Source organism: Canis lupus, chromosome 1, assembly GCF_003254725.2.
Source record: "Canis lupus dingo isolate Sandy chromosome 1, ASM325472v2, whole genome shotgun sequence".
Taxonomy (NCBI): domain Eukaryota; kingdom Metazoa; phylum Chordata; class Mammalia; order Carnivora; family Canidae; genus Canis; species Canis lupus.
Window position 1 is genome coordinate 85,129,136 of NC_064243.1, and position 288,358 is coordinate 85,417,493.

General features: G+C 39.2%; 1 protein-coding gene and 2 long non-coding RNA genes across 3 annotated transcripts in view; 2 read left to right on the forward strand and 1 right to left on the reverse strand.

The window, feature by feature from the left end:
- Window positions 1-7,885: 7,885 nt before the first annotated feature.
- LOC112643850 (uncharacterized) lies at window positions 7,886-15,748 on the forward strand. The gene is made up of 4 exons (XR_004811414.2): window positions 7,886-8,199; window positions 8,721-8,945; window positions 15,059-15,168; window positions 15,276-15,748. It is a non-coding gene; the product is annotated as an uncharacterized LOC112643850 (long non-coding RNA).
- A 29,199-nt stretch (window positions 15,749-44,947) lies between these two features.
- Window positions 44,948-163,440, reverse strand: TMC1 (transmembrane channel like 1). The gene is made up of 20 exons (XM_049106013.1): window positions 163,419-163,440; window positions 156,774-156,821; window positions 146,714-146,885; window positions 138,932-139,060; window positions 118,733-118,823; window positions 116,992-117,073; window positions 107,650-107,756; window positions 104,848-104,946; window positions 89,156-89,298; window positions 85,728-85,872; window positions 84,905-85,099; window positions 82,203-82,382; window positions 81,919-82,080; window positions 74,785-74,913; window positions 64,635-64,702; window positions 59,101-59,340; window positions 53,898-54,023; window positions 50,418-50,496; window positions 50,264-50,315; window positions 44,948-46,525 (listed from the first exon to the last, which is right to left on the reverse strand). The coding sequence occupies exons 1-20, from the start codon at window positions 163,438-163,440 to the stop codon at window positions 46,503-46,505; spliced, it is 2,292 nt and encodes a 763-aa protein (XP_048961970.1). The 3' UTR covers window positions 44,948-46,502.
- A 103,189-nt stretch (window positions 163,441-266,629) lies between these two features.
- Window positions 266,630-288,358, forward strand: part of LOC118352393 (uncharacterized) — a 21,924-nt gene continuing 195 nt past the window's right edge. Inside the window, exons 1-3 of the long non-coding RNA XR_004809436.2 lie at window positions 266,630-267,013; window positions 281,965-282,005; window positions 286,283-288,358. The exon at window positions 286,283-288,358 is cut by the window's right edge and continues 195 nt beyond it. This is a non-coding gene — a long non-coding RNA (uncharacterized LOC118352393). The remainder of the gene's footprint in view (window positions 267,014-281,964; window positions 282,006-286,282) is intronic.

A 288,358-nucleotide genomic window follows, 5' to 3' on the forward strand; every position in this document is an offset into this window, starting at 1 on the left:
GCCACAGTTAGTGCCACAACATGCAAACAAATGGAATTCTTTCAAAATAATTCAACCCCAATTGCAAAAGTTTCTCAGAATTGTGTGGGCCTAAAAGATTGGCAATCTGGATGATTTTTTAAGATTTGGGATGTAATTATCACTTTGAAAACTGGAGGATTTGAAGACGTGGGAAGAACTGAAAAATGTTTGGACATTGAGAAGAAAAAAATAGCCAAATGCAGAGAAGGGTTGTGTTTTCCAAAAACCAGACAGTGTCTACATTTTTCAAAGATGTGTTTAAAACCATGCATAAATAAATTAATAGGTAGACAAGTTAATATTGTAATAGCAATCCACCAGAACATTTTAAAATGTAAAACAAAGAGGGCTGAACCCAGAACAAGACAAAAGCCAGAAGCAAGTTTAAATATTTGAAAATTAAGTCTTAGTTATATAAATAAGACATTACAGGATTAAACAGAAAATATCTGTTTCATATTGGCTCATCCTGAGTCTCTAGACATTATTTGTCTTTCTTTTCCTCCGATTTATAAAGCCATGCTGGCCGTAATTCCTTTTTTAAAAGATTTTATTTATTCATGAGAGACCCAGAGAGAGGCAGAGACATAGGCAGAGGGAGAAGCAGGCTCCCCATGCGGAGCCTGATACGGAACTTGATCCCAGGACCCCCAGATCAAAACCTGAGCCAAAGGTGAATGCTCAACCACTGAGCCACCCAGGTGCCCCTAATAATTCTTAAAACCTTGAAAAGCTAAAGGGTATTTTATTAGCCAATGTGCTATAGAAAATATAATAAGGAATTTTATCATGAAGAATTCAGTTCTGAAATCATCAATGGAATATCATAGTCCTTAATATCCACGTGGTAAAGTTATTTTGTGCTCCAGGAATACCAGAAGTCACAGAAGTTGGAACTAACTGTTCAGGCAGAGGCAATGTCAGGGATCACATGTAGATTCTCCAGTGTCCTAGTATCTTCCCACCTCCTTTCTCCCTCATTTTCAGAATACCTGCTTCTGCATTATATTATAGTAGCCTAGGAGAAACAGGGGTGGGGGGAGATATTTTTCTTAAAATTTTTTGTGGCCAATTGAAAACAGAGTTAACTCAAAGTATGGGATTTTAGCCATTTCTTTAGATACTTGGAAGGAATGATGAACCAACCTAGAAGAACCCTTTGCCTGGGTCATGCATGATTTTTTTGAGTCTCATTTCTCTTGAACCTTTCAAAGTGCACATATACAATCTATAGAAAGTTTTTATCTTTGGGGTTTTTCGAGTATATCAAATAACCAGGTTATGTTTTCACGCGAGGCACAAGTTTCCACTTAGAATTTTACTTGCTAATTTATCTTGGGATTTTTTTTTCTTTTATATTCTCTGGAGATGCATCTGAGCCTTCCCATTTTTGATGGTAAAAAAAATACACTGGAAAGAGAATTGGAGATGATGGCTAGACTCCCTGAATACCAAAATTCAGTGACTATGAGGAGGGCACGAAAACTTATAGCATGCTGGGACTGTGGTATTCTGGAAGATACCATCCTGAGTCAGGACACAAAGGAGAGAGAAAGAGCTCAATTATCACCCTGATGTTCTGTGGAAGAGTAGGGATGCCACAAACTTTTTGGTGGAAGCTTAAAAATGCCCTACATCATGTCTCTAAATCGTGTCTCTCTAGCACATGGCCCTTGGATTCTGAATGGTGGGATTATCCTAGGGAAAAATAGTAATATTCATAAACACAGGATAATTCCAAAATCCCTAGAAAGTCAAATTTCCTGCCAAATGAAATATCTACGGGAAAGATATAGCAATGCTTCTTACATGTTTGATTTGGTGCCATGTGCTCACTAGTTTCACAAGTGTTTCGTTTTATTTAAAAAATGGACATCTCTGAGTTTTATAAAAATGTTTCTAGGTGGTTGACATGGTGCTATCCTGCAGTGGATTTAACCAGATTTTAAGATTTTATTTTGTTTACTTTTTGTCAAGTAACCTATTTAAAGATCCATCAAGCCTGGAAAAAGGTATCAAATATGAAAGCACAAAACTGCTTTTTTCTTTACTTTTTATCTTAAAATAATGCCAAGCTTTTGGAGGAGTTGCTATAGCAGTGCAAAGAACTCCCATATATCTTTTATTCACTAATTTCTAACCTTTTCTGTCATTCATTTACCATCCTATTCTCTGTATAGATTCACTTTTTTTTCTTGAGACAAACTTTTGAGAATAACTCTTGGACATCATGTCCCTCTGCCCCCAAATTCAATGTAATTCACAAAAAACACAAAGCAGCTATCTAATTCAGGAAATTTAACATTGACAAATTCTAGTATCCAATGTACAACCCACATACTATTTTTTCAAACTGTCCCAGTACTGTCCTTGATGGCATTTTCCCCCTGTGATCCGAAACTTAATCCAAGATCATGAATTACATTCGGTTTTTATGATTTTCTTTTATCATTCCTTAATAAATAGCTTGTAAGCATAGCTAATTTTCGGCCAGGTTGTTTAATAATGTTTTGATCTGGAGAGAAACCTAAAGAACACACAAAACTCACAGAGTAACTAAATTAACAAGATTCGGAAAATGGGATTCAATAGCTTTAAAGAATAAATACTTCATTTCAAGATTGATTACGAATTACCATCCTTCATCAGAAACTGACAAGGATTTTATATACATAGGCTGAAAAATATATCTTTTCCCTTGGACAATTTTGAAGAAAAGCTATGTGTTACCTTGAGGACATTAGCACCTATTTTTTGTGTGCATTGTTGCAATATTGCCCTTTTACATTTCACTCCCTAGCCTATTTATTTGAATATTTTCCCAGAATAGCAGGTTGCCTACATTTTGACGATATCTAGGGAGGCACCTTAATGGTAACTGGTTATAAATCCCTTAGTCACTTAGAAACATTTTAAATGACTTTACTTTCAAAGTATAATTATGGTAGGGAAGATCTTGACCTTTGGAGTCAAAGAGATGCTAAATTCTGATTCTACCACTCACTAGTGGTATTTTCTTAGGTCAAATACTAGACCTTTCTCATTTTACAATCATTCCACGGGTCATGGTAGCCTAGATATTTGGGAAGCAACATGTTCTACATAATCACATGGGCCCTGGGAGCCCAGCAGTCTGGTGGCAAATCCCTGGTCAGCACTCGCTGGATTTGGGATTTAGGACAAAATAACCCACCTTTCTAAATTCCAGTTTGTTTTTATCTATACGCAGGAATTAATACTGGTACTTATATACCAGGGTATTAACCACTATTCTAGTAAGTGAAATAATGTTTATAAAATGCAAAGATTTCTAGTATATAACAAGTACTCAATATATGTCACTGATCTATTGATGAAGGTTCTGGAATGATTTATAACAATATCGACAAAGATAATAATGTTTCTTTAAACACTAGAGAAAATATCTTTCTCTTGACTTTGACCTTGTATCTTCTACATATTCTTTCTCTGTCTTCCAGTGTCCCAACTACCTGAGTTAGGGCCCTGTAATTATGATATGCCCATCCCTCCTATCCATTTTTAAAAAATCATTCCTTCAAACACAGGTGAAAATCCTTTTTCAAAGTAAGAGGAGGGTGGAGAACAATGTGAGCAAAAAACTTGGCTGAGAATTGAAGCTAGAAGTTTAAATACATCTAATGCCAAAGTGGGGTTAGTTCTAATTAAATGAACTCCACTGCCTTTCACCCCTGAGTTGCCAGTCATCATGATTAATCCCTAAACTAATAGGCAGAGACAGCAGGACTAAGACAACAGCAAAGTGAAGAGGCTGGTTTCAAATGCAGCGCGGGAACCCACAATGACATTGGCCACCAAGTGATTGATTCAGAGGTTCAGCCCACATGAATTCAGTGGGGATTAGTGGATTTAAAAGCACATGGCTTAGCATTTGTATTCAGTGCTCAGTCATCTCGCATTCATGCAACCACAAAATGTCAGAGCTAATGTCTTTTCTAGAAAAGAACGTAGTGTTCTTCTAGCCCAATAACTTCATTTCACAGACGCATGGAGAAATTGAGTGACGCTTGAAATATCACTAAATTGTCAGTGGCAGGGTTTGGCTAAGACCCTCTGTATTTTAACTCCTCGTTCTGTGCTACTGCTGGGGCCCCATGCGGCATTGCAGATGTTTAAATCGATACTTGGTTAAAGATGTTAACGCCCGGTGTTGTATTTTATTTATTATAGTTTATTCCTTTTATCTAAAAGAAGTTATGTAACAGCCACTGCGATATATTGTTTGCATGTATTTTGTCTATTAGAACTTACTCCTTTTGTCTAAAAAAAGAAAAAACTCCAGTGGTAGTATTTTTTTTTTAAAGCCTTCAGGTAATGCAAATCAGCTTCAATCACATATAAAGCAGAGTGTCTTGATACAGTTACAAAAATAAAAATTAAAATCTATTATCTGTCTTTACTTGACAGGTATCAGAAATCTATTGTGTACAAAGTACTGTGCATTGCAAAATGATGAGCATTTTGTTTTTTGCTTTGTTTTGTTTTGTTTTATGATGAGCATTTTGATGATAAGCATTAACCCCCTGTCCTCTGCAAACACAATTCTAGCTGCTTTAGAGAGGCTATTTACCTCACATAAAAATGAAAGGTACTGCTCTTACAATGCTTAAGCTTAGTAGAGGAGACAAGAAATATACACAAAATTATGGAAATGAAAGATCAAATGTACAAAGTATGGTAAGATGGATGGAATTCCAAGTTAAGCCATAAATATTTAACAAAGATGAATCTTAAAGTGAACAGTGAATTCATTGAGGTTGGATTTAAACACAATTAAACTCTTAATTATTTAATAACTGTAGATTAAATTAAACTTTTAATTAATAATTATAGATTCATGTATCATTGTAAGAAATAAGAAGAGATGTGCCCTTTATCCAGTTTCCTCCCAGGGGTAACATCTTGCAAAACTGTAGTACAGTGTCAGAACCAGAACACTGATGTCATTGCAGACAAGATAGAGAACCTTTCCACCTTCACATGGATCCCTCATGTTGCTTTTATTTCCATACCTGTGTCTCTGCCACCTTCACTCCTGCCCTAATCACTGACAATCTGTCCTCCATTTCTTTAATTTTGTCATTTCATGAACCATACAGTATGTGACCTTTGGGGATTTTTTTTTCCTCAGCATAATTCCATGGAGATCCATCTAATTTATTGTGCATAGTAAATTATAATACATGTAATATATATAGCTTCATTTTACCACTAGTAATGGAGTTGTCTTGACAGGTCCTCATAGATATTTTTAGAGAAAAGTTCACTATTTTTTCTTTAATAACTTCAGAATAGGATTGAAATGTCTTATCATGCTCCAGCAAAGTATGGGTTTCAGATAGCAATGAAAGGATGCGTAAGTAGGAGAGGATCTGTTGGTAGAAACCAGGAATGCTCAATTTCCTTACTTCTGGAAGTGTAACTGAATCTCCTCTGAAGTTCTGAGTTAAATTTAAGAAAACAGAAGAAACAATTTTTTCAGCATCCATGGTAGACAGTCAACAAAGCCTTGAAGGGTATAGTGCAGGGCACCATGGGAGAAAGGGTGTCTCATATTCTTAGACAAATACAAATAGGGTGGCAGATTTCCAACACCATGTGTCTTTTTCATCCACTGCCTTTCATGAGTACTTTCTAGAAAACCCAAGATAGAAAGCATGTAGCTTCTCCATCAGGACCTTTGACATACTGGTCCTCACCCTGCCACACAGATTGGTTTCCTCCAGTTTCTCCCTCATCCAGAACTTAGGCTGTCCTCACATGAACTTGGCTTTTTCTCCACTCCTCCAGCTGCTGAATCAGACTAAGACCCATGTGGCATAATCAGTACTGCTGACCCACCCTGCAGAGTGGAAGGTGCAGCCACCACAGAATACCACGAAATATACCCACCCCCTGGTCTATGCCCTACACAGAACACCAGCAACAGAGAACATTACACGGACGGGCAGCAGTCCTCGCCCACCACTCAATCGACTCTAGGCCCTAATGTAGGCACACTCAATGAACTACCTCATTGCCTCTTCTCAACAACTACAGTAGATGGGAACTACTTTCCTCAACTTGTAGGTGAAGAAACTGAGGCTCATGAAATTTAATTTACATGGCCAGTAAGTAGCAACATCAAAATATGAAGCCAGGCAGTCTCTCCACTCTCATTATTAACTAACAAACTATAACTGGGCATCAAACTCAGTCAAGCAATCACAAACTAGGCAATATTAGTAGCAAAATTTAATCTTTTCTTGTGTGTTAATGTTACATGCAAAGTCATTGAGATGTTTCAGATTTCAAACATATTTTATTTTTCTTCCCCTTTCTAATGTTGAAATCCAGACCTGTCAGACCTCTCTGTTATATTCTTACTGACCTCTACTGGCAAAGAGATCCAGAACTGGGGGATCCTGGCAGATAGAGCTGCTAGAGAAGACCTCTCATGTCTCTTTTATGCTCATCTTTACAAAGGAGCACACAAGGAGGCTGTCATCTCTGTCATTCGTTGAAATATTATCCTGTTCAGTGTTGTTCAAAACAAGGGTGTCCCTAACTCTGGTGTCCAAGGTCTTCTCCAGCCAAGGGAATTGATAATAATACTTCCAAAATGTTTCAAAACTTTTAAGCTACTCTCAGCTGATTTTCAAAGATATAAGAATTTTTTATTAGGGCTTATTCCCTCCAAAAACAAAGAAGTACCAGTTTTTAGTCAAATCAAGTCTTAAGGAAAAAGGTGGAAGAGAATATATTTAGATTTACGAATCTTTTTTAGAGTTAAATGATGGCTAAGGGAAAAATCAGGGTAAGATTTGCAGAAATAAGGAAAGAAAGCACAAGGGAATTGTAGGCACAGATGCTGAGGCAAGAGGAAGAATTATATTTTTTCATAATGTTGACCTTGGTGATGCTTCTTCATGACTTAAGTCAATGATCGCCTTAACCCAGAACCTCCCTACCGCCCACTTGTCTACCACTCTTCTGGTTAGCTAGCTTCACTGTGTAACCCCTAGTATGCTCAGCTGACCTCTCACCTAGAAGTTATTGCTCCCAACTGTTGCCCTCTGTTTACTTGCTTGCTTCACACACCAGATGGGGAAGTCACAACCTGAGATTGGATGCTTAATTTTATTTTATTTTACATTTCTATTTCCAGTACAGTACTTAACACTTATTAGAAGTTCAAACTTCTGGGCAGCCCTGGTGGCACAGCGGTTTAGCGCCGCCTGCAGCCTGGGGTGTGATCCTGGAGACCCGGGATCAAGTCCAACATCGGGCTCCCTGCATGGAGCCTGCTTCTCCCTCTGCCTGTGTCTCTGCCTCTCTCTTCGCTCTCTCTGAATGAATAAATAAATAAATCTTAAAAAAAAAAAGAAGTTCAAACTTCTAATAGAACTTTCAGAATCTGAATTTGTACTCTGACACTCTGGTCTTTTGCAAGCTCTACTTACATTTCTAGAAAAATGTCTGCTGTGTAAATCGTATATGTTGCATTTGCCACAACTCTGGTTTTGGCCATCTGCCCTTTCCTGTCCCCTATGCCGGGGTGCCCACTGTATGGATACCAGTGATGAGGGAATAGAGCCTATGAGAGAAACAGAGCTGCTCAGCACTGCAGGGCTGCAGGTGGAGAAGAATAATCTAAGCAGATCAGAAACATGCCCTTTTTAACCCAAGCAGGCACACTGATCCTTACAAGAAATCCTACAGAGATTTTGCCCAAGAGAGGTATATTTAGCTTCCCACAGACTCGCTTCAAAGAGCCAGCTTCTGCCTCTGATGTGAATAATTAAGCTACTTTGGGTTAGAATAACCATTTTCGGTTTCACTTTCTTCATCTCCTTGGTGTAATGGGAATAAAACAGGAAAACTTTGGAGGGTTGTGAGAATCCATGTAAGCAACTCAGTCTGATTTTTGGCTCACAGTCTCTGAGTCCTAAAAGTTGGCTGGGAAAACACTAACTATGAAATTATTCATGACAGCTAACATTTCTGCTGCATTTTGTATGGCATTTTCACCACACTGTATTGTATTTGATTCTTGTAACATCTCGTGAAGTGAGCTGGGAAGGTACTGATACCCCACTGGATAGATCCGAAATCCTAACTTCTAAGAGATTTACTGACTTGTTGTTCAAGTTCACACAGGTAAGATGTAATGGCACAAAGATTATGCTGAAATCTGATTTTATTACTCCAGGCTTCTAGACAGCACCCTTAAAGCAGTAGTTGTTCTTTCTCTGCATACTTTGAAAGTCAGAGCCTGCTGGAGAAGCAACCATGCACGGGGCATGAGCTCAGTACTGCGGAAAGAGTAGAAAGGAGGAAGGAAGGTGGTACTCATGCACAGAGGCAGTGTGACATCTCTCCTTCGCATTGCCCATAAATGTCAAAGGAGAGCTGCATGGGGTTAGCTCTGCATGGGGAAGAGATGCACATAAGGGATGCCCAGCGCTCAATGTTACTGGAATGATGACCCTATAACATCACTCCCTCAGGGATGCTCTGTTGCCCTTCAAAACTCTGACCTCCTAACTCTTTATTATTATTATTATTATTATTTTTTAACCATTTCTTAATAGTAAGTAGATCCTGGAGCAGGAAGGGTGGGGACAGTGTGAGAATAAAAGGAGCAGATTGAAGAAGCTGTCTGTGCATTTATCCCACAGAGATCCCTCTCCATTTGGGGCTTGAGAAGCCTGATCTACAAATCCCTTCATATGCAAAAGATGGACAAACGCTCCAAAAGAAGGTCTGAATGGTAATGGAGGTAGAACAACTATGGAAATTTCTGGATCTGTCATCCAAATAAATATTAGAAGCAAAATGGCCATTATTAATGAGCCGAAAAAACTTCCCCCAAACAGGATTGACAACAGCAAGCATTCTGAAAGGTAAAAGCCCTGAACCCTGCCACTCCAGGACTTTTGCATAAGTGAAACTAAGAAGTCTGTCACAGACTCCCCTCCAACGGAAAGGGCTGAGGGTAGATGAAAATGTTTAGCTCCAACCTGCCCTTGGGATAATTGCATGTTCTGAACGACATCAAACAAAAAGGCAGTCTCGACTTTATTGGCATGAAGTGCTATTAGGTTGTCAAGAATCCTGTGATCTCAAACTGCAAGAATAGGCAGAAAATGACTCTGCAGAGGATATTAAGGGATTGCAGGATATTCTCTCCATTGTTGCATTAACGTGTTTTTTTTCTCCAATCATTCTGAGTCACATTCTGGAGGGGAAAAGCCAGGTAGGATTTTCCCATAAGGCAGATGGTGCAAATGAAAGAAAAAGAGTGGTTTTGCTGGGCTTATAAATGTCCCATCTGATCTTTTCCTGGTCTATAAGCTTTTTTAGAGTCAAACAAATGTAGGCAGCTATGACATGATTATACCCAGCAGGTAAAAGAGAAGCACCGAAATTACGTTTCTGTAAGTCATCCACATTGCAATTAACTTTGCAGGGCTTTTTTGGTTGTGACAGATTGTTTGCTGCAGATTTGAGGAGGTAGTCAGCATAAAATGACTGTGAAGTCAAAATCCTCCCTCTAGAAACAGACAAAATCGTTCTATACCTGCCATAGTGCTGTAAGTGGGAAGGAATCAAGTATAACTTTAGGCCAGATCTATGATTCCCTAGATGAAGATACTGAAGGTCCCAGAGGTAAAGTGAAACTATCACACAGCTAGTTAGTGGCAGCATCACAACTAGAATTGGGGTTTGCTGATTTGTACGCTGGGATTTTTCCTAGTATCATACAACCTACACCTTTTCTAAACATAAAATATTTGCACCTTGAGTGTGGAAGTGACTTGAGATTTTCTACTATAAACTTTGTTGGTGGTTGTTTGGTTGTGCCAACTTAGTATGGGTTTGGGAAACAAGCTCACTCCATTCTCATTTCATAGGGTTTGGCAAAGTTGGAATCCATGCATTTCTCTAATTTGTGGGGTGGGCATTAATCACAATCTGGCCAACTCTGATTGAATTCCTATCTTCCTGGGCTTGTGGATTGGTGTAGAGTTAGGCACCTGGTCCCTGCTAAGCCAATCAGACCACTACTGGGAGTATTGCTAGAACTGTGAAGAATGATTAGCATACAGAATAAATGAGATCTATGGCATATAATGCATATACAATTTTATTTTGATCTCCCTCTGTCCCCTGAAAATGTATTTTATGGGAGAAGTTCTGATCCTGCATGAAACGCTAATAGATATGCAACTTTTTTCACCCTTAAGGAATAAGAAGTTCTTTACATTTTTAAGATGTAATTCAACACGTAGAATGTCAAATCCTCTTCGTTAGTTAAAGGTAAGGCTACTCATCCACCCCTAACTAGAGCTTGTGACAGGCAAAAGTATATGGACTGAAAAAAGGGAAGAAAATGATCTTTTATTTATCTCTTGTCCCCAATTACACATTTATTTCCTCCTTCCCCAACTAGCTAAGCAGATTTCTTACCCTGTAGGATCCAATCTGAGTTGGAATCCAGTGAAATGAAAGGGAAGGTGGGAAGTCTGGTGGATGGAAAGTCCTCACTTGACTGGTACTGTTGAGTTCAGGCTTTGTCTTCTCTGCTTCTGACTTTCTCTCATAGGTGTTTTCATGTGTTGTTTGGAACCCTCATGCTGGGGTTCTCGTGTCATCTGTGCCCTCAACCAGATGAATACTTCATCATACCTGCAACCTTATTCTTACCACAGCCATAAAATGTCTACGATTCACTTTTTCTTTTTTGATCAGATCTAAGACCGCTCCCCTGACAGCTCTCTCATATGTATTGGCCACACATGCTCTATTAGGAGCTGATTTGTACCTCCCCAGCTCCATTTATATGTTGAGGACCTAACTCCATGTACCTCAGAATATGACTGTATTTGGAGAAACAAACACCTCTAAGAGGTGACTAAGTTAAAATGAGGTGAGTAGAGTGGGCCAATATGACCAATGTCCCTATAATAAGGTATTAGGATGTAGACACACACATAAGAAAGACCATGCAAAGACACATCACGAAGGTCTGCAAGCCAAGAAAAGAGGCCTCAGGAGAAACCAAACCATTTGTCATCTTGATCATGGATTTCGGCCTCCAGATATGTGAAAAAACGAATTTTTGTTGCTGAAGCCACCCACTGTATGGTATTTTGTTATGGCAGCCCTAGCAAAGCAATACATGGTCCAGGGGAAACACTCATGCATCATTCTTGCTGTCAGGCTTTAGAAGTACAAACCTGACATAGCAATTCTCCTTTATTGTGCTTCTAGAGAAGCAAGGCAACTTTTCTCTCACCCTCCATATTTCTTGGGAGAGGGTCAGAGAGTAATCAGTTGCAGGGAAAGCTGTATTATATATGTAATGTCAAGCTCTCTTAGTGATTTCCCCACTCACACCTTCTCAGAGTTTTCTCCAAACAATTCTTTCCCCTAACTCCTTTATATCACCCAAGCCAACCTTTTTGATAACAGTGAGAGATTTCCATCACCATATCATTTATTTTTGACGAGCTCTGCACCATCTCCCCCTATGACTTAGTACCTCCTTTGTAGTGCAATAGGTACTGAACCTCGGTGATTCAGATGAAACTTTTGTTTAACAAGATATAAAATTATATCTTCCGTGACAAAAGCCTAGGTAGAAATGAAATTGACTAATAAAGAAAAGTAAAACTGGTAGATGGAAAAAAACTAGAGTCTTGATAATGTCATTTGCAGTCTTGAATTTGGCTCTACCTGAGTAGGTTCCAGTGTTTGGAACCTCACTTAACATTTTGGTTAAGTGAGTTGGCCCTTAGAGCCCACATTCTTATTGTTTGCTTCCTCATTTTCAAAGTGTCAGTTGAAATAAAACAAATCTCACAAGGTGATTATTTTCAAGTGTTCTGTTATTGGTTGGTTCAGGTCTCTCATCCAGTTATAAAACTGGCAGTTGTGGTCACAGCAGCTGGGAGCTTGGGTGCTCTTGGGTGAGCCCAGAGTCTGCCTCTCTCAGAGGGATGAGTAGAAATACTCTTTGGAGTGCAGGAGCCTCTCTGGGTATGGAGGTTTGACTAAGGAGGGATAGAGACACAAGTAGTGTCTGAAGTGAGGCAAATGACCAGAGTCAAAAGTCTGTGAGCTTTGACTGTTGTAGATCCTCAGATTAATTTTTTTTCTGAATCCTTGAACTTCCCAATATTCTAATAACTCTTCATATCTTGCCAATACTTTCACTGCAATATCTTTCATATCCAAACTTGATTTTCCATTCTATGATCTGTTATGCCAATGGATACTCTCACTAAAACTCTCACTTGGAATTCACTATATTTAGACAAATGCATGTTTATTTATGCAGTTTTTCATATAATTTTATAGGGTTACCTACTCTCTGAAATCCATTTGAGGCCTTATAACTTAAGAACTTCTCTTTTATAGTTGGGCCGAGACTGGCTTTTACAATATTGACATCCTGAAGAAAGCAAGATAAGTTCTTGTATTCTTTTATTTTTAAAAGATCTATATTATGAGGCATTTTACTAAGTACTTATTATGTGCCAGGCAGGAACTATGCAACACACTAGGATTTTGCATGAATTGCCTCATTTATTCTTACCGCAACCTTCTTATTTTTAAGATTGTATTTATTTGTTAGAGAGAGAGACAAAAGGAAGAGGGGCAGAGGGAGAAGGAGAGAATCTTGAGCAGACTTTGTGCTGAGCATGGAGCCCAGTGTGGGGATCCACATTGGCTGAGATCATGATCTGAACTGAAGTCAAGAAACAGACAACTAAACAACTGAGCCACCCAGGCGCTCCTTACCACAACCTTCTGAAGTACATATTATTTTTATTCCCACTTTACAGAAAACATATTTAGTGGTGTTATGTAAAGTCATAGACTGTGGCTGACCCTGAACTCAAACTCAATTCAGTTTCTGAAGGATAGCTGTATACTGCCTTTCTTTTTGTACCCAGTTTTCTTCTCCTGTGGCTTTGTCCCATAGGTATTTCCTGAATCCCCCAAATTAATGAGGTGGGCCATATAATGCTTCAATAACAGAAAAACCTCCAGATCTCAGTGTCTTTGCACAGCAAGGGCTGATTACCCTTAAACAATCTTGGGTGAGTACCGCAGTCTCCAGGCCTCTTGTGCTCAGAACATGCAACCATCAAGGTCACCATTTTATGAGAGGAGGTAGATGGAAAAGGCGCACTAGCTTAACGGCCTCAGCCCAGAAGTGATATATAGCATATAAAATCTGGTTTGCAGGACCTAACGAAATTTTATTAGCTTTGTAACCCTTGCTACCATCACAGGGAAATGCACTGTATTTCAAAGCCAGCTCAAAGAAGTACATTTTCCTAAATATTAAATAAGCTCAGCCATTTTTTTCCATGAATATTTCCCTATTCTTCCATCACTGTAATGCACACACACAGCATTCAGGTATAATTATTATAAAGTATTATAAATTTATTTATAAAAATTTATTATACATTATTTAATTTATTATAAATTATTATAAAAAGGGCTAGTAGAGAAAAGGCATTTGGTGATTCTAATTTGAAATTTATCAGTGTCCATTTCTTCTTCTTGTGGGTACCTGGTTTCTTGTTATGTATGGCACCTGCGATCAACCCCAGAGACATCTGTGTGCTTTTACCACTTTGCTGCAAAATATAACACCTAATTCTGTGAAAACCACTCCCACGTCCAGCATCTACACATTAAAATAACAAGATTCTATAAATCCTCCAATGCAATTTAGGAAAAAGTGAAGTGTCCAACTGGACACTAATCAAAACAAGATACTGTACAAAGGCCAAGAGTAGAATAAATATAGAAGCTATCAAATGGCCTTACTCTTCAGTAGAAAACACAGAATGTTAGCAAACTGCTTTCCTAGAATATAAGTGGAAGAGAAAAGCAAGCTCTGAACGTCATCTGCCCGTATTAACCCTATTAATCAGGGGCCCCTAGGTGGCACAGACAGGTAAGCATCTGACTCTTGGTTTCAGCTCAGATCATGATCTCAGGGTGGTGAGATGGAGCTCCACATCAGGCTCTGTGCTCAGCGGGAGTCTACTTGAAATTCTTTCTCTTCCACTGCCCCTCCCTTGCTTTAATAAATGAATAAATAAATGAATAAATCTCTAATAAACATCCTGCTAATCACAATTCCGTTGGGACATATATCCCCTCCACCAACCATATTTTGTTTCAGCTCTATCTTTGCCTTCTCGAACACAGTGATTGACAGGTATGCTTATTGAGCTATGTGGTATGTGTTGAGCACTAGGTGGTATGTGTGTGTATGTGTGTGTATCCTATACAATTTTTCATCATCCTGGTAATGTCACGTGGAAATGGCGAATATTATATAGTGAAAGAAATGGAAGTCCAAAGAGGCTGTTATTTCTTCAAGGTCACAAGCCTAGTGAGTTGTGAAGCTGGCATTCAAACTCTGAATTGGAATCACTTCAGAGTCCCCCTCAGCAGGTTGCAAAAGGGCTCCCAGAGCTCTTGGAGTATTCCACATAGACATGCCTGACTCTGTTCCATCTACCTCAGTCAAAATGTGGTAGGAATGAGCAAAAAGAGTGGAGGAACTCACAGAACCTGATGTAGAATGGTCTGGACCTGGAGGGTGGGAGAGATGAGGAGATATTATTGGTCAAAGGGTACAATCTTCCAGTTATAAGATGTTGAGCATGGTGGAGATCTAGTGTTGAGCATGGTGACTATTGCTAATATAGCATTGTGTACCTGAAATGTGCTGAGAGAGCAGATCTTTGCTTTTCTCACTACACCAAAAAGAGGAGAGGGGAAAAGAACTATGTGAGGTGTTGGATATCTTAACTAACTTGTGGCATCACTTAAAAAAAAAAAAAATATATATATATATATCAAATCATCACATTATGCATCTTAAATATATACAATTTTTATTTTTCAATGATATCTTAATGAAGCTGAATAAAAAATAATGAGGGCACAAAAGCCTTGAGGCTTTCTCTTCTCTCATCAGGGTCCTGAATAAGAACGTGGCCGGCTTACTAAGGATGAAGCAGTGTGCTCCCTCTGCCCTTACCTGATTTCACACCACCAATGAATGAATATTCATTTCTTCATTTGTAGGTTTGTTTGTTCATTAGTTGACTCAACTTTTTTTTCCCTCTTATTGTTTGCCCTCTTTCTGAATGCTCTTCTGTTAACCTCCTTTTTTGTCATAACTCCTCACCCAGACAGACTCAAGCTCTGAAGAACCTCCCTGCCCAGCCCCCTGGACAATAAGGACTCCAGACTCACAGCACTGTACCTGGCTCCCCAGCCACTGTGACCACTGCTAGTTTTATGCAAAGACAGAGGCGCAAAGCCAACTGACAATAAAATGCTTGCTGTGAAAGAATTCTGTGTAAAGAATTTCTTCATCAAGAGAGTGATTTTAATTTGACCAAAACTTTGCAGATGACAAAATGGGACTGAAAATCTGTAGGCTTTGAAGCAGGAAGCCCAGAGTTCGAATCCTGATTTCATAACTCCCAAAATTGTGAAATCTTGACCAAGTTTAGAGTTGTTTCCTGCAACATAGGGATAAGGATAGAGCCCAACCCATTGGCTGAGAAGTCAAATTAAGAAGTAAAACACTTAGAGCACATGGCAGGACACATGCCAGTCACTGTTCTGAGTGGTGAGGACACAACAAAGAATTCGGAGGAAGTCTGTGCTCTCACTCGGCACATTCTCTAAGGAGGGAGGCAGAGATAATACAGAAGCAGACAGACAAAGATAGTATTTTACCTGGTTATAAGCATTCAGAAGACACATAAAGCCAGAGAAAGATCTCGCAGTGGCGTGGGCAATAGGGTCACTCTTGATGAGACATGGCATGAGGAACATGAGGTGATTGCTGACACACCTGCTCCCAGTGAGAGCCTCTCCAGACAGGTCTCACCAGCTGGCCCCCAAAACTGATGGTCCTATTGGGGAGGAGAGGAAAGAAATGTATAATCTCACAAAATAAAGTCAAAGTTTATATCAATTCTTCTTTGCTTTCTTTCTTCCTATAAGAAGAAGATTCACCAAAATCCCTGAATATGTCTGACGGGCAACCTCATTTAATTGATGGCTTATCAAACTCACTCCTCTAAATTTGTGAGCTTGCCAAACCAGAACATTTCCAGGAGGGAAGGGGCTGGAGGCCCGGCAAGCTTCATAGCCTCACACTTTATTTCCATTCAAGAAGTCAAGAGACTCCGTGTGGAAACAAATCTGAGTGAGCTACCACATTTGTGGGCTCATCTTTTTGGGTCAACAGAGAAGACAGTAGCTTCTAATATTCCTAAATCTGCCATCTGGGGTCAAGAAAGCCAACTTGGGCTGCTGTCCTTAAGTGACCTGCTCTCGGTGGTGAGGTAAGAAGCCCTCAAAACATGTGTCGAGGGTAGAAGGGTATCTGGCAGCAGTTCCTGTGGCTTTCTCATTCCTCACCCACCCTGACTGAGGCGTCCTCACACAGAGACAAAGCCTCTTAATCTTTTCCCTCACTTCCTTCTTCTGTCTGGGGCATCCTGTCAGGTGTGTTTAGGCTTCAAGGTCCCTTTAGCAAGTCCTGAGTCTCCAGGAACCACCAACACTTCCCCACATTGCCTGGGGTTCTTACGGGGCCACTGCCATTATGAGCCAGCCTGGACCTATACCATTACTTACTGTCTGTGCCAGCCCTCCCCCTCTTTGGCTGTGGTCCCACACCAATAACCTGTTTAATTCAATTCACATCCCATTGAAAGTGACAGCTCACCCCAGGCAGAGTTAGCATTGCCCTCTTAGTATATTTGCTCTTGCCATTCAATTATGATGTGTGGGCTCCTATGAAATTATCATTCTGAGGCTCAACAGGACAGAGGCTTGCTTTAAAGTGACAGCCCTGGGACACCTGGGTGGTTCAGTGGCTGAGCATCTGCCTTCAGCCCAGGGTGTGATCCCAGGTCCTGGGATCAAGTCCCACATCTGGCTCCCTGCATAGAGCCTGCTTCTTCCTCTGTTTCTCTGCCTCTCTCTCTCTGTGTCTCTCATGAATAAATAAATAAAATCTTAAAAAAAAAATAAAGTAACAGCCCTGTTCCTAGTGCATTGATTGGTTCTGTTTTTTGTAAACTGTCTTGTGCAGCCCTCCTGAAATGGAGCAGGGCAGGGGTGTTCGTGTGGCAAGGCAGGGGGTGAGTGGCCCACTTTGGGAAGTCCTGCCTCCTCCCTACCTCCAGCTCCAACCACAACATCTCCTGTATTATTCACATACTGTTGCTTCAATGGCAGGTTCTTAATTGACAATGGGTTACATACAGGAAAGGTTGAACACTTCTGGCCTGTACTGACTCCCCTCTCCTCCATGAAACAGGCCTGAAAGTTTCAGGTAGTGTGATTCGGAGCCCTACAGGATCCTGTGCGAAACAACCCTGTATCTCTAGATGGAGCCTGACTTTGGCTTTCCCGCATTTTCCTTCATTCAACAGATACTTAGAACATATTCTGCACAGGTGGAAGGTGAGCTGGACAAGACACTGTCTCCCAATGAGACAGACTCATAGATCTGCTCCCTTTTTTCTGTGAACATCTTAATGCTAATTTTCCAAGTACCAGATTCTAGGCATCCCCCCACCCCCCACCACCTCCCATCCGCCGGCCAAGAGCCCTTGCTAGGTATGTTCCAGGGGACTTTATGGCTGTCATGCCTGCCACGGGGATCTCTGAGGCATACTCCACACGCTGGACTCTCAAAGACTCTCAAAATCACCAAAAGCAACTTGTGGCATCATTTAGTAAGCGTAACACCAAGCGAATGTTTCTCACATCCGCCAGGGGATTATGATGTTTTAGAATTTCCCATTTCTTGCACAGAAGGATAGATCCCACAGGAGAGGCAACAAACAGTCTCAGACCACACCAAAATTAGAAGAAAGAAAAAAAGAAAGGGGAAGATTAGGAAATAAATGCTTCGGGGGAGCTCTTCCAGGGGAACCAGTAAACTCCATTCTCCTGCTGGCAGGAAAACAATATCCCATCCCTCTGCCTCAAGGTGTCCCCAGGTTAGAACTTAAAACCCAATCCAGCCCAAATGGAGTCCATCCTAAGGCCAAGAAAATTTCCTTTTACTGTAGAGTTGTAGCTCTGCCCTTGAGAACAAAGTCAAGCCTAACTAATTCTCATACTGTCTCTTATTCTCTCTGGGTCGCTTCTCCTTCCCCACCCCCCCATATTCATAATCCAATAAGAGATATTTCTATGTTACATACATACTATTTCCTCTCTCCTGCACTGCCACCATACATGTGCTAAAAACCACTTTTCAATGTCTGGGCAGCTTCGTTCCTGCCTAAACCAAGAGCCGGAGCAGAAGATGACAGCAATCATCACAATTTTCTTTTTATTGTCACATGTCCTGGAAAAGAAACGCATCCTCCTGGGATAATTCAGTACTTTGAAGAATGGCCCAGAAACACAAGTAAAAGGCCTCAGTGCCTCTCCAGTCCATGTGGCTACAAGAACTGGGGTGTCCAACTCTTCTTTGGAAGCGAGCCCTACGTGCATCTCACTATTTTGGAATACGTGCAAAATAACCTTAAAATGTGTCTCTCCGGAGTCCTTGTTCTGTTTTGTTTCCTTCCTGTTGCTCTCAGGGAGCAGAAATAAAGGAAACGGCGTAAGGGGAAAGGACAAGACAAAACTATTTCTTTTCTTGAAGAGTTTTTTTTTTTTTTTTTTTTTTTTTTGCCGCTGAAATGAAAATACAACAGTCATAATAGTTATTGTCATTAAATTCTGCTAAGCACATCCTGTTTCCATTTAAGCCTTGAGGTTCCTGCACAGAGGTTATTGGCTCTACTTTACTGACAAAGGCTGTGGCTGGGGAGGTGGGGGTGGGAATTGGCCCGAAGTCATAGGCTGTCCTAGCACTAGGAAACAAGTGTCCTGACCCCGGCGCTTCACACTATCTTGTGAGGTCTTCACAGCACCCTGAGAATACGTGCATGATTATCACCAGTCTTGTAACTTGTCAAAGTGACAGGTGAAGTGGTGAATTCAGAGCAGAATTAAAACCTCGGTCTTTAACTCCAAAGCAATTTTGCTCTGACTGCACCACGAGCATTCTCAGACTTTGTACAAACAAATGTCCTGAGTTTTAGTTCAGAGTACACAATTGCCATGCATAACCCAGAGTAACAGATTTACTTTTTCTTAATATTTTATTTATTTATTTATGAGAGACACAGAGAGAGATAGAGGCAGAGACAAGGCAAAGGGAGAAGCAGGCTCCCTGCAGGGAGCGGGATGTGGGACTCGATACCAGGACCCCAGGACCCCGGGATCACGATCCAACCCAAGGGCAGATGCTCAACCACTGAGCCACCCAGGTGCCCAACAGATTTACTTTTTATGGGCTTTTTGAAAAGTGCTTTTTGGAAATATCCTTCAATGTTTGCTGAGGTGTCTGGGGCAGGCTTTGGGCTGGAAATGCAAGCATGGCCATGATAGAGGTGCTCCAACTTGCCCCCAAGGAGTTCACAATCTACCAGGGTGGGGAGTGGGAGGAGCGGCAAGGCAGGGAGAAGAGGAAGCAGAGAGTAAATTAGAGAACAAAACACAAAGACACACCCTTATACAACACACACTCAGTAGAACAGAGGCGCACTAAACCCCAAAGCAGAGTTCCCATTCATGGCACTATTGACATTTGGGGATGGATAAGTCTTTGTGGTTGGGATTGTCCTGTGACTTGTGGAATGTTTAACAGTATTTCTGAATTCTCCCCACTAAATACCAGTATAATGCACTCCTTCCCCAGATGGGATAGTCAAAAATGTCTCCAGATATTGCTAAATGCCCCCTGGTGATAGGAGATGGGTAACACCTAGTTCAGAATCCTGGCCCTAGAGGTACACTGTGGCCAAGATAAGCCATGAGGCAAAATTAGAGGTCGTTAATAATGCTGTCTGGTTTTTAAATGAGGGCTTATTCCATGCCAAGTACTTTAGAAACCTGATATCTTTCGGTCCTCATGACATAACAATTTTCCGATGTGTACACATTGTACTGATGACCATTTTATAGGCTAGGACCAAGGCACAGTAAAATTGACCCTACCAGCTGTGCAGTAGTGGCTGGTAGACCTAGGATTCGAATCCTGGCCTGTCATCTTAATCCATGCACTGAGATATGAACGACATTTTTTAAGTCTTCTTGGCTCACTCATTTTCTTTACGCATCCATAGACTAAATATATAACTACCAACATAAGAGCATGAATATTTCTAAGTTTACATGGCAGTGTAATCCTTTTGTGGGTATTCTCTTTTATCCATCCCAGGCCTAATTAATCTAGTTTATTTTGGGTGACTCAGTTACAAGAGTCATGCCCATCTATCTAGGAAAAACACTTTTTTTAATTATGAAGAATAGAATGTTTCATATCTTGGTTTATCTTTTAGCCATCCAACCACTAACTGTGTGGAGGCCAAAAAAATCCCTAAAGATTATAAAATACTATTAGCTGACACTACATGCTTTCAGTTACTTTGATTGAAATGAGTTAACAACAGGCAAACAAACAAACAAACAAACAAACAAACAAACCCGGACATCTCTTCCTTAAATATATACCTACAAAGGATCTCCAGAATCCCTAGATAGTTTTCACTTAAATTGCCAACTTTCCCAACAATACAAATAAATTTACATTAGTTATATTTCCTCAGTATTTCTCGGAAAATCCTAAGTGAAATATATCCTTTATGGGCAGGGTGTTTAAATCGTCCGTTGGCTAGGCTTGGATACCTAGGAGAGAATAGTGATCATTTTATATTCATCCATTTACTCCAGTAGACTGCTAGGATCCGCTTCTTGTTTTTCAGTTTTTTGTGTAGGTATCTCTGGTCTATTAATACGTTATCCCGAATCCGGTAAGTCAAAGAACATTGACATAGAAATCAGAATGGTCAATGGAGCTTTATTAAATCAATGCATTTAATTGTGGATTGTTGTCTGTGAAAACAGGACCTGAGAGGAATAAAGCCACCAGGAGTCATATTCTGACGCAAGGTGGCTAACTCACTAATTCACAATTAGCCTGCTGCAGACTAGAGGCCAGGGAGAATGAGGACTGTATGTCAGACCTCTGACAGCCAAGTCTACACCCTGGACATGGTGAGACCAGATGCATGTCAGGTGGTACTTGGGAATTTTGCTTCGACATGGATGGAACTGGAGGGTATTATGCTGAGTGAAATAAGCCAATCGGAGAAGGACAAACATACGGTCTCACTCATTTGAGGAATATAAAAAATAGTGAAAGGGAATAAAGGGGGAAAGGAGATAAAATGAGTGGGAAATATCAGTGAGGGAAACAGACCATGAGAGACTCTTAACTCTGGGAAACAAACAGGGGTGGTGGAAAGGGAGGTGGACGGGGGTTGGGGTGACTGGGTGACGGGCACTGAGGGGGGCACTTGATGGGATGAGCACTGGGTGATATACTTATGTTGGCAAATTGAACTCCAATAAAAAATAAAAAATAAAACAAAAATAATAAATAAATTTTTTTAAATGACCTGATTTAAAAGACAAATCATCTGTAGGTGGGACACCGTTTCTATGTCTGGCTTAAATTTGTCTTTGTGCCATTTTGGTGGAGAGAAAGAGAACCAGATCTGCTAGTCCATGTAATAAATCTCCCCCAAGAGACAGGGAGTTTGGCCAACTTAAAATGCAAGGAAAGTTATTTTCATGCCCTTTAAAATTACATTAGGAACAAGTGTTGGAAAACACTGTGCTGATCATAAATTGATGATTTCCATCTTCACTGACTACATAAAGCAAATGTAAAATAAAGAATCAATCCGAATGAAAGAGCCTATGTGTATTTCATGGGTTTTCACTAAGGTTTTTCACTAATTCTGATAGGATTTCCTCCACACCATAAATATGTATACTCCATATTAAAATAATAAGCTATTTAATAATAAGCCTGGTGCTTATGTATATACATAGCAAATAATTAGATTCTTTCTCGTTCAAGCACTTTGTAACTGAGCAAACTTGCTTCTTCACTCTAATTGGGCTGATTTGTAGTCGTCTTTTTAGGTCTATACTTAAATGCGACTTAAAAATTAACCTCCTAACTGCAATTACGTCCCCATGTGACACTCTCTTCAAAGCTGCACATTTTATGCAGAGCATTTATAGTGATGCATAATTTTATATGTGTGTTTATTTGTCCCTTCCCTATAAATGCCTTATCTACCCCTGTATCTCAAGTCCCCAGCACCACGGCAGAGACTTGGTTCATATTCATGAATGAATAATGAATAAATGAGAAAAAGACATGAGAGTGACTACGTGTTCCCTACAAGAAGCAGAAAGCAGCCCCTGGTAAGCCTTTGCTGTATTTTTTTTTCTCTTCCAAAAATGTCTGTGATATTTCTTCTTGTATATTTATAATAAGATTCTCTTTTCTTGAGCCAGCTGGAATGAATCTCTGTTCCTCCCAGCAGAAATGTCCTAAGTTACAGCCAGAGAGTGGGGCACATTGACACAACAGTCAAAGCCAATATAATAATAATAAGGTAACATTCTAGCAGGAAACATCAGTGGAAAGAAGTAGTACCCCTGGTACTGTTTATCTTTGCTTCCTCCAGCCTGAAACTGAAACTCAACCACATGTACTTTCTAAATTTAACCCTTTAAAACTGGCCTCTGACTCCACCTGGTGGAGATACAGAAACCTGGGGAAATAAACCTATCCGATGAGGATCAATGACAAAAGAGATAGAAAAGATACATCCTCAAAAAGTCAACTAGGTGACCTTCTGGAATGTGTTGACTCACTCAGAGTCCCCGACAGCAAATAGACTTGAACAATCATTTGCCTGTTGTTCTGGGCTCAGTTCTGAGAGCCCAGAGACATGCATATTCCACTTTCCCAGTCACTTGCCCAGGCTTCTGGTTAGTTTGTGCCACTGGGAAGTACAGGCAGGAGTGGGGAGAAAGGGTTGGCACCCCGGTCCGGATTCTGTTGGCACTTCCCAGCAGCAGGAGACAGCCAGCACTCCAGCATCATCTGAGAGCCCTTCTGGCGTTGGCAACGGTGAGCGTGATCAGATGCCGACTAGCAGCCCCTTGGCAGCCGCAGCACCTGCTCAGGTTCAGCAGCGGCCCCGGCAGACCGGTTCTCCAGGATCCTGGGCTCTGGTGGCCCGTGGCCTCCGCGTATTCCTGCGGTCAGACGGATTGTTGCAGGTCCCAGCAGCTACTTAACACTGTTACCTGAGTTTAACCAGTTTCCTGTATTTGATTCTTCTGTTTGACAACCTAATGTGACTTTTGACTCACTTCTGTCTTAAGGCCTGAATGTCCTGATTCAGAGAAGTTTCAGAAAATGAATGAAAATGACCTGATATATTAAAAGTTAGTCTCTTTTAAACCACAGAAGGAGGGCACCTGGGTGGCTCAGAGGTTGAGCATCTGCCTTTGGCTCAAGTCGTGATCCCAGGGTCCTGGGATGGAGTCCTACATCGGGCTGCCCCCCACAGGGAGCCTGCTTCTCCCTCTGCCTATGTCTCTTCCTCTCTCTCTCTCTCTCTCTTTCTCTCTCTGTCTCTCATGAATAAATAAATAAAATCTTTAAAAACAAAAAACAAACGACAGAAGGAAACAGAAGAAACTCAGAGTGATATTTTTTCTAACTTCAGATGTTACAAATCAAATTACAGTAAAAGACCGGCATGTTTGAGCACATAGACATTTAACTCTTTTAAAATGTTCGATTCAGAGAAAAAAAATACATAAATGAAAAAGAAAATCTCAGATTGAAAAGATGCTTGCAGTCACTACCTTAGTTCAAGTTTTTATCAATTGCATTATGGCAGGATCCTCTAAAGTATTCTCTTTGCTTTGAGTCTCTCCTCTGTCCAAACCATTCAGCACATTATTATCAAGATCATATTTCTAAAGAACAAATTAAATGCTATCACTGCATTTAATTTGTTCTTTAGAAATATTATCACTCTTTCTTTACATACTAGTCAACAAAGCTTTAAAAAAAAAAACCAGGGATCCCTGGGTGGCGCAGCGGTTTGGCGCCTGCCTTTGGCCCAGGGCGCGATCCTGGAGACCCAGGATCGAATCCCACGTCAGGCTCCCGGTGCATGGAGCCTGCTTCTCCCTCCTCCTGTGTCTCTGCCTCTTTCTCTCTCTCTATGTCTATCATGAATAAATAAAAAAAAAAACCAGTTACTTCTGGGGTGCCTGGGTGGCTCAGTCTGTTAAGCATCTGACTCGATTTTTGGCTCAGGTCAAAATCTCAGAGAGAGTGCATGGGGGTAGGGGAAGGGGCCGAGAGAGAGAGAGAGAGAGAGAGAGAGAGAAAGATAGAGAGAGAGAGAATCCCAAACAAACTCTACACAGGCTACATGCTGGGTGCAGAGTCTGCTTGAGATTCTCTCTCTCTCTCTCTCTTGGCCCCTTCCCCTGCCCCCTCCCCCCAAGCACTCTCAAAAAAAATTTTAAAAAGTGGGTGTACACCTGAGTGGCTCAGTGGTTGAGCATCTGCCTTTGGCTCAGGTCGATATCCTGGGGTCCTGGGATGGAGTCCCGCATTGGGCTCCTTGTGGGGAGCCTGCTTCTCTCTCTGCCTGTGTTTCTGCCTCTCTCTGTGTGTGTCTCATGAATAAATAAATACAATCTTTAAAAAAAGTAGTTACTTCAGGATTAATTAAACAACTTAATATCAAAACAGTAGTAGATATCTGCTAACCTTTCCCAACAATCCCGATTATTCAATTGTAGCAATTTTTAAAACAATAGGCTAGATAAACAAAATAGAGAATAGAAAAGCAACAGAGAAAATCAACGAAACCAAGAGTCTGGTCTTTGAAATAAAAAAAAGAAGTATTGACAAACCTTTGGCTAGATTGGTAAAGAAAAAAAGAGACTCAAACAACCAAAGTCAGAAAAGAAAAAGGGGACATTACCACAAGTTTATAGAAATAAAAAGGATTATTAAGCATACTATGAACAACTGTATACAAATTGGATAACCTAAATGGAACTGGTAAATTCTGGAAACAACTATCTACTAACACTATTTCATGAAGAAATAAAAAAATATATAAATAGACCGTAACAAATAAGAACATTGGATCAGTAATCATAAACCTCCCAACAAATAAAAACCCAGAACCAGACAGTTTCACAGGTGAGTTCTACCAACATTAAAAAAAGAATTAACATTAATCTTGCTATACCACACTAACAGAATAAGGACAAAAGCCACAGATCATCTCAATTCAGAAAAAGCATTTAACAAAATTCAACACCTTTCATGATAAAAACTGCTTAAATTAGGCTTAGAAAAAAAAACCACTTTGGCATCAAGCCCATAGATGAAAAACTCGCAGCCAACATCCTATTCACTGATTGGTGGAGCTGGAAAACTTTCCTCTAGGATCAGGAAAAAGACAAAGATGCCCACTGTCACCATTTCTATTCAACACTGTGCTAGAAGACCTAGTCAGAATAATTAAGCAAGAAAAAGAAATAAAAGACCTTGGAAAGGAAGAAGTGAAATTATCTCTGTTCATAGGCAACTCGACTTCTAAAACTCATATAACTTTATATAACTTTAGTTAGCAGTAAAAAACTAATGACTCCAGAGACACACACACATCCACACAACTGTTAAAAGTAATAAATGAATTTAGTAAAAGTAGCAAGATACAAAATCAACACACAAAAATGAGTTAAATTTCTCTGCATTAACAATGAACAATCCACACAGAAAATTGAGAAAGCAATTCCATTTACATGGTAGCATCAAAAGTGAAAAATAGTTAAGGAGGTTAAGTTAACGTGCTTCTCTACCCCCATCACTGAGCTGTAAACCAGCATCTGATTTTTGATCTTTAATACCATTGCAGACTCAACGGGCACAGTGTCCCTTGGAGGAAAGCTCTTTCCCAGCCATAGAAAAAGAAGTCAAAAGTCTATGTGAATCTGGATTATACTGTTTTTGCCAAAAATCTACTCCTTACAATGAATTTGGAGTTTTAAAAAAAGTGTTTCTCACCATTTGTAAACTTAAAGTTTTGTTCCCTCCATACCGTTTCATTTGTTTCTTTCTAGAAGTTGATGATCTACCAATAATCACAAAACACTTATAAACATATATGTAAATTTCCAGTGATGCCCCCCAAAAAGTAAAAACAAAACAGAACAAAACTCACAATGAGAGGACTTTCAATTAGTATTGTTGGCCATCTTAAAGTATACATTAGGGATGCCTGGGTGGCTCAGGTGGTTGAGCATCTATCTGCCTTCGGCTCAGGTCATGATCCCAGAGTCCTGGGATTGAGCCCCATGTCTGGCTGTCTGCTCAGTGGGAAGCCTGCTTCTCCTTCTCTATCTGTTTCTCTCCCGGATTGTGCTTTCTTGCTGTAGCTCTCTCTCTCTCTCTCTCTCTCTCTCTCTCTCTCTCCCTCTCTCAAATAAATAAAATCTTTAGATAAATAAATTTACATTATTCCTGGAAAAGCATCAAGTTTCAAAAACATAAAATTTCATAAAAAATATATGCTCTTAAGGTCTCATGACCTAACAAGGGAGATTCATCAGTGGAAAGGACTCTTCCTAGAGGGTGGCTCAGTTTTGCATTACTTTGAATGACTTGAGTCCTACAACTCAATTGAGAATCAACTGCTCATGAGCAAAGTCAGAGTATTCTTTTGCTTTAGGACTTGAAAATATTATTTCCACCTTCTGGTAAAACTACTATAGCCTTAGAAGGGTAAAAACATAAGAGCAAAAATAAGAATATAAGTATGAAATGAAATCACTAATTAATTCAGGTAAATGTTCTCATCATTGCCTTTACAGCTATAGTTGATCCTTGTGCCAAGGCAAAGTTTAGGGGCTTCTTATCCTCCCCTCCACCCTTACAGCATAGTCAAAAATTCTTCTACAACATTGACTCTCCAAAAGCTTAACTGCTAATAGTCTAGCTGTTGACCAGAAGCCTTACTGTTACACACACAGCTGATTAACATATTTTGCATGTTATATGTATTATTTGCTGTATTCTTACAATTAAGTAAGCTAGAGGGGGAAAATGTTACTAAGAAAATCATAAGGAAGAGAAAATGCACTTTCACTGTGTTGTATTCTTACAGTGTATTGTAAGAAATCCACATATAAGTTTAAACCCATGTTGTTCAAGGGTCAACTGTATTTTAATTGCAGCATAATATATGTAATTGGTGTGATATTGTGCATGTGTTTTATCTGCTCCTTAAGGGCTAAAAGCATTGAAGAGAATTGTGTATCTTATGTTTTACTTTGAATTAAATATTTAGAAGAATAAAATTAAATAAGCTCATAATTGTTTAAATATTTGAGATATTCTCACTTTAATTTTATAAGTTTTGATGGATTCACTTTACAAGTAGTATAGAAATATTTAGAAAGACTGTGGTCGCTCAATGTTTGAGTGTTAATAACTGGAAGGTTTGAAGTTTTGTGAATTAAGTGTTAAACAAAGTAAGAAAGCATGCATTTTCCATTGTGGAGTTAAAGAATCCATCAACGCAGTTGACTCTGTAAATTGCCACACACTGATGGAAGCTATGCATTATTCATTGGGGTTAAGGGAGGGATCTATCAACATGTTAGTCTTTCCCTGCTCCACGCCATAGATACCAGAAACCAGGAGCCCAGTAGGCTTGTAACTTCAGCTTTATTTGGTTTTTAACATAGACATGCCATTTAAACTTAATTTCTGTCCTTTACCCATGGTTGTTGTATAACTGAAGCAGATTGCAGTCATGATGATCTAAGGCTATCTCAACCGGGAATATCCCTTAATGGACTTTTAAAATTGAACTAAAAATATGTTTCTAAGATATCTATATTTCCTACTTAGCCACAAGACTTCTTTAGGCTTTAACGTCTTTGTATCTGTAGGCTCTGACACATAGTAAAATGTTCAATAAACACATTTGAAGAAATTTCGAAGACGGTCAGATTTTGTGAATACTAGAAACGCTGGAGAGGACAAATAATATTGCTCATATATTATTGATGAGCCGGTAAATTGGCCCAGCTCCTTGGAACTGATGTCAGCCATATCTTACAAACATGTTCATAAGCTTTGACCACACTTAAAGGAATCTGGCCTTAGGTAATGATACTAATAATAAAAGGCAAAACAAAACTAAACAAAAAATAACTGGAAACCAACTGCATGTCTGCCCATGGGGAATTGGTTAAATGAATTACAGTGAACCACTGGTGGAAAATTAACTCTCCATTAAAAATATGTCTTGAGTATCATATAGAAAGATGAGAGATTATTTGTGGCATAAGCTTATTTTAAAGGCAGCATTTAAAACAATTATGACATTATGAAACGCATGGATTAAAAACTGGCAGAAAATAACATCAAAATTGTAACAGTGTTAATTCCAGCCCTCTTCCATTTCTCAAATTATATAAAACATGGTTTTGCAAATTGCCTTGCCTTCTGTCCTTAAATTTGCATCAGAATTAGATGCAGTTTTAAAATTGCGACTTCCTGCAACTACATATTTAGTTGGAGGAATCCAACAGAACACACATTTTGGAAAATGTGATGTTTAATCTAGGAACAAATTCCACTTTCGACTTTTAGCTCAAGAGTTAGCATGAATCTCAGGGACCCTATTGCTTTTGGTATATCATATTTCTCTAAGTTTTGTATACACGGTTAACATAAGTAAATACTCCAACAGCTTTTTGGAAAATGAGGAGGAAGGGAAAAGAAACATGGAGTTGGAATTGAAATGAAATGAAATAAGGCTCAGCCTGACTTAAAAATGTTAGTAAGCCTCCCAGCCCACGACCACCACCCACAGGAGGGTGAGGCTGCTTGGCTTTTCCAGCCCAGCCTAGCCTCCAATCTTTCAAACCATCACTACCTTTGAAATCATTCATGCATTGGTTTTCTGCCTGGAGGAGAGTACTTGTAGTATACCAGAGGGTTAAATGTTCTTTTTATGAACTTGATGGAGATTATTTGGTGTAGCCTCAACAGTACTGGCAACTCTTAGCACAAACTTTGCAATCCAGAAAATTTCACACCTGCTCTAACTCCATCTCTCCTTGCGTTGGGGGCAGTGGAGAACACATTTTTTCCAGAGACCTAATTTCACCCAGGATCCCTGTTAGTCTAAATAGGCAGAGGTAATTGAATGTTTCTGCACATAAATACATCTAGGGAGTTTGTTAAAAAATATGAATTTTAGGGCCTGCTCAGCAGAGATTAAGATTGAAAAGATTAAAAACATGGAGATTAGAAATTTGTATATTTAACAAGTATTTTTTAAGATTATTTATTTATTTATTTATTTGTTTATTTATTTGAGAGAGAGAGAGAGACTGCATGCGCATGGTGGGAGGGCCAGAGGGAGAGAATCTTTAAGCAGACTCCTTGCTGAATGCAGAGCTTGCACCAGGCTTGATCTCACTACCCTGAGACCGTGACCTGAGATGAAATAAAGAATTAGTTGCTCAACCGACTAATTCGGTAGCCCTAAACAGTATTTTTAAACATTTTTTTTATTTTTTTTCTTTATTCATGAGAGGCATGGAGAGAGAGGCAGAGACATAGGCAGAGGGAGAAGCAGGCTCCCTGTGGGGAACCCAATGTGGGACTTGATTTCAGGACCCCAGAGTCATGACTTGAGCCAAAGATAGATGCTCAACCAATGAGCCACCCAAGTGTTCCCTAAGAAGCATTTTTAATAACCATTCCCATCCTTGCTAGTGAATCTGTTGAAAGTGATATGTACATCCTATTTTTTGATAAATTGTGCCTTCAACATTTCTCAGAATAGTCTCATGCTATACATTGGTCATAAAAATGTTTTCAATTCAGAGGCCTTCCCTGAACTCATTCAGAAATGGTCAGACTGGATTGGATTTCCTCAGACTTCTCTGACTTTCAGTGGCATCTTATTGACTCCTTCATTAAAGCTTTGGGAATTTGTACTGGCTCTGTCATTGTCTTTGTGAAAAACTTTAGTTCCTCATTTTAAGAAGTTTGTGATAATCTATTTGCTTGCCAATACACCAGACATAGCTCCAAATCCACACTATTGTAGTGATGAGTCATGGCTCAGGATAAACTTGACCTCTCAGCTTAAGAGTGGATTCATCTTAATCTCAGGCTTCATTTCTGAGCTGATGCCTTGTTGGCTTAAAAGTAGAAAAGATGGCAGTCTAGATATGTCATCATTGTTTTTGCTTCTTTTTCTTTTTTTAAACCATGTAACCACTGAGTGCTAAATCAATGCTCATCCACCTCAAATAAATCTGACCACCTGTAATGAGGGTGGGTATCCTGTACTATTGTTTCAGACTCTCAAAAGTTCTTTTTCCTCACCACCTACTTTTCTGGCTCTTATTCACCTATGTCATTGGAGGATTCCTGAAAAAAAGCCTCACCAAATATCATCGTTGTCGTCTTCGTCATCATCATCATCAATATTAAATATTTATTTTTTTAAGATTTTATTTATTTATTCATGAAAGACAGAGATAGAGAGAGGCAGAGACACAGGCAGAGGGAGAAGCAGGCTCCACGCAGGGAGCCCGATGTGGGACTGGATCCCTGAAGGGAAAGCAGTGGCTCAACTGCTGAGCCACCCAGGCATCCCAATATTAAATATTTATTGAACACATACTAAATGACAGATATTTTTCTTAGGACTACAGATTTCACTTTATTGCACTTCATCTTCACAATCTTATGATTGTGTATATTACCCCTAATTTATAAGTAAGCAAATTCCATAGCGCCCTTTTTCCTTTTATTCCTTCCCCTTCAATCTACATTGAAAATCCCCTCATAGGAAATTCCGTGTAGGTGCAGCCTGAGGCCTTGTGGTTAATTTTTTTTTTTCTTGAAATAGAGACAATCTTCTGTCTGTGCATGTAACACATACTTGAGAAATGTGTAATACTGCTGAGTGCATATGGTGTAAGGAAAATTCTACTCTCCGAAAGACATTCTAAAACTATTCAGTCAAATTATATATATCCAGTATACTTCTCCCATGGTGGCTCTCCAATGGGTAGCTTCTATTGGTTTGTCACCCATGTGAGAGTCAAAGAAAGTTTCTGAATGACTGACCCTAAGTCAGATGCCAACCCTGTGGACCCTTTGGCTTCCACAGAGAAGAAACTACTTCCAAGCAAGAGTTAACCTCCCCTATGGCACTGTGATGATTTATTTTATGTCAGTTTGACTGGATATTCTGGCTGTACCTATGAGGATGTTTCTGGGTGAGATTATGCTTAAATTGTAGACTGGGGAAAGATTCCCCTCCTTGATGTGAGTGAGACTCATCCAATCAATTGAAGGCTTGAATAGAACAAAAGCCTGGCCCTCCTGCAAGTAATGGGATCTAATGACTGCCTGGAGCCAGAACATTGGTTGTTTTTCTGTTTTGTTTTGTTTTGTTTTGTTTTTAACTCCTTTCAGACTAGAAGTGAAATATTAGCTCTTCCTGGATCCTGAGCCTGCCAGCTTCTGGACAGGATCTATACCAACAGATCTTCTGGTTTTCATGCCTGACTCACACTGTAAATGCATCATTGGGTCTCATAGGTCCCCAGCTTGCCCACTGCAGATCTTGGGACTTATCAGCCTCCATAATCATGTGAGCCAATTCTCTCTCTCTTTCTCTCTCTCTCTTTCTCTCTCTCTCTCTCTCACACACACACACACACACACACACACACACACACACACACACAGGGTAATGGTCCTGTTCTGTTTCTCTGGAGAACCTTGATTAATACAGGCAGGGAACTTAACAGCAGTCAGCCAAAAAGTTTCAAATCTCCACTACAATAGAATTTTCCATCATTTTGAACATGTTCTTAAATCTGTTCATTTCCCTCTCAACTATACATCTCATTGAAGTGCTATAAATAGATCAGGGCCTGCCATTTAAGTCCATTTTTATTTCAATTGTATTGTTACTTGCCCCTCTTTGATTTTCCACCTTGCAACTTTTTAATAAAATAAGATTTTAAAAATCTCATAGTTTTTATCTAATTATTTGATCCTGATTGTACCAGCATGGCATGGTCTGGGTCAAATTAAAATGCTGGGTTGCAGGCAGCACTACAAATTGATGTCTTGCAGTGCTCATTTTTCAATCATATGAAATTTCACTGCAAACATGCTCAAGTCAAAGACTTTTGGTGCCCCATGTCCTATCCCATGAGGATTTAATTCATTCTTCCTTCCCTTGCTATAAACCAAGGCTGACAGAAACTGCTATGAGAAGGGGTGGGGCATGGAGGGAGACTTTTCTCTCCCTCCCTAATTCTGCGTCTTTACTGTGAAGCCTTCATTATACAAATGAAAGTGGAGTGACAAGAAATGGGCATCCTAAAAAGCATCAGGATTGAAGCCAAGTTGAATATTCTAACAATCACTTGGTCAGGAGGAAGGCAGGTATGAGCAGTTAACAAATTTGAAGCCAGATTTGCTCACTACATGAAAGTTGTCTCTGATCGTATGGCTTGTCATTTCAACAGCACAGTATAATAGAATATAGCATTTAATCAGAAAGTACTGATTAACATAGTAAAGCAATTATTGCAGTGAGAACGATTCGATTTAATAAAAATTTTAAAAAAGAGAATCAAACCATGCCAGCCAAATTACTTACCTCCCAGGTGTAGGCTAAGGGAGAGCATACAGCACCATTTGCTGCTCAAGCAGGTGGGAATCTTGCCTCGCCTTCATTTCCAACCCTATATTTATAATGAGGATCTACTTATCTCTTCACTGCAGCAGTGAAGTCTAGAAATGGAAATACTAAACTTTCACGTCAAGACATTATACTGGTTGCAGTCTGTCTCACATCAAACCCATAGAAATGACAGAAAACACATTTTAAAGGATATTCAGCCATGCTGAAAATAAAAAGAAGACATCTCCTATAATAGATAAGAAACTCTGAGAAATCCTGGAAACACAAAAGTCCAATAGGTTGAGATTATAAGAAAACTCCTAGCACAAGAAAAGTGTAAGAAAGTTCTAGCAGCAAAGGTGAATCCTACGATGCAATTTCAACGTGAACATTCTCGTCCAGGATGTCATGGGAAGTTTATTTTTTTCAGAATCTCAAGAAAAATCAGTTGAAGAATTAAGGGGAAAAAACTTTACTTCCTCTCTAAGCTAACAATCAACATGGAGGTATTACCGGGAATTTGGACAGAAACATGGAGGACAGAAGAAAGAATGATTTAAATCCAGTTTCACTATGGTACAAATGAGTGTTCATGGCCGGGTCTGCTAATAGTTATCTGTGTAAATAAAATAATCAATAGGTTTACCTCATAGCACATTTTAAACAAGTTCAATGAATGGTGTACCCAAAAAATAACAAGTTTGGAAAGCAAAACAAGTCCTTAAATTAGCAACTTCAACTAGTGATTCTGGGCAGGCCAGTGAACTTCCTAGCAGATTTTATTGTTATGTCATTCATATACAGCTCAACGATATTTTCTGGCACTTTGAGCATCTGAATATTTGCTCTAGGCGATAGTTCTTTGTAAATACCTTAAGAGAGGAAATGCAAGGAGAAGATGTAAATATTATTGAAGGATGTTCCCTTGGGAAATCAGAAAGTGATCTGAATGAGCAAAAGCAATATAGATTTTGACAAAAACCTCAAATTGCTAAAAAAAAAAATAATAAGCTTATATGAAGCCATGTGTATCCTAAGATCCAATGTAAAGATGGTTTTGGATGAGTGAACAAACATCAATGCAGAATAAAAGCAATCTTTGTCATGAAACATAGATCGAGGCTACAGAATAGGGCAACTAATGCTTTGTGTGTTTTAAAATTCAAGGATGTTAACTTTTAAACATTAAATATATGTGGTATGGAGTAATCTTTACATTTTCAAATGATTTTTATTTGACATTTGTTTTGTTTTGATGTCGTGGTCTTTCAAGGAGAGTCACCAACTTTATTCTAAAGATCATTGAGAGTAAAATATTAATAATCTATCAAGAACTATTTTTTAAGAAGCTTAACAAAATTACCTGGAAAACTGCGAGCTATGTCACAGTTTGAATTCCAAGAATGTTAATGCAACAAGACTTCTCCATATCAAATGTCTGCTGTGATTCCCAGCCCATATGGAGTTTTGTGTGCCAGACCCTGCATGGAGAGCTTCATGGACTTTTTTTCAACCACTTCTCACAAAACCTCCTGGGGGACATGCTATTATCCTCCAAGCTTTACTGGGGAGGACAATGAGGCTACAAGATAGTGTGTCTTTCCCCTTGGTCACCTGGTTAACAAGCAGCAGATGCCACCCAAATCTTGGACTCTGGAGCCCATTCTCTTCACCAAGCCTCCATCACCTCTCCCTGGAGGCATGGATGCAGACAGCCTAGAACTGGCACAGTGACAAGACTTGGCCTCTAGCCTTCAAGAGTCAAACACTAATGGGGTGAATGGATGCAGAAATGAGCAACTGTATGTTGGTGAGAAAGAAGAGGAGAAAAAGTAGACAAGGGAATAAGGAGTGAGGAGGAGGAGAAAGAAAATGGAAGAAGGCAAGGGGAAGCTAACGAGAAGTTATAAATGCTAAGATAAGGCCATGAAGCCGATACTATGCCAACCCCATCTAACCTAGTGGATGAGACCTGTCCAGTTTCACTGCCTTATCTGCATAAGACAAGGAGACCTTTGACACAACCTCCAAGTCTAGCATGAGGACCACATGAGTGAACCCCTGTGTGGTGCTCAGAGTTCGTATTAGGACCACAACCACCAGGGAAGAGTAGGCTAGTGAAGGTGGATGGAGCCTTGAAACAATAGTTATTTGAAAAACAAAAACAAAAAAACAAAAAACAACCCAACTGGCAGCCAACAAAGCACCATCCAGATGGCAGAAGCACCCAGGAAACAAGACACCAAGCAAACCACATCTCAGCTCAGGGGGTGCAGATGGATGTGTTAGAAGAGTGAGGTTCACAGAGATTCCAAGAGACACAAAGGCACTGAAGCTAGAAACCTAAGAAACATCTAGGTTCTAAGGGGACAGATGTCTTCAAGTACCTAAAGCCATGGGGACTAACTAGGGGTTTTCCTTTCCTTTCTTAAGTGAAAACTTCTTTCTTATCACAGAGAATCCTGGGTTGTTTTTGTTTTTAATTTCAAATTGGAATTACAAGCCTATAAGACCCCATAACTCTATATGTTTCTTGCTCCTTTACCTCTGTCTGGAATACATAGTGTGGTTTAACGAAAAACTCATAATGTATTAAAAACAAAATATAAAATAAAATAAAAATAGAAAGTAGGTTGATATGCTGTGATGCTGGGTGTGGGAGGAATTTGTTTGGTGTCTGTTTTTATGGTTAATTAGCAATTCTTCACTAAATTAAGCCACACAGGAGGAAGAGGTAACCTAAAATGTCATGAGGTTATAGTTGCTGTTACTGCATTAATTAGCGTTAACTTCACATAAAACTTAAAAAAAAAAAAAAGTTTGAGCTCCCTCTTGTGGTAGTACATTTTGAGAGCTGAACTCAAATATCAGATTTTTTTTTGTGAGGGAAAAGTATGGCCATGTCTTAGTGAAGCAAAAGAAAAATTGCATTTTAAAAAAAAAGAAGAAAAAGAGACAGAAGACACTGGTTTCAGAGTGCGGAAAAGATCTGTTCATGCGAAGAACTTATAACATCAGAAATAAAGTGTATGCTGGGCAGCCCGGGTGGCTCAGCGGTTTAGCTCCGCCTTCAGCCCAGGGCCTGATCCTGGAGAGCCGGGATCCAGTCCCACGTCAGGCTCCCTTCATGGAGCCTGCTTCTCCCTCTGCCTGTGTCTCTGCCTCTCTCTCTCTCTATCTCTGTGTCTCTCATGAATAAATAAATTAAAAAAAAAAAAAAAAGAAAGAGAGTGTATGCTGATGGCCCTTGGATAGCATCCTGCTGACAAATGAAGTATGCATGTATGTGTGCACACAGGTGTGTGTATGTGTGTGTATGAATTTGTGCTAATTATTAACATTTAAAATATTTTGATATGTGACATAAAAATTCATGTCTCCGGGTTCAATTTAAAAATCAGAGGGTCGGGACATCTGGGTGGCTCAATGGTTGAATGTCTGCCTTTGGTTCAAGGTATGATCCGGGGGTCCTGGGATTGAGTCTCACATTGGACTCCCCACAGGAAGCCTGCTTCTCCCTCTACTTATGTCTCTGCCTCTCTTTGTGTGTTTCTCATGAATAAATAAATAAAATCTTTTTTAAAAATTAAAAATAATCAGAGGGTCTGGAGCCCTAGTTCTGCAATAATTGCCTAGAACTGAATAGTCAAGGCTCCCTAAAGATAAGACAGTTCTTGTTCATTTTATCATATCCCATTAGACAGCTTTATTGTGTTATTTTCTTGGCCTCATTTGGAGGCTGGGTTTGTGATCCCTGTTAAAAGAAGAAGTGTGTAGCAAAAAGGCACCTATGTCCTTGGAAGAGCGGAAAACATGGAATTAAAGGCTATTCTAGTTCTCAGCTTTGTCACTTCCGGGCCAGGTCACTTTGGGGAAAACCAGTCCCTATCTTGAGGCCTTGGCATTCTTATTATTTCTTTTTCTCATCCAATCCAATTCTGGCCTTTTTTTACTAAAAAGAGTATGTATATAGAGGAGATGTGGATTATAATCTACACCACTGTTTTAAGGAATGTTCATTTCTCAAGAACAAGCAAATGATGGTCAAGCTTCCAAGTATCTAGTTCGCTGTAATTTAGACACATTTTGTGAGATCCCTCTTACTCCCCAAGAGAGAGTAAGTAATCAAAACATTCTAAGAAGTGCCCTCTGTGTGTCCCTTTCTTATTAGCTTTGTCCCCACCCTAGTATCACCCTCCCTGACAAACTTCCCCAGTCACCTTGCTAAAGCAGCCCTCCTAGCCACCCTGTCACATTTCCCTTATTTTACATTTCTCTTGGCCATTATCAGTGGTAGAAGTAGCTTTATTTTTTTCAATTTACTCATGTGTTCATTCAGCATATTTATTTGTTTTTGTAAAGGTTTATTGTCTGTATCCTCCTTATGGGAAGGAAGGATTGTGTTCAATTCTGGATTGTGGAGCCTACTACAGTGCCTGATGCTAACTGTCCCAAAGATATTTATGCACCTTATAGGGGAATTTCCCAACCTATGCTGAAGATTGGTTCATTCTGTATATTCTCAGAAGTTATCCCCAGGGAGAATAGAAAAAGGAGAAGTAATGAGAGTCATGGAAGTCCAGCTGATGTTATTAAGGAAGACCAAGAGTGACTATTCACAATCAAGGAGGTAACAATTCACTTTGCTGAGTTGTGAACTAGCAGAGGAAACACTTCTCAGCAGCCAGTCTGACCCTGAACATGAACCCAATGAACCCAACAGGCAAAAAGGATTCATTGGATTCATCTAGGAAAAGTTGGTAATACTTGTGAGTTACAGATTTGTCATTCATTTTTCATAATTTCTAACTCGAAAGGGGGTTTAAGAATTAAATAATTTGGAAAAAATAAAGAATTTGGAAAATTGGGAAGAAAATGTCTTCATTCCTAGGGCCAGTTCTCCTTTATTAATTTTTCATAGTTTATCACAGATCATATTAACAGCAAGAAGGCAATCAATAGCCCTGTGACAAACATAGTTAAGAAAAATGAACTACAAATGCTATTACAAAGTAATAATTTGATTTTTTTAAATTCATAGACTTAGGAAATAGTATGAGTTAGTATTCAATCCATCATTCCCTCAAGAATCATATCCCCATGTCCCAGAAAAGGAAACTCTGTAACCCCCATTTATATTCTACTAGTTATAAATCAACAGAAAAGGCAATACAAAAAGTGTCAAAGTATACGTCTGTCAACAATTTCTTCTTCCCTCTTCACTGGCTCCCCTACACCCTCCAGACAACCTGGGCAAGATACCACTCTGACCTGGCATGTCGTTGCTTTCAAAAAACTGATATTTTATTTTACTTTATTTTATTTTATTTTATTTTATTTATTTTATTTTATTTTATTATTTCACTTCATTTTAATAATCTCTACACCCAACATGGGATTCAAACCCACAACTCCAAGATCAAGAGTCACATGCTTCTCTGGCTGAGCCACCCAGGTGCCCCAAGAAACTTTGATTTTTAAATGGCTATTATTGTTTCTTAGCCAGAAAACTTCCCTGTATCTCACCAGTCTTAGGTCCAAAGGAGGTATTTATTAATTAAGATCCCAAATGAAGGGACACCTGGGTGGTTCAATAGTTGAGCATCTGCCTTCAGCTCAGGGCATCGGGCTCCCTGTGGAGAGCCTGCTTCTCCTTCTGCCTATGTCTCTGCCTCTCTCTCTGTGTCTCTCATGAATAAATAAATAAAATCTTTTTTAAAAAATCTCAAATGAATTGCATCCATATCTTTGTACATAAACATTAGTACTCTGTAAAGTGCCACTTGCTTCTTTGTTGATCCGTAGTTTATTAATTGATCTATCAGGCTCATTCACCATGAAGCTTGCTCTGTAGTCTTACATTGTTCCTCCAGTCCCTCAAACCAACATCTGAGAAGTGTCTGTCATAGGGACACCAGATCCCTCTCAGGTGGGTCATCTCCCATGGTCCCCATGCTGCCAACTGATGGCAGTGCCACAGCAAAGTCATCCTCAGATGAGCAGAATGTCTCTCTCCCATACGAGTCAGGCTTTATCCCCTGGCCGCCAGTAGAGCAGCGCATCACACGTACCCCACTGTCCTGGAGTTCTCCCTTCTTCGATCAGACTCTATCTGCAGTTTCTGTCTGTCTCCACTGGGCTCTAATCTAATCCATTCATATTTCATTTCCCCACCATTCCTCAAAGGCAGCATCCCCTACTCCCAATGCAAATCAACTGCTGAAATCAGTTGGGTGGGAGCCACCAGCTCTAGCAGTTTATCATAGATTTCCCAGCATATCTGAAACCCAGCTCTGTGTACAATTTAATTAAACCTTTACGGAGACTTATTTCATAAACAGTTTTTAGAGCAGCACTCACTGTCAAATAGAAAGGGAATGCAGCCACATATGTAAGCCACATGTCGTTTAAAATTTCTTAGTAGCCACATAAAGAAGGAAAAAGAAATAAGTGAAAGTAATTTTAGTAATTTAGTCCATTTGGCCAAAAGTATGCAAAATAATATCTTTCCCACACTCAATCAAAATGAAAAAGATATTAATGAGATATTTATGGTGGCTTTTTCACAGTCTTCCAATTCAGGGTGAAGTTTATGTTTATAGCACATCGCAATTTCCAGCCCTGTTGCAAGTGCTCAGTAGTCCCATATGGCTGGTGTCTGCCTGATTGGGCAGCTCTGGTTTGGAGCACAGAAAAGAATCGGAGGCATCATGCTGTGCAACCCCCTTATCTTGCCAACCAGACCAAGAGAGGCTACATCATTCCTAATAAGTCAAACAGCTAATCGGTAGCAGAGAAAAGACTAGAACCCTGGGGCCCTGATGCTCAATCACACACATTTTTATTCATTTAATGCTGCTTGTGTTATATTTGCTAAGCCACTCTGTTCCTAAAACACTCCTTTCTAAAAAAATATTAAATATGTGCCAAGATAATCTGAGCAGATTTGTTTTCATTTTTGTGGGGGTTTTTGTTTGTTTGTGTGTTACTTTTTAAGTAACACAATGTAGAGCTTGACCTAATGACACTGAGATTAAGTTGCATGTCCTTAAAGACGAGATAGATGAAACCTAGTTGAGGGTGAGTAGTTAGCCTGGGTCACAAAGCTCTTAATGATGACCAGAAAATCACACAGCCAATGAATTACGCTTTTAGTCAGGAACAGAACTTGAACTCAAACCTTAGATTCTCTGGTCAGTGCTCTTTACCCCTCCACCTCCCACCACACCCCACTCAACCCCCACAGTTAACCTAATAGTCTATTGACTTGACATATATGGAGACTTTTCTGTGATACAAAGGCTGACTATGTCCACTGGGTCTTATCTATTACTTCACGAAGGACAAACGTATCCTGTGGAACCAACTCATTCCAGGTCCTGTTGAGATCAGTTGTACCTCCAGCCAATGGCTTCTTCCTCAGTAGGCTAATTTTCTTCTGTTGATGGGCCATGCCATAGTCACTTGTGCAGCTCTGAATTCCACTACGATGTATTTGTCAATTCCAAGGTCCCTGTCCTAAGCATCATGCCCTTCAGACCTGTTTGTCTGCCTATTGTCTTGGTCAGAGGTATCTTCACATCATGTGTAACAATACCACATTCACAAAACAAGTTCCCTTAATTAATATCATCCAGTTTGACCTGCCTTAACATATAGACTCATTTATCAAAATGTGGACTCAAGCCATTTCTTTCATTTACTTCTATTATCAAATCAGTGCTATTCTCCTGCAGGAAAAAACTTTGATCTAAAAGAAAAAGAAAATCATTTTAGGATCTTAGCCTTCAAATCAGTCACAATCTCTGTTCCTGTGGACTCATGGTCCTTATTTGGCCCATTTATATAATCCTTGCAAAATGCTAACCGTACCTGTAGGGCGTTATGCTCTAATTTATAAGAACATCATATTACTAATTCCATGGCTGAATTATATGATAGAGCAAGTAAGCAAGTGTTTAGAGAAACAACAGAGCAGGATTTTTTGGGGGGTTGGGGGTGGGGAAGAAGCATCTGACCTTAATATGCATGTAAGTTTAATATTTTAAGATTAATCTTACTTTAATTTAAAATTAGATAATGAAAAAATAAATAAATAAAATAAAATTAGATATTGAGGATCACCATGATATTTTTAGTGTTCCGTTCCTATAAAAATTATGATCAAGCTTTGGAAAATTCTCATTTTAATAGTCTTCTCAATGACTTCACATAGCTTATATGTATGGTCAAGTAGAAAAATTAATTATATCATAATTACAAATATTTAGAACTCCCTAAGGATGATAACCATGGCTATTACTTAGCACTAACTGCATGTCAGACACAGAGCTATGTTTTATGTAGTTTTATCTTTTAATCCCAAATAGAAACTTTATGTAGGACTCATGTTATCCCCATTTTTAAAGATTTTTATTTTTATTTTTTTAAGATTTATTTATTTATTATTTATGATAGACAGAGAGAGAGAGAGAGAGAAGCAGAGACACAGGAGGAGGGAGAAGCAGGCTCCATGCTGGGAGCCTGTCGCGGGACTCCATCTCGGGACTCCAGGATCACGCCCTGAGCTGAAGGCAGATGCCAAACTCCTGAGCCACCCAGGGATCCCCCTGCCCATTTTTAAAGATAAGAAACATGAGGTTTTGAACAAGTTCCTTAAAGCCACATGATGTATTTTATAGCCTTAAAACATATCTTGAAGTAATTTTATGACACGGGAAAATGTTAAATAAAGAAGTAAGATAAAACTAAATGTATCTCAGGATCCAAAGTATTTTATTAAGTCTGTATGTATATGTGTGTGAATCTGAAGGGAAAAAATGTGCCAAAACACCAACAGCAGTTTTTCTGGGTAGTAGAATTATGGGTTTTTTGTTTTTTGTTTTTTTTTTACTTTTAATTTTATTCAAAAATTTTTAAATGCTGTAACAAACAAGTACCTCTTTTTTTTTTTTTTTTTTTAAGATTTTATTCATTTATTCATGAGAAACACAGAAAGAGAGAGGCAGAGACACAGGCAGAGGGAGAAGCAGGCTCCATGCAGGGAGCTCGATGTGGGACTCGATCCCGGGCCTCCAGGACCACGCCCTGGGCTGAAGGCAGACGCCAAACCTCTGAGCCACCCAGAGATCCCTACAAGTACCTCTATACCTCTATTATAAGTTCTTATTTTTATGTTTTTTAAGATTTTATTTATTTATTCATGAGAGAAAGAGAGAGAGAAAGAGAGAGGCAGAGGGAGAATCAGGTTCCATGCAGGGAGCCGAATGTGGGACTCTATTCCAGGTCTCCAGGATCATGCCCTCGGCCAAAGGCAGGTGCTAAACCGCTGCGCCACCCAGGGATCCCTATAAGTTTTTATTTTTAAAAAAATTTATTGGGATCCCTGGGTGGCGCAGCGGTTTGACACCTGCCTTTGGCCCAGGGCGCGATCCTGGAGACCCAGGATCGAATCCCACATCGGGCTCCCAGTGCATGGAGCCTGCTTCTCCCTCTGCCTGTGTCTCTGCCTCTCTCTCTCTCTTTCTGTGACTATCATAAATAAATAAAAAAATTTAAAAAATTAAAAAATTTATTTATTTGAGAGTGTTCTTATGCAAGTGGGGGGGGGGGGGGCGGAGGGACCCTGAGATCATGACCCGAGAGCCGAAATCAAGAGTCAGACACTTAACTGACTGAGCTACCTAGGTACCCTTATTATAAGGTTTTAAATAACCACAAGGATTTGTGCGAAAACTTCTTTTTCACACAAATTTATGAAAAAGTTGTATATTATATAATATCTAGGTTCTCAGAAGAGGTCAAGTATTTCTTATGTATATTTTTCTGTTATTCATAGTTACTAAGTCACCAAGACCCATTCTTGAAAAGGCAGCTGGACCATCCAAGGCCTAATATCAAGGCGATCAGTTACCAGAGAACTCTGAGAAAAATAAATCTCATAAAGGAACTTGAGAACTCCTGTCACCATCACATTATGGTATTTCCTTCTCTCAGGAAGTAAAGACAAAAAGAACCCATTACTATAGTCCATTAAAAACAAAACAAAACAAAACAAAACAAAAAAAAACCAACACATGCTTAAGTCTTGATGTCTTTCTTCCAAAAAATCAAGTGCATATCTGCATTGAGAGCTGAAAACGCTTACCAATCCCATTCTTAAGTCTTGAAGCCTGCTTACTCATTCTTTTGGGATATATTTCTTGACAAATAAATTATGGAGATGTTTTTACACTTATACACCAAACAAGGCAAAAGAAAGTTATAATTGGGCATTATATTTTTGATTCAAAGGAAGGTCATCAGATTCCCATCTCATTGGTTTCCTTCTGCTGAAACACAACCTTGGTTTTCCCCCAAAGAACTTGGTTTTCCTTGAAGGCTAAACTTCTTTGTTTGCATTCTATTCATTAAGCATGTGATGCCAGTGCTGAGGTCCATTCACTAAGCTTGTGAGGCCCATTAAAAAAAAATCCTAGCCTTGGAAGAAAGCTGGGAAAGGTGAGGGTACATCTGGATTTTGCTTGGCATTGCACTTGATGAGAATAAGAGGGAGTAAAATTCTTTTCTAATTTCTAACAATGTACTGTAATATCTATGTCATCATGAAGAAAGTCACAGTCTTGCCTTAAATGGAAAAGTATCATTGACTTTCCTCAATCTTAAAATGGCTTTGTAAATTGTAATATCATTCTAGAAGATTCTGAAAAACAAGATCAATATGTCAGGTGGTGCAAAACAATGGGAGAAAATAGAGAGAAAAGGTGATACTTGGGCTACATTTCCTTTGATAAATATGTGACATAGTGTTTGATAAATGTTTATCAAGTGGATGAAGATATACTAGCCTCATAGTGGTTCCTGGGGATCATGCACCCAGTGTTGTCCCAGCATGTATTCCAAGCCCACTTCCTCACAATCTACCCATATTCTTTGTGGAAACGGCTGGTAAAACAAAGTGAAATATTGCACGTTCCAGTAGAATCAAGTAGGTTTAAGGCAGGGCTCCAGCACTAAAGTCTAAGTCAGGGAAATTGACCCAAAACCTCTTCTTATTAACACTTCTACTGAGGAGTGAAGATAGCAAAGACTGACCCCGTGTGGCAACTAGGGGAATTATACCTCACTATATTATAATATTTGGGCCACCAAATATATTTCCAAACCTGGCCAGCATGGGCTCTGGCTCTGGTAATTTAGGGATCCATCAGGATATGAAAATATAGTTCAGGTCAAATTGTTGCTAATACTAACCCCTTGATGTAGTTTAAACCATGTGCTCCTCTCAGAAGCCAAAGGAGATAATTCAAACTAAGTGTCAAAATGCAGTTTTTCAGTTTTTAAATCAATGGTGAGCTCTTCAGAGGAGTAAATTTAGTTTTCATATATATTTGCCAGAATTTATTTTTTATTCCCCTCAGAAAAAACTTAAAAGTGCAGTCTGGCTGGTTGGTTTGTTCATTTACCTTCTAAAATTTTTCCTATGGCTCTGATCGTTATATATATACAGAAATAATGATATAGAACTATCATCGTGATCAGAACCTTCCTATTACAAGGCTATTCCTCAGACAGTCTTTCAGTTCATGTAGTCCTGTGGAAATATTATGGGCAGCTCTCTGGAGACTAAAAGGATTAAATTTTCTAAAAATGCTCAACTTAAATCAGGTGGGTGTTTAGGTGCCATAAAAATCCAACTTATTTTTCAATTTTTAGAAAGACTGAAACTTAGAATTATTATATCTGAATTCTTATACCATGAGCATTTGTTCCAAACGTACATTGATCTAAGAGGTACAAACTCAATCATAAAATACGTAAGTCATGGAGATGCAATGCACAGCAGAGGGAACATAGTCAATAATATCGTTAATGACTGTGTATGGTAACATAGGTAACTAGACTGAAAAAAAAAAATACACTGTCTTTCCCTAAATGAAGTCCTTGGGGGACGGTTTGTCATCTCTCATCATCTTTGTTATGAAGCAGATCAAGAACAAGGGGGTGTCATCCACACTGTAAATTTGGCAAAGCATATAAACCAATTCTCTAATTTTATTACTACACAGTACAAAACTGATCCACGTAGAAATAAGCAATCACTTTATTTACTCATCTGCATTATAACCAATGAGATGATAAACCCTGCACAGCAATACATAATTCGTTTCTGATATCCTAGTAACATTTCTCATGCAGATAACAGAAATTTTTGTTTCACAGTGCAACTGCTTTAAGTTAAATTGATTCAATTTAATTAACAAGCATTTACTTGGTGCCTACCTGTGCACAGCACTATACTAGGCATATAAAAGAGCTAAAAGACATGATCCCTGCTGTTAGGGAGCTTACAGTCTGGATAGGATAGATGATCCATGTGTACAGGAAACAATAAAGAACTGTTAAAAATCACGGGAAAATCTATTTAAATAATAGACTCTGAATTAAAGACATTAGGGTCCAAGGAAACCTATGGAGGAGTGATACAATTCGGAATGGAAGCCAATCTGAAAGTGAAACTAAAGAGTACATCTTGAATTTGTATCATGGCAGTGATGAGTGAATAAAATTGGCAGAGGAACAGGGAGATGGTTTTATGGCCAGATGAAGAGTAAAGAAGGAAAAACTCAAAAACATGGTAATAAAAACCAGCAAGTCAATTGCAGGGAATAGCAGGCAAATTGGCTTAGCCCTGGAAAAGGACACTGGGTTAGCAGATGTAATGGAAGTCACACAACAATTCTTACCGAGGGCATTGGTTGCTGCTATTCAAAGTCAATTCAAACTTTAAATAAAGAATAATGCTTAAATACATCTATAAACTAAATCTCCTCCATTAAAGTGTATTTTCCCAACCTTAACAAAAAGCAAAGACAAATTATGGAATATTAGAATCTATACTCAGGAGATGTGATCACTGGAGGTCATGATCAGGCTGGGATGGAACTGTAACCATGTACAATGTCTTTTTTTTTTTTTTAACTCACAAAGAGGTGGGTTGTCTAAGACCTATGTACCTCAAGACGAGAGACCTTCAACCCAGTGCTAATTAGACCCCTATTTCCCTTAGGATTTTTCATTTAAAAATGCCATTCCTTTTCATACTGAATCCAGCAGCAAATAAAAAGTCTTGAGTGTATAGTTGTGGGGGCCCAGGATGGGGAGATAGATAAAAAAGAAGGAAAACAGGATGTCACTTTCAAACTGTGAGTTAATGAATAATTACAATTAATACTTTATAAAGATATTTCCGAACTCTGCAGGAAAAAAAAGGGGGTGAAATATTTGTTTCCAGGCAAAGAAAACTAAGGCAGAAGGAACATATAAAACCAAAGTCCACATGAGCAAACTACTTTTAATTAACCCAAAAGGTAAACCAGTAACCTGTATTAATGAATCACATCCACCCTTAAACTCTATTGTTAGAAGAAATGCCAGGGAAATGAGTCAGGCAAGAAAGTGGCAGTGGGGACAAATCTCTTAATTTGGAACAAGGTGGAGATCTTCCTTGCTGGACTAGGACTGATGATGCTTTGATTGACCAGCATGCCCTTGACCATCTATGAGGGTTAGAGCAGGGGAACAGCAACTTCACAATGCTTGTGTTCTTGCCTTTTACATGAATCAGTGCTTTTAAGCAGCAAGGTGAGGAGTACTTCTGAGTCCCAGCATTGTCTGTAGTTACTGGCCACCAGCAGCTGCAGCTGTGTGAGAGAGAGAAACAGAAACAGAGAGAGAGAGAAATGAGGAAGCAAAGTGACAATTTGGTTTTCATTATGCTTAACATTCTGAAAGAGGTGAAAATCTGTATCCTCCAAATGTGCCCCATGTTGCCATATACTTAGCATTTTTATAGTCAAAATATTTCTATATTTCTTTTTTTCCAGGAGAGTGAAAGTGAAAGTTCTGATCTTTTTATAATGTTTATTCAATACTGTTAACATAATTAATATAAAAATTTATCCTTTTAAAAATTTTCCAATGAAAGAACTCCTTATTGACCAGTGGAAATTCAGGAGGTATTCCTGAATGACTGTTATATATAAAGTTCTGTAGTAACTTCTGTGGAAGCAACTATGAATAAGATAGTTTCTGCCTTCACAAAACTTGTATATGTTTTTAAGTACAAATTACAGGAAAACATCAAATAAATAGCATGCTGTAAGATTATATCATCATTTAAAACAATAAAGGTAATAATGAGCTTTAACTAGAATTCAGATCATCTTAAAAGTCAAAACTTTTTGCTCGCCATTCTAAACACTAACTTGATAATGTTAAGTTATAGTCACAATCTAGAGCAAATTTAAGAGCAGTGCAGATATCTGTGACATACATGCTTCCAACTATAAGATGCCCACAAGGGCTCATGTCAGCTTTAAGGACACACACAAACGAGAGTGAAGAGATGGAAAGAGATATTCCATGCAAATGGAAGCCAGAATCAGGTGGAGCTCTACTAATTTCAGATAAAGTTCATTTTAAGACAAAAACAGTAACAAGAGACAAAGAAGGTCATTATGTAATGATTAAAGAAGACACAAACAAATTCAAGAGATAGTTCACATTAATAGATTAGAAGAATTAATATTGTGAAAATGTCCATACCACCCAAAGCAATCTACAGATACAATGTAATCCTTATCAAAATTCCAATGGCATTTTCAAAAAAATAGAGAAAACAATACTTATATTCGATGGAACCACAAAAAGTTCCCAAATAGCCAAAGCAATCTTGAAAAAGAACAAAGCTGGAGACACCACACTTCCTGATTTCTAACTATACTACAAAGCTATAGTAATTAAACAGTATGGTGCTGGGATCAAAAACAGAGAGTAAGATCAATGGAACAGAATAGAGAAACAAGAAATAAACACAAACATGTATGGCCCATTAGATTTGACAAGGTATTGAGGATATACAATGAAAAACAGATATTCTCTTCAATAAATAGTGGTAGAAAAGCTGGATATCCACACGCAAAAGAATGAAACTTAACCTTCATCTTGCAACATACACAAAAGTCAACACAAAATGATTAAAGACTTGAATGTAAGACCTTACATCATAAAACTCCTAGAAGAAAACCTAGGGAAAAATCTTCTTGCCCTTGTTCTTGACAACAATTTTTGTTGTCAAAGGCAGCAAAAGCAAAAATAAACATTAAACAAAAAGCTTATGCACAGCAAAGGAAATCATCAATAAAACAAACAGACAACCTGTGGAATGGGAGACAATATCTGCAAACCACATGTTTGATAAGGGGTTAATATCCAAAATAGACAAGAAAATCGTACAACTCAACAACATAACAACAAAATAACCTGATTTAAAATGGGCAAAGTTCCTGAACAGACATTTATTCAAGGACATACATATGGCCAATATTTGTACATGAAAAAGTGCTCGACATCACTATCTAGAAAATGTAAATCAAATCACAATGAGATAACACCTCACACTGTTAGGATGTCTATTATCAAAAAGCAAGAGACAACCTATGCTGGCAAGAATGTGGAGAAAAGGGAACCACTGGTGGGAATGTAAACTGATATAGCCAGTATGGAAAGCAGTATGAAAGTTCCTCAAGAAATTAAAAATAGAACTATCATATGATCCAGCAATCCCACTTCTGGGTATATGTCCAAAGGAAATGAAATCATTAATTTGTATTCCCATATTCATTGTAGCATGAGAGGATGAAAACAACTTAAGAGTCCATCTATAGAGAAATGGATAAATAAAATGTGATATATAATATAATATACTAGTATTCATAATATAAAGATATTATTCGGTCTTTATAAAAGAAAGAAATCCTGCCATTACAACAATGTGGATAAACCTGGAAGGCATTAGACTAAGTGCAATAAGCTAGACAGAGGAAAATAAACATTGCATGGTATCGCTTATATGTGGTAACTGATGAAAAAGAAAAAAAAAGTCAAACTCATGAAAATAAAGAGTAGAAAGTTGGTTACCAGGAGTTTGAGGTTGGGGGAAATAAGTAGAGTTTGATGAAAAGGTACCAATTTTCAGTCATAAGATGAATAAGATCTGAGGCTGTGATGTATAACACCGTGAACTATGGTTGATATATTATGGAATTGAAATTTGCTAAGAGAGTAGAACTTGAGTATTTTCACCAAAAAGAAAAAGGTAAATATGTGAGGTGATGGATGTGTTAATGAACACAGTGGTGGGAGTTCTTTTACAATGTATAGGCAGATCAAAATGTACATCGTATACTTAAAATGTATCACAATTTTATTTGCCAAAGCTGAAAAATTTAAATGCAATTAAAGAAACAACTAGTTTAGTGATGGAAAAAAGATCTAAGACAAATGTAATACGAAGACATAGCACTGGAAATTGCTGCATCCATTCCTATTGCCATAAAGGTCAGCCAACATGGAAGAAGTAGCATTGAAAGAACCACAGAGAAATGGGGCTCAGCCCTGCTACTTCTAAACTTAAGATAAAATGTGGCCTTTAGCCATACATACAACTAACCTATTCATCTGTGTAGGTTAATGAATTTATTTATTTTTTTCTATTTAAACCAATTTGGGTTGAGTTTTATTACTTATACATGGGGAAAGCCCTAGTTATATTAAGAGTTTTAAAGTTAAGAATGAGGGAAAAGTTTAAAAAATTTTTTCCCTAAACTTCTTAGACATCATTTTTCCATGTGGAACGCAGAGAATATCAGGGATTTGGGCAAATAGGGGTGTGCCTTATTGTAATATTTTTTAAATTAAGGAGGTTACAAAAAAGAGAGTTTAATGAATTAGAAAAGACTCCAGGAAATCAACAGTGGTGAGTGCAGAAGAGCCTAATGATATCTTCCCAATGTGTCTGTTTATGTATAAAAATGATCCCATTGAGCAGGAGAGATTATACATTTGTGTCTGTTATTTAATTTTTTAGAAAAAACTTTATTTATTTATTTGAGAGAGAGAAAGAGAGTACTTGAGGAGGTATGAGTTGGGGGGCAGAGAAACAGGGAGTCTGATGTGGGCTTGATCCCAGGACCTGAGATTATGACCTGAGCCAAAGACAGATGCCTAACTGACTGAGCCACCAAGGTGCCCCTTGTGTCTGTTATTTGTATGTGATTATTTGGATGTCATCTTCATCTACTGTCAATTTGCAAAGATACCTTTCCTCTACTACTGCTGAGTTTACATTTCTAAATTTTTCTTTCTTGTACCTTTCCCCCACTGGGAAAAAAAAAAAAAAAAAAAAAAACAAGCCCCAGGATTTGATGCCTGAGAGGGTCTCAAAAGTGAACAGTAAAATTGTGGAATGACTCACTCAGGGCAATAATGCCACCCTGCATCAAATCAAATGCCCCATTTGGAGAGAAAAAAAGAGGAAAAAAGGAAGAGCATTTTATTTGTAGGGGAAAAAAAACTGCAATAGTAAACATTTCTCCAACCTGCTCGGGCAGCTGCCATTTTCTTGTTGCGCATCTTGTTCTCCAAAGCTTGCTACACAATACAAAAAGAAGAGAAGAACATGATATTTCTTGGTATTTCCTACTACTTGACATTAATAAAGATAACATATTAATGAAATAAATTATATCCTACCTGTTTCATCTTCTTTTTTAGATCCAAATTTGCTGCCTTCTGGCCCTTTGCAGTAGCATTGAGATAATAGATGGTCAAGCTACATTTTAAAAAACAATAAGATTTATGATACTTTTCAGTTCAAGATTCTTCTTAAATTTACATTTACTAAATCACAGAATGTTGGCACTGCAGTGGACTTCAAGATATTTTCTACTCTAAGTCTTTTATTGTATAGATAAAAGATAGAAGTACACAGAGGTAAAGAAGTATATTTGGGACATGGGTGGACCTGGGAAGATGGGACCGAAAGGTCCTCTTCCACTGCCCAGCATTCTGTCTACCATACCTCACTGCCTTACTGTAGCTTCTTCTTGGAAATGTATGAACATCAGTTTAAGTTATAATTAGAAGTAACATTTCAAGTTGACATGAATAGCATCCAAGAGACTGGAAAGGCTACTGAAGCTTAGGGAATGTATAGAATAAGAAATTGACCTTCTGCTTTAAATTCCCTCCTTTGGCTTTTACAACAAAGACTCTAATCCCCATAGTCATAGTTCATTAACATGGATTTTTTTCCCATAGAATGTATTGTTTGCATTTTTCCCCTTCTTCAAAAAAAATGTTTTATAAAGGAATATTCTTGGCTTTTAGTTGACATTTACATTTCTAGAAAGAGCAAATTCCAGCCAAACGTTTGTGTAAAAATAAATATGTTCATCTTCACTTAAAGCAAAACAAACAAACAAAATGCAGTAAAAAAAAAAAAGGTAACTGGCATTGCTCTTTGTTGCAAATAACTGGATACTAAACACATTTCCTCTACTCCCCAACTATGCCAGATTATATCCTTTATGAGCCATCTGGTGCTAGCAACACAATTATTGATATGGTTTAGCCGGATTTGTTTATCTCTTAACCGAGTGATGGGAGTTTGAATGAAATTACATACATGAAAGCATTTGGAATACTATTTGGCATGAAGTAAGTGCTCAATAAATGTGTGTGTGTGTGTGTGTGTGTGTGTGTGTGTGTGTGTGTATTATAAGGGTGTTCTTAGAAATGTGCCTGAATTTGGAGGATGAACTCAAAGACCTCACAAGTCACTTGCATTTCTGGAATTCTCAGGTCTCCAAAGGAATGAACCTGGCTAGAGATAACTAACCTGAATTCTACTCAGTTACCCAAAAACCATCCAAGCTGATTTAGTATTATCCATTGGGGAAATTCAAAATGCTTATAGCATGTAACAGTCTCTAATTAAAGGTAATAAAGAGCCAAGCCAACTGCATGAGCCTCATAAACTAGAAGATGAGATCTCAGGATTTGAAAAATCAAATCAGCAATAAACTGAAATAGGGTTTTAAATCAGAACCTCAGAACTATACTCAGTCTTGCAGGACATCTATTTGACCTCATATCCTGCCAGTTTTTCTCTACACAGTCTGTACCAAGGGTTGGCAAACCGTAGTTTCCAGGGTAGAACTGACTCCCAGCCTGTTTTGCATGGCCCATGAACTAAGAATGGTTTTAACATTTTTAAATGGTTATGTAAGTACTTACATAATGTCCTCAGTTTTGCCTTTGACTCATACAACCTAATATGTCTATGATTTGGCCCTTTAAGAAAAAAAAAATGTGCCGAAGCTGGGTGTAAACCATTCCTGACAAGTGGCTTCTAGTCTTTCTGTATATTCCCACTCACCGCAAACTCAGTGTTTCGTGCTTCAAATGATTAGAAGGAATAAGAGATGGGGAAAAAGACATGGGTTTGAATTAACTTATGAACCACTTGATTTGGGGCAGATCTTCCCTGCAATATCAATAATGTGATTAATGAAGCCAACCTTTTGTGGAAATTAAGTGATTAATATATGGGTAGTGCCTGGAACACAGGCAATGTTAGTTCTTCTTCCATACTCTCAAGGCAGCTTATTAAATCTTTAATTGGTGGCATTAGAACAATGTTGCTCCTTTGCTTAAAAATAAAACTGTCTTTCGGTAAGTTAAGACCATAGTCATATAATTTGACATTAAGCTTTGTTGGTTTTTATATTTTTAATATAAGATCTCATTTATATCAGTAAATGGCCTTGACTTTTAAAAACCATATAATAACTAACATGGTCCCAAGAAGCCAGTGTATCATGAAAACTTGGAAAAGAAAAATCACTTCAAGGGCCATCTGGTGAAACAGGCTGCATCCAGCAGGTCATTTTCTCACATATGTGAGCCAGAGATCCACTATCAGATTCTGAATGCCACCCCAGGATCAAGGTTCTCTAATATTTAATATAATCTGCTTTACTGTTTAATTATCCCTGTAGGCTATTAGCTCGCCCTCAAAGAAGGTGTCACATGTAAAGAGGCTGGATTTATTGTCAAAGTCCTACTACTACTCTTTTGCTATGCTATACTCTTTCTTATCTAGGGAAAATCACTTTGTCCCTCTAAGCCAGTATCTTAAGAAAACGGAACATGATACCGTCCTCTCTGATGTGGCACATGACCATGATCATCACAAAGATGATGGAAACACCCTGGCCCAGATGCCAGTTCAGTTACTTCACATCACTGGGATTTCTTTCCAGGATATTTCTTAGTTTTACCTTTTTAAAAACAAATCTAACCCTTTATATAAGCTTTGTTTCTAATGCATTTGTGAGGGTAGTTTTATATTTGCCCTCTTTGACTGAGAGAGAACAGTGGCCGTTCCGACTTTATATTTAGGAGGGCCTCAGGGGTTGAAAGGGCAGGCTAGCCACCCCCCCCCCCCAACTTTTTTCTGGCTCTTCCATAGCACACATATATTTTTTCTCAGAATGTAATTTTATCTCTGTGGTGGTCAAGAGTCAGAAGCCAATGAAAATTTCATAGGAACAAAAGCCCCTTCCCAAGTTCCCCTTTGTATATCACCTCTGACTTTTGAAGGGATAGACAAAGTGACCTTTCCAAGATCCTTCTGGTCCTCTGATGCTATTATCATGAACACACGCTTATTGATGGCCTTTCGGAACAGGGACATGGTAATTTTTAAGACCCCCTTAAACCCTTAGGCCTAAAATATAGCCGATAAGGCCCCCAGAGAGAATATTAACTTAGAGGCTCATCATTTCTATGTGTTCACAGCCATCTGCTTTATGGAACAAGGTGGGGGCCAAGAGATGGGGGGAAGCTCAATGCGCTAATTAGATTTAGCATTTAGCATTTATGTTTCCCTTGCTTGAGCTGTTTACTGATAATTATTTTGGTTACTTGGGAACAAATCTTATAATCCTAGGCAGGCAAAGACAGATGCAGATGGCTATGAATTACATCCAATAGGATCAGAGTATGGCTCATGAATTTCAGCCTCTCACCACCATGTAATCAGCCCTGAATTTGGTGAGGTTACAGCACAACCCTTAGAGAGTGTGAGAAAGCCAAAAAAGCTAAACTTAAAAGGAGCCAGGCTTTCCTTATTACAAAAGCCCTTTCTATGAGGCTGGAAGCACATACGCCATAACCAAAACAACAGCGATGACCAGTCCAGGATTAGAAAGCTGTCTCAAGATCTTGGCCATCCAGCTTGGGAAATCATGTTCCAGTGTTTCTCCAATGACTTCGAACATCCTATTTTTGCCACTGGAAAAAAAGGGGGGGGGGCAGCAGGGAAGAGAAGTTTATTTACAACATCTGTAAAAACCATGGTTACAGCAAGAAAACTAGAAATCTTTCTCTAACACCACCTAAGTACTTTTTCAGGTTGGGCACTGAATGTTTAAGCTATAACTTCTGGCACTTTGACCTCTTACTGTCAACATGTTAAAATATGAGAAATGATATCTGAACATAAACACACAGTTGAGCAGTTAGGAAATTAACCACAGCATTAGGAGAAGATTTTTTTAAAGCTGTATTTCTAAGATTTTGATTGAAATATATTTTATGAAAAGTCTATAAATCTGCCCTCGGCCAGCTGTCCATGTTGGAGAATACTCCCTTGGGGCTGAATAAATAGTGTACTCAATCGTTTAATTAGCCTTGGAAATGAGCATAAGGAATAGCTTAACGGAATAAAGTCCACACATAATCCAATATCTCCCCCCTATGCAATAGCTGCTATCTCATTTTCCACAGACTTCTTTCATCGGAGTTATTAATAGGTAACCACACTAAATGATAAGTCCTTTCTCCCTCTGCATTTCTTTCTTGTGGACAGGCTCTAATGACTGCCAGCTCAGTCCTGCTGCTAAGAACAGAAAATGCAAAAAGAAGGAAAATAAGCCTAAAAAGCAAAAATCCTTAATAGGTTAGTGCTCAACCCATTAAGGTAAGAATCAGCCTTTATAAACCAGAAAAAAAGAGAGCAGGAAGTATGTCTTATCTTAGTACCTAATAGTCAGAATTATAAAGTCATGCCCATCATGTCAAGCCATTTTTTTCACTATATGCATATTGATTCTACTGTGAAAAGCTGTAATTCTCAGAAAAGAGATCAGGTTATTTATCACCAAGTTGTATGTATTATCAGAATAAAGGGTGTTATAACACTTAACATAATATTCTGGTTCCACTTTTGTTTTTTTGATGTATACGTTCTCACCTAACCAAATAAACATAATCCACATGGGAATTTTTTTTTTCTCCTGATCTATAATATCTTTCAAAAGACTGAGTAACTCCAAGTATCTGGTCAAGAGTTGCTGGACTACCAAGGTGCAAGTTTTGCTTCACAAATTACAAATCTTTGGGGTGCCTGGATGGCTGAGTTGGTTAAGCATCTGCCTTCGGCTCAGGTCATGATCTCAGGGTCCTGGAATGGAGCACCACATTGGGCTCATGTTCCGCGGGGATTCTATTCTCTCTCTCTCTCTCTCTACTGGCCACCCCCCTGCTTGTGCTCTCTCTCTCTTTCTCTCTCTCTCTCTCTCTCTCTCTCTCTCTCAAATAAATAAAATCTTTAAAAAATTACAAATCTGCACTCATGCAGCAAGACCTGTGATATATTAAGGAGAAGGTAGCTTGCAGGCCATTCAAGATCATATCAATTTATTCCGCCAAGATTTCTTTGTCCTCATCCACTCTGACTGGCCATGTTTTCCTTCTAGACATAGGGGATAGAGTTAGAGTAAGAAGGCAGGCAAAGACAAGAGAAGGTAAGACAATCCACTCTTCCTTCCCCAGCTTCTCGGGCCAAAGCTAATGAATGTGGTTAGAATGGGGGGAATAGAATTTTACAAAATGCTCCCTACCCACAACCATCTTCTCTGCGTTCAGTCTGTCCCAAATTCAAAGTCATTAGCATCTCTGGGGATTGTCCCCTTTCCAGGTCTGGTGTCTTATTGGGAGTCCAGATCTCTTACTTCAATACAAACTAAAGAAGCATCTACTGATCCCTAGAAATCCTTTTTTTTTTTTTCTGATAGTTTAGTCAATATGCCCAAAAGTCCTTTCCAGTCTGCTGTGACTAAATAGTCAAATGAAATGATACTGCACTTAAGCTCCCGTGGGCAGAGCTCCATCAATCCTAGATTATGAGCAGATCTGTTTTGCCAGTGGACCAAGAGTTTCACAGGACCAGAATCAGTGTCCAGTTTGCTCCTATAGCTCCTCTAATGCTTACTGCATAAGCAGTCATTATTCATTCATTACTTCAAATTACTGCCCAACACTCTACTGTGTTTAGACTTACAGCAATGAAAATATTCTATCCTCAATCTCTAGAGGCCAGCTACAGTATTTAAAAAAAATAAACATAGAAAGTGTAATAGCAAAAAATTAATATAATAGCAGCGTCACAAGATAAAATAAATATAAGTATGAAAGTGTCATGATATAATACAAATATGCACTTAATTTATGATCTCGATTATTTTAAAATGCTGCATAAAAAGAAAACCAGAATACAAAATGCCGAAATGTTGAGAGGTATTATTTCAGATCTCTGGAGTTATGAGTAGTGTTTATTTTTTTAAAGATTTTATTTATTTATTCATGAGAGACACAGAGAGAGAGTCAGAGAACATAGGCAAAGGGAGAAGCAGGCTGCTTGAGGGGAGCCCAATGTGGGACTCGATACTAGGACCCTGGGATCATGCCGTGAGCCAAAGGCAGACACTCAACTGTTGAGCCTCCCAGGCATCTCAAATAGTGTTTATTTTCCTGTAGCAATGTTTCCACAATTTCCAAGTGTCCTAGGATAAACTACATAGTGCCTTTGCAATAAGATGAAAATACATAAAAATATAATTCCCATGATGCAAACAAGGAGAGTACGTGAGAATCTAGAGAATTATAAATTGTTTGGAATTATTAGTGAGGGGTTGAGGGAGAAACATGGTGTCAGCAAATGTGGTGGAGCAATTAGAAGAATTTTCTTCATCTGGACACCGAATAAGTAGTTTGCAAATTGTTGAACTGTTTAAGGTAAATCCACTTAATAGCCTATTGGAATAATTTTCTGGAAAATTCACCCTCCCTAGCCAGGTCTTACGAAACCAGAGCAAGCTAGATATGTCATCAGATTGCTTTACAGAGTGGATCTTCTAAGGTATAGTAGCCACCTTACCTGAGAACATCACCCGTACCTGGGAGTGATTAGCCATCACTGTGCCCCTGTGGGGGTGTGGCCATCCATTAACCTACCTCAACTGCATGTTTGCTGCCCACCCAGGTACCATGTAGGGTCAGACTAGGCAGACTGAGCAAACGACCCCAAAATCATGCCCAGCCATGAGGCTCCTATTAATACATGCATTCTAACCTCATTCCTAGTCCAGAGCAACCCTTTCAAACTTTTAAGTCCAAACAAATGAATGAAGCATACATTCTTTTGCTCCCAAATGAGGAAACTGACAGGAGAAATAGACTATTTAAATAAGAGAGAGGAATCTTTTCCTGACATGCTACTGAAAATACATAAATTTTCTTGATTAATGCAAAATAGTGATATATATGCAGAAATTTTGCCTAAGTTTTCCAATTAGGACACTCTTGGTCAAAATCAGGTACGATGCCTTAGATACAGACTAATTTTTTTTTCATTAAATTCATAGTAACTGTACGTGATACAAAGAGAGGCAGAAGAGTTAGGCTCAGAAAGCTAAAATTGTGTGGTTGTGGTACATGTCTAGCTCAATTATATTTTTCATAGGAATGCACCTATCCAGCTCCACGTGGACATTATGGGGTTTCCTTTCCTTTGATACATTTTTCTGAGAAGTATCGACTTCCAATTGGAAAGTTCAAAGCACATCTAAAACTCAACTTGGATATTCAGTAGTGTGAGTAATTTGCAATCAACTAAAGTCTTTGAATGGCTTATCTGGTAAACCTCGTACCCTGAGAGTCATTAGAGATTTATTAAGACCAAGCTCTCCTTCAAGGCTGCAATTTCATATTTTGTCTCCAGATGTCACTGTCTGCATTATTTATTTCAGCCCACGGTGGTGGGGGTGTTCGGCAGTGATCAGGATTTGTCAACATCAGCTTCCTGAGTATGACAAACTATTGTAGTTTTTGCCCTATCGCTGGCTTAACGTTTTCTTTCCTTTTTTTTCCCCCCCGTAGCAAACTATTTTTAGAGTAAAAGTGCCTCTTAAGTCTGTGGGCAGTGAAACTTTTGACTTTAATTTCATAACTTGGGTCTGATGGCATGACGAGGAAATTGCATGTAGCCATTATTGGCTCATGCTTGTTATTCACATGGCTTTTTACGTTCACATTTCTTTTGTTGGAAAGGAGAAATAATTCAAATGCATGCTGACCAGTGACTTGATAGGCAGAGATTCTGGGGTGGGGATGGGGCTGAGGTGACTTATGGTAGATTCATTTATTTATTTATTTTTTTAAGAGAAAGAGAGAATATTAAGCAAGCTCCACACCCAGTGTGGAGCCCAATGCAGGACTCTATCTCACAACCCCAAGATCACGACCTGAGCCAAAATCAACAGTCAGATGTTTAACCAACTGAGTCAGCCAGGTGCACATGGTAGATTCATTTCTAAGGCCCTATTTAGGGAATGAAATATCAATTCCCCAGATCCTGAGGATTTTGTTTTCTTGCTAAGTGTCACAGCTGGAACTTGGTCCTGGAGACCTGGAGAGAAGTACATTTCAGCTTAGAGCAGAGAGACTTCCTGGCTCTTTATTACTGATGTGAGTGATTTGTCCTTGTTATTTGGGAGAATGTCCATGATGAATAGCATCTTCAATTGTTTTACTAGTAAGTAGTATTGTGGATTCTAAATTGTGTGGCTCACTTGATATTCATAATTGTCTAATAATGACCACATTTCCTAGGTAGTGGAATAATCTTTTAGTTGATTAATTATTTTCTCCTTGGCATGACATAGCAAATCTTCTGATTTTTTAATGTGGTGGTTAGCATCAGGAAAACTTTCACATCTCCTCATAGCATAATCAAACCTTGCTCTTTGCTACTCACTTATGGCTCAGATTTATTGTCCATATTCTACCCAGGTAGAGCCTGGGTGCACTCAAATCATTTTTGATTCCTTTTATGATTCCCAAATAAGAAAATTGATGGAACTTGCCTAAGATTCTCCATATTACCTAATGAGCCTGCATGCCCAAAGAATCAGTATCTATAGACCAAAATGCCACTGTTTGGGGGAGGGAGGCAAGGCTCATGGGAGCGACCATTCCTGTCTCCATGCCTGGAAGAAAACCACCCAGATGGAATTTCAAAAGCAAGAACCTGAAGGGGCCACAGTCAAAAGATGGTGGGAGGGATACAATCATGTACAGGACCGGCATGGTGGACAAGAAGAGGATGAGCAGTAGCATGCCCAGGTAGAAATTATTTGATCTGGAAGCCTTGAAGACACGGGCCTCAGGAACATTGCAACACATCACGGCCCAGCACTGGAAGTACATGGATGTGTGGAGTCGAAGGATATTGATGCCCGGGAGGCTGGGGGCGAAGAAGGAGCCCATCCTAGAAGGAAAAACATGGCTCTGCTCAATTCGACTCTTCTCTTCATAACAAAGTCACACAGCACCTGTTTATTTTATACCATGTTTATTTGCTAAAGGCAGAAAACGTAGTGCCACTTTCAACACACAAATCCTTTGATAAATAAACTTAGCTGGTCAATTTCCATCTTCTATGCCCATTTTACCGTCTCCCCCACTATCCAGGAATTGCTATGTGATTCTTTCATAGTTATTATGCTGCTCACTAACTGTATCTGCTCTCATTAATAAACTTAAACACCAGAGAAAACAGTGTATCACATGTATTTACTTCTCTCTTCCTCCTACTTCTCAGATAAGCTGGATTTCCCTTAATACTCAAATCACTGATTAATAAACCTAAAAATTTAACTTCTTTTTAATAAAGGCTTCTTGGGACACCTGGGTGGCTCAGCGATTGAGTGTCTGCCTTTGGATCAGGGCGTGATCCTGGAATCCCTGGATCAAGTCCCACATCAGTCTCCCTGCGTGGAGCTTGCTTCTCCCTCTGCCTAAGTCTCTGCCTCTCTCTCTCTGTTTCTCATGAATAAGTAAATAAAGTCTTTTTAAAATTTTTAAAAATAGTAATAAGAACCTCTTAAAACCACCCATTCTACTCAAATACACTGCACAATCTGGATTAATTACTTTTCTCATTGGCTAATTAATTTTTGCTTAATGGAAGAGAAAAAAATTAAAATAAGCTTATCTTTTTTCTGATGCTATTCTTTATTAGCTATGTAGCTAGGATGGTGTTTTAGAGCTGTTGTACTTAGGCCCGATAATAGACAGTGTTTTGTTAACAGTCCATAGGACACTTTATGTGTTTGATATATGAAAATTCAACACATTCATTTAATTTAACCTAATCTGTTTACTTTCTTACTTCAGCTTGTCCTGGAAATCCACTGCTTTGTACATCTGATTTTTAAAAGCTATTTTTAAATGCCACTTTTAAACAGGAAGCACTTAGGTAAGATCGCATTTACTTGATAGCTTAGTTGGTTATTTCAACAAAATAAATTTCAATTTTCTTTGATGAGAAAATCCATTAGTATTATAAAACCATATTAATAGCAATGTGTTGGTCCAAAAACAAAAAGAGGATACATGTGCATTTATTTTAGAAGTATAAGCAGAATCGTATCTTTTAAACTGTCCCAGCTATAATAAAGCTCTCAGCACTTCTAGTTAGGGTGAGCATTTTATATTTCCTGGATATGTAGAGTAGCTGCTTTAACTAATCCAACATAAATTTGGTATAATACACAGGGAGGGTAGGGGGTGAGTTAGATGAAGAAACTAATTTCTGCTATTTCTGTAAATAAAATTATGCAGACCAGCACTAAACTATTTCATTCAAAAGTGGAATCTTGCCAAAATTTGGATTGTCCTGTTGGTAGGATTTCACACAACAGATCTGAATATTTTAGCATACTGAATGGACCAGAGACGCTGAAGGAAGTTAAATGATTTTTTTTAATGGTATGAACTTCAGGTGATGATATACCCATGCAGGTTTATCAACTGTAACATATGCACCAGACTGTGGTGTGGGATGCCTTTAGTAGGGGAGGCTGTGCATGTCAAGGAGATCAGGGGATGGGAATGCTCTGTACTTCCCACTCAGTTTTTCTGTGAACCCAAAACTGCTCTAAACTAGAAATTGTATGAACTAAAAAAAGTAAGAAGATAGGCTTTGGAACAAGACAGGGTATCTTTGCTACAGGATAGCAAAAGAGAACTTAGAATCTCAAAAATGAGAGCAAATGAGTGATTGTCCCAGGCTAGGTGCCAGAATTACATAGCACCTACACTATATTCTCAAATGGCAATATTAGTAATGTTGAGATGCCAGTGAGTCATTATACTTGCTCCCTTCTAAAAGTCAGGCTTGGCCAATGAAATAGTCATTAAAATGAGGTGTCTCACTACTGAATAGAAAAATTAAAAGCTCTGTGTGGCTTTTGTCTTTGCTTCCCTGACCAGCAATGTTCCATATGGACCCTATTTTGCTAGTCTAGGACTCGGCAGTAAGGGTAACTTACAAGAGCAGAGCCCTCTACCAACCCACATTGGGCATGTCGAGTACACAAGAAGTAAACTTTTCCCTTTGGAAGCCACTAAGATTTGGAGGTTCTGTTTAAATGCTGCACAAACTAGTTTGTCCTCAGACACAATTCCGTACAATTTAAGACCTAGACTAGCCTAAAGCCACATATATTTTTGCATATATGTATATATACATATACACATATATATCTGTGTGTGTATGCCTGCATGCACTCGTCTGTACACATATATATGTACACATGTATGTATGTGCATCTGTAATAAATAAATTTCAGATTTTCAAAATAAATAACACATGGGCATTTTGAACAAATGGCTCAAGAACTATAACCTAGAAAAACAGATCCATACACATTGATATCTGAACCCTAATGTTCATTCTGTCTTTGCTTGTGACTCACTAATCAGCTTGGCTTACTAAGTCCCTTACCCAGACTTGATTCCATCATCTGTCAGTTAAAGATCATTATAATATCCTAGCCTTATAAAGTGCTTTTCTTCCAAGAAGATCAAAGCAAATGAAAGCTTCTTTTATTGAGCTCTCCTTATTACTCCAGTGACATGGTACATGTCAGGTAAATTATTCACATTTGATCAACCAAGAAAATGAGGTAGCAGACGGTGACAACACTAGTGAAAGGTTATACAAAGGACAGCATTAGAGCAACATCCAAACCCATCTTCTCTCTCACTGTGTTCTCTGCTGCCTCTATACCCTACTAAGATAGAGAGATGATGTGTGTTCATCATTGTAAAATATGATCACAAAAACCTACGCTATCCATTTTTAAATTAAGTGTATAATATAAAGGTTTATGGTCATATCAGCCAATTTCATGACAAAATGGATTTTACTTATAAAGTTTAGCTTTACTGGCATCAGTGTAAATAACCTCCACTAATTAGAAACCTCTAAAGCAGTAACTTAATGTCTCCAGTCAGTAACCAATGGAATTGAGTGCAAACTTCCCATACTCTTCTGTTTCTGTATGGCCAAAGTCAAGTATCAGTTACTCATACCTCATAAAATAGTAGCTTACCACGTGTGAGTCCCCTTATGCAGGGGAGCTTACTGCACTTAGAATACACACTCCCACACCTTGCCCACCACAATACATTCCTACTCCTTCACTAACTTCCTGGGGGTTAGAAAAAGACCATCTGTACAAAGGGTTGATCTGAAGGTGAATAATAGTTCCTTTGCTTCTGAAACTCTCCTAAGTGTGTGATTATCTCTGCACTCAAAAGACACCATCACTTTCTAATGTCCTTTTCGGACTACCAAGAAGTAAGACTTGACCAGTATCTAAAGGATGAATACATAGAAAGCGATAGTGCAGGGCTAGTGGAGAGATTTTGATAATAGTTCTGCCCATGGGAGAAGGAGGGAGATGTGTAGATATTTAAGAATTTCACCATGAACAATAGTGGACTAAATAGTTGCAAAATGGTAAGTGAAACCAATCAGTCCAGTCATTACAACAGCTTTTCTGATAACGAAAATGAATTTCTAAGCCAATCTGTTGACTTAGCTATGAAAGGACAAGAAACAGACATGCAGCATATGTCTGCACAAATGGCACCTGCCAGGCCTGAGGGATTTGTGACACTCTGTGTAAAAGCCAGGGAGTTTTAAAACTAATATTAGGTGATGGCTTCTCATTGTTCTGGGTGCAATGTTCCGCCATTTTCTGCTATGACAGCACAATCCCCTCCAGAAAATAAAAGATCCAGAACTCACAGAAGCTGCTCCCTTTACTCTCTCTGCCGGTGGACATATGTTGGGCCACCTTGGCTTTCTTCCCTGCTTGGAGAATGAAAGGTACATTTCACTCTTTAATGATTCTCTGGGTGCATGAGCCATAACTTGCAAAATTTAAAAAGCAAGAGGACAGGAATTGAATTTTTAAACATACCTGATAATGGAGAATATAATATTTTTATAGCTTTTCCTTCATATGTATTGACCTAGTGAGGCACAGGAAATGGACAGCCCCCAAGGCAGGATGATGGGGCCTGCCATGGCTGGCATGGCTATGGTCTTTATATTACTGAAGCAAGATCATTTTAACATTTGCAGAGAGGTCCAGTATTGCAATGGTTTAATAATTCAATCCAGCTACAGTTGAAGGATTTAAGTGATAGGGAAAGCTTGTGCAAAACTTGAACGGAGTTACTGGTACCTGTTTATAGGACAATGGTGTGGTCAGTGGCACTGTGTTATGTTAAACATGTGTGGGTAGGATAAAGAAGCTCAATTGCAACTGCTTGTGTGTTGGGTGTTCTTAGTTAAGAGCGACAGATTTCCAAGACCACCTGGTCCCCAGATGAATCACATGCTGTGGTTCAATTTTTAAACTCAAAAACAGTTCTACTGTATCAGCTCGTCTTAACCTGACAAGCTTTACAGTGAAAATGCTTTCATTTAATAAAAGATATGACAATCCTTTGTACATCAAAAGACATAATTCTGATGTGCAAATGGCCTGTGAGGCAAGCTACAAAATAAAGATCATATTTTTAGCTTGACCATCCTAAAACATGTGTTTCATCTCCATGAACTACCGGATTTGGTAAGATATTATTTTTAAAAGTCGCAACAAGTTGTACTCTAAATATACTCAATAATGACAAAAGAAATTAAGTTCCTCAGAAGGGTCTTACATTAATTTATTTCACACTTTACATGTGATTATGGGATCATTAATGTTTTACTGTTAGACCCTGGAGTCAGAAGATACAAAAGTATAAAAGTCTTCAAATAATCTACTAAGTAGAAATAGTCTCCCAGTATTTGATAAAGGAATGCTCTGCAAAACAGGCAGATGTCTTTGAGGACCAAGAGTTAAGATATGAAAAAATATATATGTATATATACTATATTCATATAGTACTATAATTATATAATATTACATAACATATATAATTATATATAACATATGTTATATATACTATATTATATAAATATAGTATATGAAAAAATATAGTATATACATTCCAAGACATATATACAATATATATTATATATGTTATATACTATATATTATATATGTTATATAGCTTTTCCTAGCAATCTACTTTGCAAAGGCAATTGTTGAGTTAGACCAGACCGGGGACTTCTCTGACACCAGGCTACTGTGCTTTATGCAATAATGATCACTGACGCTTTTCTACAAGTGATATGCTGTCCACCAGCTGACCTACCAGATCATGCCTTGGTTGAAGATCAGAGCAAGGACGTTGCCGCTGATGTCAAATTCAGTGTACGAGGGCTACAGGAGACACAAACATTCACTGGATTAGCATATCAACGGTGAAAATTGAAAGACAAGGGTTTCATGTTTCTGCATGTATGGCGAGGCTCTCAACTGCTTCCTTACAGCAACAATAGCAGAGTAATTGATATGATAAATAATCAGCAACAAATAAAATAATAAAGCACCCTTTATAACACAGTAAGTCTCATTTTCTAAAGCAGCCATTCAATGTTATGAAAATGTGGACCAGCGGGCTCTCTCTCCTACATGGCTGGGGAAAGGAAAAATTGGAACAACATTTTAGAAAAACAATTTGGCCATATATATGAAAAGCTTAAAAAACCTCATTCTCTTTAACCCTGTAAGTCTACTTCTAGTAATTTGTTTTAACAAATTGATCTAAAAAAAAAAAAAAAAAAAAAAAAAAAAAAAAAAAAAAAAAAAAAAAAAAAAAAAACAAATTGATCTTAAATTCTGACAAATTTTAACAGAGATGAAACCATCTACATATCCAATATTGGTTAAGTAAATATAGTATATCTATACTGTAATATGGATTGCACCTAATTACAATCACTGTTTGAAGAATATTTATATATACAGAGAAAACTAGGAGTTAATGTTAAATGACAAAGATATAAAATTACACATTCATTATTTTTATCCACTGAATATGTAATCACACATAAGGAAAAGACCTGAAAATGACCAACAAAATTAATATGTCTTATAGGTAGGTGATAAATTATGACTTTTGTTTCCTTCCTTAAGTTTGCATATTTTAAAACTTTTCTCCAAAAATGTGAATTTCTTTTACAATAAAATAAATATAGAGAAATAGAATAGAAGTTTAAGAAGTTTTTTAATTCAATATCCAGTGTTTGTCTCCTAGGTAATACCATCCTGCTTAGGGCAGCAACACTGGGCTGTTTTTTTGTGCAGAGTGCCCACCAGTAGGAACTGAGGTGGGATCTCCCAGGGTGGCCTGTCCAAAAGCTTCCTGGTAACACATCAGACAGCCTAGAAGGAAAGCTTCTATCAATGGGAGTAATAGGAAACCAACTGGTAGGTAATAAGAGAAAAGGAAAAAAGCTAAAAAATGTGAATTGAGACCACCAAGAAGACCATGAAAGAAAGACCAAAAGAGTGGCAGGTCCCTAATCCTGTCCTAGATCTTGGCCTCTGCAGGAGTGGCTTCAGACCATATATATCCCCATAATAACTCCCTCCCAATACACACATACATACACACACAGAGCATACCACATGCACACACACTTAAACCTGCATACTCATTGTGTGATGGATCTCAACAGTTCTCAAACCCAAGAAACATCCCCTCTCAAAAAAATATCTGTAAGAAGATGGAACAGTTCCCTGACTTGGAACCCCAACAAAACCTTCACAGCTTTTGGATTCTTTGCCTCAAGAGTTCTTGAAGTCATTTTTTCTCCAAAAGGCAGCAGTACTTTTGGGAAAGATATGGATCATATGCCTTGTAACAGATTCAGGGCATAAACAGAAAGAATGGTTAAATAACAAGATAAAATGATAAGACAATATGTAATGAAATAATACACAGCCCTGTTATAATAAGCAGGACAAAGATGACCTGGATTGTATAAACAAGGTTTTGCTGGTTCTCAGATTATCTAGAAGCATAACATTCACAAGACGTGAGGAGGTTAGGTTAATAGTTTTTGTTCTAAAAATCCACAATGAAAGCAGTGTGTTAGTTCCTCATGGAGAAACATAAACTGCTTCTAATCTCTAGAAACATTAATTCTGAGTCTTTCTCCCTCCCCAGGAGGGCTTTGCTCTGGACCACCCATTTTCTCCCCGCTGATGCCTTTTAAGCTCACAGAACACATATGACAAATGCTCAGTTGGGTGGCCTGTGCCATCTGTGGCCTTGGAACAACTGTGTGTCAGTTCAAGAATCAAACCTTCATCTTTGGCCTCTTTAAAATGGTGCCATGATTTAACCCACCAAACTATGTAAAATTTTTTTTAAAAATCAACCTTTTAGAAATATATTCTCTTTGCTCTCATGAACATATAACCTTCTTCAAAACCACTGGAGATATTTTTATAACTAGGTGTCTAGAAAAACACAAAAGATACTGGGAAGCCTCATTCACATACAGTGTTTGCAGCAGGGACAACAGAAGGAATGTCATTTTTGATGCACAAATTCACCCGATGAAGAAAATGGGTATAAGGCATTCCCAGTGTACCAAATGGGTTTGTGGTCCAAACACTTGTCTGGGATTCACACCTGAGTATTAAACTTTGCCTTGCCATGTCCTAGTTGGATGAGCTGGGCCAGCTGCTTATCTTGTCAGGCCTCAGTTTCCTCACAGATAAAACTGATGAAATGAACTAGGTCAGTCAGTGGTTGTCACACTATGGCCCATGTGCCAAATCTGGACCGCCACCTGTTTTTGTAAACAAAGATTTACTAGCTAATAGCTGCATTCATTTGTTGATTTGTTATTTGTGGCTCTTTGGCACTTAAATAGGAAAGTTTAAAAGTTTGCACAGTGACCAAATGGCCACCTGAAAGCAAAACCTCGGGTTTTCTACTCTTCTCACAGGATTTCTGACACAGATGTGTGGGTTTTAACCTCCATACCAAACAATGCCTAGGTTCCCTGTGGACCTAAGCTGGATGCCCTACCGCTTATCTCTGTTCTGATACTGACTGTCCAGAGTAAGAGCAGACTCTACAGGCTAAGGACTCGGTTCCCCAAGACTGCTCTCCAAACCCCATAGGTCAGGGAGTTTTATGGAGACTTCTTCAGTAAGCATGATCAATTATTAACTCATTCTCTAGCCCCTCTTCCCTCCCCAGAGGATGGAGGAATGGGGCTGAAAGTTTCAAGCTTCTAATAACAGCCTGCTCTTTTTGGTGACCATCCCCCATCCTGATGCTACCCAGGAGTCACCAGGCATTGCCTCATTAGAGTAAGCAATGTTCCTATCACCCAGGAAAACCCAAGGAATGTAGGGGCTCTGTATCAGGAACCAGGGTCAAAGACCAAATATTGGAACAAAATATGATCCTAGAACCTATATTGCTCAGAGAATTAGAAAAAGGTTTAGAAGCGCTGGCCAGGAGCTGGAAATAAGAGACCAAAATATATATTTCTTGTTATATCATAATATCACACCTGCAGAAGTGAAACTGCTTACTACCCAGCCCTTTACAGAGAAAGTCCGGCAACTTCTGAACTAGATCATTTCTAAGATGCTTTTCTAATCTGAGATCTGTAATTGGTTGAAAAATCAGACCCAGTTATTAAAGAATTGCTTCTCTGTAAACACTTTAGAAATGGAACTGAACGCTGTATGAGTTAAACTCAGAAAATCTCACTCTAAACATCAAACGAAAGTAGAAAGGCTGGGGATCCCTGGGTGGCGCAGCGGTTTGGCACCCGCCTTTGGCCCAGGGCGTGATCCTGGAGACCCTGGATCGAATCCCACGTCGGGCTGCCGGTGCATGGAGTCTGCTTCTCCCTCTGCCTGTGTCTCTGCCTCTCTCTCTCTGTGTGTGACTATCATAAATAAATAAAAATTTAAAAAAACAAAAAAAGAAAGTAGAAAGGCAAACACAGACACACACATATACACACACAAATTCAATGCTCCTTCTTTTAGAGTTGGATTTAATAAAAACATGAGATTATATTGCATTTTAAAGTTTTAAAAGCGATGCTTTAATAATACAAGTGTAAATCATTTTGTAATATGTATGCTTAATTGCCTCTAAAACATAAAAAGCTTAAAGGTAAATGAGGCTTGGGGAGAAATAGGTTTTCTTGAAACCTGAGAAATGAAATTATTCAAATGAGATGCATATAACAAAGTCACTAAGGGTCGCTCATCCCTAATAAGCTATTTAGGCCCCAGCCAAAGAAGATCCCATTCGGATTTAGGCTGAGGTCTATAATAACTTTATAATAATCAAGGGATTGAAAATTATCTTATTTTATTTCTGGATCTTGTGGTGGGTGAGAGTCAGTCATCTATCCATAGGGAAGACAGATGTTTGGAATTGGACTGAAGTGCCTAGGAAAACCCATCCTCTCTGTAAGTTTCATCATTTGAGAAAGATCATTAACCTGTGGCTATCATGAAATATCTCAGAGAGAATTCTATCATTACAATGTCCTGTCTGATGTACGAATCTCACTTCTCACATCTAAAATCACTCTGGATCAATGGTTCTTATGCATGGTCCCCAGACCAAAAGCAGCAGCACCACCTGGGAACTAGTTAGGAAAGTAAATTCTCCAGAACCTGCCCCCAGCTTTGGTGGAATCAGAAACACTGTGTTTTCACATGCCTTTGGGGGATTCTTGTACACCCTCAAATTTGAGACCTACTGATCTAGGACAAGTCCTAGCCTCATCTACTAGGATGACCCACCCCTTGTTGCTGCAGACAGACTCCAACCAATGTTCAAGTGGAATTTCAAATCCAGACTGTGCTGTCCCCTTCCTCATGCAGTCAACCCTTCATGAGATACTCAAGATTTCCTACTGATCCTTTAGCATGACATCATCCTGGACTGCTAAATAATGTCTCATTCACAGCCAGAGAACACCTATTTATTTCTAATTCTCTATCACAATCCCTCCTGTAACTCCATTATTGCAAGTGACCTGTCTAATCTTGGGAGTGCTTTGAGTTACAAATGCCACAGACTGGCTCATGAATCATGATTTGACAGAGTCCTTGAAATTTCTAGGGTTAAGCGTTAACAGTGAAAATTCAACATGACTGAAATCTGGTTGAGAGCTTTGAAGTCGATTAGATAGGAGTGGTGAGTCCTAGCTCCACCACTGACCAGCTATCTGTCTTTAAGCAAATTATTAAACATCGCTTAAGCCTGTAAGGTAGCAAAAAATCTACCTCATAGTGTTGCTGCTATGACTAGATGGAATAATATATGCAAAGTATTTTGTAGAAGTTCTCACATATAATAAATACTACATGAAAGTATACAATATAATATAACATAGAATCTAGTCTTATGGTCTGTTAGTCATAGGGCTCTTGTTTAGGGATAATCTTTCATCAGATCTCAGGGAAATCTCTTCTATTTTCCATTTATATAAATCTTAAAAAGACCACCTTAAAAATATAACTTTAAAATAAGATGGTGAGGTTTTAATTTGTTTCAACATATTCTACTCCATGCTATGTATTCAATTCTATTTCTTCTTAGATATCTGTTACCTATTTTTAAATTTTTTTTCATGATTTTATTTGTTTGTTTGAGAGAAAGAGACAGAGAGAGAGCATGAGCAGGGAAAGGAGGAGAGAGAGAGAGAGAGAGAGAGAGAGAGAGACAGGCAAGCTCCCTGATGAACAGGAAGCCCAATGTGGGGCTCCATCTCAGGGTCCCCAGATCATGACCTGAGTCAAAGGCAGATGCTTACCCAACTGAGCCACCCAAGAGCCCCTGCTACTTATTTTATTAATAAATGGCAAAGACAGTAACAACACAATTAAGCTGAAAGTTAAGACATTCTGTGTTGAGCTAGCTACTGCAGGAAACCCAGAGTTTCCAAGAGGTTTTAGGACAGTCATGCTGAATCTGGGTGGTTAAAATCCCTCCTGGGAGCAACGATTCCACTTTCTATGAGTCAGTGAACACTTAAGAAACATTGAGAACTGTCTGCTATGCTTGGAGAAGCCTTAGGAAAGATTAACTTACATTACGTGGTCTAACAGCCTGCTCCTAGCCATCAATTTTCCCACCTTAGTCCATCTTTATAGGTTTATTGTCATAATACTTTAGCCATAAATTTATAATTGCAAAAATATACAGGGTCACTTCTAATATAATTTACTCTGATACAATCTGTATATAATTCAGCATTTTTAACATAATGGCTGTGTCCAGAAAAATACTTCATTGCCCTTGTTTAGTCCCTGGCTACACAAACAGAAGCAGCTCACTTCAATACACAAGCCTTCAATTTTTCAGATGTGAAATAAAGGGATGTATGCTTGATTATGTTAAAATTCCACTGAACGTTAATATTCCATGGATCACTGAATCTGATGCCAGAGTCAGCAAAGTTTAGTTTTTACAGAAGCTGTTGTAATAAAAGTGAATGGATTTCATTTTAAAGGTATGTTCTCTGGGACTGAGTAATTCAACTTAGAGAAATTTCTCATAAGGAAATAATCTGTGGAGGTGTCTGGGTGGCTCAGTCCGCTAAGCATCTGCCTTCAGTTCATGTCATGGTCTCAGGGTCCTGGGATGGAGCACTACATCAGACTCTGCTCAGTAGGGAGTCTGCTTCTCCCTCTCCCTCTGCTGCTCCCCCTGCTTGTGTTCTCTCTCTCAATTCACCTCAGTTTAAATATTCATTCAATGTTATTCACTTGACCAGTTGTTGTAAAGTTTAAAATTGGAATTCTGTTAATTTCATTGTATTGGAATCTTTCTTTCTTTTTTTTTTTTTTGTTTTGTTTTGTGTTTTTTGGAATCTTTCATATCTACTTTTAAGACTTAGCTACTGTGCAGTAGCAGGTAATTCTATGGGTCAGACATGATCCTTAAAGAGCCATAATATTCAAAAGCTTGCCTTTTATCATTGTGATAAAGGATTACTTGGCATTGATTTTTTTCAAAAAGTTGTTGATTAAACAAACCTTACTTAATTTAAAAAAAAATCAAATAAATAAATAAAATCTTTATTTTAAAAAAGGAAATTATCTGTGCATACCACTGTAACTTATCTGTGAAGATATTCAACCATGTGCATATAAATAAATGTAAGAGCAACATTTATTATAATAATTAAAAATTAGATGTTTTACTGATAGCCAATAAAAATTAAATAATTATAGTTTGTTCGTTTATAGAATATCGCACAGTCATTTAAAACTATCATAAATGAAGTCTGTGGCCATAGGGAAATGGTCACAGAGGAAAAAAAGTAGGTAACCAGCTATTAAATATATATACCTTTTAATAAAAAATTTATAAAAATATGTATATTATAAAAATCCATAGTACTTTATTATTTACATATAAATAAACACTAATATTCTATGACTCAAGTAATCCAAATAAGTAATGCTTACTTAATGGTGAGATTGCCTGTGATTTTTATTTCCATGTTTAGCTTACACTAGATTTTCTAGATTTTCTATAATGAACCACTATTATTTTTGGAACTCAAAAAGAATTTTTTGGGGTGTGGAAATGGACACATCTTTCTCTTCGATTCTTGAAAGACATCTCAAAAGTATCTTCTCTGTCTTCTTTACTTCATGACAGGTACTCTATGGATATATTTTCAATTAGGGTATCCAGGAGAATATTAGAGAAACATTCTCATCAGCTTCTTACCCTCTATGACAGCCCCAGCTGAGATTTCTGCATCTCTGCCTGCACTGCCCATACTTTGCACCTGCTGGGCCCCATCTTACATTGGTCCCTCCACTGAGAATCCTTGCTTCCACTGGATCTTTGAAATTCTGTTCCTTTCCCCGAGACTAGCTCAAGTGCCTCTTCCTCTAGCACGTCTTTGAGTCTTTGCATTTCTGATCTGTCTCTGTCTTTCTCTCTATCACTTTCTCCCTCTCATCTTCCCTCCCTCCCTCCACCCCCAAAGTCATGTAGTGTTGGTTCCTCCTACAGCATTTACATTTTCTGCTCTTCATTGATAAGGAGAGAGCTTACAGGATTAAATGGTTGTAAAGAGTGTGAGGAATTAGTGGATTAATATTCCATCTGTACAGGGCAGTGGATTCTCACTCCAGCCAATCACTCCCAGGTGGGGATATGGATTGAATGTTGCCAGCCCTTCCAATATGTCAAGAAAAGCAAGAAATCCATATTTTTTAAAATGTAAAACTTCCAGTTTTAAAATAGGAGCTTATTAAAAAAACCAAAACAAACAAATGAAAACACTTTGCAGACAAAGAAAATACATGCTGAATCTAGGCAGTGAGCCCAAGTTTGCAACATCTCCTTAAGCTTACATCTTTTACATCTCTGAATCCCCTTATCACCTGGCACAGAGGTTTGCTCACACTGATTCACACCTAGTAGGCACTCAACTGTGTCAGCTCTCTAACTGATGGGCCAATGATAATAGGATCAGCATCAAAGATGCACCACCCACCCTTTACTGTTCAAAATTTGTTTTGATGCTGTGTTTCTTTCTGAGGAGCCTTCCAAAAGTCACATGGAAGAAAATTCTCTGTGACCTAAAACAAGAACTTGTCTATTTTCCTGTACTTTGTACTAACCCAAGAGCACTGTCAGCACTCAATAAATAATAAATTACAGTCATTTAATTACAGCTTTTATGCATCCAGGTCATGTTTTATTGACTTCATATTTGAAGCAAAATTCTCTAGCACTTAGGAAGAAAGCAGTAAGGGATAAAAGGCAAGCATAAGCCAGGCAATGGCCTAAGAAAGATATGGCAATTTTTATGTCTGCCTCAGAAGAGCTGAATCAGACAAGGAAAATAGAAATGAAACCAAGCCAACTGCATACCTCATAGCAGGGAATGGGAAGGCACAATAACATCCTGGATCCATAGCATTACCTCACGGGCGCTCACCAAAGAGCATTACCTAACCACTTTTGGCTCATCCCACGGGCACTTTCAGTGAGGATGACAGAGATGACCTAATTAAAGGTACAATCTCAAAGTCAGATAGCCATGCTGAGGATCCAGCCCAGTGTCTTGAAAACATTTCTGAGCATAGGACCTGCCCAGAGACTTAGAGGGCATGGGGATGGGTTTACCACTGAAGCAGACAGTCAGCAGATAATGCCTACCATGTGACGAGCATAGTTGTCAGCATGGAGGTCAAGGCTTCTGTTTGCATAGCACTTTCATTCCAACAGAGGGAAGGGAGATAGATTTTAAGCACATCTTTAAAAGAAAATGTCAGATAGTTATACACCACATGAAGAAAATAAAGCAGGGCATTGAAGGGAGAGTCTGGTAGGCTACATTAGATGGGAAGGACGGAACAGAGCTCGAAGGAGGTGACATATTTAGCTGAGTCCTTACTGATGAGAAGGCATCAGCCAAGCCGAATTCTAGGAATCTGCACCCCTACACGGAATACCAGCTAGAATAGATGCAAGAATCGTCTTGTGTTTGAGCATAAGAAAGAGTTCCAACGTTTATGGACTTCACAAAGCAAGAACAAAAGCAACAGTGGTAGATGATGAGCTCAGAAAGAAAGAAAGGAAAAAACAAAAACAAAAACAAAAACAACTCCAGATCCTATAAGGCCTTAGAAGGGGATTTGGGATTCATTCTAAGTACTTATAAGCCATTGGAGGATTTTAAGCAAAAGATTACAGTCCACCCTTCAGGTCCTAGTTCCCACGATGACTGTTAGCGATGCAAAAGAAGGACAATGATCACCTGGGAATGGGGGAGACTGAAGAGTGATATGTGTTCTGTTGTCTCACTTGAACTTTGTGGGGTAGGGGAGGGAACAGAGGTTGTGCACAGAGGCTGAACTGGGAATGAAGTCAACGCCAGTGTGGTTCAGAAAAACCTGTGTCCTTGCTGTGGGAAAGGAAGTCAACTTGCTCAAGTTCAGGTCCACCTTTCAGCACCCTGGGCCTTCCTCAAAACTTCCACAGCTCCCTGCTTGTCTCTCCACTGAGCTCTTCTCAGCCTGTGAGCTCTATGAAACAAGCACCCTATTTACTGGATCCATTTATCGCCCAATGCACTGCACAGTTAACTGTGGGAGTCTGTTTAGTAGAATTCAAAGGAATTCATAGAATATGCAGTTGATACCACCCATCTTGCCCGGCTTCTAGAAGTGTCAGCAAGCTTCATGTGGAGGGGGCTGGCTGTGGGTCCCAGCTTGACAGCGTTCATCATATTCATGGACAAGTTGAGGTCCACTGCTTTAATTCACTTTACTAGAATATCATAAACTGTGATGCTCAAGTCTGACACCTGGTCTTCATTTATTAACATCTAACAGGTGGTCCCACCTCCTAATTTTTAGTTCTGGCATAGGATGTACAAATGATAAACCACAAAGGGATAATCTGACAAGAGAAAAATGAGTATTATACTTACATATCCATATTCCAAATCCCAGCACCAGCAATAATTGCAAAACCTCACAAAACATGCCCGGAGAAAGTCCCCAATGAGGATCGTGACATAAGTGGTCAGAACATCAGAAACAGTCAGCCGCACAAATTCCTGTCAAGATATTATCCAGATTAAAGTGAGCATTTCTCCCTTCAAATGACCATAGCATTGAGACCAGGTTTGTTATGCCTCTGCATAGTATTAGCTTAGAAACAGCAAGTAATAGTTAAAAAAATAGTTAGGCACATCTAGCAAGTGAAGAATGTTTCACTCTTATTTTATTAGTCTAAAAGTAATTATCTCGGGATCCCTGGGTGGCGCAGCGGTTTAGCGCCTGCCTTTGGCCCAGGGCGCGATCCTGGAGACCCGGGATCGCATCCCATATCGGGCTCCCGGTGTATGGAGCCTGCTTCTCCCTCTGCCTGTGTCTCTGCCTCTCTCTCTCTCTGTGACTATCATACATAAAAAAAAAAAAAAAAAAAAATTAAAAAAATAAATAAATAAATAAAAGTAATTATCTCTACTTCCAAAAACACTGTATCAAAAGTCTCCTTACCGAGAAGATTTTATAGGCATGACACGAGAAACACAACCAGGAATATATTGACCACACGTAAGTGTAAAGTTTTAATTTGGCAAACAGCAATATTTATAAAGTTAAAAAGATGAACTTTGAGAAACGGCATACGTGACACAGGATTAGTTTTCCTAATACTAAAGATGTTTGTAAATCAGTCCGACAATAGATGGGCAATCCAATAAGGAAAGAGAGTGGTAAATGGCACAAATATGAAATTTTCAGAAGGAAATATATACAGTCAATTAAAATGTTGAAAAATAGGAACATACACTAGAAACCATTGAGTTATGTATTTTAAATGGGTGGAATGTGTGGTATGTGAATCATACCTCAGTAAACTTTAAAAAGTCCTAAAATGCTATGCTCTGATAAGAAATGGATTTTTTGGGATCCCTGGGTGGCGCAGCGGTTTGGCGCCTGCCTTTGGCCCAGGGCACGATCCTGGAGACCCAGGATCGAATCCCACATCAGGCTCCCGGTGCATGGAGCCTGCTTCTCCCTCTGCCTGTGTCTCTGCCTCTCTCTCTCTCTCTCTGTGACTATCATAAATAAATTAAAAAAAAAAAAAAGAAATGGATTTTTTTTTAAATTTACAAAATAGGATATGTGTATGAACTCATTTATTGACAAAAACTCCTATATATATATATATAGGCATATATGTATACATATATGCATAGAAAGTTCTGGAAAACTATAAACTGGTTACCTCAGTGGTGTGGACTTAAATTTATGTGCAAAAGGGTATGTTCTGTGGATTAGAGGGACAGTTCACTATTTCCTTGTGGAACCCCTATGACAATAAGTGATAAATATAGGAATAGACACACAATTATAAATGTTCATTATGATCCTCTGATTTTCCTTTTCTTTTCCTTCTCAATAATTTATGTCCTAAGATTACAGACACTGAATATCTAATAATAATTTTTTTTTGCCAGAAATACTAGTGTTCTTCTATAATTTCTGAAGTCTTTTGGTTTCTATTTTGAACTACCTATATAATCCCCCCTCCAAAATAACTAGTAAGAAAAAATTTTCTAATGGGGCAAAGGGCCGTTTGACTAGCAGTCATTAGGTTGATTTCCAGCCTCATACTTAAGAGCAACACTTCCTGAACACCAGATCATTGTCTACCACCTCCATGATTCTTTTTTTCTTTTTTAGTACACCTCCATGATTCTTGATCTGTCCAAGTACCATATGAAATATAATTTCTCATATTTCTTTTAACTTTAACATGCCTTATTCTTAAAAGATAACTGCTACTACTATATTCTGTCATAAATAGTAGGTAACTAAAACATAAATATAACCCAAACAAAAATTATTATATTAAAACCTTAAAAATACAAATTTTAAAACTAATATTAATTTTTGCCTATAGTAATACCTGTGACAAGGGCTTATAAGCTGGCAGTATATTTTGGGAAGTGGTGTCAAAGAAAGGGAGAGGAGGTTGGGAAGAATGAAACAGAAGGAAGGAAAGCTTTTGCCCAAGAGCTTATTAAAATCTGTCAGTGCAGGGGCAAGTGAGTCTTCTTCTTCTGGGACCCACCTGGAAATCGAGAAGCTGATAGAATAAGCCTCAGAATTGTCCATGCTGGTGAGAGAAGAGGGACATATCGATGGTCCTTCATCAGGAACCATTCCCATTAGTCAAGGATGTCCCCAAGTGTATTAACACCCCTACGTGATGACAACAGAGAAACTTTGAAGGTCAGATGGGGAGTATGCATACAGCTCAGCTGAGATGCTGTCAGGTAACAGCTGCATGCAGTGGATTGCCGTAGAACAGATGGAGTAAAAGGTGGGCCAAGAGAGTGTAAGGTTCCTGCATAATCTGAAAGCTTCTATACAATCGGACTCCTGTCTAGCTCCCCCTATTCCTCTAGTATTGTTCATCCCTCTTTCTCACTCCAGGCCCATTGGATTTCATTCAGATCCTCATCTTCCATACTTCTTCTGGTCACAGGGCCTTTGCATGGGACTTCACTCCACTGAATCATTGTAACTTTACCTCTTGACTCAGTTTATGCCAACGAATACACACCACTGATTTAGGAAAGTCTCCCTCACCTCACTGACAAGGGTGAGCTTCCCTAAAAAATTCTCAGATTCCATGCATTTCATTCTTGTAGTACTTTGTTATCATTATAAATTTGCAAATTTTGCATAATTAATTAATGGCTTTGTTCCCCTCCTCTCTTCAAAAACTTGAAGTTTTCACAAAAGTGAGGGAACCAGGCAACTTTGGGCCCACTGTACCTCTAGTATCCAGCATGCCACCTGGCTCTCGACTTGCACTCGATAAATATGGAATAAATGATTGAATGATAGCAAACTCCTGCAGTTATTTCTGGCTATAATTTTTCTCTTTCTATTCTTGTTTTTTTTCATTCCCCAGGCAATTTGAGTTCAGATTCTAATAACTAGTATCAATTAGAGGTAGGCGATGAGGGATATTTTTTAGCTTCCATCACCATGTCATGAGGACTTTTACAGGTAAGAGAAAATTTCAGAGCCATTTTAAAGTCTTCCACATCTTCCTAAACTTCTTCATCCCACTGGTTGAAATCCTTTTTTTTTTTCAAGCAGTGTTCTGTCATATAAAATGCCAGAAGAGGATTCAAGCATTATACCAAAACATAAGATTTATTCACAAATCATAGAAAGAATACAATGCTTTATAGGAAAGAGAATCCCCCAAAAAGTGGCCCAGGCCACCTCAGGGGCACCAATCCAAATCCCTAGCAGGCTAGTCAGGATGAAAGCATAGTCTCCACACAGGTCTCCTGTTGAGCACCACACCCCACACCTCAGAGCTTCCTATTCATGGCAGTTAGTTAAAGTGTCTTGGCAACTTTGATCAGTAAACCTAAGAGTCATTAGCAGAAAAGAAGAACATACAGTCAAGGGGCATCACAAAGGACCACCAGACTCTAGATGTTCCATGGCAGGAATTTGGAGAGTATGTGCTAATGCTCATTATGTTTCTAAAAACAATTCAGCACTATAGACCAGGATGCAAACTCTAATCAGACTATGTAGGTTAAATTTGGACTCCTGCCACTGACTGCCTTTAAAAGCTGAGCAAATTATTTTAGCTTTTTAGGTCGCAGCCCCCTCATCCAGAAAAACAAAAATAGTAATATAACTTATCTCAAAGAGTAATTTAAAAATTCAAGGAAACAGCACAGGGCACATTATAGGCATCCAATAAATGTTAGCCATTGTTGTTCTGTTTAGTTGTTGGCTGCTTTCTCCTTCCCCATAATACACACCTCAATATATAGGTTTATATAGCAATCTCCCAAGGGTGGCTTCCCTGCCTACCTCTCAAATGCCATCAGAGATGGGCTACATCTTGAGGTTCTGTAGAGGGATAAAGGAACTGCCAAATTATCTTATATTCAGACGGAGAGGTTTGAATCTCATATCATCCTTGAAGACACAAAGCAGAGGGCATCCATGGAGGAGTAGAGGAAACTTCTGGAATGTTCTTAGGGAACAATGAATGAGTGTAATTTCTCCAACATTACATGCAAAGCAAATGCCTTTACTGTTTCTCCTAGAGTCACTTTTTTTTTTTTAAGGTTTTATTTATTTGAAAGAGATAGCATATATGAGTTGGGGGACGGGCAGAGGGTGAGAGAGAGAATCTCAAGCAGACTCTGCCTGAGCACAGAGCAAGACTCGGAGCTTGATCTGGCGACCCTGAGGTCATGACCTGAGCCGAAATCAAGAGTCGAATGCTTAACTGACTGAGCCACACATGTACTCCTGGAGTCAGTTTTTTTGTTTGTTTAAATGGTTAAATGAAATGTTTCTAGGTGATGGATATAGATATTGATTTCTTAAAGACCAGACTTTCCAGTACTCAGGATACTTCGTCCCCATGGACTCTACAACTCCCTCATCAACATTCTGTTCAAAACCACACCTCTGGGCCAGCTCCTGCAGACTTTCCCACAAGTATTGAATGCTCCTTCAGGGAAAGGAAGGTGAAACAGACAGGGGTGGGGGGCAGTGAGGAAAGATGATGAAGCAAGTAAAAGCACTGAAGATGGGATTTTCTTTAAAGGACAAGACAAACAGCAAAATCCCAAGAAGAATCAAATAAGTGACCTTCCTTTTATTTTAAATCTGTATATACCAGACCAACACAGAAGCTTCTGCGTAATTGGAGACAAGACATAACTATCCTCCTGGATTGCATTGGCATTCTTATCTAATAAATCACTTCCTTTTCCTCAGAAGTAGCAGCCTCAATATTATTCTTTATAGTCTGCTCTATCAAGATTGTTGAAGATTTCTTAGCCCACCTGCCAGTCTGCATTCTAGGATATATAGAAGAGAACATCTCAAACTTTTTTGAATTTTTGAAAAAAAAAAACTTTTTTTCCCTATTTTTCATTTCTTTCAAGTTAAGCTGAAGACTCAAGGAGCAGCCTAGATGTGATAAGTTGTGGAAAGCACCATGACCAGACATCACTTCAGGGATGCTTGAAACCCAGAAGAACACTATGTACTCTGGTGTATTCATTTCCTGTTGCTGTTATAACAAATTACCACAGGGCATCTGATGGTTCAGTCAGTTAAGCATCTGCCTTCTGCTCAGGTCATGATCTCAGGGTCCTGGAATGGAGTCCTGCATTAGGCTCCCTGATCAGCAGGGAGTCTACTTCTCCCTCTCTCTTCTGCTCCTTCCCCTGCTCATACTCATGCTCTCTCTGTCTAAAATAAATAAAATCTAAAAAAATCCCGAAAACCAAAACAACTACCACAAACTTCATGGCTTAAGACAACATGAATTTATTTTCTTATACTTTTGGAGGTCAGAAATCTAAAATTAAGGTGTACGCATCAGGGAGGAATCTGTGTCCCCACCTTTTCGAGCTTATGGAGGTTGCCTGCACTCCTGGGCTCACAGCCCCTTCTTATCCATCTAAAAAGCATATCTCTCCAAACTGATTCCACTGTCACAGCTAGTTTTTCTGACTTTGACTGTTTTGTCCCTACTTGTGATTTCATCATGTCCATCCACATAATTGAGGATAATTTTCCTTGTCCAAAACCCTTCACTTAATCACATCAGCAAAGACCATTTTACCATGTAAGGTAACATAGTCAGAGAGATTCCAAGGATTAGGACATGGACATCTTTGAAGGGCCATTACCCCATCTACTCACACCTTGTATCAGCACACCTCTCTCCTAAGTAAAGGCAGCCTTCATATCATATCATATCATATCATATCATATCATATCATATCATATCATTTCATTTCATTTCATTTATTATTTCATACATAGTATGTTCTATGAACATGTATGGAATGTGCATGTCTTAAAATTGAGTATTTAATAATATGTAACTGGAAATACAGGAGCTTATCTGACCCCTGATAGCTTAAAAATAAAGTGAAATAAAATCCTTAATCATACCACACATTTTGGACACAGTCTTCAATGATGTGTATCTAGCATCACATACATTTTTCTTATTCTTTTTCCACAATTAAAATCACAATTGATTGGCTTAAGTCTGGTGAGCATCTAATTGAGCATAAGGGCATCTAATGATATCTACAATTGTTTAAGTTACATCCATTTTACAAGACTAATACTTTCAATTTCTCCTTTTAGATTACAAAAAATAAGTACACAGCAAAAACTTATTCAAATAATTCCACAGTACCACATTTCTGCTGAAACTGAACTATATTGCCCAATAGGCAGGCAGATGCATGATGACATATTTAAAAGTATCTATTCATCATCAATGAACCAAAGTCCAAAATCAGTTTATGAAATGCACATTAGCAATGTCAGTTCTAATGAGATAAAATTAAAGGTTTTCTAAAGTAAAATTTGTATATGGATGGAAATAGGAGACATGAAATAGTTTATTGCTATTGTTTTTGCTTAATTTGGTTCCCCTTGTTGGGCAGAAAGCCATACAAAACATTGCCTCTTTTCTCTGGTAAAACACCAGTAGTCTTGGACTGGGGCCGTTTACATAATCATCATGAAAACAACTAACTTAAAATAGTATTTCCTTTAACACTTAAGGGACAGTTATTTGACAAAAATTGACATTGTTGAAATTAGTATTAGTGTGTGCTCCCAAGAGAACCTATTTTTTTTTTGAGAACCTATTTTTTTTTAATGAAAACTGGTAATAATAGGTGGAGTTCCATTTAAATATTCACTGGAGCCTGTATCTAAATCTAGGTGCTTTATTATAACACAAATAGAAGGTAAAGCTCTCCTCACACCATTTAAAAATATCCTCTCTTTAAACACAATTGTAAAAAAGGTGTAAAAGTAGTACTTACCTCAATAGATGGAATGAGGACCACATGAGATAATATATATGAAATTCACAACCAGCACCTGGTAAATCTTCAATAAATCTTAGGGTTTTTTTTTATTAAGCAATAAAAAAAAATAGGCCACATGTATGGAAGAAATCATTGATTCTACTCTTTTTGAATCCATTAATTGCCGTACACTTCTGTCTGTGATATTACCTGTCCCACCATTGTTTCCCAGCAGGGTCCTCGAGGCACATCTGCAGGATGCACAAAAAAAGGTGGTCCTGTGGTATTTCCAGTAAGTGATGCATTATAGGCCTTGATCATGTTGGCTTCCCAGAGGGTAATATTGGCCTTTACCAGTTTTTCCTCTTCAATCTAGAATGCAAAGTGATGGAAACAAAGATGGAGACATCACAGATTTCAAAGGCATTTCTAGCAACCTGGAGACTGGGAATGTAACACATGGATGCCAAGAACAATCCAGATATAATACTTACCTTGTTGTTAATCTCATCCATCAAGGCAAGAATAAATACATATAAGTTGCCCAAAAGCAGAGCAAAAATGCGTCCCAGTAACCATTTCAGAGCGATGAGGGGATGGTAGTCTTCCAATTCAGCAAATAAATCAAAAAGTGTTGGACAGAACATCCCCAGGAGGGACATGACCATGTTCATCTACAAGGAGATACAAGGTATTAACTAAGTTAATGGTATCTGAAAAATAATTGCTTTCTTCCAGAATTTTGCAAGATTGCAGCTAGGTTTCCTTGATCTTTTGTAAGACTAAAGAAGAGTATCTCACATACTTTTAAAATTTGATTTTAATAAAACAACAAAAGAAAATATTCAACTCCCATTCCCAAGGTGTGCTTGTATATGAACTTCTATATGTGTCAGTAATAACAATTTATTTCCTAGTATAATAAGGGAGGTAATTTCTATCACTTTCTATTCAAAGAACACATACTATTGTACATAGGAACTGATTCCGACATGGTGATACACTTTGCAACAAGATTTCCAAAGGAAAGGGAAAATTATCTGCTTGAAGAATGAGGTCCAAACTGGAAATACAAATTTGACAATTACCAGCATATGGGCTGGTTCAATCAGTTGGAGTAAATGAGTGCCCCGAGATGGGCTCAGGCCTAATTCTGGGGAATACACCCAATTAAGGGGGAAAAAAAAAACAAGAAACGAAAAACAAAACAATGGGTTTATCAAAGAAAACAGGACATTCAGAGAAACAAAAGTAGACAAAGGATGATTATCAAGGCCAAGGTAGGAAAGTTCCAGGAATGAAGAACTGTTTTATGTCAATGTGTTGAGGGAGAGCGGAGAGAAAAAATACAAAAAGTAGCAAATATGTGTCTTTATCTCCTGACATCTTTATATCTATAATATTAAGCTAAATTAAATCAGGGAAAAGAATCCAGCGCATGTACTATTTGTGTGATGGTGAAAAAGCCTCCTTAAAAAAGATTTTGGGTAGCCTTGGCAAGGGCCTTTCCTAAATATCTGGTTCAAACTGTCACCACTAAGCCATTCCTATTGTCATTTCTTGATTCCATGTTTTGAATGATTACAACTACTGGAATGTATTGAGAAAATAATTGTCAATATGGTCTTTCCAATTTTTACTAAGAACATTATATGAACATGACCAAAATGGCCTGAAAATCAGCCGGCATAATATAAAATCAGCATGATACAATTTCAGCCTAATGTAAAAACTTGGCAGATCCTGTGCAATCTTTTATAAGGTAAATTTAAATTTTGTTTCATCAAAAGTATAAAGTTATTCATGAATCCCCATTATTACCTTTGTTGGCCTTTAGGACTCAGAGTCTCCTAAAATGGGTATTAAACAGACTCTTACATAAAATGATTCTTCTACCTAATGAAGATCAACTACCTACCCTTTACTATGGCTCCCTCACACAAAAATATGATCGCTATGAACCACGGACCAAAGTGGCAGGATAATTTTGTCTATAATAGCAACTATCGCAACTATAGGAAGAAACTTTGAAAACAAACTTGATAAATGCTTTGAGGTTCTCCTCTGTTTTAAATAAAGGAAATCACTCTACCTAATGACTTTATATAGGTTTCCATAAAATGACTGTGCTGTTATAATCTCTTAAATGTATGGTCTCTCATCTCCAGTATTACCACTTCTGAAATACCTAGAACATTTCCGTTTGGAGCCTTTTGTTGTAAAGAGGTTATATTATAGTTTGCCCAATATACTTCTAGAAAATTCTATGCTTATAAGGATTTTCTTAATCTTTTTGGTCTACTAGGCTCTGCAGAAGTTTCAGTGTGGGAAATCTACACTTCCCACAGCCTAAATCTATACATACTTTGAAAATGCCTAGTTGAAAATGATGCCACATGTATGCCAGAACATTTTATGAAAGGGAACAGGCCCTAGCAACAACACATAATGATTTCCTTATTATAAATATCTAAATTTCCTCATTCTAAATATCTGACCTCGTTCCTCTGAGCTGCTAAATGGGCACATATCTTGAAGACAAATCACAATCAGATTTAATTCTGGGCAAAGAGCAGGCCTTCTTCATTTGAATATCCCTTGGTGGGAGAGGAAATAAGGCAAGGGGAGATGAAGGGGGAAAATGTGCAGCAAGGCTGCTAGGGAGAAGCAGAGAGAGTCCCAGAGTTGCTGAAAGTGGAGGAGGCAATCTGAATGTCTCCAGTGAGATACACATAGAAGCCAAGGACTCTATCATTGCTGCTTCAAAGAATTCAGGCATCAACTGGATCTTTCAGTGATAGATGCAGAGTCTCCAGAGAAAGAAACATAGAGTCAGGGAAGGAGTATTGGCCTCGAAATCAAGATCCCGAGGTTTCAACTCACTCTTCTCCATGATTCTGTGACCTGAACACATCAGCTTCTCTCCTAATGCTCATTAACGACAGCTGTAAAACATGCTGGTTGGAATATATGTGTTCTAATACCTCTTCCAACCCTAACTTTCCATAAAGTTAGAGTTCCACAAAATGAAAAACAGATAATAGACAGATCTGGAAATAAGGCTAGAGTAGAGTGGAAAATGTGCGACAGGACAGCGTAGGGAAGGTAGTTTTATTTCATGTTGTGCCATAGAAGCATAACCCACACAATTTCAAAAGTCAGGTTCTAAGCACATAAAAAGCATGCAGAGACGAACTTCATTCTTTTCCCACCACCCAAGGGTGTCAGGGTCTTGCTGTGCAAATTCCTGGGATCGCTTCACAGCCCAAAAGATGAGGTATCCACTCCCGCCAAGTGTTAGAAACACGAAGAAGTTAGCAAGAAACCTCAGGAATCTGATCAAGTGCACGTTCTCTTCTACTTGGGCTGCTCTTTCCTCTATGATAGCTTCCTGTACTCGAGCAAAACAGAAAAAAAAATGTATCTGAGCTACAAAAAAGTATCATCCACTCAGAATATATTTTTGCAAACATCGAATGAGGAATGAAAATGTACACTATATCTGGAACTCCACAAGCCAGGAGGGTGTCACCAGCAAGTGAGAACAAGTGAGAGAAGGAAGGAGTATTCTCACAACTTCTGATTGATCTAATACTAGGACAATCTTCTTTCTAAATTCTCTTCTGGTATGGCTTTTTTTTCTTTTCTTTTTTTTTTTTTTTTGAAGCTACAAAATAATACTTAAGAGTCATTTTAAATATTGAGCTAGGTTATTCCTGTAAATAATTAGTAAGCATTGTTCTATTATTTAGACTACCTGAGTCTGATTACTAATGGTCTCCTGTTTCAAGCCAGTGGCATTATTTTTATTACCAAATTTAGAGAAGAAATGGTGCTGTCATGGGTCATCAGATATTTTCCAATCTCAATCAGAACCCTGCCCGGATCCCGGTAGGCAGAAATGATGAGTTCATCTTTCCTTTAATTGTCAGGATATTTCGCTAGCTGAACCATATGGAATGGCTCCCATTTCACTCTTAGAAACCCAAAGGCACAGTTCCTGAAGTTGATATTTTTACCTTAAAGTTCATGGTGATGGAATTGAATTTATTGTCTGCTGTTTCTGGATTGCCAATCAGATAGTCCCAGCTGGTGAATACCTTCCAGCTGAAGTTGAACGTGTTGTCATCACCACCCCCATCGTCACCGATATTTTTGGTCATTCTGTAAAAACATGGAGTTTAAGCCAGCTCCTCCCCCCACACACAAAAAGAAAAGGAAAGGAAGTGGCAAAATATTGCAATTATAGGTAGATTGGAGAAGCAATATCCTGAAAGCATGTATTTTCAAACAGTTTATTCTTAAAGCAAAAGTTTACCTCTAAATTTTGGTTTTGTGTTAATTTTTTTAAGCTGCTCATTTTCCAGGCCTTTCAAGATTAAAAAACCATGAAGCATTGATGAGTTTAACAATTAAACAGGTCCTATAAAAATACATATTTTGAATATATATATATAAAATATATAATATGATATAATATAATATATAATATAATAAATATAATAATATAATAAATAAATATAATAATATAATAAATATATATAAATACATATTTTGTGTATATATATATATACTTTCTTTTTGCTTGGAGTACTTAACAGTTTATTTCAGTGGTTAGAGATCCATATTCCACTAACTACACTTCCTTTCTTTTCTCCTTATCACTATAAATAGCAAAATTAAAATTTCTTATGACACATATTATAAAATGATCCCATAAGATTTTGATTTTTTGAATATTATAGTGATATGGAACCAAAAAAGAAAGAAGCACAATGACATAAAACTGACATTATAGGTTGGCAGGCATCTCTGCGGTGGCCTAAGTCTCCTGCTATTAGCTCTACTCCTTACAGAGGTTTATATATTTTAAAACGGTTAATGGGTTATGAAAAATAACCCAAAATAACTCTCCCTTACATCAGTCTATCCCTTTACCCTTTGAAATGGTGTTTATGTATATCACTATATTTGCCCCTTCTCAACAACTGAGCAAAAGGTCAAGGTGGTTAATATTATTCTCTTTTTACAGATGGGGAAGCTAAGGGTTAACATTATGAAGTGATTTACTGGAAGTTACCCAGCAGTTAACCACAGAGTAGGCCAAGGGTTTAGGCTATCTGATTTCACTCTGGTGCCCATGTTAGGACTTCATGAGATATGCTGAATCACATAAAATGCCTTTTTGTGGATTAGAAGGGGTTGAAATCAAAGATTTCTAATGGTTGAACCAGGGGAGAAAATTGGTTATTTGATTGATACACCACCATCCATTTCTGCACTGTCACTGAGCAAAGGGCATGATTTCAAGCAAAAATGGATGCTTGACAGATTTAAGTTTTGAATGGAGCTTCACTGGTCAAATTGTGTAACTGTAGACAGTCTCCCAGATAAGGGAGCATGAGCTGGGCAAACAAATTGGGAACACCCAGCATGTGAGAATCAACATGAAGGAGAGTGGAATGCTAAAAGGAGTAAGGAAAGATCCCGAAGACAAACTGCCCATTCCACATTTTTGTTGAGAGGCAGCCCTGATATCTATTAAATGTTCCATGGACATTGGATTTGTTCCATGGATTATTTCAAGGAGGCTATAGTTTTGAACCACTGTGTCTATGAGAAGCAACCTCAGTATTATTTGCTTTGTTGGGAAGTTGTAGAAAGCAATTGTTGCATTCATGCCTTTGCCTCGACCTCTTGCATTGGACCCCAAGTTTGCATCTCTGTTAACAAGCCGAGGTTATTCGGTCATTTTGTGGATGCATGAGAAGGTTTTTAATAAATCAAATAAGTGCCTCCATAAATCCTCAGCCAACAGGGTCACTGGAATGTAGCCTCTGCTAAAATGAAAGTCAGGAAGAGGAGGGGGGTTGAAAGGAAGGTAGAAAGCAACTCTCTAGAAGCTCACAGAATAACCCCACTATACAAGAGCAAAAAAATTATAGTAAGGGCTATACTAAATAGTATGTATTACATCCTTGAGAAATAATAAACTGCAGCAAATATTTGGCTGCAAAAGATAACATGTAATATGTGGATTATATATCTTTATGAAAATATATATATTAATTCTATATTGGCCACAACCACTGTTTCGTACTTAGTTACAGACTGTTTCATCAACTGAGCATCACGAGGGCAAGGATTTTATTTTGTTCATTGTTAAATGCTCAGACACTAAATAGTACCCCAGTTAGCCCACAGTAATTGCTCAATAAATAAGTATTAAATAAATAAATAAGTATGTGAACTATGATTCTGGAAATCATAGTGCTTGACTGATGGACTGAGATAGAAACAACCCTCAGAAGACCTCTGCAACATAACTGGCAGCCTTGATTTTAGTTTTGCCAAATCAGAATGGTTTAAAGACCAGAAATAGCATAGATTTTGGAATGTGGTCGTACTTTTACTAGGTAGACAAGATACCTCATATTTAGGATCTCTAGCTACATTTGGACAGGTAGATGATTATTGTGGATGTGGGTCTATGTCAAGGCTTTTTTCAAGTCCTGAAAGGTGAAAAGTAAGTATGACAGTATTCTCTGGTAGAACCACTACGTTTGGCAGAGACAAGGCACAAACTGTGTCACAGATTGGTCCAAAGAGCTCCTGTTCGGGGTGACCTGGACTCTTAGTCCTTTCCTATGATGGAGCAAAGGGCAAGCTAACCTTGTTCATGGTCAAATAAAAAGATCAGGACATTGATAGATGTCTCTTAAGATTTCAACACTAGCTCAGAGAATTGGGTAATGGATGACAGAGATTTCTCATGGCCCCAGATGCAGGTTTCTGTCATCTTTAAACAGGGTGTCACACGTACACTTCAGGCAGGGAAGGCAGGGAAATCTACTGCAGCTTCATTAGTTCCCCAATGAAATTCTCCATGCTCTAGTAAATTTCTCCCAGACAGACCATAATTCTGCAGTTGATCATGGTGGTTTCATCGGTGGCCATTCATATTTGCTGTCTTACACAGCTGATTTTTTTTTTTTGGTTGAGTGATTATTCTGATTCTCTCTCTCTCTTTTTTTTTTTTTAATGGACAGAGAACAACAGACTCTGCCTATTGAGCTGATTCTACAACTTGCAAGCTTCTCTGCACACAAAGAGAGGGGCTAGCAGCTTGTTTCCCTGTCTTGTTTGCAACACTGATTCATACCTTGAAGTTCAAAAGGTGAATCTTCAAAATCTGCTTACACACGGGGTAGGTGTGCAACCCTGTGAGATGATCCAAAGGCCTGAGCTTGTGTTCAACCCTTTTGTTTGGGGAATGTCATTGTCTAACATTAGTGTCAGTATTAAAACTACTTTATCTCTTACAGACTCAGTACCCCCTAGATATAAAACAGAATAAAACAGAATAAAAATGATTGTCCAGTAAATGAATGCTTCCATTCAATTCCAGAAATCATTGCTTGGTTCCCATGAGACCAATGAGACTTACGCTTTAAGGACCACCAGAAAGCTGTATCCAATGCACATGATCCCCACCAGAAAATAGGAGAGTGGCAGCCTGAAATTCATCCATCCAATTGTTCGTTTATTGTCGTAATAGCCATAAAAGAGGACGGAATATTGCGCCAAGCCCTAAAATCCAACAACAAAACCACTTAGCAGATGCTAGGAAGAGTAACTCAAAAGATTGACTTTCAAGAGAAACAACAAAATGGCATTCATTTTCACACTTCAATGTTGAGTCCCATCATTTTTGCTTCGTAGAGCAAATGTTTCAGCTGCCACTTTAATTGGGCAACCTCTCGGTTTATCCAAAACTCGGGGACTTCTGAACTGGCCAAATTTTCAACCAAATACAGGCTTGCTCCACTGTGGAGACATTACCGTGAAGTGCCCATTGATGGAAACATCAAAACATACTTCATGGTGTCATTAGATTTATAATTTTAAAAGCTTGCTTAACATTTGGGGAAGGGCTGAAATGTGCTTCCTCAAAATATGGCAGTTTTCAACTTCCCATCCCCCGAGCCACAGTCAGATTACTTCCCCTGGAACAATAGAGGCCTGTCTCAGCTCACAGAGCGCAAAGGTGAAAAGCAGGTGAGATATTATGGGAACCAATCTGCACAACCTTGGACATGTCAAGACTATTAGAGCATCCTCCCACAGCAAGCATGTTTATGCATGTGATTACATGCTCTTTCCTTAAAATTATATGCCAGATAATTAGAATCACCAACTCCCCAAAGGCACCTGAGTAACCCTCTTTACACTCAGAACATTGGCATATTCTGATGATCTTTCTTTTATCATGGTCTTCATCTCTCTCTTCTCAAATTCACTGTTTTTCATGTTCAGTTTTGAAGTATGTTTCTGTATTACTACATATCCACTTCCCCAGCTTCCCTCTGATTTTGTCTTTCTGGCAATAACTTGAAATTACTATGTTTTATGAAATGAGACAGTAATAACTTGCCAATGTGAGGCCTCCTCTGGAGATCAAGTGAGTCACCCTTGAATCTTAGAAAGTCCAGTTGGCTACTTTTAGCATCATTTATACACAGCCGGAGACTTTAAGGCCCACAGCTAAAGAAAGCAGAAGAAGTGGGGAGGCAGGGTGGAAGAAGAAGAGGAAAAAAAATCCCCTGGATGCTAATTCCCAGAGGAAAACTTAAGGTAAGCAATTTAGAAAATTGCCTTAAACAGAGATCATGCCTAGCTCAAAACAGAGGCCAGTAAAGATCTGGAGTAATTATTGCTTTTGAAATTTGCAGCAAGTTTATGTTTTAATACTGTGTAAGAATTAGCAGGGAAAAAAGTATCCAGAAAAATCTCAGAAGAGCTCATGAGCTTTGAATAGGGTCTGGATGGAATGAGAGGGATGTAGGCAAAAACTGAAGGGCTTCCCTGCACTGCACCTGGCTTTGCATATTTTCAGCTCAAGAAGAAAGCAATCCTACCCAAATATGGGGCTAAAGAACTAGTAGAAACCTCAGACTGGGGAAAGAAAGCATGTGGACCGATCTCATGCCCCAAATAAGAAACCACATAGAGGGGCACCTGGGTGGCTCAGTGGCTGAGTGTCTGCCTTTGGCTCAGGTCATGATCCTGGGGTCCTGGGATCGAGGCCCATATCAGGATCCCCGTAGGGAGCCTGCTTCTCCAGAGCTCTGCCTGTGTCTCTGCCTCTCTCTGTGTGTCTCTCATGAATAAATAAACAAAATCTTTAAAAAGAAGAAAGAAAGCACATAGAGAGGGATTGGTCACCTGCCCAAAACCCAGAAATCATCCCAGGAGAGTGATAATAGGTACAATCTCCTGCACCCAGTTCAATGACATCTTGTTTCACATTTATCAGTTAAGGGCTTTGCTTTCTCTCGGCCATTTTAAGTCCAATCTCCTCTACTCTGTCCTGAGATTTCCGACTGGCCTTCCCATCTCAGAGCAACAACAACAGAGCGTAGTTAAGTACAAGCATTTTCCTCTTGTCTGGTTTAAAGATATCCTAAAGTGTTCATTTTTTCTCCCTAAGTACAACACATATCATTTTCTGAACACCTCCATTTTTCCCTGCAAACAATGCTCACCTCATTTCCATGCCTCTATCCCAATGCTTTGTGACAATGGTTGTAGCAACATCAATCAATAAATTTTGTTGAGCATCTAGCATTTGCTAAACATGTTCCCTCATTTCAGAATCCTTACACAGATCCTGTGAAATTGCTCCTGTTAGGAGCAATGAGTTTTCTTCCACTCTTAGTATTGTCTTCCATGAAGAGTAGATTCATAAATGTAACACCCCAGCTTCTCCCCACTTCCTTATGCTGTCCCCAGGGAGAAAAAACTAATCCTATAATAGAGCATGGAGAAAAAAATGGGGATGGTGCAAGCTACCTCTCTTCCCCATCCTGAGACAGCACACATTGTGCCCTACCCCTGGAGGAGGGAACGCTGTCCTGGTCTTGGGCTGCTGTGTAGAAAGTTCTGGCTGTGAAGCTCACTTGCCCATAGAAAGGTGCCACATTCTTTAATATTGGCTTTAACAATAATAAATAATGGTTATTATTTATAACAATAAATAATAAAGGTGATATGTTGACCTCCATCTGCCTAATGCTTTGTCTTGTTTCTGGTTAGCTCACAACCTGGTTGAACAAAGTAGGAGGTGTATCTACCATGACTCCCCCATTGAGCAAAGACTCAATGGCCCTATTCCTACTTTGCAGATGAAGAAACCAATCTTTAAAGAGGTTAAGTAACTTGTGTACACTCACATAGCTAGCAAGTGACAGTCTGAACTTGAACTGAGTCTGTCTGATTCAAATCCATATACTTCTTAACTGCTGTGCTCTACTACTTCTCCTGAAGCTTTGCCTTCCACCCTTTGTATCATGCTAATGCCATACCCTCCCAGTAAAACAAAGAAACAAGAAACCCTACCAATCCAGCGGGGCCTTCTCTGACATACTCCCCTGGATTGAACCATGGTGATGCCAGGGCCTCTTGAGAAGGACCTGAACACCCCTTCTGAAGACTTCAAAGGGCCTCATCTCCATGTACTTCAACATTACAACTTGACATCATTTTCTAGTTCATAATGGCGGTACTGGGATTAAAAGACAACTCCAAAACAACATGAAAGGAGAACGCAGATGGATAAAAAGCGTCTGGTGAGCTTGTTAGGTTAGCACAATAGCTACAGTGCCAGCTGGCTTATCTGGTGTATGTACATTCAATGGCTGGCACTTCATAAATATTAGACGGCAACCCAAAGGGGTAAGGTTCAGTTTTGTTTTGTTTTGTTTTTCTTTGTTTTGTTTTTGAATCCTGATTATTTCACAAAGATTTCTTTAGTTTGCCTATTCCTACATGTACAGTTAAGCATGTAAATGAAAGAGGCACTACTGAAGAACTCAATTTTAAAAAGCTTTATCCAATCCATCATAGCAGCATATTGAAGGGTGACTTTAAACAGTCACTCCCCCTTTTACCCTAGGGGGCCCCCACATTCCACGCATCTTTGCCTCTCCCTTAAAACTCCAACAGTAGACATCTGGAAGTGACTGCAATAGCAATGATTCCCAGCCTAGCCAAAGTTCTATTCAGTTTCTATGTCAGCGTCCATGGCTTTCCCTGTGGGAGCACTCTCCCACCCCAAAATCTGTGACAGAGAAGCCACAGTCAGAGCCAAGTTTCAAATGAGCATGAAACATTCCCATTCAGCTCTGAGTTCCATCCTTGCGCATCGTCTATTAAGATTCTAATTTCTGTTTGAGTGCTGTAGCTCATCTAGCTCATAGTCATCGACACATTTCCCCAAGAAAGAGAATGTTTTGATGATGTCGCTAGAAATCAACTCATATATTTGTTTATCTCACTAACTTTTATTGAGAATTTACTATTTGCCAAGCACTACGCATAGATGGAGTAAGATACTGGATGGCAGAGGGCCCTTAAAAGGTTCTTATGAAAAATATCATCTTCGTAAGTATTTGTCACCTGAAATTATATTAGACCTCCATCCCTTTGGTGTTTATCATAACTACAAATAAATAGTTACTGCAAAACACAACATTCCATCCCCGGGATGGTAAATGAGTTTCAGCGTCCTTAACAACACTTTTCAGTTTGTAGTAACCACCAAAGCACTATTTCGTACAAAAAAAAAAAAAAAAAAAAATCTTGAAGTCAAAACTGGTGGAAAGGAAGACATAATTTCTGACTATGCCTACTGAGCATATGTAAGGGATAGTGGTGCCACAGCATGGGGTATGTTCCTACCTTTCTCTGTACGGGTACCAGTCATTTATACTTTAGTGTTAAAGTTGCAAGTATGAGTGAAAGATAGAACATGGCATCACCTAATATCTGATAAAGTGGACAGAATCAAGGAGTGAGAAGGCTAACAACACCCATTGCAAACCTCAACTGACTTCAAAGGACACCAGCCAGGCTGGTACCTCGGTGTACCTGCTGAGATCCTGCTCTGGCCACCTTCTTTCTCTCTGCCCAGACTCATTAAGCTTCAGCCTCATGCTTTTCACTCACCTCTGAGTTTCCTTTCCTTTTGCTACAACCCAGATCTGGAGATGTAAAACTGACGCTCTACCCTCTTAGCTAGGGAGCATGGAGATTACAAAGAGGAAGCTGGGCTGAGCTTTAGCAGAACTTCTAGTTTCCAATAGATGGAATTAACTACCTGTCTCCAGGACGGAAGTCCATGAGCTCTGGCCCTCAAGAAGCTGTGAGAGGACAGTTGCTTTTCGTGCCTATCCATAGATCAGCACCCTTGTTCTTCTGCCTTCTTTCTAGAGAGCTGCCATGGTTGGTGCCCCATACCCCTTTCTGGCTTGTGGATACTGTGCTCTCTCTGTCAGGGCTCTCTCCTTTTCTTGTCCCTCCAAGAAATGAGCATTTGAGTCAGGTATCCTGAATAGGCATTTAAGGAATGAAGTGTTTATTAAACATCTACCATGTGCCAGGCATTGTGCTAGTGCTTTACACACACAACCTCGTTTATCTTTAATGCCAGCCTGCTAGTTAGGCGTTAATTCTATTATTTGACACATGACAATTAAGAGGCTCAGAATGGTTGTCTAGTATCTCACAGGGACTATGTGGCAGGACTCAGACTCAGGTCTGTCTAAATCCCATGACTGAGTTCTTTTCATTATGCAACTCTACATTTTAAACTACACTGACTTCTGTAAAGAGCATTTCCATTTGTCTTCTTTGTGCCGTGGTCCACAACTAGCACTAATGCTGGGAATTCTAGATAGAGGCCCAGTGCCTGATACACATCTTATTTGATTGGATATCCCACAGAACCCTTTTGCTCAAGAGGTTCCCCCAAACCTGCTTCTTCCTTCTATCTCCTAACCCATCTGTCACTTCAGTCAGAAACCTGGATATTCCATTATCCTTCCATTTTCACCCCTAAGTCACATGCAGTTACTAGCTTAGTCCTGTAGTTTCTGCCTCATGATCATGTGTGACACTGATCTCTTCTCTGTACACCACTGCCATTCACAGGCTTCTCTTCCTCCATCTTATTCTATGTTCAACTAAGTCCCATTCAGTACTCACAAGATTCACAAAGAATCTTCTAAAGGGTAACTGACCACATTTCCATCCTACTTCAAAACTCTGTGCTCCCCACTGCCCATAAAGTCTGACTCCTTAGCATAGTGAACGAGACTGTCCTCCTTGATTAGATACCTTTTTTGTATGACACACTGATCTGTAAGTATGCAACTTTCTCCCTAAATACCAGCTTTGCTCAATCACTCATGGGTATTGAGTGCATGAGACCATTTCCTGCCTCCATGCCTTTGTGCATGTGGGTTCCACTATTTGGGATGCTGTTCCCCTCTATCTTCCCCATTTCAGAGCCTAGTTTATTTCTACTTTTCCTTTAAAACCTGTTCAAACTACCTCTGTAAAGCCTCTACTGACCTCTAGACCAGAACCACTTGTTACAGGGAAATGGTCATTTCCTTCAGGGGTACAGAGCTCCAGTACACGAAACACTCCCCAGGACCCCACTGTCCCTCTACTGACTCTATCCCAGGGTAAGTATAGTGACTTCTCCAATTAATATTTTTGGAATGAACTAGCTGTACTTGCCTAGCCCAAATATGACTTCCTTCCTGTAGGGAAAAGCTTTCCCAGGTTAGATGGACTATTGTGGAATCCCATATTAGCAAGGCCATTTGTCAGAGTCTCAGATTAGTGCTCCAATTTGGCCTGCCGGAAGTAAAGAATGTGAAGTTCTGGTGTCCATCTGCCACTCCTTTCAAACAAATTATTCACAACTCAGATGGAAAACAGAGTTATTGCTTACTAGGTCCTCTCAGATCTCTAGGAAACTAAACTCTAGTAAAGTGTAACACTGAACCCTCCCTCCCTAATGCCTCCATGTGCCTGGGCCATGTATCTCTTAGCTTGAGATCCTCACATTGTTTGGCAATTGTTCATTTGCACAGCCAATTAAACCAAAAGGTCCCTTGGGCAGGGAAAATATATTAGTTATCTTTGTATTCCTAGCATCTCACATTCAATTTATGTTTGCAGAATGACTGGATGAACAGAAAAATTGCTTCTGGTGGTCATTAGTGATCCTCTGTGAGATTAAGCTCATTCAAATGATCATCTAAACCACCTTTTTTTTTTTTCTGTTTTTCCTCACTCTGCTACCCATTTTAATAAAAGAGAGTAAATCATTCAAGACAGTAACATGATTATAACAATCTTATGTTGGAATTTAATGAATAAAAACACCAAGAAAGTGTCTGACAGACACTAAAGCTGCCAAAACTCCCTAATTTTTTCAACTGTCTAATTGCCTAAAACTCTTATAAAATAAGAAAATCTCAGTGCTATAAAATGAGCTTCTACATATAGTTTCTTCCCAAATGGGAAAAATGGTCTTTTATTTCACGAGGTAAAGATTAAAAACATTATATTACAGGGTTTTGTTATTCAATTAACTTCTGATCTTCTAAATCTGCCTACTAATTCTTTGAAGTAATGAAAAATGAGGCATCATAAAATCATATAGAAAGAGAAATGTATGTGGTTATATGGACACAGCCTGTTCTAGGAATTACCTTCCCTTACTTCATCTATTTTAAAAAGAGTTTTTGAACAAATGAAAAAAAATATAGAGAAAATAAACTACTTGAAAAAAAATGAAGTTCAGAAAATTTCATTTCTATATAAGTAGCATATATTTTATTTCAAACATTAAAGTCAATGAATATAATTTCAAGTACAATTTATAAGCAAGTATTATTTATTGGAGATACATGATGCTGGAACATGGGGTAAAGTTTTTACTGAGTTGTTTTCAAGTATTTTCAACTTTCAGTAATCTATTGTTATAGTAGACATATCAGACTCATCATCTGGTGCTATTTGTTTATATTATGCGACAATTTAATAGATTGTGAAATTCTAATCTGACTCAATGGCTCAACCTTTAATCTATTAGGTTGACAGCTAATATTTAGATATCAGCAAATTCCTACCAGGCAAATAGAGCTCTCTCAAACAATCTTAACCTCTCACTTACTGATATTTATTGATATATGGTACTCTTACGTATTGATAGACTCTTCCTTGGTCTCCTCAAATGTAATTTTCTCCTCTCTAATCTGTTGATCTTTTAAGTTCCAATTTTGATAATGCCACTACTCATCCACCACTCTTTTGAATTACTTTCAACTACTTTGAGAAAAAATAAACTATCACCAACTAGATTCTAGAGGGTCCCAGATGTCTTGATATACCTTTCTATCTCTGTAAGGCCGTCCACTCCGATGCTCCTTCGTCTAGTTTCGCTAACCTGCAGCCAGTCCCTGGAATAAGGCAACCTTCTCCCATAACAGGTCCTTTGATTCGCTGTCCTTGTTTTCTAGAAGGCCTCTCCCATCTCTCAAATTGGGAGCTGGTATTGACTTCTCAGAGCCCAATTCAAATGTTACTTTCTCAGAAAAATTTCCACTCTCCTTTACCTTCCTCTCTTAGGCTGTAAACCAGGTCAGGATCTCTAATATATCTAAATGCCTTTACCTTTCTTCTGTAGTACTTGGCACAGTCACAATTACATTTATTTTTGTGATTATTTGATTACTCTACTATACTTTAAGTTTCTGAGGGAAGAGACCTTGTTGGGTTTTTCTTCCCTTTGCTTAGCATCTGTCACATTACCTGGCATCTGGCAAATCCTCAATAAATGTCCACTAAATTAATTAAAAGAAGACTTGGTTCTGGGATCACATCCAAAAAAGGGATGCTATTTTCATGCTGCAACCATGACATCAGGATCCTAGACATCCCAAATTTCTGCAAAAGAGAAGGTGGGCTTTGTTTGGCCAGATGCAGCTTAAGGAAGATGTTGAAAACTGAAAGTTGTTGCTGAATGAAATAAAGCACTGATAGAAATGAAGACCTTGAGGGATCAGTTTCCCAAGTCTGTAAAATAAAAGGATACCAAGAAAGCTAAAAGCAGACCCAGAGATCTCTTTTACCACGAGCTGTAGATGTATATGAAGAAGTCCAGGAGTAGCAGATTAAGAGGCCTATGAGTGAGAGCAGATTTGAGATGCCTCTTCTTTTAATCAAACTTAATGAGCCTATTAAACCAGAAGGACCTGTACTGGATTGAGGAAATGAGCAAATATGGGACCCAGAGATGGACAGCCTTTGGATGCTGCCAATCTCAGCGCCTCAATCTTGAACAGCCCCATGATGTTCAGTAAAGTTTTCTAAGGAGTCTAACTATGGATACAAAGGAGACAATCCTTACCCCTTTCAATCATGGGACTTCTATTTCAGGGAAGAGCAATATATCTGGGTGGATGTGGTAATCTACAGGCCTAGCTTTGTCCCCAAGAGGCTTAGCAGTCTGGCTCGGGGTCATATGTCTGCCCTCACCAAGAGATTGTTTATCATCTAGGAATTCAGTCTCTGTTACATGAGGCTGAGACAATGGCAGAGGCAAAGAGGTTATGTTGGTGTATTGGAAGCTTATTGAAACTAAGTAAGAGCAGCACAGCAGCAACAGTTCTGATCTAAAGTAGAAGAACCAAGTCACATTTTCAGAGCCAACAGACCCCTATAGCAGCCATATAAGTGTGCTGCTCAGATAGCCTTCAGGAGACAGCCTCCAGATACTACTACTTTGTATCAACCAGAATGGAACATAAATGTGCTCATCCTGAGACCATGTCCTCTGCGGTGGCCCCCAGGCCATGATCCAGAATGATGAGAAATACTAGAACCAGTGATATGGGATTTCTCCAATGGATATACTTCGCTTGGAGACTCACCAGTGGCCTAGCCAAAACTTTTTCCAAAACTGTACTGCAGCCTAAGACTTCCTACTCAATCTTCCCCTCTTCTCTCCTTCACAGGAGTCTGGCCAGAATTGCTAACTGGAGACCTTCCCCACCTACTCATGCTTCCTCTCCCCTTCTATATTTTCCCCTCAAATTATCCTGAATCTAATATTGTCTTGATGTCCATTTCTTAGGAAACCTTAAATGATTTGCCTTTTAAAGAGGGCTTCCTGAAGAACCCTCATGCACTGTTGGTGGCAATATAAACTGGTGCAGCCACTACGGAAAACAGTATGGAAATTGCTCAAAAAATAAAAAATAGGGGATCCCTGGGTGGTTCAGTGGTTAAGCGTCTGCCTTCAGCCCAGGGTGTGATCCTGGAGACCCGGAATCGAGTCCCACGTCAGGCTCCCTGCATGGAGCCTGCTTCTCCCTCTGCCTGTGTCTCTGCCTCTCTCTCTGAGTGTCTCTCATGAATAAATAAATAAAATCTTTTAAAAAAATTAAAAATAAAAATACCATATGGTCCAGTAATTCCACGGCTGGGTGGGTATTTTTCTTCTTTTTTTAAAAAGGAGTTTATTTATTTATTCATGAGAGACACCAAAAGACAACAGGATCACACACTGAGCCGAAGGCTCAACCACTGAACCACCCAGGTGCCCCTGGGTATTTTTCTGAAGAAAATGAAAAAGTAACTTGAAAAGATATCTGTACCCCCATATCATTGCAGCATTATTTACAGTAGCCAAGATTTAGAAGAAACCTAAAAAAAAAAAAAAAAAAAAATAGAAGAAACCTAAATGTCTGTTGATGGATGAATGCATAAAGAAAATGTGGAGTGTGTACATATACATGCATATGTATATATATGTATATATGTGCATATGTATATGTGCATATGTGGTATTATGTATATGTGTGTATATATGTACTGTTATGTATATATGTGCATATGTATATATTATATAGATATATAGATATATAAAATGCAATATTATTCAGCCATAAAAATGGAAGGAAATCTTGCCATTTGCAATAGTATGGATGGGCCCTGGGCATTACGCTAAATGAAATAAGTCAGACAGAGAAAGACAAAGAATGTATAAACTCATTTATGTATGGAATTTTAAAGAAAAAGAAAAAGGAAAAAACTAGCTCATAGATACAGAGAATAGACTAGTGGTCACCAGAGGCAGGAGGGAGAGGATGGAAACAATGAGAGGAAGAAGTAAAAATGTATAGCTTTCCAATTACAAAATAAACAAGTCATGGGGATGCAAAGTACAATAAGGAGACTATAGTTAGTAATACTATATTGCATATTTGAAAATTGCCAAGACAGTAAATCTTAAAAGTTCTCATCACAAGAGAAAGAATTCTGTAGCTGTGTATGTTGACAGATGTTAACCAATCTTATAGTGGTAATCGTTTTGCAGTATATACAAATATTGAATCATCATGTAGTACACCTGAAACTAATATAATGTTGTAGGTCAATTATATCTCAATAAAAAAGGGAATACTCTCTGAAAATAAAGATGCATTTGAACTACTGAAATATCCCTTAAAAATATGTTATTCCATATGTATATCACAAAAATACCTCTTCTAAATGTGGCCAGTACAATAAAAGATGAAGGAACTTAGGAGAACTGACATATGTCTGCGAGAAAACACTGTCGCTCTGGAAGATTATTATTTAAAAGAACTGTTGATGCTAATAAAATAAGGAATGGAATTGTTTCAAAATATTCAGAATGTCTGCAATAGTCTCCTTTGAGGACAGATTTCAAGGGTGGTATGTGGCATAAGTGGACAGGGCATAAGGAATCCACTGGGGGTATGCTAGAATTAAACCAACAATTTGACATTAAAATCAGCCACATTTTACTTTGAATTTTGGTACCTCCTCTAATTACCTGGGCTAGATTTGACAAACTGACTAACCTCTCTGAGTCCCAATTCCCTCACCTACCTATAAAAAGATTATTGGGGTGTCTGGGTGGCTTAGTTGGTTAAGTGGCTGCCTTTGGCTCAGGTCATGATCTCAGGGTCTTGGAACTGAGCCCCAGGTAGGGCCTCCCTGCTCAGTGGGGAGTCTGTCTCTCCCTCTGCCTCTGCCTTCACCCCCTTGTGCTCTAATGCTCTCGCTCTCTCTCAAATAAATAAATAAATAAATAAATAAATAAATAAAATCTTAAAAAATAAAAGAAAAATTTTTTAAATTTTATGTATTTATTTATTTGAGAGAGAGAGAGAGAGAGAGAGAGAGAGAGAGTTGGGGGGGGGGAGCATAGGGAGAGGGACAAGCAGACTATATGCTGAGTGTGGAGCCAGACCTGGGGCCCATCCTGGGACCCATTCTGGGACTCTGAGATCATGACTTGAGCAGCAATCAAGAGTCCAATGCCCAACCAACTGAACCATCCAGGTGCTCCTATAAAAAAGATGATTGATCTTCATTCTGAAGGGTTGTTATGAAGATGAAATTTAATGTATGTTCCTATTTAACACATGAGAGGTGTTAATTCTCCTCTCCTGCTCCTTTTAGGGCTTCACCCACCAAATCTATGATGACCAGCCAAAAAGGAGAGGCAAAGTCCATTCACCATTTATCCTCACACAATGTACAAGATGCTCACAAGCTGGAAAACTGAGTACATTTCCCTTTATTCACAACTCAAATCTTTACCCAAATGATCTCACCATCTGATATCAGCTCCAGCTCCTTCCAAATGTCACTTCAGCTCCTGTCTCTCTCCCTTACAAGAATATCAAAACTGCAGTCTATTTCTCTTTATCATTCATGCATCATTCTTGTGTCTCCAAGTGTTTTGCCAACAAAGACATCCTCTTCTTCCTGACCTAAACCCAATCTTCCAATTCTACTGCTTCAAATGATACCACATCTGCCAATTGAATTCATAGCACACACATGAGACAACTCACTATTTTGTACTACTTTAATAAAATATTTTTTTCCTCTGAATTAGTAAGACTCACTGCTAGGTACTCAATAAAAGGATAAAAAATGGTGCTTTGTAAACCATGACTGAGAGGCTATAAGACTGTCCAACATTGCATATATCAAACGGTGTTTTTCTACTTTTAATTAAAGAAAATTTTGATGAGTTATGATATGTGTTTACAAATAACAGAGCACTGAGCTCCAGAGAGATACTTTGCAGGTAAGGGCTGTCCCGAAGGAAGTTCCAAGTTTCCAACATGAGACTCCACCTTCCCACCTCCATCCCAAAGGTTTTCTGACCCTTCACATCATATAAGCTCCTCTGCCACAAGAGGTCATGCTTGTATCTCTTTCGCAGTATTCTATAAATCGTTTTCTGCTTCTCTTCATCTGTATTTACATGGAATTGTTTAGCTAAACTGGCACATTAACCTTCTTCGATGCAACGAGCTAACCCATAGCTTAATTAGATTGTTCAGGCACTTGTTATCTCTGCCTTAGGCCTGAGACATGTATTTTCCTCCTGGCATCTCCGTGCTCTTTGGAAGTGCAGAATTCTGTTTGTAGGGATCTCAAGGATAGTTAATGATTTCCATAGTGCCTCCCTCCATAGTGCCGTGATAGATGGATTAGGAGCCACTAGATAGCTATAAGACCCTGAATTTAAAAAAAAAAAAAAAATGCTTCTGTGACTCGGTTTCCCTAATTTTATAATGTGAAATATGGGATGGAAGAGCTCTAAAAGCATTTCTATCTCTAAAAACCTTTTATTTTATGTTAAATGGCAAATAACTGAGTGGTTACAGTATGCAGAACAATTAAGAAAAGGTGTAAATGAATAATATCACTTTAATAACTTTCTTATTTTTTCTTGACCATTTATATTCTCTTAGAGCTTTAGAGTTGGTTTTAGTCAGACCTAGAATTATAAAGGAAAACGAGTAACACAGGCTACTTTGGTTTCTGTCTTCCTCTATCCACCTACAAATAGCATTTCAATAAACTGAACATGAGAGAACTATCAAGAGCAGTCATAAAATCTTGGTGAACCCATTGATTGCCCAGATCTCCCCTAGCTTCCTCCTGTATCCTCCGGTGAGAGCTCCTGATTTGCCCCTTATAGCTACCTTCTTTATTTTCCTCAGCTGATTAATACCTTTCAAATTCCTAATCGACTTTTTCCCCCAACTTTTAAATTTCAGTTAATCGACAAATTTACAAGTGCTTAGGCTTCATTAAATATATGTTTACAAATAAAAATCTTTTCTTAATACTTTCAGTTCTTTTCTCTGGTTTGACTAAAACATCAGAAAATGCCAATGATATTATTAGTTCTTGTTTTTATTAACCAGACTGGAAATTTATTATCTTGCTAATCAGAAGAGAATAAGACATAAAAGCAGTTTCAGGGGAACATAGTAAAAAATTATTTGATATTTAGAGAAAGGGTGGGGAGAGAGAGAGAGAGATGAGTGGGTGGATGAAAGATAACAGAAAGGAGAAATAAAAGATAAGTAAAATCTAACTCAGAGGTCATATCCTTCATAAATCCTAGACCTTCCCAGGCAAAATTAACAATCACTTCCTCGCGGCTTCCCAGTGTCTTTTTCTTTTTTCTATTTTGCTAACTTAGCATATAACGTTATGATATACTAGTTGACTATCTTCTACTGTCATGAGTGCCTTAAGATCAAGAATCATGTCACCTTTATCTTTGTAAAACAAACATTTGTTTATATTCAATAAATAAATGTTGAATTGAAATGAAAAGTCCAACTGGCAAAGATGATTGGAGATTCCAAATGCCACAAAATTGGGGCTGCCACCATGCCTTATGCTTATTCGCTAGCTTGCCTTGCTTACTCAAGACTGGGAACTTTTCCTTAAGTTTACATTTTCTGGAACTACTCACATAAATTAATTTCTATGGCTCTTTTCTCAAGGCTCTATAAATCCTCCTCTTACTCAGGATTGTGAATCAATAAGATTCAATAAGCTTCTGTTGGTTAAGTATCATATCAAGGGCTTCAAAGAAGATGCAACAGATATGATCCCCTCTTTAAGAAGCTCACAATTTCGGGGATTTTAGGGCAGAATTCTGTAACATCTGTAAAATATACCTATCGATACTATTACCATGAGGAGTGTTTATTAGTTTTTCTTTCCTCCCTTTATCTTATTCTCATTTGCTACTCTCCAAAAATTCCTTGAATTAACAATTTCCCAGTCTCTACCTTGCTACTTTCTTATCTTCTACACTTTCAAATATCTCTGATCTGGTCGCTATTTTAAAAAGAATGTGTGGAAATGAGTAGTTGCCACAGAGTTGAATCAAACTCCAAAATGATTTTTCTTTTATTTTTTAATCTTTTTTTTATTTTTTTATTATTTTTTTATTATTTTTTTTTCTTTTTTTAGTTTTTATTTATTTACGATAGTCACAGAGAGAGAGAGGCAGAGACATAGGCAGAGGGAGAATCAGGCTCCATGCACCGAGAGCCCGATGTGGGATTCGATCCTGGGTCTCCAGGATCGCGCCCTGGGCCAAAGGCAGGCGCTAAACCGCTGCGCCACCCAGGGATCCCCAAAATGATTTTTCAATGGCCAAAGATGGGTCTCTGCCACAACAACAATCCCCACCCAGGGCAGCTCAAAAAGTAATACTATTTTAGTATTACGGTCGAGTAATGTCCACATGGGTATCACAGTGGAGTGATACTTATTTTAGTCCTATTTAGAAGGTAGAATTCAGTACTGTTTAGTATTTAATATTTAGCTTTATTTAGTATTGACTACTCAGTAATACTAAATAGATTTGTTTAGGAAGCAAAACGGTTAATATGAAATGTTAAAACTCTAATTCCCTAAGAATCCTATAAGATTTTTCAAAAAGCACATTTGCAAACTCTTCCTTTGTTCTTTTCCAAAGCCAGAGATAAAGATATGTGTTTCAAGTCTTTGATCTCTTAGTTTGCCTTCATTCAGTAGTCTATATTCACATTTAATCATGTTATCATATTCTGAAACCAATTTTCGTTTTTTCTTTCTCTTCCTCCCTCCTGTTCTTTTCTTTTTCTCTTTCTTTCTTTCTTTCTTTCTTTCTTTCTTTCTTTCTTTCTTCTTTCTTTTCTTTCTTTCTTTCTTTCTTTCTTCTTTCTTTCTCTCTCTCTCTCTCTTTCTCTCTCTCTCTCTGTCTGTCTCTCTCTTCTTTCTCTCTTTCTCTTCTTTCTTTCATTATTCTCTTTTTAGCTGGGGGCAGGGACTTATCTCTTAAGACCTTCAACCAGCCCCAGAAGAAGAGGCAATGGGGTTTCAGATAGTAAAGAAAAATCTGTCCTCCTACCAATACAGCTGTGTAGAGACACTTACATTGAAGTCATACAACACACCAAAGTTTGCTGCAGATGCCTCTTCAGCTCTGGGAACTGTTTTCCTAGGTAAACTGCCATATGGCAAACCCCAGAGGTACTATATAGAGAAGCAAAGAAAGCAGTTAATAATTGGAAACAAAGTCTGAGCCACACATGTGATCACAAATGGTTTCATTTAAAAGCACTTCTTACACATTTTCATGGGGACTCTGTGAGTCTCCACGTGGGGTCCCATTTTCTGGGAATTGACTACTGAATCCAGAGTTAAGAACAAAGGGACTGCTAAGCACCCTGCATTCTAAGTTCAGTGGACCACCAACAGTTGGGCCAACCACATTCCCGGAGGCTTGCTGAGAAGCCCCACTACCCACCACCAACTCCAAACTGGTGTCTTGTAGGGGAGGTCTGGGGAGGAGAAAAGAGGCCTTTGGGGGAACTATAATGTTCAAAAAAGGAACCATACTACCCACATTTTCATATGGGGTTACCTCTTAGGGGTGGGGGTGGAGGGAGATTCTCTCTTTCGTATTAAGGAAGAGAAGACTTAAGTGAATCACTCATACAGTTTGAGAGTGTCAAATAGGAAGAAAGACTGCACCCTGATTGTATTTGCCTAGCCACTAATTCAAGTTTACTACTTTGATCTTATGCTACCAGATTCAAAGAGGAGTTACTAGGGACAAAGCCAGCCAACGAGGAAGAAAGAATAAAGTTCTAGCAGGTGTCGGGGAGAACTAGAAAAAGCACCCCTGTAGCCCAGGGCAGGCACATGGCTCGCCAAGCAGATGCTGCTTCTTATGTAATATGAAAACTTTCCTTCCCTGGGGCTGCGAGTGGAGGATGAATGTGGCTGGAAGCCTGAGTGCAGAGCTTGACAGGGCAGGAGCTGGAAATCAGCCTCTAGTCCTACCTGCCACTCAAGCTGCATGGCTTTCATGGAAACTTCTTGGCTTCCTAGGACTGAACAGAGCAGAAGGTGATTCCTTTCCATGCTGTCTCAAAGGAAGGCTGAATGAGGCTGGTGGGTGGAGGCAGAGGGAAAATGGAGCCCTTTTGCCAAGAGGCGACCCACCCTGGCCACTGGTGGTTTGGTAAAGCTAGCACATCCTCTTTTGTTCTTTGGCTGGAGGTGGTAAGCATTGCCCAGAAAACAGGACGCCCCTCAGCATCTAACACAAACCTGTAAGAAAGCATCCAAAGACAATATGCTTCTTGGTTCTGGGCCTACACCCAATCAGACACAGATTAGCTCCCTCTGCTATATATCGGGCATTCTGTAACTCCATATAGCGAGAGCGAATCAGCCACAACCTTTCATTTCCATGGAGGCTGTGGTGTGGGGGAAAGAGCAAGCACAACTGATAAAACATGTCTACCTCGAGTCTGACACTAAGAAACGTCATCATAGCCCCTGAAGAAGTTTCAGGTTTCCTTAGAAAGATGAGAGAAAAAAAAAAAAAAAGCTTGGGTTAATTTGAAATAGGTGACTTGCATTCTGCTGCATTTGCCTGTAAGTTTTCACTGGAGAGATAAACTGTTTAACAGGACTTCTGATCTGTGTCCACTGTCTCCTAAGAGCCAGATAGCTGTAGAACCTTGGGAATTATCTCAGGGATTATAAAACCAGTGAATTAGGTTGCAAACTCTTGGGACAAAGGACTGAATCATGGTCTTATTCCCAGAACAGCTTTAAAAAGCCTCTCTCTGAAATATTGGTTAAACCCAATAAGAAACGCGTGACTATTTCCACATTTTTAAATGGGGAAAGAAAACTCTTCTATAATCTACCTCATAAATTCGTTGTGAGGCTCCGTAAGTAAAAGAAGTGAAGGTGTTTTTGCGCTATTAAAAGCTAAAACTTGTCATGAATGTAAGGAATTATTAGGATTATTATGCCCCTGGGGAGGCTTTATACAGTAACTGGCCCTGATTCAAAACCATGGGGATAACATGTCACTCAAAACACTTAGTTTTGGCTGTTGGCAATGCTGTTCCGAACAAATTAGCTTTGAAATAGTGGTACCTGAAAAGACCCTTTGTAGCTTAAATAAAGCCTAACCTGACTTTTGTATGATAAGTAAGCGTCCAAAGGTCAGAGTCTTTTTAACTTCTTATGGATAAAGGCTCCAACCTCAGTCTTGCTTCCTGACCCTAGCTGATTGACTCTTTCCCCCACATCAGCTCAGGGCTTTGTCTTCTTCCATCTGGAAGCACTATCTTTTTTACTCTCCTCTCTGACCTTGATCCAGAAGACCCCACCCCTCTGTGTATCTGTATGTGTGCCTGGAAGGGAAAGGGAGTATCTGGGTTATCTTACTTTACATCCGGGGAAAAAAAATTGCTCATTTTGTGTTTCTTCAGATAGAAAAGCTAAATATCCTGGGTTGCACTTAGAAGCATTTCCTTCAAAGCAAACTCGGTAAAATAAGTAAATACAATTCACAAGGTGTCAAAGCCTACCTTTTGAGCAATTAACATTTTAGCACAGGGACCACGTTGGGAATCTGAGAAAAGCCATGAATCCTTCCATATAAAAATGTACATTTAAATGTATACACGATGTTTTATATATGATTTCAGGAGGCCCATGTACCCTTTGGAGCAAGAATTAGAATTTTTGGCCAATGAGGACCATTTTGCAGATTAACCTCATTGCACGTGCTATGACTCCAAGAGTGGCTATTGCCAGTTAATGATGCTATTATTCAGAAGAGAAAAGAAATTTTCTAGAACAGTGATCACATGAGAAACTTATTTCAACTTTTTTTTTCCCCCTGTAAACTGGAAGTCAGATTCTTACCTCTGGCAGCATGATGAGGCTGAATGTCAGGATGAAGAGAACCATATTAACCCCATACATCCATCTCAAGAAGAGGAAGTAGGAGGCCACGGATGAGCCAAACTGACCTATCAAGAAGAAAATGAAGGGTTGAAAGGTCAGAAGCAAACCAACCAAAAGCCATGTCTTGGTGCTTTCCAAAATAAATGGGCTCATGACAACAGTTTGGTCCTTTCCACATTGACAGTCTCCAGCATTCTCTTTCTATCCGAGAAGAGAAAATGTTATTGGTGGTGGAAGTGCTCTCTACCATGTAGGTGCAGTTGTGTGCAATTATTGTGACCTGCGCCTTTAGAGCCCAGACAAAGGTGAGCTGCCTCCGGCTTAGCAGCCAGCATTGCTACCTGAAGAACCCATTTATTCTCAGAGTTAATAACGTTTAAGTGAGGGAATACCTGTAAAGTGGTTATTACAGTTCTTGGCCCTAGTTAGCTACCATTATCATCATAATCACTGCACTTCGGCCACCTTTCTTTTGGGCAACAATGCTCTCAAAACCCTTTACCACATCCCGGATGGACAGCTTTCTTGCAGACCATCCTGCACTATTTATCTGCATCATTGGCATTTCTGAGGTACAGCATAGAAGCTGAAGTCTATTCACCCACTCTTCACATATTTATAGTATCTTCTGGGGGCACCTGGGTGACTCCATCAGTTAAGTGTCTGCCTTCGGCTCAGGTCATGATCCTGGAGTCCTGGGATCAAGCCACGCATTGGGCTCCCTGCTTCTCCTTCTCCCTTTGCCTGCTGCTCCCAGCTGTGCTACCCTTCTCTTTCAAATAAATAAAATCTTTAAAAAATAAAATAAAATATCTTCTGTAAAGAATTACCTTAGATGTGAAACACAATGTCACAGACAGGGTTGCTGCTCTAATACAACTTACATTTTAGTGAGGTATGGAAATAACAGAGATGCAGGAATTTTAAAAATAAATAAATAAACATATGTATTTATCATAATATATATGCTATATTCTATTGTATTTCATATTATGTGTACATAGAGTATGTATCATATATATCATACATATTATATGCATATTCATATACATTGTACAATATCTGTATATTATATATGATCTATCATTTAGGCATGTAGCACATACTTGATATATATGTATTATACATGATATGCAAAATTGCATATGATTATATCATTATAACAATTATATATATGTGACAATTATTGCCAGATAGGTCCTAGAGAGAGGAAGGTAAAAAATATCAAGAGGGTTGCTTTTGGGGATCCCTGGGTGGCACAGCGGTTTGGCGCCTGCCTTTGGCCCAGGGCGCGATCCTGGAGACCCGGGATCGAATCCCACGTCGGGCTCCCAGTGCATGGAGCCTGCTTCTCCCTCTGCCTATGTCTCTGCCTCTCTCTCTCTCTCTCTCTCTCTCTGTGACTATCATAAATAAATTTAAAAAAAAAAAAAGAGGGTTGCTTTCAATAAGCTCATTGAGGAAGGTATATTAGAGAGAGTAACATTTTCTTTTAAGATTTTATTTATTTATTAGAGAGAGAGAGAGGCAGAGACACAGGCAGAGGGAGAAACAGGCTCCATGTAGGGAGCCTGATGTGGGACTCGATCCCAGGTCTCCAGGATCACACCCTGGGCTGAAGACGGCACTGAACTGCTGGGCCACCTGGGCTGCCCGAGAGAGTAACATTTGAGCAGAGGTCTGAAGTTGGAGGAAGAGATAGCAGTGCCCAGGCTGGGGAAGAACAGCTCAAGCAGAGAAAAGAGCGAGAACAAATATCTGGAGGGAAACAAGAGCTCAGGCCAACTGAGGAACAAATCGAAGGACAGCGTGGCTGGAGCCTGATGAACAAGGGGAAGAAGTGACAGATGAAGATGAAGAGACAAGCCAAACCACACTATGTAGGGCCTCCTAAGGACACATTAAAAAATGAGATTTTTATTTTAAATGTGTTGAGAAGTCACCAATAGGTGTTAAGCAGCAGGACTGGGATTGAGGGGAGTAGACTGTGACCTTTAAAGTCTCCTTGGCTTTGGGAAATGAATTGAGAAGGGACAGACAAGAATGAGCCATCAATGTGCACATGTCACAGTGAAAAGTGATCTGTCTAAATCCTATTTACTGAGAAAAAGAAAAGAAAAAAGAAACCCATTATCCTAAATCAAAGAATGAAAGAGGAAGAAAGAACAGGAATGTGAAGTCTCAGGTTGAGATTTCACCAATTAACAAAAGCCCCACTTTCTTTGATCATCACTTAAGGTTCAATATCAAGTTGCCGGTTTTCTTCCCAATTCCCAATTCCCCTTTTCAGTTGCCCAAGAAGAAATGATGAATCTGTGCAACCACCCACCAGATCAGGCCCTTTTTCCTGACTCATTCAGCAAAACACCTCCAGGGCCTGAGAGCTTTCTTGGCTCTTTGGCTTTGCAGCATTACGGGTGGGGAAACATTATTGCAGAAGGAGGCTCGCGTGAAGCAGATTCCAGTCTCTGCTTAGTAAAATGAGGCTGAGATCACACTAGAGTCATGCTTCTGTTTCTGAAGTTTCTATTCTGTAGGTGACATTCCCATAACACAGTGACAATTTTTATAGAAATGTTTTTAAAAAGTCAGTGTCTAAATGGATATTTTTTCAAAATCAATTATCTTCAAGTCTGAATTTTTGGATTCATTTCACTTTGTAGAGGAAAGCGGAATTCTACAAAATTTCTAAAAGCATGTGGTCTTGATAAACATGCCCTCAGGTACTGTAACCAGATGCATTGGGCCATCTCCAGAAGGGCTACGCAGACCTGCCCGTCCCAGGACATCTGATCATCCACCTGGCTCCCAGTGATTTCATATCATTTCATGGCTGTTATCTATGTTCTCTGGTAACAACTGCCCATGGACTCCCTCAGCCAGGTTCACTTGTCATGTTTAATTGAAGGCAGTAGACTTCCACCTTATTAGTCATTACAGTTACTCATTAACTGGAGAAGGAACTTCATTCTCTAGGTATCTGGAGCAAGCTTCTCCCTGAAACACATGGCAGATCTGGTTTAGAGGCCCAAGCACAGGATTCTGGCTCATCCTTTCCTCTCTCCTCCCCTCAATCCCTTCCTTCCTCCTTCCCTTCCTTCCTTCCTTCCCTTCCTGCCTTCTTTCTTACAGTTTCTCTCTTCTCATTAGCACCCACTGCCTGCCCTCTCTCAGCTCCCATACACAACCCCTAGCAAATGAATTTCTTAAATTGAGTACAGAGTGTAAATATACCTAAAAGCAAAAAAGAGGAGCAAATTAAAATGTTGCAGAAAGTATCCCCTCCCTCTTATATAATCCACATCCATTATGGATGAAATACACTTAGACTCCAAAGCTTTCAGGCTTCAGTTTTTCACAATTATTCTCTCTGGAAGTAGAGAAATAACAATGAAGCACCCCTCCTATCCTTTTTTTCTTTTTCTTTTTTCTATCCTTTTTTTCTTTCCTCTCTTCCTTCTTCTTCCTCTTCTTTTTTTTCTTTTTACAGAATCCTATATCTAAAGAAAATGAATTTCAGGAAAACAGATTTCATTAAAACTAGTGATTGTACAAAAGACCCAGATGCAGGTCAAAGAGATCAAGGAATCCAGAGAACATTGTTCATAGCAGAGGGCAGAGAACAGTAACAAAATAAAGACTGTAAAGGAGAGAAAACAAATCAACTGGTTGGCATCCAAGTTCTATAGGACGTTTCCCTGTCTCAAAACAAAAGCAAAAAAGGAGAAATTTCCCTCATCACATCCACTTATCCTAGTGGTTCTGACCAGAGGTTGGTGGCTAAATCTGGCATTTACTGAAAAGAGAAACCTTACTATAGTGTATCTAAGAGATCATAATTAAAGAAAACAGTCATTCCATGTGCTTAGTCTCTTTGATAAAATTGTTTTATTCTTGTAAAGAATAGGAAGTAGTAGTAGCAATAATAATAATAATAATAGGAAGTAGTAGTAGTAATAATAATAATAATAATAATAATAATAGCTGATATATTTTCCTGGTCAATTATGCAGCGTTATTAGTTCCACTGTGGGGATGGGGAACCAAAAAGTTAAACATAGTATTTGCCTGAACCAAGACTTGATTAATAATAACAATAGCTAGCATTTAATGAATTTTCCTTCAGACACCTATTTTGATGTTGTGTATTGATTGATTTAGTCATCGTGGAATTCCTACAAGAAGAGAAATCCTCTGCTCTCACTTTACAGAGACTTAGGCCCATGGGTTACACAGCTAGTAAATGATGGAACCAGGGTTACATAGGTAGTTATGTAGGTAGTAAATGATGTAGCCAGAGTTCTAAACTAGGTAGCCTTGCTCTGTAGGTGTTTAACTTCAAATCCAGATCTCTCTTAACCACAGTGCTATGTTGCTATTCAAGTGGAATCATTAATTACATTTAAAAAACTCGATAATATATGGAGTAAATAAGCCATGAATGTGTATATCTGAAAGAATATAGGCAATATCCACTAATCAGCTAAGGCCATTCACATTCATAAATTGGGATGCTGCCCAGAAATTACCAGTTCCTTTTTTTCTTTAATCTGATTAATAAATTCTGTTTCCATAATGAATTATTAATACAGTAAAACTGAGTCCTTGGTATATATTCAAGTGAGGCCGTTTAAGCTTATGCAATATTCTTGTTGCTGAATTTTCTTGCATTTCTTTTAAATTAAGGTTAAAGTTCCACCTCTCCCTCTGGTTATTTATTATTAAGGCAAAGTAATTTGTAGCCTGTCATCATGCATAATTTCCTCCTGAACAGATGGGTAATAAGACAGGCAGACAAATATGAGCATTTCTAAATGGGAAAAGACCAATTAAATCACCTGCTGTATGAGCACAGTATAAATACCATCTTGTTAGGCTAGGACATGAAGCATAGTTGCTTTCAAAGTGGTCTAGGGGAATTAAATGTGGCAAATTTGATTTGCATTTTCTGGAGCCCTTAGGCCAGTAGAGAAACATGAGGTTTAAACTCTGTTCTTAGGGTTGTCTATCTGCAGATCTTTCCTATCTGAAAAATAGTCTTTCACATTTTATTTCAGTGCCATACTTTATTATTAGGAAGAAGCAGATTTCAATTCTGAGGAAGACTTGTAATCTTCAGCTTGAAGGACATTCAATGATTTAATCCATGTTTTTGATAATAATTCTGGAGTCACAATGCATATACATTGTATTTCCTGGGAGTACAAATACATAGCTTCTTCAGTAAAATATGCAATGCAATGTTGTTAATAAGGTACATCCTTGTGAGTAATTCTAGGGTTTTTAGCATGACCTCTTCACAAGCATTCCCCTGTAATGTAGAATTTCACAGCATCCCTTTGTGGCAGAAATGATCAAATCTATTTTTGATGTGAAAAAATAAAATTGGGAGTCCTCAAATGATAACCTGATCCACAGTAGCAAAGAGATCTAGGCCTTACTGGTATCAAGATGGATTCAACATGAGTTTTAGACTTGATTTAAGTTCCCCTCTCAATTCTGCAAGTTATCAGAGAGTTTTAGGGAAACTCAGAGAAGACTAGTAATATGGGATTCCTTTAAAAATCACACTTAAAAATTACTTGCTCAGTATTATCTAGAGATTTAGCAGAGAATGAGGGCAAATGCATCAGAAAGATTTAGGAATGGGGCTTAGCTTCTCTTGTTTTAAACATGCCTCTGACTACAATCCAAAATTTCTTCAGTTTTTAATTGCTTATTATTTTCCCCAGACAAACTCATATAACACAATTGGATGTTAGATCAAGCCTTGCCAGTCTTTATCAGCATTGCATGCCCAGTGCCTGGAAACAGACTTAATAACACAGGCACTCAGTGAGTATTTGCTCAATTAATCAGTACAGTCAAGTTTATTTTGAAGATTAAATGAAGTATTACATGTTAGACTATTCTGACTTTCAAAAGGAATACAATAATATTTCTGAAACTTCTGTAAGATTAAATGGTCATTTCTATAAGAGAAAAGCATTGGTATTAGTTTTACAATATGAAATATGTATTTTATAAATACGGTACATGTTTAATCTACTTTTTTCTAAGAAGAATTGGCAGAAGGTAAATTATGCAGGCCTCACTCCCTAGAAGTCTGTTTCTCATTTAACTGTTTCAATAATTTATCACTCAAAAGTATAAAGAACTTCATATGCTTACATATAAATATTGTAGTGATTGTAAGTTATAAGTCATAGAATGGTAGGTTGTAAATTGCCTTGTATAGGAACCAGTTAAACCTCAAATTTGGGGGAAGTTCCAAATGTGGAAACAGAGGGCCCCAGATATAAAATGATATAATACCCATACTATAGAGCTAGTCAGGGGCTAAATGACTTCAACCTTTAGAAAACTGATTGCACGTTCCATTTCTTTTCCTATTTCCATTTAGTTAAGTTTCAAAGACCATCACAGAGGCACTTGGGTGGCTCAGTGGTTGAGCACCTGCCTTGGGCTCAGGTCAATATCCCAGGGTCCTGGGACTGAGTCCCACATCAGGCTCCTCTGAGGGAGCCTGCTTCTCCCTCTGCCTGTGTCTGCCTCTCTCTGTGTCTCTCATGAATAAATAAATAAAACCTTAAAAAAAAAAAAAGACCATCATTGAGGGGTGCCTGGGTAGCTCAGTTAAGTGTCTGCCTTTGGCTCAGGTCATTATTCTAGAGTCCTGGGACAGAGCCCCACATTGGGCTCCTCCCTGATCAATGGGGAGTCTGCTTTTCCCTCTCCTCCATGCTCGTGCTCTCTTTCTTTTTTCTCTCTCTCAAATAAATAAAATTAAAAAAAAAAAAAAAACATTACACATACATGCTTCCCCATCTTTGGTAGGGATCTTTCTATGAGATGGTTAGTCTGACCCAATGACTTTGTTAGTACACTTCATACTTTTCAACTAATACAATAGCCCAAAAGCATTTAGTTTACTGATGATTATCATTAACACCATAACGCATTAAGCATTTATAGATTATGTATGTATTTAAATAAATAACTTATTCAAAAATAAACACATAAAAAAAGAAGCACATGAGAAAATGGGACAGAATTCCCCAAATAAGATAATGATCAAGAAATCTATAACTACTCCTTCTGCCATTGCCCTAGTAGAATCCACTCTGGGACGTGATGCCAGAGAAAAAGTGTATAAAATCTTCCTTCAAGTATCAAATGAGCAAGCCTCATTGAGAAAACCACAAGCTTTGAGCCCAGATGAACTTCACCTTACATCTCAGCTCCTCTAGTAACTAATCCTGGGACAGTTATTTAACTGCAAGTTGAAAATAAAAAGGCTACAGTGCACATTGCAGGGACGGTAAAGATTATGTGAAGTGTTTGTAGAGTAGCTAAGTGACACTCAAAGATTGGCGATTGTGGCAATTGTTGATGGAATAGAAAATAAGGATCAATTCTCCCCAGTGAGGCAAAGCACCATTAAAGGTGGAGAAATCAGGATGACCTAAACAAATCAGAAATTGTGTATGGAAGAGAAAATAATTCACATTTGCTGGAATTATCCAGCTGACTGTGCCCAATTTTCTGGAGGAATTGGGGATGAAGGAAGATAACTAAAAGTTTAGTTGATGGCTCTTAATCCCTCTTTCCCACAGTAACACACATGCTACATGGTAGTCGTATGTGTCACTCATTCCTGTGTGAAATTTCTGGCAATAAAAATAATTCCATCTGTTTCTGTCCCACTTAAGATAGGCTACTGCAACACATATGGGGATGACATTTGTATTGAGACAAGCTAGAACCTGCTCTAGTGGACCTTCAAAATAAAGAATTTGCAAATGTACATATTTTAACAATTACTACAAATTTCTTGGAATACATCTCATGACTGATCAAGATTCAACCCTACCATCTCATAAATGAATAGACTGAGGCCCAGAGAGATTAAATGACCGCCTCAGAGTTGAATGGCTAATCTGCAGCAAGTAAGAACCAAATCCAGAGTTCTTTTCACACAAATTGTATCAAGACCTTAATGTTTCAAATGGTCTTCTGGTACCACATTTCATCTATATACTTGAAACTTAAGGATTCCATGGTGTCTCTCCTTTTCTGATGGGTCTAAATTCCTTTTCTCAGAATGGTAAGCATTTGAAGAAGATCTGCTATTTAATTTTATTCAACACATACTTATTAAGGTCAAGCATATTCTAGGTCTGGTGATCTAGGAGCAAACCAAACCTCTGCTTTCGTGTCTACTGGAAGGAATAAATACAAAATGAAATGAAGTGAAATTACATTTAAAAATTACATTGAAAACACGGTATTTTAGATAGCAAGTGTTAAGGAGGGAAAAAAAGCGATGATGGGGGGTGATACAGGAATATGTGGGAGGAAGTGCAATTAATTAGTTGATGTATTTTTAATTCATTGCCACTTGATAATGAGAGACAGAGGACTCAGGATAGGCACTCCTAAAACATGCCCAATCATGTCCATGAAATATCTATCAACTCTGTTATCTCCCTATGGAGCCTCCATTTTAATTATGCAATGCCACATTTAACCAGCAGGAAAACCTGCCTCTCAATCAGTAAAGTCAGGGAGGAAAATCATAGCCTAGCCAAACTCTCAGAAACCAAAATATGGCAAGATTGTGCTCAGAATTGTTTGAAAAATTATCCCTTTTTCTTGAAATATTCATTACTTTAAAAATTATTTATTATACTTATTGTTTTAAAAATTTTATTTGCCTTATTCTAAGCCTAGAGCACTGTTCTAAGTAGGCTTTTGATAGAGTATATTCTCCTGACTTCTCTATACCCTACAAACACTGTATAAAATGAAGGCACAATATAATATTCACATAGAAAGTTCCTGGATGATGATTACTTATTCTACTTCAGATTTGAAAATGAGGTTTTAAGATTTCTTCGTTCTTTTTAGACATTGTTCATTTTGATTATTGTCTCCCTCTCACAAGAGTATATATTTTCAATGTCATGTTCATTGCCAAAATAAAATTGCTGCCTTCCCAGTAATATATATGATTCAATGTCATTGCGCACACTATTGACTTCCCCACATAGAAGAGAAAACAAAGTTAGGACAAGAGTGTTTTGGTCTGACTTAGGGAAAGAGAGGTGGGGTCTCCAGTGCTGTGCTTGGTAAGTGCTCGCAAATTTTCACAGTAAACCAAGAGAATGTAAAAAAATGATTATTTGTGTTTGTTCATTTTCTTGTATTTAATATTTCCAATAGTATAGAAATTGAGAAAGGCATCTGATGGGCTTATGAAACAACCTCCCTGTCTAATGAGATCTCATGAGCACTTACTTTCAATTGCCTTGATTTTATTTTCCCACGGGACGCAAGCAGCTTTGAAGTTTTCAAAATCACGAAGAAATTTTGCCCATTTCTGAAAAGAAAGTCAAATACAACAGTAAAACCTAGTCTCTTGTTTGCCAAGATGTCTATCTTCCACCCCCATCCCAAAATATCACAAGATGATGAGCTTGGAAAGATCTCTCTGGTGCCACATAAGGCTTTGTGTAAAAAGAGAAAATAGTAGGTTTTACCTGCCTCCCTCCTCCTCACCCACCCCCACCCCAATTCAATTAAAAAAACTTTTATGGATCTCCTGTTTTATAGAAAATATGCTGAGAAAGATCTGTTTATTCTACCAGACAATAAGGGACTGAGTTAGCACCTAATATTAGGTGATAGGCAAATTATATGTGTTTACTTAAATAATCATTACATGAAGAAATTAATGAAATATAAACAAAACATGGCTCCTGACTTGAAGGGCTTGTGGGTCTACTAAAGTACATAAACAAGTAACTTCAATACAGGATGGTAAGTGTTATGACATAGGACACTTTTTATTCTGGTATAAGTAGAGCAGCTAATTAAATAGGAAGACAAAGTATCATAGAAAAGGGAGGAAGAAAAAATCATACATTAGTTTTCATAAAAGAACTTCCTCCCATTTTATTCCACAATGTTGGGCCATCCATGGTCAAGAGGACCACAAAAGGAAGAATGGGAATGGGGCAGATAACTTTGCATAAGAGCACATTATGACGAGATAATGTAGAACCCAAATAACAGTATGAGACAAGCCTAAAGTTCAAAAGACGATCTGAACTAGAAACAACCCAAAGGTCCATCTACAAGTGAATGGATGAATAAATTGGAGTACCTTCATACAACAGAATACAACACATCGATAACTACCACAACTACCACAACATGGTTGTATCTCATGAATATAATACTGCACCAAAGAAGCCAGAAACAAAAGTATAAATACTGTATGATTCTATTCATTTAAATTATAAAAACAGACAAAATCTCTGATATATGTCATAAATCTTTCTACCTACATTTCATATTTAAGATATATGAATTCTATTCACAAAATCCCATCTGTAGGAAAATGCATTTACCTTACAAATGGCATAGCAATTGTAAAGAACAGATAATAATGCCACCATACCTACTTTGCTTTGAGAGTTAAATATGATAACTTCATTGAAGGATTCAGTTCAGTGCTTGGCATATAGTAAAAACTAAATAAATGTTAGTTTCTCTTCTGTCTTTTCTAAGAATCTATGTTTATATTGGTATATAAACATTCTATTCAATTTATAGTTGATGTTCCTGATAGAGAAGAGCTGTATGGCCCTAAAACTTAAGAAAGAAACTTTGACCCAGTACCCCTTAAGTATCAGGGAATGAAAATGAAAAGGGCACTGTCTTTGCCATTTAGGAGTGAGAAAATCACACAAGTAAGTCTTTTGCCATAAGTCAATGTTTCTCACCTTATTTTTCATTTTAATGCCTTTAAGGAATGTTTTGGGGCTTGTTTGTTTGTTTTCTGAATCACACTCTGTCCCAAATTTCAATATAGATACTCTGTGTATATACTGTATGTCTGTACATGCTTCATACATAGAAAGTGTAAGACATTTTCCCTCTCGTGTAACAGAATCAATTTTTTTTCCCTTGGAATCAATATGGCTGCCCCTAAGAATGCATGGCATCAACAAAAGTGGATTGTGAAAATGCTTACCTTGGCCATCATCATCTTAAACGCAAACCACCGCTTTCCCTTCCCTTTCCCAAGGGCTCCTTCATTTTCACTCACAAATTTTTTTGCTTCCCTGAGAAAATAAAACAAAAGAAGGGTTAAGGGAGATATAGGTTGAGAATCATAGGACAGAGGTAGTGGACATTTCATTTTATTGGGTTTTCAGCCTTATTTCTTCTAGACCCTTAGCACATGAGTTTAAGCTCTATTTCAAGCTCAGGAACCTGTAAATGATGTTAAAGCTTATTAATTCTAGCTGGGAAGAATAAGATATTTTAGTCTCACTTATTAATCAGCAGGAGTCATCAAAAAGCAAGGAATTTATGCTAAGCATCAAAATAGAGAATGCTAATTCTTTTCCATTTCTACCACATATAAGGTTGAACTCAAAATTGACTTCAGACTTTGGCAGTCAGAATGTTTATTTTAAAATATTTTCTTTTCTTCTTTTTTAAGCATTGCTTTTTTAAAAAAAATAGGGCCAAGAAGTTAGGACAAACTGACATTGAACACACCTACTGACCTGGTATCGCATAAAACCAATTATGATTTGAAAGAGAAAAACCATATTATGTGCAGTAAATGGGGTTGAGGGAAGAAGGAAAAGGAAAGGAAATACTTTTGGCCTCATATTCTGAAAGGGCTTCAAATATAAACTTGAACATTATTCCACAATAGTTAACATTTACAATAGTCACATTAGTGTCTTTGTGTGTGTGTAGAAAAGCATCAACTCCTGAAAATGGAGGAGTTTTAATGTTAAATATATTACAATTTTTGTAACTTTGTTTGGCCAATTTAGCTTTTGCTGTATGTTTGACATAGGAAAAGAATTTTAAAAACAGAGGTGGCCCAGGCTTGTCTTGACCTTTTGGGGGCCGTAAAGGATATCACCCAGGATAACCCAAACCTGGACTGTATTTCTACAGCTACAACATTGTTGTCAGTTGGATGGTGCCTCGAATGTGTGATTTTACAGAACAAGACCCTTCCACATATGACTAAGTAAGTAAGCTCATTAACACACAAAGTAAATGTTTATAAAATGAAAGGTCAGTGAGGGATTTTTTTGGTAAGGTATTCCTCAGAACAGTGCTAAACTCATGATTTTATAATATCCAGTGATCGAAAACCCAACATGCACTTGCTGAATGAGCCAGTAACTCACCTGTGCATGTGCACCCACCCATATTATGCCATAAAAAACACAAATGCAACAGAGTATAGATTCTCTTCAGTTATCATACAGAGCCTCCAAATGAGCTCCTTGATGGCAGGGACAATATTTTGTCCTTTTGTATCCCCCACAGCACTGACCACTACTTTGAGCAGAGGAGATGCTTAATAAAACTAAACCTTCTGGAAGTGGAGCTGAATGACACAACTTAGGATGCATAGAGACAGGGGAGTAGCCAATAATTGTATTTTCCATAGTAATTAATGCTCAAAAACCAAAGTCATTCCTAAACTTTGGGACTGCATTCCTCTACATGAGTCTTCTCAGAAATGTAATAGTGCAGACCCCTGGAAATGGGAAGAGTTTCTAGACTGACCTTGTCATCAAATGCCTTGACGTTGACATGACCTCTGAGCTACAAATATTAATTTGTAAATGATTTCTAAGGCATTCTACACATTCTAAAATGTTTAATAAAGCCACATCAAAAAGTACAAACTGAGCACTCTCATGGCCGGGTTTCTACACCAATGCAGTCAAGAAAACATGTCATGTTCAAGCGTTAACTATATGTCATAGAGATGATATGGTAGGAGTGAGTACAGCACCTCACAGATGTTTATAAAATTATAAAATATCAGGGACAGCCCGGGTGCTCAGCGGTTTAGCGCTGCCTTCAGCCCAGGGCCTGATCCTGGAGACCCGGGATCAAGACCCACGTCAGGCTCCCTGCATGGAGCCTGCTTCTCCCTCTGCCTGTGTCTCTGCCTCTCTTTCTCTCTGTCTGTGTGTGTCTCTCATGAATAAATAAATAAAATCTTAAAAATAAATAAATAAATAAACTTATAAAAAATCTTACTGACCTAAGTTAACCTTGACTCTAACTTGAGTTCTAACTCAGCCTCTGTGATTTGTCTCTGTGACCTTACCCAGGCTTTTGACCCTCTCTGTATACACGTTCAGGAGGTCCTACTTCTCAGAGGAAAGCACATGTGCCCAAGACTCACACACATGTGAGAAAGATCTGCACAATTTCCCTTGGTTACTTTGTGGCTTTTAACACATCAGGATTCCCCAACAAACAAACCAGGGAGCAATAGTTTCCCTGCCTGGCCAGTGGTGGCAAGAAGAAGGAGAAATCATAAACGTGAAAGTGTTGGAGGGATTACTACACAGTGGATTCTCCTGTAATACTTGTTTCAAAACTGAAAATCTGTCGTAACAGGATTGATACAATCCAGAGCAATTTAAGCATACCACAAATTTTGTGTTTGCTTAAATTTCTACAAGAAATACTAGGGAAATGCAGAGAGTTGCATCCAGCTAAACCTAGCAGTGTATACACAAAATGTACACACCTCACCCAGCTACCTCACTGCACTCCGTGTGTTAGAAAAGCCATATCCATTCACAGCTGGTCTTATAAAACTTCCTTCCAAATGTCACAATACATCACAAATTACAGACCTGTGAAAACCACTTCCACAAGCAAACATCAGATCTTTTTCAAAGTAACTGCCATATTCATTTTGGTATTTATGTATTTCTTACCCATTTAGCATGTGTAAAATGTTGCTGCCATTTTATACCTATCTTTTTTAATGTGTCACTGATGATATTTCTGACTATTAGTCCCTTACCCCCAGTTTTCCTATAAGCCCTGTGGTTTTCACTGCCCTATTTTGCAGTTTGATGGGCTTTAGGAACCCACATATTGTGTTATAGTGAAACTGGCTATAATTCAATTATTTGGCATCAAGAATCTTGAAATTCATAAAACCAAGTATACGTAGGAATCACCACATCATTCTATTATAATAAACATATATAAATAGAGAATCACTCTATTAGGAACATCAAAATTTGTTTTTCAAATGTAAAGTGCCTACTTCACGGGCATATTTGCTACTCTAGCTACTTAGCAGATAATTTAAAAGATGCTCAGTTTGGTTTTTTAGAGTTACATCACTTTCTAGATGAGTGGCCAATTAGAAAACATGACTGCTCTAAACAGCCATAAGTATAAAGAAATAGCTATTCTACTTCATATTTCTGACAAGATTTTTAATTTTGTGAACTGATGATTATGTTATAGGATCATTAAACTAGCAAGATTTAAGAGAGAGAGAGAGTGAAGTCAGGGTTATAAACAAATTAAAATCACCACAAAATTAATCATAAATTCATCTAATAATATAGAAACCTATTCACATGGCATTCATAAGAGTTTTGTCAGTTATTATAAATATAGTTTTCCTTAGAGCAATCTAAACAAGATTTTATCATTTGTTTCTTCAAATGACTAGTTTTTCCTGATGCTAGGTATAGTTTCATATTGCTCTCTCAAGTACTACCTCACCCTACCCTCAACATACATATTCTGACATTGGTTTTCAGATAAAAACCTGGACTTCACTCAATATTATGTAATCTCGGGTGGAAATTTCTTCTCTTCCCTAATGCCTTCCCCCCTCCTCCATTCTCCAAAAGGCCTTCCACCAAGTTTCATACCATAAGGATACCTGAAGAGTCATTCTAGCTCCTTTTGTTCCCCATTGCCCACTCTTGTCAAAATTGCTAAAGGAATCAACTCAGCAGAAGTCTAGGGGGTGGGACCCCTGGGTGGCTCAGGGGTTGAGTGTCTGCCTTTGGCTCAGGTTGTGATCCCAGAGTCCTAGGATCTAGTTCCGCATGGAGCTCCCCACAGGAGCCTGCTTTTCCCTCTGCCTGTGTCTCTGCCTCTTTCTCTCTCTCTCTCACTCTTTCTCTCTCTCTGTGTGTGTCTCTCATGAATGAATAAATCAAATCTTTAAAAAAGAAGAAGATAAACAAGAAGTCTAGGGGGTGCAGTTAAAAAAAAAAAAAAAGCCAGAGTTTACGGGGTGGGATGAGAATAGTTTTTGTTTGTTTGTTTGTTTGTTTGCTTTTTTTTACCAAGAATAGATTCTTGAACCTCCTTAGAGGATGCTCTCAGGTTATAAGGAAGCACTTTTGCAGCTTGCTGGTCTAGAAGAAGGGACATGGGATAGGAAGAAGTTGGTGACTTAGTGAAAGAACGTCTCTTAACACTATTTTCTCGGCTAACCTTTGCAATGAGGGGCACCAATTCAGGATAAAAAGCAACAACAACAAGAAAAAATCTAGAACCACTCAATCCCATCCTCTCCAATAATGGATTTCTTAACCAGAAGACAGCATCTTTCATTGTGTGATTAGAAACAAGATACAAAAGGGAAATATCCAATACAGAGATGAGCACTGAAAGGTACTTAACACACTAGAGTGCCCACTACAGATATCAGAATCCAAGAACATAAAGAGCACAGCCTTTGAAAACTAAAACGCAAGAAAACTTTTCTATTTTTCCTATAGTTAATGCATCTTCCTACCCATTTGTACTTATCTGGATAATATAAAGGGATATTTTTTGCACGGATAATATGAGTAAGATTTTGTGGATAAACTTTGAATATCTATTGGCTTCAAACCATCCAAATGTCTGACAGAAAGATGTGTGTCATTCCCTTGAATTGCATTCAACAAAAGTCGCCTGCCAAGTCTGTAATCCGGTCTCCAGGTCTTGGAGCTCAAACCAGCCCTGGTACAATATGCACAGCTCCCTGCACTGTAACCCCAGACCCAGGGATAAATAATTGAGTGAGATCTATTTAATGGCAATAATACCTGGCCTCATAATTCATTTATCAACCCCTTGTGTTGGTAATTAGAATAATAAGGTTTCATGGGCTTTCAAGAATGCTTTCACAGTTAGTTGAAGGAGCACATTTGGCCTAACTTACAAAATAGATAATTTACTTGCAACACATGATACAGCCCTGATTACACGGGGGAGTTAGGACATGCTATGCTGCCTCTAACACATTCTCATCCCAGGAAACGTGTTCCCTGTTTGGGTTAGGTTGAGTTGACTCTTCTTCCCTCTTGTTTTCAGTTTGATAGTATGATTAAGCAACCAGTGCATTGCTGAAGTACATGAAAGACATTTCAAAACTGGTCTTTAAGGCAACTGTAATCAAAACTTGCACTCATGGACACTTCTTAGTAAAGGGATCAGAAGAAAGAGAAGTCTTTTCTTAGTAAACGCTGTTGTTTAAAAAAAAAAAAAAGTGACCAATTTAAATTGACTCAAAGTCAAAACTCTGACTTTTCCTAAAATAGTACTGAGTAATTGAAAGAAAGTTGCAGAGTTTGGAAGCTACTCTTATGCACAGAGGTTGGAAATGAAGACTACAGGCCTCCTAGATAATAAAACTCCATAATTAGACTGGAAGTGATGATTTAAAATACCTGCTTTTTAATAAAGGAGATGCTGGTGCCAGTGGTGGTAATGGTTGGATGCTCAGTTGCATCATTTATGAAATGGAGATACTAATAGTTCTGTCATGGGGCTGCTGTGTGTTTTATGGGAACTAATGCATGCAATATGTTTAGTCATAACACATGTAATGTGTCCATGGCAAACATAAGAACACTATGAATAGGAACTATTATTAACAACAGTAGTACTAATAGTGCTGACTTCAATTTTTATGCCTAAGCCTCCAAATTACAAAGCTGAGAAAGGACAAGATATTCCCAGGCAAAACTGCTCAGAAAGCCAGCCCGTTTCCCATCAGATGATGAGATGTGGGAAGAGTGGGAATTGTTCTTGCCACTAAATGAGCAAGAGAGGATTCAGCCCCAAATTTGAGACCTGATGTGTTCAGTTTTGGAAGCCCTAGTTGTGACTCAGCCCGAGAGGATACAGGGGTGAATTCTAGCCTGAGTCTTGCTCTAGCCGGGCTGTGTTGCTACAGAGAGCTCAGGTCAGCTGGGGTGTCTCTGTGCTAAGAGCCAAAAATGGATCTCTCTCCTTTGAATATGACTATATTCTATTCAATTCTATTATCTCTGTCTTATCATTGAGACCTGGGTTTGAATCTTGGCTCTGTCACACACTAGCTGTGTGCTTTTGGGAAAGTTATGAGACTTATGGATCCCAACTAAGCATTCCCACCTGTAAAATGTGATCGGTAACAGTAATGGTGATGTTAGCTAACATATAACTAACTTGCCATGTACCAAGCACTATTTATGTCCATCATCTCATTCAATCCCTACAAAACCAAGCAAGGTGACAACTACTACTGTTATCCCTATCTCAGAGATGAAAAACTGAGGATTAAATTAATGAAATCAGGATCCAAGCTTACCCAAAAAGTAAATGTCCCAGTTTGGCTGGGTTCTGAGCTTAGTGCCCTCAGTTTCCCCTGAATAACATCATTATCTACCTCCTGTGATTGGCACAGGGGCACAAAAAAAGTAGAGAGGACATGAGTAAAGCAGTACTTGGTACACTTAGCCATTTTTTTCCAAGCATTTATTGAGTGTGTTTGTTCTTAGCAATGTGTAAAATGCTTTGAAAGAAATAAAAGAAATGTGGATTCCTTTCTGAAGTTTAAACTCCATTAAGGAAAATGAAATATAGGTCCATAAAACTGTTATGTAACAATGCTTGACAGCCTTAAAGTGAAAAGAGAGAGGACACTGGAGGCCTGAGAGCTTTTGAAGATGTAGATGAGATAAGAATTAAACTGGGCATTGAAGCGCTGATAGAATTCAAGTAGGCAGAGAAAGGCATTCTAGGCATCAGTTGGTAGGAATTTTTCTAACAAAAGAGATATTTCCACCATGGAGCACATATACAAGCTCATATTATCAGATAGACTTACATTCAGCTCTTCACAAGGCCACTGACACGACTTGGTGGGCAGGCCATGCTGATTTTGCTTGGTTCACGTGCATCTGAATCAAACATGTGCAATAAATTCTGAATACTGTAAACAGATGGATTTACAAGGCATTGCCTCAGAGTGAGAGAAGCCATTCTGCTTTGGAAGCCTGGGTAAAATGATTCTGCACAATACCTGGGTGTTTTTTTGTTTTTTTTAAATACCTGGGTGTTCACGTTTCTACCCTATGCTTAACATTTCTAGGTGCTATGAAACAGGTTTTCAAAATGCTGTCTTATGATATTTAGGAGTGCTAAAAAAAAAAAAAAAGCCTTAATTTTTTGTTGGAACAGTGTGCTCTGCCTTTTGATCCATGAGTGGGCAAGAAATTTCAAATGATGGCAGTTTAGCGAGCTCTGCAAATAATCAAGACAACCTAGTAAACTTGACTGCTTGCTCCATGACAAACTTAGATCGGGAGGTCTGTCCTAAACACTTGGCAACACAACTAACCTATGTAAGGTCATTCACAGAGCATTCTATGCTTCTATATGAACTTGGCTTTCTACTCAGTTGACTTGAAATCTTCCTTTTCACTGTTTTCTTGCATTTCCTAAGCTTTTCTGATCCTTGTGACCAAGCACTAGTCAAGAAACACTATAACAGGATATGTATAAAATGAAAAATTAATTCATCCAGAGAGTCGTGTGTCCTTATGTAGCTATCCCAGTATGTATGTGTATGTATATGTTAAAATACATGGACATATGTATACATATACATATATGTGTAAATTCATGCATGTATCCTGTAAACACATAACTAACAACTATTTGAAAAAAGTGATTTATAGTACTTAAAAATCTCTAATTTTCAGGACTATAGAAAGAAATTTTAGATATATTACATTGAATATATAAAACTATTCCCCTTTCTTCCTCCCATCTAATTTGTCATGATATTCTAATATAATGTTCTCCAAATATTTACTGTAGCATATGCATGCATGTTAATAAGGCTTAGCCACTTTTATTCTACAGCACAAAGCTTATTTAAATCCCCAATTTAGCCACTTTTATTCTACAGCACAAAGCTTATTTAAATCCCCCAAAGTAATAATTCACTTGCTATTCCTTGGTCATTTACATAAAAATATCCTCAAATATTCCTTCATTATCCTCTTATAAACCTGATAAAGGGTTGCTTTCAGAATTTGTATCTTACTCAAGATCTGGATGACACTTCTTTTAAACAAAAAAGGCCCATTTCTCAAATTAATCGTATTCTGTGCTTATCATGTACACATTTGCTTTCCTCTTACTGTTAATGTATTATGTCAAACATATTTAAAAGCATTTCTAGATCATTGTAAGTGGTAATTAGTGAATTTCTCTTCTTAATCACCTTTCAGAGATAATATATCTGTGGATAGTCTAATAACAAGTTGTGAAAATTAGCTGTCACCAGCAGCTGACACTCTAAAGAATGCAACTTAGGTAAATTGCTATTTATCAAAAAATGGTTGGAGGGTAGGATACTCTGACAACGTGGGAAAACTAATTCAGTGTGTCTTATCATCTGTAATATATTGACTGATAATACTCTAGGAAAGTAGTGTACAATAAAATGCAGTTAAAAAGAGGATAGTAACCACATTTTATCTACCTAGAGGAAAATTTTAGAACTTTATTCTATTTACTTTTTAATATAATTATTATCTTATGGTGTACAGGGGGAAAAAATCCCTGTTTTTTTAGCTTTGAGGTTATTTGAATTCTAAATAAGCAGATATTTGTGAAAGGCAGTGAGTATTGATTGCCAAGAGTTGGTGAGCAACCTTGAATATTAGCATATTTTAGACTCATTTTCCAATGACCATTAATTACCCTTCCATCAACCATCTGGACAGAATCTCAGGCTGTTTTAATGAGGCGGGTATTTGAAATTTTGAGGTTGGTACAAGAGCCATAAATGCCTTCACAACTCTCTAAAAGAGATGGGAGCTGGAGTCCAGGGGGGCACTTAAAAAGCTTGCAAAACCAAGGTGAAGAATAGACCATCTCCAGGTAACTCTGACAAAATGATACAGTGTAGATAGGAAAGATTAAATAAATCATGTAATTAATAAAGAACTTTTGGTAGGCAAAAGTATATTGATCTCCAGTATCTCAGAGCTGACTTCCTTAGCAACTGAAAAAGTTTCAAATCTCAAGTAAAAAGAAAAAGAAAACAAACAAACAATTTTCTCATGTGAACTCTATCAGAATCCTTTAAGGGAGAATTTCAAAATATTATTTGAGAAATATTATTAAAATTACCCACAGTGATTTTCTAACCACTCACAATAGCACAGCAAGTATTAACAGGCTATCTCCAAAACGGAGTTGTCAGGAACATTGTTCTTATTTAATAGGAAAGATTAATTCTAATGCAATGAAAATAAGACAGGCAGCTGGGACAGGTGAACTCAAATGTGAATTTTAAGTCAGAAAAGATTTCTGATCCCAAACAAGACTTGATTATTTTTAAATAAGATGCACTGGAGCTGATTCAGCTACCGATTGTTGTGTTTTCAGGGATTTTGTAAACTAATTCTTAAACTGTTAGTAGCTTGAAACTGATCATAGTGGGAGTATTTACACCATGGAAATCGGCAAATGCTACAAATCAAGGCCTTTTAATAGCACATTCTTGCCTCTTATTGACAGATTCATGCAGACCCCTAAAAGGCTCTGTCAACTCTATTTGAGTTCTATTTCTATAGCAGTTGGCAGAGAAAGGACCTCAGAGGAGAGAGGATAATTCATGAAGGAGGTAGAACTGGAAGAAACATAGGAAGAAGAATAGCAGAAAAGTAGAGAGGATACCTGAAGGAAGTGAGAATGTCTAGATTTGAAAATTAGTCATTTCCCTGGAAAACATGGTTCACATGAGAAGTGGTGTGGCCCAGTAGAGAGAACCTATGAGGTTTGGGGATGGAGAAATCTGGATTTGATCTTCACCTTGACGGTTACTAGCTGTGTGAGACTACTTTACTTCTGTCAGTCTCAGCTTTCTCATCTGTAAAATAGGGATAGCTTTCTGTTTTCAAGGTGTTTATGAGAATTTAAAAAGTTAATGTGTTCAGCATCTTCTAGCATAGGATCTGATACATAATAGACACTCCGAAACAAAAACAAAAACAAAAAACAAACTGAAGATGATACTGTCCCATCTCCAAACCTCATGGTCACCATCATCAGTAACTAATTATTTGGAAAAGAAACTGGACTTCGGATTGCAAATCCAGACTGTAGAGCTCACTGATTTTTTTTCACTGATTTGTTAAGTAAAAGCTTGTACACTTTGTTAATTCCTGGAGAGGTATTGAAGGCCTTGAACATAGGGATCACATGTTCAAAATAGTATTGGAAAAGAACACCCCAACTGTAGGGCATGAACAGTCTTTGGAGTAACGTAGACTTGGTTCTGTTAAGCTGAGTTTGCTGAATTATTTGAGACTGTTCCATTATGCTACTGTAATGGATGCAACTGATTAAAAGAATTAAACATAGACAATAAGAAAGCTCTTGGCTCATAATATTCAGATGAAATTCCTAGGCAGGGTAAATTTGGTATGCCTGGGGCTATGTAGTCACACAAAGCCCCATGTGTGCTCAGTGCCCACTTCAATGCTCTGCCATTGGTATCTTGAAATTCTTAATCATTGAAATTCTGAACTATTTTTTAACAAAGGGTCTTACATTTTCATTTTGCACCAGATCCTGCAAATTCTGTAGCTGGCTCAGCACACAGGATATGTTAAGTATAGCTAATAAATAAACCTGTAGCGTGTGATACATAGGCATAATTAACAAGATGTGTTCCCATACAGATAGTAAGTTAGTGACCTGTAATACCTGACAAAGAAAGACAGAAAGTAGATGGAAAATACGATGAACAAATAAGAAGGTTAGAAGTGGTTGGAAGGACCAACTTATGATCCTATCACTCTGGGACTGATTATCTGTCACCACTAAATTGACCATGCATTGGTGTCATCCAATGTGTTTCTCTTCTCCTAGCTTGTGTTCTGCTCAAGAAAAGCAGCTACAACTGTGGCATTTCAACAGGCTAATTGACAAGGTATTACTATAGTCAAACATACTTGCTCTGTGTCATTCTGATAGAGCAGATGCCTATGGTTGGCCCATCATCTTCATTCTGTGGGGCCCTTTGGGACCTTGGTCCTCTTTTTTTTTTTCTTTCTCTTAAGAGAAAAAGAATGTGTATGGATGCTCAAGTGGCAAGGATGGGAGGGCAGAGGGAGATGGAGAGAGAGACAGAATCTTAAGTAGACTCCATGCCCAGTACAGAGCCTCATGTGGGGCTCAGTTTTACAACCCTGAGATCATGACCTGAGCCAAAATCAAGAGTCAGATGCTCAACTGACTGAACCACCCAAGTGTTCGGGGACCTCAGTCCTCTTAACTACATCATCAGTAGAATGAGAAAGACAGAACATGTGAATATTGTGATATCCAATATTCAAGAAGTGTGCTCCTGTGGCCTACTACGTCACTCTATGATCATTCTTTCCTGGCATGTTCATTTACCCCATCTCTTTGCTCTCGCTTGTCACTATACTTTAACTTGACTTAATAGACCATGTGATTTGAATATGTTAGTTTGCTCTGTGAACCTTTCAGTCCCATGACCACTGGTAGAGCTTGCCTGGCAATTAGTATACTTAGAGATCTGCATCTCATCAGAGTAATTTTCTACACAAGTTCAAATCATAGTTCTACCACTTAGTTACCTGAACATAAACAATTACTTATCCTCTCAGAGTGTTGGTTTCCTTACATACAAAACCAAAGTAATAATATCTCTGTTGAAGGATGGTTGAGAGTGATAAATGAAATTATGATAGTAAAATAATAATAGCTAACATGCATAAAATGATTACTATGGGCCAGCATCATTCTAAGTGTTGTAGATCTTAACTGATCTAATCCTCTCAATAATTCTATGAAGCAGTACTGTTATTTTCATTTATAAGTGAGAAAATGCAAGGACTGCAAAGCTAAGAAAATTGTCCAAGGTCACAGTATCATGCTTAATACCTAGCAGGCATTTATTAAATAATAGAAAAATTAGATATCAGGGCACCTGGGTGGTTCAGTAGGTTAAGCGTCAGACTTTTGGTTTCAGATCAAGTCATGATCTCAGGGTCTCAAGATCAAGTTCTGCCTTGGACTCCAGACTGGGCATGGAGACTGCTTAAGATCGTCATTCTTTCTCCCTCTTCCTCCCCACCTCCACTCACACATGTACTCTCTCTAAAAAATAAAAATAGGGGCACCACCTGGGTGGCTCAGTCAGTTGAGTGTCTGCCTTCGGTTCAGGTCATGATCCCAAATCCTGGGATTGAGCCCCTTGGTGGGCTCCATGCTCAGCAAGGAATTTGATTCTCCCTCTCCCTCTACTCCACCCCCTGATCGTGCTCACACTCTCTCTTTCTCTCCTTTTCACTCTCTCTCAAGTAAATAAATAAAATCATTAAAAATAAATAAATAAGGAAGCCTGGGTGGCTCAGTAGTTGAGCATCTGCCTCTGGCTCAGGGCATGATCCCAGGGTCCTGGGATTGAGTCCCTCATCAGGCTCCCCATAGGAAGCCTGCTTCTCCCTCTGCCTGAGTCTCTGCCTCTCTATGTCTCTCATGAATAAATAATAAAATATTTTAATAAATAAATAAATAATCAAAATTTTAAAATTAAATTAAATTTTAAAATAGAAAAGAAAAATTGGATGTCAGTGTTACACTATGATCAGCAAAATTCAGATGTACTGATTTCCAGTAGTTGTCATTCTTTAGAGGAGAAAATCAATATACATAAGGTACTTACAAAGTACAAAAACTGAACACCGCTACTTTGTTTGAGTTATTGATTAAAAAGAATCCCAATGGGTGAAGTGTGTGTTGGTAGGTGAGGACCCATGATCAAAGGTCCTCTTGTGTGGAAGTCCTCATTCCATCATAATGACAGATGAAGGAAAGTCTTTTGTGAACAAAAAGAGAAATCATGATTCTTACCTATAAAAATCTCAAGCTCCAAGGAACTTGAGAGGAATAGATGGGAGCCAAGGGACTAGCTTTCCCAGATCGGGCCAGCAAAGGACATCAATTTTGGTCTATTCTTACTGTCTTAGAAATACCTTAGCTCCCCCAATGGAAAAAAAAAAAAAAATACAGTGAAATCAAAAACAAAACAAACAAAAAGAATACTGGAGGGTGAAGGAAGATTGAGTAAGAAAGACTGTTACCTTAATGACTAGCTGACCATTAAAAGCACATGTTTAAATGTAAGTGAAATTCTAAGAATTACTTTCTTGGCTTTAACGAATGTGCCATATATAAATCACCAGGGCAAGTTAGCCAATGCACAACTCCCAGAAATATTGGGTCAGCGTGCCACAAAGCTAAGAAATTAAAGCAGCCAGTATAATAGCTAAGCAAACATGTCTGTTATCAAAATAAATAAATTTAAAATATCTTCTACCCAAGAGCCGTTTCATGTGAAAGTATATTAGAGTATTCCCATACCCTCATGAAATATAAGAACTGCTTCCTCCCCCAAATCAGCTTCTTTAAATATCCAGTTAAGTGAGGATATTTAATTATTTCTTTTTTTTAATACATTTATTTTTTTATTGGAGTTCAATTTACCAACATACAGAATAACACCCAGTGCTCATCCCGTCAAGTGCCCCCCTCAGTGCCCGTCACCCATTCACCCCCACCCTCCACCCTCCTCCCCTTCCACCACCCCTAGTTCATTTCCCAGAGTAAGGAGTCTTTATGTTCTGTCTCCCTTTCTGATATTTCCCACACATTTCTTCTCCCTTCCCTTCTATTCCCTTTCACTATTATTTATATTCCCCAAATGAATGAGAACATATAATGTTTGTCCTTCTCCGATTGACTTACTTCACTCAGCATAATACCCTCCAGTTCCATCCACGTTGAAGCAAATGGTGGGTATTTGTCGTTTCTAATGGCTGAGTAATATTCCATTGTATACATAGACCACATCTTCTTTATCCATTAATCTTTCGATGGACACCAAGGCTCCTCCCACAGTTTGGCTATTGTGGCCATTGCTGCTATAAACATCGGGGTGCAGGTGTCCCGACATTTCATTGCATCTGTATCTTTGGGGTAAATCCCCAACAGTGCAATTGCTGGGTCGTAGGGCAGGTCTATTTTTAACTCTTTGAGGAACCTCCACACAGTTTTCCAGAGTGGCTGCACCAGTTCACATTCCCACCAACAGTGTAATGAGGGTTCCCTTTTCTCTGCATCCTCTCCAACATTTGTGGTTTCCTGCCTTGTTAATTTGCCCCATTCTCACTGGTGTGAGGTGGTATCTCATTGTAGTTTTGATTTGTATTTCCCTGATGGCAAGTGATGCAGAGCATTTTCTCATGTGCATGTTGGCCATGTCTATGTCTTCCTCTGTGAGATTTCTCTTCATGTGTTTTGCCCATTTCATGAATTTTGCACAGCAAAGGATACAGTCAACAAAACTAAAAGACAACCTACAGAATGGGAGAAGATATTTGCAAATGACCTATCAGATAAAGGGCTAGTTTCCAAGATCTATAAAGAACTTATTAAACTCAACACCAAAGAAACAAACAATCCAATCATGAAGTGGGCAAAAGACATATTTAATTATTTCTTATGTCAATAGGCACAGAAGCATTTATTTTTCCTTCAAATGGGTGCTTTATATACAAGGCCATTGTGTAGATGAAACAATCCCTAAGTCTCTGCTGGGAGCTAGTGGTGTGGCCAGGCAACCCTCTCTTACCTCTGCCTGCCTTGCCCTGAAGGGATTTCACCAAACCACTTGAACTCTGAAGTAAACAGTTTGAAAACCACTGGCCACCATCCAATCCCTTCATTGTATGAATAAATACATGAGGCTCCAAGAGGTGAGGTTAGAGTAGAACTTAGCCTGGAGTCCATGTCTCTCTCTCTCTCTTTTTTTAAGATATTTATTTATTCGTGAGAGACACAGAGGGAAAGGCAGAGACTTAGGCAGAGGGAGAAACAGGCTCCTTGTGGGGAGCCCGATGCCAGACTCCATCCCAGGACCCCGGGATCACGTCCTGAGCCAAAGGCAGAAATCTAACCACTGAGCCAAACAGGTGGCCCTCACATCTCTTTATTTTCACTCCCCAACCCACCTTACTGTAACAAAACAAAGTAGTTGCTTATTCAAGTTTAGTCATACAGACTTTAAACACACCATGTCGAATGTTCCGGAGTAGTTGGTTTTGAGATTTCAAGATGAGTAATAAGTAGACCGGTTATTTTCCATCTAGGTGTTTTATATCACTTGTGATGGTTGCTATCAGGTTATGCAGTCATCTATAAATACAGTGAGGAAAGATCTAGGTAACCAACTTCCAAGGGAAACCCATTAACAACTTAAAAAAATTATGCCTACAATTCTGGCTGTTGGATATTTTTAAAATTAATTACTAATAAAAAATTAGGAATTGAGTTTCAAAGAGATGAAAATTATACCACTATTTCCCTTCCCCTGCCCCCCCCACCACATATTTTCACCCATTTGATAAACAATTTATAGAGCAGGACATTCTGCTTACTGAAGTTTTCTGTTTCTCAGAATCAAGACAGTAGACTTCAATCCTGACTGTATATCAATGACGTTTAGAGTCAAAAACAAAAATATGCATACCCTGGTCTGGGCCAGGCACACCTGCCTTTCCAAACCTGGAGATTATCATTCAACAGGTTTAAGGCCACACGAATGTGCAAAACTGCATTAGCACACAGGAAAACACACTGAAAAACATTGTCCCCGGTGACAGAGGAAAGATGTGCCTTCTCTTCAGTCCTAAAAAGCCAATACTGCTGCCTTGAAAGTGCTGAGCTCCACTCCTGAGCCACGTTCAAGAGTCCTCAGGGATTAACAACCCATTTTTAGGGCCTCTTGCCCATGTATTAACTGCTTATTTTAACTGTCATTTGGCCTCAGCTCTAAGGATGCTCATGTTGCTAGTGAGCATCCCTTCAGAAAGTGGGAACCACCTCTGAGGGGCCCCCCCACTATTATATAATAGCTGCTATTCCCTATGCCTTACTCTAAAACACATCTTGAAAGCCTGACCCTCTGATAAATCTGTTTTGGGTGTTTCCTCAGTTTTTCATAGTTCAGAGCCAGATGGAAAGCCTTGGAACCCCGACACAGATCCAAACCTATGACCTAAGTATCTACTGTAGTTATACTGAGCCTACTGCCTTGGATTCCATATACTTAGTGAGGATTGATGACTGGAGGTGAATTCTGGGATAACATAATCCTCAGAAATGTCCTCTCAGAATTAGAAGTCCCTGAAAGACATAAAGGGTAGGAGAAAAGTTCCCTCTCTACTCCCATGTTGGGGTAGAGAAACCTTTACCTCTATATACCATAAGTATTGACCACTTGCTCTAATAACATGATTGAAATCCACGGGGAAGCCGCTTAATACAACATTGAGAGACCCACAAAGGGAGACAGGCCGGGGACTATAGTGCCAACAGCTCCATTAAGGAGGGTGAAACCAAGGAAATCAGGCCAATCGCTGACACCAGCTGTGCAGAGCATTGCAAAGCTACGAAGCAGGACTCACTTCTGGCCACAGACAATCATCGCAAGATGGTGAGCATTACTGACATGTGAGAAGCCATCATCATTCCTTTTCTGGCCCTGAATCTGTGCTTCCATTCTGCAAGCTGGCTTTAAAGTTGATGTTCTGAATTGCTATCTTGGTAACGTGCCAATATTGCTCCCTTGCTGCACAGGTAGGAGGCCGAACACTGGAATGCATACAAGCTTTAACCAAGTAGTGTCAGCAGGTGATGTGGATTGTTTGAGAACTGTGCATACTGAAAAGTGAATGCCCCTTTTGCAGAGGCAACTAGTGCCAAGCCCCAGCTGCTATTTCCCTGTAGGAATGAGGGACCAGATCCTCCACTTATCCAGCAAAAGCTGGACATCTGGATTTTTTTTTTAAGATTTTATGTATTCATTCATGAGAGAGACACTCAAAGAGAGAGGCAGAGACACAGGCAGAGGGAGAAGCAGGCTCCATGTAGGAAGCTCAACGTGGGACTCGATCCCAGGACCCCAGGATCATACCCTGGGCCTATGGCAAGCACCAAACCACTGAGCCACCCAAGCGTCCCATGGATTTTTTTTTTTTTTAAATGTATGCCCAGCATGGGGCCCAATGTCAGGCTTGAACTCATGACCCTGAGATCAAGACCTGAGCTGAGATCAAGAGTCAGATGTTTAACAGACTGGACCACCCAGGCATCCCTGGATTTTATTTTTTAAGATTTTATCTATTTATTCATGAGAGACACACAGAGAGAGGCAGAGACAGAGGCAGAGAGAGAAGCAGGCTCTCTGAAGGGACTCAACCCTGTGACTCCAGGATCACGACCTGAGCCAGAGGCAGACGCTCAACCACTAAGCCACCCAGGTATCTCATTTCTGGATTTCTTAATGTAAAATCTCCTACTTTTCAATGTTTGGCAACAAGGAAAAAATGTTATAAAAAATATACCCCCCCAAATGGGTAAAATGGTAAATTTTGTTATATATGTGAATGAAAAATGAAAAAATAACAAAAGAAAAAGAAACAAAAAGCATTTGGGCTGAATAAAAACCTAACATTCAGATCTACGACCTAGACTGAGTCTCAGACTCCCCATTTTCAACCTCTGCCCTAACAACAGAGTCTGGTATTGCCTTCCTGGCACCGCAATCCCTACCTCTCCCCCATTCCAAAAATGGGTTAATTCCTGGACTCAGCTCAAGGACCCAAGTTCTGGAATCTGCTACAGGGTTACCCTGAGTACACTTGGAACACCTGAAAGGAGCTTGGCCCCAGATTCTGCCAAATTGTCAAGATGCTCTATTCTTCATTGGAATGGCAAAATCAGTTGCCCATCTAGACTACTACCAATGTGTCACCATCCCCTAGGGTTCCCGTGGTTGTCCCTGGCTGGGTCTGCTTCCACCCAGCCCTGCCATGTCTCACACCCTCTCCATCTCTCCTGTCACGCTGCAGGGGACCAGGCAAGATTGACTCTGTCCTGAGAGGAAGTGATAAGTACAACTTGTGCTTCCCCTCTGTGTGCTATGTTCCAACACCATGCTAAGCATTTTATGTAAATTATCTCATCTTATGATTCCAATAACCCTGTAAATTAGCATAATTTCATAAGGAACCTGAATGTCCGGCAGCCCCGGTAGTGCAGCGGTTTAGCGCCGCCTGCAGCCCGGGGTGTGATCCTGAGGACCCGGAGCAAGTCCCATGTCAGGCTTCCCGTGTGGAGCCTGTTTCTCCCTCTGCCTGTGTTTCTGCCTCTCTCTCTCTTTCTGTGTCTCTATGAATAAATAAATAAAATCTTTAAAAAAAAAAGGAACCTGAATGTCAGAGAGCTACACAATTCACTCAAATTTGCACAGCCATTAAGTGGAAGGTCTGAGATTCAGATTGGAATTAGAAGCCCATTCCTACTCCGCTGCCCCACATGAGAGATACAGAAAAGGGAGGAGGGTATTTCTACACCTTCTGCAGGTGGAAAGGGAAGATGCACTCTTTGGCATTCTTACTCAATTTCACACCCATGCTTGGAAGGTTCACAATACTACTGCTTTCCAATTTTATCCCTTTCTACATACGATTACCTGTGGTTTCCAGTATGGGAGATTTCACGGGCAGTAATATTTCAAAATACATTTTGGAAGCAACATAAAGCAGTTGCCAAATTTGTATTTTGCCAAGTAAGGATATTTTTAAACCTATCATTTAGCATCATTTTCACTTCATTGAATGAAAACTATTTTAACAGACACATGCACACGTGTGCACACACATGCACACATACACGTGACCAGCTTCATGGAACCAGGAACTCTGCTTGCCTTTGCTGTCATTCATGGCTGGTGCCTACAAGTAAGTGCACATGGAGTTCCCAGCCTACTACTGCGCTGTTCCAGAAGGTTGCTGGGAAGACCATTGTTTGGAACTTAGGAAACTTGAGTCCACAAAACAAAACAATGCCATTATAAATGATGGCTAGGTTCTCATTTCACAGGACAGATCTAGAATATCTTGTTTGATTTTAGATATGAGGTAGCTGATGCCCCAGAAGCTAGCAAAGCCTTTAAATAAGATTTACTCTTTTGCAAAGCTAAGATTAAAAGTGAAATATCCTCATAGATACTTCAGTTCTTTTCTCATCACCAAAGACAACGATACTATACTATAACACTAACATTATTACTTAAATAGCCTTGTGGAGAGACAGCTTTGGAAATGTACCATTAATTACAAAAATGGTTCTGAGAAAAAATGCAATCGGTAATACAACTGAAAGATATAAACATGCTTGTTATCACAGACACGTTCCCTTTTATTCATGTCTCACCTCCCCGACAACCTTGGCAAGGTAATATAGTATGAACCTCAGAAGTGATCAGAAATGAATCTGTTCCCGTCCCTCAGAAAGAGAGAATCATTTGTCTTTTCATACAGGGAGTTGGCAAATCCATGTGTCTCTGAGTCTGTTTGTACCCTCATCAACACTCAACAGAAGAGTGAAATTGGGTCATTTATATGTCACCATGGAATAGCTATTAGCATAATCCTTAATTGGAATCTTATGTACTGTTCTGTTGGCTTAATATGCTCCCTGTGCTTTAAAGAGAACTGTCACCTGATTATATCATTTGAGGTGGGGAATCTGCAGAGGAACAAGAATGTGCAAGCCACACAAACTTGTAAAATTCAAATATATTATCTCTTTTAGAGAAATAGAAATGAATGTATTCAACTAAAAAAATTCTCAGTTCAAGGAACAAATTACTAAAAGTGACCAGAGGTTATAAGACTCTGAACAACAACGAATTTGCTCATAATTTTTTTTTAAATATAATCATTAGCTCAGCCTCTCTAGTGATGGTATGTATATATGCATACATGTACATATCTGTGATATGTGATGTGTTCACATACATGACATGTGACATATATAATATGTTGGGTACATGTCTATGACCATGAACCTTATATAAAGTAACAGTATTTTAAGTAAAAGATATATATAACACTATGTATAAAGTATAGGTAATACTCAGAGGATTTAGGAGATCAGCAATCAGGGAAAGTGTGTCTAATTACAAAAGGTGGCACCATACTTGAGAACTTCAATTTTCTTCTCCATTTTCCAAGGCTTGCATTTGACAGTAGCAATCATTTGTCTTTTCTCATCTAACTCTGCCTTCAACCTTTCCAATTCTTCTTCATCAATTTCTTCTTCTTCTTCCCTTTAAAAAAAAAGTAATAAAGTTAAATTTTGCTTGACTTAAAACTTAAAAAAGAATGCTATCAGATATTCATTCCATGTGTATCAACTTGGCTGTACATAGCAGATACCAAGACTTATAAGCATGAGAGCTTGTATCTGTCTGAATACTGATACAAGATTTCTGGAATGATTATAAGTTTAAACAATAGTGTTTACATTCTGAAGTCCTGAAACTGTTTTACCTCCACAGCCTCAAACTCTCAGAACAACAAAAATCAGTGGAATATTAGTTACAGATCTATCAACATATTTTCCTCTTTTTTGTTCCCTTGTACACTTTCCTTCACTAATTCTACATTTCATTGAAAAACATTACTTTTCAATAAGTATAGTAAATTAGAGGTGAAGATGTCTTTGAAGTGCCCTTACAAATTTGTTAGCTATGTCTCAAGAGAAAGAGAAAAATTGAAATATGGAAAAATAAAAATCTATTTCTCAAAGGTAACTTAATCTGTTAATTAAATTCAAAACTTCAGTTGATAAAATTCAACTTGAAGTATATTTGGGAGAAGCGAATCCTTTGAAGAGACCTTCAAAGGAATTTAGTTTCTCACTGAACAAATGAGATGTATCTTTTCTTTTCTATGTTCCTAGGATTGCAAAAATACTACAGGATCCAGAACTAATAAAACAAAAAACATCTAAACATGAGCAACATGATTTTAAATCAAGGAATGTAATGCTCTATTGTAAAGATTAATTTTTTTAGTGGTAGGTGTTCTATTTATTGTCACTCAAGTTATTGTCACTCAACTTCAAACTCACCCTTCTATAGTTAATATTGCGATACTGGGGCTGGGACTCTGCAGGGCACACTTCTGCTTTGGCTGGCTCAATGGCAGGCACCAACAGAAGATACTAAAGAGGGATTTGGGCTTTTCTTTGGCTTTCTGGGGTGGCACTTCCTCCTTAGTAATGATTCTTCACTGCACTAACTGGAGGGTGCAGGTGAATCTATTGCCAACTTTTCCATCACTAACAGAACCAGCTTCATTACCACCCCCATAGAAACCAGCACCACTTGAGTATCACCCCCTCTTCAGTGGATTCAGCCCATTGCATTCCTCCTCAATGCTTCTAAGTATAAATTTCAACCTCTTTCCCGATAGCTGCTTCCAAAACTTGTATCATGATACTTTAGTGTTCTCTTATAACCTAGGTAACAATTATTGATACCTATCAACAGTTCTCTTAGTAAATACCTTCTGTTCAAGTAACATCTGAAGTTTCTTTCTCCTAACTAAACTCTGACTGACAAAGAAATTGTAATCTGACTCAGCATTAAACAGAAAAATACTTTGGGGCAGCCCGGGTGGCTCAGCGGTTTAGCGCCGCCTTCCGCCAAGGGTGTGATCCTGGAGACTCAGGGTCAAGTCCCGCGTGGGGCTCCCTGCGTGGAGCCTGCTTCTCCCTCTGCCTGTGTCTCTCCCTCTCTCTCTGTGTGTGTCTCTCATGAATAAATAAATAAAATCTTAAAAAAAAAAAAAAAAGAAAGAAAAATACTTTGTTGCTCACTATTCTTGGGATGACTACACACAGTAGGACTATAGTAGAGCTGCTTTAAAGTTCCAGCTTGATGGGGCAGCCCTGGTGGCTCAGCGGTTTAGCGCCGCCTTCAGCCTAGGGCGTGATCCTGGAGATACAGTATCGAGTCCCACGTCGGGCTCCCTGCATGGAGCCTGCTTCTGTCTCTGCCTCTCTCTCTCTCTCTCTGTCTCTCGTGAATAAATAAATTAAATCTTAAAAAAAATTAAGTTCCAACTGAGGAACAGGAGGACATAGCCATAGTTCTACAGCTGACCATACAAAATGACTTTGTATTCTTTCTTTCCCATCAACCCAGTTTTTAATCATGTCATGAAATAAAAACTCATATTAATTTTCTAAAATAATATTTCTTAATAACAGTTTGATTTTTTTTGACCAATTCAGATATTTTGCTTAGAATAGTAATTCATAGTAAGAGAACAATGGAAGTATACTCTAAAATACAACTCTGATTGCCATTAGGTTATTTCCATTTTAATTATTTGATGCCTATTATATAAAATCTTAGTGCTGTACAACCACAACATAAAATACTTGAAGACCTTTTTATTACATCTATATTCACATTTTTTATTTGCTTAACTTGCCAATCAGAATAATAATATGTGTGTTGGTTTGTCATAAGAGGAAAACATATGTTTTAGTAAAAATGATTGTTTTGCTTGTCAAATCACTATGTTATATATCTGAAACTAATGTAACATTGTGTGTAAATTATATTTCAATTGAAAGAAAAGATTGTTTTGTTGTTACCAAAAAAATTGTTTCCATGTAGACATAGACTAAATCTAGATTATATAGATAACTGTTTCAGTGAAATCTTTGTGGAAACTATCATAAGAAAAAGAAAATATGTCAAGTAACTATTAAGAATAGATTTAATTAGAAAACAATAGCAACAAAAATATTTAAGATTGATAATTCAATTGCTTAGTATTTTAAGTCTTTAACTTGCCCATCCTTCCAAAAAACTCACAATACAGTTGACCCTAGAATAACATGGAGCTTGGGTGCATTGACTGTTGTGCAGTTAAAAACTCACATATAACTTTAGACTGTCCCAAAACTTAACTATTAATAGCCTTCTGATGACCTGAAATCTTACCAATGATGTAAATAATCAATTAATACATATTTCGTAGGTTATATATATTACATACTGTAAACTAGAGAAAAGAAACAATAAAGTAAGCTAGAGAAAAGAAAATGTTAAGAAAATCACAAGGAAGAGAAAATACATTTATAGCACTGCACTGTATTTATTAAAAATAATCCATGTAAGGCAAGAATATGGAATGGAAAAAAGTCTCTTCAACAAATGATGTTGGGAAAACTGGATAGCTTCATGAAAAAGAATGAAACTGATGACTTTCTTATACCATACACAAAAATAAGCTCAAAATGGATTAAAGACCTAAATGTAAGGTACATAAAACCATAAAAACTCTATAAACCATAAAAATTCTAAAAGAGAACACAGGCAATAATTTCTCTGACATTAGCTGTAGCAACATTTTCTTGATGTGTCTCCTGAGGCAAGGAAAACAAAAGCAAAAATAAACTATTGAGACTACATCAAAATAAAAAGCTTCTGCACAGCAAAGGAAACAATCAACAAAACCAAAAGACAACCTACTGAATGGGAGAAGATATTTGCAAATGACACAATCTGACAAAGGACTAGTATTCAAAATATATACGGAATTTATTCAACTCAACACTAAAAAAACAAATAATCCAATTTTTAAAATGGGCAGAAGACATGAACAGACATTTCTCCAAGAAAATATGCAGATGGCAGACAGACACATGAAAAGATGCTCAACATCACTAATCATTATGGAAATGCAAATCAAAACCACAATGAGATATCCCCTCACACCAGAATGGCTTAAATGGACAACACAAGACACAACGAGTGTTTGTGAGGATGTGAAGAAAAAAGAACCCTTGTGTAATGTTAGTGGGTATGCAAACTGGTACAGCCACTGTGGAAAACAGTATGGAGGTTCCTCAAAAAACTAAAAGTAGAACTACAATATGAACCAGTAATTCCACTACTGGGTATTTGCCCAAAGAATATGAAAACACTAATTTGAAAATATATGTGTACCACCATGTTTATTGCAGCATCATATGCAATACCCAGATTATGGAAGCAGCCCAAGTATTCATGGATAGATGAATGGATAAAGAAGATGTAGTGCATGGGAATATTACTCAGCAACAAAACAGAATGAAATCTTGCCATTTGCAACAACATGGATGAATCTACAGAGTATAATGTTAAGTAAAATAAGTCAGTCAGAGAAAGAAAAATACCATATGATTTCATTCATATGTGGATTTAAGAAACAAAACTAATAAAACCGAGAAGAAAAAAGGAAACCAAGAAATAGGCTCTTAACTATAAAGAACAAACTGATGTTTACCAGAGAAGTGGGTGGAAGGATGGGTGAAATAGGTGAAAGGGATTAAGAATACACTTATCAGGGATGCCTGTGTGTGTGGCTCAGTGGTTAAGCGTCTGCCTTTGGCTCAGGCCAGGGTCCTGGGAGCCCTGCGTCTCCCTCTGCTTGTGTCTCTGCCTCTCTCTCTCTCTGTGTCTCTTATGAATAAATAAATTAAATCTTTTAAAAAAGTACACTTATCATAATGAGCACTGAGTAATGTATCAAATTGTTCAATTGCTATATTGTACACCTGAAACTAATATGACGCTGTATATTAACAATACTAGAATTATTTTTTTTAAAAAAAGGAAAAAAATCCATGTATAAGTGGATTCAAAACCATGTTGTTCAAGGGTCAACGGTATCTATATGTAAGTATCTTAAAGCTTTAAATTAATGAATTCCCATTTAGAATCATATAGAAAACAGTATCATCATTTAATCCAGAATCATCAAAAAATTTTAATAAATTATCTATTAGGTATGTGGATTTACCCTGTAACTACAGCTAATTTCTTTATATGCCAATTTTTAGAAAACATTTAATGGAAATCTTCCTAACACTAATTATAAACTTTCCTGCTATCTTAAATCCAGTACTTTATGAGTTTAATCTATTTTATTTCTATGATTCCTTAAAACATTATTTGAAATCTCTTCACTAACCCTCTTTTCTGATTATCCATATATATTATCCCATATAACAGTTTTGTCTTCTCTAAGGCTCCAAGGCTCTAAACAACTTTATCCTTTTTCTCTGGCACATTTATACTGTCTCACTTCACAATAATTTGTGTCTAAGTGGCCCCTCCCTTACTCTATAATGAGCTCCTAGAGAATACAGCCAATTGCATATTCATACCCATGTCTTCCAAAGAAATTAGCAAATCAGCTTCCACAGTAGTGGAGCTGAATAAATATTAATTACATAAATGTTTATGTACAGAATTCTTTCTGAATGACAGAGTTATCATCATAAGTCCAGCCCTCAAAGTCCACTAAGATAAAAGAGTGTCCCCCAAGATTAGTATGGTAGGGAAAGATAAGATAAATCCTTACACAAAATAACCCCAGACAGGTATATTTTTAAAGTCTTTGTTAATTGTTGATTGCTCCAAGCGGATCATGTTGTGCTACCAGGTATAGTTGTCTCCTGAGTTATCTTCAAATAGGCAGGTAATTAAAATATTACTTTCACCAGCATATAAGGAACTGCTTTTCCAGGAATCAAAGAAAGTGCTAATCATATTAAAAGAATATAACATAGAAATGCTTCATCTTCTAAAATGTATGGCTAATCTGTGCAAGAATGGCTTTCCATCTTAACTTTGATTTATTTAAACAACAGTTGTTGGGGGGGGAAAGGCATAATGTGCTGAATTTCTCACTGCTATGAACATATTTCTTATTCACTTAAAACTGGGTCAGGAAAAGCCTGTTATATTATTAGAAATCCTCCAAAATGTCTAAAAAGGCAGTGTTTTTTTAACTGTCTCCAAAGATAGTTAGCATTACAACCTTGGTTTTAGTTGGCTTCAAATTTTTGTCAGTGGGGGGTGGGAGTAGGAATTCCCTTAGGTGTTTCACTTGAAAGTTTAAAAGACTGGAAATGAGTTAGTCTTGTATATGTGCTGCTGAAGGGAGCACTGGAAATGAGTTAGTCTAAATAAATGTACCCTGATTTGCCGACAAATCTTTTCTCAAGATATGTTTGCTAATACATTTCCTTAAAAAAAAAAAAAAAAAAAAACTTATCTTCAAAATCAAAAATAGAAAATGAACTTTAAAATAGGGATCAGAACCATCAATCATTACAAATAATGTATAATACTATTTAGATTAGTTACCCAAATTATGACAGTAATTATGTAATTTGAAAAGCCTTTGGACACAAAGTTCATGTTAGCTAACTGGCTGTATGGAGAAGTAGAGAGGACTAGTGGCAGGGGTGCTTGTGGGCTTCTCAGAATCGGGATGAGAGTGGTACCAGCTAAGGATAGATACTGTCGCCAGGACAACATTCTCTCAGGCAGTAGGGGCCAAGACCCAATTGATTCACACGGTTCTCTCTCTAGGGGTTGAGCATTTCGCATGACAGCCTTCAGCAGATCAAGAGAGCACAGAAATTTCCACCCAACTCACCTTTCTAAAAGGACCTCTCTGAAGCACATGTAGAGAGTAAAAGCAAATTCTGGGTCACAGCCTATATCATGCATCTATCCTATTGATGAAATAGTACTGTCAACAAGCACAGGCTTTGCTAATAGGAAATATTACTACGTCATGATAGTGACAACAATAAGACATAGAACTTAAAAGAGTAAGATGATTTTTTTTTTGTTTTTTAAAAGTAAAAAGCATAAAAAAACTTAAAAGGAAAATAGGATAAAAAATCCCAGAGGCAACATTTAAAGAAGGTGGTGTCTTGATATTCAAAGATGAAAGAAATGAGCTTGGGGAGGAAGAGAGACAGGAAGAGAGGGTAGGAGGATTTAAAAACTGAAGTCAATAAAAATATGATGAAGAAGTGCATGGGGTTATCTCTCTATTTTAAAAAGAATCATCATCTATCAATGCTAAGCTTCTCTACTATCCAAAATTTTCATACGATTGTATTTATAATTTTTTATGAAAAGGAAAGTAAAAGCTAGCTGTTGAACACTAGTTTGTGTCATTTGGGGGGGACATCTTAGAAGTTCCTCTTCATCCCAAGTCCTAGGAGTGTTTTGGAGGAGATCTCATCATCTCCTGATGGTTCTCATGACCCTACTACCTGGAAACAACATAATAGCTGTTCTCTTAAAGCCTTTCCAAGGGGTCTGGGTTTTCCATTATTGGATGTGATACATGCACACCTTTCTTACTGGCCTGCCATCTGCAAATTTCCACAAAGCAAAGACTCAAAAATTATTTTCCTGAATTTTTCCTAAATGGTATTTAATATACTATTTTATACAAAGTCAACACTCGGTGAAATGTTTGCCTGGTGGAAATGATAGATGTCAGGTTGTGTTAAAAAGGAAATGACAACCCCAATACTCTGTAACATGGGCCAGCACTTTTTTTTTCTATAAAAGAGCAAATGGTTAATATTTTAGGCTTTGAGAGCTACATACAGCTTTATCCTATATTTCTTTGGTTTTGTTTGTTTGTTGTTGTTTAATCAACAGCTCTTTAAAGCTGAAAGAACCACTCTTCACTCTTGGTCTGGAATTAGCCATATTTTATAACCCCTGCTCTATAAGGTCAAGTGATTTGGGCTCATGTTTTAGGGATTTTCCATTTCACTTTGATAACAACGCATATCATCTATGGAAGAACTTCAAAATATGTTAATAACCAATGATAGTTTAGATCTCACATAAGAAAATTTCTCCTAGTCCATTTTTAATATGTATATTCATTTTAGAATTCTATTTAAATTTTATTTTATTTTTTTTAATTTTAAAATACATTTAACTAAGTGGAGTAAAATGGCAACATCAAATTAAACCTGTTCTTCCTAAAAATAGTTTTCAAGGCCACAGAGCACCTAAAGGGAGTGGTCTTCTTTCCAAGTTAGGCACTTGTGAACAAGTCACAATCCCAGTTACAGATCAGAGTTCACTTACGCTCCTCTCTTCAGCCTCCTCCTCCTCTCCTTCTCTCTGGCCTTCCTTGTTTCTTCATCCTCTGGTTCAGGCTCCGGGTCATCCTCACTGATCACATCTCTGGTCCGTTTCCTCTTTGGTCTCAAGCTCTCTCTTCGAGGTAGTTTATCTTCCTCCTCCTCTTCTTCTTCACCTAAACACAGCAGTGAATACTTCGATGATCGATATCAGAAAGTGCTCTCTCCCACTACCAAATGTCTGTTTAGTGTTTTAGTGACCATGGTCACATATGAGAGCACAATCCAGCAAGTCTCCACATCATGATAAGATGTATGCATGGAATATATATATATATATATTCCATGGCTTGCAATTCAAATACACTTATCTATATTCTCATTTTTTGATGTGTGGTTCATCTACTCAAATATGTGAATGTGGATCACAAAATTTTAATAATTCATAGAAACCCAGTCTTCATTTTTTTGGGTTACTAGATGACTTAGAGTTCAATATTATACCATGATCTCTAAGACCAAGTTTAGAGGTTACCGATCTAACGCATAAGGATGAAGTGATCAACCACTATATGTTTGCCACCACTTCTATCCTAGAACAAAGGACGAGAAGGACAAAATGCAATAAACTAGAGTAATTTTGAAGAAACTAATTCAGACCTTGGAATTTTTCCTAATTCAAATGATCTTTATTTTTTATTCCATGGTTTTTTCTTCTTTTTCCTGAATATTTCCCTTTCTTAAATGAAATTGATACCGAGTATATTTATATACATAAATACTTGCTTGATGATAGTATCTTTATGAATAGAAATATATAACATGTAAATTTAACATAAAACTGAGAGAAATGGCATTTTATTTTGTTCATCAACTAGCAATTAATGCCTCATGTGTCCATAACTTCACCAGAATCTTCCAGATAGAGAAAGAATCCAGTTCCTTCCTTGACAGTTTATAACATACACTCTTACTTCACTTTCATCTTTTTGCTTCTTCTGATATTTAGAATTACCTATTATTAAAAAATCTACTCCTCTCAGAAGGTACTATAGGGAAAAATTGTACTTTGGTGGGAAACTATGAATTCTCTGCAGTGTACCCTGTTGTGTTATCTGATTCTATGGGAGCTATTTTGTAATTTTGAAAGTTATAGATCGCTAGAAAGCAATGCAAAATAATTCTTGTCTGTAGATCTGCACATGAACTCAGTCCAGTGTAGAGACAATCTTCCCTCATCAGGAAAAATAACCTCCCACAAAACAGTAGTGCCTCCATTTGCACAATCATTTCAATAGCCCTGATCTATAAATGTATCTATTCTTTGGATTTTCCTTTGACCTGGTTGTAACAACTCACTAGGGTCCTCATTCATTCATTAAACATGTTCATTTTTACATGTGTGTGTCGTGATTTTATTTATTTTTAATTTTTTAAGGTTTTCTGTTTTTCAGTTTTATTTTTATTTATTTTTTAAAAAAAGATTTTTATGAGATGGGGCAAGATGGCAGAGGAGTAGGGTCCCCAAGTCACCTGTCCCCACCAACTTACCTAGATAACTTTCAAATCATCCTGAAAACATACGAATTCGGCCTGAAACTTAAAGAGAGAACAGCTGAACACTACAGTGAGAAGAGTTTGTGCTTCTATCAAGGTAGGAAGTGGAAAAAAAAAATTAAAAAACATCCAGTGGGGAAGGAGTCCCCAGGAGGAGCCGGGCTAAGAGGGGCGGCAAGAGCCCCCAGGACAGGAAAGCCCAGCCAGGGAGAAGCAGGAGTTTCACCAATCCTCCCGGATGGAAAGGCGCTACAGGGAGCTCGGGCAGGATCCCAGGAGCGGCAGGGATGCCCTCAGGCTCCCAGGGACACTAACAGAGGAGGGGCGCCCCGGGGAGAGTGTACCACACACCCCGGGCCAAGCTCCCTAAACAGCTAGGAGCGCCCCGGCAAGGCCCTGGGAGCAGTTCGGTGTTGGCTCTGGTGGCGGCTCTGTGGAGGGGCTGCCTGGCCGGGAGGGCGATTCCAGTGGCGCAGGCCCCAGAGCCTAGGGTGCCGGGGGACACAGCCCAGGATCCGGCGCTCCCCCGGGACAGGCGGAGGTGAGGAGGGCACAGGACAGCGAGGACGCTCCTGCCACCTGGCCAGCCGAGCTGTGCAGGTCAGTGCCCCCCACACCCAGAGCATCCAGGCCCCTGCAGCCTGGGAGCTGCAGGAGTTCCTGCGGGAGCTGACTCCAGGGCTGGGGAGCTGACTGCCGCCACTGTTGTTGTTCCTCCTGGTGTCACCTTGTACCTGGGACTGAGCAAGGCCACGAGGGAGCAGGGACCTCACAGGATAAACAGCTCCCACTGAACCCTACACCTGGCAGGGGGCAGGGCAGCTCCCCCAGGTGCACACACCTGAGAATCAGCACAGCAGGCCCCTCCCCCAGAAGACCAGCTGGAAGGACAGGGGAAGAGCAAGTTCTTGACCAAGCAGCGCTGGAAAGTTCCAGGGGAAGTCTAGGGACTTAGTATATAAGATCAGAGGATACTCCTCCTTGTTTTTTGTTTTCTGTTTGTCCCCACCCCCTTTTTTTTCTCTCTTTTTCTCCTTTTTCCAGTACAACTTGTTTTTAGCCACTCTGCACTGAGCAAAATGACTAGAAGGAAAAACTCACCACAAAAGAAAAAAATCAGAAACAGTACTCTCTCCCACAGAGTTACAGAATTTGGATTACAATTCAATGTCAGAAAGCCAATTCAGAAACACAATTATAAAGCTACTGGTGGCTCTAGAAAAAAAGCATAAAGGATTCAAGAGACTTCATGATTGCAGAATTTAGATCTAATCAGGCCGAAATTAAAAATCAATTAAATGAGATGCAATCCAAACTGGAGGTCCTAACGATGAGGGTTAATGAGGTAGAAGAATGAGTGAGTGACATAGAAGACAAGTTGATGGCAAGAAGGAAGCTGAGGAAAAAAGAGAAAAACAATTAAAAGATCATGAAGATAGGTTAAGGGAAATAAATGACAACCTCTGAAGGAAAAATCTACATTTAATTGGGGTTCCAGAGGGAACCGAAAGGGACAGAGGACCAGAATGTGTATTTGAACAACTCATAGCTGAGAACTTCCCTAACTTGCAGGGGCAAACAGGCATTCAGATCCAGGAGACAGAGAGATCCCCCCTAAAATCAATAAAAACCATTCAACACCTTAACATTTAATAGTGAAACTTTAATAGTGAAATAGTGAAATTTCAGAGATAAAGAGAAGATCCTTAAAGCAGCAAGAGACAATAGATCCCTAACTTATATGGGGAGAAGTATTAGGTTAACAGCAGACCTCTCCACAGAGACCTGGCAGGCCAGAAAGGGCTGGCAGGATATATTCAGGGTCCTAAACATGCAGCCAAGAATACTCTATCCAGCAAGGCTCTCATTCAGAATAGAAGGAGAGATGAAAAGCTTCCAAGATAGGCAGAAACTGAAAGAATATGTGCCCACCAAATCAGCTCTGCAAGAAATATTAAGGGGGACTCTGTAAAATAAAGAGGAAGTCCAAGGAAACAATCTACAAAAATAGGGACTGAATAGGTTATTCTGATGACACTGAATTCATATCTTTCAATAGTAGCTCTGAATATGAATGAGCTTAATGATCCCATCAAAAGGTGCAGGGTTTCAGACTGGATAAAAAAAATAAGTACCACCTATTTTCTGTCTACAAGAGACTCATTTTAGACCTAAGGACACCTACAGCCTGAAAATAAAAGGTTGGAGAACCATCTACCGTTCAAATGGTCCTCAAAAGAAAGCAGGGGTAGCCATCTTCATATCAGATAAATTAGTTTATCCCAAAGACTGTAGTAAGAGAAGAAGAGGGATCCTATATCATACTTAAAGGATCTATCCAACAAGAAGATCTAACAATCATGAATATTTATGCCCCAAATGCGGGAGCTGTCAAGTATATCAATCAATTAATAACCAAAGTTAAGACATACTTCGATAATACACTTATACTTGGAGACTTGAATATGGTGCTTTCTACAATTGATAGATATTCTAAACACAACATCTCCAAAGAAACAAGAGCATTAAATGATACACTGAACCAGATGGATTTCACAGATATTTACAGAACTTTACATCCAAATGCAACTGAATACACATTCCTCTCAAGTGCACATGGAACTTTCTCCAAAATAGACCACATAGTGGGTCACAAATCAGGTCTTAACCAATATGAAAAGATTCAGATTGTCCCCTGCATATTTTCAGACCATAATGCTTTGAAACTAGAACTAAACCCACAAGAAGAAGTTTGGAAGGATTTCAAACACGTGGAGATTAAAGACCATCCTGCTAAAAGATGAAAGGGTCAACCAGGAAATTAGAGAAGAATTAAAAAGATTCATGGAAACTAATGAGAATGAGGATACAACCGTTCAAAATCTTTGGGATACATCAAAAGCAGTCCTGAGGGGGAAATACATTGCAATACAAGCATCAATCCAAAAACCGAAAAGAACTCAAATACAAAAGCCAACCTTGCACCTAACGGAGCTGGAGAAGGAACAGCAAATGAAACCTTCACCCAGCAGAAGAAGACAGTTAATAAAGATTCGAGCAGAACTCAATGAAATAGAGACCAGAAGAACTGTGGAACAGATCAACAAAACCAGGAGTTGCCTCTTTGAAAGAACTAATAAGATAGATAAACCATCAGCCAGCCTTATTAAAAAGAAGAGAGAAAAGACTCAAATTAATAAAATCATGAATGAGAAAGGAGAGATCAACACCAATACCAAGGAAATATAAACGATTTTAAAAACATATTATGAGCAGCTATACTCCAATAAATTAGGCAATCTAGAAGAAATGGACGCATTTCTGGAAAACCACAAACTACCAAAACTGGAACAGGAAGAAATAGAAAACCTGAACAAGCCAAACATCAGGAAGATATTTGAAGCAGTCATCAAAAACCTCCCAAGACACAAAAGCCCAGGGCCAGATAGCTTCCCAGGGGAATTCTTCAAACGTTTAAAGAAGAAACCATACCTATTCTACTAAAGCTGTTTGGAAAGATAGAAAGAGATGGAGTACTTCCAAACTCGTTCTATGAGGCCAGCATCACCTTAATTCCAAAATCAGACAAAGACTCCACCAAAAAGGAAAATTATAGACCAATATCCCTGATGAACACAGATGCAAAAATTCTCAACAAGATACTAGCCAATAGGATCCAACAGCACATTAAGAAGATTACTCACCATGACCAAGTGGGATTTATCCCCAGGATGCAAGGCTGGTTCAACAATTGTAAAGCAATCAATGTGATTGATCATATCAACAGGAAAAAAAAAAAAAAAAAAAAACAAGAACCATATGATCCTCTCAATAGATGCAGAGAAAGCATTTGACAAAAATATAGCATCCATTCCTGATCAAAACTTTTCAGAGTGTAAGGATAGAGGGAACATTCCTCAGCTTGTTAAAAGCCATCTATGAAAAGCTCACAGCAAATATCATTCTCAATGGGGAAACACTGGGAGCCTTGCCCCTAAGATCAGGAACAAGATAGGGATGTCCACTCTCACCACTGCTATTCAACATAGTACTAGAAGTCCTAGCCTCAGCAATCAGGCAACAAGAAGAAATTAAAGGCATTCGAATTGGCAAAGAAGAATCCAAACTCTCCCTCTTCGCAGATGACATGATACTGTACATAAAAAACCCAAAAGACTCCACCCCAAGATTGCTAGAACTCATACAGCAATTTGGCAGTGTGGCAGGATACAAAATCAATGCCCAGAAATCAGTGTCATTTCTATACACTAACAATGAGACTGAAGAAAGAGAAATTAAGGAGTCAATCCCATTTACAATTGCACCCAAAAGCATAAGATTCCTAGGAATAAATCTAATCAAAGAGGTAAAGGATCTATACCCTAAAAACTACAGAACGCTTCTGAAAGAAATTGAGGAAGACACAAAGAGATGGAAAAATGTTCCATGCTCATGGATTGGAAGAATTAATATTGGAAAATGTCAATGCTATCCAGGGCAATGTACACATTCAATGCAATCCCTATCAAAATACCATGGACTTTCTTCAGAGAGTTGAAACAAATCATCTTAAGATTTGTGTGGAATCAGAAAAGACCCCGAATAGCCAGGGGAATATTACAAAAGAAAACCATAGCTGGGGGCATCACAATGCCAGATTTCAGGTTGTACTACAAAGCTGTAATCATCAAGACAGTGTGGTACTGGTACAAAAACAGACACATAGATCAATGGAACAGAATAAAAATCCAGAAGTGGACCCTCAACTTTATGGTCAACTAATATCTGACAAAGTAGGAAAGACTATCCACTGGGAAAACGACAGTCCCTTCAATAAATGGTGCTGGGAAAATTGGACAGCCACATGCAGAAGAATGAAACTAGACCATTCTCTTACACCATACACAAAGATAAACTCAAAATGGATGAAAGATCTAAATGTGAGACAAGAATCCATCAAAATCCTAGAGGAGAACACAGGCAACACCCTTTTTAAACTTGGCCACAGCAACTTCTTGCAAGATACATCCATGAAGGCAAGAGAAACAAAAGCAAAAATGAATTATTGGGACTTAATCAAGATAAAAAGCTTCTGCACAGCAAAAGAAACAGTCAACAAAACTAAAGACAAACTACAGAATGGGAGAAGATATTTGCAAATGACCTATCAGATAAAGGGCTAGTATCCAAGATCTATAAAGAACTTAATTAAACTCAACAGCAAAGAAACAAACAATCCAATCATGAAATGGGCAAAAGACATGAACAGAAATTTCACAGAGGAAGACATAGACATGGCCAACAAGCACATGAGAAAATGCTCCGCATCACTTGTCATCAGGAAAATACAAATCAAAACCACAGTGAAATGCCACCACACACCAGTAAGAATGGTGAAAATCAGCATGACAGGAAACAGCAAGTGTTGGAGAGGGTATGGAGAAAGGGGAACCCTCGTGCACTGTTGGTGGGAATGTGAACTGGTGCAGCCACTCTGGAAAACTGTGTGGAGGTTCCTCAAAGAGTTAAAAATAGATCTGCCCTAGGACCCAACAATTGCACTACTGGGGATTTACCCCAAAGATACAGATGCAGTGAAACGCTGGACACCTGCACCCCGATGTTTATAGCAGCAATGTCCACAATAGCCAAACTGTGGGAGGAGCCTCGGTGTCCATCGAAAGATGAATGGATAAAGAAGCTGTGGCCTATGTAAACAACGGAATATTACTCAGCCATTAGAACTGACAAATACCCACCATTTGCTTTGACATGGATGGAACTGGAGGGTATTATGCTGAGTGAAATAAGTCAATCGGAAAGGGACAAACATATGGTCTCATCTATTTGGGGAATATAAAAATTAGTGACAGGGAATAAAGGGAAAGGAGAGAAAATGAGTGAAAATATCAGTGAGGGTGACAAAACATGAGAGACACCTAACTCTGGGAAATGAACAAGGGGTAGTGGAAAGGGAGGTGAATGGGGTGACTGGGTGATGGGCACTGATGGGGGCACTTTGCAGGAGGAGCACTGGGTGTTATGCTAAAGGTTGGCAAATTGAACTCCAATAAAAAAATAAAGATTTTATTTATTTATTCATGAAAGACACAGAGAGAGAAAGGCAGAGATATAGGCAGAGCGAAAAGTGGGCTCCAGGCAGGGAGCCTGATGTAGGACTGATCCTGAGACCACGGATCATGCCCTGAGCCAGGGGCAGGTGCTCAACTGCTGAGCCACCCAGGTGCCCTCAGTTTTATTTTTTTAGCAAGAGGAGGGGCAGAGATAGAGAGAGAATCTTAAGCAGATTCCATGGCCAGTGCAGAGCCCCACCTGGGCTCAATCTCACAACCCTGAGATTCTGACCTAAGCCAAAATCAAGAGTCAGAGGTTTAATCAACTGAGCCACCCAGGTACCCCTAATTATCTTTTAAAATTACTTACTGAAACATTTTTATTGATATTTTAAATCTGAGATCTAAGTATTACCTATAGTACTAAAGTTTGACTAGCAGAGAAAAACTGAAGGATAACTTTCAAATTAGGCTTTGAGAACCATACAGTGTCATAAAAACCAAGAATAATTTTCCATTTGTTAAATATGTGGCAAATGTTGTATGTAATGTGAATCCCATTCTGACATTCTGAAAATTTGCCCAGTCTTTATTAGTCACGTTAGTCACCATTTATAGAAAGGACAAGACCTTGATAAGGATTGAAAAGCAATTTTCCCACAAATAACTCAAGAACTCAAGCAGCCACTCTTCATTTTTTTTTTAATTTATTAATATTTTATTTATTTATTTGACAGATAGCACAAACAGGGGAAACAGCATAGGGAGAGGGAGAAGCAGGAAGCCCAATGTAGGGCTCGATCCCAGGACCCCAAGATCATGACCTGAGCTGAAGGCAGACACTTAACCAACTGAGCCACCCAGGTGACAAAGTACTCTGCATTTTAGTATATTTTGTATTAAGACTAAACTATTAAACTTTCATTTTTACCAATTGGGAACAAAAAGGCTATTTTTACTGCCTTAACTAATTTTCAAAAATCCAAATTCTAAAACAAATAACCAATATTTTACAGTTGCCTACTAACTGCAGATTTACATACAATGTTACCATTTAAAATGGTCTTCATTCAATATGGAAGGGTAGCAGAATATGCCACTTCAAAGTGAGACTGCAGGAGCTCAGGACATGCCTGCCCTAAACTGTGCTACTTTGGTATATTGATTGTACTGAGCTATAGGCACAAAAAACTGCGAATGAAAAGGTTTTCCTGAACTCCCTACATCTGCCCAAACACAGATCCTCCAAAAGGTACTGAATTGTCCTAAATCCCCTTACCAAGAATTCACCCTTAGGGAATATTGACTCATCACAAAGGAAGACACTGGAAGTCAATACCATACCCAGACAAACTTTGTCACAATCAAATGTCCCATTTATTCTTTGAAGGGCCTACTCACTTTTCCTAAAAAAATTATTTATTCTCTCCTAAAAGCCTACATACACACCCTCTTTTTTCCTTATTAAGACAGTATTTAAGTCTAAATTCTAAGCCACCTCAGAGAGTTACTTTTTCCTGAGTATCTCTCATGTATACATGAGGACTACACATTAATAAGCTTCTGTTTGTTTTTTCTCTTATTAAACTATCTTATATTACAGAGGTCTCAGCTAACTACTCAGAAGGGCTAGAGGGAAAATTATTTTTCCTCCCCTACAGCACTCAAGCCGTGACATGCAGAGTCTGTCTATGTGAGACTCTGAGCTGTTTGCATGTAAAATGCCCTGAAAGCCTGAAAACAACTGGCATTGTGAACATTCCCTGGCTGCCATATTGTACTCAAGTTATTACACTGATAATGTCAATGGATCCTCGAATTGAACTCTTCTTGAGATACTGCTCTTTCTTTCCATTTTAGTAAATTTAGAGCTTTTGCTCATCTCATGAATGATCTTTCCCATGCTCCAGTCCATGAGTGCTCTGCATGCAAGGGATCACAATCCAAGCTCTTAAGCTAAACCTTCACAAAGTAAAAACAACAGAGCAATTCCAACAAAATACCATGCATTCAGTGCAAAAGATGTAATTATTCATTTTAATTGAGCCACCTGATCAAGTCAGTCAAAATGGCCAATCTGTTCTATTGTAGTAGATTAAGCCCTAGAGAAGAGCTTTCAGGACAAAGGCTTTAATAGGGAAAATACTAGAGAAATTTTAAAAAGCAAATTTTTGTGGGCTACCATCTACTTGATCATGAGTAACTTCTACATTTGATAGAGTGTAGAATTCTACATTGAATAGAATCTAGAGATTCTACAGTGGAGATCCAATTTGCTGGACTTGATCTCTTTGGTGAGACCATCAAAAGTCACCCGCATCTGGGGTAGCATGTGCTTACATGTGGGAGCATAATTGCACAAGGTAAAAGGTCAAGTCCTCTGAATTCACTACCATTTCACTGGAAACACATTCCATGTCCATCCCCGCTTACTTGAACTTTCTTCTGTGTCATCCTCTTCTTCCTCCACTTGAATTTGTACTGTTGAAGAAAAGAAAAATACAGCAGTTCTTTAAATGATGGCATAGCAACTAGTAACAGGTTTTTCCTGTTATTATTTTCATCATAAAGTTTTCTGTGCAGTTAATACAAATATTTTTCAATGAGCTTGTCAAAAAGAGCATTGTTTATTAAAGAAATATAGTCACAGCATCCTAGACAGTGTTATGCAAAAACTTCTCTGCTTCATTGCCTTCAAAGGCTTGCAAAACATATCAATTATAAGCCTGTCGGTTCAATTGAATATAACTGCTACCAAAATAAATTCTATGTTGCAATGAGTAGACTTGGGGTTTGCTGGGTCATTGCATTCCGTGATAAATTGAGTTGCTGGTAAAGCTATATCCACATGCACAAACAATGTGGTTATTAGAACCAAGTTAATTTATTAAAATAGAGAACATTTAATTCTAACCAGTTACCAGTGTCAAAGAGCCTTTCAAAAAAATGTCGAAAGGCTGATATTTCCTATTTCAAGGATTCCTGGGGTTGTCTATTGAGATAGCCTAAATTTTCCAATATATGATTTACTTTGACTATAGGGAAACACGTGATTTTGTAGTTCTTCCCCCAAAAAAGAACATTTCTTCTGTGTATTCCTCACTCCATACTCAAGACAGCATCTTCTTTTTAGTTTTGATCTATTTTTGCGAAGGCATCAAACGGTTTAAAAAAATTGTAGTTGTCCAATAATATGCGAAAATATACTAACTTTTACACTTGTCATCTACTGTCCATTCATTACAGGTCTCAGCCAGAGACAAAGCTCTACAACTTGCTCAGGTAAAAATGAGAATCGACTATTTCTTTAAAACCGTAGTCCCATAACTAGCTTATAAAATCATAAGTGTATCATATTTTTAAGTCAGATGAGCCTGAGTCTGAGAGAGTAAAGATGACAAAACAACATTGCCGCAAACAGAGGAAACAACCTCCGTTTTGTTTCTGCTCGCGTACCGTCAAAGGTTATTTTTCAGAACTTGACAAGCACATTGAAAACGGAACACATGCCAAGAGTTTAAATTCCATTCACAAAGGAGATTAATATAAAAGCACATTTTGCCTTTAAACAGCATCTGCATAAAAATTTTTAGGATATGCAAAAATGTCATCACTCAACGTCAGCCACGGAATGTGAAAATAAGTGTTCTTTTGTTCAGAGTGGACATGTGCCTTCTGTTACTGGCTGTAACTGGATCTGCACAGGACAAAGATCTTTATGTCACTACTGAGAGTCCACAGCAGTGAGGCAGACACTTCTAAGAAGATGTTTTACATTTAACAATCAGTCTTGGTCTTTTATTTGTAATTAATCATCACCACCAAGCTTCTTCAGTCAAAGAAGGAAGACACTTCGTAGGAAGGCAGCCTTGGAACAGAGTCCGTTCTGTGTGTATAATATAAGAACAGCTAGGGACAAACAGCAAAGACTGACACACAGCCTATTCTGCAACATCATAGCCAAAGCAAAATCCACACAAAATATTATGCTGATTTATAATAACAACTCACTGGATGTGACTAAATGAAACAGAGAAAAAGGAACAAAAATATAAGCAAATCTTTAGGAAGGATTATATATTAAATAAAAACAGCAGAATGAAATGTCCCAAGCCAAGGAGATGAGCAACACATCCATTTCTTCTGATAGCCAGTGGAGGAGAAAAAGCAGGGCTGCAATCATGGATCATCTCCTAGAGTACAGGAAGGGTAATAACAAATGGCTATTAAATAAAACCTAAAAATCCATCAGAGGAGATATCCCTGTGGTGGCAAGTAAAGAACTAAAAAAAAGAGCTATGGTTTCTAAGTGATGTAATGGAGAGTACTGCAGAAATAGCCCCTAGCCTCCTCTTGAGCTGACTCTCCGAGAGTGATATTCATCTGTGCGTGATCATCTGCACATTCTCATTAGGTGCCTTCTTTATTCAATGACATCCCCTTGGCAGTGGAGTCAAGGGGCGATGAAATAGTTGTTTTCATAGTTATTGTGATAATCATTGGGTTGTTCTTGACTCAAACCCTCAGCAAAGGCATCATCAGTATCAAGAACGAAACAACAGCACTGTGACCAGATGTAAGATGCCTGCAAGAGCCTCAGACGGACTCTGATTTTAATGGAACATTATTTGGCTGGAAAAGCAACTATCAGTGGTGGTCTGGATCTCCTGCAACTCAAAGTGAGGCTAAAGAACCAAGCTAAGAAGCCCCTCCAACACCAAACCTTGTGCAAAAGAGTATCTCAGAGCACTAAAATGGGAGCTACAGACTGTCTCTCCCTCCTCATACAATTTTTGGCATGGCGTGTTGCCATTCCTTTTCTCAGCAATCCCTAGTAGCTTATCCCCGATCGTATGACCCCCACATGCTTTGGCTGCTTCCCAAAGCCTATTGATTATGTACTTTAAAAATAACCTCTCTCCTGGGGAGCTATGGGAGGATGGTGAAAGGAGAGGAGGGGGAGGTCCTGTCAAAATGTTGGAGGCACAAGCAAAGCTTCACTGAAGTACGCTATTTAAGAGAGGAAAATGCAGTCAGAGCAGATGAACGCCTAGGCAACCCAGATCCTCATTTCATGCAAATAGACCCAGTAATTAAAAACAGTAAAAGGAAACAACAGCAAAATGTCACATTTTAGAGGCATTGGAATCGTTTGGAGAAGGGGATGTTGTTCCAGGCTTTCTTTTTTAATCTATGCCACTGAAAGTAAGTAGTGTTGCCTGTTCCTCTAACCCATGTTTAGCTCTTTAAGAGATGTTTGGAGCACTAGGTGATTACTCTGGAAACTGAGAGCTCGTTTATCCAATTAGCACAAGGGAGTACAGAACAAAATGCTCTGGGCAGGGAGTTTGTAGGTTCTAAAAGAAAACATAAGGAGTCTTACTATTTTATGCAAAACAATGACTTCATAAGTGAGATCAAGATTAGATAGGAGTATCTTAGCCAGCTTACCTGGGTTGTAACAGCAATGTATTAGTTACATTCATGAGGCTTTTTGTGTGTGTTTCTTTTTAGGGTTTTTTTTTTTTTTTTTTTTTATGTGCAAGGAAATGTCAGCATGGGTCCTTCCCATATACATGAGGTACATGTCTCCTCAGGCTAAACTGCACTGGAAGTGATATTCATCTTTGCTCTAACAAGGTCATTTCTGAATCTTAGCTGAAGGATCCAAGCCATCAGTATGGGGTGTGATGTGGAATGTGAGAGGAAGAGAAGAATCAAGACAATCAGAAGGTTTTCATCCTTGGCAGGCACCTAGATAGATAGAGTCAAAATAAAAAGAGTTGAAAAGTCTATAGGAAGAATAGGTGGGAGGAGCTGAAGATAGGGAGTTTAATATGAAATGTTGGAGTTGAGTTGCCTATTAGATACCCATGGTTAACTTGAATAGGCAATTGGATATTGGAGTCTGGAGTTTGGAAGAAAAGTCTGGCCTGGAAATATACATTTGGGAATTATTAGCATATTGATGCTATTTAAAGCCGTAGAACCAAGTGAGACCACCAGGTAAATGAATAAAAACAGAACAGAAAAAATGAACAAAACAGAAAACTCCACAATTGAGAAGACAGGGAGAAGAAGAAAAACCAATCAAAGACACTGAAAATGAACAATCAATGGAGTAGGAGGAAAACAAGGAATGTGTCGTAAGGCTTATAACTCAAGTATAACGAGGACTGAAAATTGACCATTGGATTTTGCAGTATGGAAGTCAATGACGACTTTGGCAAGCATAGATTTAGCAAAGTGTTATAAGGAAAAGCCTGAATTTCAATGACTTTACAAGAGAATGGTCAGTGAGGAATAGGACCACTAGTTACGCTAGCCAGCTTACATGCTGATGGCAAAAGAGAATGATAAATTGATGATGTAGGTTATAAAAAGATAATGTTACACATACAACACATATTAGATTCTGAATTCTTTTATTGCATTGATGTGGCTTTTGGTTTTGTTACTGGGGTATGTGTCTCTGACTGAGACTTTGTTAAAAGATGGAGCAACTTACTAATATACCCCTTGCTTATATATAGTGTCCACCGTATAGTAGTTCAAAGGTATGGTACTAAAGGGTGGTGAAGGAACAAGACAGAAAAAGAAAAATGGGGAAGAGTACGGAGAAGAAGGGAAGAATACAGCAAAGAAAGGGAGGTAAAGGGGCAAAAATGAGGTGAGATTACAGTAAATAAGAGGGAAAAAAAGTATAAAAGAAAAGTAAAACACTGCATTTTGTCTTTACTCTGTCTATAAATAAACATATTTGTATTTTTATTTTCATGTAAGTAAATATTATAAATATAAAATGTTATCAGTTCTAAATTCATATACTAAATGATATTTCCTCTTTTAGGAACACCTCAAGTTAACAAAATCTAGACTGTCTTTAGTTATTTCTTCAACTAATACTCTTTTCTAACAAGAATGTGAAAGTAAAAGAGCTAGAAAATATGAACAAAATAAAGGTATCTCTTTTCTTAAGAGAGTATATTCCAAAGTAAAGCTTGCCTTGTTCTGTAAGGAAGAAGAGTTTTGATCCCTTACCAAAAACAGGAAATCTCTTTTTCAAGAGAGAAAGAAGAGAGAAAACTGGCCAGTGAAACTATGAAAAGTAAGCTATGATTTTTAAAAATCTCTTTAAATATAGCTTCCTTATGATAGACACTGTAAATTTTACGCTCTGAAATTTCTAGGTCTAATGGCCACTCAGTAGCTGCTCAAATTGCTAATTTTTTTGTTATAGTAACAATGATGATGATGGTGGTGCAATTACGATATGGAGATAATTATATGTATGTATGTATGTAAATAAATATAAGCTGTGTATAAGTTAAAGCCAAGAACAACATTTAGATATTTTGCTTTTGTAAAAACCAAACAGAAGGTAAACCAGCCCAAATTTTGAAAGGAATGAGTAAAGTTAGGCATAAGGAAGAATTTCCCACCAGTGAGGCACTTGGGTGCTAGATCGTCACCAAACCACATTGAGGTTTCCTCTACCCTACAGAGAACACTTCAGTATCCTGCTCCCATTCAGCTATTGAGTACAAAGTAAGGAACAGAAGGCACCATCTGCAAAATTGAACAAAAATGTTGGAATTTGATTCTTCTTCCTCAAGAATCGGACTTACCCAAGACATGAAATCAGATTCAGTTTAAATCAGCAGCTCCCTGTATTTTTTTACTTTTAGGGAAGGACAAGAAGATGCTCTGGACGTTTGTTTATAACTATTCCAAATCCTTCAAGTGATGGTGCTAAGCACAATATTTGGAAGCCATAGAGTAAAGAGAAGACTTATTTATTTCTTATATCATTCAAATACCTTAATAAACCTATAAACTATAAGACATTTACAAAGTCCTTGGAGTGGGAAAAAACAAAATGAGATCATTACATTTGAATATCATCAAGGTATCTGGGGGAAAGGTTTAATTTGACAAACTGGTGCTGATAATCTTTCTGCAGATGCCAGCACCCTTCTTCTCTTCCTTAAGACCATTGAGAAAATGAACCACAGAACACATAGATTCAAAACCACCCTAATGAAAACTTTTAAAATAAATGCCAAAAGATTGGTCATATTTACAATCATTTTAATATCTTGAAGATACTAAATAGTTATTCTAAATTGTGTTTTGTAAAATTACAAAAAAAATAATAATTGTGACTTTTGGTGAGACTCAGCCACCTTAGAGAAGGGAATGGGCAAGAAATTCAACTGCTACAGTTACTGTCATCCTCCAGTATTTTTCCTTCTAAGAAACGGAATAAATTACATTTACTTTTTGAGACTATGAAGCCCTTAAGAAGTAGGGAATAAATAGCTACTGATGTTTGCTTTATTAAAAAATGCAATATAGAGATCTCTGGGTGGCTCAGCGGTTTAGCACCTGCCTTCGGCCCAGGGCATGATCCTGGGGTCCTGGGATCAAGTCCTACATCTGGCTCCCTACATGGAGCCTGCTTCTCCCTCTGCCTGTGTCTCTGCCTCTCTCTCCCTCTCTGTGTCTTTCATGAATAAATAAATAAAAATCTTTAAAAAAAAACCCGCAATATAAAATATTGTAGTTGCCAACTAGAACAGGATGAATTCTGTAGAGAAACACATTTTATTATGAGGTCCTGGAGCGAGAATGGCTAACCCTGAGAACAGAGAGGTGAAAAAAAAAAAAAAAAGGAGATTCACTCAAAATAAAAATCCCCCTTCTATACATTTACAATGGTAATAATCTTTTTTTATATCCATAAGAAGGAGGGGAAGGGGATGCACACCAATTTATTTTGCACTTTTTCCTTCTGTTTTTATTGTACATTAAATTAAAATTAAACACAAGCTGAGTGGAGTGGGTAGCTGGAATGTTTCCAAATTCTACCACCCTTGAGCTGGAAGAGCAAATATGAAATGCTAAAGCATAGTTCTTCAAATAGTGAATTATATACTGGAGTATTTGTGAGAAACTGTAATTAGATATTTTATGACACCACTGATCTATGGAAAAACAAAAACAGCTCTTATTCTATCTGGTGTGAGGGGTTGGCTTATTTTTTTAACAATTCATATTCAATAAATAGCTGTTTACCACGGCATTTAGAGCTCTCCATGGTTACAAAAAAATTAAATAGTGAGTCTTGCTTTTTCTTTGCATTTAGAATATTCTGGGGGAGGGGACATTTCTTATTTAACCATGCTGTCATAACATATATATTCAGAGTGTGTGTTCTCACATTTCAATTACCACCATAAAGAGCAACCACTGTAAATAAGTGTGCTGAAACGAAAATACATTCTCTTGTGTGAGTTTTTGTGGCTATAATCTTTTATAGTAATAGGATACCAAAATAACAACCAGATGAAAATAATGTGTTGTAAACCCTTGGCAGCTCTACTTACATCCTTGGATTGCTTAGAACAAAAAGGAATCTTTCCCCACCCCCACCCCAAGTATTTATGCAATATTCCAAGTCAAGAAGAAGAATGCTTGTCAAGATTCATGGATAAACAAACAACATGAAACAAACAAACAAAAAGCACTAAAGAATTGTGTAACCACTGAAAGCAGACGATTGTTTCTGGAGCCTAAAGAAGCAGGAAGCAAGGCTAGCTGAACTCCGTGTGGTCTTCATCCTTCCTTCCCAGGCTGCACAGAAGATGCTAATTACTTTTCATTAGCATACATTAATGAGTGTCTTCTAAAGAACAAAGGCAGTGTGGGGCAGCATACGGGGAGGGATGGTGGCTGAATTGTAAGTCAAAAGCTGCAGCAGAAGACAGGGGCAGAGAAAAAGAAAATTAGGAGAATGGCTTAGGAAGGAATTGGTAGTTTCCTCAAATTGGAAGAACTACCTTCCTGACAAAATAGTAACAGCACCAGGAAGGATGAAATGATTTCATTCATTTTTGTTTCTAAGGAAAAATAAACAGGAGAAGGAAATAAAAGAAAAAGCAAACATTAACTAGAATGAATCATTCTTTTTTCTGCTCTTTAGCTGTTTAGGAAAAATTGTATTCTGTAGGATTTACTACCCAACTAGAGATCTTCGTTAACATCATCATCAGTTAAGGAACAGCAATTCTGAATTCTATGTGCAGGTGTCCTCATGAGTTTATAAGAATTGTGACCACCCATCTACCCATTATGATCATTTTCCCTACAGACTCAGTTTATGATACATGATAAGATTCAAACTGTAAGTAATTTGTATGTGTTCTATAATTTTATCAAAATAGTTCACATAGAATGTGGAATGTGTGTTAATTCACATCCTAAATGCAGCTGAATCATTATACATTATATGGATGTATATTATATATGTTTTTATAATAAATAAATAAGAAAATACTTTTTAAAAGAATAAACATAAAATATATAAAATAACACAATACATCAATTAAATTCCTTTTAATAAATCTCTCAGTAGATGATAAATGAGAGAGAGAGAGAGAGATAACCTACTGGTCTGTTTCTCTGGAGAACCCTGATCCAGACAGTCTTTCTTTTCAAGATTACCATAATGGAACCAGACAAATACTGGAAACAATAACACAAGATATAAATTGACAGGTTCTACTAAAGAGATACAAGCAGAAGATATGGTTAGAGTTCAAAGGATGGAGTGGACAATCATGTTTATTAGGGAATTTTAGGATATTTGCTTTTTGTTATTCTTCAAATACTTCTGGAATCAGGATAAATAAATGTATGTTTCACCACCTGATTTCCTTCGGATTAACCCCAGTTCCTTCAAGACCATGACCATGAAGAAGAAAGTTTATTTCCATGATTAACCAACGACTACAAAGTATAAACAAGAAAGAAGGACTTTTGTTCACCTGAATCTCTAAAACTATTACATTTGTACCATAGAACCAGAGAAGACAACTCAGAGCTTTCAAGTCAGCAATTGGCTTAGTAGAAAACTCTCAAGCTTTTGAGTTAGACAGGTAAATGTTTTGTGTTTTGACTCTGCAACAATTTTATGCCATCTCATAACTTTGGATAATTATTTAAATTCTCTATGCTTGGTGAAAGGGGCAATAATCACTATACAGAGTCTCTGTGAAAACTAAACATAATAACAAATGCATGCGACATAGGGGGGTGCCTTGTTGGCTCAGTCAGTTAAATGTCAGATTCTTGATTTTGGCTCAGGTCAGGATCTCAGGGTAGTAGGATTGAACCCCATGTGGGGCTCTGCCCTCAGAGAGGGGTCTGCTTGGAAGTCTCTTTCTCCTTCTGTCTTTTCCCCTTCTCTAAAATAAATTAAATCTTTTTATAAATAAATAAATGTGATGTGTATAATATAATGTGCCTGGCATAGAGCAAAGGTTAAAATCATCTACAAGGACAGTTCAAATGCTTTACACATATCTATACACAAAATTTTGAGATTTTTCACCTAAAATTCTAGAAAGATAAGGAAGACACATCTATTCTGACCAATTTTGGACTCAGCCAGCAAGAAAATTACCTCAATATTTGGTCTGGGATTGTATTAAAGGCCATTTAGTCAAAAGATAAAGTCAAAGAATAAAATATTACCCTAAACTCTGTCTCTTGGTATCCTTAGCTTCTCGCCATGCCTGTTGATGATGCCAATCAGTGTGGAAAGTCATGCTGCTTGGGCCAATGGTCAGCTTAACCATACAATTCTTGCTTGTTAGCAATGGGAGGAGCAGTAACAACAAGTCGAAGTTGACTCATAAAAACTGATCAGCAGCCATTGTGAAAAACAGACTTTTAGAGCCACAGGAATTATAAAATTAGTTTCATACAGAGAAAAAAGTCAACAGACCCTAGAATGAGAGATTTGCATGTTCTGTCTCATCTAGCTTCCAAATTCCTTTCTTGGGAATACCCTGGTATCCAGAGGACAAATTATTATACCTGTGTGAGCAACAGAAAAAAAATGTAGGGTGAGGAGTATTTAGTAAGAGGCTGACAGTCTGCCAAGTCCACTAACAGTTGTGACCTTGCCCTTGCTTATATATCTGTATCATGATTTTAAGTGTTTTTTTTTTTTTTTCAATTAAGGGTAATCAATTCTATCTTGATTAAATACCAAAAGGTTGGGACTGTAATTGTGACTATTATATCCCACAGGAAAGGGCAATGGTTAAAAACTAAGATCTGGATCTGGAGTGTGGAGGCCGAGAAAATTATTTTTCTTCAAGTGGAAAATCATTCCACTTCAAAGTTCAGTGTTAGCACAAGTACAGCCATCCCAGGCCCCTGTGAATAAGAACTGAATTTTACCTTACTTCAGTTACAGGAAGAAAACAGTTTACAGCTTAACGTCCTAGGAAGCCCCATATTAGAATAAAAACAGAGCCCAAGCCAAGGGCAGGAAGCTCCTATTAGAATAAGAACAAAGCTCAATGCCCTTGAAGGCCCCACATCAAAATGTAAACAGAACTTGAGGAATTGCTCCACCCCTTCTGGACGTCCCCTAGACCATCCCTTAAAACTAAGCTGAAACCCACCTCAGGGTCCAAGTCCCTGCTCCGCTGTGTCGGGTATACTTGGACCCAAGCTCGAGCTTGTAAATAAACCGTGTGCTTGCATCGGTGTCGGCTCCTTGGTGGTTCCTCGGATTCGCAATCTTGGGCACAACAGGAGTAGAAGATAGAAAAGAAAGCTGATGCTGATAGAGACAGCAAGTAACTTCAGGTGCTCTTATATTTCTAATTCTACATTATCCCTTCCCTTCCTTTCCATAAAATGAAATTACTTTGATTATTGGGACAAGCTATATTCTAATTCCAGAGAGCAGGATCAGAATATCCTAAGCCAAGTTTCTTTTTTTTTTTTTTTCTAAGCCAAGTTTCTTAAATCAGTGCAGTATATTTTTTCAGATGATTGAAGGGTAGAACTCAAATTCTGATGGTAGTTCCCAAAGCTACTCAACTTCCCTAAATGTAATCAAATATTTCCCAAGAAACTAGTTCCTAGATCATACCTAGCCAGAATAGATGCTCAAGACTGGCTCTTCAGAATTCATCAAGACTCTTAGTTCCACCTCCTGTCTCCTGTGTCATGAAATCTCACCGTGGGTGTACATGTGCATATGTGTGAATTTGTATGTGTGCGTATGTGTGTGTGTGTAAGAGAGAAAGGAGAGAGAGAAAAGGAAAAAAAATTAAAAGTCTTAAGGAAGTATTCTAGATCCCTTGATTTCTCCTCACAGCCTCTGCATTCTTCTCAATCATCTACTTAGTTCCAAACAACAAAATGTGTCCATCGCCTGTGCTGGGTAAAACTCTCTGCCCTCCTTGAAGCCCAGGTATTTACCATCAATAGCATGATAACTAAAAATGAGATTAGTTTATTTTTTTATCCATCATCTCAGCCTGGCAGCATTGAGAGTCTATTTTAATGGATTCCATGGTCAAAGGCCATCAGCTTCCCTCTTCATTCCATGACACTGAATTATGCTCCTATCTCCAAATCTTTTTGCCTGTCCCCCAAATTCTGGAGGATTTCCAGCAGAAAGAGATCTAGGCAGTGCTTCTCAAACACATTGATCCACTTCATCCACAAAGATTCTGACTCAGTAGTTTGGGGATTGGGGTGCCAATAATTGGCTTTTCTAAGTGCTTCCAAGTAACATTACCAGTCCTCAAATCACACTTTGGGAACCAATTACATGAGGCGTCCAGAGGGAGTGGGGGAAAGTTAACAAGCACTTGCCACTTCCTTTTAGAAACCATAGCTATTATGACCTAGCAATTGTCTTTCTTTGATTGTCTATCTTTATGTCAATTTCACACTCTCTTGATTGCTGTGCCATTACGATGTGCCTTAAGAGTAAGGATGTGTCTTCAAACTTTGTCCATTCTTTTCAGATGCTTAGCCTCTTCTAGGTCCTTTGCATTCCCATATAAGTTTTAGGATAAGCTTGTCAACTTATGTAAAATTTTTAAAAACCTGGTTGGATATGATAGAATTGTGTTGAGTCTAAAAATTAACTTGAGGAGAATTGATTTTTGACAATATTGAATCTTTCATTCGACAAATAAGTACATTTATTTAAGTCTTCTTCAATTTCTTTCAGCAATGTCTTGTAGTTTTCAGCTTGTAGGTCTTGCACTACTTTGGTCAAATTTGTTTTGCATTTGGCCCATGGCTCATTTGGAAGTGATATTTAGTTTCCAAATATTTTGGGATTTTTCAAATATATTTTACTTTAGATTTCTAATTTAATTCCATTGTAGTTAGAGGATATACTTTGTATAACTTGAACATAAATGTTTGCATAATATGTGAACATATTTATATAAACACATAAATGTTCTATGTGAACTTGATGAGAGTGTATTCTGCTACTTTTAGGTGGAGTTATAGAAGTGTCAATTAGTTTCAGACAGTTGATAGTATTGTGGAGGTCTTTATTTATATGCTTACAGATTTTATTTTGCTTTTTCTATCTATTGTGGAAAAATTGCTGACTATAATAGTGGATTTATTTATTTTCCTTACAGCTCTATCAGTATTTATTTTATGTATTTTGAAGTTCTGCTATTAGGTATCTAAATGTTTACATTTGTTATTTCCTATTGATAAAATTACCTCTATCATTATGAAATAATGTTATTTATTCCTGATAATATTCTTTATTCTAAAATAAAACTTATCCAACATTAATATGACTACTTCAGGTTTCTTTTTATTAGTTTAATACGGTATGTTTTTTCCATCCTTTTACGTTTGACTTATTTGTATCTTTATACTGAAAGTGGATTTGTTATAGACAAGAAATAGTTTGATACTGAAATTTTTACGTAATCTGACAATTTCTAACTTTTAATTTGAGTATTCAGACCATTAATATTTAACATGCATATCTACAAGTTTTCTTTGCAAACTAAACTCTTGCTTTTTAATTTTTTTTGTCTTATCTCTAGTTTCTAGTTTCTCCTTTTTTCAGCCACCTTTTGGATGAATTGATTTTTACAGTGATTCTATTTTATTGACTTCTATGGCCTATTTTCTGTAACTAGTTAAATACCACTTTATTCTAAACTACTACTTAATATAAGTGCCAGAAAAGTTATATAAGTAGCAAATTATATAAATACCATTTCATTTATAGTGAAAAACCTTATACCAGAATATTTTCATTTTTTCTTTTCCAGACTTTGTGCTGTTGTCAGACATGTTTTCGAGCTCAATGATCCTTTCTTCTGCCGTGCCTAATTCTATGTTAACCCCATAAAGCATATGCTTCATCTTGTACATTGTATTTTTCATCTATGGAAGGTGAATTTTGTCTTTTTATTTTTATTTATTTATTTATTGTCTTTTTTATTTCATCTATGTCTCTAGTTAATTTTTTCATTAGTCTCTTGAATATGTACAGTGCAGTTTCATAACTTTTTGTGTACCAGTTATATCAACCATGTCAGTTATGGGACGATTATGTTTAATTTATTTTTTTCTTACTTTATGGGTATTTTCATGCTTCTTTGTATTAATGGTAATATTTGACTGCATGATAAACATTATTAATTTTTCCTTATTGGGTGCTAGATATTTTTATATTCCCATAAATATTCTTTAGCTTTGTTCTGGTATGCATCTAAATTACCTGGAGTCAGGTAAGTTTTAAGTTGCTGGTGAGACCAGAGCAATGTTTAATCTAGGCTTAATTTTTTTCCTACTGCTGAGCAAACAGCTTCTGAGTACTCTATATGGCATCTCATGAATTATAAGGTTTTATACTCTTACTTGTGGGAGGAGTTCACCTCATTTATTTTCCATCTCTCGGAGGTCACTATCCTTTTTAGTCTGACATATAATGTCTTGAAATTGTTGTTTCATGTATTTTTTCTATTTTTGTATTTGTTTCAGATAAACAGTAAATTCAGTAAATCTATACTCCATCCTTACATAAAAAACCTATTCATTCTAAATGTTTTAGAAGTATCTCAGTTGAGTTCCTTTTTTTTTTTTTTTTTTTTTTCAGTCCACGAGAAAAAAAGTATGAGTCAAGAACTCTGGCTGCCTCCTATTCCTTTTTGTTTCACACACAATCATCTCCAGGTAATTCTGCATGGAATTACCAGTTTTGGGGAATAGTTACATCAGTTGACTATGCCTCCACTAATAGAATTATGCTTATAAATATTTTAATAACATGCAGAAATGTTTACAATCTATAATGTACAAAAAGATTATCAAAATTCCTATATATCTGTATATCTGAAATAAATGCCTTATGCAAAAACAAGTGGGAGGGAGGGCAGTGACTGAGATGAAATACGCCAAAATGTTAGCAGCCATATCCGGATGGTGAGATTGTGACATTTTCTTCCTTTCTAGATTTGTTTCTGTCTTTCCCAAATGACTATAATGATGCATATTATGCTTAAAAAGACTAACTTCTGTTTTGTTTTTACTTTTTAGAATGAAATTTAGGGAGACAGAAAATGAGAGACAATTTTGGTGAAAAGCTACAGAAACTCAAGGATTACTGCTTAGCTATGTCTCGTAGGATCTCAGGCGCTCTTACTTGGTCTTGCAGTTATCAACATGCCCCTATGTCCCTATGATGAAGGCCTGGATTATAAAACATCATGAAAAAATAGGAATCGAGCAGCCAGAATTTTGCAAACAATGTTTTATTACGACAGTGTTAAGAAGAAAGGAGCCAACTCATAAAATGGTAATACTGCCTTCTTCAGTAATGGTTGAAATGTTCCACCTTGTAATGCAGCTCTGGAAAATGCTTCTGAAACATTCTGGAAGTTTAAAGAAAACTGATGAGAGAGAGCTTTAGTTAATGAACTCTGCTTTCTCTTGGTTGCCAAATTAAGAGACCTCGGTGGACTATTTGATTCTTAGATCAGGTTCCTTCCATGAACCTTTTACAGAGAAGAGAACAGTAAGTAGAAAGGAGGTGTGAAGAATTCATCCACTAATTCACTCAGTCAACTAGGATATACTTGAGTCTATAGAGAGAAAGCAGTGAGTAGGGCTGTGTAGCTCTTTATAGTTGAAGGAGCACTGTCTTATTCTTAGAATCAGACAGACCTCAACTCAAAACCTAGCTCTGCCCTTCAAAAAGAGCAATGACAGGCAAATTTGTAAACTTTCTGAGCATCAGATTTCATGTCAACGAATTGTGAAAACAAAGTATCTCCTAGAAGTGATGTGATCATGGAGTAAAATATATATAGCAGTGTCTAGCATATGGAAGGCACTCAAATCTGTATTGATCTAATAAAATCTGGGCAGCCATAGCGAGTAAGATATTCTCTTTTCATTCTAAGAAGTACCCACCTATATAGAAGACATGATATGCAAAAATAAAACAATTGTAGGTGAAATATAATTGAACCTCCTTATATTTACTATTAAGAATAGAAGCCAAGAAAGGGAAGACATCCTAGGGAGCTAAAATGGTCAGACCATGAATACTTATATTGAGTCTCTAGATGTAAGAAGATTTTTTAAAAAGTATATGTACATAGTTTTATATATAATGCAGTATCACATCACATAGGACATATACTCTTGTTTCATATATTCAGATACGCTCAAAATACTGTTTTTAAGGCTACAAAACAAAATATAGAAACATAAACAGGAACATATTCAATACTTACAAAAAGTGATACAATAAAGATTATAAAGTACTACTTTCAATACTTCAAAAGATATGTATACTTTTTTTACAAGTAACATCATGAATGATCATATCTTCACATGCATTTAAGGATTATTTGTACTCAGTGGAAGGCTATTGCCATTTTCATACATAAAAATTTCTCTAGCGGGCAGCCTGTGTGGCTCAGCAGTTTAGTGCCGCCTTCAGCCCAAGGCGTAATCCTGGAGACCCCGGGATGGAGTCCCATGTTGGGCTCCCTGCATGGAGCCTGGTTCTCCCTCTGCCTGTGTCTCTGCCTCCCTCTCTCTCTCTCTCTCTCTCTCTCTGTCTCTCTCTGTCTCTCATGAATAAATAAATAAAGTCTTTAAAAAAAATTCTCTAGCTCTGTAACAATGCAGATTTTAGTCCATTCAGGACATCACTCCAGTCCTATAAGAGAAAAGCTGAACAAACTGGAGACCAATTCTTTTTAGATCTATCAGAGAGTTGAGCTTCACAGGGAAAACCATTGCCCCCCAAACTGGAGAAACAAAGCCAGTGTAACAGGGCAGAAATGCACAAGCAGAAACCACTGTGGGAACTGTTCCCAGGTAGGAAAACCTTAACCTGTAACTGACAGAATACTGGAGGCTCCATGCAGACACTCTGGGAGTTAAAATGCTTCCTAAAAAAGAAGTCGAATCAGCAAAGAGGAAGGGCAGATCCTTGAGTGATGGCTGTGTTGTGTTTCCATTTTAAACAGATGAAGTGGTTGAATCCATTTAGATGTGGTGGACTGTATATATGTGCTCATCTTTACTACTTCCCAAGATCTGACTACACATGGTGGTGAAGGGATCTTGAAAGTAATAGAAGCACAAGACAAAAGGGAAGCAGGAACATCAACAGATCGGAGATGTTTACAACACTGTGACCATGAGAAAAAAAGAAGAGGTTTCTGGTTCAGCTGGGCCAAGCAATGTAGCAAGATGGCAAAAAGGAGAAAGGGAGCTGCCTCATGCCTCAGATATTAGAGACTGGAGGGGGAGGGGAGGGGTGAGATGCCAGGAGTGGGTAAGTGGGAGCGGGGCACGTGGAAATAGCCCTAACCTCAAAGTCAATATTGCAAGTTTCTCTTGCCAGTCCACCTCACTGAGGGGACAAGAGCAGCCAGACAGGCAGAGAATCCAAAAACTATGTCATCACTAGTTCCCCAATCTTCTTTGATTTTCTTCATAACAATGTCACCACCTGGCATTCTATTATCTGGTTGTTTGTTCATGGATCCATTATTTTCCCCACAAGAAAGTAAGCTCCAGGAAGACAGGACCTTGGTTGATCTTCAACTCTTTGTCCTTTAGTGCCTGGCAAAGAGTAAGCACACAGCCAAATTTGGTGATGTGAATGAGTGTATGGATGAACCAAGCCATCCATGAACAAAAGGGACATTACACAGTAACTTCCTTCTAGTTTCAGACTTGCCATATTTTCCCCCTGAGTCCTGGGGCCTTTGAATTAGTACAGGAAAATTTTCCAAGAGGAAGGAAGATGGAAAAAGTAGGCACAGGACACGGAAGGAGTAGAGATTTGCCAGACTAGGTGAGGATTGCTTCTGCAGGGCTCTTTCATAATTTTCTTAGAGAAGAGCTTCTATTTTCCTTCACTTACTTCCCATAGCTCTCAATATCAAAGTACTTTTTAGTACTTTCCCCTTGAAATTTCTGATTTTTTAACACTTGTCATCTTTGCACTATAGCTTTCATGCAGTCTGGTAGCTCTGTCTCTCATACAACCCTTACCTCTATTTGGAGGAGACACAACTTCAGGGGATCAAGGTCATGGCAGGGAACTGCGGGCTGTGTTCCGTACTTCTAAATATCATTATGTAGATCGTTTTTCTTCACAGAAAGCAAATCTCACTCACTCATGACTGGGATAATTTTCCCTCCTAGGAATCAGGGCTGATAACTCACAAGGATCAAGCACCCTCACCCACATTTGGACATAAACCGAGAGAAATTTACCAGGGGAAAAAACTAGACAGATTTCTTTTTAAATGAAGCAAACTATTCAAGGTTTGTTAGATTAATCTCCAAGTCTGTAAACTAAAGTGGCATCATCGTGCTAGACATAACACCCAGGTCTCCTGACCCCCACAGCCTGAGTCACCAGTTGCCAGACTTGTGGGTTCCAAAGAGGAGCTCGTGGTGACTTATTTCAGTTTATAGATGCTTCCACCCACTTGAATGCAGTGTTAAAGCACCCTGAATGTGATATTCGACCTGTGAAATATCTTTGCACCACTTTCTATTGCAACCTATTTAAATATGTCACTGAGTCTAAAAATAGATCTACTTCCTTAAGTCCTGCCTTTGATTCCATATAACCCACAGAGGAAAATAGTACCAGAAACCAATCTCCTTTTCTAACATCTCCTGCAAGCATGAGCTAAGAACAGGGAGTGAGGCCCCAGACTACAATTACCCCCTCTTATACCCACTTGAAAGCAGGTCTCAGGGGGTGTCTTATAAAACCTAGTTTCACTTAATCATTATGCCTGTACCTATTTTTACAGTTGGACATCCACTTAATAAATATTTACTAGGTCTTAACTATTCTTATTGTAGTAGAGGATATATGGTATTAAAATTTTGCTATGTCCCTGCTTTCTCAGAGCTTCCAGGGTAATTAGTGATAAGTTGATACATTCTGAGTTTCTAGAAGCATCCTGACTACAAATGTTTTGCAAACTATATTATCACGGAGTTTTCTATTTTTCTTTATTAAAAATAATAAAGTGTTGATTATATAGCTTATTAAGTGAGCACACTTTCTCTAATATTAAAAAAAAAAAAACAAAAAATCCAAAACCTTTGAGTGCTATTAAAAATCATGAAAGATGAGATCTGACCCATCCAAAATCCTCCTAAAGAGACAGAAAGGCTTTATAGTATCACTACACTTAACAAACAAAGGGATCAAAAGAGAGAAAGTGATCAGAAAAAGAGGCACAGAAAATGGGGAGCCAAAGAAGAAATAATGTTAGCGCTTATTAAACATTATCCAGTTAAAGAGATCCAAATGGATCCTGGATCCTGGAGAAGACAAGCCATTCCTCTGTGTGTGTGTGTGTTTGTGTGTGTGTGTTGTTTGTTTGCTTTTCTCCTGGCAACATTGGAAAGTTCCATGAGATCTGGCTGAAATATCCCTCAAGTCTTTTCCTGTGCTCCCCAACAACATGTGCATTACAATCTGCTTCCCCATGTAAATTTTCTCTAAGGCAATAACGCATTGGCCAGCAAACCCAAACCATCAGTTTAGCAGCTAGCCAATTGGCCATAATAAGCTCACCTCAATGTTGAAGTTGTTCAAACTCATAACCTAACAAAATACAATTTAATTTTACAAGTGTATTTTTAAAAATTATGTAAAGAAACTCACAAGTTGGAAAAAAAATCTGGCCAAGTATGTCAATATTTGGTTTGGAAAAAGTGGTCACTAGCCATATAAAGGACATAATCACCCCAAAGTACTTGGAGAAGAGAGATATATGAGTGATGAATATTTAATGCCACAGGTCATACGAAGAGAAAGAAATTATGCCTTATTGAGGAAATCCAGGAAAGCATCACAGAGGTCAAATGAGCCTTGAAGGATGGATAGGATAATAATGAGCAAAAATTGAGAGAGGCTAAGGTGAATTATTCCAATAAAATAAAACACAGAGATTGGAAAAATGTGTTCAATCTGCAGGAAATGGAAAGTAGATCAAACAGGTTGGATACTAACTTAAAAGAAGACTAAGTTCAAATGGCAAAAGACCATGAGTCTAAACATTGCATGACAACAATGTAAAACTGACTAAGACTTCTGATGAAGGAGAGGATATCACAGGATGATACTGTAAGAATCAGGCAAGGCTAAAAAATGGGCCAGAGATGAAAACTCGGAAGCACCTTGTTAGCTACCTAGAGTTGACACTGTAGCGTGACAATATTGTACTGCTTTTTTTCTGCTCTGTTGCCTGCATACAAGCAAGCTAAAATAAAAAGTGCAAGTCAGAGAGCTTTGGAGTCCTGGATCCTAGATCACGACAGTGTTATTGAAACACGGGGAAGGATAGGGATCTGGGTTATTTCATAATTTTGACTGAGATTTACGAGTCCTCCCCTGTAGGGTCCAAGTGATGGTTTTGCAAGAAGATCGTTACACTGAAGATGTTAAAAATTAGAATACATTTATTTCATCAGTATTCAGCAGAAGGTGAGTATTATAGCTAGATGCCAAATCTTTTGTGTAGCGTCAGAGAAACTCTGGAGCTCTGAAAAACTGTGTATTTGGGGACAGAGCATAGGGGCAGAAAAGAAAACTTTTCTCCTTTGAGTCAAAACAAATTTTTAAGGGGGATAGAACAGAGGGAAGGGATTTCATTGGATAGAACAGAGGGAAGGGATTTCATTGTATTGGTCACTGCTTCTAAAAAACCAGATGTTTAAGGACTGAAGAACTGACCTGAATGCAACTTGGTAAGTTCAGTGAAAAGGAAGTCTATTTGAAGTGGAGAATCCCATTTCACAAAATCACCAAATGTGAAGGCTTGGGCTTTATAATGTTAACTTGCACACAATATTGGCTATGGAATGGAAAACAAACAAACAATGACTGTTGCTGTTTAATTCTTTATTACTTGAAAGTGTCACAGGGTGGCATAAACGAGGGACTCATTTCCAGTTTAGACTTTAAGCAGAAAAAAGCATTAACATCAAAGAGGGAGAAAGGCTTCTTCAACATACACAGTGTGTAGACAACCCTCTCATCCCCTTCAAGGAGACAGGACTGACATGAGGAAGAAGACAGAGCATCAGTCCTTAGGAATAGAAAAAACTGGGGCACCTGGGTGTCTCAGTCGGTTAAGCATCTGCCTTCAGCTCAGGTCATGATCCTGGGATTGAGCCCCACATTGGGCTCCCTGCTCAATGAGGAGTCTGCTTCTCCGTCTCCCTCTGCCGCTTACCCTTGCTTATGCTCATTCTGTCTCTCTTTCTCTTTCTCAAATAAATAAATAATTTTTAAAAAAGGAGTAGAAAAGGACTTGTAGCATCATGGAGTTGTTCTCATAGTTATAAAGCAAAGATTGTTAACTCTTGGTCACAGGTTATTATTAATAAGCACAAATCACGACTAGAGCTCTCCACTAAGATCAGACCCAGAGTAGAATGGAGCACAGAGTGGTGAATGAGCCATTCCACCCCCTAAGCAGTTCCTTGGCTATCTTGCTTAAGGTTTAACTAGTTCCCTTAAGAGAAAAAACAGAGTATTTTGTATAAAATCTACTGTGTGCCCTATGAACCATAACTATATTCACTTCAACAAGTGTAGATCATTTAACTAAAGGATCAAAAAAATGCTACCTTAAATCAGGCTCTTTTGGATTTCATTTTCTCAGACCTGGATAATATTTTAGGCAGATTCTGTAGCTTTTACAGTTATAAGAACCACTTCACTTTGATAATTCACATCCATTTTCTGGTAGTAAGGTATTAAAATACCCAGTCCAGTCTAAGTTAAAACTGCAATCTCACAGCCTATTCAACACTTCTCTTTCTCCTTACTCATGCTAACAATTGAGAATGAGAAACCTAACTAGAAAGGAATGGAAACATATCTTTGACCATTTCTCCTGACCTATGCCTCCTTTTCTACTCACTACATAGCCTCTGATTCTTGCCTGGGAGAGTAGGATGAAGATTAGATGGGCAAAAGTTAGGGTCTTTGCTCACACTGGGTGGCCACCCACTATGCCTTGTTGTCACCATCAATGGCCATTACATGGGAAAGTTTGTGAACATTTCAAAAACCATCCCTTTTGCCCTGAAGGAAGCCTCACACTATGGTTTCTTGACTTGGTTAATGCATTTTCCTGAGAGCCTTTTGCAATACTCCCAAAGTACACCCCAGGTGTTTACTCCACAGGCTGGCTCCATATCTATACAATCCTCACCCCAGCTGGCAACTTCTTGAGTAAAGAATCTTCAGAATCACTCAATCCCTGTTATTTTTCACAGCATCAACTTGGCCCAGGAGGAATATATGAATCCTTACCTTGATAAATTATGGGAATGTAAGTTGTTTTCTCAAGATATATTCCTATTTGTAGGTAGTGCATATTGTATACTCTTAGCAGAAAATTATCTAGAACAGAGAATGAAAATGACTGGAAAGGAAGTAAGGGCGAAGAATTAATATTTATGGAGGACCTCCCACATGTAAGTAAGCTGAACTAAAAAAGGTGAAATGATTCATTATAGTGAATGATCATCATTTTATGATCCCAGTTACTCTGCTTTTATGGGAATTTTTCTACCACCTTCCCAACATTTGCTGTGAACTGTACCCAGACATAAACATACACAATGTAGTCACCCACATGGCTGAGAAAATGAGGACTTTGGTCACTCTTAACTTTGGCTTTACCTGTCATATCTACTATAAAAGAGAGAAGACCACATGCAGCCAGAAAGAAAAATGAAGCATATTTGCTGTAGAGTTTTAGCCTCAGCGTTTATCTGAGCTCAACACTCAACTTCACTCTTGCCTTTGGGTTCCATGAGTCATCCCCTGCTATCTTGTAGCTTGACCTAGCTAAGCCAGAATATGTTTTCTTCAACCGAATCACCCTTAACTAATACCCTCTCTCAAGATCGAAAGGCTGCAAAGGTAGCAAAGATTCAAACCCGAACCTGCATGATTCCAACATTTGTTCCTCTACACACACTGCCAGGAGATAATACTCTGATGTGCTGATAAGAACAAGTGCAGGTCTGGGATGCATAAACAGAACCTAGCAGTCAGAACACTGAAGTAATCATCCAGACATCCTCAGAACTCATCAAATTCGTATCTTCTGAATGTTTTAGCTCAGCAGCTAAGGAATGGCCTGAATAAATTGAAGAATGTTCACTAGAGAGCCATAAAAGAAGATTAAAGAGTTGTAAATGAGAAAAAAAAGCACAGAGTATGCATTGCCTCTACAATTCAATTGACACTTCATATCCTGCATCCAAACATCTTTCTTGTTATAGTCTTACATTGTTTTTGTTTTTGTTTTTTTTAACATTTTCTGTTTTCTGTCTCCTCATCCCAAAAAGCTTCTGGGCTTCTTGATGTCATATTCTTTGTTGTATTCAATAAACAATGAATATTGTGTTAAATGAGCTAAAATGGAAGGTACACAGCTTGTTCAAACAGAGAGGACGAAGGCAACAGTTTAATAATTTGTTATGAAGGTCTGCATTGATGGGAACTGGCTTCTCTCCAGACCACAACCAGAAGAAAAGGAAGGATTCTCACATACTAACATAGGTGTTTAGTTAGTACTAGAAATAAATGTTCCAATTGGAGCAATCAATGTGGGATATGTCACAGGAGGAAAAGCCTTAGAGATTCTGGTTCTTCATAGGGATATTTGTCACTGTCAAGGGCAATTTTGGTTTGGATCCTTTTAACTTCTCACTGAATAAAGAGTTATAGACTTCATGACTCCGATTTAAGTGTCTCCAAGTCCTAAAAAGACATCAGATAAGAGTAGAACTTCATCTTTCTTCTCCATTAGAACATACCATATGGATAAACCTAATATTTATGAATATTGGCATATGGAACTCAGATACTAAAAGTTTATATGCTTAGTAAAGACCTGGCCTATGAGAACTACTCCAAAGGAGAAAGATGTTTTGAAGATGTTCTCAATTATCTGCTCACAGCATCAAAAGTTTTGATAATGAGAAGGAATGCTCAAATAATTAAGGCAAAGCATACTATAAACACAGGACTGAGATTTTGCTTCCAGCTACAAAGAAATAAGTAGGAATGAATTAGCCCCCTTACCTTAAGCAACTAGAAAGCCAGACAAAATATATGAAACATCTCTTTTCAGACATTGCTGAACAGACAGCCCAAGACAGCAATCCCTGAAAGAAGGAGAGCAAATGAGATGAGCCCTGATATTGTCTGATCACTTTACCTGAGGAGTTTTTAGGCAGCAACACAGGGAAGGGGGGACCCAAAAAGCGACCTTGTGGTCTTACTGAGCTGAGGGAATGTAGTTCTGTTTTCAGGGAGCACAAAGCGGCTAGAATGTGTGAAGTGAAATACCAGAAAGACAAGAGTAGGAAGAAAATTTTCTGGAGCTCACAAAAGACAGGAATAGTTCAGGTCTTCCGCTAGTCGGGAGTAGAAACCTCCTAGTTCATGGAATATTGGTTAGAGCCCTGAGAAAGTTATTTCCTAGACCAAGTTAAATCTGCTCTGAGCTCACCCTAACAGAGCTTAAGGTCACGTCTCAAAAGTATCTAGCTAATTCAAAGTAACTTAACTGCATCCCAGACCATAATCCAACAATCCCTTAAAGGGATACCAATAAATCCAGGACCCAAAAATGTAAAATTCAACATCTCCAACAGCAAATAAAATAATTAGCAGGCAGACAAAGAAGTCGGGAAAGTAATACCTCCCAACCAGGAAGCAACCAAAAGAATCAATAGACACAGAAATGCCAGGAATGTCGGAGATGATAGAATTAGCAGACATTAACAGTAAACCAGCTGTTATAAATATACTCCATGTGTTTAAGAACACGATGTGAAAAATAAAAAAAATATTTTAAAAATACAAACTCTAGAGGTGAAAAATAGGATATCTGAAATGAGAAATACACTGGATGCAATAAACAGTGGATTTGACATTAATGAAGGCAAAAGCATCAAACATGAAGAAGAGATTCTACCCAAAATGAAAGAAGTAAAATAGAGGGTTTTTAACAAAAAACAGAAGAGCATCTCTGACCTGTGGGATGAAATGAAATTATCTAAAATATGTGTACTTGAAGTTCCAGGAGGGGAGTCAGAAAAAAGTGAGGAAATATTGGTATATCTAATAATGTGGATAAATCTCAAAAGCGTTATGTTAAATGTGAGAAGCCAGGCACAAAAGGGTACCTACTGAATGTTTCCATTTACATAAAATTCTAGAAAAGGCATAGTAATCCACGACAAAAAAAGCTGCATAAGGATTGCTTGGTTGCAGTGTGCAGTGGGGAATATATAGGAGGTGGGAGGTGAAATGTGTGAATTTATGCCAAAGAGATCTAAGGAATATTTGGGAGGGGCAGAAGTCTTGATTGTGTTCGTCATTATAGTACTATGTACATATTTGTCAAACCTTCTTAAATTGTACATTTTAAATGTGTACAGTTTATTGTGCATAATATCTCAACAAGGCTGTTGTTTAAAGTGGAATTAAAGAAATGGAAATAGAATATTGTCAATAATTTATCATTCATATCATCCCTTGGTCATCACTGAAGGGCATTTCAAACCCAAGAAGTGCTGTCCATTGCTGAGAAACCCTAAACGCACAGGCCAAGTGAGAAACAAATGCATCAATGTTCCTAATTTTTAAAGGCCCTCTGTACTTTGTAAAGCAATGTTTTGATTCTAGTTTATTATATTATATTAATATATTGCCCCAAATATATTAATATATTAATCTCTAAAGTCTTGAGAAGGATGACTCTGACTTTGAGAAGGATAAACACATTCTTCTCAGAGAACATAAAAAGAAACAAATGCATTGTCAAAGTGACCAAATAAATGAATGACTAGAATTAATTTTTATGAAAATTTATAATTCTAACACAGCTATATATATAATATACATATATATTATATATAATTTATCTCTTTAGGAAATGCTATCTATTCATCGTTAAATACAGTAAAACATCATCCATATGAGCATCACGAATTTAGAATTTTGAAGGATTTGTACAAGCAGAGCTGGGGTTTATCTTTGCATTGTTGGGGGGAAGAATGCATATGGCCGAACAATAGTATGACAACGTGACAATGATCACCACCCTCATTTTGCATGTTGTTTCAGGGTTTACAAGTGGCCTTACAAGCATTAATTCATTTAAGGCATTTAGGAGCACTATTTTAGCAATAGGCAGTTTCTATCTATAAATAACAGAATCTATTCATTCACTGAAGAAGAATCTCTAAAGGCTTTTCTAGTTAACACTTTGTTAATCTGTTCTAAACAAAGAGAGAGAGAGAGAAATCAACATGACTACATCTTAAATTACAATCCAGAACTATCATCATTTTTACAAATGGTTAGTCTGCACAGCAAGGTATTTCTTCCTCTCTCACCCTCTGACCCAACCTTTGTTTCTTCCATGGGCTTACCCTCCTCCACTCACCACCAAATAGGAAGTTGTCCCAGGTTCCATTGTTTGCTGTCTTTCCTTGCTATAGTTCCTTGCTCCTTGCTCTTCCTGGAAAGTCATGTAATTCTAGCAACTTCAACTCCTGGCTATTGCCAAAATCTCTACCATGAGAAAATACTTTGCAGATAACCAAGACATACCTCCCAACCAAACCTTTTTTTGTCCCCTAGAGTCTTTTATTTATCGGAATGTCCATCTACTCAGTTACCGAACCCAGGATCACGAAATCATTTTTAACATGACCCTTTCCCTCATCTTCCCACATTCAGTATCAGTGAATATTTCCATATTCCTAAATGTTTTTGGAATCCTTCCTTTCTGTGCCAGACACAAACCTCATGTACCTCATCAAATCCCTTCCAGTGCTTCCTTCCATCCAAACACTCCAACAGCATCCCAGTCCCAACCCATCACTTGCCCTTGTAGTGCCAAGCACACAGCAGAGTCGATTGCCTACAAGCCCAGAGTGTTAGGATATCTGCCCCTTCCAGACTTGAAAGGAGCATCACATCATGGAATCTGGGATCTGGCATCTTACGGTGATGTCATGTTTCAGGGGCTAGGTGACACAACTTAGTAATGTCCTATGTTAACTCCATGAGGTAAAAACAGGAGACAGGAGGGATGTAGGCAAATAAACTTGCTTTCCTCTATCCCTACAAGGGCTACCAATAAGCATGATTTTTCCTTGTGCCCTGTCTGGAGAAGTTCAATATGCTGAGCAACGCACCTGCCAGTTGACCTGCCATGTCCCTTCACAGCCTGTTGAAAGTGGTAGCCACCACAGTAAGATATCACTTGTCATCCCTTCACATCTAACCTTCATGGTAATTCATCACTACATGTTGCACAGAGCCTGGCATGTAATAGGCACTCAATAATGGAAGCAATTATTATGATACTATGATATTATGTAACAGAAACAGGCAATGCCATTGTTCTTTTCATTTCTTATAAAGCCAGAACATTGTCTTTGAAACAACATTCATTGGGTATCAATTAATTTGTATCCATTTTGTTAAATATAAACCAAACATAACTTTCATAGACAAAGTCTGGAAGAAGAAAACCAAATGTCTACAGTAGTCTATTTGTGGTGAGATTATTTTTGTTGTTTTTTAAAATACACTTTTCTAAAATTTATGCATTTTCTGCAACAACATATATTCCATCCACAATCAAAATAAAATGATTAAACTTTAAACCATCTGTTGTTATGAAAGCAGTAAGATTAATAAATGATAAATAATAGCATGAACAAACAGCAAGAATAATTGATTCCAATTTTACTTGTCTAACAAAATGGTCAGCATTTAGGAGAGCTTGAGCGGCCTTATTGCAAGTTTCTGTAAGAATTGTTAGATCTTAAATGAGCCTGAAAACATAACTACCAAAACCACTTGGGGAGCTTGAGGACCCCAGGTTGAAAAATCCTAAAGGGGCTAAAATGAACATCTTAATAAGATTTAAACCCTATCCTTATTAATGGAAAACCAACCCCACCCTATTAAAAGCTATTGTACATCTATGGGCTATTTCTAACAGTTTCTTTGGAAATGCATGTAGAGCCTCAAATAAAAGGGTTGTTTTTGTTTTTGTTTTTGTTTTCTGAAAACTTTGACCTACTTTGGTAATGATATTCCTAAACCTGTCCAGATGTTTGAAGTCAACAAAACAACTATGCCTATTAAATAGAATCCTGCTCACAATCTCAAGACATGAGCCTATAGTTTGGTGACTTTGATAGATTATCTCTAAGCAAGGTCTCTGTCTCCACTTTCCATTCTAAGACTTAACAAGTCAGTTAAGAAATGACCAGGACCAAGGCCGTCTGAATTAGAAGTTCTAAGCTCAAAAGCAAACATGTCTTTTCAGGTTATTCCCTATTTGAAAATTCTACCAGTTTGTCTTTTGGGGACTGAAATTGAGGCTGCACACAGAGCCAGTGTAAGCTCCGTAAACATCACAGAATGACACCCAACACATCACACATTGTCTCCAGGGTACTGAAAATGTGCCCCGGTGACAAGTCACAGCAACCAAAAATTGTGTGTCATCACATCACTCATCCTTTCACATGCATCTCCCCCAGGAAGGTTTTATGCTTCTTTTCTTCATTTTCTCTGCCTTAATTCACCCTCCTCTCCTTTTCAGCTTTACTTAATTCAGAGCTGTATTTAATTCACAAACTACAGCGAACTTGTCCCCTTCACGAAGCTGCCTCCCACACCAATCTGATCAGAGGTCCCTGCTGGGAAATAGAACCCCCAACTTCAGATGTGGTGCTGAACCTCAGTGTAATTTGCTCTATCACTGTTTTCCCCAACTAGTTGGTAAAAGCATATGTTCGTTACAGAAAAGAGATGAAAGAATGAACCTTTTCCATTTTCTCAAGACACAAATGGTCTCTAATCACAGAAATATAAAAAAGGGAAAGTCCCAAGGAGGAAACAAAAATTATGAAAAAGAAAACCCACAAAACTATTCAAAGTTCCCAATCTCTAAGAAAGGTAGAATATTCTAGAACCAGGTCTTTATTTTGAAATACCTTTCTTGGGTGGCATCCTGGCGGCGTCCTTTCAGATGCCTTAGCTGCCGGCTGACTTAATGAAGGATGACAGGTTGAAAGGAACAAATGTTTCAGGTTTGGTCCAACACATCCACACACTTCTGCCTGTCGCTGAAAGTGCTCCCTGGTGCCATTTCACAGTCTGAAACATAAGAAGGTACTAATTTCCTCACCATTAAATTTTCATGAATGTTTAGTTTGCCATTTAGGGATGGAGTACTCAGGTCAAAAGGGTTGTATTTGGGGCTCTTGTTTGAAATAAAACTAAACAGGTTGCATAAGCTGTCTTCAAAGCAAATCTGGCTTCATCCCAGTAGGTCCTCTAGCCTGCCTTGTTTTGAATGCCTTCCATTCTAGGGCTTTATCAGAATTACAAATACTGAAGGCAGTGTGAGTGGATTCTTATTGACTCTTACTGAGAAATACTGACCCACCAAGTGTACTCGGTAAATTAAATGAGTAAATAAACAAGATACTCCTACATCTGGAGTTCAGGTGTAAGTGCAAAGCTATAGAGCATTCAATTTAGCAATCCGTCTCTAATGTGGGGATACCTGGAGACATCGTATTTATTTTCTCAACCTGTTCAAAATAAAACTGGCTCTAGGAGGAAGTTGGTACTTTCTGGACACAATTTTAAGACTTTTTTCTTTATCAAAACTTCTCGTAGAAAGGTGATACTCTTTGCTCTAAAATGATAAACAAAAACAATTTCAAACATTGAAAAGAAAGAAAGGGACAAAAAGTCTTGTTATTTAATGTTGCAAAAGAGGCTGCCTTTTTAAGAGTGAAGACACAGGCATTCTCTGGTTACTCTCGGTGATAGCCACTGACCTTGGCAAGACGAAGCAGTGTTTTGAAATGGATCCCTGTGGCACATTTACACCAGGGTAGCTTTTGGCTTCGCAAATGGATTTGTGCACAGATCTACCCCTTTGAGCTTATATACAAAGACTAGTACATAGATTCTAGCCAAAGTAGTGTGTAGCACATTCAAAATTATAGGTTAAAACAAAGCTCCATAAGGATGTTACTTGCCTAGTTTTTCCCTATTCAGACACTAGGTCTTAACTGTAACAGTAAGATAAGGATGTAGCTGATACAAGTACTTATATTTAAAGATGCCAGAGTGGTTCTTCAACTTGAGAATTTATAAAGACATTAAGAAATTTTATTGTAAATCATTGGACAGATAACCTAGAGTGAGAACAAGATGTAATTTAATTTATATTAAATATGAATATATAAAATAACTCTAAACACTATTCTAATAAAAACCATCATAAATTTATGGGTAAAATAACAAAAGATGTTCTGCAAGCCTTATATCCAGAAAAATTATACCAAAAAATAAACAAAATATTAAAGACAGAAATTATAACATTAAAAATAGATGGATTCAACTACTTTAAAATTAAAAAATTTATTGACCAAAAGATGTTTCAAAGAAACTAAAGTAGATTTACATCTCACACAGTACTTCATAAGGGTATAAAAAAATAAAGAACCTCTATCTTTCAACAAGAAGACACGTACTCTAAAATAATGACAAAAGAAAAAAATAACAAAATATTTGAACAAACATTTCACACATAAAGATATAAAATGGCCTGTAACCTAGGGAAAAAATGAATAAAAACATGAACAGTTATTTCACAAAAGAGGGGAACATATACTCAATAGATACATGAAGAAAGGCCCGATCTTATCTAGAGAAACACAAATCAAGACCACTAACCGTGTGGGTATGTTGGTTGGAAACCTCGGAGTTCCCCGGGGTGAACTTGAAACCGCCCTGAGTGGGAGATGAACTTGAAACCTCTGTAGGTGGGAAGGATAGAAGAAAGACACAGGGCACTGAAGATTGGTAAGGGGCAGGTTTTTTGGGTTTTGTTTTGTTTTTTTTTTTTTAAGATTTTATTTATTTATTTGAGACAGAGCATGAGCTAAGGGAGAGGGAGAAGAGTAGAGGAATAGGGAGAAATGGGGCTTGATCCCAGGTCCCTAAGATCATGACCTGAGCCAAAGGCAGATGCTTAACCTACTGAGCCACCCAGGTGCACCGCCTGGTAGGTGGCAGTTTTAACAAACATGGGAACTACTTGTGAGACTTGTCTTGGGTGACTGAGACAAGTAGATTTCTGCACCTGCGGGCCAGGATCTTCAGAGTTCATATAGCAGCCTTAAAGGTGTTCAAATGGTCTCAACACCACATTGTTCCCTCCAGGCTGTGTCCTTGAAAATGGCTCCAGCCATGGGAATGGTGGGCAGAGTGTACTTGGCAAAGATAAGGGAGGGAGAGAGGAACTTCCATTGCCAGGGGCCAACCTGAGGGTTAACGGGCAGTTGTGTCCTCTGGATGACCTCCTCTAACATTCCAACTCTCATGAGTGGCTTTTGGGATCTCACATAGTTTCCCTCTTTCACAATGTGCCCTGAATGATCATCGTGGGTTCATTAGCAAGGAGTTGACTCATTTGTCTGCTGACTATACCAGAGCAGATGCCACCAATGAAGATATGCAGATTAAGACAATGATTCCCAAAGTAAGTAACAATTTTTTTTTTTTTTCTGCCAAGAGCCCCATGAGCTGAAGCACTGATTTATTAAGTCGGCTAGGCTGGGGGTGGGTCAGATCCTTCAGGGGTGGTTGCTTTATATGCTAGTGTGTTTTGATAAAGATGATACATGAACAGACTCCTCAGCTACGAACACAGAACATTTTGCTGGGATAATGGCACAGGTGCTTCCTTGAGCAGCAGCAATAATGGCCAAGGCCATCTTATTTTGGAGGAAAACTATTCTCATTAGGGATATTTCAGAGTTCAGTAAGGATAGGCTTTGTCAGCTATCATTTAAGGCTTGTGGGGTGAATTTAGTAAGGGCTGCTGTGTGTGCTATCATGTCCTCGAGGTCAATATAGGAAATAAATATGGTGGCCAGACGATTGCACCAGTGGAAAACAGAACATGTCCATCAGGCCTCGAGGAGAGGGAAGTTAGCAACTCTTATTGTTGGGTGGATTCTTCTTGTGTCCAGGGAAAACCTAGGGTGCAGCAGCCCATGGATAAAAGCCATAGCCAAAGATTTGTGCCACACAACCACTGACACCCATTTGGGGCTACCCAATAAATACCTGAGCAGCGTGACCAGCCACTACCAAACCCATCATATGACAGACTGACTGCATGGTTGTAGTGACATCCATCCTATATCCCTTGTACAGCTGGGTTGGTTCTGTTTAGAGTGGTCTTTCCATTCTCAATATAGCAGTGCATGAGTGCTCAAATGTTCAATACCCAGGGTAAGCCAGATGAACCCATCCCAAATTTGAGTGTAGCCACCCATGGCTCTGATGGTGGTATTTTTAGGACCCTTCTGGTGAGCAGTTTGATGGGCTGCCTGTGTAGTCTGATTGACAGGAAAAGAATACCCATTCCCAGTGTTATTAATAGCACGTGCCACAAGCCAGGTTTTTGGCTCAGTATCCATAATATCATGAATTAAGAGTGTCAATCTTAGCTTGTTCTCCCTTAATGTATTGCTTTAATGCCTTCTAACCCCCAGCCTGGAGGGGTGATACCCTCCATAGCAGTCCTGCAGAGCTAGAGAATGTCAGCTAGCCACATATCCAACAGTTAGACTGATTGCTTTGTCGGGCATACAAAGAAGCCCACTGGAGAAAGATATTTCTGTCAGGTGCCTTACTGGATACCACAAGAGCAGCAGAAGTTTAAGGTCAATAAGACAGATACTTAGTATGGGAAGAACTTGTATGGGAGGGTCTTTCTCTTTATAAGAATTACACTTATGGCCTGGTTCTTAGAAGTGAAGGTGGCTTGCAGCTTTAGGGACCTGGAGGTGCGCAGTATCCAGGTTGGTCACAGAAGGCAGCTCTGTCAAGCATAAGGAGATGGACTGCGGGTGAGATATGCCAGACTCACGTCACTCTGAGGTACAAAGTAACTCACCCATCCAGGTAGGATGTCCTATTGTGGATTCCAGTAGATAACACCTCTCCCTGGCATGAGGGGGCTTGGTGTTTTGAGAAGCATAGTGTATTGATCCACAAGTGATTGCAGGGCAATGTTGGGTGTTTGAGCAGGTGTCCCCGGTCTGGCATACAGGACAACATACAGGACAACAACAAGACCTATTAGTTGACTATTCAAATGGACCAAACCCTCGGGTTATACTTTAGTTTGCCCACGCAAGGTGGTTTTATCTATTGGTAATTTAATCTGCTGCTTCACCATTTCTTTTTCTTTCTACCAAACCTGCCGCCTGTGGTTATAGGAGCGATGGAATCTTTGTTCAATGTCATGTTCTATGCCCAGTCCTACACATCATGACCCTTAAAATGTGACCTCAGATCACGGTCTGTTGAGCAAGGGTATCTATACATGGTACCCAGTTTCACTAACCCTGTAATGGAGGCAGCCTGGTTTGCCTGGCAACAGGGAAAAGCTTGAGTTAGGCCAAACAAGGCATCCTCACAGACCAAGGCATAACCTTTACTGGGAGGCAGGGGGCCAATGTAATCAGTTTGCAAATCCCTCACTGGTTGAGAACTCCAGTGGCTGACCACCAGACTCCTTTGGTAGTTGCCTTGGCATTGTTCAGATCACACAGGATATGCTGCTACTTCATTGACTAAGTCATTGTACTTCAAGAGCAATGAAGCATCCCCGGCAATTTGCCATCCCACCCGGGCCCTGCAGTGGCTACTCTTCCCATGTACCCACTCTGCTCTACCTACTGCAAAGTAAATTACTAGGGCTTATGCCTAAACTAAGGCATCAGCTGTCAGATTGCCTCAGTGCCTCAATGCCTTCTGAGCCAGAATATGGAAAAGTAAGGACTGCCTCAGGCACTCGCAGGAAAATCCAAAGGTTTTTCCTTGTATCCTTCTCCTGCAAGGACTTATTCCATCATCACACCCCTTGGCTTCCCATTGTCCAAGCCATAAGGTTAATCTTTTTTAAATAGGCCAATTATGAGTGAAAAGGTATAATGGCCAGTTTGCATTAGTAATCAATCACCAGCCAAACTGCTCTGAGTCCAGCCCATTAGCTGCTGTGATTCATTCCTGTTTCCATCCAGATGATGTCAGTGTTGGACTGAATAGTAACTGCAATGCCTGTGGGTGGTTTGCCTTTGCTGGACCCATCTGCATACCTAGCATCAGAGGGAATTTCCACCTGTGGGGGCCACCAAAGGAATAGAAGCAGGAACATTTGGAGGCTCTACATGCTCAACAGGGCTCAGTGGAGACTGACTTTCTAGAGACAATGGGCTGGTGGACAGTGTGCCCCTTTGCAGCAAATAGGCATGCACTTAATCAAAGACAAGAGCCATAGCTGAGGATCAATGGAACATATTCTCAACTCATTCCTTGATAGGAAGAAAGTTCTTACCATGAGAGGCTGTTGCTCCGTGAAATGCTTTACCTGGAGAAGCTCTGTGTACACTGCTAGGAACTGTGCTCTGTGAGAGCATATGGGGTTTGAGCCCCTTCAAAAGCTGGGACCAGAATCCTAGGGGCACTCTCTACTTCTGTTGTCTCTGCCACAGTGCCTTCTGGAATCCCAAATATAATGTAGGGCACAGCTCTATTGATGAGGTCATCACCTCGTCCAGTTCCTGGTAATCTACAATCAACTGCCATGAGCCATCTGGCTTTTTGTACTGGTCATACTGAGCTATTGAAAACACCACATACAGGGCTTACAATACCTATTCAGTGTGGTCCTCAGATATTTTCTCTATTCCTTTATGCCCCCAGGCAATTTATATTGCTTGACAGCTACCACTCTTTGCTGGGGTTCCCAGTTGGTGTTTCCCCCTTTGTACTGGTTTGATTACTCTTACCTAAAAGCAGAATTCATTGATAGAAGTTTTCAGAGTTTGACTATAGGATGTCAATGCCCAATATGTTCTCTGGTATGGGAGAGATAAAAACCTTGTATTCTCACAGGGGAGAACACCCAGTTTGCAGTGCCAAAGGAACCTTCCTGACTATATCTGTTTGCTCTGTCTTTGAAGGTCCTGGTCAGGCCACATTCACTGCAGGAATGAAAGCCGAGATACCCTGGTCCACCCCTAGGACTGGTATACCCATGCTGAAACCAGTTATAAGTTATTACATTTATGATGTTGGGAGCCATTGCTTGTCTGGGGAAAACTGACAAATACCGGGAATGATTAGAGACTGTGGGAAAGACCCAAGACAGAGAGGGAACTCAAGGAGCCAACAGGCTATCCCAAGCATCTAGAACAGAAGAGAGAAATCGGAAAAAGACTCACCTATACATGGTCAAAAGATTTTCAACAGAGAGGCAAAGACAATTTAGTGGAGAAACAATAGTATTTTTAATAAATAATGTTGAACAATTGGATATACACACTCATAAAAAAAGTATTTTAATCTGCATCTTATATCACTTACAATAATTAACTCAAAATGGACCATAGACCCAGTGTAAAACCTAAAAATATAAAAAGTCTAGAGGAAAACACAGAAGACCATGGATTAGTGAGATTTTTTTGAGGTAATACGAAATGTTCAGTGCATACAAGAACAGATTTATAAATTGGACTTTATTAAAATTATAAGCGTCATTTTCACTTCAAAAGACCCCATTAAGACAATGAAAAGATAATCACAGGCTGGGAGAAAAATTTGCAAATCATATATCTGAAAAAAGGACTTATAATCAAAACAAATAATAGAATATATATAACAACGCTCAAAAGCTAAACAGGATATCAATCCAATAAAAAATGTGCAAAAGACTTAGATGGATATTCACCAAAGAAGTTAATGATGACACAAAGTTAAAAAGCACATGAAGAGACTTTTGACATCATTAGTCATTAGGGTAATGCAATTAAAGCCACAGTGAGATAACATTATACATTTATTAAAATGGTTAAAATTTTAAAACCTGGCTATCCAAGGGTTAAGTGAAGAAGATACAGCACTCTCATACACAGCTGGTGGGAGCGTGAAATGGTATATACTTTGGAAAAGAGTCTGGCAACTTCTTAAAAAGTTAAAGACATTTACCATATGACCTAGCTATTCCACTATAAGATATTTACCTGAGGGAAATGAGGGTATATGTCCCTATAAAGACTTTATATGAATGATTACAGCAACCAAAACTGGAAATGACCCAAATGTCCGTCAACCAGTGAATAGAGAAATTGCAATGGATCCTAATGATGGAATGCTACTTGACAATGATAAAGAATAAACTCCTGATACACATAACAACATGTAAGCATCCTGAACTGATTATGCTGAGCAAAAGAAACTAGACAGAAAAAGAGCACCTCTGTATTATTTCATTTACAAGAAATTCTAGAAAATGCAATGACAGTGGTACTGCTAAATTTCATCCATCTAAGTTTCCAAGCTGTACGAGTATGTGTAGTTTATTGTATCTCAAGTTCATCTCAAGAAAGCTGTTAAAATAAAAGCCATGCATAGGCCAATAACATTGGTGTGTTAGGAAACAAATATCTAGATTAACACACTTTCATGCAATTGATATTCGAAAGGAAAGAAAGGAAGAAGGAAAGAGAATAGGGAGAATAAAGGAGGGAAGAGGAGAGGGAGAGAAGGAAGGAAGGAAGGAAGGAAGGAAGGAAGGAAGGAAGGAAGGAAGGAAGGAAGGAAGGAAGGAAAATGCCTTTGAAAATTAGATAAAAACCACCCAAATACACACAAAAACATGGATAAACCATAAATGCTTTATGCTAAGTGAACGAAGCCTATCTCCAAAGGCTACATACTGTATGATTCCATTTCTATGACATTCTAGAAAAAGCAAAACTATAAAGACAGAAAACATACCAGTGGTCATCAGCAGTTGGAGAAACTGGCCACAAAGAGGCACAGGGAACTTTTGGGGACAATGGAATTGTCCTACATCTTGCTCGTGTTGGTTGTTACACAAATGTAGGTATTTGTCAAAACTCAGAACTATACACATAAAGGAGTGAATGTAAGTGCATGTGAATCATATCTCAATAAAGCTGACCAAAAAGAAAAATTAGAGACTGACATCTCCTGGGTCAGCTTTGGGCTACTGTTATTTTTCTTTGCCCATATGGATTCTTTTTAAAAATGAAATTAATTAACAGAAAAAGAACATTTTATATAACGTTTTAGATTTCTAACTTTTCTCTAAAAAGACTTGACAATACTGTGACCCCATGTTACATGGCAATAATCCTCTGTGGCTGAGTAGGCATCTCTTTTCTCTGCAGTCACGAGTCAATCCGTATGTGGTGGTTTTACTTTTTATGGCATATTATGTGCCCAATCCCTGGAGACATTTGAATTTAAACTCATTTCAACAAACACTTTTACTGGCATGATCTGTTGTTACCCAGCCATGAACAAACTTGTCTGTAGGAATAGAACGGGCAAAGTGTGGGATGGTGGAAGATCCAGGGACATAGAGACTGCCAGGTTCCTACAGTTAATACATAGATCATGAGAACATGGAGGAGAGGATTTTCAATTTAAGGCTGATATATAGAAATTATGGCTGCACAACTAACCTGAAGGAAACAAAACTATAGTCAAAATGTGTGTACTATTTCATGTACCTTGTGGGGAGATTAACTACCAAAATCTAAAAGTAGGTGTATTAGGATCCAAAAGTAACCATATTTTTAAAAATTTTCAATAGCAAGCATAGTGCTTTATATATAATAAGTGACCCATAACCATTATTTGGAAGGAAAATGAAGGAGACTAATAGATGAAAGATCCAAGCAGGACCAACTGCACAGGTAATGTCTATGGACACAGGACTCCAGAAATAGAAGGGCTCCGTGCTTGATTTAATGTTCCTCTCCTGCCCTCTTGAAATTCTAAATAATGTTTTTAACAAAAAGAGGCCCTACACTTTACATTTTCACTAAGACACACAAATTTTATAGCCAGTACTAAGTCCAGGAGCTTTTAGAGCCTCACTGAGCTTTCTCTGAGAGAGGATTGTGAAGAGGACTGTCTGACATGGTGCAACCATTTGACATGGTTGTAAAGCTCTAAGAGCCAGAGTGAAAGACAATTTCAAGTTATAAGACTTCATTGATGTGTGCTGACAAACCCTAGCAGCAACAGATAGGCCAGACTGGAGGGTGGCAATCAGACTACATGGACAATTTTGAGTTGACAGATTAGACAGATCCTGAAGCAAAAGAAAAAACAGAACAGAACAGAACAGAACAGAACAGAAAGAAGAGAAAAGAAAAGAAAAGAAAGAAAAGAAAAAAAGAAAGAAAAGAAAGGAAAAGAAAAAGAAAAGAAAAGAAAGAAAAAAGAAAAGAAAGAAAGAAAAGAAAAGAAGAAAAGAAAAGAAAGAAAAGAAAAGAAAAGAAAAGAAAAGAAAAGAAAAGAAAAGAAAAGAAAAGAAAAGAAAAGGCAAGAATGGAAGTAGTGACTACAACCTTGAAATAAATCACAAAGAGCTGGTATGGAAAAGATTGCCACTCAAGTGTCACTAATTCAGGCCATAACAACAAACATAATTGTGATCACAATTCTTGTGATGCATCTTGTCTGTAAATGAGAAGGTGGACATGTCTAAGAAATGTCTTTAAATTTTTATCCAAAACCAAATCCCAACTAAAAAATAATGCTGATCAGAAGGGTAAAGAGAGAGAGAGCCTTGTGGTCTTGTGGTTCCTGTTTCTCAATTGTTGTTGGATTCTTCATCGACAAAGTATAAGAGGCACTGGAGAAAGTATATGAATTTGAAATGTCCTTTCCCACATTTGGGAAGTTTACCACCATTCAGGCTGCTCACCGTCTCACTAGGCCTGGGTAGAGTGGAAGCCAAATCATGAGATGGGTGATGATGTCACAGGCCTTCTCATCACGGTTCCTTTTGCACTTTAGTCAATGACCAGACAAATGACCACCCAAATCAGGACACTTTTGAGAGTGCTAAAGTATAAATTTGGAGAGGACACAGGGACAATGGACATAAACCAAGATTCCCCTGGGTTAGCTATGACATACAGTCACCCTAGTGATGATATTATAGCACATGGCACATAACACAGACATTCCAATGACCTTTAGTAATACCAATATACATCATCAATAAAAATGGCAATCACAAAGACATTGTCAGACATGTTATCAGTGCTTTCTCTGTGCCAAACACTATGCTAAACACTAATTGTTAAAAAAAAAATTTTAATTGAAAACATCAGAAATATATTTTTTTCATACAACCTGCATATTGCTTTTGAAAATTGGGCTATGAAATTCGTTCTTTGCTCTATTTCAAATTATTCTAATGCAAATTGGGGTTCATTTGGGTTGTTGGAGTGAGGGATGGATAGCACTTAAAGAACTGAGATGAGCAATGAGAAAACAGTAGCCATTTTAAAATGTAGTGGAGGGGATCCCTGGGTGGCTCAGTGGTTTAGTGCCTGCCTTCTGCCCGGGGTGTGATCCTGGAGTCCTGGGATCGAGTCCCACATCGGGCTCCCTGCATGGAGCCTGCTTCTCCCTCTGCCTGTGTCTCTGCCTCTCTCTCTGTGTCTCTCATGAATAAATAAATAAAATCTTTAAAAATAAAATAATATGTAGTCAGTGGAAAACAAAATTACCTTTAAAAGCAGCTTAAGTAGGATATATAATTTTAAAATAAATAGTGTCCTTGTTTAATTAAGAAAGCATAACTTTGATATTAAAATTTCTTTAATTTATTCCACTACGTACGAGGTAAGAATACTTATTTTAGTAACAAATGTTAAATAAATTATACAAGTTTTTTAAAAGATTTTATTTATTTATTTATTTCAGAGAGAATGTGAGGGAGAGAGAGAGGGAGAAGCAGGCTCTCCAGTGAATAGAGAGCCTGATGCATCATGGCTCAATCCCAGGGAGATCATGACTTGAGCTAAAGGCAGATGCCTAACTGACTGAGCCACCCAGGGACCACCAATTATACAAGTTTTAAGCATGTATTTCACATGAGTGACTCTGCCAATGTGTGGAAACCAGTAATCAAGTTTATAAATTACATCATGGGACACCTGGGTGGCTCAATCAGTTAGGCCTCCAACTCTTAATTTCTGCTGTGGTCGTGATCTCAGGGTCCTGAGATAGAGCCCCTGGTCAGGCTCCATGCTCAGTGGGGAGTCTGCTGGAGATTCTCTCCCTCTGCCCTGCCCCTGGCTCACACACTCCCTCTCTCTCTCTCTAAAATAATAAATAAATAAATAAAAATCTTTTAAAAAAATTTATAAATTACTTCAGTGCTTTATACATATATCCAAAAACAACCTGCAGAGAAAATCTCTGGGAAACTCTCAAATAATTTACATATATTAAAGTGGCTTATAAGATAGATATAGGTATATAGGTAGAGTTATGGCATTGCTATACTACCTAATAAAAAACTGTAAAGTTTATTTTGCCTTTCTCAAAGGATTTTTCTAAGAAATAATTAGGTTTCTATAGCTGTGAATATTTTGCAGTTCTTACAACTAGTTGTTATAAAAATTCAGGGGATTAGGAGTAGTATGCAAATCTCTTATATTTATTAATTATGTGGGCCATTATTAAAACTAAGAAGTCTACTTTCTTAAATTTGCAGTTAGCATCCTCTGAAAAGTCTTTCCATACATTACAGAAATTCATAGCATACAAATTGCAAGCAAACCCATCAAACATTAGAATACATTTCATTAAAATATCACCAGCCATTATTTCCCAGGAATGAAATTCTTTACACAGAGATGTAACTCTCTATATTTCCTGATTATAAAAATAAATGCATACTTATGGTAAAAAATAATAACGAGGAAGAAAGGTATACAGATGAAAGCAAATGTTACATGCGTAAGGAGATTATGAATTGCTCCTTAATTTTTTATGCTCTTCAATAATTTAACAAATTTTGTAATAAATAGGTATCAATTTTCCAATCAAGATGAACTATGATTGTGCATTAAAGTAAAATAAAATGCTATTTATTTGTTGAGAGTAAGAAAGAATGGGTAGATATGACAATGTGTTTTCTATAAATAAACCCTTAACCATTCTTAGAAAAATTGGGTTTTAGTCCTAAATCAGACATCTGGTAGTTCTGTAACCTTAACAGGGCATCCCTAGACCTCTCTGTAAGGTAAGACAGGGGAGATTTTTTACCAATTCATTCTCTTTGCTCATTCATTCCTGTCTATTCATTCATTCAGCCAATACCATTGAGAACCCATATATGCCAAGCTCTGTTCCAGCAGAAGAGCGAACACTCAATCTGTATTTTTATTAAGACTTCTCAACTCCTCTGTGCAGGTGGGTTACAAAGGGGTATGATGAAATGGGATGATGATGCACTGAGTGCTGATGGTGGCCTTGGACTGGTGTCCTATACTGACGCTAAAAGGATGATTCAGAGCTGAATAGTTACAACTTACTACAGAGAGATTAATTTTAAGTGAAGAGCTCAGAGGAATAGAGTATTCTAACTATGAAACTGTTAGGAGCTACTACATCCCAAGTATACTGAGGAACCTGTAGAAAACCTGCCAGCAGGGGATAAAAGCAGACAGAACCATGGGGAGGTTTCATATTTTTTGGATTATCAGCTTGAAGGATGGACTGACTAGGAAAGTAAAAAGGGTCACTTTCACTTACTCAAGTGAGTAAGTGAAAAGGGTCCAGCGGGATCCCTGGGTGGCGCAGCGGTTTGGCGCCTGCCTTTGGCCCAGGGCACGATCCTGGAGACCCGGGATTGAATCCCACATCAGGCTCCCGGTGCATGGAGCCTGCTTCTCCCTCTGCCTGTGTCTCTGCCTCTCTCTCTCTCTCTCTCTCTCTGTGACTATCATAAATAAATAAAAAAAAAAAATTTAAAAAAAAAAAAAAAGAAAGAAAAGGGTCCAGCGCTCAGAAAAAAGGGGTTCTCTATCTTAGATATCTCCATACCAGGCAATTAAAATATGCTTTCAAAAAGAGAAAATAGGAGGAGCTTATATAATATATCTCAGTGAAATCTTTAAACTTCAGAAAGTAGACAAACTGGCTGATGCTGCTAAGTAGCAAATGTCTGAAGTGATCCAGACTTAAGGAATCTGAACACCAGGGAGGACTGCTGTTATTTTTGTCTAATTTCCCCATAATTTTTTCTCATTCATTGATTAAACAAAAAACTCAATGGAAGTTCTAGGCTTCTTCTCTAAGGGCAGGTCTCTGAATCTTGGCACTATTGATATATTGCACCAAATAATCCTTTTTGTGGGTGGCTGGGCCTCTGAACTGTAGGTTATTTAGCAACATCCCTGGTCTTTGCACACGAGATGCCAATTGCATTAGCCACCTAGTTGTGACAACCAAAATTGTCTCCAGACATTGCTGAATATCCCGTAAGAGACAAAAATCATCCCTGGCTGAGAAACATTGCTCCAGGGGAATGCATTTCTATATGGCATAGAATCAAAGAACCCCACATTGCTAGATTCTGGATTAATGACAAAATTAAAAGCACAGGAAAGATCTGGAGCAGAAAGATACCAGGGCACCAACCCACAAACCTCATGTCTTCTCATCTTGGCTCATTCTCTCTTAGTGGTTTGTGTTCCTGTTTCACAATGCTCGCGTTTTCTTGCATCTTGTTCTTATTTGGTTGGGCTTCATTGATGTCTTTTGTAATTATCCATTCCTCACAAAGAGATGCGTGTTCAGATTTGATGTTTTGAAATAGTCAGGGTATGTGGAAAGCTGAGGCTTTCCAAGTCACTAGATGGCTGTCTCTGCTTCCTTGAACACCTTGCTTTCTAAAGACATGGCATCTTTGACGAAACAACAATTGAAGAAGGTTGTATTCGATGTGAGACTAGCTGTGAGGCATTATATCCTGGGAGGTAAAATTCACAAAATAGTCATACTGTAATAGATCCTGCACCATATGGTAATTTGTAGATGGTAGATTGTCGTTTTTTCATGAATTCTCTTTCTAGAAAGTCTAAAAGGCAAGTGGCTTGGGGGAGAAGATCTCACTCAAGTCCAGCAGAGATATGCCAAGTGAGAGTCGGCCAATACTGGGAATTTTTAAAAATAATCATTCACTTGCTGCCCAGCTATAGATATGAGAGGTTTACCAGGCATCAGGAAACATAAAATAAAACTGGATTCTACAATATATTTTTTCTTGTTCATCAATAAAAAATACATAGTAATACTTCTTTCATAAAAGTTATAAAAAGTCATTAACGGAAATGTAAAAAATGCATGGAGTACAAAGAAAAAAATTATCCATAGTACTACTATTCAAACCCATCACTACCGTTCTTTGGATTTCTTTCCAGTTTCCTTTTTTAATGTATACTTTTAGAGTGTAGAAGAGTGCTGGAGCTTAAAAAGTAGGGTGCTGAAATACATATATATATATATATACTTTAAGCTAGAATTGTACCCTACTTTTTAAACTGGAATTGTACTAAATGCATTTTAAATGTTATTCATAAACATAATTTTTAATGGTACATTAAGTTGCATCAAAACGATGTACCATGGCTACTTAGACTGATTCTAATGATGCGCCATTAAAGAGACTTGCAATAAATATTTATAATAACTTTGTTATTATAGAGATCCAAAACTAATGCTATTGAATCAAAGGGCATAAACATTTAAAACATCTTAATGTGTATTGTGTATAGCTTTACAAAAATTTGAATCAATTTATAGACCAATCAGCAAATCACAACTATGACTATCTCATTTTGTCATTACCAAAGTCGGATCTTTTCATTAGCTTTATTCTTTGAGTTAATTTTTTTCCTTTACTTTCATAAGCAATAATATTATTTTCCTCGTATATTCATGTACTAACTGCATTTCCTTTTTGGGAAAATACTATGACTATTACAGTGTCTCTTCAAAAGAGAAAAATTAAAAGCAGAAGGAAAATATCTATCTTACAAGACAATTTTGAAAGCTTATGGTCATTATAAAAGTAGAACTCCTGATTTCGCCATTCTCAAGAACTTTTATTCTCATTTCTCATGACCCTGCCCCCATAACTATTTTCCAGTTAAAGCAAACAATTTGCAGCTTCTCATATAAGCCACATGCTCTCAACCCTTTGGCTTTGTACATGCTGTTCTCTTATCTGGAATGTCCTTTAACATACCTCAACCACACACACCACATGTGTACAGATAGCTCTTTCCAGACCCCAGCGGTAGCTTATCGTTACCTTTCTTGTAGCCCTGAGCATCCTGCATCATAATATTCTTTTCAGACTAATATTCTTTTCAGACTAATATTCTTTTCAGACTTTCCCTCTTTCCCATGTTCCACAAGAGCAGGGACAGTTCATCTTTGATCACTAGATTCCACATCATTTATCGTCGTGCCTGGAAGAAAGAAGAAGCTCAGCAAATGGTTCTTTCAATATAGACATTACTGAATAATAAACAGTTGTCATCTTAGTTATACAATTCTATCATCTCCAGTAATTGTCAGGATTTTGAGGTATAGATTGTTTGGGTGGAAAGAATACAAGCTTCAGAGTCAACCAAATCTGCATTCAAACTTCCAGTTCTAGCACTAACCAGTTCAGCATCTTTGGAACAATTACTTAATATCTCTGACATGTCATTGGAACAAATAGTGATCGTAATATGTATCTTATAGGATTATTTGATTACAAAAGATGTATTGAATACAGGTAAAGAATCTGGCATATGGGGCACCTGGGCAGCTCAGCAGTTAAGCATCTGCTTTTGGCTCAGGTCATGATCCTGGAGTCCTGGGATCGAGTCCCACATCAGGCTCCCCACAAGGAGCCTGCTTCTCCCTCTGCCTATGTCTCTGCCTCTCTCTGTGTGTCTCTCATGAATAAATAAATAAAACCTTAAAAAAAAAAAAAGAAAGAATCTGCCGTATAGTAGTGGCTCAATAGTAGACATTTTTCTAGTTATTGTTGTATATTTCCATTACATGCATATTTCCATTCCATATGTTTCCTTTATACTAAATATTACCGAATTCAAAGGATCTGATAGCCATGGTCTGTATTTTTCTTTGAATGATGAAGGCCAGGACACAAGGTCAGTGGGACTGATCATATTTTTGCTGCCTGAGCAAGAATATTCATTTTAAGCAAATCTCAGGAAAGAATTAGTTCTAATTACAGGTGAGAAAAGTAGGCCTGTATTTTCTAAAGGCAAGAGAAATCAAGTTCTCTGTAAAATAACACATGATCTAATCATCTACTGCTTAATTTTTTTTTTCTCTTTGCCCCATTAATATTGCTGAAGGTATTTGGGGACCTCAAATTACTATAAATAAAGGCTTGCTGTCCCTGATGGCAGAAGAAAAGAACTTTTGGAACATGCTCTACTTTTCATTTCTAAAAATATATTCACTTGGGCCATACCAAAGAAGCACGTGAAATCTTCCCAGTTAAAAATCTGATATACACTGGTGGTACATTCAGCATGAATGCACGCATGCACACACACGCGCACACACACACACACACACACACACACACACCAGATACCCTCTGAAGCTCAGTTTCTTTTATTTATCAAACAGCCATGATTCATATGTGCCTTCTGTATGCCTTCCTTAGGGCTAAAAGACATTTGCCTCCATCTGCCAACCAGATGAACCCAGAGAAAAAGTCACAAATATCACTTAAAGGAAGATAACACGAGTATTTGTGCATAATAAATTTGCCAAGATCTTTTCCCTCTACCCTTATCCAAACCTCATCATAAGCTGGTTTTATGTCCCAAATGCTACAGTTTCCCTTCTGATGACAGCTCAGACCCTCTCTCCCAGAGCTTCGTGCTCTCCAGCTTCATACCATACATGATTAAATGTAGAATGGGAAGCCCCCAGTCCAGTGCTAAGCATAAAAACGTGCTCACTACACAATATGTAGTATTTTCTTTCTACCTTTTCAAAACCTTCTGAGCATTCACGTGATCATCCTCCACACCCCAGAATTCCTTCCACAGAGAGTCAAAGTTATTGCCCCAGGCAGGCCTTATCCCATGCTGAGAAATGTCCAGGAATTTCCCATTTTCAGAGGCTTCTGGCATTCCGAAAGATGAAGAAATGCCAAAAAAGACTTTCAAAAATAATAGTATATTTTCGACTTTTACATCTAACAAAAGAATGTTTTTAAAGACCACAATATCCTCTATGATGATATTTCCAAGGTTACCGTAAGATTCATAAAAAGACAATACAGCAAGTGTAGCTCGGAATGCAACAGGCATTTAAAATGCATGCTACAGGGATGCCTAGGTGGCTCAGTGGTTAAGCGTCTGCCTTTGGCTCAGGTCATGATCCCGAGGTCCTGGGATCGAGTCCCACATCAGGCTCCCCTCAGGGAGCCTATTTCTCCCTTTGTCTGTGTCTCTGCCTTGCTCTCCGTGTCTCTCATGAATAAATAAATAAAATCTAATAAAATAAAGTAAAAAAAAATGCATGCTACATGTCATTTTCCAAATCTGTGTATTGTGTTCTGTCCATGTGTACAGCCTCATTTGGAAGTGACATTTGAAATATAAATTTCAAGTCCTTTGAACTGTAAACTCTTCATTTAAAGTCCTTATTCCCATCTTCATTATATTGCTTGTCTCCATACATCTATGAAAAGAAAAACATGAGCATAAAAAAGATGGGCTGCGATCCCCCTGAAAAGAGGTAGAAAAGTGGCTTATGGGAGCCAAATGAGGCCATGAGAGCAACTTACAGGTTGAATTGAGAAGAATTTCTCTCCCCAACCCCCTGGCAAACTCACTCACTGTCACCAAGGGGGTCTTGACCCCCCATTCGAATTAGCGGAGTCCCACACCAGTTCCCAGGATGGTGAACTGGAATGAGAGCTCAGACGATCAGGCCATGAATTAACGGGCTATGACTAGAGAAATTTTCCAGACTTCTCTAGCAAAAGTAAGCTATTCCTCCTGCAGACCCACCTCAAGACTTTATAACTCTTATTTATTTTTTTTAAATTTTATTTGTTTATTTGAGATAGAACGAGAGAGAGAGAGAGAGAGAGAGAAAGCACATGAGCAGAGGAAGAAGGGAGGGAGAAGTCAGCTCTCCACTGAGCAGAGCCTGACTCGGGGCTCGATCCCAGAAACCCGGGATCATGACTGGACCCCAAGGTAGACACCCAGCTGACCGAGCCACCCAGGTGCCCCAAGTTTATAACTTTTAAGCTGAAATTGTTTTTCTGAAGTAATTACAAGGCACCAGTGAACACTGAGTGGAGGTTACTATTTTAAGTGATGAACTCTTTTCCTTGGAAGAGAAATAACAGGATTTTTGAATTGCTTATAATGACAGATGCACACAGACCCACAGAATAATATTTATAACTGGAAACTACAGGTTAAAGTATCACACTAACTATGCATGAAGATACAATCTATCCATGCTCTTGTGAAATTGTAGGGTTCAAGACATGTGATTATTCTATGGATTACTGAATTATAGAAAAAACAATTATATACAAAGAGTCTGAGGAGAGGCAGCACGATGTAGTAAAACCCCATGGACTTGTTTCCCCTCCTTCTCCTCTTCTCTTCCTTCCTTAACTCTACAATCTGGATTCTGCCCCCACCACCGCCTCACCTCCCCCCCAACTCCCCGGCCCTGACTTGCCTGAAACTACTTTTGTCAACGATGTAAACTCATTGCTGCTAAACTCAAAGACACTTTTTATCCTTGTCTTATTTGATCACCCTCCACAGCATTTGACTCTTTGGCAAATGCCTTTCTTTCTGGATACACTCAATCTTGACTTCCTTGACATCATTCCTCTTGGATGTCATCTATTACCTGATCCCCTCCTCCTTCTCCTTCCAAATACTTTTTTCTTTTTGATCCCCTCACTGTTGCCACTGAAGGTGCCATCATAGGTCCTCCCCGCCCCCCCCCACTCCTTTCTCTACATACATTATTTCCCTGGTGATTTCATCCATTTCAATGACTTCAAATGTTTTCTCCTCGCTAAAGGACTTCCTCATCTATAACCCCAGGCCAAGTCTCTCTCCTGAACTTCAGGCGTATAGAGCTAAATATTTACAGGAGCACAACAAATCCCCTCAAAACAGTGGCTCAAATCTATCACAGTTGTTTTACTCATGATTCTGGAGATACTGGGCTCAGGTAGGCAGTTCTCACTACATCCAGGTCTCTCAGGTGGCTGTGGCCAGACAATGGCTGGGGTTGAGATCATCTCAAAGTCTTCTTCATTCACATGTCTGTCATCCAGGTATGTGATTACCCCTCTGGATGGCCAAACTTCTTACATGACAGTTGAAAGTTCTGAAAAAGAGCTCATGTTTAGACGTGATGTTCTCATGTTCAGAACTGACCTGACATTCACAGCCAGGCCATGTTATGCTCCTGTTGGACATAAATAATCTCATAGAATACTGACCTCAGACAAGGTTACTCTGAGACCGTGACAAGATAAAATAAAACAAGGCCACTTCACAATTTTGTGTAAGTGCAGGCAAAATGCCACTATGACACCTATAAAATATCCAACCATAGAATTAACTCCTTTCTGACAGCATCCAATCTGGACCAAATCTATGCTTTCTTAAACCTTCCCCCAATCACCCAACCAAACCCCAAATCCTATAATAGGTTCTCTCTAACACCTTCTAACTGAAACACCCCACAGTTCCCATGATGTTCATTCTTCTTTGCTACAAGTAATAAATGAAACCTGTTTAACTATAAAGGTGTTCCTGATGAGCTTGGATTGAAGAGCACTGACAGGTCCCAGAACAAGCATCTCTGGAGAAATCAGCATGGCCTTTTCTAAACTAGCCATGTATATCACATAGCATTGTTTCTGCACATTCTGAGAAAAAGAGATGTGATGCCCAGAGAAACGGTATGTGGATGAACCTATGGCAATGAATACAAAGCAAATCTCCCATTAATGCCTGCAAAAGAACGTACACTATGGAGAAGACTCTCAGTGCCCACATACACATGATGATCCATCTTATGACTCTTAGCTAGCCTGCCTCTTCAGACTTCCCAGTGCCTAAGCAAGAAGCCCATAAATGGTGTTCATAGTGCTGTAACTGAAGCTACCCACCACTGAATGTGCTTCCACTGCTAAATTCCTAAACTGTCAGCAGCACAGTTTGATGGCAAGACCTTGATAGAGCACCATTCTTCGAGAAAACTAGCCAAGCCACCCAATAGTATTATTAATTATATCAGAACCAACTATCTGAGATCAGATAGCAATACTTTGCATATGCATTTGCCTTATCTTCCTGCAGTGCTTCTATGAGCACCACCATCCAAAGGTGCCAAATACTACAGAACATTTGATTCATCAGCATGGTATCTCTTAAAAATATAAATAAACTTCTCAAATCACTATGTTGTACATCTGAAATAATGTAACACTGTGTCAACTCAAATAAAAAAGAAAAAAATTAAAAATATGGTGTCCCTTACAATATTGCCTAAGTCCAACTTGCCATTTTATAGCAAAGGGAATGTAGCAATGTGCTCATTATCATGAGAGTCACTAATTCTACCATTTACTTTATAGCCCAGAAGCTTCCAGAATGATGGAATAGTCTGTGAAAGGCTCAGTTAAGGCATTGGCTCAGGGACAATACCTTGTGGGGCTGGGCATTGTCTTCCAGGATGACACATGGCTTTCTCTCCAATAGCTAGAATGCATGGGTCCAGGATGCATATCTCCTCTGGCCAGTGATGGTAGGAAACAGGCGATAATAGCAAGTGTGCGCCAAAAAAGACGGAAAGACCTTTCAAATCAGGATCTAAGTCACCTTACCAAGCAACCAACTGATAACGAAAACAGTATTAATCCATTAGTGAATACGTGCTCATTTATTTAATTAGTCCTATATTGTCAAGCCTTTGCTTCTATATGAGTCAAGGTCCAGTTGGGAGACAGAAATTATGAGAGTTATTCAAACAGGGCAAATTTAGTACCCCCCAAAATTAAATACTAAAAGAAACCAAAGAGGACTCAAAGGGGTTCAGAATCACAAATTAAAATAGCAGCTACCTGTAGGCTGAGGAAGGGGGGCAATAAAGAACCAAGAGTAAGGGGCACCTGCATGGCTCAGTGGTTGAGTGTCTGCCTTTGGCTCAGATGGTGATCCCCGGGTCCTGGGATAGAGTCCTTCATTGGGATCCCCACAGGGAGCCTGCTTCTCCCTCTGCCTCTCTCTGTGTGTCTCTCATGAATAAATAAATAAAATCTTAAAAAAAAAAAAAAAAAAAGAACAGAGGTTAGGAGAAGCCCTCCTGGCCCCACCTCACGGCTGAGAATCAGATCTTCTCAGAGAGGCAGTAGCAGAAGGCACAGACTGGCCCTGGTCTGGAAAAGCAGTTCATACTGGCTCATGAGCATGGTTGAGTGGAAGCTGGTCTGCCTTCTGCTCTGTGCGGGTGGGCCAGAGGTCCTCTGTAGAAGTGGCCCACAATTGTTGGTGGATACAGAGGTATGAAAATGCTTCAAAGAGGCTGCTGATAGGGACAGATACCCTGAGGGTGCCCCTCAAGTGCCTCCTTAAGGCTGCTGGGCTCTCAAAGCCTCTGCAGAGACATTGGAAGCCTCCAAGTGTCTTCTTGCTACTTCCCTGCAGCGCCCACTATTGATGAAACAATATCCAGCCGAGGGCAAAAGATCAGCTTACAGGGCTTAGTGACCCAGGGACAAAGCAAGGTGAAGGGTGAATTTGGAGCTCAGAGACAATAGCTTCTTTATAACTCTGTACACATTTATGTTCACATGTTCATATTCATGTAGGATATGAATATATAAAGACTAAGCACAGTCTGGGCAGGGCTGGGAAGCTGATATACTAGAACAAATGCTCAGAGAGTGAGTGAGTTTGCTTAGCTCCCTGCCCCACTTGGTCGGCTCCTGTTCTCTTTGGAGCCGGCTCATTTCCTTTGGAGTCTTTTCACTAAGGTAATTTTGGTTAGTTGGTTGGTTTATTAAAACGACTATCAAAGCAGAGATAAAACTAAAATTCTAATAGGGGAAAACAAATGCTTTTTAAATGAAACATGAGAATATCCACAAGTCATCTCTGATTCTTGGAAGAAATGTGACTAAAGAAAGCCAGAAAGTCATGTTTGCAATTTGGAATTGAAAACGAGAAATGTTCAAGGTGCCTCCCTCACTGATGTCAAGGTTCTCCCCTGATCCACAAACCTGCAGGGTTGCTGTGAGGATCAGTGATAACACATGTAAAGCACACAGGAGCAGTCAGTACACAGTAGCTTTATTTCCTGAGAGCATTGCTGTTCAAGTGCGAAAAATCCTATCGTACCTATTTTTCATCTTGCCAAAGTTGTTTTTTTTAAGGATGGAAAATGCTTCTCAGGCCTAAACTAAAAATGTGTTACAATAAAATGTTAAGCCTCAATGACTATTAGTTACAGATTTGACTGGCATTTCTTCCCAGCTTCTTAACAAATATCATTTGTCTTCTTTAACTGTTTACACCGAAATAAAATCTCAATGCAGGAGCAGAAGTGGAGGGCAATCGGATATTACATGATCTTTGCATTTGTCTTTGTTTCCAATATACTTAATTTGCATTAGCATTTGAGCACTTATCCTGCCTGTGTTGTAATAAGCCATTTGCTTTGTGTCTTCATCCTAGGACTCCTTGAAGCAAGAGCTCATTTTAATAAACTATCTCTAGCACTGTGCTTTGCATGTATTAAGTTCCTAAAAAAAAAAAAAATCAGGAGCTGCACGGGTACCTGGGTGGCTCAGTCAGTTAAGTGTCTGCCTTCAGCTCAGGTCATGATCTCTGGGTCCTGGGACTGTGCACATGTCCCACATAGGGCTCCCTACTCAGCCGGGACTCTGCTTCTCCCTCTGCCTCCCCACCCCACCCTGCTTGTGCTCTCTTTCTCAAATAAAAAATAAAATCTTTTTTTTAAATAAAAAAGTAAGTAAATAAAAGATCAGGTGTTGCAAACACAAATGTTTTCATGTGCCAGGCCTGTATCATAAATTAATGAAGCAGGAATAATATAAAATAGCAGAGATCCATGGGGGACATATGAAATTGGGAAAGAGCATATCCACCTAAAGGCATTTATATAAAATGGAATAAAATAAAACATACTCTTGCGGGGGGGGGGGGAGCAAACTACAAGCTACATTAGACTATAAGACAGCCTGCTTATGACATCTATATAAATCTTGGGTGAACTGAATTAGAAACTGAAGTAGTGCTTAGAAAGAACCCAAAATGGATTACCAATGAAAATCAGGATTCAGGTCTGAGCCAGAAGTCTCACTGCTTCCAGCCCGGTCTCTACAACCCCTCCTTCTCCCTCCATCTCCCTCCCGTAGCCCTGACACGGGCACGTTCCCATCTCTCCTCATATCATTCTCCCCAGGGCCATTGCATTTGATTTTCTTTTCTTATGGTAAAACTCACATAACATAAAACAAACCATTTTCACATTTTAAAGTGTAAAATCCAGTGGAAATTTGTGCGTTCACAGTGGTTTGCAGCCATAACCACTATCTAGTTCCAGAACATTTTCATCTCCCCAAAAAGAGACCCTACCCGTTACTCAGTCCTGCCTCACACTCCTTGTCTTAGCCGCTGGCAATCACTAGTTGGCTTTTCATGAGACCTTTATTTTTGTTTTCCCTTGCATCATCAGTTCAGCCAACAGGGAAAGAAAATCACACCAGACCTCAGATCTGATAAGGTGAGAAAACAGACACAGCATTAGGTCAGAATAAAGCTTTCTGAATGCAGAGTTAGGGAAGCTTAACTAGATAAGTTCCCTATCGAGGCTTCTTTCCTGTTCTCCATTGGGTATTTCTCTTCTTTGCACCCTCAGTTATGGCCAATTATATTCTATTGCCCCACAAATATTTTTGGTTGATGTTTTGAGTCAGCTGAAAATGAGTTTAAAATGCCTGGTGTAAATACTCACACATTCTATCATGTGCCAAAGCACTTTTTCCTTGGCTGACTCAGGATTGTTGATTGATGTTGTCAGTTTCCTTGGAAATTACTTGGGGACTTAAGAGAAAGATCCCCCTGCAAGGCTGAATTTCTCTAAAATGGTGAATTGCCAGCTAGTTACACCAGTGCATTGAGGTGCAACGCAATCACTATAAATCTACACAGACCAGACCTTGAGATTCTTGGAGGTCGGTGTTTACTCACCTATTCATCAGGCCATGGAAAATTCACTTGTATAAATCTGGCCATTTTTCTCTAGCTTTAGAAGATAAGCAAAAAGCTCTGTGCACACAAATGTGAATACAGGTTGACTTCAAAGGAAAGCAAATGTAATTTTGAAACTATAACCACATGTTCTACGTTGCATTTTTTTCTTTTCTTTCCTTGGTAAAGATGGTCTTGGGTAAGTCACCTCAATTTTGGGGAGTCTTTTTTATTTATCTTTAAAAAATTAAAAAAAACTTTACCTAGATCAGTAGTTTCTTATTCAAGGTATCCTAATCTGAACACATGTGTTATCTGTACTCCAAAAAATAATACATCTTTCCATCTATAGGCTATCATCTTTTAATATTTGGATTTTCTTAGTTTAATAAATATTTGTTACATTATATTTAGGAAATATAAAATTATTCATGCTAACTATAGAAAATTGGAAAATAAAGAGAAAAGAAAATCACTTATAATCCTGCCACACAGGCATAGTGATTATTCACATTTCAGCATATATTCATCCAATTTTCTATGCATATTCATATGCATATTCATATGTATATTATTTTGGCCAAACTGAAATATACTATAGGCATATTTTATAACTTGTATTTTTACTTAATAATGTATCTTAAATATTTTCCTAAATCATGAATTATTTTTCTACAACAAGGTTTAAATGACACTCTTATATGTGAGTACATGTCGCTACTTTTGAATACTTAGATTGTTTCCAATATTTTATCATTTTTTCCAATATTTTATCATTTTTAACAACACTGCTATGAACATCTATGACATGATTACATTAATATTGTGAATTAAGAATTGTCATTTTTGGAACACCTGGCTTAGTTGATGGAGCCTCTGACTCTCGGTTTCAGTTCAAGTTGTGATCTCGTGGATCATGAGACTGAGCCCTAAGAAGGGCTCCACAGTCAGTGGGGAGTCTGCTTGGAAGATTCTCTCCTTCTCCACCATCCCCCACTTGTTCTCTCTCTCTCTCTAAAATAAATAAATAAATCTTAAAAAAAAAGAATTGTTATTTTTACTAATGTTCAAATTATTGCATCTCTGGATGATAGGTGCCCCCTTTTGATGGCTCCTAAATTCTTCTGATACAACCGTTAGAGTCTTTGATAGCTTCCCTGCTTGCTAGTATGATCAATGTCCCAGGCACCTTTTATATGTAGTCTTCCATGTACTGAGATTAGTCACCTTTCCAAAGATCCCTCACTCCTTTTACTGGAAATTGTATGTAGAGAGCCCATGGTGGGCACTAGAGGGGAAGCTCATTGTTACTGCTACTGGTGTGGCAAGTATTGTGAGGTCTTTTTAGGAAATTGAACTAGAAAAATAAAAATTTTTTTTAAAGATTTTATTTATTGGGGTGCCTGTGTGGCTCAGTCAGTTGAGTGTCTGTCTGCCTTCAGCTCAGGTCATGATCTCAGGGCCCTGGGATCAAGCCCCACACCAGACCCCCTGCTCCATGAGAAGCCTGCTTCTCCCTCTCCCTCTGCCTGCTGCTCCCCCTGCTTGTGCTCTTGCTTTCATAAATAAATAAATAAATAAATAAATAAATAAATAAATAAATAAATTTTATTTGAGAGAGTGAGCAAGAAAGAGCAGAGCACAACCTGGTGGAGGGCCCGAGGGAAAGGGAGGAGCAGACTTCTGGCTGAGCAGGGAGCCTCATGCCAGACTCAATCCCAGGACCCTGGGATCATGATCTGAGCAGAAGGCAGCTGCTTAACTCACTGAACCATCCAGGTGCCCCTCTTGTTCACATTTTAAATAAGAAAATGTATGACTAGTTCTTGAAAAAGAAAACACCTTCTATCTCTCTAATATTTTACTTAATCTCACATATAATAATAATGTTACTTAAATCCATTATACAAAATGAGATACAAGCTACTTATGACTGTAGTTAGTATTTAATAAAATCAAACAACCTGACAAATTCAAAGCAAACAGGCCTACAATGCTAATGACGTTGAATCCAACAACACTAATTTAACTTGACAGATAATAATGGCTTCCATAAAGTGCAACCATTCCCTTCATCATGACCATTGTACTGATTTGGGAGGAAGGGGGGCAGGTTCTTTGGAATTTAGTTCACTCATCCTCCTTCACCCTTCTTATGGTTTGAATTCTCACCACTTAACTCTATTCAACTGACTGAAAACCACAGCAGACCAGCTTCATTCCCCCAGCATTTGGTGTCAATTACAAATTAGGTTGACCTTTGTTCCCATATGTTCTTATTCAACAATTGCAGATCTATTGCTTAGTACTAATATAGCCCCATTGTAGGTCAGTACTCAGTACTGACATAGGGTACTAAGTCAGCTCTAAGGTTCAGTCTGATGCTCCCAAACATCACATATAAACCCTGGACAGTATATATAAATATATATGTGAGGTTGCGGAAGGGGAGGTGGGCAGGGGATTGGGGTAACTGGGTGACGGGCACTGGGGAGGACACTTGATAGGATGAACAATGGGTGTTATACTACATATTGGCAAATCAAACCTCAATAAAAACAAAAAATAATAATAAATATATATATGTGAATACACACATATATTATCATTTTAACTTTCTCCCATGTTTCACATCTGGTAAACGGTAGAGCTGAGAGTCTTACTCAGATCTTTCTATTCCACTAAACTGCCCAGATTAAAAAAGGCCAGTGGTTTTTCATGACTTGAGGAAATGAAGGCAAAAGTGGTTGCGATGTGCTAGAAGAGGCCTGGGATCTGGATCTAGATAATTGTTGCGAAGTCTACTACGAGATAGCCTTATGAATTTGAACATGTCCCTGAACCTCTCTGGATTTCAGCTTCCTCATCTGTAATGGGAATGGGTTAGATCATGGCCCTTTACAGTTCCAAAATTCTGTGTATTTTCTATACTGGCCAAACATCCCCTTTAGTGAAGCGGTATGACTTACACGATATTCTCCTTTTTCTCTATGGAGTTTCTAATTCCCTCTAAGCATCAACCCATGAGGTCAAAGAAGAAATGGGAAATTATTCCAAATTTGGGAAGTATCTATTCTAAATAATTTAATACTAAAAGGATGATCATTTGACTGAAGGATATGGTTAAAGAACATCTATCCCACCATCTTGGAATCACCATGCTAAAAGTAGAAAAGATACTTTAAACATGACTCAATACAATCCCTCATTCTACTGATGCAAATTTCTGTGACTTCCCCAAGACCAAACAGCTTACTTGTATTACAGACAGATGATTTATTACCTGGGTTATTAATATCTAACTTACCATAATGCCCTCAAAATTATTTTTTTACATCCACCACCAAAAATATAGAAGAGGAAAGCAATATAAAAAAGTGGTTAAGTATAGGCTGTGAAACTAAATTGCCAGTGTACAAATTCCAACAGCAACACTTCCTGTGTGATGTTGAGACAATTATGTAACGCCTTCATACTTCAGTTTTCTCCATCTGTAAAATGAGGGTGACAATAACTGTACTTACCCACCCCCCAGTTAATCAGGAGAATTAAAATAATAATCCATGTAAACCGTTTAGTATATTGCCTGGCACATAGGAAATCACCAATTTTGAGATTAAATTGTGTATTTAATATATTGGCTCAATTTGATTGAATGTCTTTATTGCATTTCTTTCACTGGTATTCAGGGTCAGAATTAGTCTAAAATGATCTTACAAGGATTGTCAATCTACAAATTAGACTATAGTAGAAGTATGCACTAAAACAAGAGCTCTAAAGTTAATTTTAAGAATAAAAAAGATATAGAGCTGCTTTCCACAGCAGTTCACCAAGGGCAGGATATTCCAAAACTTGCAAAAAATGACTCTGCAATCACCTATAAGTAACATCGCATCCACTGGCCTCCAAATTTTTTGTACCCTGCTAAGCAGTTGATGATTGGATTTTTGCCAGTGTATGGATGTCACTTTAACATCACCATATTTAAGTGACAGTGATTAAATCCTGTAAAACACTGTGTATGAATTTCAAAGCCCTTTATGACTGCTTATCTCATCTTCATGGACCTTAAAACCTAATAGCTTTGGTTGCAATAAAAAAGGGATTTCCAAAAGTTAAACATCTCTTCAAGGCCACTACCAGGCTGTTCAGCTGATCAAAATTATGATGTCACCCAGACACCAAACCACATGTGTCCTTGTCTTCAACCTGTCCACTAATTGACAATGTAGGGGTGGGGGATGGGGGTGAAAGACGTGTTCTCCTTCCATTAAAAAAGGACATTAATAAAAAGAACTACAGTTCAGGGAATACAAATGTTGCAACTTTGCTCTGGTTTAGTAGTTTTAGGGTAATATATAGGTTCATTGAAAACCCACAGTACAAAAAGAATAGATATTCACAGTAGAATTATCCATTCCTCTCCTTCCCCTTCTGAAATGTTAAGGTGGCCAGTCTGAAACACAAGAGCCTCGAAAGATTATAATCAAAAGAACCGGCTCAGAGCCACATGCCCCTGACATACCTTCCCTAAATCATTCATTTGTCCAGCTGTCATTCTTCTTCCCTTTCCCGGTGAATACAGTGTCTCACCTCTCCCAACTCCTGAGACCTTCATCAACGCCACCTCTCTACACTAGCCCACCTGCTGACATGCCCACAAAGACAACACACCCTCTTTCTCAGGCCCAGCTACTCACCGCCACCCGCACCACACACACACACACACACACACACACACACACACACACCTACCACCCACACTTACACCATGTTCATAATTGTTCCCTTGCACCAAATGTAACCCTTTCACCAGGCAGTCTTTAATCTTAACTAGGAAGCCAAGGAAATCCAAGACACAGCTTCGGGATGCTAGATGGATACAATTTTGCTAAAAGAGGCATGAATACTTTCACTATCTATCCAAAAGATATTTAGGGGCCAAAAAAAATAAAGTCAGTTAACGTAGATTGGCATGTGTACTGATTTGAGGGATGAAAACATTAGTGAGGACACCATCACATTTCCTATAAATGCATTGTATCCTAGTTTTCTAAGTACTGTAAAATAATGTCAAAATTGGAGCCAGAAAAAAAAAAAACAATTAATTCTGTGATTGTTTTCACTAAGTCACATTGACACGGTGAGCAAATTGACAATCTACTTAACCTCGTGAAGACCAAATTTCTCAACCTCAGCAGCACTGGTATTTTAGGCAGGATGATTATTGTGGGGAGCTGCCAGGTGCATTGCAGAGTAGTTAGTGGTATCCCTGGCTTCTGCCCACTAGATGCCAGTATCCCCCTTCCTCCAGGGGTGATAACCAAAAATGTCCCCAGACACTGCTAAACATCCCCTAGGGGGCAAAGTCTTCCCAGATTGGGAACCACTCTCATAGCTTAAACAGAAGACAAGATCTGCTTGTCCCAGATCAGGGATCAATCAGTAAAACTATAGCCTATATAGGCCAAAAGAAAAACTCACTGCCAGGTCTTTGTAAATAAAGTTTTATCGAAACCCAGTCACACTCATTTATTTACTTAACACCTATGGCTACTTTCTCACTAAAACAGCCGAGTCTAGGAGTGGTGACATTGTGTGATACTGTATGACCTGTACAACCAAAAATATTTACTATCTGATTCTTTAGAAAAAAAAAAAATGTTTGCCAACCTCTGTCCTAGTCTACTGGTTCCAAATATCTTTTTAGTGATGACAACTTTGTATAATGAAATCTTATATAAAACTTGTGTCAGACAGGCTCCAGATGGAACATTCAACTTGGGTAATTTGAGGAAGTAAAGCATATGCAGGGTAACTTCTCCAGGCAATTTCAAAGGTGTGGCAGAGCATAGAGAAATCACAAAGGGCTAAGAAAGTGGGGTGCTATTACCACCTCTAGGCCTGAAGGGGAGAGAACAAGATGACTCTGTAGGAAGGGAACCAGAGGAATGAATGTCTCCACCACATTTTCCCTCCTTCTCTCCAATCTCACACATGTGCTCCCTAATGGCCAAATCCAAACAGAAGCCAGAGGACGAGATAACTCATCGATGTGATCTTTATAGGACAGTCTCCCAGGTCATAGATGGAGATGGACCCAGGGGGACAAACAGAAGATACCCAGCATAGAGCCCTAATATCTGAAACTGATCACAGCCAAGCATCTGTGAGGTTTAGTGGAGGAAGGTATTAAGAGCAACACAGATTGGCCTTATCTCTGACTCACTGATCAAGTTGAAACAGGGATCACAGTTTGAAAATCCTGTTCTGATCCTCTGCTGACCTTCTGACTTCATTTGCTTCCTTTTTGAAACAAAATCCCATCCTCAGATATTTCAATGCTGTTTTTTCTAACAAACTGCAATCCTTAAACCCGTTGGCACCATTTAAAACTTTGAGCACAAGTACCAGACACACACACACCCCATCCCATACTGGTCTCTACTTTTCCACTCATGTCCTCAAATTGCTAAACATTGGTAGAAAAGATTTAAATACCCTGATTTCTGAATCCATCTCAATGTCATCATATTAGGCAACACCAAGACTGTTTGCTCAGCTTCCTATGACTTTCAGTCCTCAACTAAAACTGAGCTGAATATCCTAATCACCAAATCTGATAGCCTTTTCTCAAAACTTCATCTGCCTTAATATCTCTGGAGCAAACAATCTTGCCCTCATCTCTTCCTTCTTGATTTACTTTTTTGGCTTCCATAGCACCTTATAGTCTAGGATTTTTCCCTTACTTTGACCACCTCTTCTTTGCATCCTTTGCAGGTGCTTATTTAATTTTATTTTATTTTATTTTAATTCATTAATTAGCACACAGCTTATTACTAGTTTCAGAGGTAGATAGAGTTCAGCAACTCATCCATTTCGTATAACACCCAGCTCTCATTACATCAGGTGCCCTCCTTAATGTCCATCACTCAGTTACCCCATGCCCCCACCTCCCACTCCTCCAGCAACACTAGGTTTGTTTCCTAGAGTTAAGAGTCTTATGGTTTGTCACCCTTTCTGATTTCATTTTATTTTATTTTTCCCTCCTGCCTCTATGACTCTCTGTTTTGTTTCTTAAATTCCACATATAAGTGAAATCATATGATAATTGTCTTTCTCAATTGATTTACTTCACTTAGCATAATACCACCTAGTTCCATCCACATTGCTGCAAATGGTAAGATTTCATTTTTTGGATGGCTGAGCAGTATCCAATTGTATACATACACCACATCTTCTTTATCCATTCATCTGTCAATGAACATCTGGGATCTTTCCATAGTTTAGCTATTGTGGACATTGCTGCTATAAACATTGGGGTGCAGGTGCCCCTTCAAATCACTATATCTGTATCCTTTGGGAAGTGCAATTGCTGGTTGGTAAGGTAGCTCTATTGTTAACTTTTTCAGGAAATTCCATACTGTTTTCCAGAGTGGCTACACCAGCTCCTGTACAGGTACTTCTGATTGAAGGAAATAATTTTATCCAAAGAATCTAATAATTAATCACGACTCCAACAATAAAATGAAAACAAATAAAATGAGTAGTTTCAGAAGGCTATGTCTTGTAAAACACCAGCAATGTTTCCTGGAGCATTAAAAATCTTGTAATCTGTAAGTAGTTTTCCCTGTAACTAGTAAATAACGAGATACCATTTCTTTCCAAAACCTTCTTACAATACTCATTTCTCTTAATGGAACATTAAGAGATTTACTCAGATTTAAAATCTTAGATTAAGGAGAGAATGGAACTTTGAGACCTGGAAAAGTCTGCAAAGTCATCTACTTAGATTTCATCATTCTACAGATGAGAATTAACTTCTCATCACCTTTGCCTCTGTAAGGATTGTAAGGAAATATTCCAGCCACCTCCTTTTATTAGCCATTCCTACTTGGCCTACAAATCTTACTAGAGTTTTAGCTCTCTCCTCTGTAAAGTGCTACTGGTTCTGCAGGCTTTAGCCTTCATTTATTTATTTATTTTTAAAGATCTTATTTATTTATTCACGAGAGACACAAAGAGAGAGGCAGAGACACAGGCAGAGGGAGAAGCAGGCTCTATGCAGGGAGCGTGTTGTGGGACTCGATCCCCGGACCCCAGGATCATGACCTGAGCAAGGCAGAGGCTCAATCACTGAGCCACCCAGGTGTTCCATGGCTTTAGCCTTTGTGTTAGTTAACTTTGTATCAACTTGACTGGGACATGGGCACCCAGACATCTGGTCAAACATGAACAGGAGTGTGTTTGATGGTGTTTCTGGTCTCTAAAGTTTTAAATTGATTGAGTAAAGCAGTTGCCTTCCCTAATATGGGTGGGCCTCATCCAATCAGTTAAAAGGCTAAAGAACAAAAATGCTGAATAAGAGAGAATTTCTTCCGTCTGGCTACCTCGAAGCTGGGACATGGGTTTTTAGCCACTTTCAGACTCAAATGGAAACATTGGCCCTTTCTAAGCCTTGAGCCTGCCAACCTTCAGACTGGAATTACACCATCAGCTCCCTGGGGTCCACAGCTTGCCAACTGCAGAGCTTGGGACTTATCAGCCTCCATAATCATGTGAGCCAATTCTTTATAATAAATCATATCATCATCTATACATATGTATGTATATATGTATATATAATTTATATATATGATTTATATGTAGGCAATATGAAGTGCCTGAATTTGAATATTGACTCTGGCGTTTACAAGTGTGAGAACTTGGGCAGTGTATTCAATCTTTATTCTTCAGCTTTTTCATATGTAAAATGGGGGAAACATCTGCTTCACATGGTTGTAAAGATTACATGAGTTAGTACATATAAAATGCTTAGACTAGGATCTGGCACAAAGGACAGGCTGAAAAAATACTGGGTGTTTCTCCTCCTCCTCCTCATTATTATTACTATTCCTTCCTTCTTCCCTCTTATCCCACAAACTTCAGTAACAGAGCAAGACCTCCTTCCAGGACAGAAGGAAAAGGACAAATGAGTTATACCAAAACCCCTTCTAATTGGCACACAGGCAGAAAACACCAGGAATGCTTACACCTCAATAATTTCAGTTTCATCGTATTTGGAATTCATGATTAACCTTTGCTGTTCTTGAACACCTAGCTACTTTAATCACCACAGCTATTCCATGCACTTCCTCTGTATGTGTTTTTTGCTTTGCCGAAAATGTTTCCCCCACCAGCCCATCTTACCTGCCCACCTGGTGAACCCGTCCCTATCAAGCCTGCTGCTCAGAAAGTCTTCCCTACTAGCAGCCTCAACTCTCACCCTGCAGAATGTACCTCCAAGCCCTCGAAACTACCATTCTGACCTTCACATTTCTATTAGGGAGCTGTCACAGGGAACTGTGACATTTAACTTTTGTACCATATCTGTTGACTCTACTATTCAGTGAACTGTGGCCAGAACCCCACTTTGCATACCTACTTAGCACATAGTAGACATTCCATAAGTTCATGTTGACTGAAAAAGCCAATGGATGAATAAAATGGGAATAAATTCCACTTTGCACTTACTGAATTGGACCTCCCACTAGAACACCTTGTTGGATATTTTAAACTTGGTTTTGAAAATATTGAACTAAGAGTCAAGACTATTAGTCAGAATTCTCCAGAGAAACAGAACTAACAAGATATTCTAGAAAATACAAACTAAACTATCCTGAACGGAAAGCAGATCAGTGGTGGCCTGGAATCGAAGACATTTAGGGATAGAGAGAATTTTGGGGGTGATAGTAATGTTCTATATATTGATCATCGCGGTGGTTTCATAGAATATACATTTGTCAAAACTCACTGAGTTGTATCTTTTTTTTTTTTTTTAATTTATTATATTTTAAAATTCCCTATGCTGTACTTTTTCTCTCTGTGACTTACTTATTTTGTAACTGGAAGTTTGTACCTTTTAAATAGAATTTATTATATGTAAATAATATTCCAAAAAGTTCATTTAAATTTATTGAAACCTAAAAAACAAAACAAAACAAAAAACCTATGCATTTTGGCACCAGAGGCTGGAGTCAACTACTATGTTAACTCCTGGAGCTTTTTATTTAGACTACACCCTTTTTATTTAGACTAATGTTGCACTAATATTTGCAACATTTCCAAATTTGTTTAACAAAAAACTTCAAAGGTCTCTTTTGTAAAAATAACTCAACCCCAGAAAGCATAATCTCTCACAGGCACTAAAAATATTTTAATGTCATATTTCATTAATTGGTCAGAATATTTTAAGTAACAAATATATAAATTTTTACAGAATACATGAATTTTTATTTTTAATCCAGCTGTGGTAGCCTGCCTCAAGGAAGGATGACCACCAGTGATTCCGTTTCCTGGTATTCATACCCTTTGTGGTCCTGTCTCATATTTTACCAGGGCTGGCCATTTTGACTAATAGAAGTAATGATCCTAAAATTTGATTGCAAAAAGACTGAATTTCCCATCTCGGGTGCTCTTTCTCCCTCTCCCTCCCTCCCTTTAAGATCACTAGCTCTGGGAGAATCCAGTAGCCATGTCATGACATCATTTGGCTTGCCTTTGGAAAAGCCTCCATGACAGGAACTGAAATCTCTAGCTATCAGCCAGTAAGGAACTGTGAGGCCTTCCAATAACCACACGAGTGAGCTTGGAAGGTAAGGTCATCCAACCCTAGTCAATCTGTCAGATGCAACAGCAGCTTCAATCAAAGCTGACTACAATCTTGTGAAAGATTGTTATGGACTTAATTGTGTCTCCTCAAAATTCATATGTTGAAGTCCTAATTCCCATTATGTCAGGATGACTGTATTTGGATAGGGCCTTCAAAAAGTTGCTTAAATTAAAATGAGGCCATCAGGGTGGGACCTAATCTAATGTCAGTAGTATTCTCATAAGAGGAAGTGTTTTGCACTCAAAAAGATACAGCAAGGTCTGTATGCACAGAGAGACAACCATGTGAAGTACTATGGAGATGGTGGCCATCTGCAAGCCAAGGAGAAAGGCCTCAGAGAAAACCAACCTTCTAGCACCTTGATCTTAGACTTTTAGCCCCCAGAACTGTGAGAAAATAAACTTGTATTGTTTGAGCTACTCAGTCTGTGGTATTTCGTTATGGCAGCTTCCACAAATGAGTACAGAGGCTGGGAGCCAGGATCACCCAGTTAAGCTGCTCCTGGATTCCTGACCCACAAAAACTGTGAGATAATAGATGACTGCTTTAAGCTGCCAAATTTGGGGGTAATTTGCTATTCAGCAATAGATCAGTAATATACCACCTCATTACTCAGATTTCTTGTGAAATAGTGAGAAGTGATCTGCCTTTCTAAATCTGTGCTGTGATTAAATGCCATATTGGTTTTGGCACATGTTACAAATAATTATTTTGTTGTCTGTTATTGTCCAGAAACTATTCATTTGTAGAGTTTGTTGTTTCTATCCACATTATTTAATTTTAAAGGGAAGAAAAATTATACAAGCAATGGAGTAAACTATATGTACTTTAAAAATAGTCTATAATTCTACAAAATATTCCCTCAGTACTTGTTGCCTATTTTCTTTTTTTAATTGAGATATGATGGACATGTAACATCGCACATGGTGAAGGTGTGCGTGTATTGATTTGAGATACTCATGTATTGCCATATGACTGCCACCACAGCTACCCATAGCTAACAAGCCTATCATGTCACATAATTATTAATTTTTTTTGTGATGAGAACATTGAAGACCTGGCCTCTTAACAACTTGCAACTACATAATACAATTTCATTCACTGTAATTATAATGCTGTGGTTTAGATCCCCCACAATTTATTTGTCTTCTAAGTGCAAGTTTGCACTCTTCGACCAACATGACCCTGATCTCCCTGTCCTCAGTTCCTGGCAACCACCGCTCTACTCTCTGATCTGTGAGTCTTACTTTTTTGGATTCCACACAATAAGTGGGATCATATTCGTCTTTCACTGTCTGACTTATCTTTTTAGACATTTAACACAGCCCCTGTAAACTCATTCTATTTTCCTCTTGAAAGGAAGTTAGTTCTCAGAGATAAAGGAAATATCTCTGCCATTGTGTATCACTATTCATCCTACACAACCTGCTAGAGGTTCTTTAAACTGTTTTTCTGTTCGGATGATGAATATTAAGGTAATCCATTTCATCTACTCCCTGATTCATTTACTATCTATTCACTAGAGAGAGAGAGAGAGTGTGTGTGTGTGTGTGTGTGTGTTTAAGTAGGCTCCTGGCAGGGCTCAAACTTATGACCTGGAAACCAAAACCTGAGCTGAGAGAGATAGTTGGGTAACCAACTGACTAAGCTACCCAGGCACCTCACTCAAGTGTTTAGTTAGTGCCTAGTGTGTGTCAGGCATTATTTAGGCATTGAGAATACAGCAGCAAGCAAAACAGATGGAAACACCTGCTCACAGAGCTTGTGGAAGGAGACAGAATAAACAAGAAAGATGAGGAAGATATCTAATACTTTTCTGAATATATGATGAATAGAAAAATTACAGTGCTTAGAAAAATTTTAGGCCACGATCAGCTCCCCTTAATTAGTGGGTAAAAATGTGAGAGTATTGGGCTAGTGAGTAAAGGAGTCTCTTGCAAACAATTCCTTATTGATAATTTTTAGTAAATCTTATAAACTTTCAGAGGTGTAGTGATATATTCTTGTTTGAGTGTGGCTCATTTTTAAGCTAATTTTCATGGTTTGTCTCAATATGCTGTTCCTTTTTCTGTTATGTTCAGGATTACAATGAGAGTTTATCAGCAAAAGAATTGTATATGCTTGCAATGTCTTCCTTCAAGTGTGAAAATTAGCATTAAATTAAAAGCATATTGGGCATTAATGTTTTCTCCTTGATAATGAGATTATAATTATAGGAAACTTTATTGCAAGTGATGATGGCCCTTCCTCCCATTATATTCTGGGAAGATGGCTTTAAAATGAAGCATGACATTGCCATGGTCAGAGGAGATGTTTTATACTTAGCTTCAGAACATAGAAATAGTTCTGACCTAGGGGTGTCTGGGTGGCTCAGTCAGTTAAAGTACTGACTCTTGATTTTGGCTCACATCATAATCTCAGGGTCTTTAGATCAAGGCCTGCATCAGGCTCCACACTCAGCATGAAGTCTGCTTGAAGATTCTCTGTCTCCCTCTGCCCTTCCCCCGGCTCCCATGCTCTCTCTCTCTCTCTCTCTCTCTCTCTCTCGAATAATTAAATAAACCTTAAAAAAAAAATATATATATATATATATATATATATATATATTTCCGACATAATTTATCTGTGAAAAATGCTTGGCATGTCTGTATGTGAGTGTGAGAGAGAGACAGAAAAAGAGACAGAAGGGATGCCTGGGTGACTCAGTGGTTGAGCGTCTGCCTTTGGCTCAGGTTGTGACTCCAGGGTCCTGGGATTGAGTCCTGCATCAAGCTTCTTGCAGGGAGCCTGCTTCTCCCTCTGCCTCTCTCTGTGTGTCTCTCGTGAATAAATAAATAAAATCTTTTAAAAAAAGAAAAAGAGACAGAATATTCTGGACATTATACATACATGGTTATGGATAGAAAGAACAGGAAAAAAGCCAGGAACACAAGCAATAAAAAATCCTTGGTGTGTGGTCAGGCATAAAGTTGTAGCTTGGGCCTTCAGTGGCCACAGACATAAGATAATAGGGCAGCCCCGGTGGCTCGGCAGTTTGGCGCTACCTTTGGCCCAGGGTCTGATCCTGGAGACCGGGGATCGGGTCCCGTGTTGGGCTCCCTGCATGGAGCCTGCTTCTCCTTCTGCCTGTGTTTCTGCCTCTTTTTCTCTGTGTGTCTCTCATGAACGGGTGGGTAAGATCTTAAAATAAATAAATAAATAAATAAATAAATAAATAAATAAATAAAGCCTCTAAAGAAAAAATAAAAAAGAAATGAGATAATAAGCCAAAAAAGTATGTGTCCATTTTAGATGTTCAGAGGCCAAAGCACTTAAAGCAAAGTGATTTACATGACCAAGTTCCCCTGAGTCAGGATCAAACCATTGTCCTCCAAGATGCCTTAAACATTTAGCAGAACCATCTGTACTATTGAAAAAATGATCTCCACAAAGTTATCAAGACCACCTCCATGCACTACTATAAATACCATTGAATAAAATGAAGTGAAAATGATCAATAGTGGGTGGTAATAACTTTTTCCTCCTACCACCTCCCAAAACTACAAGCCTTAGACTAAATAGTAGATGCTCTTTATTTTTGTTATGAGTCAGCAGGTTTGGCAATTTCTCTATCGTCAGAAATGTTCATTGGGGATAAAGTAAATTTCTATCTAAAAATATGAATGTTTTCACAAAGAAAAATGTTCACATCAGAACAAGGCAACACTAGTCACAAAACATACCAAGAGAGTGCTGTCAGGGTTCCCCAGTTTCTGGGGCGGTGGCATGCTTAGACGTAGGAATTCACCAACAGGAAAAATCACAGCAAATAAGTATTGTATTTAATCCTGGGTTCAATCTAAGTCCATCACTTATTGACTGAGTGATCTTGATTTGAGTTACTTGACTCTCAAACCTGTTTCTTCATTTGTAATAATGTCAAAGAGGAGGAGAAATAATGTTCCCTCTGTCTTCTGAGGTCTAGCTCAGACCCCTGTAAGGAAAGACAGATGAATAGGGGAAAAACAAAAAGAAGTTTATTAACATGTGTGCCTCGTTAAACATGAGCGATCCCCAGAGGAAAGTGAGTCACTCTCTGGAGGCGCTCAGAACTCTAGCTTAAATACCATCTTCAGCTCAAGACAAAAGAAAGAAAGGTGTGGAGAGGCCAGTTACAGGTAAATTACTAGGAAATGCATGATAAACAAGGAAAGAGTTGTTACACAGATTTAAGCCTGGTGCCTTCCCCGTTGATAAGATTCTCTCGGGACTGAGTCATCCTTCTTTTCCAGATACCCAGACGGAAACATTCTTATAAATGGAGAGTTTCTTTAGAAACGTGAATTTCTTTTACAAAAGGATAGCTTCTACTTTGCCTTCAAAGCTTCTCCTGTGTCTGCTGCTTCTCAAAATAATACTTATGCCCAGGAGGCATATTTTGGGGTGGCATAGTCAGCTACCCCTCAAAAGTGCCTGCATCTTTGGATTGCCAAGAGGATTAAAGAGGGTAATACAAGTAGGGAATTCACAGAGCACAGTTGGAACATAGAAAGTGCCCAATAAAAGTCAGCCATTACTATTTCAGAGCAATAGTTTTCAATGTGTAGTCAAGGGACCATGTTGCGGCAGCAACATCACCTGGGAATTGGTCAGAAACAGAAAATTTTCAGGCCTCCTCCCAGACCAGCTAAATCAGAAACTCTGGGGCAGGATCCAATACACTGTTTTAGGAAGACCTGCAGGTGATTCTGGTACACACTGAAGTTTGAGAACTTATAGAATAGAGGGTGAGACAAAAAAAAAAAGTTCTGATAGAATTTTTTTCGAAGAACTTCTGGCTTTTTGTGAATATTTAAATGCAGGAGACTGCTTGATTTCATCTTTTTCTAAATAACAGGAAAAAAGAATTCTGGCAATGGCTTGAGAAGAGGAGGATTTCTGTAGGATAACTCTTACCATCTTATTTTTGATTTTGCTAGATAGAATACTTCACATCACATACTTGTGTTTTAGCCACTCTATTATTAAGGTGTCTGCCTTATAAAACCCAAGATACAATGGAAAAGCTCATTGAAAAGTGGGAGAGCCTATGGTGTTGGGGGTCATCATGAGACTGTGCATTGGAACACAACCTACTGTCATTAGTCTTAATTGTTTCCACAAATGATATTGTACGACTGTAAGACTGGAGCACAGGCATGTGCTGAGTCAGTGACCGAGCCAGGTATGGGGGTGTAAAACAAAGTTTCTAAGTCTCTATGTTCTGTCACTTGAATAGAGCAAGGAAGATGTGGACATGGTTAAAAGTAAAATTGCTATTTGTAACTAAGTATACGAAAACATAGATTTCTTTTTTTTTTAATATTTTGTATTTATTCATTTGACAGATAGACAGAGACCGAGACAGAGAGCACAAGTAGGAGCAGAGGCAGAGGGAGAAGCAGATCCCCAACTGAGCTGGGAGCCCAACATGGGACTTGATCCCAGGACCCTAGAGATCATGATCTTAGCTGAAGGCAGATGCTTAACCATCTGAGCCACCCAGGAGCCCCTAAAACATTGATTCCTGTCACTTCACCCTGCACACTGCTGCCACAGAGATTTCCTTAGAGTGTACATTTAACCATGTCATCGTGAGGCTTTACAGACTTAAATGGCTCCTTTAAACCCAGCACGTGAGAGCCTCTGTGATCTTGATGTCTGCTGACATGAGGCATGAACTCCAATCCTGTAGTTAACACCTCCTCCATGAAGCCTTCCATGGCAGCCTGCCTTCCATCAATAGGAATTCAGTCCTCCTAACTCTGAGCTTCCCAATCCTGGTGTGGAAACCTCTGGAAATCATTTTTGCATCATGTCAAAATTTTTTGTTTAAATGTCTGGATCTCAACAAGACTTTTACTTCACTTTTACCGACAGCAAGAAGTACATTTTCATTTTTGTTTTTCCAGCAGTTGGCATAAAGCCCAGCACCAAAGAGACAGTAAATTAAGACTTGCCATGGGTCTAAAAAGTGAGATCTGTGCGTGAGCCAGAGATCAGCCAGGAAACAGAGTGATTAGCCAGGAAAACAGAGCCATCACTCAGAGCTTCTTCCCCACCATGGAAGGACCTAAATCTCTGAATATTGAGAAAAACCTCTGTCACTTCCAAGATTCCAGCGTCATCCTCAGCTAGCAGATGAGAACTCCAAGACACAACATCCTATTTGTCACCACAGTCTTCTGACAGACACAAAAATGCATTTCATTAGGATATTCTGACCCCAGGAGTACCCAGGTAGCTCAGTCAGTTAAGCATCTGACTGAGGTTATGATCTGAGGGTCGTGGGATCGTGCGCTGCCTCAGTCTCCACGCTGGGCACGGAGCCTGCTTATGATTCTCTCTCTCCTTCTCCCTCTGCCCCTAATCCTTAAAAAGAAAAGATATTCTGACCCCAAAATTACTAAATTATTTAGTTGATATTGGATTGAGATTCCAATTTTTATCCCAGGCTCCAAGTCATGAACTGTATAACTTCAAGATTTAAGTCAGAGCCGGGCATATCAGTTTAAAAGCAGCTGACCCCACATCTGTTGCCCAATGGAGTGATTCTCCTGGCTCCAGCATCATGGTAATTATTTTCTTTTCCCCAACCCACCACTCTCCATCTCACAGCTCTACTACTGTTTCACAAGTTCTCAGATGGGCATTTTAGAAGACTTTCCCTTCTCAGCTTGGCATTGCTCTCTGCCCCTGGTATTTTATTCTTGCTAAATCATTCAGCTGGAAGCATTTGGCCTGGGGTGGCTGGAACACCCAGCCAGTGATCAAAGCCAGTTTCTTCCCTGGAGCACTCAATACTTAGAGGAGTTACAATGCCTTGAATTAATTGCGAATTGCTCAAGAATATCCTATTTGTTTGGTGGCTCGCGATCATTTTGTGTCTACTGTCATGGCCCTTAGGCCAAAGGATACATTTCCAATTTTTGAGATAGGAATAATGGAAAGATCTGTATGGAATGACAATAAGGCCCCCCACTCTCCCCTACCCCCATTAAACACCCAGCTCCTCACTGCTTCAAAAAAAAAATCTATCAATAGTTCCCTGTTGCCAATTCTGAGATGTTTGAGGCTCTTTCTTTCTTGGAAATGTCTGTGATGCTCTTTAGCAATGACCAATGGAAGCTGCAGTTCCTCATCCTTGCAGGGCTCTGGGCTCTATAAGGACTAACTCAGGTAAAATGAGTAAAGCAAAGGGTTGGCACACAACACACACATTGGAAATGACCAATAAATGGTAGTTATTATTGATTTGGATTTTGGAGGTTTTATTAATTTTGTGGGCTGTCATAACAAGTATCAAAAATTGACTTAAAATAACAGATATTTGAGGCACCTGGTGGCTCGGATGGTTAAGTGTCTGCCTTGGGCTCAGGTCATGATCCCAGGGTCCTGGGATTGAGCCCCACCTTGGGCTCCCTGCTTAGTGGGGAGTCTGCTTCTCCCTCTCCTCTGCCCCCCTCACCACTAGTACTCTCTCTCTCTCAAATGAATAAATAAAAATATGGCAGGGTCATGGTTTCTTTGATGACTCTGGGAGAGGATCTTTCCTTGTTTCTTCTAGCTCCTAGTGGTTGCTGGCAATCTTTGGTTTTTTGGCTTGTAGATGAACCATTCCAGTCATATCATTGCCTTCCAGTGTGTCTTCACATAACCCACCCTCCATGTATGTCTGCCTCTGTGTCCAAATGTCCCCTTTTCATAAGGACTCCAATCATATTGGATTAGGGCCAATGACCTTATTTTAACTTTATTCCCTCTATAAAGACTGTATTTCCAAATAAGGTCACATTCTGAGAGTTAAAACTTCAGCACCTCTTTGGGAAGGACACAATCCAATTGAGAACCGAAGAGAAGGGTAGCAGAATATGTCAACACAAAATATAACTACAGGAGCTCAAGACATGCCACTCCATGCTATGCCACTTTGATATACTGATTTTTTTGAGCTGTCAGCACTTGAAAAGCAGCAAGTACAGGAAGAGGTTTTCTCCGAACTCCCCTCATCTGCCTAAACACAGATCCTCCAAAAGGAATTTTATTGTCATAAATTGCCTTCCTGAGAGTTTTATTAACTAGGGAAGAAAAAGTCTTGTCACAAGAGAGAAGACTAGAAGTTGACACTACATCCAGACAAGCTTTGTCTCAAACTGCCGTACTTCCCATCTATCCTTCCTAGGGGCCCATTCATCTTTCCTAAAATTATTTACTCTCTTCAAAGAGGCCTTATCCTATCTCCCTTTTCCCCACTAAGATACTATTTAAGTTTGAATTCTAAGCCACCCCAGGAGTTACTCATTTTTCCTGTGTCTCTCTTATGTACACCTGAGGTATATGTGTTAATAAATTTCTGTTTGCTTTCCTTTTGCTAATCTGTCTTTTATCACAGAGGTCTTAGCTAGAACTGAATGTGTCTGGATGCACAGGGTAAAGGGAAAATGATTTTTTCTCCCCTACAAAGGCATAGTAACTCCACCCATTGAAGTAAAAATATAGAAAGGTATTTTGCTTTTCTAATAACTGACACAATTTTGTTTCATTGGCCTCCCTTCTCTTGCTGGAGAGCAGGAGTCCCTAATTACACCAGTGAGAATGGGGAAAATTAACAAGGCAGGAAACAACAAATGTTGGAGAGGATGCCGAGAAAAGGGAACCCTCTTGCACTGTTGGTGGGAATGTGAACTGGTGCAGCCACTCTGGAAAACTGTGTGGAGGTTCCTCAAAGAGTTAAAAATAGACCTTGCACTGTTGGGGATTTACCCCAAAGATTCAGATGCAATGAAACGCCGGGACACCTGCACCCCGATGTTTCTAGCAGCAATGTCCACAATAGCCAAACTGTGGAAGGAGCCTTGGTGTCCATCGAAAGATGAATGGATAAAGAAGCTGTGGTCTATGTATACAATGGAATATTTCTCAGCCATTAGAAACGACAAATACAAAAAAAAATAAAAAAAAAAAGAAACGACAAATACCCACCATTTGCTTCGAGGTGGATGGAACTGGAGGGTATTATGCTGAGTGAAGTAAGTCCATTGGAGAAGGACAAACATTATATGTTCTCATTCATTTGGGGAATATAAATAATAGTAAAAGGGAATATAGGGGAAGGGAGAAGAAATGTGTGGGAAATATCAGAAAGGGAGACAGAACATAAAGACTTTGGGAAATGAACTGGGGGTGGTGGAAGGGGAGGAGGGCGGGGGGTGGGGGTGAGTTGGTGATGGGCACTGAGGGGGACACTTGACGGGATGAGCACTGGGTGTTATTCTGTATGTTGGTAAATTGAACACCAATAAAAATTATTTTATTAAAAAAAAAGGAGTCCCTAATTATATTTCGTTCTAGCATTAACATTTTTTTCAATTCCCCTTTGGTGATTAAAACAGTCAGGGACACCTGGGTTGCTCAGCGGTTGAGCATCTGCCTTTGACTCAGGGCGTGATCCCGGGGTCCTGGGATCAAGTCCCACATTGGGCTCCTCACAAGGAGCCTGCTTCTCCCTCTGCCTGTGTCTCTGCTTTTCTCTGTGTGTCTCTCATGAATAAATGCTACAAGTTTCTTTAAAAACAAATAGACAGGTTACCACCTCACACTCTGTCCCCCATGGCCATCTGTTCGGGGTGGGGTGAAGGGGGTAAACCACTTCTCCCAGGGAGAGAAGATCAGAAGGCCCCAACTTGTAGCATTTGCTGATGTGCACCTTGTACTGAGTGCTATCTTGAATACTCCCACTATGGCTGATTCCGGCTACCGATGAGCAACTGGCAAAATTCCTGAAAATTTAAAAACTTAGTCTCATAGGAGATATGAACTGTTTCCAATATTCACTGAAGCGTGGTCTATTTTCTCACGATTGCTTTAACTCTTTCTCTTCTCCCCAAGCTCCAGACAATGGATGAGGGAGGGGGCAACATTGACATTTGAGAAACTTGCAAACTGCCGACATTCCTTTCTGTAAGTTGTCGCTTCTCTGCTTCTCTACCTGCATGGCAAGGCCATCAGTCTCCCCTGCACAGCAGGTGTGCAAAACTGGATGCACACTGGCTGGAGCATTGGAGAATCCTGAGGGGCCTTTTACTGCACTGTCTTGGATTTGGAAAATCCAGCTTCAACTTGACCCCCTTCTCCCCCTCTCCCCAGATCTTTCCTTGGGAAATTCAATTTACAGACTTTTTAAAAAAGATTTATTTATTTATTTGAGAGAGAGAGAAAAGGAAAGAGAGAGAGAGGGAGAGCATGAGTGGGGAAGGGGCTGAGGGAGAGGGACACAAGCAGACTCCCCACTGAGCAGGACTTGATCCCAGGACCCTGAGATCATGAGCTGAGCCAAACTCAAGATTCAGACACTCAGAAAATTGAACCACTCAGGCTTCCCTAATCTACAGACTTTCTTAAACTGAGATCCATGCACACACTTAGCTTCTCTGGGAGATATCTGCAAGAAAGCTTCCACCCCATCTACCTTCTTTAGCATTCACCTAATGGAGGAAAATCCAATTATCTTTGCAAATAAAATGGTGGGAAGCACAGAAGCCCTTGAGTATTCCTTCTCCTACTTAGGCCATGCCTCTTCTTGCCCAAATGATGTCCCTCACTCTGCTGGTCCATTCATAAGCAACTTTATACAGGAGATGGCTGTCAGCACCTGGCCAAGCAGACAGGAGGAAACAAATGCCCCTGGAATGGCCGCATGTCCAGGAAAAGGAGAGGAACAAGTCCAAAGTCTTCCCTCCCATGGGAAGAGAGTAGGAAGGAATAGTTTACATACTAAGAGTTCTGCTCTCTCTCAATCTCCCTTTCTCCCAGAACCCCTTCAAAATGGTTCACTGATAACATGAAGCCAGTTTGGCCTTCCCAACAGTAGGGAGGCCAGGGTTACATGGTCTAAAATCGAGCCCTTGGCCTTGGAGAGTTCAGTAGTTTTATTATCAGAGCTCTGTGTCCACTGTATTTGCTACATTTTTCAATGTAAAATGGAAGCAGGAAAAGATATCAGTAATAATAGATAGCATTATGGGAAGCAGGAAAAGATATCAGTAATAATAGATAGCATTATTTGGGAAGCAAATAATAGCACCTTTGGGAAGCAGGAAAAGATATCAGTAATAATAGATAGCATTATGAAGTAAAGAACAATCCGCACTTCACCATATTCCATTACATTATTCTTCTAGTAATGGGGCCGGGGGCGGGGTGGGAACCAGAGGGATGAAAAATAATAAATAAAAAACAGTTCTGTTTTTCATCAAAACCACCATTGAATCTGTCTTCCGATTTGGAAGAACAGAGAGAGGAAATAATTCATGTCACTGGAAAATAAATCTCTCTGTGGCCCCCTTTCGATCACAGAGACTGGTGGATGAGGAGACAGGGCCAATGGTAGGTGGTTTTGGAGAACAAGAGCCTACTCACCTGTTTTTGGAAAAGAGGACGATGCCCAGAGCAGAGGCTAAAGATAGAGTCTACTCCCATTTCTGAGGGGGTGCCTGGAGAAGTCAAAGAGCACACAGAAAGACATTAAGAAGGCAACACTGCTGGGGCTCAGGATTATTTTGTTTTGTTTTGTTTCCATTTTCCATTTAAGATGTTTGCTCTGCTAGGAAATAAAGCCCATCTGTGCTCTCCAACCGGCTGTAAAGACTGTTACCCATAAATGCCCCATGAGGGTGTTTGTTTTGTGTAATTCCAAGAAAGAGGGAGAAGCATGGCATTTGGTTCAGCAAGGGGTAGAGATGAGGGAACTTGTGTGGGAAATGAGAGGCTGGGAATAGGGAGTGGGTTCTCACCGTAGCACGAAGGAGGGGCCAGCTCTGCACTGACATCCATCCCTGGGAAAGCCTAGAAATCCCGGAGAAGACAGAAAACAGCACGTCTGCACTGACATCCAGGTTTCACTATTCATACTGTTGTTATTAGGATTGCTCTCCATGAAGGGAGCCAAGCAGAACCCATCCAACCCAGATCCCAGTAATATCAAAGGCACGGTGGTGTGTCTACCTGGGTATCATCACCAGCACACTCTCTGCCCCCAGCAAGTGCTAACTCCTATTTATACTCAGGGCCTCCTGGAGGGAAGCTTGGAAAGAGTGGGGTAGACAGGATCGCCCCAGGCCAGTTGCTGCAGTGACCACGACCCGTCTTCAACATTCATCTGCTGTACGCTGAACAGCAGGTGCCCTCAAGGTGACACCTTCCTTTTCCAGAAACCGAAATCTGTCAGAGAGCAGCACTGTGACTCCAGAGTTGAGCCTGTCTGAGCCAAGGTGCACCCCTGGGAGGCAGGTGGGCCCCGAGTCCCCCTGACCTGCTCGCAAGGACACTTTGCCTGCCCCACGGGTGCCCCCTGGGGGGCCCTTGCTTCACTGCCAGGGAAGAAAGCTCAGTGGCTGGAACTCTGGTCCGCGACAGATGTAAAATGTGCCTCTCCAAAGAGGCAGGGTTGGAAGGTCCTTCTTAATACACTTGTCTGATTAGGAATTCCACATCGTGTCATCTGAGAAGGCTCCCGCATGGAAGTTTTGCGATCGTTGTCACCAGGGCTCTGCAACCAGAGCAGCTGAGCCCTCAGCCCTCTGCCTTGCAGTTTGTGAAATTCGAAACCACAAATATTTACCAGGGCTGCTGGTGGTTGGTGTGTGTCCTGCACACTCACAAGATGAAATAGGAATGTGATCTTTTCATGGTGCAAGCTTAACAAGCCACGGACGGTCGACTGTCTCACACACTGCGCTCCAGAGACTCTAGTGGCTTTTCCTTTGTTCTCTTTTTCCTAATTTTTCACCTGCCATTTCTCTCTAGTTAGTAATATAATATTCTTCAAGGTGGAATGCAAGCCCTTAACATTTGAATTCCACAAAGGAGGCCTACTGACATGCAACTCTTAGCTACTTTAAGCTGCCTCCAAAAAACTTTGTTAAATGTGTATTATCCTGAGTTTTCCCTGAGGAGACAGTGTAAACAGTTCTTTACACTGTGTGCTTTGGTGTAGATTTCTGCTAAATGCCTCTGACTTTCTTCCTAGAAGAGTCTCTGCTGCTTGTCAGAAGTTGCGACACTCAGTATTTTCAGTAAAGTAGTCATTTCTTATTAGGGCCAGTCCCTGTGTGAACTTGGATGAGTTACACGGTTTTTGTCACTCCGTTTTCTCTTTCACAAAATTAGTTGTACAATCTGCTCTGGAGCCAGCTCCACCATGAATCACCATGGTATACAAACAAGGATAATTGAGTGCCACACCTCCAACACTGGTCCTCAGTATATTGGCACATTATGAGGGCAAAGTCATCAGAAAATGAAGGAAAAGGAATGGAATGAGACATAGGGGCCAAAGGAAAGGTAATAGGATTAATTAGACATGAGGGAAGCACTGGGCTCCCATTGCATTTGTCATTCCCATTTTCCCCTGGTGAGGCAATCTGCTCCAGAAATAGGAACCCTCAATTTTGGGGGGTACACTGATAGGCTGAGGATACATGAACAGCTTTACACTTGTCAACAACAGGTTTCCTCTGCCTACCTTTTTAACCCCAATATCTCATACATAAAAGGTACTCAGTAGAGGCCCTGATAAATACTTGTAGAGCTAATCATTAGATGAAACGCTGATAAAGAAATGAAGATCAGGTGATAAATACTTGCATTCAACAATCAGTATCGTTAAAGTGGAACAGCCAGATATGATGTCCCTCCTAGAGTGATGCAATGTGACATACAGGACATCATGTTCTTTTTTTTTTTTTTTAAGATTTTATTTATTTATTCATGAGAGACACAGAGAGAGAGAGAGAGAAAGGCAGAGACATAGGCAGAGGGAGAAGCAGGCTCCCTGCAGGGAGCCCGACACAGAACTCAATCCCAGGACTCCAGGATCATGTTTTGGGCCGAAGGCAGGACCAAACTGCTGAGCCACCCAGGGATCCCCACAACATCATATTCTTGCAAAAATCTAGACCTGGGGATCCCTGGGTGGCGCAGCGGTTTAGCGCCTGCCTTTGGCCCAGGGCGTGATCCTGGAGACCCAGGATCGAATCCCACGTCGGGCTCCTGGTGAATGGAGCCTGCTTCTCCCTCTGCCTATGTCTCTGCCTCTCTCTCTGTGTGACTATCATAAATAAATAAAAATTAAAAAAAAAAATCTAGACCTGGACTGGATTAAGCCTGTAGAGTTTACTTTTACAGGCTTAATCTATTTTTTTTTTTTTTTTTTTGCGAGCGTAAAAATACTTTATTTACCAATTTGCAGTGTAACAATTTGCACTTAGGAAAATAACAGCTCCCGCTGGGCCCGGAAGGGAGCTTCTTGAATCAAAAGTCGGTGGAAGTCGGCGGAAGTCAGCACAGACTTCCTTCTGGTTGGGAAAGCAAATAGTAGCTAGAGGAACATGCTAAACATCTGCTCCAGGGAACAGACAAATTCAGAACATAGGACATTCTACAGGTCAACTCACTAGTATCTTCACCAAGTCAGTGACAGGGAGAAAAGGAGAGAGATAGAGGAAGATAGAGATTGAGACTACTACTTTAGATCTTGATTAAATCTCAATTCGAACCAATAAATTATACAAAGACAATTAGACAGATGGGCGTGTGTACTGTGTGTTAAATGACTCCAAATACTTAACGTTTAGTCACCGATAATAGTAGTGCTATGGTTATGTAAGAAAATCTTCATGCTTTTAGAGATGCATATCAAAATAGAATGATGTGATATTTGGGATTTGCTTAAAATATATAACCACACAAAAAGGTTCAATGAATATTGTGTGGCAAAATCCTTATAATCACAGGGTCTTGGTGATAAATATAAAGGAGATATATACATTGAGGTACACTTTGTTGTTCTCTGTGCTTTAGGTTTGAACCAGTTATAATATTCTTCAAAAGTAAATACCTTAAGAGATGTTCCTAACCAGGAAGGGGCATAGGGAGCTTTTTGAGGGCTAGAAATGCTCTCTCTCTGATGTGGGTGGTAGTTACATTGAGGTACGCATTGGCAAAACTCATCAAACTATACACTTAAGATGTGTGCTTTGTGTTGCCTTTGTTATATTGCATTAAAATAAACTAGCTTCCATCTTTAGCAGGCAAAATTAAATTAAAAAACACTTGCATGAGTAATTACATGCAACACACATTCTGCTCCCCTGGCCTTAAAAATGCCTCCACTTCAGAGCTTCCTGAGAATTCTAGCATCTACTCTAGCTGGTCTTCTATGTGCAAAAAAAGCAATGACAATCACCAGGAAAATGATCTCCATGCTTTAGAGACTAGAAGCACTATTAATCAGTTTCTGGGGTGATGGGACTTAAAAACCAGGCAATTACAAGCATTCGCCTTGAGTCATCAGCATCTCAACACCCTTGAAAGAAGAAATGGGGGAAAAACTGATGTGTTTTTAGGCAAAGGGATAGAAGGAGGTCTGAAGGAGGGCCTAAAGGGAGAGCAACCTTAAGAGAAAGCCAACACAGCATGGGTGGCACAGTTGGTTGAACATCCAACTCTTGCCTTGGGCTCAGATCACTATCTCAGGGTCCTGGGATCCAGCCCTGCATCAGGCTCTGTGCTCAGTGGGGAGTCTGCTTCTCCTCCTTCCTGCTGGTGGTCTCTCTCTCTCTTTCAAATAAATAAATACATCTTTAAAAAAGAAGATGACACTGGTACTGTAGATACTGAAGTAGGAAAAAAATAAACAGGGTTTTTGACAGCATTGAACCACTGGATCAACCCTTACCTGAAGGCCATTCTAATGCTGGACTTTTCCATTTATAAGAAATAAATTCCCTTACGATTCAAGCCAATTTAAATTAAAGCCACTTTAACTGATTCAGTAATTATGTTCTGTACTATGTGACCCCCAACAATGGCCGAATATGAGTGGAAGAGAGAGAGCACCAGACTCTTGAGCAAACAATATGCGGTCTGGGCAGGAGTCTATGAGGCAGCCAGATACAAAGGCTCTAATAGGGACATCATATCTAGGGAAGTGACTGACCAGAATCAATCCATTTGGTTTCATGTCCTTCGGTAAGTCTACTAGTAGCCCCAAGAATATTTGAATTTGGGGAGCCCGGGTGGCTCAGTCGGTTAGGAACCCGGCTCTCAATCTCAATTCAGGTCTTGATCTACAGGGTCATGGGATCAAGCCAGGAATCAAGCCTGGAGTCAAGCTTGGCACTCAGCAGGGAGTCTGCTTGAGGTTCTCTCTCTCCCTCTCCCTCTGCCCCTCCTCCCTCCTCTTCCTCATTATAAGAGAACTTAGAAGCAAAGAAAAATAATGATTACACTCTCAGACCCCCACACATCACATTGCACAGCCCTAGTCATTCCCATAACCAGTCAGCGACACCTTGCCCCTTGCAGGAGGGAGAGAAAGTAACCGGTACTCCCACCGGACACGGCAAGGGCTTATGAGACACATGGCTAGAGACGAGCAACATCCCCACTGACTGGCCAGTTCCAAAATGCAAATCAGCCTGAGAAGCTCAGCTATATGCCTGTTCCTGTTTTTCTGATTCTGGCTTTGGGTGGAGATCTCTAACTTCCTTATTTCCCCCTGAGTCCTTTTAAGAAGCCCTTCTCAATTGTCACGCTTCTCTGCTTTGAAAACTCAACACTATTTTCAATACATATCCAATTTTCTCCAACGAGGTCTCTCAAAGAGAGTCTATGTTCCCTCTAATAAAATGTACTCTTATTTTTTTTATGTGTAAGAAAAGAGTCTTTTCTGAACCCAGGGCAACATTGTTTCAGCAACCTTGACAAGCCTAGGCTGAGACCACAGGTTTTGCGGCCCTGGCTTCCACCAGATGGCGCAGTCGCTGGTTCGCACACCCAGAGGCCTGCAAAACTTGCCTCAGCACTGAGTAAACACCAACAACAGCTTCACAAAACTCACCACTTCCCCCCCTTCCCGAGAGAGAAATCGTCACTGTGACTGGCATGCTGGACACTTACCAAGTGTTTCAGAGGGTTTTCCTTAGAGGTAAGATATTGATCCAAGCCCCCAGGTAGCAATGGTGACCTCTGAGAGCGTAGTGGGAGAGATGACACTTCAGCAAATATCACACACCTAAACACACGGCCACAAACTCTGATTTGTGCTACAGAAAGAAGCAAAGGTACCTGGTTGTTAATGCCACACAGGACCCACCAGGGGACGAGGCAGGGGTGGAATCCAAAGAGGAAAAGGAGCTAAATTATGGAAGAGGGAACAGGAAGCATTTCCCCAAACAGAAGGAACAGCAGATAAGAAGACACGGAGGCTGAAAGGATTGTGGCACGTTGGAAAGGCCAAGAAAAAGAGAAGCCAGAGCTTTCAAACTGAGGATAAATGCAAAAGAAAGGAAGAGAACTGAATTGATCTCATTGGAAGTCCTCAGTTTCATTAAGCATTTATAGAGTGACCTCTAAGTTTATATCTCTGATCACCTCCCTTGGAGTTCCATATATGTATGTCCCTGCTTGCTATATGCACTGAGTTGGGTTTTTTCTTTTTTCAAGATTTTATTTATTTATTCATGAGAGACACAGAGAGGCAGAGACACAGGCAGAGGGAGAAGCAGGCGCTCTGCAGGGACCCCGATGTGGGACTCTATCCCAGGACCCCAGGATCATGACCTGAGCCGAAGGCAGATGCTTAAGCACTGAACCACCCCGGTGCCTCCACTGAGTTGTTTCAAAGGCACACTCAAACACACGTGCATCACCAAATCCCTGATCTTCCTTGGTCTGATCCCCTGTTCTCTGAATACCAGTGAATAGGACTTACCCATTCATTCCATTGCAAGATTCAGAAAACAGAGAAGAGTTCCTGAATCTTCCTTTTACATGGTGCTGCATAAACCATCTACCACCAAGTCCTATTCATTTTATCTGCCACATCTGGCAGTTTTTCTCCAGACCAGTGATTCTCCAAGTGTGGTCTCCAAAGTAGCAATATTAGCATATCCGAGGGACTTGTTGGAGAGAGATAAATGCAAATGCTCAGACCCCACCCCAGACTTTCTGCATCAAAGGGCCCAGAAATCTGCATTTTAACAAGCCCTTTGGGGGTGATTGGAAGTCCAGGATGCTTTCACAGCCTGTGCCCTAGGCCGGGAGACCCCTGCCTCTGCCGAGAACCCGTTCCATCATTTCCACTCTGGGCTGCTGTCGCAGTTCTGCAATTTTTCTTCCCCATGTAGACAAAAGACTCCTTTCAGGGTAAATCGCAACCCTGGCATCTACTGTGATCTACTAGGATCCACTAGAAACTGACTACAGCAGAATCTCTAGGGGTGAGGCCAGGTATTGTCTGAAAGTTTCCTGTAAAGGCCAGGACTAAGAACCACCACTCCACTCCATTTCACTCTACCCTGCATCCTGACTCATCTTATAAAATGCAAATCTGGGTGGCTCAGTGGTTGAGGGTCTGCCTTTGGCTCAGGGTGGGATCCCAGAGTCCCGGGATCAAGTCCCACATCCAGTTTCCTTCAGGGAGCCTGCTTCTCCCTCTGCCTGTGTCTCTGCCTCTCTCTGTGTGTGTCTCTCATGAATAAATAAATATAATCTTTAAAAAAATACAATAAAATAAAATGCAAATCTGGTCTTGCAATTACCTAAAATGGGCCAGGGTCAAGCCCACATTCCTACCACCATGGAGGCAGGCAGGCAAGTGATCTGGCCCCAGCACTTAAAGCCCCTCTGCGCTGGCCCGCTGGGCTTCTACCACACTGGCCGTTGTCTCCAGCCCCCCGCAGGCCCCATGCTTTTTCTTGCTTTTCTTTGGTAAGTACGGCTTGCTCTCCTGCTTTAAATTGCTCTGTGTTACCCCTGTGCCCGATAACCTTCCTAGTAATCATTCTGTAATCTGAGCTTCATCTTCTTTTCCCCAGGGAAGCCTTTCCCAAGCTTCTTTGTGGTGGAAAGAGTGAGGTGGACAGGATACAGATGCCTCTTTGTCCAGAAAGTTCCTGATCTATGAGCTTACAGATTATGGATGTATTTATTTTTCATTTTATGTTTATTGGTGATTATGTGATTCATGTTTCTCCTACTCACTAGGTTGTAAACTGCAGATGTAGGGCACACAGGATACACAAACAAATATTTACTGAATGATGCAACAACTTTTTGAGGTGGGCGTGATGAGTATTCTCGTTAATACAAGGGGAAATTGAGTCTACCCAGTTTAAGCATCTTGCTCGGATCACACAGCTAGTAAAAGATGGGGCTGGGTCTTGAACCCAGGTCAGGGGTTTTCCAACATCATGAGCTCTGGAGCTGTGCAGGAGGAGAGATTTCCAGAGCCTGATCCGGTGCCTGAGTTTTCTCAATCAGGATTAAGCTTTGTTTGGTCCCTGTTCTGAACTGGGCTCAGCTTGAAGGCCACACAGTTATTTCCTTTCCATTGAAATTGCAATCTGCTCCAAGGAAATGAAGCTTATGACTCTCAGGGTATAAAGGGCAAATGTGTGGGAGAAGCCAGAGATCAAACTGTCAAGTACACTTGTAACAGAATTTTTCATGAGCTGAATTCAAATGCTATCCATGGAGCAACCTCCCCCTTGGATTCAAAGAGTGAGAACAAAGGATGACGAGAAAGGCAGCTGTCAGTGCAGAATCAGAGGCCAGATGGAATGGTCCAGGCCTGGGGACAGGGAAGAGATGCAGCCAAGGGCCAGGACAGAGGTCACAAGAGAAGGCAGTGCAGCAGAAGCTAAGAAGCTGTTTCCCCTCAGCACTAACCCGGGTGGGGGTGGGGGGGTAGGGAATCATCTGATTCCCAGTAGCTGATTGGTGGGTCTCTTCCAGTTGTACCAGCTGCTGCCCTTCCTCTGACTGTGCCAGAGTGAGTCAAAACCCCAGGAGGTCACTTTGTCACTCTCTTTCTCATCTTCCTCATAGGCAAAATTAGGAAGTTCATCTGAGATGACCTTGAAAGTTGCTTTCAACTCTAAAATGCTATGGCTCTCTGAGCAATGCTGTTAGGATTGACTCTGGAAAGACAGGAATACACGTGCCTATTGGTAGTCATTCTCAACACCAGAAAAATGATGACCCTTTCATGCTACTCCTCCCTGCTGACCACATATATTTTTTTTAAGATTTTATTTATTTATTCATGAGAATACACAGAGAGGAGAGAGAGGCAGAGAGAAAAACAGGCTCCATGCAGGGAGCCAGACACAGGACTCAATCCAGGGTCTCCAGGATTACACCCTGGGCTACAGGCAGCGCTAAACCACTGAGCCACCAGGGCTGCCCCCCACTGACCACATCTTAATCCTGAAGAAAGCACTTCAGGTCAAGTGCCTCCAGTGACAAATTCCAAATTGAACCATGAAGTTCAAAGCAAAAGGCATCCAAAGCATAGTAAATGCCACTACTATACTGAATCCCCAAATTGAGGTACACTAAACTATTATTACAGGAGCAAATATGCAACAGAAAATTATGGTAGCCTTATTTTCTTTTAAATAATTTAATTTTTTTGGATGAAAATGAATGATGACTAATTTTAGACAGTTAAATCAGAATAAACCCAGATTGCAGTTCACTTTCATGTATTTAATATATATGGTATAGTTGGATTAAGATAATTTTCTAAGGTGGATGTCAGCACCAGGAGTGAGTAGCTATGAAGCAAGACCAGCTGAAAAACTGGAATAAATTCAGCTCTGATGTGCCTGGGCTCATGCTATTTGCTTAGTTCGGAATGCTTATTCCCCACATTGCACTTAAGAAATCCTGCTATGAAGGATTCTTCAGAGCTGCACTGACCTGGGAAGTGGTTTTACAATACAACCCCCAGATTCTGTGACCTTCCTTCTATTGGAACACAATCTGTGTTCCTTCCCCCTTAAATTTGGGCTCTAGAGCTCCTCGATGAACAGATTATGAAGCAACACCGTGCCAGTTTCCAGACTCAGGCTTTAAGAAACTGGCAGCATTGACTCTGCCTTGGAACCCAGCCACCATGTTGTGAGGAAGCCAAACAGCCACATGTAGAGGCCATGTGTAGGTGGGCCAGCTGACAGTCACAGCTGAGGTCACAGTCTATAGGCAACACCAACTGCCAGACATGTGAGTGATCAAGCTTTCAGATGATTCTGGCCCCCACTTTTCATGCTCCCCCAGATGACGCCGCATGATGTAGATTTGAACTGTTCCCATCCAGCCCTATCTGCCGATTTCAGCTTCATGAGCAAACTCAATGGCTGTTGTCCTCAGCCCCTGATTTTGGGGTAGTATATTAGGCAGTGATAGGTGACAAGAACAGAAGCCATGGGGCATCTGGGGTGCTCAGTGGTTAAGCCTCTGCCTTTGGCTCAGGTTGTGATCCTGGGGGTCCTGGGATTGAGTCCTGTATCAGGCTCTCTACAGGGAGTCTGCTTCTCCCTCTGTCTATGTCTCTGCCTCTCTTTCTGTGTCTCTCATGAATAAATGGATTTAAACTAAAAAAAAAAAAAAAAAAAAAAAAAAAAAAAGAACGGAAGCCTTCCTTGATTTCTCACACCAGCACCACACCACCACTACCAACAGTGTGATAGTCATGAGGGTATTCACAATTATTCCCCTTCCCTCCTCCTCCTGGGTGCAAGATGGAAATGTGCTTCCCTCCTGCTTTGAATTTAGGCATGGCCTGTGGGCTAGATTATGGCCAATGGAATGTGATTGGGAAAGATATGTGTTGCTTCTGGGCAGAAGCTTTAAAATCTACTGTGCCACCCACCACGTTTACCTCTCTGTCACAGGAATGGTGGAAACCCACTTGGAAATGAATCTCCCCTCGGCCAGACTCCTTGATGGGACCAGGATGAGCATGGCTGCATTGCCAATCCATGCTGGACATACCGCATGAAGGACAAATAATTTGTTTTTGGGTGAAGCCACTGGGATTTTTTTAAGTTATTTGTCACCATAGCATACAATCAGGTTTCTCAATGGCAGCCCTACTGACATTGGGAGCTAGAGAATTCTTTGTTGGGGCCTGATGTCCAGAGCATTGTAGGGTGTTCAGCAACATCCCTGGCCTCCATCCACTACTCCCAGTTGAAGCAACCAAAAATGTCTCCAGAGTTTGTCAAAGTTTCCTTAGGGGCCCCAGTTGAGAACCACTGACCAAGACTACTCGGCTTGTTGCCACCACCACGATGCAGACTGAATGGCCTCCTCCTCATTCTTTGGAAGTCTTTCATAGGTACTTCTCTATGATACTCTTATCCTTCACCACACTGATTTACAGTAGTTCCTTACACTTGGTCACCCTGAAGACTATAAGGGCAAGTGGAAAAGTAGGGCAGATCTACCTAGAGCGTGAGTTTTCTGTTAGTGATGTGCCAACTCAAGGGGTTGGAATTCACAATCTCACCAGCAAGTTAAGCCAGTTCAGGACCACCACAAATAGTTACACAATACACAAGCTGCACAACAGTACCTAACCACAGGGATAAGTGGTAAATGAGATCCACCCCAGTGTGCACACTATGCTACCTCTGCACAGAAGGAGGGAACTCCTCACTCATCTGTCTGGAAAAAAAGACAATAAATAAATACATACACACATACATACAAACAAACCTTCATGCCACGGTTAGTACCTGCCCTGACACAGGCTGTGGGGGAATCTGGGATAAATCCACATAGAACAGGACTGGAAAATCAAAGATTTCCCACCTGATGTTGACTCAGGGGTTCCTTTTTCCTGAATCATGGAAAAAGATGGAAAACTAATTCAAGCCACTGGACAAGAGTTAAAGAAACTCAAGTTAAAAGTGTCTAGTATGAAAAAAATGCAGTGAAAAGTTAAGCCTCCTTCCTACTCCTGATCCCTGATATTCTTTCCCTGGTGCCAGCACTGTCACTAGTTTTTCTGTGGCCTTCCAGAGAAATACTAGGCATATTCAGTGATATGTATATATAAATGACTCCCTTTCTTTTTATTTACTTAATTTAATTTAACTTAATTTAGTTTATTTTTTTAGAAAGAAGGGAGGGGCAGAGCAAGAGAATCCTAAGCAGGTTCCATACACAGGGTAGAGCCTAACGTGGGGCTTGATCTTATGACCCTGAGATCACGACCTGGGCTGAAATCAAGAGTCAGATGGTTAATCAGCTGAACCACTCAGGCACCCCTAGACTCTCTCTCTTTTTAAAACACAAATGTTAGTATGCAAATGTTTGTACATTGTTATACATCTTCTTCCTGAACTTAGACATACAACTTAGCTAATGTGCCTTAGCATTACATGCCTCATTATCTTAAAGGTACATATTTAATTTTATGGATAGACATACTTTATATAATCTGTTCATTATTGATGGGCATTTACATTGTCTCCAAGCCTTTGCTATTACGTCACTGCTTAAAGAAAGACTTTTAAAATAGAGGGAAAAAAATTTAAAAACTGCCTAGTTTGTATCAGGCTAACTTTGCCAGGATTCCCTAAAATTGGTTATTTATCTGAAACAAACTAGCATCTCCATTAAATGACCCCAAATCCCTAAGCCCTAATATGTGGGCCTGTGGAACTCTAATCTATGTAAATTAAGCACCAATAAGAACCGTTTATTAAAGTTTCCATATAAAACGCCAGCTAGATTGTATATATTAGTGCATGTCGAAATCAGCCCTTGTGTAAATTGTTTCCAAAAGCACACAGCCAGTAGGAATCACTGCCTTCGCTGTTTATGAAATTTCCCTCTGGTTCTGCTCAAGCGGCTCTCTTCTTGATGTCGTAAATTAGCTCCCAAAGTCAAACAGTTCAGGGTGGTGCACTGGCAGCCCAACATCAATATGGGCAAGTCCCAGAGTACACAAGGACTCCTGCCACCTGTCCACCTGTGCCCCAACCGCCCCCAACCCACCACCCCATCCCTACACAACACTCATCGCAATGCTTGATGGCTTCATTATACCCAGTTGTGTTCCCCATCAAATCACCACTGCGTTCCCGCCTGACCTCACAAAAATCTGACCTGGTAACTCCCCAGCTGACATCTTTCCATGCCATATTCACTCCACCCTTCTCAATTTCAGTCAGACCTAATCCAGAGCAAGTCTTTGTTGTGAAGACTTCCACACGGTCTTTATCCTTATGCACGCTCTCTGCCTTAGGAAAATACAGCTAATCCCCATCATCACTTTTTCCTTCCATTTTCTTCTTATATTGTCTTCTCGTTTTTTCTTCCATTCCCCCTCTTCATTGACTGTTAATTCAGAAATAGCTCTAATCATGAGTGAGAGGCGTTAGGGAAGTCCCCGTGACACCTTCCTATCAAGGAAAAGGAAAAGCACTTTTTTTTTTTCCAAGAAGACATACAAATGGCCAACAGACAAGTGAAAAGATGATCAGCCTAACTCATCATCAGGGAAATGTAAATCAAAACCACAATGAGATATCACCTCACACCTGTCAGAATGGCCAGCATCAAAAAAATAAGAAATGGCAAGTACATGGAGAAAGAAGAACCCTCATGCATCATTGGTGGGAATGGAAACTGGCACAGCCACTGGGGAAAAACAGTACGGAGGTCCCCCTAAAACTTAAAAGTTGAAATATCCTACAATCCAGCCATTTCACTTTTGGTTACTTACCCCAAAGAAAATGAAAACACTGATTCAAAAAGATAAAGGCACTCCTATGCTCATTACAGCATTATTTAAAATAGCTGCACTATCAAAGCAACCTAAATGCTGATGAATTAATAAAGAAGATATGATATATATATCATATATATATATGATATATGATATCATAATATATGATATATGATATATATATCACATCTATATAATATATGATATATATTATATGATATATATATAATGAAATATTATTCGGCCATAAAAGAGAGGGAGATCTTGTCATTGTGATAACATAGTTGGACCTAGGGGGTATTATGCTGAGTGAAATAAGACAGGGAAAGACAAATACTATATGATTTTACTTATATGTGGAAAAAGAAAGAAAGAAAGGAAAGAAGAAAGGAAGGAAGAAAGAAAGAAACCAGCCAACAGAACAGAAACATTCATAAATACCATCAGTTTGCCAGAGGGGAGGGGATTGGAGAGATGGGCAAAATAGGTGAAGAGGACTAAGCAATATAAAATTTCAGTTATAAAATAAATAAGTCACAAGGATGAAAAATACAACACATGGAATATAGTCTGTGACACTGTAATAACCCTAAAGTACATTATTGTAAAATCAGGAGATGATACACCTGAAACTAATGTAATGTTGTGTGTCAATTATGCTTCAGTTATTTTTTTAAACCTGTGTAAAAAAAAAAAAAAGGAGAACTATAATTTCTAAATTGAAATGCATGTAATAAGGATTAGGGTGTAGCAAAGTTCCCAAAAAGTCCCTTTGAAAAAATATCACTCCCCTCTAGATAAACCTGTCTTCCTTGGGGAGCAATATTAATTATAATCTATCACTGATTAACAATGCTCAGCAACAGCATCGTTTTGTCATTTCTCACCATAATTTAGCGACAAGACGCTTTCTTCATGCAGCCTCCTTGGCTTGAAATGACCTGCCCTTGATTGTAGCCTTTGAAAAGCCGCTTTATCTTTCAAGCCCTCCCAAAATGAATTGTTCTTTCACCAGTGCCCCTCCATCAAGTTTTTTTTTTATTGCTATTTCGCATCTATTTCATTTTGTCTTGCATTATTTGAATTTGTGTCTTCTCCTGGGGCCTCCCTTGAGAGCCTGAGCCTCATTAACACTTGTAAACCTCCCTGCCAGGAGCACATCTGTCTGGCACGTGGGAAATGCACATGAAAGGTGCCCTGAAATGAAAGAGGCTTCTGTGGTCTGGGTTAGGAGCCCAAAGACCATTCACAAAGTGATCTCCCTGACAAAATGCATTGTTTTTTGAACAATTGACTTATTGGTTTATTTACAATCTTCTTTATTCCATAATAATCTCAGGCAGCCTATTCAGACTTCTACAATTTTCTAATAATGGTGTATTTGGTAAACGAAAGGCAGTATGGAAGATCTATATCAAGGAGAAGGGAAAAATCCAGATATGCGGGCCATAAAAAATTGGGCTCCAAGTCTGGCTCTAAGATTCCTGGCAGCCACATACAAAGAGAAATATGTTCAATTACATGGTTCTTACTGCCCAGGAGGAGAAAACATGTCATTGCTTGGGGCAAGCAAAATTTTCCCGGTATTTAGTTCTGTGAAACAAAAGCTCTTGTATAAGACTTCTCATGGGGGATGTTGAGTAGTCCAATAATTGACACAGTTGGAATTTGGTGTGGATCTTTTGTTCTTGGGACTGCTAATGGTCATATGGCAAGAGGTAGAGGCAAAGAGGTTTAAGTGGTGAAGTTATTTTATCTGTTCTTAAAAAAAAAGTTAAGTAGAACATGTCTAATAAGTAAAACTCATGTAAAGGCTAACATAGCATCCTGCGAATAAGTGTAAAAATTATTTTGTTGTCATTGGTTCTGTCTGTTTGCAATAACAATGAAGACATTTATATTTCCGCTTTAGGGAGGTTTTAAGTAGGGAATAGTAGGCCACTGACTCAGTATTTTTGAGGTTTAGCATGGGTTTAATGAGTAGGATATTGGAAAGGGGCATTCAATAGCTTACATTTAATTATTGAGCCATGGAGATTATTAAAATAGAAATGAATTAAGAAGATGTTTCTCCTCCAAAAATCTAATATGAAAAACTCAAGATTTTCAAAATCAAGATTTTATTAAATTTTGTTTTCCCCCTATACATTGAGGTAGCAATTTCATAAAATCAGAATTCTATGTGGCAAATTAGCATACAACTAATGCAGGTAGAGACTAATACCAAGGCAGGAAGAGGGATTTGAAAGACTAGTTAATATCCTGAGAAACTTCCAAGGGTGCTATTTGGCTCCCACCATCAGAAGTAGATCAGCTCTTGGATAGTCACTAAATCCCCAGTTAATATCCAGGCCGCCTACAAGCCAAGATCAACTGTGCTTTAAATTTCATTTTAAACATTTAGGGGAAAACAGAAACAAAAAATTAAAAAAAAAAAAAAAAAACAGAAGTGAATCAGCTGTATAGGCAGAACATTAAATCATAGTACAATTTTCTAAATGTGTTTTTCTTACAGTTTGCCAACTTTTAGAAATTCTTGAATGTTCATTGTTAAGTGTAAGATGCCATCATTCGCTCTAAATCTTTTCAACATGAGAATTGATAGCACTGTTTTCTAATTCTATTTTCTGTCCATCATCTCCAAAATATTCTCTTGAACCAAAGGGAAAAAAGAATTCAGACTTATGTACAGCAGTGCCGTGAGCATGAGAATGTAAAATGTGGACTGTTCACCCCAAAATAGTTTGCTAATGAAAATAGCCAGACTTTTGAGTCACTCCCCATTATTGGCTTTTATTTATAGAGTTCTGTGCTGTTACTCAGGGAAAACAGGGGTGATGAGAAGGCAAATAAACTGCTAAGCAAAATATATTAAGAATATATGTGAAATTCGAGCAGAATTTGAAATTGAGCTGTGCTGATACTTCTTGCAAGGTCACTGTATGGTGAAACCATAATTCTTTTTCTGGTAATTAAGCTGACCCAAGAGGACTCACAGCCAGGAGCTCTAATCCAGGGAGAATACATTTAGAAAAGGAGAATGAAATGTATAAATGGATCTAATGCATCTCAATCTACCAACTGCAATTCCAGTGAGGATACAATCCCATGAGCACACCACAGAACAGAATAACATGACCATTACAGATGGCCCAGGGATATAGCCTAATATTTATTCATGGAATATTCTGGTGGGCAATGGCATTGAAGAAACAATTTGGAAAGCTAAATGTAACCGGAAAAAATAATAAATAAATAAATACCCCCAAGCTAAGTTTTCCTTATTAACCTCCTAGTTCCCCTTATTCTATTTAACAGTCATACCTCAACCATCCAAGGAAACTTCAGGTATTTTGAACTCCAAAATGCTAATTCTTTACCGATCATTATGAATTATTTATGAGGCCAAAGATTTTGGAATAACTTCACTTTTCCAGTGTAGTCCAACTAGCCTAAAAATTCTTTTGAAGGATCACACTGCTTTTGCTGAGCAACCTGGACCTTCTGCATGTCCAGAAAGAGGCAGAGTCAGCAAGAGAAGTTTGTCACCCTGGATCTTTTGGCAGAGTAGGATGGGAGTGTTTCTGGTTTGACCGGGACATCATCCAACCCTGAATAAGACTATAGTTTTGAGGAGGTGCCATGTTATCAGTGGATCCATGTTCAAGAGTCTCCCCACAGCTGCTTCACGTTAAAGAGATACATCTCAATGCTAAGGCCCCTGGATGTTTGCACTCCTTGATCTGAGAATCCAAGCTTGGAGTGGACCAGCAGTAGGGATTCGCCAGAGGTGGTGGATATCATTTAATGAAGAAGTTAGTAGGTGCAGTCGAACTTCATTCTGTGTGTGTGGTGTGTGCTGAAGTTTAAGAAGAGGCTGGAAAAACCTAAAGCTAGATTGGATACTCATGCTTGCTCGATACCATGAATGTTGCTAAGGAAATGAGAAGGGTGTGCATAATAAAACTGCTGGTTGAGAAAGATATGAGTGGAACTGCACAGTGAGCTGATAGTGGGATTTCTGGGAAAGAAATATGGCAATTTCTTCTGAGCAAAAAAAAAAAAAGACAATATAGCAGGGAAATACATAGTTTTCAACTTAAGAATGCCTCAGAATCATTTTGGGGGGCTTAATAAAATACAAGTTTCTGGACCCTATCCCCAAAGAAATTGAATAGGTCTGAGATGGCACCCAAGTATTTGTATTTCTTACAGGTCCCAGATCAGGCTGATTCTGTTCTCCCAGGCACCCCACTTTTTCAAGTCACGAGGCTGTTGATGCTGGCAGATTGAAGGTTGAACCCCCAAGCTGCCATTGCCTGCTTGGGAGCTTTTAGAGATATGACCCAGACTCTCTAAATATTGGTTTTCTCATCCTTAGATGAAGACAGTGATGTGTACTTCATGAGTGTGTTGTGGAGATTAAATGAAAGAACATATTTAAAGCACCTGAGACACAGCAGGAACTTTATAAATACTTCCATTTTCTCCCTTTCTGGAGGCAGAGGTAGAGGAAACAGAATCATGACCCAGGCGGGGATCCAGGAGACAGGGCAGGGCGCTGCATGCCTAGAACCTAGAGCAGGGTTGCCCAAACCCGGGCAGGCAGCAGAATCAACTGGGGTGCCATTTAGAGGTGGAGATCTTGGGGTGCCAGGGTGGCTCATTTGGATAAGCATCTGTCTGCCTTCAGCTCAGGTCCTGATCCCAGGGTCTAGGGATCCGTACCTGAGTTGGGCTTCCTGCTCAGCATGGAGCCTACCTCGCCCTCTGCCGCTCCCCCTGCTCATGCTCTCTCTCTCTCTCTCAAATAAATACATAAATACATACATACATACATAAATAAATAAATAAATAAATAAATAAATAAATAAATAGAAAAGGACATGTCTGAGCCTATCCTCCAGTCAAAGGACTGAGCAGAGTCCATGGGCTGGCCTGGTGCCTGGGGGAATCTGAGGGTGGCCAGGATGGAGCCCTGTGACATACAGAAATGAGAGTCAGATATTTCCAAGGCAGAGTCGTAGACAGCAGACACCAAGCTGGTGGCTTCAGAAAACTAGAAAGACAGCACTGCAAACTCAAGGCCAGTAAGAGGGTGAGGAGAAGCCAGAGAATGCACCTTACAGAGAAAACAGGGCAGCTGTGAAAGGACCCCTCTGAGCATGTGCTTAGGTGATCAAAGGGACCTAAGCAGAGGACGGGTGCCCAGGTGGCTCAGTTGGTTGAACATCTGCCTTGGGCTTAGGTCCTGATCCCAGAGTCCTGGAATGGAGCCCTGCATGGGGCTCTCTGCTCAGCGGGGAGTCTGCATCTCCCTCTCCCTCTGCCCCTCCCTCCAGCTTGTGCGCTCTCTCTTTCTTGGTCTCTCTCGCTTGCTATCTCTCTCTCTCTCTCTCAAATAATTAAGTAAAATCTTAAAAAATAAAATAAAATGCAGATGAACAGACTGTAAATAATGCCTAAATATACATGTGAAGACAACTCCTTGCCCTAGAGAAAGGCTCCGCTCTGTGACCAAATGGATTGTTGATTTCTCAGTGAGGACAACGTAGGACAAAGAGGTGAAAAGGAAGGGAAAAAAATGCCAGAAACCCTAGATCCATGCACTGCAGTCCCCAAGTTGGGCCTGCCCTCCCCAGATCAATTCCAATCGTGGAAAGTGGAAAATTGCCCACCAAACCACATCAACAGGAACTATGATCAGAAGAGTTTTCTATTCTGGGCTACCTTCCTCATTCTATTATTTTCCTAGGTCCCCAGGCACCACACAAGTGTGCTTCTCGGAATGCGGAATGCCGGGCTCCAGAAGGCTGCAGGTGACATGGTTTCAGTGATAAATATGAAAAATGACACTCACTATAACTCATCCTTGACTATGCCCAAGGCACATTAGCATACTTAATACTTTAAGAAAACTCCCTTATTGGAAATCCTTATTTCAACAAACACTTTTGCAGCATCCCTGCTGTTGCTGATTCCTAGGAACACGCAGTAGGAAACACCGTCCGACGGCAAAGTCTTTGGTGGCCACTCCACCCTCCTCCCTGCCCCTGTGCCAACATCTGGAACTAGAGGCTGCACTGTCTGGATGCAGAGCTGTTCAGACTCCGAAACACTTGGCGTCTGAAAGAAAACTTCTCTGGGCTTTCAGATTCACTGCCTGCAAATGGGGGAGAAGAGCATGGCCTGTTTGTCAGTTGGCTTTCATCACTGAAGTGGTTAATAAGTAGACATACTTTTAATAACAGGGGCATGCCTGCAAGGCATTGGGAAGATCAGAACAGACACACACACATACACAGGCATAAGGTAGAGAGAAATTATCAGTGTTAAAGAGAAAATGACACAGTCAACGTCCTTGAAAAGGAAAATAAAATTGCAAGTGACGAAGATGAAAACACAGTATGCTGGCTGGGTGAAGGCCCGTAACTCGGCTGGCATGTTTTCCAGCAAGCTAATACTCCCCCCACCACCTCCCCCCCAGCTCCTTGGAATTCCAGCTTGTAAATATATTTATAGCTGCTCAGATACAATATGCCGGATGCTAAAAAAAAAAAAAAAATCCACTTAGTCATTGTTCCTGGTGAACCAGTTTTGCAAGAGTTAACCTAATCCTTTGCACGAAGCTGAGTTTTCCAAAAGCTTGAGCAAGGAGGAGCCAGCCCTGTGCTTTGCCTAGAGGTTAGCTGATTTCCATCAGGCCGGTACAGAGACTAAGATATGATTTACTTACAGGGCGAACTGTTTTTGATCTAACTAGGATTGGAGGCAATACACGGTGTCCTGGCCCAAACCTGTGCTAATTGACACCTCTCCCATTTATGCAATCACACTGAGAGCCCTGAGAGCTTCTGGTTTCTTGTCCCTTTGCTCCCCCCATCCCGTTGGGCCCAAGCCCAGCAACCTGCTAAAGTGCCAGTTTCCAAAGCAGTTGTGCAACTTTTCATATCGACTGCCTGAGTGATTAAAGAATTTGAAAGCAATTCATCTAAAAGGGACTCCCCTTGAAAGTAAGCCGCCTGAGGTTGGGAATGAAGGCAGCTCTGCAATTTCTAAGAGGAGGCCCAGGGGGCAGAGATGTTACTGGAAAAGGGGCAATCAGAGGCCATACCAGGGGCCTGGGGTGGAAATGTTAGTGGCATAATAAACACAATATTTATCCTTAGATGATGTCCTAGGGGAAAATTACAAAGATTTTTTTTTTTTTTCTGAGAATAATTTTGATAAGACTGAGAAAAATCCCAACCACCCATATTACAGATTCAGACGGCAAGGCTGCTGAGCAGAGCATGTTCCAGGAGGTAGCAACTGGAGGAGCAAGAGCCTGGCTGAGCCTATCAAACTATCTTTGATGCTGGAGAGGAAAACAGAGACTGATTCATCTTGACACCCTGGCTCTTAGCAGAGTCATCGGCGCAGCCCAGAGATCTACGTGTCTGTGGGTGCAAAGGGGCACCGAGCATTGCAAGGAGGGAGGGGAACCCTAGAGGCTTCTAGAACCAGGAAGGACGGGAAAGAAGCAAGAACCCAAGGAAGAGGGGCCAGAGACAGAGGTGGGAGAGGACAGAGGGGAAGGAGAGAGAAGAGAGAGGAAGGATGACACATTTGGCACGCGAGCTGAGATTATTCAAGATATTTACGGGGCTTCTCAGAGTTTAAGTGTATTTTTACCCTCTTGGCCAAACACTGTAGTTGTCAGAGCGTAATACGATCACAGTTCTTGCCCTGGGAAACTCGACTTCTTTTTTCCTGGTTTTAAGATGCTTTCTAGAAGCGATTTAATGCAGCCTGCTTTGACGTCTTAATGCAGATTCTGCCGCAGGGCTCAAGTGGTGCCCTCCCTTTGGGCGCAAAGGAAATCTGCCTTCCTTTCGCAGGCTTCACCATCGAAAACGTTTCCCCGGGTACCTTCCCCTCACGAGTTATTTCCGTGCTGCCAAACTCCGGTTTGGTTGATGGGAAGATAGTGTGAGTCCAGTTTTAATCGCCCCCGCCCCCTTGCCTGACTCAGAGATACCAATCAGAAACGAATGTTTTACAGCTCTGTCATTTCCACTCTGGGGAAGAAAAATGTCACAAGTCCCGGGTTGTGAAGTCACAGGACAGGCCAGAGAGAGACCAGAGCAAGGACAAGGGCCACCCTGAAGGCTGCTGTGACCCCCCACACCCTTCTAATATAAGGCTCCTTTGTTTCGGCGAGTGCTGCCTTCTGGGCAGGAATGGGCCAATAAAAGGCAAACCATCTGTGCATGTGCTGCTCTCAGATGTCCACAAAAATCCCCATAGTTGTTACCTTCTGGGAAGCTCAGAATATTGTCATTGTTCCCAATCCTTGTTCCAAAAATTTGCAAATCTAAGAGCCTGGTATTGAGTTTTTAAACCTCATCTACTATGGTGGAATAATAATGTAAGCAAGACGATACGCGTGAAGCCATCGTGTGAGTGTGTTATTATTTATCTCCTTCTGAGTAGAGAGGTGGAGGTGAAAGGGAGGTCAGGGTGGGGCCTGGGAGGGAGAGCCTGGTCAGAGGAAGGACATGAGCCTCAAGGCAGTTGGCGGTGGCTCTTTTCACCACATCCAACTCCAGCCACTAAAATCACTCCACAAGGCCACAGGGGCACTGTGCTAAGTTGGAGGGACCAAGTAGCACCGGTCCTGTCTTTCTAGGAGTCTGAGCTGTAGAGTGGAGACAGGTAAGTGAGCAGTTTCAATGAGTGAGTAATCCCAGCAATGGAAGGTGAACAATCATGGAAGAGTTCATCTTCCCTATGAATGTGACTGGGCTAAGTAATTCCCAGGCAGATGGTAAAACGTTATTTCTGGGTGTTCTGTGAAGATGTTTCTGGAAAAGATAAGCATTTGCACTGGTAGATTGAGTAAAGAAGACTGGTCTTTCTAGTGCACCCCTGTGGAGGGGCCTCCGTAGAGCAAAAATTTGCAGGGAGCAGGGTAAATTTGCTCTCTCTGAGCTGAAATATCCAACTTCTGCCCTCCAACCTCAGCTTCCTTGGTTCTTGGCCCTTCAGACTCTGACTGAATTACACCACTGGCTTTCTTGGTTCACTTCTTGGCCTCCATCATTGCATGAGCCAATTCCTACAATAAATCTTTTATTTATCAACTTTATCCACTGGTTCTGTTTCTTCAAGAAAATCCTGACCAGCACATAGGGAGATATGGGAGTATATGTATGAACTCTAGAAGTGGTGAGTGGTCAGAGGAAGTGACTTCTGAAGGAAGGTTTACCTTTGGTGTTCCTCACACTTCTCATCACCTCTCCAGAGCAAGAATGGTAGGGAAAGTGACAAGGAAATAAACATTATCCACTTTGAATTCACTTGGCATGGTGTCCAGTACAGGCTACCTATGGTTGGCAGATGACCTTTTACAATCCACCTATGAGTGGGTAAGTTTTCCAGTCGAGTTTCCCAAGTGATTCTTTTTTATTGGAGGAAAGAGTGATACTAAAGTTTCTTGTTAAAGGAAACATTGCTTGAAAATGGGTTATCAACTCTATCTGGGTTGATTGTGGCTAAGGAAAATTTTCAGCTGGAAAGCAGTCCAAAGGACCACAGCCTCTGCAGCGGGAGCCATCTCTGTAACAAGGCTCAGATAATTGCTCCGCATCTCTGTTACCACCATAGCACTTTTGAGCCAAAGGTCAGTCGGGATGGCTGCTCATACTGAAGCACTCAGCAGCTTGGGCACCCATTGAATGAACATCTCTCAACACACTTTCCTATCTATTTTCCTTAACCATCTGTACTGGAGGAGACCCTGCTCACAGCTCTCCCTGTTCTCTAACTGGTCCCCAATATGTCATCTCGAAATTGCTTTGTTTCCAAGGAACACCCATATGAGGCACAGAGCATGACTATGGCTTAATCAAAACAGAAAAAAAAAAAAAAAAGAGAGAGAGAGAGAGAGAAAGATAAAAAGATAAAAAGAGAGAAGGTCTGAAAAGTAAGCATTGGACATAAATACCACTAAAATGTTGCAGAGACAGAAATTCTAATTAAAGGGAGTTGAAAGAGTGATTTCTTTTTTTCTGAGAAATATTTAGGATCATTGTAAACCATACAAAGGAGTAAAAGACCAGCCACTTTGGGAAACTATTACCTGCTTCCTTAATGGCTTAAAGTGAGTGAGGTATGTTCTCTTCCAAGGTCTACACACAGGCTTTAGCAATAGTGTCCCCTTGGTCCTTTGATCTGTGTCCCTGTGGTGGGTAGAAATGCTGGTATAGCATGCCAATGTCATCATGTACTATGAGGCCATTCGTGGGTGGTAGATTTTGAGGTTGTGCATTCATTCTACCTCCTCTTATTCTAAAATCCCTATTTACAGAAGGACACACTGCCCATCTACCTACATCACCCTTCTTTATCCTGAATAGGCTTCATTCTCTGCAATTTATATTTAAACAGATGTGACATTTAAAATTCTGTGTATAAGGGTTTAAAGGTGGAACAGGTGTCCTAAAAGTGAAGTATCTGAGAGAAAGAACAGTTCGATGGGCTATGACTAGACACAAATAAAGTGGGTAAAAATTATGAACAGAAAATTCGTGAGAGGAAATCCAAAATGCTAATAAACCTGTGGAAAAAATGTTCAATGTTGCTAGTTATCAAGGGAAATATCTACTTAAGCAATAATGAGACACAACAATAGTCTGGGTTCTCCAGAGAAACAGAACCAACAGAAATATGTAGATAGATATAGGTATAAAATAATTGGCTTATGCAGCTGTGGAAGCCAAGAAGTCCCAAGTGTGATAGTCATCAGGTTAGAGACCCAAAAAAGCTACTGGTCAGTTCTAGTCTGAGTCACAAAGCCTGAGAACCAGGAAAGCCAATTATGTAACTTCTAGCCCAAGTCCTATTGGGAAGGCGAGAGAAGACCTATGTCCCCATTGGAAGATAATCAAGCATGGAGAGAGGATTCTCCTTCATTCTTCCTTTAACCTGGATGAGGTCCACCCCCACTGGAAGAAGCATTTTATTATCAATTCAAATACTAATATCACCCAGAAACACTTTCACAGACACATTCAATATAACATTTAACCAAATATCTGGGCACCCTGTGGCCTAGTCCAGTTGACACATAAAAATAACCATCACAGATACTATTTCATAACCCCTAATTTTTCAGCTAAAAACAAAAACAAAAACAAAAACAAAAACAAGCTTTGGCCAAAAATGAAAGGAATTAGAAGAATATACACATTTCTTGTGGGAATCTGAGATAGTATTACCTGTTTGGAAAGCCATTTGCCAATCTCTAGTATAGCTGAATGTGGGCATATCCCATAGTCCCACTTTTATGAAAGACTTTCATATTTCTACAAGGCCAGATGTTCAAGGATACATTTTATAGCATTATTGATAATACTAAGAAATGTGGGGTTGTGTATCATAGAGCAGATTTAAAAAAAAAAAAGTAAACTTAATTTACACAAAGCAACGTGATAAATCTCAAAAATATGTTACATTTAAAGAAAACTGAAAAATGATGCATATAGTATGATACCATGAATGTAAACATTTAATGAAAGTAATAGACTAATAGAAAATATCACTAAATATATTTTTCTGGATAGATACATATGTAGAGAGTTATTTCAAAAACAAGCATGCATAAGGCTGATTGACACCAACTTCAGGATAGTGCAAACCTCTGGAATATAGAAAAGAAGACAGAAAGAACGTGGGTGGGGGTGGGAGGGAGAGAGAAGTGATAGCAATTGGGTGATTTGGCTGGAACTGAAATTTTACTTACAAAAAAAAAGGAGATTTGGCAGCTTGCTGATTTCTCTTAAATCTAAGAGCTGAGTATATAGGTGTTATGTTATTTTTCTCTACTTGTATGAATATTTGAAATTTTCCAAATTAAAAATAGAGTAAATGAATTAAAAAGCAGTATTGTAGTAAGGTCCCATAAAATATAATGAGTGATTAAATAAGAGGATAAAGGAGTGCTTGGGTGGCTCAGTCGGTTAAGCATCTGCCTTCAGCTCAGGTCATGATCCCAGGGTCCTGGGATCGAGTCCCCCATTGGGCTTCCTACTCAGCAGGCAGCTTGCTTCTCCCTCTCCCTCTGCCTTCTGCTCCTCCTGCTTGTGCTCTCTCTCTCTCTCTGTTAAGTAAAAACAAACAAACAAACAAATAAATAAATAAAAACATAAAAAGATATACACTAAAACAATCTGGAAGACTGTAGATCAAACTATTAGTACTAGTTATCTCTGGAAGACTGGAAGACGCATTTAGGAGTTTTATACTCTACTTTCTAAATTTTCGTTTTGTTTGAACTTTTGCCATGATTTTGGATTACCTACACAATGAGAACAACCAGCCAACATGTTGAAAAGGGTTAGAGAAGATAAAGATGTACAGAGATTTACATTTAGGCCCTTACTCAAAAAAAAAAAAAATCACCCTTTGGACCCCCACCCCTTGGTGTCATTTTTCCAAGAGTAGGCCAGAGGAAAGAAGGAATGCGTTTATATTCTTAGAAGCCAATAACTAGCTAAACCCCAATTTTGCAATTATGCAACACCAGCTGCCATTTCTGAACATTCACAAAGAGCTAAAAAAAGGGCTCATTATGTTCCTCTGAAATCTGCTCCTCATCCTGTATTCTCTGTATGGATGAATGTTGCCACTAGGCTCACCCAGTCCAATCAATTCTACCACCTTCGTAACTTCTGTGCCCCATCCCCCACTCTTGTCTCAATGCCCCCACTTTAGTCCAAATCATCTCACTGATAGTCTTTCTCTCCTGCCTTAGGGCTTAACTCTTGGAATCATGCAGCAAACAGGACTCAGGTCAATCAACCTTTTATTTGATCCTATAAATCCCTTCCTCAATTAGTTACTTCCACAAAATGTGCCCATGTTTCTCATTACTGACAAGGTAAGATGCCAACTCTTCAGCGCTCCTTCAAAGTTCTCACGCCCTTTACGGGCTTGCTCCCACTTACCTCCGGGCTGACCGCTTTCCAGGCACACCTCAGCCTCTAATATCTCTGCTGTTACCTGTGGCCTCCTGGACCTCACTTCGCGGTTTCTTCAAAGGCTCTATGGTTTTGCTTCCTCTGCCTGTCATGCCCCGCCCTCTCCACCTGAGGAGCAGGACATCTATACCTGTAAGCTCAGCGCAGCCCACACGCATGCGTGCACTCACCTGGCAACTTGGTTCCAGCGCTTAGCTCTTTTCACTGCCCCCTCCCACTCTTGTTTTATGGATTGAATAATTCTCCAATTATCTCTGGGTATATTGAATAGAAGCTGTTGGTTTTAATTATTTATTTATTTCTAGTTCATGTCTGTGTTTCTCAAATTACTTCCATCTTCACAAGGATCCATCCGTTTTTCTAGAATCACCTTATCATATTGCTGGTTTCCCAAACATGTCCAATGATTCTACATCCCACTGTTCAGTTTACCTTTCATTTAAAAAAATTGTTTTAGAATCTTATTTGCTGATAATGTCCCTTCCTTTATCTTTGCTGTAGAGGTTTACTTCATTTTGTACATCTACACCTTTATTTCAGGTGTAGGGAAACACAATTCGTATCTATAAATGTCTGGTCCACCAGCTTGGGTCAGAAAACCAGCCAACCATTCTAGAATCCACTCAGTCAACAGACCTTTCCTAATAATGAAAAATAAGCAAACATAAATTCCTCAAGACCCAAAATATTTAAGAATATAAGTCAACTGTATTGTAGTTAAGCAATAATTATTTATAATAAAAAATAAATAATTATTTATAATAACTCTGAAGCTGCAGTGTAAGCTTTTTTGAGGAAAAGGCTACACTCACATCTTTGAAGCACAGTGCCTAACACAGTGCTTGACCAATAGCAGGGTTCCATAAATAGTTGTTGAATGAAAACAGCATTAATAGACGTTCTAGAAACTATCCTCTTCTTTCTTTTGTTGTGGACATATCTATATTAGAATATTGTTCTAATCTAGCTTCCGTTTTAGCTGGGAGGTGGAGAAATTAAATCAAAACAACAATACAAGAAGCATGTTTGGAGTAGAAATTCCTACTTCTCTTGTATTAAGGAATTTATTTTCTCAATAGGTGAAGCTTTGTGACTGAGCATAGGGCAGAAGGGAGAACATTGAAGAGGGAAATTCAGTTTGTGGGTTTAAGAAGAAGTGGAGGAATAAGCAGTAAATTTGAGAAAAAGAGCTGCCACAAAAATCCAACCCATTTTTACCTGGGACATCCTGAGCATTTCTCCTTTTCCAACAAAAATTCCCAAAGAAATAATAATTAATGGGAACCCCATACCCTCTGCTTCCCCTCCCATACTTCCACCTTCTTGTAGGTTTTTAACCCCAAACTCAATAGTTACAGTCCACAAATATGGAAATTTGGCCAAAGTGTACATTTAATGTATGTAATAACACTAAATCTAGGACAAGGATGTCCAGGAGATTACAATCACATTCCAGACCCCCAGAATAAAGCCTTGACTAATGAGTAAAGTTTCAAGAGGCATAACTATTTATTTGAAACAAACTGTGAGTATATAGTATCTTCACTATCTTTAGCTAGAGAGCTCTTTTCTGGGTGGTGTGAAATAGCCATGTATTCCTTCCACAGAGGGAAGAAAACTAGACTAAAATACTAGCAGCAGGTCAGAGAGAAGTGGATGGAATCCATTTGAAAGATATGTCTGTGGCAGAATCAACAAAATCAGGGAAAGGAACCTAAAGCCAGGGATACCTGGGTGGCTCAGTGGTTGAGCATCTGCCTTCATCTCAGGTGGTGATGCTGGGGTCCTGGGATTGAGTCCCGCATCCGGCTCCCCACAGGGAGCGTGCTTCTGCCTCTGTCTGTGTCTCTGCCTCTCTCTGTGTGTCTATCAGGAATTAAAAAACAAACAAACAAAAAAACAAACAAAAAAACTAAAGCTGCATGCTAAATAAGCTTCTTTTTCAGAGTTCAAGGGCTGCCAAATGGTCAGCTATTCACAGTGGGGTCTCCTTGTAGGCTCTTCCTGTTTATAACCTGTTTCTCCTTCACTCCTCTCATGGTTGAGTCTCCCCTCTCCACCCCAAAGATTGGTTTCTCATCTTCCCTTCTCGCCTCCCCAATTCTTCTCATAGCTCAAAGCAAAGTGGCTCCTTATGGAGCTTGAGACCTTCCATAGATAAGACTTCTCAGGGACTTTGGAAGAATTAAGTGCAGATGAGGGAGTAGACAAGGGATTTTCCAGGCAACTGGTCTCTTTTAAGACCTTACCTCCAGTGGAAGTCAGTCTGGTCTCTTGATTTATCCTACAGATGATCCATCAGTCACTATCAAAATAATTGCATAGTGGTACATGGACACACAAAGGGTTCAAATGCCCACACACAACTCCAAAGGGCAATATTAGTTCTCAACGAGAGACACTCTAAAATGACAAAGTAAGAGTGCAGCATTCTCCTAACTACCTCACAGTTTGTGAGTCACCTCTCTTCTACAGGAGTCAGTGTTTTATTCCCTCCCAGCTTTTGAGTAGAACTTCTTTTGCTTAGGCAGCAATAAGAGGACCTATTGCCAAACTTAGATAGTGCACCTCTCCATGGTCACTATTCAAAGCTTTGAGATTTCTTGTCCTAAAGACTTTATGAAACTCTTCCTCAAAGTTTCCTCATCCATCAGTAACAGGTAGGGTGCCTGGGCGGCTCAGTAGGTTGAGCCTCCAACTCCTTTTTTTTTTTTTTTTCTTAAGTTTTTATTTATTTATTCACGAGAGACACAGAGAGAGGCAGAGACACAGGCAGAGGGAGAAACAGGCTTCATGCAGGGAGCCTGACGTGGGACTCCATCCCCGGTCTCCAGGATCACGCCCGGGGCTGAAGCCCTAAACCGCTGAGCCCCCCGGGGCTGCCTGAGCCTCCAACTCTTAATTTCAGCTCAGGTCATGATCTCAGGGTCATGAGATCCAGCCCCACATCAGGCACAGCGCTCATCCGGGAATCTGCTTGAGGTTTTCCTTCTCCCTCTGCCCCTCCCCCAACTCTCTCTCTCTCTCTCTGAAAACAAGTAAATAAATATTTTTTAAAAAATAAAACAGGGCAGCCTGAGTGGCTCAGCGGTTTAGCACCGCCTTCAGCCCAGGGCATGATCCTGGAGACCCAGAATCGAATCCCGCATCCGGCTCCCTGCATGGAGCCTGCTTCTCCCTCTGCCTGTGTCTCTGCCTCTCTCTCTGTGTGTCTCATGAATAAATAAATAAAATCTTAAAAATAATAATAATAAAATAAAAAATAAAACAAATGACAGGTAATGTGGGTTAGTTTGTTTTTCATAATCAAATTATATCGAGCACAAATATATATGTAAAAGTAGCTGACATGCAGTGAGGGTTCAAAAAAAACCTTGTATTTCTTTTTTTATTAAAGTCAGAAATCATCTAATGCAACCATTAATTTTTACAAATGAAGATGCTAAAGCACAGAGAGGGGTAAGATTTTTCCAGTCTCACAAAGTGGCAGAGTCAGAAGTAGGTGCCAAGCCTCCTGATTCTTGCTCACCATTCTTTCCATTACACCTTCTGTAGTGAAACTAAAGTATGTGTTCAAGGAGTTGGAAGCCTTTTACTGTAGAATCTGTGCCCCAAGGACACGTCTCCACTCCCCGCAATGTCGAGGCTAATGCCAGTTATGCGCAGTGTCCATGTGGTTTTTGCCTTGGATGGAAAAGTTTTTTTCCAGCACCACCTATCCTATTATTGTGTTTTGAAAGGGTAATCTGTCAGGTACATCAAACATTAAAAGCAGCGGGAACGTTCTGAGGTTGTAGTGTGTGTGTATTTTTCTCACCGATTAAATCTTCACTCCTCAGCTATCAGGCAGACGGGAGGAAAAACTGTTCCCCTCCTCCCCTAAAAGGAGAAAAGCTTTTAAAACATTTGGCAGAATCCACTATTCAGAGTGGAAAAATAAAATTTTCAGGCAACATCAGATGAGAAAGGCAAAAGAACACATGTGCTCAGGATAAAGTTTGTTTTCTCTTGGGTTAAAATATTGCTGCTTCATGATTCTAAGCTATTATCATTAGAGCCAGATTGTAGCCAACAATTTTATCAACATAATTTAATGCTTTCCCTAGGTTACCATAATCAGGAAAATATAGTGGAAGTTTTCAGCCGATCTCATCAAATCACAAAATAACTGACATTGGTGAAAATGCAATTTTTCTAAATGGCAGAGAAAAGGATTGATAGGCAAGACTCAAATTTTCTTCTTCACCCGCTGCTGATATGTGCGACTGGAGTTATCACCAGCACTTTTGATATGACCACCTAAGCAGCTGTCATCAAGGAGGGCCTGGGCTCATGGATGCCCTGCTAGCATCTCAAACTTAATACATTCAAATTAAAATCCAGTACTTTCTCCCCTCCCTCAATTTATGCTCCTTCTAGTATTCCCAATCTTAGCAAGAGCATCAGCAATCCCTGAAGACATCAACTTCTTCTTTCCCATCTCTTATCTTTCTCCCATCCCAAAGAGTCTCATAAGTCCATTTTTTTTAAAGCCCTGAAATGCCACCGTGGAATCCACTGCCACCATGTTAATGCTGATTTTCCTTGTCTCTTGATCTATTGGCACTCAGGTTTGATGAATCGGTCCCTTGGAGCCTGTTCTTATCAAAGTCTAATCTATATTTCTTATGACACCCAAATTGCTACTGTAGAATGTAAAACTAATGATGGTCTAAAACTTTCTGTGGCTCCTTGTTGTCTAATAAGGACAATTTTGCATCTAGTCTAAAAGAATGTTTTCAATCCACCCAATCCATTTCCCAACCTCCTCTCCTCAGCAACCACCACCATGACATGCAGTGGAAGCTTTGACCATGCCCAAAGTATTCACTGTTCTTTTTTTTTTCAGTTGAAGCTTTGACCATCCCCAAAGGATTCATTGTTCTCTCTTTTTTTTATGCTCTACTGTCTGCTCGTAAGTGCTACATTTGAACCTCCATTGTTGACCTGGTAACTTTCTTCTTAACCTAAAGGACTCAAATTCCACATCTCTGTCAAGTTTTGATAATCCCCAAAGACCTAGTTGAGTCTTTCTTTATATTTCCATACCACGGTTAATAAACTGTGGTAAATAATAAACAATAATAAACAAAATTATTTTGTCAATTATCCTGTTATATTATAATTATTTTTTTAGTAGGGAATTCTCTGATGGGTTAGTTTTTATCCTCCTTGTATCCCCATGTCCTAATACAATGTCTGACGCAGTAAAAGTTTGTGAATCAAACTCATTATCTAGCCCTTCTCAGGTGATGATAAATGGGACTGATTTTCATGTATAATCTTATGTAAATTTCCAGTTTTGAGAAAAATAGGCTCTTTCTCAAGGGATATACTGTGGCGCAAAGGTGTATTGCTAAATATATAAAATGTAAATTACATAAAATTATGTAAATTATGTAAGAGCACGGTTTCTGTGTATCCATCAGGTAGCAAGTTGAGTGGATCATACATCTGAACATGAGATAGAATAAACTTGGTGTATACAAGAGCTTTAAAAGTATACTATAATGTAAAGCTAGTGACCACCAAAATGCTCTTTTTTAAATTAGAACCTGCAAGATCTTTGCCTTGCTGTGTAAAAGAGGGGTATCGTCAAAGCAGGCAGTTCATCTTAGCCAAAAAGTTCATGTTCAAGGGCAATCAAGCATATAAAATGGCAGCTATAGGTGTCCTGTAGCAGTCTGAGATATAATTATTGATTAGCTTGTTTGGGACCTTTCAACATCTCCAATCTTGTGGCCAAAACATCCTGTATTTGAAAGCATGCCTAAAAGGTAGAGAAATTATTGATGCAGAATTGTGGAATATCAGTTTGAAATTGGCAGCCTGGATTTCAGTCCCAGCTCTGAACTCACTACCTCTGTTAAGTCGCATTAGGCTTCCTGACCCTCAGATTAGCCAACTCTATGAAGTAGGGCCTACTTCATAAGACTGTGGGAATTAATCAAGCTGAAAACAAGAATCTGGCTTGGAGTAAGGCCCTAGACATGTTACCTGCTGTTACTTGTTGACATCGTTGGTGTATTTATTTCTATGTTCTGTAGTGAGACTAATGTGCTAACTTCGTTTCATCAGCCTTCTCTGCCATTGCTGAGATTTCCTAAATTTATTATTTTTAAGGATTTTTAAATCTCTTTACTTGAAGGGGATAGAGAAAGAGAGCGAGAGCTCATGAGCAGAGAGGAAGGGCAAAGAGAAAGAAATAGACTCTCTGCTGAGCAGGGAGCCCAACCCAGGGCCGAAGGCAGATGCTTAACCACTTAACTGACTGAGCCATCCAGGTGTCCCCATGATCTCCTAAATTTAATAGTGTAACTTGCTTAGTTCTGGTTCCTCCACTTCCCTGAAAATCTACCACAATTCAGAGAAAAAGAGCAGAAGGATAAACACAGCTGAGTGAATGTTTCCTCTCTCTCCATGAGTTCAAAAACAAAGTCCTGTTTGTGACTATCCTGTATCGATTAGAAATACCTATTTTCTGGGAAAATCAAATCTAAGCATCTCTGGCTAATGGGTATCCCTTCAGAGGACTGATGTGATCAGAAAGATAGAACAAGAGATGCCTGAGTGGCTCAGTGGTTGAGCATCTGCCTTTGGCTCAGAGTGTGATCCCAGTCCTGGAATCGAGCCCCACATCAGGCTCCCTGCATGGAGCTTGCTTCTCCCTCTGCCGATATCTCTGCCTTTCTCTCTGTGTCTCTCATAAATAAATAAATAAAATCTTTATTAAAAAAAAAAGATATAGAAAAATAATTAACCAGTTTGCTTGGATAGTAAAGTGAAGTTTAGTTGAGGAGATGTGGTGAAACTGCAAAACACCATCTGGGGAAGCAGACAGGAGATAAACACCCAGAGGGGAGAAAATGAAAACAAGTCAATCAAAGATACTCACAAATTGAAATACCTTAGGGCAAAGGTCAGGCTGACTCAGGAGAATATTAGCTTTTATCTGACCAATGTTAAATTAACATCAATACCTAGAAATATTTATATACGCATGTGGAATTCCACAATACATCCACGCATTGCTTCCACAATCACCCATATGTACAATTTGACTCTCGAAAGTAAAGAGTAGTAACCTATGACTCATGACACAATTGTTTTCATCTAATCATCAGAGTTGGACAGTCACATATGGCAGGTATCAACACCTACCTCTTGGGGATATTGTGATAATGAGTTTCAAAAATTTTTTTCAGTTGAGGAAAGGGGGAAGCAAATCAGGGGTGGGGTTTCGTGGTTATCAGACACAACTATGATTCCTTTTCCTGTTATCCAAGATACATCAGGCCCACAGCCTCCTAACATACCTAATTATGAATGAATTGATATTCTTCAACCAATAAAAGCTTTCAGACAGTGGGACTCTTCCCTAAATTCAGCCTGAAATCAGCATGTTCCAAAATAAAAAACCTCCTAAACACATCAAGATCTCGTTTTTGCAACCATTATGAGTGACCTCCTTGTCACATCTGGATACTTCTTACTCCTCACAGCATTTGACATGGTTGGCCACTACCCTCTCTCTTTAGCATTATTTAATTTAATTTAATTTAATTTAATTTAATTTAATTTAATTATTATTTTTAAGATTTTATTTATTTATTTATTTGAGAGAGAGCACAAGAGCACAAATGGGGTAGAGGGGCAGAGGGAGAAACTGACTTCCCACTGAGCAGGGAGCCCAATGCAGGGCTTGATCCCAGGACGCCGAGATCATGATCTGAGCCAAAGGCAGATGCTTAACTGACTGACCCACCCAGGTGCCACCTCCCCACCTTTTTTTAATGTGTTTTTATTTAGATGGCAGGTCTTTGGATGAATGATATTCCTTCATCTCAATTTTCCAAAATTTAACCATTCTTCTTTTTGTGGCTACTCTGATATCATATTTTTTTCTTTTAAGTTTTAATTTAAATTCCAGTTAGTTAACATATAGTATACATTAGTTTTAGGTGTAGGATTTACTGATTGATCTCTTCCATACAGTACCCAGTGCTCACAACAAGTGTACTCCTTAACCCCCATCACCTCTTCAACCCATCCCCTACCCCTACCCCCTCCGCATATATTTTTCTGGGTTTGGTATCTGCTTTGTAGGTTCTTCCTTATCTGTCCATTTTAGTTTGTTTTCTTAGTCCTGTTCTTTGCTTTCTGGATTCTCTACTTCTGCACAGTATCACGCATTATTATTACAGTTTCTCATATGAGAAGCACTGGGGGAAGAAAGAGCTCAGAGTAAGACCCGGTCATCACAGAAGGTGTTGTGGAATACATGGTATTTGACTTAGTTGCTTAAGAACGTGGTAAAAGGGGATCATAAAGTTTCTGGTGTGAAATTGAAGTAATGCTTGTGTAAAATTCTCTTGTTCTATTGTCTGTTCCAGCTTGCTCTTCATAAAGGAAATATTTTCCTCTAAAGAAAACTAGTTAGTTTTCATGTTAGTGCCTCAAGTCTAAATGAAGTCCATTTTAAAGAGCTATAGAAGAAAAGATGCTTGGCTCATTCCTTACATTAAAATGTGCTCATTTGAATTCAATAAAGTATCACACTGAACAATTCTGTGACTCTTTAGTCCTCTGGCTTTTCAAACAAGAATTCTTGTGATGGGCGAGTAGCTGCTTCCATTTGGAGAGAAAAGTGCACTTTATTCTCCAGTCTTATATTCAAATGAGGGGCTGAAAAAGGAAATGACACAACTTTTCAAAATAAAAGGTTTAACTTTAAACACAATTTCCGAAGTATTAATATTTTAACAGAATTCTTTTGCATCACACACACACACACACACACACACACACACGGGGTAAACATTTTAAAAGGAGATTTAGGGGCACCTGGGTGGCTCAATCATTTAAGCATCTGACTCCTGGTCTCAGTTCAGGTCCTGATCTCAGGGTCATGAGATGGAGTCCTGCTTAAGATTCTCTCTGCCTCTGCCCTTCCGGCCCCCACTAGTACACACGCTCTTTCTCTCTCTAAAAAAATTGTTTTAAAATAAAATAAAATAAAATAAAATGAGATCTAAATATGTTTCAACAAAAGTGAGAACAGAAGATAAAAGTCATCTCGGGAGGGTGTGGATTTGGATGGATTCCCCAAAGGAGACAGGTGGTGAAGCATTTGGATGACTCTGCAATTTTGTGGAACATTTTTATATTTGCAAAGTGCTTTAAAATAACTCCTCTTGACAAGCATGTAAGCCAGATAACCATTATCATCTCAATTTTTTCAAAATATGAAACAGAGATCGGTGAAGCAATCTGCCCTCTTCCAAGAGAAAATGGCGTGTGGTAGCAGATTAGAAATCACTGAGCCTGAAATTCTATTTTGCAGTGTGAGCCAGTGCCCAGGACGACCCGTTGGATGAGTGTGGCTGGGCGGTTGCCAAATCTCAACAGACAAAGCAGCACACAATGTGATAGCTCATCCAGATGATTTAGGTCAGAATCTCCCCGTGACCCTGGAATCTCAAAAAAAAAAAAAAAAAAAAAATGTAACCTGAATGATCGCTCCAGCTCAGGACTTTACAGTTAGCTTTCCTGAGGTTGGACCACCAAGACACAAGTGCTCGGCAAGGCAAGGAAGAAGTTTCTCTCGAATTCGATTGGGCTGAGATAAGTCACAAGAGGGATGGGGATGGTGCCGAGAGGGAGGCACTGACTACACAAACAGGTGAGTCAGAAATGTTTCCTGTGTCTTCAGTTAGGACACTTCCCCTCACAGTACAACCATCTTTATTTTACTCTTGGCTGCCTCTAGGGCATGCTGGGGAACATCTGTCCTCTCTCTGAATATAACCGGAAATGTTATTTAATGTTTGTATTTTAAATAATTTAATACTAACGTCTACTATTCCACGCCATATTAAAATCATTGCTCCCAGGGACCCTTCGGGGTTCTGACATGCTCCACGGGGGCCCAGCTGTGGAGGCCCTCACAGAGGCAGAGGCACGAGCCCAAGTGCTAGGTATTGCTCAACGTCAGTGCAAATTAAAGAGAAACAAAGCAGCTTGTTTTGCCTCTTCAGCCTCTCTCGAACCAAAACACAGGAGGACCTGAGCCAGCAGAGCAAAGCCACCGGCAAATGACTCACTGGAAATCTTGAATGTTTGCTAAGTAAGGTCTTCTGCTGCATTCCCAGATCAAAGAGCCTGGGCCCTCCTTCCGCTGCCGGGCCTGACTCACACAGGAGAGGGCTGAAGGCCTGTTGCCCCTGCTGTCTGCCTCAGGAGACTCACCCCCCAGCTCTGGGGAGACACTTGCTTGGTGGTGGGATCCTTTGCTTTTGGGTTCTCAAAATTATTTTTGCACTTTTGTTTGTTTTTCTGTTTGTTTGCTTAATGGTTATATAATAGGGGCTCCATCTCAAACTTTTGGAAGGAACTGAAGATTTTTTTTTTTTACAGCAGCTGGAAAGTCTTCACCCGTGATCGTGTTATTGCAACCTGTTAGCACCTCTGTCATTTCTCACACCAAGGTTTCTCATCCTCGGTACTATTGACATTTTGGGTGGTTTCACTCACTGTCGTGTGTTTGCAGGGGCCACCCAGAGCATTGTAGGATATTCAGCAGCACCGCTGGCCTCTCGTGCTAGGTGCCAGTAGCATTCCACTCCCACCTCCAGACACTATCAAGTGTTATTGGAGGTGGGGGGGTCAAAATTGCCCCCATTAAAAACAACTGTTTCAGATGGCATATTTTTGCAAAGCAAGAAGTCGATTTGAGATTTATACAGGGAAACACTTTAGGAAATTCCTTACAGAGAACTCAGTCCATGCTTTTCATTTCACTAGGAGGAAGGCTCAGAGAAGTGACTTGTGCAAAGTCACCTCATCGGATGGGTTAGTGGGTCAGATCCCCTTAGCTTCTGATCTACTTATTTTTCTACTCTTCTGTTTGTGTGACTTTTGTATTCTTCCTTGAGTATGGTACACAGTCAACACTGGCTTTGTGGCTCTCGAATTCCCACCCAGGGATCATTCCCAGCATGAGGCTTGATTCTTCATGGCTCTTCATACTTGTCCCCGGCAGACAATGACAGGCTGCATGGGTGATGACAGATTCTGTTCTACTTAGGAAACCTAGCTTTCTTAACTTTGTGTCCTTCTGCTAAAGAACATGCAAGAAATGCCCAAATGTTCTTGTGTTTCAAAACTTGGTATCCCCCCCTCCCTTTTTTTTCTGTTCCTTGTTAGTTTTCTATCTTCCTAGGGCAATAATCCAGTGATTTAGGGTACATATTCTTCCCTTTGTTCTGGCCCATTAATCTAAATATGAGCCCTAAATTTCTCTCCTGGAAAGCCCCTGCTTCCATTCAAATTCAAACCCCCATCATCTCCCATCTGGACTAAGGGAAAAGTCTCCTTGCTTCTACTCTTGTTCTGCTACAATCCATAATCCATTCTTCACAGATCTTTTTTTTTTTTTTTTTTTATGTAAATCAGACTATGTCACTGCTCTGCTTAAAATCCTCCCATGGCTTTCTCTTACATTTAGAACACAAATTCCATGCCCTGGCCCACAAGGCCTCATGTCTTGCCAGCTCCCCACCCCCTCTGCTCTAACTACACTGGCCTTGTGGTTGTTCTCAGACATTCCAAACGCTGCCCACCTCGGGGGCTCTGTGCTTGCCCTTTCCTCTGCCTGGAATGCTCCTCGCCCATGCTCCTGTGACTGCCTCCTTATCATTCATGCTTCATCTCCAAAAGTCAATTCTTCAGAGAGGTTTCCACCTAATTAATATCCTCACCCCTGCTTGTACCGTGGTCACTCTGGGCCATATTATCTAGTTTCGTGGCCTTCCTGGAATTTATTGTTATATCTTAATTTGAATAATCCTATTTATTACTACCTCTCTTTTCCCTATTCCCCACCACAATGTGTCAGTCTTCTTCACTACTGGATCCTTATTCCCAAGACCCAACAGAGAGTAGCTAGGTGCTCAATAAATATTTTTGAATAAATGAATGAGTGATAAACCTATAGCACACTTACTTATGCAAATAGAATTGGAGATCCTTGGTATCCTTTTCTAATAACCATTACCCTTCCATTCAAATTCATCCTTCACTTCCTGCCCCATTTTCCTTGTGCTACATAATACAGCAGTCATAGCCAAAGCCCTAAAGTGCTCACTTGGTGACTTCAATTTAATAACCCATGACCTATCTGACTCGAAGTTAGTCACTTAGACTTCATAAAATTTCCCAATGATACGAGATGTCACCAAGAGTCTTGCCTTTTTTTTTTTTTTTTTAACCTTAGTCATGCATTCATTTACCTGAATAACATCATCTAGCAGTTAGGCCCAAAGCCAAAAGAACCCAGGAAAACAGAGTTACTTAGCAAACTTCCCTTATTCACTTGGGATTACTGCTACCATTTCCCGCCTCCGGATGTTGTACAAACAAATAAGATGTTATCTGTGGAGCATTTTCATCTTAATAAGAAAGATTTGTACACATGAAAAGGAAGCTATTGATTTTCTGACTTTCCAATGTGTCATTTATATGCCTTTTACTAATAATTGTATTTAAAAAGGTCAACTTTTGTGCATTCCTCATAAGTCAAGGGAAATCTAGCTGCTTAAGGCATTTACCCAAGACATTCCAATTTAGAATTCAAGAATGTTTAGGAATAAGAAGCAAATTTCAGGCATTTCTGCATCTTCTACTCTGTAGACTCCAACCGTTGTCATAGACCATAGAATATCCAAGAGTAAGGAAGCCTCTTATAAATCACCTGATCTAACCTCTTGACTTAATTTATTTACTTTTTTTAGATTTTATTTATATATTTGACAAAGAGAGAGAGAGCACAAGAGTCGGGGGAGCAGCAGGCAGAGGAAGAGGGAAAAGCAGGCTCTGGGCTGAGCAGGGAGCCTGATGATGTGGGACTCCATCCCAAGACCCTGGGATCAACACCTGAGCCTAAGGCAGACACTTTACAGACTGAGCCACGTAGGTGCCCTAACCTCTTTATTTTATAGATGAGAAAGCAAAACCCATAATATTATGTACCAGATTCCTTCAGTCTTTTAAGTAGTCAATGCCAGCCTAATGCCATCTTCCCCTCCTTTCACTCCAGAGATAGTTCTGGGATAGAACCCATTGCTTCTCATGTGTCATTATTTTATTATTGTCCTTTCACTTCCAAAGGTCAGGCTGCAAACCAGGAAGGGGAAGTAAAATGCTAACATTGATATCTCACCAAGAAGAAGCACATAATTTTGTCCTACTATTTCCAGGTTTTGGTCTTTTAGTGAGAAATAACCACTCTAGTTAAAGGTATGCAAGTATGCATCTGGAAAGAATTCAGGTCAGCATGGTCAATATTTCCAACCCTTGGCTAACCTGAAACGCTCTCTGGAATGCTCAGCAAGCTGGAACAACACTGGATGCAGAAGTAAGTAGTGGGGGACAAAAATTTAAGGAAAAAAATATGTTAACTTGAAAAGTATTTTTGGCTGGAAAGAGCTGCTTTTAATTATTCAGCAATTGAATGAGCAGTAAGGGAGCATAGCCGAGAAATAAAAGACAACACCCGGTACAATGAAACCAGTCACTTCCTTGCACGGAAAAAAAAAAAAAGACAAGAAAAAAGAAAAAGAAAAAGAAAAGAGAAAGAAAGAAGAAAGAAAGAAAGAAAGAAAGAAAGAAAGAAGAAGAAAGAAGGAAGAAAGAAAGAAGAAAGAGAAGAAAGAAAGAAAGAAAGAAAGAAAGAAAGAAAGAAAGAAAGAAAGAAAGAAAGAAAGAATAGGAACTAGTGTTTATAAAATACCAAGACTTTAAGGAATTAAAAGTCAAGAGTGTGTGTGCTGTGGATCATGAAAAACTATCAAGTTAGGTTATTTCCTACCCTTTTTGAGAATGCAGAGCAGTTGCAAATAAAAATTTTTAAAGCACTTCCATTTGTAGAAGTTAAATTCAGTTAACTCCAAAATGGAATTCGTTTCTAGATAGCTGTAGGAATAGACCAGTACTTCAACACACACACACACAGAGGAAGGATAAATTGAGATGGCTCCATATAGAATTGCTACCATGATTTCCAATCATTATGTGTCTAGGGCCGCAGAAACCCAATTACCCTGTAAGAGAAAATCTAGATGAAAGTAACCAGAGTAGTTGCTATATGTTGAATCAGCTACTTCTCACCTGTTAATACAGAAGAGATAAATTTAAAATAAGCCTTTAAAATGTCAAGCTGGGGGGAAAATGTATCAGCGAAAGGATGGGCAGGCTCTGATAAAATATGAGCACACTATCGTGGTGTAAATTCTACTTTCTCTTCTATTTCATGCTTCATTTTATTCCTTTTCTTGTCTTTTTCTTTTTCTTTTCCTTTTTTTTTTTTTTTTTGCCCTTCTAAAATCTAGCAATAGAGAAGACTAGAGAATCCATAGCTGGGCTATTTCATAAATAAATGGTTTTCTTTTGTAATAGTCGATGTTACATGAAATGTTTAACTCTACATTCAGTTTTCTTCATCCTGGGGTAGTCAAAATAGCCAAACAAAACAAAAAAACAATAGCATGGCAACTAATATGTGAATATGCTTTATATCTTGGAACACTATACTTCTATTTTAAAACATGAAGAATTGAATCCTAAAAAACACATTCTATGCAATGCTAAGAATTATGTGTATATGTATATATATTTAATACTTAAGTTTTTAATTTTTTAAAAAAGATTTTATTTATTTACTTCACAGAGCAAGAGAGAAGGAGGAGTGGCAGGCAGAGGGACAGGGAGTGGCAGGCTCCTGGCTGAACCGGGAACCCATGGGGAGCTCCATCCCAGAACCTGAGCTAAAAGCAGTCGCTTAACTGACTGGGCCACCCAGGCACCCCCTTAATACTTAAATTTTAAAATGAATCTTCATCACATATAAAAAGTAAAGAATTGAGTTTTGCTGACACGAATCTTTTTCTAATATGATACAGAGAACAACTATATATGTCAGAACAGAAATAATCACAATATGCTAGAATCTGGTTGTTATACCTTGGTACAAGCAACATAGCTGGTTATTGGTTGGTTTCACCAACATTAAGGGATTTAGTGTAACCATCACTGTGCCCTTACCAGGCCCAAGCTCAAAGTATTTCCCCTCATCCCCTCTTCAGCTCTTTTGTTGCAGATAACAGCCACATCTTAAGGCACTCAGCACCCACAAGAGAACTTGAGCAGATTGGCTCCAGGACCCGTTGTACTATTATTGTAGCAAACTACTACCAATTAAATGGCTTGATTTAACACAAATATGTTATCTTACAGTTCTAGAAGTCACAAGTCGGAAGTCAATCTCACTGGGCTAAAATAAATTGTCAACAGGACTGCATTTCTTCTGTAGCCTCCAATTTTTAGAGATCACTTACTGCATTCTTTAGCTCATGGCCCCTTCCTCTATATCAATCCAGAAGCAATGTAGCATCTTTGAGCCTCTCTGAGTCTTTAAATTTGACTCTGACCTCTGTTTTGTTTTGCTTTTGTTTTTTTGTTTTGTTTTGTTTTTCTTTTAAGATTTTATTTATTTATTTGAGAGAGAAATAGCGAGAGAGAGCACAGGCTGGGTGGGGGTGCAGAGGGAGAGGAAGAAGCAGACTCCCTGCCGAGCAGGGAGCCCAATGCAGGGTTGATCCCAGGACTCCGGGATCATGACCCAAGCCAAAGGCAGACACTCAACCAACTGAGCCACCCTGGTGCCCCGTGACCTCTGTATCACTTCTCCTTCTCTGACTTCCCTGTCTCCCTCTTTCCTCTATCAGGATCCCAGATATTCCAGGGTAATCTCTGTATCTCATCTCAAAATCCTTAATCTAGTCCCATCTACAAAGTTCCTTTTGCCACTCAACATATTCATGGTTTCCAGGGATTCGTAAGTGGATATTTTAGGGAGGCCATTATTCTGATACCATGCCCTCCCATTTTTTTTTTCACTCTCTCCATCCACTTCCTAAAACTGGAACTGCTTTCATTTCAAATCCCCAAATTACAAAAGATCTTGCTTCATCTCTGTGTCTGGATATAGGGGGGGGGGGGGGGGGCTAACTGCCCTGCATTCCCTGGTGGAATTCAAGTTAATACTCTGCCTTCATTTAAAATGGAACATGTCTGAACTTACTAAAGAGGAGGCAGCACAATTAAATTCTTTAATGAAATATGCTTTCTGATGATCACTTTTGATGGGATCATATGAGTGTACAACAGAACTCTCAATATACTTCTGAGGAGTAACAGAACCCAAAGGAGGTATTTGTAAATAATGTTACTTCTTTGAAACACTAGCCTCTGGGGATCTTTTGCTCTTTATGAACCACTGTGAAATCTCCCTTCATTCATCGATTCCACAAATATTATTGCCAGCCCACTATCTGCCAGGCACTATGGAAGAACCTAAATATAAAGGTGAACAGAAGAGATATAGTTTCTTCCCTCACAGGGAATATGAACTACAATCTAGTGGAAGAGACACACACCTTACATAAACAAACAAATTAATATATAATTGCAAAGTGTTACAAATGCTCTCCAGGAGATAAAGAGAATTTGGAGCTGAAGATGAAATGCAGGGGGCATGCATAGTCAAACCAGGGAAGATTGCTCTTAGGGGCGTGTGTGGACCCACAGCTGGGAAACAGAGTTTTTAGCATTTAGTTTTTAGTATTTAGAAACTTTAGGAGTAGTAATAAAACTGGCTAAAATTAGCCTGCTTTTTGTCATCATCATACGCTGACAAGTCTAAACAATGTCAGTAATAAATTACTTTTCCCAGAAAAAAAAATTTTCTTGATCTAAGTTCTAAACAGTTGCTACAGTTACTGTTGAGTTTTGATAATATACATGTAAAATGTAAATCAGCACATTTTTATTACCTACCCTTTAACAACACACTGTTTTCAACATGGAAGTTAATTTGAAGAACCACTATACAATCAGCCCCTAATGTACACGGACTCAGTACTATGATCTGAATGTCTGTGTCCCCCCAAAGTCAGTTGATCCCTTCATCCCCAATGTGGTGTCTCTTGGTGTCTCTTGTGGTGTTGCTTGAGGGTGGGTCCCTCACAATGGGCTTCCTGTCTTACTGAGGAAAGACACGAGAGATGACCTGCCCTGCACTGTCTACTCTCTACCATGTGAAGCTACCACAAGAAGATGACCATGTACAAAGTATCAAGTGTGCTCTCCCCAGATATCAGGTCTGCCCGCACCCTGATCTTGGATTTCCCAGCCTCCAGACTGTGGGAATTAAGGTTTATTGCTTAAACCACCCGGTCTATAGTATCCAGTTATACTAACCTGAATTGATTGAGAACTCTCAGTGACCTGTATCTGTTTCTACCTGAGGTTCAAGGAGATGTGGAATAATCTGAGTTAACTTTGGTCTCTATTCAGGGATCTTAACCTTTGGTTCCTTTTGATACCATTCACTCTACGCCATGTGTCACACGGTGATCAAATGCGAAGTGCTCACTTACGTCCATATTGAGGATGGCAAATTGGAGAGAAAAGACTGGTTCTTGAGTTTCTTTCCCATTTCTGGGATAACTGCTGCTAAACTCACATGAAAGTCACAACGCAACTGCGTGGGGAAGGACTGGACATAAACCTCTATCGTGGTCAAGGACATAGAAATGCTGTAATGACAGCTATCTCCCTCTGCGGTGTTTGGCTAAAAAATCAAAGAAGTTAATCCAAATCCTTGTCTGTACCTTGTGCAAATCATCCTCCCAAACCTTTGAAGAGTTGGCTATTTTGGAAGTTTTCTTCATGTGTGATATTTTGGGGAAAGAAAAAAAAAAATGTATTCCTTCTTTTCATCATTTTGAAAAGATTCATTGATGGGAAATGCAGCACAGTGTCAGTATAAGAGTGAAAAGGCTTTTCTGGACACAGTGGAGTGTTCATTTGAAGCTGTACACAGAGGAAAGGCAAATTTTAAAAAGTTAATCCCAACCTTTGAAGTACTCTAAGATCCAAAAGAAAATGTGGACACAAGAAGATCAGTCAAGATTTTGCTTTCAGCTGAGGCTATTTTTCTTTTCTGAATTAGCTTTTTTTCTGGAGTGAGCTTTCGATGAGGTTAATCAGACAAATAGATTTGCAAAGAGACAGAAGTGGCTTTGAACAATGTGTGTGAAACTCCAGGCATTTAAATTTTTTCCTTGAATATCAGCCTACACAAAATGTAAAGATGACTGATATTTATATGACAATGAATATAAGAAAATGGGCATTTACATGGAAAAAAAATCAAATTTTGAAAAAGACCAGCAGCAACAGCAAAATCAAAAGGACAATGTTTGAATGCCGCAATCACTTTTACCAAGAATTGGACACTTGGTCTAAAGCAATGTATCAAATATTGCCCATGTTTGCTACCATTTCATGATTTTGTCTGGCCTTTTGCAGCCGAGATCTTTAGAAGTTTCTACCCAATGACAACAAATTTATGATAAATTTTCTAGTGAAGATACTTTAGTGCAGTGTATTTTTTTTTGAGTGAAGAAAAAATGAGAATTTGAAAGCCACTAGAATCTATTTCCAAAAAGCAATGATATGGCCGATTTTATAATATCTGAATATTACTGTGTGGTAAGATTTTTATTTAATTCTATTAGATCTGAATATTGAAAGATCAATTTTAATGAAGTCATTGACAAATTTGCCAGATTAAGTTTTGAAAACAGAAACTGTGTGATATTATTACACATTATTGTGACAGACAAATATATAGGTGTAAGGTTTTTTTTTTTTCCTTTTAAAAAAATACACATTGATGTAATCCCAAAGTACGAATTTTGATCAATGAGGAAGAGCTCAGCTTTCAAAAGTCAAGACCAAGACATTCTACAAAAAACGAACAGCAAGGGCAAAGACCGTGAATTATGAAATAACAAGGATTGTTTCAGAAATTCAAAAGAGGAAAATGTAGCCAAAGGAAGTGTGTAAAATAGAGTGTCCTGGACTGTGCTTAGAGAAGCAAGCAGAGGCCAGATGCTATCACCCTGCAGGCTACTGCGATGAATTTAAATTTTATTGTAAGCACAAAAGGAAAATACTGAAGTTTCTTAAGCAGAAAAGAGGTATGATCAAATTTATGGTTTTCCAAGATAACTCTGGCTGCCGTGCTAAAAATAGATTGAAGGAGAGCAGAGTGAAAGGTTACTTGAGAAATCTAAATGAAAAGTTGCTGTGGCTTGCATTAAGATGAAAGTAAAAGAGATGACATGGGAAGAATAGATAGGCCTGAGATTTGGCAGATAAGTTGGGGATCTATATTTGGGGCAGAACTGATAGGATTTGCTCACCAAGAGGATGAGAAGAGTGAGTTGGAGAAAGAATCAGGAACTCCCAGATTTCTGGCTTAAACAATGAGTGTATGGTGGTCTCACTGGGGAGATAAGGGGACACTGGTTTAGTGAGGATATTCTTTGTCTTGGGGTTCAAAAGCAACGTTGCAAGAACAAGTATCAGTAAAAATAAAATACAGGGTTACCTGGGTAGCTCAATCATTTATGCAACTACCTTCAGTTTGGTTCATGATCCCAAGGTCCTGGGATCGAGCCCCACATTGGGCTCTCTGCTTGGCAGGAGAGTCTACTTCTCCCTGTCCTCCCAACCCCTGTTGTCTTTTGCTATCTCTCTGTCTCTCTCTCAAATATATAAATAGGATATTTAAAAAATAATAAAAAATAAAATACAAAGTGATACCATCATTAAGATCTATTAAAAACTATATGCCCACACATATATATTTATTGTCATAGAGAAAATGAAGACAAGATCCAGCCCATACTTTCATTTTACATGGTAGCAGGCTGAGGCTGGAAGGGGAAAGACAACTCGCTCACTGAGTCAGAGCCTGTAAAGTCATCTTCAGGTCAGATTCCTTGGCTCTCATACTCCAAATACTTCAACCAGTTTTTTGTTTGGGGGCTTTTTTTTTCATAATCCTTTTTTCTTTATACTCTCATTCAGTTATTAGGTCACGTCTGCTGACAGAGCTTGTGAACTCACTTCTTCCTAAGGGCAGTGTGATGCCACTTCCCCAGTGGACAGTGATGGTTCTTCCTGCCTTCAGATCTTTCAGGCTAGCCAGAGCATGATCCAGAGAAGCACAAGGAATGCCAGCAATCAAGACATTTTCACCCATCAGATCTCCTCTTCTCAAGTCAATACCTCCAAAACCATTCTGAAAGGCTCCTAGGCTCTTTAAGAAGAGTGTCATTATTCAAACAATTCATTCAGACAAATAAATACTGATTCAATGTCTACTGTTCTGAAGACTATGAATGATTCAAAGTGATGATTATTGGTCCTTCCATCGTTTCAATGTGGTTGGAAAGAATAAATAGAGAGGTAAGAATTGGTCAAGGAACAATACTGGTCAGTACAAGATTCAGCATCAAAATAGGTAGCTAATACAGGAAAGGCCATGATATTTCAGAAAAAGCCATTCAAGTGGTTGAGACACATGAAAGATTATGGGGCCATCATAATCCATAGAAATCAAAGAAGAGATTTGTTTTAAGGGAAGAAAAGGAAGGAGGTGCCTGGATGGTGCAGTCAGCTGAGCAACCATCCAACTCTTGGTTTCAGCTCAAGTCATGATCTCAGGGTCATGAGATGGAGCCCTGCAGTGGGCTCCCCATTCAGTATGAAGTCTGCTTGAGATTCTCTCTCCCTCTGCCCCTTCCCTTGCTCTCTCTCTCTCTCTCAAATAAATAAATAAATCTTAAAAAAAGAAAAGAAAAAGGAAAAGAAGAAGAAGTAAAGGAAGGCAGATGCAAATTTTAACTGAGAGAAACCAATCCAGCTCAGGGCCTGGCCACGCCCCAAAAAGAGTCAGAAGTTTCCATGAAGAACTGTGGTATTAGAGACTGGACTTCCTGGAGGTAGAACAGCTCAGCTGAGATTAACTGATCACTATACTCATAGTGATTCAAGTAAGCCCCACCACAAGCCCATGAGGAGGTGGTATCCTAGCTCCATTTTACAGATTAAGAAATGGAGGCCCAGAGTGGGTATGTGACCTGCCTCAGCCACACAACCAGTGCAGCAGAGTGCTGGGTTGCAAACCCAGATGGTTGGGTTAAGAGAGCCTGTGCTCTTAACCACTGCAGCATGTGGCTTCTCACGTGCGTGCTGGTGGTTTGGAGCACTCAAAGGGAGGAGGGGCACCAAAACGACCAAGATGAAGCCTGGAAATAGTGAGCAAGCATAAGAATAAATGAGTAGCCACGAGTCACAGCAGAGACAGCGTCAGATCGCAAGGACAGAAAAGGGCTCCAAGGGCCAGCCTCCACACAGTCGGCAAGGGGATGACCATTGAGAACAGGCTCTGGAAAGAACTAGCTCCTGGCTTGGAGAGGGAGTGGGATTAAAAGAAAACAAAAGTTACAGGGTGAGCCCAGCCAATGATCAGCCTCCCTAGAGGTAAATTCCTGGCAGAAAGCTGGTCTGGCTGTCCATGCCTTCGCTACTGGCCAGCTGCTTTTGTCCTTGCCTCTTAAGAAGAATCATGGCAGCCTCTGAATAGAAGATAAATGCGATAAAACTTTATCGTGGAGATCGAGCCTGAAATGCTTCATGCACACTCTGAACCTCATCTTCTTTTCTCCTTCCCGAGGTAAAGAAATTGTTTTAAAAGTATAAAGAAGCATGGCCAACGACATATGTCATATGCTAGGATGCTGAAATTCAGGATGAGGGTCTGGAATTTAATCTTGGAGGTCAGAGGGAGCCACCGAAGCTTCTTGAGGCAGGAAGAGGACACAAGTGGCATAGAAGGATCCTCACGTGACTGTGGTTTATAGTTTGGATTAGAGGAAAAAAAGAAAGGTGACAAGTGGAAAAGTTTAAATGCAGCCGAAGACATGTAACCAGGTAGCAAGAGGATTCGAGAAGGCAGTTAAGTTAAAACAAAGACAAGAAATGTGAGCTTCCAGGAGAAATCCCGGCTTCTAAGGGTGACTTCTAGCAACCCTTGCAGAGCTTCTTACTGCAGTGCTAACAGTTTAGAAAGTATTTTTGCAGCACACTCAACAACATCCTGAAAAAAATGAGTCCCTGTGAATAGAGGTGAACCGTGTAATTTTAGGTAGACTCATAGTTTCCCTTAAAAACATTCTTTCATCCATGATAAATATAGCTTTAAGCAGTATCCCACATGATTCATGTGGCTGTAACACACCCAACTAGTTTTTCTTTCTAAGAGACCCATGAATCAATTGCCTTTGTCTAAGAATTGGGACAATTTGCGAGGATCAGCTTAACAGATAATAGATACACACCTGAAGCAAGAGTAATGTTGCTGAAAATAAACCGTTTCTACTCTGGTATATATACATATAAAAAATTAAATAATCTTCTTTCATCAAATCGTTTAATACTCCCAATTCTTTGTAACAGGCTATCTGCTCCATTATTTGTCCTTAGTCTTTTTTCTTAACCACTATTTTCAAAGATATTTTTTAAGCACTTAGGATGAAAATCTAAGAGTAGCTTTGTTTGTTTGTTTATTTATCTGATGGAGTCCAATGTGGGGTTTGAACCCATGACCCTAAAATCAAGAATCAGATGATTAACTGACAGAGCCACCCAGGGACCTCCTCTAAAAGTAGCTTTAAAAATATCTTTACTAGGGACACCTGGGTGGCTCAGTGGTTGAGCATCTGCCTTTGGCTCAGGTCGTGATCCCAGGGTCCTGGGATCGAGTCCTGCATCAGGCTTACTGGGCTTACTGCAGGGAGCCTGCTCCTTCCTCTGCCAGTGTCTCTCCCTCTCTGTCTGTGTCTCTCATGAATAAATAAATAAAATTTAAAAAATATATATCTTTACAATCCTGTCACTCGGCTTCTCGGTTCCTTCATCAGTAAAGTAGGAAATTGGACTGGACATCCTCCCAGCAACTAAATCAATATGATTCTGTTAATATTTTCATGCATATTTTTCTGGTGATGCTCTTTAAAACATCTGGGATTTTTTTCTATATACGCCAAAATAATATACAGACTCAGATATTAAACACAAATTTAAGAAATTCCATAACCGACATCCGTTAGCTATTATCCAATCGATCATAATTATTTTGTGGCTATAATCTATTAGTGACTTGCTTATCAGTTCTTGATTGAATGGAGAGTTTTTCCAGAATGTTCATAAATATAACAATTTGGATCCTATCAAAGAGCTTTCCTTGGTGGAGCCCTTTTAATAATGTCGTTTGGCACCACCCTCCATATCCCCACACCTTTCCTGTGAACTGCTGTCCAGCCAGATGATTAAAGGGATGGACCCTGATGTCATCCTTCTGTTTCATGGCCCTGCCCCATGACCACGGTCTATTGGGACAGGGGAAGGCAAATGACTCCAGAATTTGGAATTGGAAGAGAGAGAAAGAGAGAAAGCTTTGTCTTTCTAGTAGCTGGAGTGGAAATCTAACATTGGTAATTCTCGGCAATTGTATTTTTCCATTTGTTCATAGAAAAATAGAAAAAGCTAGTCCACAGAGAGGGGGGTGGTGGGAAACCTGAAATAAGACAAATGGAGGAACAGAGGTGTTCAAGTCTCAAGTCCAATTTGTTCCTGAGACTGAGTGGTTTCTATTTCAGATTTGTCGAGTGTCCGGGACCCTTGTTATAAATGCTCCTGGTCTGCATCACCTACCTCACATGTTCGCCTCTGCAGCGCAAAAGCTGTTGTACAACAAGCAGTGCAAGGCTGCCTGGCCGGGCTCTCCCCAGCCTCAGTGCAGGGAGTCCCAGCTCTGGTGGTCACTGAGAGACCGTCTCTGATAGAGCATGTTCAGGACAAAAATAAGGGAAGCAGTCATCTTGGCTTGAAGTAATAGCTCACACCAGCAGACTGCCAGGTCATCCCCTCTTCGTCTTCGAGTTTACCTCCCAGTCTCTGGAGTAGGGTTGTCTGGAGCAAAGTAAATGGTGCAACTGCCCAAAGGTTCTTGTAGAATGAAGGCTCTCTCGGGTCCCTCGATGTCTCAAGCCTATTTCAAGTCACACATCATGAACCGTGAGGGTTCTCTTCATGGTGCACTTCATGGTGAGGTGCTCAGCTTCCTACAGGCAAGGAGAGGGGGGGTGGCAACTGGGCTGGTACTAGAAGTTATCCCACAAGCATCCCCCTCCAGGTGAGGGACAAAGTAGGCCTTTCTATAGAATGTGGCTTCCTCCTACAGAGCATAGTGTACCCCTCCCTCCTCACCCCTACTCCCACGTGAATGCAGGTTTAAGGCATGAGCCAGTTTGTCACAATAACAGGGTCCTCTCTGCCAAGTAACCCAAGCCCAGACCGGTAGGCTGACTCCCATTAGAAATTCAAAGTCATAAGGTCATTAAAAATAGCTTGCTTTCCTTTTTCCTTCTTAGGTATTCCTCAGACTCTCAAAAAACTCAGGCTCATCAGCAAGCTCTAACAAGACCACATTTGCATTTTGTCTTTCTGAAGATTCATTTGAATCTGTCCAAGGATATTAAAATACAGTACAGTCCTCTTTTTAAAGTCTCATCATAGTCTATGGCCCCAGATCACCACGGCTCCTGAGAGTCTGTCTCATCCAACCTCGTCTTTTTTTTTTTTTTTTTTTTTCCACAGAGTCATGGCCAGAGCCTCAAGATGACTCGGCTTTAAGTCTGGTAAGGCATTTTTAATAAAAACTTCTGCTTCTGTTGGAAGACTAGGGAATGCAGACCAATCCTCTCATAAATGATGACTAGGAAAGCCGGATGAAATCTTCAGAGACAAAAAAGTCTTGAAAGCATCGCAGGACCAACAGGATAACAACGATTAACCAGTCCCAGATATAGAAGGGATGGGAATCCAGATAGATAAGCTTGGTACTATAGCCATTTTTGGATTGGAGTTATTTGCCAGTTGGAAAAAAGATGGCCAAGAAACTGAGCCATACTTTTGATGCCTTTACAGAGCTGGGAGGAAAAACATCATCAGTGTCCAGTGTCTTGCTTGCAAGATAGGAATTCCATAAACTGTCCCTCACTTTGGACTGGTAGCTCCAAGAACTGCACCCTAGAAGTTAGAATAAGCCAGAGATAAACTCTTCCCTTTAGGAACTACAGATATACTGAGTGGCCTGGAACATATCAAATCTGGAACTTGGATAAATTTTGCTCTGAAGTATTAATGTCCCAAGCACTTGGCTAAAGAAATTAAATATTATCTTTGGTGGACCAAACATCATTCTGGGCTTCAAATTATTTGTGCACTTTGTGTTTGAAAAAATATTTGCTGGGATGCCTGGGTGGCTCAGCAGTTGAGCATCTGCCTTTGGCTCAGGTCATGATCCTGGGTTCCTGGGATTGAGTCCCACATCAGGCTCCTTGTGGGGAGCTCCTCTGCCTACGTCTCTGCCTCTCTCTGTGTGTCTCTCATGAATAAATAAATAAAATCTTTAAAAAAAAAAAAAGAAAAAACATTTGCCAAAAACTATGTGTTGCACACAACGAAAGGTTGGGCACTTATGGAAACTAGATGCCATGAATGTAATCCACAGGCAACAAAAATAGGCTGCAGAGGATCCAGATATTGGGATTTTAAAATACAGGTAGGAACTGTGTTTGCCAGGTTTCATGAGATAAAAGTCAAACTTTAAAATTTTGGCAGAAAATAGGAAACAAGTGGCAAATTCAATATCTTAGAAATGAAAATTTTGATACTTGGAATCAAGAAGTCAATCAACAGGAGTGCCTGGGTGGCTCAGTCAATTAAGCTTCCGACCCTTGGGCACAGGTGATGGTCTCAGGGTCATGGATCAAGTCCTGCAACAGGCTCCAGGTTGGGCATGGAGACTGCTGAAGAGATTCTTTCTCCCCCTCTCCCTTTGCCCCGCCCTGGCTTGTGCACTCACTTCACTCACTTGCACATTCTGTCTCTTTTAAAAAAAATAAAAAAATAAAAAAGGAAGTTAATCAACAGACTTAAGCGATACTAGACATAGCTGAAAAAAGAATTAGTGATTTAATCCAGAATGAAACACAAAGATATAAGGATGAAAAAGACAAAAGAGGAAGTGAGAAGCATAGAGAATGCATCAAGAAGATCTCATGCATTTCACTGGGATCTCAGAAGGACAGATGACAGAGCAGAGACGTAATTTGAAGATGAAATACAGCACTTCTCACACTGTACTCTTGAAATACTTACAGCAAGATGATTCTTAAAAATGAAGGAAGACACATCAGGTGTGGTCAGTCGCATATCCTGGCGGCCTCCACTTACACAGCTTCATTCCCATCTGGTGTTGCATCCTTGCTCTGCGCAGGACCAACTGTCCCTGCTGTGCCCTTTACCATCTACTACAGGATCACTCAGCCCAGCAGATTTCTTCCATGACTGTGCAGTGCTTGGCCACATAAAATATTCCGCTGCTCTTATGCTTCTCTGGCCTTTGAAGAAACTCTTTATCCCCACTACATGGGGATCCTGTAGAAATTCTGACTTCTGCCTGGCTCCCCACACCGATATTGTTGACCTCTCTGACCTTCTTTCCCCAAAACCTGTGATGGGGAGAAATGGGGAAGTGATTCTCGTCTCCCTACCCTCAGAACCTTGGCCAGACCCCTTATCAAAGGCTCCAAGTCTTGACGCTCTCCCACTTCCCTCCTCTCTCCTGGAAATTCTTCTCTACTTGCCAAGCGGAAAACTGGTTTAATCTGGTACGTTTATTCTAAATTTTCTCTCTTTTGCCCAGACTAGTGGATTTGCCATTCAAAGGGCAAACATTTGATTCTCTGTCTAGTGTTCTTCACTTTTCCCCAGAAATAATGAAAGGCATAGAAAAAAAAAAAAATATATATATATATATAAATCAATTGATCAGAATAAAGGCAAAGAAATAAGAAAATCAACCCAGGAACAAACTTGAATAAATATCTCAAATATTATTCTATAACATATGAAGCCAGCAGTCTCATCAATGCAGATAGATAGATAGATAAATATAGACGTAGGTATAGATATAAATATAGATGATATACACAGACAAAAATATGTTAAAACTGCTCTGGTAAACCTGTGCAAATTTTTTTTATCAGGATTTAATTTATTTATTCATGAGAGATACAGAGAGAGAGGCAGAGACACAGGCAGAGGGAGAAGCAAGCTCCATGCAGGGAGCCCCATGTGGGACTTGATCCCAGGATCCTGGGATCACAACCTGAGCTGAAGGCAGATGCTCAAACGCTGAGCCACCAGGTGCCCCAAACCTGTGCAAATTCTATAATTTTTGGCCTTGTCCAGTGTTCAAACTTCTCAACGGTCTTTTATAAGTTCACCAAAATAGTAGGGAGTGATTCCTCAATGATTTATGTAAGCCTGTGAGAAATCTACCATGTAAAAGTGCCAGAGTTCATTGGAAGCCCAGTTTACAGGCCTACCTATTTCAGGAATCCAGGAAGTGTAGGAGGTAATGTGGACTCCCTGAAAAAAGGAGGGGGGGGGGAGTGGAGAGAAGGGCCTTAGGGCTTAGAGCCAAGTCTTGGACACTGAGATTCAGAAACTTTGGAAGGCTAAATGGACTGCTCTAAATTCTAGGAGGGGTGAGGGGAGATGCATCCTAATAAATAGGGAATTTGAAAAGCAAGGGGCCCTTCTCAGGTCTCAGAGCACACGTTCAAGAACTATTCGGAGGGGTGGGCACCACGAGGCCATATCTGGGGGCGCCCAGTGCCACCGTCACTTAGTGCCAAGCTTAGAGAGGAAAAGTAGGGAACCTGGAGCTCAGAGGGCCCTCCTTTATGCAGCAGAAACAGCACAGGGAGGGCAGCCCGATAGCAGTGCCCACGGGAATGACAACAAGGTCCCCCACACCAAGGGAGGGACAGATCAGCAAGAGCAGCGGTGGTCGTGGGGTCGGGCAGCAGGCAGAGTCTGCAGGAGCACCGCGGGGGCACTGGCGACCACCACAGAAAGGGGCCAGCAAAGGCAGGAGGAGGGTGAGTCACTCAGGGCCCGCAGGAGGCCAATGCGGGAGGAGGACACACCAAAGAGGCCCCGCTTTTGGTGGTAAACATCCCTTAGATGAGCAGCCAAGCCAGGAAGGAGCAGACGATCCCCCTCTGATTGCACAGAGGATTCCTGGGCCTCACCACAAAGCTGCTGCACCAGAATATCTGAGAAGAGAGTCGAGGAATCTGAATTTTAAACAAATTCTTTGGGTGCTCTTTGAACAGGACTTGCCTGTTGATCTGAGCAACTGGGACTCCTGCCCCGGACCGTAACTTTTAGGGAAACTTTTTCCAGCCATGCCTCCTCACAGGGCAAGGTGTCCTAGGGATCAAGGGAACCTGCCTAGCAGCATCCGTGCCCACCCATACACAGCACCCCTCCCACCCCACCCAGACTGTGCTCCTGGCACCCAAGACCCTACATCCCATGCCCAAATAACACTGGACCAATTCCAGGGCCTGATGGACCTCTCCCCCCCGCCCCCCCATCTGTTCTCCCGTAGTGGCTAAACCTGTGTGGTGTACACAACTCTAGAAGCAAGTGTTTGCCAAGGAGCTTGGTGGGCCATGGGGCTTGGACCTGCCTGCTGGGCTGACCACCTGTGCCCTCCAAGTCTCTCTCACTGGGGCCAGAGCAGGTGTGGGGGAAAAGGGGCCCCCCCTCTTTCTTTCCCTCCATCCACACTTCAGCCCTGTGTCCCCAGACATTAGGGACATCTACTGGCCTAGACCAGACACTTACTCATTATTTTTGGCTCTTTTTGGGAGTCATAGGAGTTTTGTTTAGTTTATTTTTTGTTTTTGTTTTGTCTTGCTTTACTTTGTTTTCAAGAAACTGAGAGGGAATGAAAGCCCTTTGAGTCCAAATGCCAATTAGAAAATGAATGGATGCTAGAATTTAATCCTGCTGTGACTTAACCAGCTCTTGATTTTTTTTTTTCCCTTGGCAGGTGAAGCCTTGAAGAACAAGCGTTCCTATTCAGCGGCATCTGAAAACTTGGAATTCATTCAGTTAAAGTAGTATCTGCTGAACATTTATTTGTTCTGTGTTGCCCATTGTCCTAGACAGTGAGTCTCAATAGGGCGTGAGCCAGGCCATTGGATAATTCAAGTTGTATACATGGGATGCAAATGGGACAGCTGTGTATGGGAGTATGTTCTTTTAAGGGCTAAAGGGAGTGCCCCAGACATGCTAGAGCAAGTCAGTGCGTCTTCAAAGAGACCCCTTCCTTGGATCCTCAGGGTTGCCACCACACACTCACACAGCCCTCCTAAATGAGATCCCTGTGCTTTCAAGTTTCAGGAACAAGCAAGATCAGCGAACGAGACTTTGTGTCTCAACACATATCTGGTCTCTGCTTTTAAGGATTGTTTTTGCTTGGGATTTTTTGTTTTTTTGTTTTTGTTTTTGTTTTGCTTTGCTTTGCTTTGCTTTGCTTTTCAGGCACATTTTCAGGTGTTTTTTTCTTTCCTTCAGTGATGACCCATCCATTTAGCCTCTTCACACAGGACAAGCTCTGCATCTGACACTCACCAATGGACTTTGATAGACTGAGTGTGCTTGGTTGTTCCTTTCTGGGTGGAATATTGAGCAATAAAACTTGGGAAGAGATTCAATTATTCACACTGTTGGTAAAGACAGACATACATCTTGCCCTAAATTTACCGTAACATGAGCCTAAGACATGGGACTCCATACGGGCACCTACCCTGGGAGTTGTATCTGTTTCACTTTTTTGCCAATGAAGCTGTGCCATAGAGGATAAAAGCAGCAGAAACAGGAAGCAGTGACCAAGGAGTGGGCTGGGAAGTTCCAGCTGCCCTCCTGCCCTAGTTATAGGGAATAGACGTGACTCATTGTTAAGAAGCAAACAGATGTTGACTTGGCTAACAAAATCCCATGCAGTATTTAAGCTCTCAGGGCCCCTGCTTCCTCTTCTGGGAAAAAATAAAACAAGGACAGGTTATTATATTTGGACACCTGGATAGCATTGTTCAATAATGGTATGAAAAAAATAGGCAGATATATATTTTTTTGAATGTGCTATTTTTTATTGACCTTGAAGATCACCTTCCCCTGGAACATAACTATTTAGGGAAGATGAGCTGGACAAGAGAAGCCCCCACAATCCAACAACTTTAGCTGTGCGGATATGTGAGGTCTACCATTTAGAATGAGATGGAATTTTCAGGTATGCACACCAATGAGCAAATTCCAGGCCCCTACCCAAACATAGAAGTCCAGAGGCCCAGCAGTCCAGAGGTTATAATCCTGGCCCTATATTAAATAGCTCCGTGGCCTCAGTTTCCTTATCTGTGAAATGGAGAAGCTTGACTTTCAAGGCTCCTCCCCCTCTATTCTTTTATGGAATTTTAAAGAGTTGAAAATACATACTTATATTGCCCACTGTCTCCATCATCCATCTACCAAAAGAATACATACTTTTATGAGATAGAAAATGTATCTGTTAACAGTTTTCTTTCACTGTAAAAATAAGAAAGTATGTCATGGCTAATACTGGGTCAAAGGCAAGATGTAACATGTAATGGAGTTAAAAACATTTCCTTACTTACCACCTCCCTGGGTGGCTGTAGTCATCCAGTGAGATCACATCCTTGAGAAGTTGATCATGTATTGCACTCTATGGAAATGTTCCCTTCAGAATTCGTATGTTGAAACCAAATCCTGAATGTGATGGTATTGGGAGGTTGGCCTTTGGAAGGAGCTTCGGTCATGAGGGCAGAGCCTTCATGAATGGGATGAGCACCCTCATAAATGAGACCCCTGAGATCCCTTGCCCCATGTGCCATGTGAAGTCATAGTGAAAAGTAGGCTGTCTGTGAACTCTCATCTTGATCTTGGACTTGCCAGTCTCCAGAACTGTGAAAAATTAATTTCTATTGTTTTATAAGCCACTCAGTCCATGCTATTTTGTTACAGCAGCCTTGAGGGAATAAGGCAAAATGTTGATACTATTACTAATAGCAAATATAAATATGCTTACCCAAGAAACATTGGTCAGGCA

Excerpts from the sequence above, each read along its gene's own strand:
- TMC1 (XM_049106013.1), bottom strand. The coding sequence starts at position 163,440 with ATGGAGAGCTCTAAATGCCGTG. Across the intron at positions 104,947-107,649 it reads GCCTCATCATGCTGCCAGAG|TACCTCTGGGGTTTGCCATA; the intron begins GTAAGAATCTGA and ends TTCTCTATATAG. Across the intron at positions 82,081-82,202 it reads TGGATGAGATTAACAACAAG|ATTGAAGAGGAAAAACTGGT; the intron begins GTAAGTATTATA and ends TTTGCATTCTAG.